General features: G+C 31.1%; 25 protein-coding genes, 1 long non-coding RNA gene, 1 other non-coding gene and 1 pseudogene across 42 annotated transcripts; 9 read left to right on the top strand and 19 right to left on the bottom strand.

The window, feature by feature from the left end:
* Positions 1-28,521: 28,521 nt before the first annotated feature.
* On the bottom strand, positions 28,522-29,275 carry LOC108471621 (CBL-interacting serine/threonine-protein kinase 9-like). Its single transcript, XM_053021010.1, has 4 exons — positions 29,211-29,275; positions 28,988-29,060; positions 28,821-28,910; positions 28,522-28,704 (listed from the first exon to the last, which is right to left on the bottom strand). The coding sequence occupies exons 1-4, from the start codon at positions 29,258-29,260 to the stop codon at positions 28,582-28,584; spliced, it is 336 nt and encodes a 111-aa protein (XP_052876970.1). The 5' UTR covers positions 29,261-29,275; the 3' UTR covers positions 28,522-28,581.
* Positions 29,276-30,991: 1,716 nt separating this feature from the next.
* On the bottom strand, positions 30,992-33,620 carry LOC108471620 (probable chromatin-remodeling complex ATPase chain; annotated as a pseudogene).
* Positions 33,621-39,248: 5,628 nt separating this feature from the next.
* LOC108472828 (cytochrome b561 and DOMON domain-containing protein At3g07570) lies at positions 39,249-41,834 on the top strand. Its single transcript, XM_017774387.2, has 4 exons — positions 39,249-39,554; positions 39,684-40,086; positions 41,121-41,404; positions 41,510-41,834. The coding sequence occupies exons 1-4, from the start codon at positions 39,375-39,377 to the stop codon at positions 41,741-41,743; spliced, it is 1,101 nt and encodes a 366-aa protein (XP_017629876.2). The 5' UTR covers positions 39,249-39,374; the 3' UTR covers positions 41,744-41,834.
* A 4,519-nt stretch (positions 41,835-46,353) lies between these two features.
* LOC108471234 (uncharacterized) lies at positions 46,354-51,844 on the bottom strand. Its single transcript, XM_017772856.2, has 7 exons — positions 51,240-51,844; positions 50,165-50,264; positions 49,357-49,422; positions 48,411-48,528; positions 47,977-48,059; positions 47,516-47,577; positions 46,354-46,769 (listed from the first exon to the last, which is right to left on the bottom strand). Exons 1-7 carry the CDS (start codon positions 51,473-51,475, stop codon positions 46,658-46,660), a joined length of 777 nt encoding a protein of 258 aa, XP_017628345.1. The 5' UTR covers positions 51,476-51,844; the 3' UTR covers positions 46,354-46,657.
* Positions 51,845-79,919: 28,075 nt separating this feature from the next.
* Positions 79,920-82,412, top strand: LOC108473741 (peroxisomal membrane protein 13). Its single transcript, XM_017775474.2, has 5 exons — positions 79,920-80,190; positions 80,638-80,874; positions 80,954-81,264; positions 81,759-81,851; positions 81,960-82,412. The coding sequence occupies exons 1-5, from the start codon at positions 80,166-80,168 to the stop codon at positions 82,173-82,175; spliced, it is 882 nt and encodes a 293-aa protein (XP_017630963.1). The 5' UTR covers positions 79,920-80,165; the 3' UTR covers positions 82,176-82,412.
* On the bottom strand, positions 82,099-84,875 carry LOC108473740 (F-box/LRR-repeat protein 12). Its single transcript, XM_017775471.2, has 2 exons — positions 84,611-84,875; positions 82,099-84,266 (listed from the first exon to the last, which is right to left on the bottom strand). Exon 2 carries the CDS (start codon positions 83,911-83,913, stop codon positions 82,726-82,728), a length of 1,188 nt encoding a protein of 395 aa, XP_017630960.1. The 5' UTR covers positions 83,914-84,266; positions 84,611-84,875; the 3' UTR covers positions 82,099-82,725.
* Positions 83,924-84,636, bottom strand: LOC108471619 (uncharacterized protein At4g08330, chloroplastic-like). The gene is made up of 2 exons (XM_017773212.1): positions 84,611-84,636; positions 83,924-84,266 (listed from the first exon to the last, which is right to left on the bottom strand). The coding sequence occupies exons 1-2, from the start codon at positions 84,634-84,636 to the stop codon at positions 83,924-83,926; spliced, it is 369 nt and encodes a 122-aa protein (XP_017628701.1).
* A 737-nt stretch (positions 84,876-85,612) lies between the features above and the next one.
* Positions 85,613-89,310, bottom strand: LOC108471183 (uncharacterized). 4 transcript variants are annotated; one of them, XM_017772792.2, is made up of 11 exons: positions 89,185-89,310; positions 88,463-88,697; positions 88,164-88,272; positions 87,991-88,072; positions 87,445-87,530; positions 87,137-87,240; positions 86,889-87,019; positions 86,712-86,805; positions 86,360-86,410; positions 86,077-86,081; positions 85,613-86,020 (listed from the first exon to the last, which is right to left on the bottom strand). In XM_017772792.2, the coding sequence occupies exons 2-11, from the start codon at positions 88,505-88,507 to the stop codon at positions 85,924-85,926; spliced, it is 804 nt and encodes a 267-aa protein (XP_017628281.1). In that variant the 5' UTR covers positions 88,508-88,697; positions 89,185-89,310; the 3' UTR covers positions 85,613-85,923. The 4 variants fall into 4 exon arrangements, with proteins under 4 accessions (XP_017628281.1, XP_017628279.1, XP_017628280.1 ...); XM_017772790.2 differs by lacking the exon at positions 86,077-86,081 and having other exon boundaries at positions 86,356-86,410; XM_017772791.2 differs by lacking the exon at positions 86,077-86,081 and having other exon boundaries at positions 85,613-85,943; positions 86,356-86,410.
* A 44-nt stretch (positions 89,311-89,354) lies between these two features.
* LOC108473748 (uncharacterized) lies at positions 89,355-93,173 on the top strand. Its single transcript, XM_017775481.2, has 4 exons — positions 89,355-89,558; positions 89,798-90,167; positions 91,191-92,314; positions 92,724-93,173. Exons 2-4 carry the CDS (start codon positions 89,822-89,824, stop codon positions 92,814-92,816), a joined length of 1,563 nt encoding a protein of 520 aa, XP_017630970.1. The 5' UTR covers positions 89,355-89,558; positions 89,798-89,821; the 3' UTR covers positions 92,817-93,173.
* A 253-nt stretch (positions 93,174-93,426) lies between these two features.
* Positions 93,427-98,536, bottom strand: LOC108473749 (ribonuclease 2-like). Its single transcript, XM_017775484.2, has 9 exons — positions 98,173-98,536; positions 98,061-98,089; positions 97,470-97,543; positions 96,843-96,944; positions 96,722-96,725; positions 95,688-95,779; positions 94,439-94,600; positions 93,984-94,053; positions 93,427-93,690 (listed from the first exon to the last, which is right to left on the bottom strand). Exons 1-9 carry the CDS (start codon positions 98,361-98,363, stop codon positions 93,632-93,634), a joined length of 783 nt encoding a protein of 260 aa, XP_017630973.1. The 5' UTR covers positions 98,364-98,536; the 3' UTR covers positions 93,427-93,631.
* A 5,608-nt stretch (positions 98,537-104,144) lies between these two features.
* LOC108471618 (L10-interacting MYB domain-containing protein-like) lies at positions 104,145-105,277 on the bottom strand. Its single transcript, XM_017773211.1, has 3 exons — positions 105,163-105,277; positions 104,930-104,997; positions 104,145-104,822 (listed from the first exon to the last, which is right to left on the bottom strand). The coding sequence occupies exons 1-3, from the start codon at positions 105,275-105,277 to the stop codon at positions 104,145-104,147; spliced, it is 861 nt and encodes a 286-aa protein (XP_017628700.1).
* Positions 105,278-108,920: 3,643 nt separating this feature from the next.
* Positions 108,921-110,538, bottom strand: LOC128283811 (uncharacterized). Its single transcript, XR_008274221.1, has 3 exons — positions 110,504-110,538; positions 110,316-110,385; positions 108,921-109,284 (listed from the first exon to the last, which is right to left on the bottom strand). It is a non-coding gene; the product is annotated as an uncharacterized LOC128283811 (long non-coding RNA).
* Positions 110,539-129,444: 18,906 nt separating this feature from the next.
* On the top strand, positions 129,445-134,734 carry LOC108473429 (formin-like protein 1). The gene is made up of 4 exons (XM_017774974.2): positions 129,445-131,824; positions 131,958-132,157; positions 132,876-133,120; positions 133,683-134,734. The coding sequence occupies exons 1-4, from the start codon at positions 129,747-129,749 to the stop codon at positions 134,523-134,525; spliced, it is 3,366 nt and encodes a 1,121-aa protein (XP_017630463.1). The 5' UTR covers positions 129,445-129,746; the 3' UTR covers positions 134,526-134,734.
* On the bottom strand, positions 134,716-137,094 carry LOC108473430 (acyl-coenzyme A thioesterase 2, chloroplastic). Of its 4 annotated transcripts, none has more exons than XM_017774976.2 (5): positions 136,563-137,094; positions 136,301-136,478; positions 135,552-136,018; positions 135,169-135,319; positions 134,716-135,062 (listed from the first exon to the last, which is right to left on the bottom strand). In XM_017774976.2, exons 1-5 carry the CDS (start codon positions 136,926-136,928, stop codon positions 134,995-134,997), a joined length of 1,230 nt encoding a protein of 409 aa, XP_017630465.1. In that variant the 5' UTR covers positions 136,929-137,094; the 3' UTR covers positions 134,716-134,994. The 4 variants fall into 4 exon arrangements, with proteins under 4 accessions (XP_017630465.1, XP_052877027.1, XP_017630464.1 ...); XM_053021067.1 differs by having other exon boundaries at positions 135,196-135,319; XM_017774975.2 differs by having other exon boundaries at positions 135,191-135,319; positions 136,563-137,092.
* Positions 137,095-138,856: 1,762 nt separating this feature from the next.
* Positions 138,857-143,316, bottom strand: LOC108473780 (probably inactive leucine-rich repeat receptor-like protein kinase At5g48380). Of its 5 annotated transcripts, none has more exons than XM_017775533.2 (4): positions 143,176-143,316; positions 141,670-142,628; positions 140,526-141,558; positions 138,857-139,201 (listed from the first exon to the last, which is right to left on the bottom strand). In XM_017775533.2, exons 2-3 carry the CDS (start codon positions 142,516-142,518, stop codon positions 140,542-140,544), a joined length of 1,866 nt encoding a protein of 621 aa, XP_017631022.1. In that variant the 5' UTR covers positions 142,519-142,628; positions 143,176-143,316; the 3' UTR covers positions 138,857-139,201; positions 140,526-140,541. The 5 variants fall into 5 exon arrangements, with proteins under 5 accessions (XP_017631022.1, XP_052877684.1, XP_017631021.1 ...); XM_053021724.1 differs by having other exon boundaries at positions 142,931-143,309; XM_053021723.1 differs by lacking the exon at positions 138,857-139,201 and adding an exon at positions 139,315-139,596.
* Positions 143,317-148,388: 5,072 nt separating this feature from the next.
* Positions 148,389-152,650, top strand: LOC108471050 (TPR repeat-containing protein ZIP4). The gene is made up of 5 exons (XM_017772620.2): positions 148,389-149,829; positions 150,221-150,410; positions 150,499-150,531; positions 150,671-151,291; positions 151,458-152,650. Exons 1-5 carry the CDS (start codon positions 148,466-148,468, stop codon positions 152,094-152,096), a joined length of 2,847 nt encoding a protein of 948 aa, XP_017628109.1. The 5' UTR covers positions 148,389-148,465; the 3' UTR covers positions 152,097-152,650.
* Positions 152,349-155,494, bottom strand: LOC108471051 (uncharacterized). The gene is made up of 9 exons (XM_017772621.2): positions 155,228-155,494; positions 154,816-154,888; positions 154,520-154,599; positions 154,262-154,364; positions 154,011-154,167; positions 153,294-153,422; positions 152,930-153,016; positions 152,741-152,785; positions 152,349-152,650 (listed from the first exon to the last, which is right to left on the bottom strand). Exons 1-9 carry the CDS (start codon positions 155,325-155,327, stop codon positions 152,510-152,512), a joined length of 915 nt encoding a protein of 304 aa, XP_017628110.1. The 5' UTR covers positions 155,328-155,494; the 3' UTR covers positions 152,349-152,509.
* A 1,076-nt stretch (positions 155,495-156,570) lies between these two features.
* LOC108470530 (uncharacterized) lies at positions 156,571-160,611 on the top strand. The gene is made up of 13 exons (XM_017771874.2): positions 156,571-156,898; positions 156,992-157,046; positions 157,138-157,193; positions 157,289-157,389; positions 157,612-157,681; positions 157,838-157,907; positions 158,659-158,715; positions 158,846-158,913; positions 159,021-159,101; positions 159,240-159,317; positions 159,451-159,606; positions 159,817-159,969; positions 160,308-160,611. Exons 1-13 carry the CDS (start codon positions 156,722-156,724, stop codon positions 160,389-160,391), a joined length of 1,206 nt encoding a protein of 401 aa, XP_017627363.1. The 5' UTR covers positions 156,571-156,721; the 3' UTR covers positions 160,392-160,611.
* A 77-nt stretch (positions 160,612-160,688) lies between these two features.
* On the bottom strand, positions 160,689-166,716 carry LOC108470531 (uncharacterized). Its single transcript, XM_017771875.2, has 14 exons — positions 166,393-166,716; positions 165,203-165,325; positions 164,841-164,900; positions 164,632-164,733; positions 163,788-163,868; positions 163,545-163,663; positions 163,334-163,435; positions 163,024-163,140; positions 162,725-162,790; positions 162,495-162,561; positions 161,911-161,964; positions 161,741-161,830; positions 161,159-161,197; positions 160,689-161,042 (listed from the first exon to the last, which is right to left on the bottom strand). The coding sequence occupies exons 1-14, from the start codon at positions 166,414-166,416 to the stop codon at positions 160,926-160,928; spliced, it is 1,161 nt and encodes a 386-aa protein (XP_017627364.1). The 5' UTR covers positions 166,417-166,716; the 3' UTR covers positions 160,689-160,925.
* Positions 166,717-177,928: 11,212 nt separating this feature from the next.
* LOC108470494 (putative pentatricopeptide repeat-containing protein At5g59200, chloroplastic) lies at positions 177,929-185,341 on the top strand. Of its 6 annotated transcripts, none has more exons than XM_053022124.1 (5): positions 177,929-177,993; positions 179,609-179,795; positions 181,220-181,275; positions 181,635-181,677; positions 181,793-185,341. In XM_053022124.1, exon 5 carries the CDS (start codon positions 182,734-182,736, stop codon positions 184,648-184,650), a length of 1,917 nt encoding a protein of 638 aa, XP_052878084.1. In that variant the 5' UTR covers positions 177,929-177,993; positions 179,609-179,795; positions 181,220-181,275; positions 181,635-181,677; positions 181,793-182,733; the 3' UTR covers positions 184,651-185,341. The 6 variants fall into 6 exon arrangements, with proteins under 6 accessions (XP_052878084.1, XP_052878083.1, XP_052878082.1 ...); XM_053022123.1 differs by lacking the exon at positions 177,929-177,993 and adding an exon at positions 178,008-178,236; XM_053022122.1 differs by lacking the exon at positions 177,929-177,993 and adding an exon at positions 178,008-178,899.
* Positions 185,342-186,841: 1,500 nt separating this feature from the next.
* On the top strand, positions 186,842-188,037 carry LOC108472539 (uncharacterized). The gene is made up of 2 exons (XM_017774078.2): positions 186,842-187,107; positions 187,198-188,037. Exons 1-2 carry the CDS (start codon positions 186,929-186,931, stop codon positions 187,781-187,783), a joined length of 765 nt encoding a protein of 254 aa, XP_017629567.1. The 5' UTR covers positions 186,842-186,928; the 3' UTR covers positions 187,784-188,037.
* A 9,515-nt stretch (positions 188,038-197,552) lies between these two features.
* LOC108470929 (uncharacterized CRM domain-containing protein At3g25440, chloroplastic) lies at positions 197,553-200,925 on the bottom strand. Its single transcript, XM_017772456.2, has 4 exons — positions 200,614-200,925; positions 199,456-199,780; positions 198,854-199,261; positions 197,553-198,464 (listed from the first exon to the last, which is right to left on the bottom strand). Exons 1-4 carry the CDS (start codon positions 200,727-200,729, stop codon positions 197,928-197,930), a joined length of 1,386 nt encoding a protein of 461 aa, XP_017627945.1. The 5' UTR covers positions 200,730-200,925; the 3' UTR covers positions 197,553-197,927.
* Positions 200,926-215,954: 15,029 nt separating this feature from the next.
* Positions 215,955-216,347, top strand: LOC108471615 (uncharacterized). The gene has a single exon (XM_017773209.1). It carries the CDS (start codon positions 215,955-215,957, stop codon positions 216,345-216,347), a length of 393 nt encoding a protein of 130 aa, XP_017628698.1.
* Positions 216,348-219,428: 3,081 nt separating this feature from the next.
* On the bottom strand, positions 219,429-219,519 carry LOC128284599 (small nucleolar RNA U30). The gene has a single exon (XR_008275024.1). It is a non-coding gene; the product is annotated as a small nucleolar RNA U30 (small nucleolar RNA).
* Positions 219,520-223,116: 3,597 nt separating this feature from the next.
* Positions 223,117-223,959, bottom strand: LOC108471094 (uncharacterized). Its single transcript, XM_017772679.2, has one exon. It carries the CDS (start codon positions 223,752-223,754, stop codon positions 223,275-223,277), a length of 480 nt encoding a protein of 159 aa, XP_017628168.1. The 5' UTR covers positions 223,755-223,959; the 3' UTR covers positions 223,117-223,274.
* A 680-nt stretch (positions 223,960-224,639) lies between these two features.
* Positions 224,640-228,280, bottom strand: LOC108471105 (uncharacterized). The gene is made up of 9 exons (XM_017772690.2): positions 227,734-228,280; positions 227,512-227,661; positions 227,139-227,353; positions 226,969-227,039; positions 226,701-226,860; positions 225,979-226,153; positions 225,423-225,581; positions 225,202-225,290; positions 224,640-225,005 (listed from the first exon to the last, which is right to left on the bottom strand). The coding sequence occupies exons 1-9, from the start codon at positions 228,092-228,094 to the stop codon at positions 224,910-224,912; spliced, it is 1,476 nt and encodes a 491-aa protein (XP_017628179.1). The 5' UTR covers positions 228,095-228,280; the 3' UTR covers positions 224,640-224,909.
* Positions 228,281-228,397: 117 nt separating this feature from the next.
* On the bottom strand, positions 228,398-231,926 carry LOC108473647 (poly(A)-specific ribonuclease PARN-like). The gene is made up of 8 exons (XM_017775325.2): positions 231,427-231,926; positions 231,000-231,130; positions 230,606-230,800; positions 230,407-230,519; positions 230,148-230,264; positions 229,951-230,065; positions 229,639-229,854; positions 228,398-229,483 (listed from the first exon to the last, which is right to left on the bottom strand). The coding sequence occupies exons 1-8, from the start codon at positions 231,753-231,755 to the stop codon at positions 228,843-228,845; spliced, it is 1,857 nt and encodes a 618-aa protein (XP_017630814.1). The 5' UTR covers positions 231,756-231,926; the 3' UTR covers positions 228,398-228,842.
* A 911-nt stretch (positions 231,927-232,837) lies between these two features.
* On the bottom strand, positions 232,838-237,244 carry LOC108473648 (serine carboxypeptidase-like 20). Its single transcript, XM_017775326.2, has 14 exons — positions 236,747-237,244; positions 236,486-236,631; positions 236,137-236,213; positions 235,901-236,023; positions 235,713-235,815; positions 235,579-235,616; positions 235,389-235,490; positions 234,764-234,844; positions 234,417-234,659; positions 234,077-234,142; positions 233,885-234,006; positions 233,424-233,537; positions 233,192-233,237; positions 232,838-233,099 (listed from the first exon to the last, which is right to left on the bottom strand). Exons 1-14 carry the CDS (start codon positions 236,875-236,877, stop codon positions 233,016-233,018), a joined length of 1,476 nt encoding a protein of 491 aa, XP_017630815.1. The 5' UTR covers positions 236,878-237,244; the 3' UTR covers positions 232,838-233,015.
* Between the last annotated feature and the right edge of the window lie 8,049 nt (positions 237,245-245,293).

Raw genomic sequence — 245,293 nt, 5'->3', positions numbered from 1 at the left:
TTTAAATAATTCAATAAATTTAACCCTTCTCACTTATAAATTCTATCAATTTGATCATCAAACTTTCTCGACCAAAGTTTTCAACTTTTAAAACAAATGCATTCAACATCTATAAATTTGTTTATCTTGAAATTTTATTTCCTTTTTTTTCATTAGTTTTCTTCTAAATATAATATTATATAACCCTTTGATAAAATTTTGGGTAAATAAAATGGAAAAACCTTGAAAAAAACGAATTAAATTTACTCTTGTGTTTATGATATTTCTTTCAAGGTACATAGAATTAGTTTTCAAAGTTGGTTATTGAAATTGAAAATTAATTCCAGAGTTAAAAAATATGACTTTAAAAATTCAAGTGTTCAAACAATAATTGTATAATAAAATTTTATGAACATTTAATTTTTCATAAGAAAAATATGTGAAAGAGTTAATTAAATTTTCTTTTGTTACATTGATAATGATTTTTATTTTTTAAATGGATTAAGAGATTATTATGTGTTTTATTAAATTTTAATTACTTGCTTTTAATTTTTAAATCCACCATAAGCAATACCTATAATTAATAATTTGATTTAGTGTCAAATCATTTATCAAATTAATTAACAACTAAAATTATGCTGGTTAGAATGAAAATTTATTTTTACAAATATTAAATTATTTATATAGTTTTATTATATATTATATTATTAAAATTTATATTTTATTATTTTAATGGTGTTTAGTTAATTTCTAACGCTAACTTCTTAAAAATTTAAACAAAATGAGTTATGTATTGAATCAAATAATTTCAACCATAAATAAAATAATTAATAGGTGTGGAATGACTCAATTTTAAAAACAAAAAGCTTTGGTTAGAAGTTTGAGCAACAAATTTATAAAAATTATAAATGTGAATGGTTAAATTTATTAAGTTATTTAGAATTAGGATCAATTTGATAGAATATGTAAGTATTGAGGACTAAATGTGTTATTATACTAATTAAAAAAAGACGTTATCAACTTAACTGCGGGTGACCAAAATAGGAACAAATTCAAATATTGGTGTCTAAATTAAAATTTTTTAAAATTGGGTGATGAAAGCAGGAATGTGGGCATAATTGGATGACCATTTATAGAATTTACCCATTCTTAAATCATTAAATAAGTGCATAACATGGGCTTTTTAAATACAATTGCAATGAGTGCTGTAATATGGGCTTGCACTGCAATTATAGGGTTATTTCATTGGGCCAAGCTTTTGAGTTCCCAAACATAATTAAGGTCAATTAGATCAAAATCTGATTAACCCACATACAGATGAGCATTGCAATATATGTGAAATCTGATGATGCCTATTTCTCCCATAATGGAAGGTTTAAAAATGTCTTTTTGTGGTTGAATTGAACTTTAACTTAATTGGTATGAGTATTATTGTAAATATAGAAAGACGTGGTTCAAGTGCGCTGAAGCACATTGTTCCCTTATTTATGGGTCGGGGAGGGACTATGAATAGTTTTAAACATTATGTCAAAAAGAGCAGACATAATCAAAACCTATAATGAAATTGTTCAAAAAAATATTTATTTAATCCATGATTGCATTATTATTACCTACTTCACAACAGCTCTGGGATTTAATCCATAGAGATATAAATTTGTCACTTGTAAATTCAATGCAATAATTTAAATTTTAATGACATCGAATCAGATTAATATAATGAACAACAATGATAAAGGGAGAGAAGGATGAAAGCGAAAGCGGATCGTAAAGTTTGTCAAAGTCGCGGATTTGACTTAGGGCTCTAGACGTTCGAAAAGAAACTTGGATTTTTTTTGACACAACCTGAAACGAAATTAAATCCAAGTTAGATAAAATAATTAAAACAAATAATAAATCAAATATTCAGGAAGTGAATAAAGAAGATAAATGGAAAGATAGAACGTGGCGTGTAGAAGTCCTAAGAAGCCTTGGAAACACGAAGAATCCACAACCCCTTTCAAGCGGCTCTAATTTCCCCTCCAAGATAAAAACCTTGGCAAGAAAAAGTTTGAAGATGATCCCCACAATCTAAAAAGATTGTTAAAACTCTTCTAAAAGAAACTCAAAAAAAATTCTTGAAAATAAAAACTCAGAGAGAATTTATTAACTCAAAAGAGAAATAGAATAATAATGAATTGTCTGTTTTGTATACAATGCGAAGGCCTATATATAGGCTAGCTAAATAAATCTAAATAAAACTCCTAAGTATGCTAGAACTCTAATTTAATCTAAACAAGAAGAAGTTTTAAATTAAACTTTCTTGTTAACATAAAATTCCTAAATAACTTTAAATACTTAATAATTATCGAAAATTCGGAATAAAACAATAATAAAATAATAAAGGCTGATAAATAAAATACTGGGCTCATATATAATAAAATTAAGCCTAAAACCCAAACCCAATATGATTTAAACTCGAATTAAAAGCCCGAAACTCGTAATTCCCGTCATAATCCCGTTCAGAAATTCTGCTCGCGCAGTCTTCACTAAAACGGTCATAACTTGAGCTCCCGAACTCAAAATCGAGTGATTCAAAATGCGTTTCGAAGTTAAGAGATAGATCTTCAAACGTCATGAGACATCTTAACCCAGAAATGCCAGAATCCCATCCAAAAAGTTGTCGAAAGTCTGCTGATTTCCCAAGCCTAAAAATTGGAAATTTTGATGATTGAAATCTAATAATAAATTTCACCCCATCTGTGCATGTATCAAACAATATCAAAATTATCAAGTCAATTCACTGTCAACTGGTTTGATAAGTATGGTTGATAAATAGGATCAATTGTTTAGTAAAATATGAAATGTAAAGCTAAATATTCAATATGATTTCACAAGGTTTAGTTTCGTTCAAGTAACGGATTTTTATTCATTGAAAGTATGTTTTAATTTAAGGTTTAAAGGTTTAGAATTTAAAGTTCAAGGCTTAATTCGAAAATCATTTTAATTCAATTAATATAACGTGGACTCGAAATATCACTCAATAATCAATTAAAGAGAAATTCAACAACAAAAAAGAAAAAAAGATAAATGCTTTTGAGATTCTTCATTTCTTCAAATGGAATGAACGAAAATAGATCAAAATGATTCCCTAAAAAGAATCATTTTAAAAAAATTAAAATTTATTTATACAGGTGATTTCATAAGTCATCAATCATTTTAAAAAATTATGGAATTGTCATTTGAGGAACGAAGTCAAAAATTATGTGATGAAGTCAAAATAAAATTTTATAAGAAAGAGGGGTCAAAGAAAAATTTTGTATAAAAATTACTTTTAACTTTTGATATGAATCAAAAATGAAAATTTTCCATTTAATAAAGTAGCTAAAAGGATTAGACTGAACTACTAACATTTAGAAGGGACTAAAGTTAAAAATGTATCACTCAACCAAGGGGTCAAGCTCTTACCCTCCTGTGATTTTTACTTTTGTTTTATTTTTGATATTATTAATATTCGCTTTTACAGTTTATGTTCGGATTTATGTTGTTCCTCCAAAACTACAATATATTAAATTATTGATATTTTTAATTAATATTAAAAATTTTATATAAATAAAAACCATATATCATTCAATCAAATGTATATACATAAACAGATAAAACCTATAAATACATCTAACATTTCATATTATCTCAGCAATCGTACTCAATAATATATACTGGTATAATTATAAAAAAAATTAAATATTTACAAACTTAGTTCGAATAAAATTAAGAAAATTAAAACAACATTAAGGTTTTAATTGTTTTCGGCTTGACCATGGAAACAACATTAATTCATTGATATTTATATGGAGTTTATATGCTTAAGAATAAAGGGTTTTCAAGCTAATCACTTTATTTATTAATCAATAAGATTTTTTTTATAATTTAATTGGAGAAATTAAGTTTTGATGTATATTCATTAAAGTTATTAATTTTTGATATAGTTATATATTTAATTTTATGGGCGCTTTGGTGTAAACTCATGTCAACATGAGACACGTTTAAAGAATTTGATTTTTAAATTGATTCTATAATATTTGGTTTTCGATTTTATGATTCCAAATATTTGATCAAATTATGATATGGTTTACGGAATAAATTGTGGGATATGCCAATTACTATGATTTTGTTTTTAAGATATTTAACTTAATGAGTTTAAATTTTGATGTAAAATAATATTGATTGCATAGGTTTTTATTTTCATTAAGGATTATTCAGTCAAAAATTAAGGTTTTCAGTTTTTTATTGCGCTATTTAGACATCTTTATTTTGGGTTATTTCAGAAACTGTAATGCAATTGAAAATTTTAGTTTTGACATTGGACTATTATGGAAATTTTAAATTTGAATATTGGTATGTTAATATATTTTTTTAAAATAACTTAATTGAAATAATAAGTTGTCAAAGTGACCTACATTATTAAAATTATTTTGTTTTAAAACATTAAAGGTTGTGTGCGTAACTTAAGATACATTTATATTGATCAGCCAAAGGAATGTTAATATTTAACAAAATTATATGTACAACTGTGGTAATAAACATGTGACAGTTATTTGGTTTTGCATGTGAGTAATAAATGAGCTCAAATGAAGATTTATTGTTCGACATGTTATTATTGCCAATGTTTGATTATTCCACCAATATATCACTTACAAGTTAATATTTTGTCCAAAGATAAAAAGTTAATAGAGTGCCTCATATCTTGAGATGATATTTACCTTTACTCAAATTATTTTTTTTTTAATTTGAAATATTTTGAAACAAATAAATTTAGATTTTGGCTTTGAGATTTAATTAAGGATGTCTAATATTTTAAATAGATTAGTTGAAACAAAATACCACCAAAGTGACCTCTTTTGTGTAGATTTGTTTGTTTAAAATATCAAGATGATTATATGTTTTTGTGATTCATGCATTTATGAATTGACTCAAAGGTAAGTTAATATTTGGCAGAATTTAAACGACATTTGTGGTGATAAATATGTGACAATTATAAGGTACTTTATGTGAATAATAAGTTAGTCCAAAGATTGATTCATTATTTGGTGCAATTTATTGTCAATGTTTGATTGCTACAACAAAAGTATCGTTTACTGTTAATATTACTGTCCAAAGACTTGATATTAATGTTGTGTTTGATATCTTGAGATTGGATTAACCACTATTTTGAATTTATTGTTTACTTATGAATATTCACGTGGGATTATTTTTATCTATTTTGTTCTATTTTTGGCTAGTTTAACTTCTATCTGCCACAATATCTGCTAATATAAATTCTATACCTATGCTTAACGGGACTAATTTCAAGGAATGAAAAATGCAATTACTTATAGTGCTTGGTTGTATGGACATAGACCTTCCACTAAAGGAAGAACAATCTGCACCTTTCACTGTGGCAAACACCCTTGATGCTAAAAGGGATTTTGAGAGATGGGATCATTCAAATCTCATGAGTCTAATGGTCATGGGCACAACATTCCAAAAGCCATTAGCGGCACATAATCTAAAGAGATTACTCAAGCTAAGGGTTTTCTTAACGAAATTGAGAAACGTTTGTCAAAAACAATAAGGTTAAGATGATATCATGTAACAGCTCATTTTTCAGTGGTATCGGAAACAGTGGTTTCAAGACCACAATTCTGACCAATGAGTTAGTAAATATTATTTATTTAATATTTATGAGTCTATTAGAGTGTCGTATTTGAGTTTGGTCCGGTAAATTTGGTGTTTAACTAATTAATTAAGGAAAAATAACTAAATCATAAAAACTACAAAAGTTAATCAGTATTGGTTTTTAATTGTTAAAAAAATTTAAAAGTGATTGTAGAATTATTTAAATGGGAATTTGACATTATAATTTTAGCTTGGACGGTTGGTGGATAGTTTTGTTAGAAAATATGTTAAATTTATTATTAAATTAAAAGTAAAATGAAATAAAACAAAAACCAAAAGAGCAGTCATCTTCTTCACTTTTTTTTTTCCATTGAAACCAAAAAACAAACAAGAAGCCATAGAAATTTTCATGAAGTTCCATCGGGCTATGCATATGAGTACTCCTTACGTATCTTTTTAGTAATTTTATATATTTGAAATTATTGTAACTTAATGTAGTTAACTTTGGAACTATTTTATAAAATTATTAAAAGTTTTGAAACTTTTCATTAATGGTTTTAGATGTTTAAGAGGTTAAATGGGTTTTTTTATAAAAATAGCTTAAAAAATTTAATTGATTATCAAAATAATCTATTTTTTAATTAAATATAAAAAATGACCTGAAATCTACAGTAAAAGTTTGTAGAGCTAAATGATTTGGCGCTACCAACATGCCACATCAGCATCTATGAAAAAAATTAATTTTTTGATGGAGCCATGTAGAATAGCGTCACCTGTATAAATACCATAAAAATACTGCAAGTTCTGGAAATATGAGGGACTTCAAAATAAATTTATCATTTTTTAGTGGAGCCAATTAATTTCGCGCCACCAAATTCCCCCTGACACCACCTGTCACTTTTTTTTTTTTTACTTTTTTACTTTCGTCCCTTTTTTTTAAAGTTTTGTTTTTATCTTTATTTTATTTATTTATTATTAATTTAAAAAAAATTTGAAATGTATATTTAAAATATTTTATAATATATTTTTAAATTTTAAATATATATTTTTTAATTATTTTTAAAATTTTAAATATTATTTTTAAATATTAAATATATATTTTAATAATATAAAATATTTAAATATTTTAAAGATATGACCTTTCAAATTTATTATTAGTTTTATAATATTTTAAATATTCTTTAATTTGTTTTATAATATTTTCAAATATATTCAGAATTTTAATAAAATAAACCAAAAATTTAATTAATTGTCAAAATGACCTATTTTTTAATTTGAGTCCACCAATTTTACTATAGATTTCAGTCATTTTCGTATTTAATTAAAAAATGGGTTATTTTGATAATGAATTAAATTTTTGTGTTATTTTTATAAAAAAGTCAAGATATTCAAACTATTTTTAAATTATATTTAAAATTTAAAAATAATATTTTATTTAAAAAGTGAAATTTGAATTATTTTAAAAAATAAAAATTATTTGTTAAAAAAGATTTATTTGTTAAAAAATAAATTTATTTAAAAATATTTATATTAAAAGTAAAAATTTAAATTAAAAATTAAAATATATATTATAAGATTACATCATGTCGTTGATGTGATTATGCATGAAGTTAAATATTAATTAAAAAAACCAAAATTATATAAGAAGGGTTTGGTCCCCTTCAGAAAGAAAAGAAGAAGAAAAAAAGGTAAGTTACTTAAATTTTTTTATATTTTATAGTTATTGTAATATAATAATTAATTATACTGTATTTATATTTTTTATAATATCAAAATGTCTTCGGAGATACGGATCACACTTCATCGAGGATCAACGAAACAGTAAACTTAATATTGAATTAAATAAAAAATCGTTTTAATTTCTCTTTTTTCTTGTTAAGCACTACATTGCTTAACGTGTTTTGATTGCATGAAACCGATCTCTATTTAGTTATTATTATTCCTTTTAACTATTTTTTTGCATGAAATTAATCTCTATGTGTTGGTTATAATTTTTAATTTTAGTACACATTTATAAATTTATATATTAATTTTTTAATTTTAGTACACATTTATAAAATTTATGTACTTAATATATATTTTAATAGGTAAAGACAAAAAAAGATTTTCTTAATATATTTAAAATTTTAAAACTTAAAGAAATTAAATATATTAAAAATGTTAAGTATAGCAAATTTTAAAATTTTAATATATTTAATATATTTTAAATAATTAAATATATTAAAAAATTTAAGTATAACTAATTTTAAAATTTTAATATATTCAATATATTTTTAAAAATATATTTTAAAATTTTAATATATTTAATATATTTTTAATAGGAAAAGAGAAAATAATTTTTAATATATTTAAAATTTTAAAAACGTAAAAAATTAAATATATTAAAATTTTAAATATGTTAAAAGAAAATGTTGAGTATAACCAATTTTAAAATTTTAATATATTCTTTAATTGGTAAAGACAAAAAAAGTTTTTTAATATATTTTAATTTTTAAAAGGAATAAGGGTGGACAACTTTGAAAACTAGTGCGTCAATTTATTTGGCTCCACCAAAAAGAGAAATTTTATTTTAAAGTCCTTCTATTTTTAGAAATTGTAGTATTTTCTTAGTATTTATAAAAACTCAAATTTTTTTCTAAAAGTTCTCGTATGCAAGATAAATTTTCGAGTTTAAATGTGCCTAGTTTATATTGTATGTAAAACTCTATATATTATTATAGATATCAATTCAATAAAAATAAGTCTTTTTATTGTTATATTTACCCTACAACCTATAATTTTTAGGATATTATTATTATTTTTATGTACCTTTTGTTGTTATATAGTTGCCTTTAGTTTTAATGCTTAATTATGATTAAGACATAATAATCACATTTGATTTATACGTGTTATTATTAATATTTTATGACAAATCTTTATTCTATTATTAATATATTATTACTTATTTAATTTAACTTAAATAAAAATACTTAGAATGGCTATGTTGGTATAGCATAAGTGTGATGTTTTTGTTTTCTCAACCTTTCAATTTTAGTCTTCAATATAATTGATTTATCATATTTTTATAAAAAATTTACCATACAGGATGGGTATCGGGTTTTGAGGTCGCGGTTTCATTTTTCCAAGTACGATCCGGACGAGCGGGTCATGCCATACTTACAGTTGACGAAATTTGGGGACGTTGCATTGATCTGGAGGTTTGACCTGAGGGCGAACTTAATATCCGCCTTGGTTGACCGGTGGTGTACGGAGACCCACACCTTCATTATGCCGTGCGAGGAGTGCACTATCACATTGGAAGACGTCGCTATGCAACTTAGGTTATGAGTTGACGGTGCTGTGGTCACGGGTCGAAGCAGAGTGTTGGAACCTTTAGTACTATACCACAGATTGCTTGGACGGTCCCCTAATGATGGGGAATGGAATTTCACATGCTTGACATTGAAATGGTTGAGAGCAAATTTTAAGTAGTTGTCGAGCACTGCCACTGAGTACGAGGTGATATGTGCTGCTCGAGCCTATATTATGCAGTTGATCGGGGGGTACTTATGCCAAACAACACGTCTAATATGGTCCACTTAAAGTACTTGCCTTTATTAGAGGATTTTTCTCGTGCCAGTAGTTACAGCTGGGGATCGGCAGTGTTGGCCGCATTGTACTATGAGTTTTTTCGAGCAACAAAACATGGGGTTAGTAACATGGCTGGTTGTCTGGGTCTGCTACAGTCTTGGGCTTTATACAGGATGCCGTTTCTAGCAGCTGTTAGGCACCAACCATATTCGTAACCACTTATAAATAAGTAAAAACAAAATTATACTTAACATTTAACGGCTCATAAGTGTGGATAGTATTTTCCAACGTTTAACTGTTAACATTTTGTTTCGGTTTCAGATGGGCCACGTCTCCGAGAATTGGTGCGAGCCAAACCTTAATCATTTACCACCAAATGATAAAGGCGTACGTCGGAGAGAAAGTAATATATATTTATATGGTTTAAGTAACGTTGATTTAACTTATCCACTTGCAGTATGTGATGTGACTTGATTCATTATGTTATATTGTGCAGTTCTTGTGGATGCCGTATTCTGCACTAAACATTGCAACATTTATTCCTCAGTGGGTTCATGCTGAAGCCCATATGTGGTGCATTAACACGCTGGTGCTCAACTTCTCAACCGTTGAGTGGTACAACGGTGATTGAGTTATGCGATAATTTAGGTGTAGACAATTTGTGCCGGTTGAGCCACAACAATTTGATGATGTCCACAGTAAGACCATGAGGGGGAAACATACAATAGATTGGAGTGTGGAACATCAATATTATGTAGCTTTATGGAATGCCCGGTACGATAGGCGGCCTGAGATGCACTCCTGCATGTTTGACTTCAGTCCCTCGACTGAATACATATAGTGGTACATGACTCAATAGCGCGTTTTTTTATATGGTGGACAACTAATGATAGTACCGAGTCACGGTTACAGGTGTGGAAATCAGCCTATGGAAGAGCTAAAGGATCAACATATGGCGGATCTCGACTCGGAGGACCAACCTTTGAACATATCGGACCAATGGGTCAACACTTTTTGTGATGAGTCGCAGAGCACTTCATATCACTCGGACATTGGCGGTTCAAGTTCATATCACCCGGACATCGGCGATTTGAGTTCATATCACCCGGACATAGGCGGTTTGAGTTCATTTCACCCAAAGCGACCACCGATATCATTTGATATGTTTGGTAATAACATGTACTCCACCCAACCTCAGGCCACGTTTGATCCAGCTGCCGATCCTTCTGATGTGTACAGTAGACCTCAACGTCTACCCTGTCAACAAAGGCCTGTAAATTGCTATACCTCGAAACTTATGTAAATTTCAAGTGTTATGTAATATTTATTGTATTTTTAGGGTTCCATAACTTATATTAGTCTTTTTTGTATAATTTATAATTACTTTTAAAGTATTTAAAGTTGCAACTGTAAATGTTAAATAAAAGCTTAACACTAAATAATACAAACTTTATTTCTAAAATATCATAAAATGCAAACATCAGGTACAACATTTAATTTCTTTCAGACCGTGAAGATTGACCAGTATAGACATTTTTATGGGGACATTTACTCCGATTGTGACCAACTGTTCTACATATGGTGCAACGCTTTGGATCGATTTGTTCTCTTATATTCATGTCATTCCGAATCCTCATTGTTGTCGGTCTACCTTTGACTCTCTTACGTAGTGACCGATCTGGCAACATCTCAAACGCAGGCGGTTGCGCTTCTCATGTCGATACATCCCTTAATACGGGGAACTCGTTACCCCAAATACGCAACGTACGTTCAAGTGTGTAGACATCATCGATATATTGGTCGACTTCAAACTGTAGGTAGCACACGCAGCAATCACATGTGCACACGGATACCGTAGTGTTTGGAACATCCTGCACTCACACCACCTGTTTCGGAGATCAACTCCGTAGGACTATGGTGGGATCCCCAACCGACGACCGATATACTATGTCACTCGAAAAGTTTCTAAATTTCAGGAATATAGTTCTGCATTCATCGACCTATCCCTTTGTGTAATAGCCCGAATTTCAGCGATATCGGAAATAGTAGTTCGAGACCATCAAATCCGACAAATGAACTCGTAGATTATATTATTTAATATTTACGAGCCAAATGTAGTTTTTAAAAAGATTTTTGAAATAGTAAATTATGTTTTATAAAGATTTATTTGATCAAGAAATTAAGAAAAAGAGGTATCGAGATCTCAGTGTTATAAACTGAGCCATAAATATTTTTATGAATATTTACAGAGTGTCAATAAGGTAGTATTAAAATTTCGTTAGAAAATTTTGACGTTTGGGTAGTTAATTAAATAAAAAGGACTAAATTGGAAAATGTGTAAAAGTTGCTAAAAGAATTAAATAGCTCAATTGTCAAATGAGGAAGGACCTAAAGTACAAATAAGCCCAAAGGAGATATTTTGGGCGGCAATAGCTGAGAAAAATCAAGAAATGGGTGAAATAAGGGCAAAATTGGAAAATTGCCAAAATTAACTAAATAAAAATAGGACTAAATTGAAATATCTAGAATTCTCTTCATTTCTCTTCATATTCATCAGTTGAAAAATAGCCATGGAAGAGGGTTAAAGCTAGTTTTCATACTCTAGCTTCATGTAAGTTTAATTCTTGCTTTCTCCTTGAAATTTCTATGTTTTTGGACTTTTACAATTGGGTCCAACTTATTATTTCATTAGTTTTTGATTCCATGGCTAATTTTTAAAGTTTTTATGGATGACTACTGGAAGAATATGATGAATAAACATAGAATTGAATCTTTAATTTTGATATATGATGATTTTATCAAGTAAAATTTATGGAAATTGATTTTAAGACCTAATTGTGAAAGAGTTTGGAAATAAGATCTAGTGCTAAAATTTTAATTTTAAAGGGTTATGAAGTAGTTTAAAATTATAGAATAAAGTATTAATTTATAAAAATTAGCTCAATTGAAGGGTTAATTGAGCAAGGACTGAATTGTATGAACTGTGAAATTTGGGGCAAAATGGAAACCAACATTTCGCACTAAAACTGTTTTGGACAGAAGCAGTAGTCTAACTTTGAAAAATCACCAAAAATTTTATAAATCGAATTAGAGGATGAATAAAATATGAAATTAAAGCTTATTGAGTCTAGTTTCTTGTAGAAGAAACAATGTAAGCAATGGAATTGTAAATCATGAGATATAATAAATTTTGTGAGACAATATCAGAATGATTTTAGGTTCCCCTTTTTTGACTTCATAAAATCATAAAAAACTGTATAAAAACAATTAGGGGCTTAAATTTTTATGTTTAGAATCCTGAATGAGTCTATTTTCAAAAGAAATAAACTAGAATATCATTCGAATCCTGTACGAGGAAATAGTTAATTTTTAGTGAAGAGGGGTCGGAACTGTTAGACAACAGAACAGGGGGGTTGTAACACCCCTATCCCGTAACCGTCGCCGGAATAGGACAAGGCGTTACCGAAAATCAGAAAACAGATCTTAACAGTAAAATTTTGAACATTCTCTTGAAATAAAGATTTTTTTATTATATAAATGCTAGATACAACCAGTGATCGAATTTCTAACTTATAAAATTAAACATCCAAAAGATGCCATATTCGCATGGCTTAAATACGTTAACCAAAATATCCTTCCACTATTAGTCTATTCTATACATGCCTTAAACCTTAATGATATACAAACTTTATCTACTCACATGATAACTCGATAGTGTGATGAAATCTCCTCGACTTCCAACCCAAGCAATTTCACCGAAGCCCTATAGACATAGGAAAAACACACAGAATAAGCTTTGAAAGCTTAGTAAGCCTTAAGCAAATAAATCATTTCAATGATTATGAAAATTCCATATCACTAATTCAAATTGAAGAATAATCTCAATTGTATATACATTCATAGTACTCTTAAGTTCATATGACTATGATTTTAAATTCGTATGATAACTGTCAATTCATTCGTATGAACAAAACTTGCACATATCCAATACATACCAACCAAAACATGTCATATTTTTTCATGTTTGATTCATGGAACCACAAGGTCACATGTCAAGCACATATAGCATATATTTATCTGTTATTTATCACGTCTCATTTTCACATGGACTACATACATCTGACCAAGTTTATTCAATGTTCACAACATAATCACATAATCGCTACAAGCTGTCTTGCTGAGCAGCAGTCACTAAATTATTTATAACTGGATCTATAAAACTCCAAATCATGTTCTGTTAATTTTCCATGAAAATAGACTCATATATCTTATATCTCTAAAATTTTCAGAATTTTTGGTTTGACCAATCAATACCAGATTTATCTTAAATTTTCCCCTATTTCACTGTTTGACTATTCTGACCATTCTTCACTATAAATCAGATTTCTCATTGTACAGAATTAAAAATATGTTCTCGTTTATTTCATTTGAAACTAGACTTATCAAGGAGTCTAAGAACATAAATTTTATCTTATAATCATCATTGTACAATTTACAATGATTTTCTAAAAATAGAACAGGGGATTTCGAAGTCATTTTGACTCTATGTCACGCCACTTCAAATATCACATTATCTACAATTCTTTTGCTTACACGGTTTCTTTTATAAGAAACTAGACTCATTAAGCTTTAATTACATAATTTATTCAGCTTCTAATTCAATTTCCACAATTTATGGTGATTTTCCAAAATCACGCTACTGTTGCTGTCCCAAGCAGATTTATTACAAATTTGCTCTTTCACACATTCCTTGCATTCAAATTATTTAAACATGTATATCATGTCATTCAAGATCGAACTCATATAACACAGGCATTAAAATGCTTCACTATCAACTTTAGTTCAATTGAAACGAATAAAATACAATATCATATTCACATTTAATTTTCCATGATCATAATCACCTAAAAATAAAATCATATACTTCCACAAACCTTTCCACAAGGACCAAGTGTTTATATTTGAATATAAACATAGAATCACTTCACATAACTTCACACGTTTACTGAAATCACGATCACATTTATAGTCATAACACTTATTCACAGATGCATCACTTTATACATTTATAATTTAATTCAAATCAAAATCGCATACGAGTACATGATACATACCTGGCCAACTTAATATGTAATACACTTTCAATTTGTCATCTTAGTGTAGGATCTTGTAATTGTATACTTTTATCAAATTCATCAGCACTTGGCCTGCTAGGTATAAAACCCGAAATTATATTACCAAAGACAAAGCTCATGGGACTTTAGCCCAGATACATTTCCTGCACGAAGCCTACGGGACTTTAGCCCGGATACATTTCCAACACGAAGCCTACGGGACTTTAGCCCGGATACATTTCCAGCACAAAGCCTACGGGACTTTAGCCCGGATACATTTCCAGTATCTTGCATATTTTTTTCACATGTTAACACATTTCACATAACATATCCTTAGTAATTCAATTGCTTCATTCGAATATAAGCACAAAATGTACACCTACCCTTTAACTTTTGGTTCAATAATCATACATAAAGAACACATAATCTTTTCACTATCCCAGTTTCACTTTTAATAACCATTCGGCTATATGCCATATTCACAAATTATTTCACACACAACCTCGATCAAGTAGGAACAATAGTCACAATTCATCAATTATACAAATATCCCATTCTTTGACTTTGTTTCATAATAGTTATTCGGTCACCACATATATACCATTCAATTCACATTCGACTTTATACAAACAAGTACAGTAAAATTGTACACACATATTACACACTTTCACATCATTACTTAATAGTCATTCGGCCACTTTATATACATAAATCATCCATTTCATATTCGACTTTATAGCCGAAATTCAATATACTTATTGCAAATCGAACTTGGAAAGGTCAAATAATTTCTTATCATATTATATAATCTTAAGCGCGCAGCAAATCAAATTTAATTACTTAAGGACTTACCTTGAATGTCATTGCACAATTACGGATTGATTAATCAACTACTTTTGCTTTCCCCCTTTCCGAATTTAGCTCATTTTTCTCTTGAGCTTAATTCAAACAAACAAATAAACATTTATTCACCTTAATTCATCTTTGATACGTAAAGATAAACTCGCACACTTAGTGCTCATTAACCGATCTCGTACACTTAGTACTCGGTATAAATTCAGTTTGCACACTTTGTGCCAAATGATCAATTTTTTTACACTTAGTACTCATTACCAATTTCACTTCGCACATTTAGTGCTCATCTCAAGCTTACTACCATTTTGAATATATATACACATACTTATACCACAATCGGCTAGATAAAATATATATATATATTTATATATATATAAATTCACCTTCGGTGATATCAAACCATACATATGTATTCACTTTTGATTATACCAAACTATACATATATAATTATATACTTCTATTGAATTCATGAATTACATTATAATTAAATTCAATCAACTCAATTGCTTAAAACGTACCTCGATTATCGACGGATTAAGTTTCTCGACTATTCAATTAATTTCGCTTTTCTCTTATCCGTTTCTGATCTCCTTGTTTCTTGATCTAATTAAAATTTCAATTTCAACTCATTCAATTTAATTTATAAACAAATCAATTCTTAATGCATAATTAATAAGTTTACTTATTCGCTCCTCATGGTATTCAACATTTGCTAAATAGTCCAAAGTATTTAATAATTAAAATACATCAATTCTTTATTTCAATGTACCATAACCGAATGCTCCATATGCCTATATGAATCCTTACATATCTTCATTTCACAATTAACTTCCCATTTAACAATTTATTTCATTTTCATACCATAAACACAAAATCACCTAACATCTAAATTTAAACCTCAATAATCAAACACCAACTCTTATTTTCTAACACATTCAACAAAGAACTAAAGCATTTCTTCATATCAACCTCATGACCGAACATTCAATGTTCAACAATTAGGAAAATAAATTCATCGGTTATGATCAAAAGACAACTAACATCTCAAAAATGCAACCAATTTCAAATTAAAGCTAAACACATACCTAAATTTTGAATCAAGGAAGGCCGAATGTCTTGTTTCTTTTCTATTTTCTTCTTCTTTTTATTTCAACAAGAACAAGGCAAGTGGTTTTATTTTATTCCTTTTCTTTTATTTTTATTACTTTCATTTCATATAATATAATAATACTAATAGGTAAAATGCATATATTCATTATATAAAACTAATAACAATAACAAGTGCCGTCCACTACACTTGGAAATGGCAAAATTTCCTATGAAATCCCTCCACTAATAATAGTCCTCATAATTTGGTTATCACCAAATAACTCATTAAGTTTTAATATTATGCATTTAGACCCTGCTCAATAAATCGGCATTCAAATGATGCAAATTTTAAAAAAAAATTTCACGCCAACCAAATTCATGCATTCAAAACATAGATAAATAATAAATAAATAATAACTTTTTTTTACTCGGATTAGTGGTCCCGAAACCACCGTTCCGACTAGGGTAAAAATCGGGCTGTCACAGGGGTGACTTTAAAGAATAAACTGTACTTATTGGTTAAACTAAAAATTCTGAAAATTTTATGGTAAGAATATACATGAGTCTAGTTTTAGGGAAAATTAGTGGATCTTAATTTAGAGTTCTGTAGTTTGAGATAAAAATAATTTAGTGACTATGACACAGATGGATAACTTGAACATTCACATAAGTAAATAGTGAAAATTATGGATAATGTTACTTACAAGTGTGTTATTTATACTAAGGATGTGGATGGAGTGGAGGAGGAGGAAAATATATGAATGACTCATGTATAAATTGATCACATGCCCGATTATAATCGATAAGTGTTGAATTAGAAATGATATAATGTTTTATTTGGAATATTTATTATGAAATTATGATTATCGTTATAATACAAAAAATAGAACTTGTGAGTTTATATGGATAAATTCTAGTGATCATTTGTTAATTTTATGAATTTCATGATGTGTTATTTCATATGTATGGATGATAAAATCATGAATAATGTAAAAGCATGAAAATTGAATAAATGATCAAATTGAGCACTTCAATTCAGTGACAAGATGAATTGACGGAAAAGACCATGGTTGGACCATGGCAACAAGTGATAAGTGATAGCTTCGGCTACACTTAACTAATCAAGGATAAGTGAAAGTGATAAGTGACAGCTTCGGCTACACTTATCTGATCAAGGACAAATGATAAGTGAAAAGTGGTAGCTTCGGCAACCTGATCAGAGAAAAGTGATAGCTTCGGCTACCTGATCAGTGAAAAATGGTAGCTTCAGCTACCTGATCAGTGAAAAGTGGTAGCCTCGGCTACCTGATCAGTGAAAAATGGTAGCTCCGGCTACCTGATCAGTGAATAGTGGTAGCTTCAGCTAAAAGTGACAAGTGATTTCCGTGTAAAATCATATCTGGGATATGGCATCGGTGTGATATATGTATAAGATGTAAGACCATAGCTGGGCTATGGTATTTTAGTAAAAAAGTGATGAATTGATTGATAAGTCCATGGTTTCACCATGGCATAATGATAGTGAAGAGGTAAGACCATAACTGAGCTATGACATTCTAGTGAAAAGACCATAGCTATGCTATGGCATCAGTGATTATCAGTGAAATTCAGTGCATACCGGTGCAGACCAATTTCGTAAGATGTTCACTAATTTGAAAAATTTTGGCAAGTATTACATGGAATTATGTGATATAAGGAAATACGAGTTGATGAGACATGAACATAAAACTTGGTTGATGAATGAGTTCATTTGTGATTATATATTTCTACACCTTGAGTGTATTATCCGTATGAATTGGTATTCCAAATGAGTTAATGAGAAATGTTCTAATATGAAATAATCTAAATTCGAAATGAAATATCATGAAAACGTACTTGAAATACATCGGTATGTCTTGTATATGTTATTTGAATTCATAAATGTGGAAAGTAAATGTATGTGGCAATATGAGATGATGATATCTGTACATGGAATTTATTGATGAATACGTACATCCAAATTTATATGATACATTTTAGTGAACATTGAAATTAGGTTCAATAAGTGATTTGTCAATTTAAATCGTGATTGGCAGGAAGAGTTAGTAAATTGCATGTTTATGAATTGTTACACGTTTTTGTCTGAAATACGAGGAAGTGATGGTAATTGATACATAGAAATATGAAACTATGATATATATATATATATATATATATATATATATATAAACAATGAATATGTTTGATAAATGTGTTCATTTATAATTATAGAATTGTGCACCTCAAGCGCACTATATGTGTAAAGATGATGTTTCTAATGATTTGATGAGTAAAACTTAAATATGAAGTTTTTCAAAACCAAGATAAATTGTTATGAAATTGTATATGAAATACAAAAGTATGATTGTTATATGTTATACTAATGTATAATATAAAAAAAAGTATAAGTACAAGAGAAATTTAATAGGAATTGAGCCCATATACGTTTCTTGTTATTTACATGAAGTGTATGACTAACAAATGGCATTAAGTGTAAGGTTCGGTTGAATATCCTAAATTGGTTTTTGTATGTATTAAATGTGAGTGAAGATAAAGGATCAAATGAGTGAGAAATATGGCTGGAAAATTACCTAATTTTTGTCCACGCGGGTAGACACACGAGTGTGTGTCAAAATTGTGTGTGACACACGGCCTGGCAACACAGGTGTGTACTAAGGCCGAGTGACTCGAGTTTCTTCATAGATGCAAGTTAGAGAAGTTAGATGCCCCAAAGACATGGCCATGTGAGCCACACGGCCACACCACACGGGCGTGTGACACTTGCAAATGAGAAAAATTTGGGGATTTTGTGAAAAAAATTTCATACAACTCCGATTTAATCCCGACCCGAACCTAATGCATGATTTGGACCTCGAAGGTCCGTTAAAGGAACTTTTATAATCAATGTCGGTATTTGAATGATAAATTATTTAAATTATCTGTAAGTGTTCCGTATTCCTAGGTAATACCTTGCACTCTATTTTGGCGACGGATACGAGTAAAGGTGTTACACTTTGAGCTTTCACTTTCATGGTATCCCTAATTTTTTCGACGTACACGTGTCCTATCTCGAACTGTGAATTTACCGCCAATCTATGAGCAGGTATTATATCGACGTACTCAGGAAACTCAGACACATCTGAATCTACGTTCAACATGCCCCCCCCAGGTTCATTTCGTAAAATAATGCCACGACTTAGGTTACTGAATGAAGGGCTGTGAACATCTTCAACCTCTTCCGGGCCTTCATCATCGATATCGTCCGGAACCTCATCAACATTGGGGTCACTAAAATCTTCAACGTCTTGATCAGAATCTTCATCATTATTGGTCATTTCTCTGACATTTGCCTCTATGATTATTATCACCTCCGGATGTATTTGTAGACGGGGGCTAGGGGTAGGGTTGTTATACGCGTTACCAGAACAGGATTACTGAGTATTACCAGTCATTACAGTACATTTGCACATAAACGAGTATAAATGCAATATATCCATCTAAATATAATTTTAAGTGGGTCCACAGTACTTTACAAGTGTAATTAAAACAAACTGGGATTCGATCCTAAAGCTTAGTAAATTTTTCGTGAAATTTTAAATTCACTTCTTTTGAACAGTACCACACGCCCGTGTGGTTAATTTAACATGTCGTGCGGCATGGGACACGCCCGTGTCCTCAACCCATGTGCAACATTGACTTTTAAACACGGTCATGACACACGTCCGTGTGGCCTGCCCGTGTACTAAACTGACTTTAAGACACGGCCGTGGCAACCAAGGCACACGCTCATGTGGCAAACCATGTGGACTCGAAATGAACCTTGTATTTTATAATTTACCAATCCTACAAATTTCAATCCACAACCAAAACAAATACCAATACTTAATTTTAAACACTTATCATGTATCATTATCAATTATCAATTTACTTATTTCATTATTACAACCACAATCCAATATAACACACTTAAGACATCCTAGGTACATACCATTACTGATAATTAACATGCTTTACCTTTTTGAGTTCGGGACCGGCTTATGATGCTGATTCGACGATCTGTGTAACACCCCTAACCCGTATCCGCTGCCAGAATAGGGTTTCGGAGCATTACTACCATTTACAGATCACTAAAAAAAATTTAAATACTTACCGATTCAATGCATCATATAAATAAATATATTACCATTCAATCAACAGTTTGACAATTGTATAAGCATCAAACAAAGAACATTGTTAGTATACTTGCACATATCTCATATAAATTCAACATCGATATATCTATTTTCTCGACATATCGCACTTGAGTTTAATAATAGTCTCAATTACATAATTTCCTTGTATCAACATATCAAAGATAATCATATATGTACATGTCATGAAACATATCATGCTCTTACCGCTTTCTTCATAAGCATATATCATTCATTTCATTATATCAATATTTCATGCTCCATCATTTCCATATATTTTATGTATATTTATTCCGTAATAGCTTATATCAAACTTAACATAAATTATATTTTATGTACTTATACTTATTTCGCTTATCTATCTTCATAATTATTTCATATAACCATTCGTCATCCGATACATATTACCCGAATATCAATTGTTCAACAGATGCTAGAGCGTCTCCCATCCACGGTCTTATTTATCTTTGACATGATGCCATAGTGTCTTTCAACTATGGTCTTACTCATTTTCTGTTATGTTGCCATGGTATCTTTCAACCATGGTCTTGTTCATTTCATATCACGCTGCCATGGTATCTTTCAACCATGGTCTTACACATTTCATATCAGTTGCCATGGTATCTTTCAACCATGGTCTTACACATTTTATATCAGTTGCCATGGTATCTTTCAACCATGGTCTTACACTCAAAGTTGCCATGGTATCTTTCAACCATGGTCTTACACATTTCATATCGAGAGCACACTCCATGAACCTCATCCTTGCAATGGATTACCATCAAGCTAAATCCCGCAACGACAATTACTCTAATGAGCTTGGATCCAATTACCAGTCAAAGCTAAATTGAACCTAATTCGGATTACCCGTCTGGCTAAATCCATTTTACACATATTCTTCGGGAGGGCTATATCGGATAGGATCACCCGTCAAAGCTAGATCCTTTTTACCGTCAATTCCTTTTCGAGATCCATCGAATTTTTCTTTCATTCAACCGGATTTCTTCCCATTTTATCAAATATATCAATGTTTTATAAATTTTCATACAATGAACATTCAAATCATATTCACATCAATAACATACAATCTCAAGCATTTCGAATATAATTCAAGTTACACGAACTTACCTCATTGATTGCTCAGATTTATTATTTCATTATTCGATATATTTTCTTTCCATGATCAAGTCTCGTATTTGTGTCGTCCGGATCTTTATAAATAAATTTGATCATCATTTTCATTCATTTCATATTCTAATACATTTAATTAATGCTCTAGGCAAAATTACCATTTTGCCCCTAAACTTTTAATTAATGACGATTTCATCCTTAGGGACAGGAAAGTAAAATTCTTGCAATTTAATCCTTATTTCCAACTATTATTCTCATATATATTGATAACAGTCCATGAATTCTATAAAATATCAAAATTTTCCATAATTTCAACACTTTTCAATTTAATCCCTAAAACATGTTTTCCCCCGATCTTGAACTAAATTGACAATTTCGTTAAATTTTTGTAATTTAAATAATAAAATAATCTATTTCATGCAATTTAGTCATTTCTGACATTTTTACAAAATTGCCCATAAAATTTTACTTTTATTCAATTTAGTCCCTGAGCCTAAAACATGCAAATTAGCCATGCTAGATGAATATTCATACATATTTTCCTCCTCCTCCTCTCCATTCCACATCCTTAATTTATATAACATACAACAAGTAACATTATCAATAATTTCACTATTTACTTATATGTACATTCAAAACTGTCCATTTGCGTCATAGTCACTAAATTATTTATATATTAAGCTACAGAACTCGAAATTAATATCCGTTAATTTTTCCTAAAACTAGACTCATATGTATTCTTATCATAAAATTTTCAGAATTTTTGGTTTAGCCAATTAGTACAGTTTATTCATTAAAGTCACCCCTGTTCTGCTGTCTGACAGTTCTGACCCTTCTTCACTAAAAATTAGTTATCTCATTTTACAGAATTCAAATGATGTTATAGTTTGTTTCTAATAAAACTAGACTCATTCAGGATTCTATAAATATAAATTTAAGCCTCTAATTATTTTTATTCATTTTTTTATTATTTTTCAAAGTCTGAACAGGGGAATTCGAATTCATTCTGACCTTGTCTCACAAAATTCATTATATATCAAAATTTACAAATTCATTGCTTACAATGTTTCTTCTATGAGAAACTAGACTTATTAAGATTTAATTCCATATTTTTTTCATCTTCTAATTCAATTTATAAAATTTATGGTGATTTTTCAAAATTAGACTACTGCTGCTGTCCATAACTGTTTTAGTGCAAGATATTAATTACCATGTTATAACACCCTTATTTTCTTTTTCTACACCATTTCTCATCACTTTCTCTTATTTTCTCTTCACTAACATATCAAGAACATAGGACCTTATGTAATAAAACTCTACTATAACATTATTTCCATGATTTATCAACAATAACAAACTTAAAACATATTGAAATCTTGATGTACTTACCTTATTCTCTTGATACCAATCTTTAACTTGATTTTCTCTCCTCCAGCTTCTATTTCTTGAATCCAACTTGATATTCTAACTCCCCATGTTCTCCTTAACATTTTTCTCTCTTGGTAGCTATGGAAATTCATTTGATTTTGGGTGAAAATGGTGAATTTTTGGTAAAGGACTAAATTGTAAAGAAAGTAAAACTTTCTTTCTTCCTCTCTTTCTCTCACGTTAGTTTGCATGGAAAGGAAAGATGATGAAAATTCTTCATCTTTCTTTCCTTATATACTAAATAAATAATAATAAAATAATATTAAATATCTCATAAAATATTAATAAAATAATATTTATCTAATTAATTAATTTAAAATATCATTAACATAATCATTACATTCTAGAATTCTCTCTTACTAATTGACCATTTTGCCCTTCATGATCTTTTAGAATTCCATCCTTGAGTCATCATTTAATTTGGTAAAATTGCAATTTAGTCCCTCATAGTTCTTCACTTATTCAATTTGGTCCTAATTCATCCATTTTCCTTAGTTTCTAGATCATTCTACCCTTAAAATATTTACACTATTGGTCCTTCAACTTTTCATATTTACACTTTAACCCTTTAAGTCTTGAGTATTTACTCTTAGCAACAAAACTTTTCTAACTTTTACAATTTAGTCCTTTCCTAATCAAGATATCATAATTTACTTCCCAATGTTGCCATAACTCAAAACTTCCCTTTTATCACTTTATTTCCTTATTTTATTATATCAAGGATAATATATTACCGTAAAGATTTTCGTGGTATTACAATCTGCTCTTTAACCTAACTCATGCATTTAAACAAACCGTGACACCGAGTATGAACTCATGGTATTTCTATAAACCGATACTTAAGTCAATAATAAATCATATATCAATGAACCTTGAGAATTCACTCTATTACTCCTAATAGTTCAATCATTTGTTTTTGAAATATAATGCAAAGATCTTGTTAATCACTTTCGATGAAATGTATACAATTTCAATGTTGGTTCATTATCCGTCGATTTTTCATATTTATTCAGTAATAACCTGTGTTCAGTATCATTTAGACATTCAGTAGCAATCCATTATTCAGTAACAATTAGTTTTTCAGTACTTTTATTTACAATGCATTTGAGTAATAATATTATTCACCTTTCCTTCAATATTCTGTACTATCTCATTTCAATAACAGTCAATATTCTTGGGTAACAACCAATTGATCTTTCTCATTTAGTACTAGTCAGCCAACAGTAATAATCGGTTAATCAGTAATATTCATTTATTCAAGATCGACTGCTTATTCAGTAATACCAATTATTCAAGAGTGCATAATCATTAATACTTTTCATTACCCCTATTAACATGACTCGGACCTAGACGGATACACGGATCCAACCCACACACCGGGGATAGTATACAGTGTTTCATCGGCCAAAGCCAGAATACACCGTAAGGGTAACAGTAATAGTAATAGTAATAGGAGCGATACACAAAGTACCTCATCGAAACAAATCCGGAATAGTCACAGTAGTCGACCCATATAGTGTCTCATCGACACACAGTCGAAATATCCCTGAACACTTCCAATCCTATGGCATGCCAACTATATCCGACTAGCCCGATACAATTAATAGGGTATTCAATAAACTTTCAAATTTTCAATTTCATTTGTAATTTAATTTCAATTCAATTTAATACATTTTTCCATATCAATCCACATGCAAATCAATTTCAATGCAATATACATTTTTCAATTTTCCACTCAATATCAATAATCCCTAATAATTCATGAATTTTTATTCAATTCAATACCATAATAATAATAATTATAATAATAATAATAATAATAATAATAATAATAATAATAATAATAATAATAATACTTACCATTTATATAAATAATAAATTCAACAAATAATTATTAGATTCAGTTTATAGAAATACAAACCGTAATTCTCGAGTTTACTCGATATCCTCTTCCACTTTCTCTTTCCCCTTCTTCGATGACATTTTCGGCACTACGTTAGCTACGGAAAAATTTACATTCATTCAAAGTCATTAATATCACATTCTTAAGATTTCCATGTAACTTTTCCATAAATTCCAATTTAGTCCTTCCACCATAATCATTCTTTTTCTTCAAAATTAACTTAAGTTTTCATCTTTATACTTGCTTAAAATAAATTCCAACCTTTCATATTCAACATAAAACTTAAATTATGAATTTCTTTCAACTTAGTCCTTACTATGTCAAAACTTAACTTTCTTTTTATAATTTAATCCTTTTCCCACTTTTAACTTAAATTCCTATCAATAAAACTCATAATTCATCATTTTATTCAACATGAATAATATCTAGAAATCTAATAATCATAATTAGGACTTTTGGGTATCTGCGATGTCCCTTCACATTCTAATTGGTCTGTCCATCCAACATTAAGATCAAAGTCAAATAATTTAACATTCTCAACAGGCTCTAAGTCTGCTAACTCGGCAAATAATTCAACTGGTTGAGGGTCTCACTCCTAGTCGACCATCATATTTCCATTAAAGTACCCAAGTCATCATCATTTAACAGCTGCATTTCACAAAATTTGAACGAAACTGTAGAGACTTAAAACTTGTAAAATAATTTGGACATCGCCTTTCCACAACGTATAGCTATTTTCGCACTAATCTTCCTTTTCATTTCTTCTAGCTTCACATTTTTTTTGAATCGCAAACCTACTCTTTGCCGACTTCGAAATGTACAACCAACATCACCTTCTATAATTTCATCATCTAAAAGAACATACACCAAAAACACCTTATTATTCATATTGGATAGATTTTTTGAACTCTCGTACTAAACACAACAATTTCACCATTCTATATATGGTAGAGAACCAAGAGATGGAGCCATAAAGAATGGCTCCACCAAAATAAAATATTAAATATTAAATTTTTATATTAAAAATATAAAAAGTACACTATAAAGTGATGGAGCCATTCTAAATGGCTCCACCAAATACATATTAATTCTTAAAATTTTAAATTTAATTTAAAAAAACGTTTGAATATCTTTATTAATTTTAAAATTAAATCATTTATAAAAATTATATTTAAAATTTAAAAATATTTTAAAAATATTTAAAATATTATAAACAAATAATAAATTTGAAATGTTATATCTTTAAAAATAATATATTTTAAATAATTTAAAAATCATAATTTAAAATATTATAAAACAAATTAAAAATATTTAAAATTTAAAATATTATAAAACTAATAATAAATTTGAAAGGTCATATCTTTAAAATATTTAAATATTTTATATTATTAAAATATATATTTAATATTTAAAAATAATATTTAAAATTAAAAAATAATTTCAAAATATATATTTAAAATTTAAAAATATATATTATAAAATATTTCAAATATACATTTCAAAATTTTTAAAATTAATAATAAAAATAAGTAAAATAAAATAAAATAAAGATAAAGATAAAACAAAATTTAAAAAAAAGGGACGAAAGTAAAAAAGTAAAAAAAAGAAAAGAAAGTGACAGGTGGTGTCAAGGGGAATCTGGTGGCGCCAAATTAATTGGCTCCACCAGAAAATGGTAAATTTATTTTGAAGTCCCTCATATTTCCAAAACTTGCAGTATTTCCATGATATTTATACAGGTGGCGTCATTCTACATGGCTCCACCAAAAAATTAATTATTTTTTCATGGATGTTGACGTGGCATGTTGGTGGCGCCAAATCATTTGGCTCCACCAGCTTTTACTGCAGATTTCAGGTCATTTTGTATTTAATTAAAAAATAAGTCATTTTAATAATTAATTAATTTTTTGGGTTATTTTTATAAAAAGCCGCTAAGTGATAGATTTATGAGTTTGATTGTTAAATAAGACTATTTTGTAAAGTAATTTTAGTTAGTTTTAAGTTTAGGACTAAATCGATAAAGTATTAAATTTAGCAAAGAATATATGTAAAATTTAGTTACTTAAGGGTTGTCAAGGGACTATATTGAATTTGGTGGAATTGTGAAAAATATGTAAGTTTCGATTTTAGAGACTAAGTTGAATAAAAGGTAAAATTTTAGGGTATAATATAAAAATTTATTAAAAGGTCATGTACATGTATTTGGATGTTATAAGGTATTTGAAGTTGATAATTGAATTAAATGATCAAGAAACAGATTAGTCGATAGACAAAAGTGGAAAAGGAAAAATTGTTGAGTAGTCTTTAGTGTCGTGGTTGCTGCTAATTCAGTTTAGGTAAGTTCGTATAGTGTATAAATTATACAAGGAATTTCCTAGATAAGATTCAGATTCAACTTAGTGGATGGGATGTTCGAAAACTTTCTCTAGCTGGAAGACTCATTTTGGTCAATTCTGTTTTGATGTCGATTCCTAATTATTTTATGGCGACGGTCAAGGTCCCCGTTATGATTTGTAAAGAAATAAAAAAAAAAAATTGGCTCATGGATTTTTGTGGGGGTCATCTAATTCAGGACGAAAGAAATCTCTAGTTAGTTAGAAAGACTGTTGTAGACTCATGGCAAATGGGGGGCTTGGGATATGACGGTTATAGGATCAAAACAAGATTTTTCTTATGAAACTGGGCTTTAATTTGATTGTAAACATAGAGGCGTTTTTGGGTCAAAGTACTAAGAAATAAATATAGCATCTTTGGGTTGATACCCAAAAATATTAAACGTGCTAACTGCTCTTATCTATGGAGATCTTTAATTAAGATTTGGGAAGAGCTGAAGAATGGGCTTGTCTGGATTGTTCATGTTTGGCGTTTGGTTAATTTCTGGAATGATGATTGGGTGAGGGAAGCGGGGCCTCTAAAGCAACATTATATAGTCCATGAAACCTTAGACGAGACAACTCGATTTTTTGATGTTGTTGTTTCGGATGGTATATGGAACGTACAATGGCTAGTTTCACTTATTCCTCAAAAAATGGTGAAGCAAATTTTGGCTTGTAAGGCACCGGTACAGGATGCAGGGGTTAATCATATTAGTTGGCATTAGATGTCAGCGAGAAGGTTCTCGATAGCAGAATCATATAAACACTTGTTTTCTACTAATGTGCAAAAACATAATGTGAATAGCACGTTAATTTGGAAGGTTATTGCACCACAAAGAGTCCGAGTTTTCTTATGCCACTGCAGCAAAATTGACTTTTAGCAGCGTTTTTTAAGGTCTTTAGTGGCATTTTTAAAAGCGCCGCAAAAAACGCCGCTATAGATAACGCCACTAAAGTTTGTGGCGTTTATTTAAAAAAATGCCGCTAAAGGTCATGACTTTTAGCGGCGCTTTCCCACAAACGCCTCTAAATGTCATGACCTTTAGCGACACTTTACCCAAAAACGCCGCTAAAGGTAATAAAATTTTAAAAAATTAAAATCATGAAAAATATGAAAATTTTAAAATTCATTATCAAAATATTAAGAAGAATAATATCCATGATATAAATATAAAAATTTTCTATTAAAATTCATTATCAAATTAAATTTTTTATTAAAATTTTAACTAGAAATATTAAAATATATAATAAAAATTAGATTAAATATAAAGATATCAATGAAATAAGGACTTAAATCATAACCATGTAAAATATAAGATATTATCATCAAGATTTACATCTTCATCTTGCTCAAATTTTGGTGGCTTGTACCCTTTCTTGAACCATTCATCTTGTAGAATTTCAGGAATAGTTATACGCTGCCAAAAAGAACATGCAGAATTTCAACCAAAATGCACGCGCTAAAGCTTATACTGTGATCAAAGATTGCATGTAATCACAAATTTTCATAGGATGAATTGAATTTGAAACTTACGGTAAGAGGGTTTGGATCAAGAATACGCTTAATCAAATTCCTAGCACCAGATGAAAACCACGATGGACAGCTGAAAGAAGCCTCCCAGATCTGAAATTTATCAAGGTACAAACAATTTTAATTAAGTTCTCATCTAAACAGATTGGCCAAATCTGGAGGGTACTTACTTTCTTATACAAGCCTATAAGGCTTGGCTCATCAAAAGGCAAATAACCAGCCATGAGAACAAAGAGAATAACTCTGCAAGACCAAATATCAGATGATGTACCATCATAACCTTTATCTTTGAGCACCTGAAAATAAAAATATCAGATACCAGAATAAAAAGGGGAAAAAAGAAGAAGAGTTGCATCAATACAGCTAATTATTTTCTGAGTTCATAGTGAAAACCTCCGGAGCAACATAATTTGGAGTCCCGCAAGCAGTGTGAAGCAACCCATCCTCCTACATTTTCAACGTGTCAAAGAAAATAAAAGATTACACTACTAGACATGGAGCTTTCTATCTTTTCCTCCATTATTGATAGTTAACATTTATAAGACGTTATTGCCAACTAAATGCCTTGACCATCTGTTTCAACCATTTTCCCATACAAATTATTGGTTTATAAATGGATTTAACCGTTTCGCCATATGAATTCCATCATATCTTCTTAATATGGAAATTTTACCATTTTCGCCATACAAATTATTGTTTCAGATGTTCATATCATGTTGTATTTTAATCGTTTTCTTATATATCGTATCCAAAATTATCAAATATAATGTTTACTACAATGTTAAATTAGACTGCCTATAATATTAACTCTGAAATTCATGATGACTATAAATTTCGCTTCATGTCCAGAACTGACAGAACATGTCGAGAGCACTGAACAGTGGATAACCACCTGTTCGATCTGCAAAGTAAAAATCCCTCTGCTTCTAATTTGACATGAAGTTCACTTGGACTTTTGATATAGTAGCAATAAACAGCTATTATCACAGTTCAGCCAGGAATCATCCATGTATATATACATTCACATATAGTGTATATATACACTAATAGATATAGTCAACCTATTCTTTCTTCTTCATTTTTTAACTTTTTAAACAAGACTGGACAAACAACCATGACATGCAACATGATGATGCCTGTCAAAGTACAAGGCTAACTCTCACAGGACAAAGATTACCTCAACTTATTCCTATTATCTTTAATAAATGAGATAAGGATGATGCGTCCATAAAGGAAATTGAGGGAAAAAAGCCAACAACAGCTGTTACTTCAAGACCCAAGATCAAGACTGTATGCTAGGACACTGCCACATAAACCTAAAGACTTTAACTACATAAAGGCTTTCCAACCTAATGAGAACATCAGATGAATTCAATGTACAGAAAATGAATGCACCTGATGTTAAAATCAATGCGTAAAAAGTCCCCATCAGAACTATTGTCAATAATAATAGATGTTAAGGTGCTGACTGTTAAATATTTATTCAGTTCCTGCAAAATATATATCGAAAATTATAATTAAGGGGAATGGCAACGACTACTGAGATAAAAATATGTCAGATAAATGTTGTTTGGATAAAAAAAATCAACTCTACACACCAACCACGCCAAATCAGATCGAAGTTGAAGAACAGAAAAGCTGCCTACCATTCCAAATAAAAATATCATAGCCAATGCAGTTGCAATGGACAACCATGCACCCGATACCGATGCCTCTGTCAAATCTCTAGGAATTTTCCTACAGAAAAATAAAATAATAATTGATGAAAATCATACTACCACGACACTTAACATTTACTTAACCATACAATAGATGTCCTTGAAAAAAAACAAAACAAAAAAAAAAAAACCTTTTAAGAAAAGAAATTTTAACCAAGAATTTCAGCAGATGACTTATGCTATAATTGGTAACCTCAACGTGAAATTGAAATTTGAAATGCATGTATAAATTAAGGTTAAATTTTGAATTCATTGCTTAATGTATATATTAATGAATTTAAAAGTAAACATAAATGTTATATTTACGTATATTTTATTACACAAATTACACTATTTTGAATTTGAAATTTAAGCTCTCAAAAAACTTAATCAGAGAGATAAACCTCAATAGCTTTGAACGAAGAATTTTAGCTCATACGTCATATTACTAATGAAGTCTTAGCAACCAAACAAGAATTTATCAAATTTATTGAAATAAAAATATTATCTTTAATAAATGAGATAAGGATGATGCATCCATAAAGGAAATTGGGGGAAAAAAGCCAACAACAGCTGTTACTTCAAGACCCAAGATCAAGATTGTATGCTAGGACACTGCCACATAAACCTAAAGACTTTAACTACATAAAGGCTTTCCAACCTAATGAGAACTGACGATTGTTCAACGTGATTAGTAATCGCATCAGGGCAAGATTATGCTTGTAGAAGCTCCAATCGGTTGAATGGTGGTGCGAATTGTAGTATGTAGTCCTCATCTGAATCCAACAAAAGAAAAAGAACAATCACACAGTCATTATTTAAAATATTAGCTCCATAAGATTTACTAAGATAAGGAACTACAAAAACTTCCATGATGCTCCAAGTTGATTTTCCTCAATCATATAAACTACTATATATTTCTACCAAAAAACAAACAAAGTGGTGAAGTTGAAGCCACAGAGTAGCAAAGTTGTTGTATTGGCATCGCAGACCAAAAGGGTGCTGATGATACTTGATTTTATTCAATCTTATAAACAATTATACGTTTCTATCAAAAACAAACAAAGGGGTTCAAGCACATGTTGAAATGGAAATGGAAATTAGAATCTTACTCTCTTTGACTGTTCCGTAAAGCCAGCACAGTACCTCATTAGCAAATGCTAGGTAGACTCTTCCCTAACAGCCAAGTGCAACACCCTTTAAAAAACAAATAATGCAAAATTTAATTAGATTGCTGAAATAACCAACTTACTTCAGCTTCTGCTCTCTTTTTGGGGCTCAATCCAGTTTTCACTTGCAATTTTCTTGATGTCAAACTTGTTCTCGTCCTTTAAAAAGAATAAAAACAAAAATCAGCCATTAACAAAGGGAACTCCTAAAGTACCGAACATAGCAAAATGCAAACAGAAGGCACAAAAAAGTGTAATGTTTTTACCTTGTCATCATCAAATTCATACAATTCAGCAGCTACAAAAGAAGAACAATGTTAATTGGCTGAAAATGAATTCACAAGTAAAAAAGGAGCAAGAGAGGCATACTATCATCCATCTTGAATTTAATTGCATCCTCAGTAAATTTCTTCATCTTGGCATCAAGTTCCGCTGTCGCTGCTTCTCCCTTGGCAATGATTCTATCAATGTTTTCATCCGTAATTGTGCTATCCTTGGAGCTGAAGACCATTTCAGCACCAAACCTCACCATTTGAAGCAACTCATCTTTGTTAACAGCTGCACAAAACAAGAAATTGAATGCTACCAGACAGACTCAAAGAATTGTTGCATCAAGCTAAACAATTGCACTGCAAAGAAGCTTCTTACTCTTCTGCTCTACTAATCGTCCTTGTTGAATAACCAGAGCATCTAGAGCAAGCTTTTTATAGGCCCTCTCAATCACCTTTTCCTCAATAGTGTACTGTTTCATGATTAAAAAAATAAATAAGGTTACCCTATTATAGCTAACTTCTCAACAAGTATGAAAGACAATTTTCAAACCTCCGTGCAAAAAACAGAACACTTGAACTTCCTTTTTTTGACCAATTCTATGGGTCCGATCCTGTGCTTGCAAATCAACTTGCGGGTTCTTGCAATTACCCTAGTATTACAAATCCAACAAGGAGCAGAATATATAATAAAATTGGTATATGCTTACCAGTCACTATCATAAAGGATCACAACATCTGCTGTAGCAAGATTAATACCAAGGCCTCCAGCTCTAGTTGATAACAAGAAAACAAATTTCTCACTTCCTGGCTTATTAAAGGCTTCAATGGAAGCATCACGATCTTCACCACCTGTATTACCATCAATCCGACAATACTGGTATCCACGAAACATCAAATAATCTTCAAGAATATCCAGTAGCCTTGTCATCTGAATACAAAAAATTCCACAGCAAATTCGTAAGGAAGAAACCCAGAAAGTAAATGACACTTAAAAGTAAATTATGTAAATAAATTTAAAATGTAAGAATAACATAGGGAAATATATAGACCAATAACCAACGCATTCATGGGCACCGTAGAGGTACCTGTGAAAATATCAGAACTCTAGAATCACGCTCCTTCAGCTTTGGAAGTAATTTGTCCAAGAGAACCATTTTACCTGGAAATAAATAACTAAGGTCAGTTTTCATTCAGCACCAAAGAATTCAATATCTTCCAGGAAGTAAACTTACCAGCACTGGTAACAAGATGGTCTTCTGTTGTATATGGAGGTCCAGGTTCAGCACCTTGGAAAAGGTATGGGTGACTACAACATTTGCACAGCTGCATTGCAATGTTCAAAAGACGCTTACGCTCTCCACCAGCATTTACAACCTCAAGATCTTTTTGCAGCAAAGCCCTATAGTACTGTTTCTGCATCTGGGACATTCCTACTTTCAGGATAGTTTCCTTTTTAGAAGGCAGACCTTTCTCAACATCTGATTTCAATCTACGAAGGAGAAACGGTCGAAGAACCTAAAGATGCAGAGACAAAGAATGTTGCTGGAAATGGGAAATTTGGGGGCAAATTTTGAGAGTTATTTGGGAGATTTAGGGACTATCAAGCGGGTAATAAAAAATTGGAGATTTTGATTTTTTTTATCGCGTTTTCACTAAAAACGCCATTATAACTCAAAAACTTAAAACGCCACTATTGATTAATTTTAAATTTTTTATTTTTAACATATTTTTTTTATTTTCTCTTTTGGAATTTTTTAATTTTGAATATTGAACTTTTAATTGAAATATAGATTAAAATATTAAATATTAAATTTTTAAGTTTTTAATTTTTTATTTTTATTTTTAAATTTTAAATTTTAAATTTTTTAATTTTTAATTTTTGAGTTTATTTTTATTTCGGTTTAATGTGTAATTGTAGACGTGAAATTCCAATTGTGGTTTAAATGTATAGTTGAAACTTTAATTTTGATTTAATCATACACATTTAAAAAATAAATACATCAATATATTTTTATATTGAATAAATATAAATATTTATGTATCCATGCAATATATAAATATAAAATGATGTTATATCAATAATTGTGTAAAAGAAAATGAAAAACATGGAGACACAAATATATATTTTAAAAAGAAAATGAGTTACAATTGAAAAACGTGGAGACACAAATGAGTGCGAAAATTTTCGTTTGTATAAATAAATATATATTTTAATTAATCAAGATAGATAAATATTAAAATAGTATAAACAAAAACTATTAATAAAATTTAAAAGTAAACTTATCATTTAAAATATTTTCCACAAAATATCCCTTCAATCCATTAAACAATATAACACCTTATTAATATATAAAAAATATTTTTTTATCAAAACTAAGATATCTATTATCGATAACAATAATTAATTATAGGGTTTAGGATTTAATTATTGAATATGATTCACTTGAGATTAACATACTATATACCCATGGCCATTAAACCTTAAACCATAAAACCCTAAACCATAGACCTTAAACCTTAAATATTAAACCGTAAACCAAAAAATGCTTCCATAATTTATTATGAACATAAGCTTTTACATTAATATATATGTATATACACAACAACATCCATGTGATGTTTTTTGGGGTTTAAGGTTTTAAAAGTTATAGTTTAGTGTTTAGGGGTTTAGTATTTTTGGGATTATAGATTAGTGTTTACGATTTTTTTAGGGTTTAGGGTTTTAGGGGTTATATGACTTTTAGCGGCGTTTTACCAAAAGCGCCGCTAATGCTCTGACTTTTAATGGCGTTTTACCAAAAGCGCCGCTATTGCTCAGACTTTTAGCGGCGTTTTACCAAAAGTGCCGCTAATGCTCTGACTTTTAGCAGCGTTTTACCGAAAGTGTCGCTAATGCTCTGACTTTTAGCGGCGTTTTACCAAAAGCGCCGCTATTGCTCTGACTTTTAGCGGCGTTTTACCTAAAGCACCACTATTGCTCTATTTTTAGCGGCGTTTTTGGTAAAACGCCGCTATTGCTATGTGTTTGACAATTTTTGCGGCTTTTTTGATAAAATGCCGCTAAAAACGCCACTAAAACCCTATTTTCCTGTAGTGTGGTCATTTATTTAGGAAAGGCTGCTGATGAATAAGGAGCGCACTCGACGAGGTATGTCTCATGTCCTTTTTTGTGAGCAATGTGGTGATCTGGTGGAATCGTCACTTCATGCAGTTAGGGATTGCGGTTTTGCACAAGCTATGTAGAAATCAGTTCTACCACGATAGTGTTAGGGTCCCTTTTTCAGCTTACCAAGAGATAAATGGGTTATGTGGAATATCAAGAATGAAGGTAGTTTACTGGTTCCTAAAGATGAGTAGGCTACTTTCTTTTCTATTACATGTTGGTTCATTTGGAAACATAAGAATGTTGCTTTATTTTTAGTGGTTCTAATGGGAGTAGTTTAGAACTTATTAGCTCAGCTTTGGTGTGGACTAAGTCTTTGGGGGTTAAAGGGGTTGTTAATCAATGGGCGTGTACAACCAGGACAATTGGTAGATGGCACCTACCGGAGATAATGTAACGCCCCCTTTACCCGAGACCGTCGCCGAAGTCGAGCACGAGGCATTACTAAACTTATTTGAGCACTTAAACAAATTCAAACAATTTATATCACACTTTCCAGATAAGCTGTCCAACTGTGTCATAGTTGCTAAATAATTCATATCTCGAGTTATAAAACTCGAAATCCAAATCTGTAAATTTTCTCTGAATTTATACTCATATATCTACTTACCAATTTTTTTCTAGAATTTTTGGTCAAGCCAATTAGTACAGTTTATTATTTAAAATCTCCCCTGTTTCAGGGTTTGACTACTCTGACCTTTGTGTATTATGAATCAGATATCTCTCTGTACAGAGCTTCAATGACTATGCCGTTTGTCTCTAATAAAACTAGACTCAATAAGGAATCTGTACATATAAAGTATGACTTCTAATTATCTTTGTAAAATTTATGGTGAATTTCCAAAGTCAGAACAGGGGATCCAGAAATTGCTCTGGCCCTATTTCACAAAAATTTAAACATCTCATAAAATATAGCTCATATACCTGTTTTGCTTCTTCCATATGAAAATAGACTCATCGAGATTCGATTCCATAATTTATTCATTATTTAATTCCATTTCTACTATTTTTAGTGATTTTTCAAAGTCAAACTACTGCTACTTACCGAAAACTATTTTAGTACAAATATTGTTAACTAGTTTATAACATCTTTACTTCAATTCATTCAAACTCTATACATGCCATATAAATCTTCAAACATAAAACAAAAGCTACCGGAATTGATCTGGATAGTGTGCTTTGTTGTGTTGATCCGATCTACCCACTTTACTTCAAGTCAATCTACATAAAAATATTAAACACACACAAGTAAGCTATTGAAGCTTAGTAAGTTCATAGGTTAAAAGTAATGCTTACCAAACATAATATTTCCAAACAATACCAAAACATTTACTAAAGTTTCCTGCGATTCACAACCATTGTTATAATAATTCACATAGTTGAGCTCAACAAGAACAACTACTCAATCTCTTTCATTTGGATCACTTCTCTTTATTTCTTATAATCAAATTAGGAAACGGCTTACGAAATTGAGTACGTCGTTGCTCAATGCCACGATTCACAACTCAGTATGGTTTTCCTCATTGAAATACCATACCTACATTTTTTAACTCGGTATGGGAAATGCCATACCTACATTTCTTAACTCAAGATGGATTTGATAATACCATACCTACATTTCACATTTCAAGATGGATAATACCATACCTACATTTCACAACTCAGTATGGATGATACCATACCTACATTTCACACTTTGCCATGGAACAACCATGGTCTTATCCGTCAATTCATCACACGTCACGATACTGAACGCATTCAATCCTGCGTTTTCCTAATTTGCATTTCCACATTTATTCTTTCATTAACAAAATCTACACAATCCCACAACAAATTCAGATATAATAACACATTATATACTTCAATCATTCACAAATAAACATCTAATTTCAACCATATGAACTTACCCGCTAATTTGTAGAAGATATTGAAATTTTGGGACTATTCCGCAACTTTTTCTTTTCCTCGTTCTTCTTTGGATTCTTGATCTATAATATAAAATATTTCTACTCATTAGCATTTATTTGATTTCTATTTCACTTCACAATTTATGCTGTTCAAATTTCGAAATTGCACTTTTACCCCAAAATTTACAGCTTTCACAATTTAGTCCCTACTCAATTCACCCATCAATTGAACTAATTTTTCTCAATTAACACTTTATTTTATCATTATAAACTATTTCAAAACCTTTTATATTCTGAATTTCAACAGCAACCTTCAATTCACAACTTTTTCACAATTAGGTCCTAAATATCATTTCCTATCAAAATCACTTAATAAAACCACCTTAATATGAAATTAGAACTTAAATTTCATAATAATTCATCATAAAATTCCCTTATCCATCCAGGGTAACTTCCAATTTCACCCATAAAATCAAAAACTAATGAATTCTACAAGTGGACCTAATTGTAAAAGTCATAAAAACATAAAATTATCAAGAAAAAGCAAGAATTAGACTCACATGATGTAAAAATATGAAAACCAGCTTTCTCCAGACCTTCTATGGCGTTTTGGCTGAGAAATTATGAAGAAAATGTCTAGATTTTTCAATTACATCATTATTTAACTATTAACTTTTATCTATTTCCAATTTTGCCCTTGTTCACATTGTTTTCTTGCTTATTTCATACCCAAACCGTCCAGCCATTAACCTTTGGGTCTAATTGCTCTTTAAATCCATCTTTTAAATACTTAAGCTATTTACTCACAATTTAACAAATTTTGTGCTATTTTCAATTTAATCCTTTTCAATTAATTAGCCATCCAAACGTTAAAATTTTCTAACTAAACTTTAATACTAACTCAATGACACTCCATAAATATTTATAAAAATATTTATAGCTCGATTTTCAACTTTGAGGTCTCGATACCTCATTTTTGACCCGCTTGACCTAATAAATTCTTTTAATTCACTAATTTCACCATTTCACAAATTCTTCTAAATTCTTACTTGACTCATAAATATTAAATTACTATCTTGTTCAATCTTATTTGTCGAATTTAGTGATCTCAAATCACCATTTCCGACACCACTGAAAATTAGGCCGTTACAGATAGATTGGGTTAAAGTCAATGCTGATGGATCAATGTCAAGAAGTAACTCGAAGGTATCTGTAGGAGGGGCAATGAAAGGGCCTATTGGAGGATGGTTGGTAGGTTTCAAAATGGTAATAGGTATGAATGATATCTTTCAAATTGAAGCCAGAGCGATCCTAGAAGGATTGAAATTGGCTTGGAATAAAGGATTCAAGCGAGTTGAATTGGAAAGTGACAACACAATGTTGATTGAGACTATTTGGAGTGGTCTGACACTAGTAAGTAGTGTTGATAAAATCAGGAAGATACATTATTGATGCTCCAAAACTTGGGAAGTCAAATTTCGACACATTCAGCAAAATGTCAATAAAATTTGCTGATTGCATAACTAAGACAGATAGAGGTGAAATTGATCAACTGATTATTCTAAAAACTCACCGCACTATGTGAGGGGTTGGCCGAAAAAAAATATTAAACAATCATTATTGACGGTTGATAGTTTACACTAGAATTGAAGTCCGCTTACTAATGTTCAAAGTTTATGTTGTACCAAAAGAAATGAAGAAATTGGAAATTTAAATTCAAAGTATCAGTATGAAAAGAAAGAGGAAAACAAAAAATAAAAAAAGGGAGATGGTAAAGGATGGTGACAAGTATCAAATAGCTGACTTTATTGCATCGTTGAATTCAATGATTTTATGGTTTCCAGTCTCTATCGTAGAATTTCTTTTGGTTTAATTTTAATTTCATCCTTGCAGTTTAAGAAAATTAAGACTTTAATTTCTAACAAATCAGTTGTTTAAGAAGTTACTCTAATTCTTATATCAGCAAAATAAACATGAAAACCATTTGTTTAATGTAATCAGTCTTAAGACAATGCACCTAATGAATCTAGAACTCCAAATTTATTTAAAAATTAAAACTACGGCCAACTTTCATTATTATTTAATTATTTTTTACGCAAATCATAAATTAATAAATATTATAGGCTGTTTTAACTTACCTAATCATTTCTCCTCTAAACAAACATATAGCCAGATAATACCTTAAGCCAACCACGTTCCTTCCACTAATTTAATATTTAAATTAAAAGAAATTCATCATTAACAACCACTCCAGCTTGTGACAAAATATATATGTATTTGGATAAACTTGTGTCACAATATTAAGACCAAATTCATGCCATAAAACTCAAAAAATAAAAAATAAAAAAAATGAAGCTATCCTCCATTTCTATTATCTTCTTCTTTGCTACCCTGCAGGCGCTATCAGTATTGCAGGTGAATTCACAATCCACAGATTCATGCAATTCCAACCTAAATCTTGATTTACCCTTTGATACATCTTTGCTTAATTGCCTTCCAGTTTGGAGCCGACATGATTTCATCCTTAGAGTAAGTTTTGTTCCTTGTAATTTAACAGTATGTGCATGTACCGTGATTTTTTTTTCGTTGCGTAATTTCGTCGTATACTTGGAAGAGTAGATTATCGTTATTGAATGTTTGAACTCTTCCGTCGTGTAGTACGTCAGGAACTTGTCGAACGTTTGGAACTTCGTTCTGTCGGCTCCCGACACGAATTCCTTCGTCGCGATGGGGTTTTCGACGACAGGGCAGATGGTTGGTTCGAGCGCCGTGGTTGGCTGGGTCTCGGCGGACGGTAGTGGAACCGTGAAACAGTACTTTCTGGGAGGGCAGCGGCCGAATTTAGTGGTGGCTGATCAAGGGAACCTGACGATCGTGGAGAATTCTACCTCCATAACATCACGATCGTCGCGTGTGTACTTGGCGTTCCAGTTGAACACAAGTCAACCACTGTCGCGGGTGTTGTATTCGGTGGGGCAAATTGGGGTGATTCCATCTGCGCCGGCCTTTGCTTTGGCTGAACACCGTGACAAAGTCTCCACACTCTTGAATTATCGTACAGGTAATTAACGTAACGGGAATAACTTGAAAACCTCTACGTTCTGTTTTAGTTAATCTATATAAACAGTAGCAGCTTACGTGAATTATCCAAAAATATTAATTTTCAATCATAATTATCGGATTAGGATGATTTTTGTAAAATTTATTGAATTAGTTAATTTTGAGATTAGATGCATTTTTAGTGGATACGGCAAGAAAACGCTTTTAATTTAATGTGCTTTCAGCTTTGGCTATATAATTAGATATTAGTATTTATATCTTTTAAGTCTCGGATTTAATTCCTCTCCTATTCATAGTTATATTTTTTATTTAATATTTCTTCAAACGTTTTAAATTTTTAATTAATTTTTAACATATTAGTTATTTGGTTAGATGATTAGATAGTTACATCATTGAGTCTCGAGTTTGATTTCTCTTCTACTCATATTTGTATTTTTTATTTCATGATGTTGCTTCAAGCTTTTTTTAATTAATTTTTTAACATATTAACTCCTTTCATTAGATAGTTAGATAACTGAGGTTCATTATTTTTATAAGCATATTAATATATTTTTTATTTCATATTATTTCAAACTTTTTTATTTTTAATTAATGTTTTGATAATATTTTTTATTATTTTTATAAGCATATTATTATTATTCTTTCAATTAATGATATTTGTAATAGTTATTTGATTTTATAAATAAAATAAAAATAAAAATACATTATTTTAAAAATAATTAATATAATATTAGTTACCATAAATTCAAACAAGTAAATAAAATTTTTAATAAAATTAAATGTAATATCTGAGTAATTAATATAACTAAAAAAGTAAACATTCTAAAAACCAAAGAACTAACTAAAACTCAATATTTTCATATACGCCTCATACCTTATTTTATATTATATATGAGTCATCAAATTTTTATATATCCAATTAATTAAATAAAAATTATTATCAAAATCTTAAAAAAATAAATCATTTCATGTTTAGTAAAGTTTTTGATTCACTAATAAATTTTTTTTCTGAGGAAATTATTTGCAATGGAACAGGCACAAGTGCATCGGATAGCCAACATTCAAGACTAAGGAAGAGCCATGGAATACTGAATATGCTAAGTTGGGGCATATTGATGATAATCGGAGCCATGGCTGGTCGCTACTTCAAGCAATGGGATCCCATGTGGTTTTATTCCCACGCCGCTATTCAGTCATGCGCCTTCCTGCTGGGTCTTGCCGGTATCATTTCTGGTTTCGTCCTAGAAGATCGTCTCGATGCCGAAGTCGACACCCACAAAGCTCTAGGCATCCTCATTCTCGTGCTCGGATGCCTCCAGGTTAACAGTCCAGCCATTCATATATATTCGATTAAGTAGATTCAAATTAATCATATATATATATATATATATCTAATACGAAGAATGGAATTGGATGGTATATAGGTAATGGCGGTATTTGCAAGGCCAGGGAAGGAATCAAAGGTGCGTAAATACTGGAACTGGTACCATCACAACGGGGGCAGAATTGTGATACTAATTGCAATAGCAAATGTGTTCTACGGGATTCATTTGGGTGAAGATAATGGAACATCATGGAATGCCGCCTACGCTGTTGTTATTTCTATCTTATTTTTACTTTCTATTATTTTAGAGGTTAAATTGTGGAGGCAAAATTAGTCAACTTCATCTCCACTACTCTTTTTTATTTTTTTAATTAATGTTTTTTTCTCTCTTTAAATATAAATCCTCTCCCCATTTCTCCATGTAAGTTATGAATTTTGTTTTTATATTTTAGTTTAATTATTTTTAATTTTTATACTTTTCAAAATTAAAATTTTAGTCATAATTAAATAATAATTGTTAAATTAGTTAAGTGAAAATTTGTTATTCGAAATCTTACACAATAAATATATTATCATCATGTCACCTTTTATTTTCATATAATACTAATAGAAAAGTCAAATTATTTTAATTAATGGATTTAACGCTATCATTTTAATTATAATTTAAAATTTAAAATTAAAAACCATAGATATTGCAATGATCAAATTAAAGAAAAGGGACTAAATTCATAATTTTAAAATATGGAGGATAGGATTGAAGAATTCAAAAAGTTCAAAACTAAATCCATATTGCAACTAACCCATAGATATGGTACAACTTTTTCTTTTCGAAAGTATAGACAGTACAACTTGCCGATATTATTTGACTTTTTCTATATAGAGGGAGCAATAAGCAATTACATAATTTCAAAAATTCGACTCATTGGCCTGTACGATTAACTTTGGTTTAATTATGGTCTAGGCTCCTCAACTCTTTAAACTTTTGAAATTTATTTATTTTTATTTCCTTGTTTGATTTAAGAAGTAAGATCAAATTGATGAAGCTGTTAAAAGGACTGTTGTTAAATTTGAATATTTTGTTTTTTAATATTCAAAGATTTGATTACATGAACCAATTGAGCTTTAATTTATAATATATGTTTATATTAAACATAAATCAATTAATAGTCTCGTCAATTTAGAGGTGTTCATGGGCCGACATGAAAAATGAGTCTAAAATTTTGTCAAACTCAACCCGGATAAAAATGTTATAACTCAATTCAACTCAGCTCACGCGTATTAAATTTTTTATATAATTTTAAAAAACATAATACATCAAAATACTAAAAATATTAAGATAAATGTTTCTCAACAAATTGAAAATAAATTTAAAATGTCTTTATACTTAAATAACACTAAAATAGCTACGACTTAACAAATTTTGCCTCTAAAATAGTAGCAAAATTAACAATAAAACAAGAGCTATACAATATTCAAACAATAATAACAAAATATTAGCAATATAATAGTGAAATGATAGCAAAACCGCGACAAAACATCTTTTTCTTCTTTTTTTTTTCAAATTCGGGTCCGGCTGAGATTAAAAAACCTTACTTGAGACACGATCTATTTTCTAAACGGGTCCTTTTTTTACTCAAGCCCATTTTTCAAGCCTACATTTTTACCTAAACTCTCTCACTTTTCAAGCTTGCCTTCAGGCCAGGCCACAAGTCTACATCAATTGAATTTTTAACTTTCAAATTAGACAAGTAAAGTGACTGAATTCTTAGAATTAAAAGTAAATGTGCTAAAATTTAAAAGTATGAAAAGTGCAGAGACTGAGGAATAATTAGACCATTATTTTTAAAATTTATAAGAGTTCAATCAAGAACGAATAACACAAATTTTAACTCATATATTTGGCTGGCGAATTTTAATTTGTATATTTTAGTCAGTTTTAGTTATTACGGTTTTCAAAATTTGAAAATTTCAGTATTTACTCCAACAAAAACTGTTAAATATGTTTAGTGAAATTTCGAAATTTGAAAAGGATAAGAAATAGAAATATCAAATTATAGAGACTAAAATTCATAAATTTCGCACAGTAGAAGGATGGATAGTGGAATTTAACCAATATAGGTATTGGTTGACATTAAGTGAAAAATTAGGGCGTCCCATCATCAACTACCTAAAAGAAGTTTTGAATACCTTTTCATTATTCTTAAAGAAAACCTTCTTAGATATTATAATTTCATATATTGTCCGGTACTTTGAGCAACTTTGCAAGCAATAGCAGCTTCCTTCAACCAACCCAATCTACAGCACCACTTTTAATAATTGTGAAAAATACTATATTAAACACAAATGTCTTGTACGTCCCTAACAAAATTTTTAGCTCAATTTATAAGTTCAAGACCGGCTTAAAAATGGGATTAAAATTTTATCCAATCTCGACTCGAATAAAAATGTTAAAACTCAAGTCCGGCTCGTTCCATTCGTATTAATTTTTAATTTTATTTTTTTATATAAAAATTTAGTATATATATAATACATTAAAAACATTAAAATAGATATTTCTCAATAAGTTGAAAATAAATTAAAAAAATATTTATACTTAAATAACACTAAGATAGGTATAATTTAATAAGCAAATACCTCTAAAATAGTAGTAAAATTAACAATAAAATAATAGTCACACAATCTAAACAATAACAATAATATAATAGCAACATAATAGTGAATTGACAACAAAAGAATGGGAAAACAACATCCAAATAGTGAAAAAAATAGCAAATCAGGAGGGGATTTTTTTTGCAAAGTTGAGTTGGGTCAGGGTTGGGATTAAGGCTAAAAAATCTTACCCAATGTTAGTCTTATCTTTCAAACATGCCTTATTTTTTGTTTAAACTAATTTTTTGGACTTATATTTTTGTCTAAACATTTATTTTTCGAGCACGCCTTTGAGTCAAGCCAAGTCAGGTGGCCCGGCCCATGGACAAGTCTATCTAATACTCACTATTAGCAATTATATTTCAGAATATCCCTTGAGTCATTTAAAAAAAAGATTAATCGAGTTGAATTTTGAAATTCAATATATTTAATGATTTGTGTTTACTTTCAGTTTATCTATATTATATATAAAGTAGCTGATTGAGATGATGTTATGAGTCAATTCAATACAAATTCAATTGTGAAATTATTAAAATAGTTTTCTTTTAAAAGATAGTTAATATTATTATAAAAATATTTTCATCTTTTATATAATTTTCAAATAAAACAATTAAAATTATTATTTGAAAATCAAACACAAGATCATAAATTAATATAGAGAATCCTTATCACTCCACTAATGATTATTTATTGATATAGTTTTATAAATATATTTTAATATAGAAAAACAAAAAAAATTAATTATTGTTTTCGAATCAAAGCATAACAGCTCTTAATAAAATTATCTCTAAATTCTTTAAAAATAGAATATACTTGATTTAATTTATAAGAAAAGTAATAAAGTTTAAGTGTGTCAACAACCACCACTAATGACCAAATTTTGATAAGAAACCACAACTAACGTTCTCAAATTCTCATAATACAAACAAAAGCATTAGAATATTTTAGAATGTCATTTTGCTTTACACCAAGGTTTCAATTATCAAAACGTCAATAGCTGGCGAATGCAAATGCAGCCCTCTTTATAATAAAAAAACCCATTGACTGCTTTGGTCTGCTAACAAACATTAAAAAATTTATTTACTTTCTTTTTCTTTATTAATAAATAATCTTCCCTTTGTTTTCTCTTCTTCTACAATTTCATTTCAAAGTTTTATAGAAGCAAAAACAATAGAAGACATGTCAAGTCAATATTCCGATGGTGGCGATCCAAATGGGTGGTGGTTTGCTGATAATGGCGGTGGCGACAGCTCTTCCACAACCATTGTTTGGATCGTGGTGGGGATATTAATAGCTGTTTTAGTTCTTGTGGTGGCTTATTATGTGGCAAAGAAAGGCAAATGTTGTGGTTTGTGCTTCTCCTGCAACGTTGAGTGTGGCCATAGGCACCATTGTCAGTCCAAATGTTGAAATTATTAACTCTAATTACCCCAAAAAACAAAAAACAATGCATGTTTGCGTTACGAGCCTGCACTTTATGCTCCTTGGCATGGAGTGGGCATATACAAATAATGTATCTTTTGTTGTAGTTTCATTTCAATTTTATGTTTTATTCTGGAAATCTTGTCAAATTTAATAATACAAAAATAGTGATCAATGCTATTTTTAGAATTATTTTCCTTGTATTGATCTGGCCATATGGGTGCATTTGAGATGTTACTTTCCAAATATTCTCAGAAAAATCAAATCTAAATTAATAATTAAACAAAATTCTTTAGGGAATTTTTTTATAAAAGATAGAATATGTTTTTATTCCTTTAGGAAAAAATTATTTCTCTTATTCAAGGATTTATAGTCGAATCAATGGATGGTTGAATTGATCTCGTCAATCCGATTAATTTAGATGATTTAATTAAATAAATTATTAAAATTTATAAAATTATTAAAAATTGAATTAATCAATTTTTAACCCAATTCAATTGGTCTATATTGATTTATACTTCAGTTGGTTTAAAACTTTTCTTCAAATCAATACCTCGACCAAACTCAATCCGACCATCTAACCCAGACCAGCTCAATAACCATGCTTTTATCATAGAAATTGAGCAAATTTTTTTAGTTATAAATATTTTCTTTTTCTTTTCTTACTAGCTATATAATAAAGTCAAACAATTGCATTATTTAATTGTTTTAAAATAAACCATAATTCGAATGTTACAAAATATATATATATATTATACTTTTGTAAAACATATGATAATTTATTAAAAATTATTTTACCAAATCTGGAATCTGTTTTGAAAAATGCTTACTATCAATCTCAGCTCAACCGATATGTTACATTAAAATAACATATTGTACTAGAATCAGCAGCAAATTTTCATGCTGCATAAGCTATATATATTATTCACAAAGCTACATTTAGTTCCCAAAATCAATTGACTTAAAAGAAGAAATGAGACTACTTGCAGCATTCTAATTTATAGGCCATATAAACATGCTCACAAAACATTTTTAATTTGACAAAAACGACTTCATCTCAATAAATCAGTTCATTCTCCTCCCCCCTCTATTTTATTTTGTTAAAAATGTTTCTTTTTTCTCGAGAATTCCTACCTTGAGATAAAATGGGTCAGAGAGTATCATCAGCGAGTCCTGATCATGATTTCATCTGAAGGGATGACGGAGGAAGGATCTCGTTGGCCTTTTCCTCATTTATCTTCTCCGGAAGCGGCGGCATTTGTTCCATTACCTCTGGCAACTCATTTAACCTGAAGTAAAAAAAATATTAAAGAAAGAATGTACATCGCATATTTATTAGTATCGCAACTCAACAGTTTACTTTGTCGCATCATTTGCCTCAGATCCACTAGTGCTCGGGTCATTTGCCTTTCTTATTTTCACTACCCCAATTTTAACATGAATTTTGGTTTGCTAATACAACCTGATATGCAAAGAAAATAATCCCAAAGAAAAATAATGTGCAAAGGGCAAAAAGAAAAGGTCCTGCCAACCTAAGCTGTTTTTTCATATTCATGATTTCCAGTGAAAGAAACTGATTAGGTTAACGGACCTGAAATCACATTGATGTTGATAGCAATGACAACGTTAATGGTATTCCTGACAAGTAGAAGAGTCTATGATTGCCATCAATATACTGTTATACGGGACATTATAATGAAGTTGAGAAACTTAGGCATGCAAAAAAATGCAACAATGCTGATGAATATGCCCCTCCAATTAACATTAAAATAAAGAATAGGTAGTACAAATTTAAACTTGAAACAATAAGGATGAATAAAAACTCTTGTAAAACATAATACCTCTTCAAAATAAGTGAAAAATTTCCCTTCTGTTTGCTAAAAATAAGTCATGGGAGTGGCAGTGGCTAAATATTACTAATTGAATTAGTTTATTATTAACTCATGTACTAAACATGCATAAAAAATAATACTCCAAGTTAATTAAATGAATCTAATTTCGACACATAACAGAGAAAGCATAGGCAATAACGTACTCATTCAAGATTGTAAAGATATTGTCCCGGGCTTTGCATAAGAGTTCTATATTATCATGTATCTGTATGGGAAAAAAAATTAGTAACAGCAATCAATAAAGAAGGCAAATATCATTAGTTAGCAGGCAGATAGCTGCTGTCACAAGCTTCTGATAATAAAATCGACCAATCAGTTTGCTGTAATCATCGAATAACTTTCATTTACATAAAGTGCATTTAGACAGTAAATTGACATCATCTCATCAGGTGCTTGTAAATAATGTATATATTATATTGAAGATTTCAAAATTCTATGAAATACAAAGGGCTTGTTTAATAAAAAAACGTAGAGAGATGACCACTTGAAACAAAATGAAGCAGTACTATTGAATGCAAGATTAGAAAATATCAACTCAAAACAATGCAGGGCAGATGTACACGTGCACAATTATTGATGAAAATTATAAGACAGTATGTTTCACCTGGAAAGCTGAAAAATTTGCTGAAATTTGATTAAATATTTGAGCATTTTGATCAAGTAGCTCTCCTGTTGCACCCCAAAAGGCTGAAAAGACATAATTCAAATTGAAAGGTGTAAAAAGCAAGATGATTATATTGACATCTTAAATACAATCATCGATCCTTTTTTTTAACAGAACTGCTGTCAATTTTAAAGCCAAACCTAAGCTTTATCTTCATCATGGTCACTGACTCTGATTAACCCAAAGAACCACCATGTGTATGCTACTTCAAGTCTTAAGCTTGATCCTTTATAATCAATTTTTTAAAGAAAGATATAAGCTATTGTTTTTACGCTGATTGAGCAGAAAAAATTCAGCTCGAAGTTTCTAACCAGCCATAATTTTCATATTGTTTTAGAAAGTAGAGTCATCTGTAATATAATTCTTAACCAAACCTTTGTATGGGATGCCATCATCGTTGTCCATCTGGGTAATTGGTGATACATATGAAGGACCATTAGGCCTAGCTGTTAAAACAGATGTAGACTTCGCCAAAGAGTCTGTACTTCTTTCCTGTGAAACAATGTCCTTATCAACTTGAACTATCAAGAAATCAAGCAATGTATCTAAGAACTTGGATGCAAATCTGCGAACTGCATAAATAAGAGGGCTGAGGTAGCTTTAATAGGAGGGTTAAGCAGTCCAATCACCCACCTGAGCTTAAACAACAATAGGCTAGAACCTGGAAGAAAACGCCTAATACCATCCGGAAATATCTAAAACAACCCAGACAATTAGTGTGGACACACGTGCAAAAGATATTGTAGAGTTGAACATGCTAGGAAGAAGCCCTTCTCTGAGATAGGTTATATTTCACTTTCAACCACATGTATTTAGTCATAACTTTAGGTTTAATGCATCTGATAGTCAATTATACATGCACCTTACACAGGTAGATAATTCCATTACTTTGTTACATACATGCCCTACTTATATGACCTCAACTTATTATCTGGTTGCTCTCCTGCTTCTTGAGACATCACAACCTATTTCAAGAATTTCAGTATGCGTATGTAATAGAGGATGATGAGAGTATAACATGGAATGCATGCGAGATGTACACATTTCAAGTAACTTTCAAGTCAAGAATGCTAAACATACAATCTTCAATCATAAGTAAAAGCCTTAAGACCATAAAAGAAAAGGATACAGAATTCATTGAGAGAATAAGAAACTAGTAAAGTTTACCACAGAGTCTAGTAGTTTCATTCAAGAAACAATCATAGGGATTGAACTTCTTTCTAAAGATACACTTCAAAGATCCAAGTATGAAAAATAAAGCAGTGCAGAGATACATTGCACAGATCAATTATACTAGCATACAAATTTAGACAAACATACCCTTCTGTCTTTGCTTTTCCTTGTTGAAATATGATCCTCTTTCCTTCGTTTGCCATTTTCCTTCTTCTGCAAACAAATTCAACTAGGTGGTTATTCAGCATTCGAAAACAATTCACGTTTATATGCATAATTACAATACAAACATAAGCAAATGATTTTGAGAAATTTTGCACACAATATGCCATACACAATTCAACCATAAAACTAGCATCAAACTCATGATCCAATACCAAAATCAGAAAACTACAATATTTAATTTAAACAAGTAGGAAACCATAACACAAGGACCTCAAATATTTAAACAGAAACAACAAAACAAAAAGATATTCCTTAAAAATAGAAATGCAAATTTTAGAACCGTAAAAGTGCCAAGATATCCTTGACTCATACAAATAATGGAAGTTCATTTATAATAACACCTGCTAACAGTAAAAAGATAAAACTGAAACCTAATACAACTAATTTGACCAATGTAAGGCTTTAAGCATCAAATAAAATTATAATTAACATTTAAACTAGACTTGTCTTGATTCCTTGGTTGGCGGCAGGCTGGTGACTGTACAAGTCACAAGTTTTTGAATCATGAATAGACTAGGGAGCCGAATCTTATTAAACTTGACAAATGCAACTCTTCACCACAGAGTTTTTAAACAGAAACTCCTGAGGTTTAATTTGATCCAAAACAATGAAATTGTTAAAGCAATAACCAGATAAACTGTTTTGGAGGACAACTTTTTGTGTTATAACAAAATACTTCAAGCTTGGACCCGAAGCTTCGATAACATACAATTTGAAGTGATCAACTTACGGTCATCCATCTGCAGCGCAGTGCCACATCCCGAACTGTTTTGTCCTTCAACCTCATTGCTATCTTAGCATAGCGAACTATGGTTGAGTCAGATGCATACCTGCAAACAGCAAAATATATATAAAAATTGTACAGGCTTTCATTAATCAAATGCAAGTTAAGAAATAAACAAGGAAAACAACATGGGGCACAAGATAACAATCTGGAACTGCAACACAAAATGAAGCCACACACATATTGCCATTGCAATACCAGAAATCAATGCACTGTATTATAACTAAAGCTAAATAATTAATGGGAAGAGCTTTGACTTGTTAAGGTGTAGAACATTGAAATATAATTCACAACTACTTAAGCAATTGCAATTATCATCCTCACCATCCATGTTTTCATTGGTCATTCTGGACCTCGTAACTAATAGTAGTAAGTTTATACCATTTATTTAAATCAATGGAAAAATAGAGCAGCCTAAGACCTGAGGATGGCAAAAAAGGTAACTAGGAAAAATGTTTTACCAAAGCCGAAGAAATCTCAGATCATAATGTGCCAAAGGTTATTTTGTAACGAGAACTACCCGTTTCTAAAGCATGTAACAGGTTCATGAACAGCTACGTTGACAGATGCAATGAAATGCATTTTAGCAACAAAGAAATATAGAAAGAGCAAGATTATCTCTTCATTTTACTCGAAACGATAGAAAACATAGGCGGGGAACACATACACTCAGTAGAACTAAAAATTTACATCAACAAAGACAATACTTCACTTTTCATCTTAGGATGGACATATAAAAGTTAAAATTAGTATCAATAATTTACTCTTGATGTTTTTACCAACCTCAACATACTTTTACAATCCTAAGAAACCTGAAGATAAACATTTTTCCACTTTTAACTTTAAAAAGCTAATTATATACATATATATATATATATATATATAGAGAGAGAGAGAGAGAGAGAGAGAGCGAGAGAAGAAAACGTTGATCACCAAGTTACAGAACAGTAGCAGAAATGAAAGGAACTAAATGATACAAAGAAGTTCAAAATTAAAGTGAGAAAGACAGAGAGGGAGTTACTTGGCGAGTAAATCCTCGAGGATAGATTGCTCGTCAGGAGTCCAGTTTATGGAGATGCCGGGGTTATGCCTCAACGCCGCCTGCGTATCAGCCAAGCCGGCTGCAAGCGCCGAGGTATTGGCTTCGCTGCTGTTCGAAATGAGGGAAATGCCATTGGCTATTGTAGGAGGAGCCGTTACCTTCTGGTTCGACAAACCTTCCTGATTATTCCCCGTCGGATTCGCACTTGCGGCCATTAATCAAAACCAATATATGTATATATATAGCAAAAATATTGTTGTGTTGCTCTCGAATTGTAAGGTTGGAATACTTGGAATGCTGAAATTGGAAATTTATATATCTCAAGTAATTATTGGAATTAAATGTAAGCATACAAATTTAATTAATGAGGAAAAGGAAAAGAAAGAGGAAGTGGAAGTGGATGAATTCATTTGCAAAGGGAATAGAAACGAGGGGGAGCCATTTCCCATTGCCAGCTTAAGAAAAGAACAGCGAATCTTTCTAATTAACTTTTGCCTTTCTCATTTTCCCCCCGAGAGAGTGACAGAATATTTATTTGTCTCTCTCTTTTTTTCGTATATTTTCTCCTTTTCTCTTAACCTTTTTGGTTTTTAACAGCGCTTTCTTGCTTTCCCGGTATCCACCAAAAATAACTTGTAAATGTTATATCCAGAAAAATATATACCATATTAACTAAAATCTCCGGATAATTTATTTAATTTAAATCCCAAGTTAGTTTTTTTAAAATTAATTAATTTATATATAATAAAATAACATGGCAATTTTTTTGTAAAATAATAAATAGATAAGAATTAACTAATATTTTCAATTAATTCTAATAATATATTATCCTATCAAGAATTTACAGTTAAAATTTGATTTTATTTAAAATAAAGTGTAATCTTTAAAAATTAAGGATAAATAATTTTCATATTTTAAAATTTATATTTATCAAATAATTTAATTATATTCTAAATAATTTTAATTAATATATCAAACATAATTTGTAATTTAAATTCAATATTAAATTCTCAATACTCAAATTTTAATACTTTTTTATCACTTAATTTTTAGTTTATTAAATTAACACTTTAGTTTAATGAATACTTTAATAATAATATAATGATAAATTTCGAAATTATCCTATCAAATAAAATAATTTTTATTAATTTGGGTAAACGATAATTACATAATTATAAATTTTTTATTTTAGGAACCTAAAATTATATATATATATATATTATATATATATATAATTTAAGCATTATGTAATATAGTTTAGTTATTTTAGTCACTTTCATTAAAATCATTAATGAAAAATTAACTTAACAGTTAAACAAATCGATATACTTTTAATTTTTATATATGATAAAATTAATCATAATTTTTAAAAATTAACCTTTAAAATTTATAATAATTTTTAATTTGGTCTTAGAAATAAGTAAATTCAATTTATTATTAAAACCAATATGGATAGATAATGAATCAAATAGTGACAAAAAGAGAGAAAGGAAACCAACCTAACGCAAATAAGAAAGATAAAATGACAGAGAAAATATTCCCAAATCCCAATGATGGCAGATGGCCTTTTCGATGAAATTCCCTAACAAAGAAAATGAAGACATAGAAGCACGAGATGGGAATCCGTAATAATCAATTATTTCTTTCCCTTTCTTTGGCGTTGTTAATTGTTGAAATGAGAATTGGAATGAAAACGTTTTTGGTGATATTGGGAACGAACTTTATATATATACATAAATGCTTAATTCATAATTTAACTCTTGAAATATATTCATTTTTCTATTTTAGTACTTAAAACTTTTTTTCTTTCATGTTTTCTTTCATCTCCCTCAATCATTCAGCATCAAAATCTTAATTTTTTTCTTTCATCTCCTTCCACCCATCAAACTCCTCCCCATCATAATTTATTTTTTTCCCCTCTTTCATGTTCTTCACTGTTTGTTCAAGGACAAGCTAGATAATCACAACCTACATTAATAAACTTGCTAAACTTGTGATAGAAAAAGAAAGTGTTGATGGAGAAAAAGTTTATGAGCCTCTTCATAGATGGAAAAGCTAAGCCTAAGCTAGATGTTTCTTAGTTCAAGATTGCACATGTTTGGCTTAAGTCTTCATTGAGTTTTTGTTCTTGTATAACAATCAATTCAAATCTCATACTTTTTACTCTGTAATTAACAAAAACCACAAAGGTGATTGTAAAAATTGTGTGACAATTCATATTAATAATAATGACCATGGATCAAAATGGAATGATTAGCTTTTTCATTAATATACGACAAAAGAAAAGAATGATGTAATAAGTGATGACAGTGCGAATGCGAAAATGATTCCCTCCCTTGGTAAATATAACATTACATGTAAAAAAAAATCACAATTCCAACTTTCTATTATACATGAATCTCGCATGTTTGGTTACAACAACCACCATAACAATGATTTTAAAATATTCTTTTTTCTAGAGAAATAACACACTACAACAGTATTAAAATCTGAATGATGGAAGGCTTTCTTGCCTCCAAATGTTAGATACTATTATTACGGGATATCTTTTAGGAATATATTATTATAAGATATTATCTTTTAAGAATATTTAAATATATTGGATATCTTTTAGCTATATATTTAAAAATATATTATATATCTTTCCATATATTTAGGAATATATTATGTATATTTCCTATAAATATTATGTGTACTCCTATAAATATTATGTATACTCTTGATGTCTATGAATAAGATTGAAAGGGATTATTCTATTCTTGTCATGACATCTGAGTCAGGTGTTTAACACAAATTATTTTTTTCTCAATGGCTGGCAGCGATTCTACTTTTCCACCACCACTTCATGGTTTTACTACTGAGCACTGACAGTTTCTTTTGGCGATGTTCGATAATATACAATCTACTACCAATCGGTTGAATGGTAAGTCCAACAATAATTGGATTATCTCCATGGAGTGTTCAAATCATGTTACGGGTGATTTTATGTATTTGACGAATGTTATAGAAGTTGTAGCATATTCCGTAGGACTTCCTGATGGCCAAACAGTAGTGGCCACCCAAGAAGGAATAATTAAATTGATGAACGAAATTCACTTAAAACATGTTCTTTACATACCTAAATTAAACTACAATTTAATTTTGGTTTCACAGTTGAATAATGATATGAACTATTTTGCCCAATTTTCTACTAACATATGTGCTATTTAGGACATTCATTCGAGGGAGCTGATTGGAGTGAGTGAGAGAAGGGATGGACTTTACTACTTCTGACAGGTATCGACGGTCAAAGCAGTTTCGATTGAAGCTTCATACTCTTTAGAACTTTGGCATAGAAGATTAGGTCACCCTTCCAAGAAAGTAGTGAAGTTACTTCCCTATGTTAGTAACTCTAGAGATCATTTAAATAAAGCATGCAAAATTTGCCATCGTGCTAAGCAAACTAAAAATAGTTTTTCAATTAGTGAACTTAAAGTCACTCATATTTTTTATTTAGTTCATTGTGATTTATGGGGTTTTTATGACACTCCATCTTGTAGATCTTATTATTTTTTGACATTAGTTAATGATTTCTCCCGTGATGTTTGGGTATATCTATTGGCTAATAAGAATGAGGTTTTCAAGATTTTCATGTCATTTATTGCCATGATTGATCATCAATTTTATCAACAGATAAAGTTTGTTAGAAGTGATAATGGGGAAGAATTTAATTGTCTTTATGATTATTTTCTTACAAATGACATTATTTTTCAAATATTTTGTGTTGGTACTCCTCAACAAAATGAAAGAGTCGAGACGAAACGAAACATCAACATATTTTAAATGTAGCTCGTGCTTTGCGTTTCCAAGGAAATTAGCCTATATCTTTTGGGGGGAGTGTGTTTTGGCTGCTTATCATCTTATTAATCGAACTCTTTCACCTATTCTTCATGGTAAAACATCCTATGAAATGTTTTCTGGTAGATCTTATTTGTTTGATGATCTTCATGTGTTTGGTTGCCTTTCTTTTGCTCATAATCAACGTTCTAAGGGTGATAAGTTTGCTAGTCGAAGTTAAAAGTGTGTTTTTGTTGAGTATCCTTTTGGCAAAAAAGGGTTGTTATTTATATGATATGGATTCTAAGAAGTTTTTTGTGTCCTATAATATGAAATGTTTTAAGGATATTTTTCTATATCTGGATGGGAATATTGAAACCATTGAGTCTGACAATGTTGCTCTACCATATGAGAGTGCATACACAATTTTTTATACATATTTTGGTGAGTCAAAAGTGTCATGGCCCACGGCAGTTCCTCCGCTTGTCACTCTACAGCTTGTAAGCTCGCCACCTGTAGTGTATTCATCTTTCTCCGATGACACAGTGATACAGAAGCTTTGATTAATGATGCGCTCGAATTGGGACGAGGGTATAAGGAGAAATTTCTCTCAGTGAAGCTTCGGGATTTTCTCACTCATACCGCCATAAAGAAAAGTCCATATCCCGCTTCACCAGCTTGAGAGTCTTCCTCAGGTACTCCATTTCCTATAGCGTATTATGTTGGTTATGATAAATTTACAGTGAAATATTGAAATTTTCTTGCAGTTATTATAGCAAGGATAGAACCATAGTCTTTTAAAGAGGCTGTAAAGGATGCAAGATAGCGTAATACTATGCAAAAGGAGATTCGTGCTCTGAAGGATAATGACACTTGGTCGATGGAGACACTTCCTACTAGAAAGAAAGCTCTAGGTAGTAAGTGGGTGTACAAAATTAAATATAACTCCGATAGAAGTATTGATAGACTTAGAGCTCGTATTGTTTTTTTTGGTAATCACTAAGTAGAAGGTATTGACTATAATGAAACTTTCGCTCATGTGGCGAAAATGGTGATTGTTCATACTTTTTTAGTTATTTGCAGCTTTGAAAAATTGGGAGTTGTATCAGATAGATGTACATAATACCTTCTGCATGATGGTCTTGATGAAGAGGTTTACATGAAGCTTTCTCCAAGTTTTACCTATGATAAGCCTTAACTAGTTCGTTGTTTGCGCAAGTCTTTGAATGGGTTAAAATAGATTCCTCGGTGTTGGTTTGCTAAGTTGGTTAGTATATTGAAAGGGTATGGGTTTTTTCAATCATATTCTGGTTATTCTCTCTTTACATACACTAAGGGATCTGTACACATTAATGCTAGTTTATGTTGATGATTTGATTATTTCTGGGAACAATTCTGCTGCTTTGAAAACTTTTAAAGGGTATCTTAGTTCTTACTTCCATATGAAGGATCTTGGTGTTTTAAAATATTTTTTGAGGACAGAGGTAGCTCATAGTTCTTTGGGTATATTTATTTGTCAAAGAAAATATGCACTTGATATTATTTTAGATACAAGTTTTCTGGGAGCAAAGCCCGCAGGATCCTCAATAGCACAAAATCATAGATTGACACATGCTGCAGGGGCGATTTTGACTGATCTTGAGTCGTACAGACGATTAATGGGTCGTTTGATCTATTTGGCAGTGACCATACCTAATTTAGCATACTTGATTCATATCTTATCTCAGTTTATGCACGAGCTAAGGCAAGAGCATTAGGACGCGGCTCTATGGGTTGTCTAGTACTTAAAAAAGCTCTCTTGGCCAAGGAATTCTATTGAGATCTGATAGTGATTTGTCCTTAAAGGGGTGGTGTGATTCGGATTAGGTTGCTAGTCCGTTAACTCAATGTTCGCTTATTGAATGGCTTGTCTTTCTTGGACAATCTCTTATTTCTTAAAAACTAATAAACAATATATTATTTCTCATTCTTCTGCTAAAGCTAAGTATAGGTCTGTAATGCCTCTAACCCGAATCTGTCACCGAAATAGAGTTATGGAGCATTACCGGAGTTACCGATTTATTTATTAGATATTTTATTTCATCTAACGTTCATATTTGGAACCAATTAAAATCAATCATATTGTCCCTTAAACATACTTATTTTTCTCGTCATTTTTTACTTGAATTTATTACTCGTCTCAATATACTTAATTTCCTTGTATCAACGTATCAAAGATAATCACATATTGACATATCATGATAAATATCATTCTCTTGTCATTTCTTCATAAATATAAATCAAGTAATTTATTATATCGCTATTTCATGCATTTAAAAATAAAATTCTTGCAATTTAATCCTTATTTCTAGCCGTTATTCTCATACAAATTGATAACAACCCATGTATTCTATAAAATATCAAAATTTTTCATAATTTCAACACTTTTCAATTTAATCCTTAAAACATGTTTTTCCTCGATCTTGAACTAAATTAATAATTTTATTCAATTTTGCAATTTTAACTAATAAAACAATCCACTTCATGCATATTGGTCATTTCTAACATTTTTACAAAATTGCCCATAAAGTTTTACTTTTATTCAATTTAGTCCCTGAGTCTAAAACATGTAAATTAGCTATGCTAGCTGAATATTCATACATATTTTCCTCCTCCTCCTCTCCATTCCACATCCTTAATTTATATAATATGCTTATAAGTAACATTATCTATAATTTCACTATTTACTTATATGTATATTCAAAGTTGTCCATTTGAGTCATAGTCACTAAATTATTTATATATTGAGCTAAAGAACTCCAAATTAAGATCTGTTAATTTTACCTAAAACTATACTCACATGTCTTCTTACTATAAAATTTTCAAAATTTTTGGTTTAGTGAATTAGTACAGTTTATTCATTAAATTCTCCCTATTTTGCTATTTGACAGTTCTGATCACTCTTCACTAAAGTTTAATTATCTCTTTAAAAAGAATTCAAATGATGTTATAATTTGTTTTTACAAAATAGACTCATTAAGGAATCTAATCATATAAATTATGTCCAAAATTATTTTTTATAATTTTTAATGATTTTTCCAAGTCAGAACAGGGGATCTCAAAATCATTCTGAACTAGTCTCACAAAAATATAAATATCTCAGAATACAGAATTCCTTTACTTTCTATATTTCTTTTATATGAAAATAGGCTTAATAAGCTTTAATTTCATATCTCACTAAGCTTCTAATTCAATTTCTACCATTTTTGGTGATTTTCCAAAGTTAGCCTATTGCTGCTGTCCAAAACTACTTTAGTGCAACATATTGATTACCAAGTTTATAACACTCTTATTTCCATTCTCTACCATATTTCCCATTATTTCTCTCATTTCCCTTCACTAATATATCAAGAACATGGATCCTTATATAAGAAAACTCTACCTTAACATCATATTTATGCTTTTGATATTACCTTACATGAGAAACTCTACTTAAAATATATTGAAATCTTAAAATTCTTACATTGTCCCATTGATTTTAATCTTTAACTTGATTTTTCTCTCTCCTCTGACTTCTATTTATTGAATCCAACTTGATATTCCAATTGATATTCCAACTCCCCTTAGTTTCCTTAACATTTTTCTCTCTTGGTAGCTATGAAAATTCTTTTGATTTTTAGGTGAAAAGGGTGAATTTTTGGTGGAAGGACTAAATTGTAAAGAAAATAAAACTTTCTTTCTTCTCTTTTCTTCTAACGTGAAATGCATGGAGAAAGATGGATGGTGTATATTTTTTTTTCCACACACACACACACATATATATATAAACTAAAAATAATAATAAAATAATAAAATATCTTATTAAAATATTAAATAAATAATAATTATCTAATTAAATAACTATAAAATATCACCAACATCATCATTACTTTCTTGATTTCTCTCTCTTCCAATTGACCATTTTTCCCTTTGTGATCTTTTAAAGTTCCATTCTTGAGTCATCACTTAATTTGGTAAAATTATAATTTAGTCCCTCATAATTCTTCACCTATTCAATTTGGTCCTTATTTATCAAATTTCCTTGGTTTCTAGATCATTTCACCCTTAAAATATTTGCACTATTAGGTTTCTACATCATTTCACCCTTAAAATATTTGCACTATTAGTTCTTCAACTTTTTCATATTTACACTTTAATCCCTCAAATTTTGAGTATTTACTCTTGGGCCATAAAAATTTTCTCACTTTTACAATTTAGTCATTTCTTGAATCAATATGTCATAATATACTTCTCAGTGATATAACTCAATTTTCCTCTTCTTGTCACTTTATTTCCTTATTTTACTGTATTAAAGATAATATCTTACTGTAGAAATTTTCAAAGTGTTACAAGGTCTATGGCTTCTGTTACTTGTGAGCTCAAGTGGTTGAAGGCCTTGCTATTGAGCTTAGGTTTTCTTCATCCTAAAGCTATTCCTTTATTTTGTGATAGTCAATCTGCATTGCATATTGCACAGAATCCTGTATTTCACGAGCATACTAAACATATTGAAATGGATTGTCACTTGTTAGTGATAAAATCCAAGATAAACTGATTGCATATTCTTATGTTCCAACCTCACTTTAGTTAGCTAACATTTTTACAAAGGCGCTTGGTAAACCTCAATTTGAATATCTTCTTAGCAAGTTGGGCATTTATGATCTGCATGCTCCAATTTGAGGGGGTGTTAGGATATTATTATTATGGGATATCTTTTAGGAATATCTAAATATATTGTGTATCTTTTAGGCATATATTTAGGAATATATTATATATCTTTCCATATATTTAGGAATATATTATATTTATTTGCTATAAATATTATGTATACTCTTAAAGTCTATGAATAAAATTGAAAGGTATTACCCTATTTTTGTCACCAGCATCTCTCATTTGCTCAGTCAACTCTTGAAGAATAGTTGAAACCAGTCCATATCAAATGGGATTTAGCACAACATTATTAGAGAGTTTTAACATGAGAAAGAGCGAAATATGTCATGGCTGAAAGATGTCGTTGGTGGAGACACTGGGTACTTCTACGGCAAGCCTTGGTGGTGAAGGATTTGGAACAGACTTGGGGAGTGCACTGGTTCAGGCATTAGGATGGTGCGATAGTGTTGCATGGCAGAGCTACTCGGAGCTATTTACGAAGGGTTTGCTGAGCATTTAATAGCAAGGGAGGAGAAGGACAGTGAAGAAGATGAAAGAAGGGAAAATAATAATAAATTATGGAGGGTGAAGAGTTTGATTGGTGGAATGAGATAAAGAAAAGATTTTGATTGGCCAAAGGAGATGAAAGAAAACGTGGATATGAGTGAGTTTTTAACCAATATTTTATTTATTTTTATTTTAGTCAAAATGGTGAGAGAGTGTGCCACATGTCATATTTTTATTCGTTGAATTCTTTTTTATGTCAATTAAAAAATGGATTAAAAACCTTAACGGAATGATACTTTAGGTGCCAAATTAGGGAAAAATTTTAGGTACCAAAGTGAAAAGATAAGTATACTTCAAGGGCCAAATGTTGAATTAAGCCATATTTAAAAGACAAATATGAGACACGATAATGCTTAGTAGTGCTTTCAGGGTTGAAAAGAGAGCACACCAACAAACTTTTTCCATTTGTGATTTTAACGGGAGTGACCAAAATGACCAAACTATATAAAGTGAGTGCTTAAATTGTAAAATTTTTATTTGGGTGCCTAAAATGAATTTTTTTATAGTTAAGTGACAATATATGTATAGTTTACCCTATTATTTTTAACATTTTTCAATAATATTTATTATTAATAAAAGTTAATTTATTCTTAACAAATTTAATCTATTTATTTTCAATAATATTAATTTATTTTAAATAAAATAAATTAATATATTTACCTCAAAATTAATATATGATTTTATTTATAAATTTAAATTATTAAATATGTATTTAGATAATATTTAATACAATTTATAAATAAATAATATTGTTGATACACAATATCAATGGAAGTGAAAATGGAGGGGAATGATGTCCTTATCAAGAAATAGAGCCGAAGCCCCCCCCAAATGGAGTATCTGGGGTTACTTGAATAATGGGTTTTTTGGGTTGGATAATTGGGTCGAGTTATGGGTTGGATTCCTAGTCGAACTTTGGGCCGGGTTATTATATATTTTATTATAATTGTATGCCAATTTGTCCCATACCTTGTCAAAGAAGAGTTATAAAGTGACTATTCTGGGACAAACTTAGACACATGGAACGTGTAAATGGGGGCTTACTACATAAGTTTTAATTCAAAACTTTACTGTGTAGGTTCCATTGTCTGACGGTGTGGTACTGAAGTTAAAAGGCTATTTGAGAAATGATTTTAAGGAAATGAATCGTGTTGTAGAATAATGTGAACTGTATATCTCATAAGTAAAAGTTTGTCCCCCACCTTATCGAAGAAATTAACGAGCTTTAAAAATGATTGTTGTGATCGTAAATCAGCAAACTGTTAGAAAACCGAATGTCGCAATATTAAATCAACGGACCGTAAAAATGACAGTCGCGAGAATAATTCAAGCGAACTATTAGAAAATCAAAGGTCATAATATTAAATCAGCGGACCTTAAAAATGACAGCCTCGATATTAAATCAAACGAACTGTATCGAAGGTCGCAATCTTAAATCAACGGACCATAAAAATGACAATCACGATATTAAATCAAGCAAACTATTAGAAAATCGAAGGTTGCGATATTAAATTAGTGGATCGTAAAACTGACAGTCGCGATATTAAATCAAACGAGCTGTTAGAAAACCGAAGGTTGCGATCTTAAATCAATGAACCATAAAAATGGCAGTCACAATATTAAATCAAGTGAACTGTTAGAAAATCAAAGGTCGCGATCTTAATTTAGCGGATCGGAAAAATGACAGTTGCGATATTAAATCAAGCGAACTGTTAGAAAATTGAATGTCACAATAATAAATGGCGGTCATTTGGAGCAGCGATATTAAATCAGCTAACTCAGATAAGATGGTTCATGATGTTAAATCGAATGAACTTCGGTTGCGATCTTAAATCAGCGAGCCTTTATAATATCAGCTGTGATATGAAATTAGTAAGCTTTAAAACTAGTTTGAAACAACGAGAAATATCATATAACACATATGAGTCTTCTTGGAAATAGAAGTGAAAATAGAACTTCTATTTCCTAATTTTGAGCAAAGTAATAACAAGGAATCATGTGTATGTATAGAAAGATATATCAAAAAGTAAAATAAATTATCCTTTAACTGTATGATACAACTACTTCATGATTATGTGGACAATGTGTGGTTTTGTTTAAACAACTAGGTCTGAAATGTATGATTTAAAAAAATTTATTCAGAATAATGAAAGCAATTATGAAAACAAAAAGCATAGGAAGGAGAAGAATTTCACCATAAATAAGTTGTTCTCAAAATGGCTATACACAAATAAAGCAAAAAATTTATTTGAATCACACGGTGAAAATTTTAAGGTACTCAAAAAGCTTGTGATGGTAACATCATATTCTTCACCAACCTTAACTTTAGTGAGACTTACTGGCTTTAGCTCCATGAAAAGGAAAGAAATATTATCATTTTCCTGCATATGTTTCTCAACATTTTCTTTCAAATGAATGAACTCAAAATTCCCAATAATAGGGAGCACAACATAAGTAGCTGACTCAGGAGGTAGACTTGGATTTATATTTGACCCAATCCACCCATTAGAATAATCGTAATTAGCACTTATAAGAGGCACATATGTAGCAACTACCAACATGTGTATAGTCGTAGAACAAGAAGTCTCGCACTGTCTAGAATGTTATAATTTGAGCCATTTGAGTTTTTCATTGGTGCAAAATCTTCCTCTTGCAATATCTCAAACAAAGTAGTTGACGTAGCATAGTTTCTCATCAAAACTGAACAAGAAACTAAACCAGACCCCACAAGCTAACAATATCTGACAATTCCAGGCTGGACCAAAACTGGCGGTTTCATTATCTCCAAGTTTCTTGTAACGACCCGATAGTCAGGGGTGTCAGAAAGTGCATTCCCAGGACTCTGTTCTCGTAAATCAGACTCGTAAACATTTATAATAAATATTTACAAAGTTAGTTGTGTAGTTAATTAGGTTTTAGTTAAATGAATTTGCATGAATTAAGAGTTATTATAGTTTAAGGACTAAATCACATATAGGGTGAAAGTTGAATTATAAATTAAAAGTTGAATTATAAATTAAAGAATAATTAAAGGGACTAAAGAAGCAATTATCCCTTATTCCATTATGTGGATGGCATTAGTGAATTATTTATATAATTCATGTGTAAATTTATTTTATATATTATAATAGTTAAAGTTAAAATATATTATAATATTAAGAATACTTAATAATTAAGTAAATGTATATATATTATATAATAATAAATTAAAGTATAATAAAAATAGAGAAAAAGAAAAAGAGAAAAAGCTATAAAAATTAGAAAGAAAAGAAAGAAAAAAGAAAAAGAGAAAGAAGATAGGAGAGAATGCACGGCCAAGGGCTCCAATGTTTTTGGAATCCCGGTACCTAGGACAACCCGACCTATGTCTAAATTTTAGAAATTATTAAGATTTTAAATGTTGTTATTGTTAAATAGTCTAAGTATTAGGGATTAAATTGATAGATTTTGAAGCTAGAAATGAAAAATGATTAAATTGAAGAATAAAATATAATTTTTGAGTAACAGGGCTAAATTATAAAAATTTTAAAATTTAAGGGTTTAAGTGAAAATAAGGAGTTAAATTTAGTTTAAAGTGAAATTTGTATGGAAATATAGAATTAATTGTAAAGAATAAAAAAATTAGTCTCGGTTTAGGGACTAAATTTAAATTTAGGCAAATATTAAGTAAAAATTGAAATATTCAATATGAAATTGATGTGTTATATTGATAAATCATTTTATGATTTTTGGAATGTTTGAAATGAATGATTAGATTACAATTACTTGATAATGCTCTAAAACCCTATTCTGGCGAACGATACGGGTTAGGGGTATTACATTTAGTGGTATCAGAGCTTGCAAGTTTTGCCTATTCTCAGCCTAAATTGAGCTCGAAATTGAGTCTAAAAATACATGCCATAATTGAGCCAAATTGAGTCAGGATTTAGATGCTGATATATTTGTTTTTGTTTTATAGTTGAAAATGTCAAATAATTTTAATGACGATGTTGATCAAGAGATGTATACAGGAGATGATGTCTCCAATGAGTTAGATGGAACCGAATCGGTAACACCAAGTGTTAATCTAGTTAATACTTAACTACCTAACATTGAGTGAGGTAATATTGAGGAATGAGGTGATTCACACTTACTTAGAGCTATCGCTGATGCTCTTCATTGTGTGACGGGAACCGCATTCGCTACGGCATCTGTACCTACTGTTCGTCGAGCTCCGATTAAAGAGTTGTGTAGATACGGTGCACCTGAATTCTTAGGATTGAAAGGAGTTGATCCTTCTGCAGTTGAAGTTTGGATTGAATCCACTAAACGCATCTTGCAACAACTTGAATGCAACCCGCGTGAAAGCATAATATGTGTTATTTCTCTACTGCAAGGAGAAGCATATACCTGGTGGTAGTCAGTGACACGCCATGTATCTGCAGATCAGGCTAGTTGGGAATTCTTCCAAAAAGAATATTTTGGCGAATTGTATATCGAAGATAGAAGACAAGAGTTTTTGATGTTGAAATAAGGTGAGATGTCTGTGGTTGACTATGAATGAGAGTTTTCGTGACTTAGTAGGTACGCTGTTGAATTTGTGCCTACTAAAATTAATAGTTGCAAGCGATTTCTGTGTGGTTTACGCGATGAGTTGTGAGTAAAGTAAGTATCGCATAAAATTACTGAGTTTGCAGATCTAGTTGAACAGGCAAGAATGGTAGAACAAGTTCTGGGTTTTGATAAAAAGGCTGAAAATACTCGTACTGTTGGAAAATGTCTTGGAGTTGCGAGTTCAAATCCACAACCGAAGAGATAAAAAAATTCGTGGTAGTTGGAGATCAAATTCTAAGTCAGATAGAGTTGATAGAAATCGTGGTAAACAATTGATTGTGTCTACGGGTAGTGTGCGAGGTCCATCCAGGGTTACTGATATTCTGAATTGTCAGCACTGCGGGCAAAAGCACCGTGGTGAATGCTAGAAGTTAACTTGAGGCTGTTTTCATTGTGGATCTACAAAACATTTTGTTAGAGAGTGTCCGAAGAATGAGAAAGCTATACATGTTACTTCTCAGAGATCTATGCCTATTCCTATGGGTCGCGGGTCTAGTCAAGATGGTCTATTTTTGAGAGGTTGTGCTAAAAAAGGGAATGATATTGTTATTCATTAGTTAGAGGTTAGGGCACCAGTCCGAACTTATGTTGTGCGGATTCGTGAGTATGACGATGCTAATAATGTTGTGACAGGTATCTTTTTATTACATTTAGAACCTGTTTATGCTTTGGTAAATCCGGGATCTTCTCATTTGTATGTTAATACTGAATTGTTTAAGTCAGGAAGTTTAAAATCTGAGATTTTAGAGTATCGATAGTGGTGCCTAGTCTATTGGGACAATCTGTGTTAGTGGATCAGGTGTGTAAGAGATATCCGTTAGTGATACAAAATATAACCTTCCTTGTTGATTTGTTGATAATGCCGTTTGGCAATTTTGATATGATTTTAGGTATGGATTGGCTTATGGAGCACGGGGTGATTCTGGATTGTTGTAAAAAGAAGTTTATTGTTCAAAGTGAAGGCAGTGATATGATTGAGGTGAATGGTATCCTAACGAGTGGTTCAACTCGTATCATTTCACCGATTCGAGCTGATAAACTTATTAATCAAGGTTGTGAACCTTTTCTAGCCTATGTTATCAACTTGAATTATGGTGATAGTCAGTGCAGTAAAATTTGAACTGTTTGCAAATTCCCTGATGTGTTTCTAGAGGAATTTCCGGGATTACTACCAAAATGGGAAGTTGAGTTCGCAATTGAAGTGTTTCCTAGTACGGCTCTGGTGTCAATGTCCCCCTATCGTATGGCACCCACGGAGTTGAAAGAATTAAAAGTACAATTGCAATACTTATTGGATTGCGGCTTTATATGCCTAATATATCGCCTTGGGGAACTCCAGTGCTTTTTGTCAAAAAGAAAGATGGTTCGATGCGGCTTTGTATTGACTATCGGTAATTGAATAAGTTGATGATTAAGAATCGATGCCCTCTACCCCGTATTGATAACTTATTTGATCAACTAAAAGAAGCTTCTGTCTTTTCAAAGATTGATTTGAGATCGGGTTACTATCAGTTGAAAGTGAAAGATAGTGATATACTGAAGATGACATTTCGTACGCATTATGGCCATTATGAATTCTTAGTGATACCTTTTGGATTGACGAACGCTCCGGCAGCATTCATGGATCTCATAAATCATATTTTCCAATTGTATTTGGATTAATTTGTGGTAGTTTTTATTGAAGATATTTTGATATATTCGAAATTCGAATCCGAGCATAAGCAACACTTCAGAATTGTTTTACAAGTGTTACGAGAAAAACGGTTATACTAAAAGCTTAGTAACTGTGAATTCTGGTTATCAGAGGTTGTATTTTTGAGTCATGTTATCTTGATAGATGGAATTACAGTTGATTCAAAAAAGATTGAGGCAATTGTTCAGTGGAAAGCACTGAGGAATATGTCAGAGATTCGTAGTTTTCTTAGATTAGCTAGTTATTACCGAAGATTTGTAAATAGATTTTCTAAGATAGCTTTACCAATGACAAAGTTGTTGCATAAGAATGTTCAATTTGTTGGGTCGATCAATGTCAAGAAAGTTTTGAGAAATTGAAACAAATGTTGACTAAAGCGCCAGTTTTGACTTTACTAGAATCGAGAAAAGATTTTGTCGTTTATAGTGATGTTTCTTTGAGTGGTATTGGTTGTGTTTTGATGCAAGATGGGAAAGTGATCGCTTATGCATCTCGTCAGCTAAAAATGCATGTAACACCCCCTACCCGTATCTGTCATCAGAACAGGGTACGAGGCATTACAGAAGCTTATCAAATCACTATTAATTAGGGGAAAAAGTAAAACAAAGTAAACATGTAATATTTAACAAATTCGTATAATATGGTAATTAACTTACCGCTTCTCTATATTCAACATAATTATGCAAAGCATAATTATTCGAATTGATCATGAGCCCTAATACCTATTCTTATCACATTGTTAGTCATATAATTCATATAAATATCAAGAAACATGTATGGGCTCAACTTTCATTAAATTTCTCATATGCATAAACTTTTACACATCATTTATTCACATAACTTATAACAATCATATCTATGTATTTTAAATACTTTCATAACAATTTGTCTTGATTTCAGACTATCTCACATTGGAGCTTTACTCATTAAATCATTTGAAATACTATCTTTACACAAATAGTACACTTGAGTTGCATAATTATATAATTATGAACGCATATAAAATATATTCCATGTTCATATATCATAGTCTCATGTCTCCATATATCAAATATATAACCATCATTTTCTTCTGTTTCAGATAAATACAGATAACCATACATAAGCATGCCATTCACTATTTCCTCCTATCTATCACAATTTCAAATAACAGATTCATGTGAATGAGCTCAATAATTACCATGAAAATACTTCCCACATTCTTTCACACATATTCCACTTATAATATTTTTTTTAATATTTGGCTTGACATTTACTAAGCAATATCGGATATTCATTTATTAGGCAATATCAAATATTCAAATTATTCTTTAACATGTATAACATTTAATTCAACCATGAAGTTATAACATTTTTCATCTTAACAAAGTTTAACATTTACCAAATATAATCGAGCATGTGATCAATTTATGCATAAGTCACTCACATATTTTCCTCCTCCTCTCCATTCCACATCCTTAGTGCATATAACACACTTGTAAGTAACATTATCTATAATTTTTACTATTTACTTTATGAATATTCAAGCTGTCCATCTGAGTTATAGTCACTAAATTATTTTTATCTTGAGCTACAGAACTCCAAATTAAGATCTGCTAATTTTTCCTGAAACTAGACTCATTTATCTTCTTACCATAAATTTTTTAGAATTTTTGTTTTAACCAATAAGTACACTTTATTCTTTAAATTCACCCCTGTTCTGCTGTCTAACAATTTCGACCCTTCTTCACTAAAAATTAATTATCTCCTCGTACAAGATTCGAATAATGTTTTTGTTTGTTTCTATTGAAAATAGACTTATTCATGATTCTAAAAATATAGATTTAGACCCATAATTATTTTTTATTCAATTTTTTATTATTTTTCAAAGTCAGAATAGGGGAACCTGAAATCATTCTGACATTGTCTCATAAAATTTATTATATCTCATGATTTACAATTCCATTGCTTACATCGTTTCTTCTACAAGAAACTAGACTCAATAAGATTTAATTTCGTATTTTATTCATCTCTAATTTGATTTCTACAATTTTTGACAATTTTTCAAAGTTAGACTACTGCTACTGTCCAAAACAGTTTTAATGCAAAATGTTGATTTCCATTTTACCCCAAATTTTACAGTTCATACAATTCAGTCCTTGCTCAATTAACCCCTCAATTGAGCTAAATTTTCTCAATTGAGCTAAATTTTCTCAATTAATACTTTAGTCTATCATTTTAAACTACTTCATAACCCCTGAAAATTAGAACTTTAGCACTAGACCTTAATTCCAAAATCTTTCATAATTAGGTCCTAAAATCAATTTCCATCAATTTTACTTGATAAAGTCATCATACATCAAAATTAAAGCTTCAATTTTATATTTATTCATCATATGCTTCCAGCACTCATCCATAGCAACTTTAAAAATTAGCCATGGAATCAAAAACTAATGACATAGCAAGTTGGACCCAATTGTAAAAGTCTAAAATCTTAGAAATTTCAAGGAGAAAGCAAGAATTAAACTTACATGAAGCTAGAGTATGAAAACCAGCTTGAACCCTTTTCTACGGCTGTTTTTCAGCTGATGAAAATGAAGAGAAATGAAGAGAATTCTAGATATTCCATTCTAGTCCCCTTTTTATTTAGTAAATTTTGTTATTTTTCCATTTTGCCCTTATTTCTTCAATGTTCTTGATTTTTCTCTGCTTCTGCCACCCAAAGTATCTCCTTTAAGTTAATTTGCACTTTAGGTCCTTCCTCATTTGAGAATTGAGCTATTTAATCATTCTAGCAACTTTTACACCTTTTTCAATCTAGTCATTTTTATTTAATTAATCACCCAAACGTCAAAATTCTCTAACGAAATTTTAATACTACCTTATTGAAACTCCGTAAATATTTATAAAAATATTTATGGCTCGATTTATAACATCGAGATCTCAATACTTTTTTTTCTTAATTTCTTGACCAAATAAATCTTTATAAAACACAATTTACTATTTCAAAAATCTTTTAAAAGCTACATTTGGCTCATAAATATTAATTGATATAATCTACGAGTTCATTTTTCAGATTTGGTGGTCTCAAACCACTATTTCTGACATCGCTGAAATTTGGGCTATTACAATGCATGAACATAATTATCTGACGCACGATTTAGGGCTAGCTACTATGGTTTTTGCTCTAAAGATCTAGAGACACTACCTGTACAACAAAAAATGTCATATCTATACCGATCATAAGAGTCTCAAATGTCTCCTATCTCAAAAGGAGTTGAATTTGAGACAGCGTCATTGGGTCGAACTTTTGAAAGATTTTGATTGCGTTATTGATTACCACCCTGGTAAAGCTAATGTTGTAACTGATGCGTTAAGTAGAAAATCAGCAGTTGAATTGCGAGCAATGTTTGCTCAACTCAGTATCAATAACGATGGAAGCCTATTGGCTGAATTAAAGATCAAACCAGTGATGTTTGATCAGATCAAGTCAGTGCAGTTAAATGATGACAAGTTGGAAAAAAAAAAAAAAGAGAAATGGTTCAGAATCGTATATTAGAAAATTTCAGTATTGATGATTGTGGTTGCTTGAGATTTCATAACCAAATTTGCATTCCGAATGTTTCAGAATTGAAAGAGTTGATGCTTCGCAAAGCTCATGATAGTCATTTTGCTTTGTATTCTGGAGGAATGAAAATGTATCACGATCTGTGAGAATTTTATTAGTGGCCACAAATAAAAAGTGACGTGGTTGAATATGTGGCTAAATGTTTAACTTGTCAGCAAGTTAAGGCAGAACATTAAGTTCCCACCGGATTACTTCAGCCTATTTCTATTCCTAAATAGAAATGGGATTGTATCACGATGGATTTTATAATGGGATTACCTTTATATGCAAGTAAGAAAAATGTTGTTTGGGTGATTCTTGATCGACTTACGAAATTGGCTCACTTCATTCCGGTGAGGACTGATTAGTCACTTCAAAAGCTTATCAAAGTTTATATTCAATAAATCGTGAGATTGCACGGTGTCCTTATGTCGATAATCTCTGATCAAAATCTGCGGTTCAGTTCAAGATTTTGGAAACAGTTGCACAAATTTCTAGGTACGTGACTTAATTTTAGCACAGTTTTTCACCCACAAACTAATGTAAAATTTGAACATGTTATTCAGATTTTGAGGGACATGCTTCATACTTGTGTTATTGATTTTGAATCGGGATGGGAGTGTTACTTACCTTTGGCCGAATTCGTATACAACAATAGCTTTCAATCAAGCATTCAAATGGCTCCATATGAAGCCTTATATGCTCATAGGTATCAAACACCTGTTTGTTTGATGGAATTTAGTGAAAGAAGAATGATCGGGCCGAAATTAATTCAAGAAACGGAATACATTGTTAAGAAAATTTGAGATAGATTGAAGACAGCTTTCGATAGACAGAAATCGTATGCAGATTTGAAACATCGAGATATCGAATATTCTATTGGTGATAAAATTTTTTTTAAAGTTTGGCCTTGGAAGAAAATTTTAAGATTTGGCCAAAAAGGGAAGTTGAGTCCTCGTTTTATCGAACCGTATGAGATAACGGAAAGAGTGGGACCAATTGCATATCATTTAGCTTTGCTTGTGGAACTATAGAAAATGCATGACGTTTTTCACGTTTCAATGCTTAGAAGATATCGATCGATCCATCTCACGTTATTTCAACAAAAGATATTGAGATTCAACCTAATTTGTGGTACAAAGAAGAACCAGTTGAGATTTTGGCGTGTGAAGTGAAAGAGTTGCGTAATAAGCGAGTTCCGTTAGTGAAAGTATTATGGCGTAGTCATAGTGTTGAGGAAGCGACTTGGGAATTGGAATAGACGATGAGATCTCAGTACCCCAACCTCTTTTCAGGTAAATTTCAGGGACGAAATTTAATTAGGGGAGAACTGTAACGACCCGATAGTTAGAGGTGTCGGAAAGTACATTCTCGGGACTCTGTTCTTGTAAATCGAACTCGTAAATATTTTTAATAAATATTTATGAAGTTAGTGGTGTAATTAATTAGATTTCAATTAAGTGAATTTGCATGAATTAAAAGTTATTATAGTTAAGGACTAAATCGCGTATAAGGTGAAAGTTAAATTATAGATTAAAGAATAATTAAAGGGACTAAAGAAGGAATTATGCCTTATTCCATTAAGTGGACGGCATTAGTGAATTATTTATATGTTTCATGTGTAAATTTATTTTATATATTATAATAGTTAAAGTTAAAATATATTATAATATTAAGAAAACTTAATAATTAAGTAAATGCATATATATTATATAATAATAAATTAAAGCATAATAAACAAATATATAAATAAAAAAGAGAAAAAGCTATACAAATTAGAAAGAAAAGAAAGAAAAAGAGAAAGAAGATGGGAGAGAACGCATGGCCAATGGCTCAAATTTTTCAAATTTCAATTGGTTAGTTAATTTAGTCCCATTTTCTTGTAATTTTTATGTTTTTGGAATCCCGTACTTAGGGCAACCCGACCCATATCAGAATTTTAGCAATTATTAAGATTTTAAATGTTGTTATTGTTAAATAGTTTAAGTATTAAAGATTATGGAGAATGATTAAATTGTAGAATAAATTATAAATTTCGAGTAATAAGACTAAATTATGAAAATTTTGAAATTTAGGGGTTTAAGTGAAAATAGAGAGTTAAATTTAGTTTAAAGTGGAATTTGTATGAAAATATAGAATTAATTGTAAAGAATAAAAAAATTAGTCTCGGTTTAAGACTAAATTGAAATTTAGGCAAATATTGAGTAAAAATTGAAATATTTAATATGAAATTGAATTGTGTTATATTGATTAATCATTTTATGATTTTTAAAATTTTTGAAATGAATGATTAGATTACGATTACTTGGTAATGCTTCGAAAGCCTATTCCGGCGACTGATACAAGTTAGAGGTGTTACATTTATGATCTTTGAAACTTAAAACAACAGTAACAACTAATTGATATCACTTGGCATGCTAAGTCCCTTGGTCTTTTTGAGCCCATCTCAAGGTAGTGTCCTTGATATTTTACCTGTAATAATAAAGCAGGAAACATACTAACAGATATGCAAAAGCTTGTAATTAATCAAAGAAGAAACAGACAATCAAAGTGCTACAGAACTATCAAAGCATGATTCTTTGGGTTTGCCTAAGTTTCCTATTTCAGAAGCTAAGGATTCAAAAAGAGTGAGGAAAAATTTAGTGGCCAAGCGTTTCAAATCAACCCATGACTAGATTGGCAAGCAGAACGCTTGAAACTAAAAAAAAGAATTAAATCCTAATAGCTATTCAACTTTTTACTTCAAAAAGAAATCTGATTGACAATGAGAAAGCAATGTTTAATAGTTTATTTCCATCTAACACCATTAAAAGAAAAGTAAGAGAGTCAATTCTAGCAATAGCTTCAAGGTTGGATGATGCATAAGCAAAGTAAGAGCCAATAAACAATTTCAGGACATAACAATTTACTGTAATGTTCGCATAACGGTCACATTGACATAGTGTCTAGTGGCTCTTGCATATTCCTTAAGTTGGAAATATTTTAATTCAACCAACATTAACAAGTTAGACATCCAACACTTGAATAACTAAATTAAACAACTAACAGAGAAATAGAGAAGGCAATGGCCTTTATCAACAATTCTACAAGGGGTAGTGATAGAATTGGCATCTTAATAGTACAACAACTTTGTCGAAATGACAAACTCTATTATTTATTTTTTGAATTAAAATATCCTAAATATTGGATTATCATGCACAAATTTATATATAGCTAATTCTTGTTTCTTATTCTTTACACATGAGTATCTGATGTCTATTAATCTACCATAATTTGATATGGAAAATTAGGCTTTTTCGGAATACTTAAGGAGTTTATTCTTAAGCAAAGTAACGTCTTTTTCCTAGTTTTTCGTAATTTTTATATTTTAAGTTAATAAGTATAAATGTCTCGTTTTTATTAATTTTTGTGACCCAATTTGGCCAATAGTGCCATTGGGGGACCTAATGTATGATTGAGTGGTGTAGGGCATGTTGGAGGTTGAAAACGAGCAAAAATAACACTAAAAGAAGGGTATCGTGATATTCAAACATTGGAATCGCGATACCTCCAACAAACTTGAAGATTGGAGACCACCCTTCAGTGGTATCGGAATATCCACCCTCAAATAAGACCCCCAAGTTCAAAATTGATTGGGATATCGCGATATCCTCTACTTGGGTATTGCGATACCGATATTGTGAGGGGACTCAGTTGGAAAAAAAGGGTTGTCTTTGCCCACCCAACGCACCAATCACACAAGGCCCATGTAGGGGTAATTTTGGAAACAAAATTTCATCAACCTAAAACAACCAATTTTGACTGAGGAAAGAGGAGACACACATTACTTTAGTTTTTAGCTTCAGCTTCTCTAAGTTTTCTCTTAGTTTTTCTGAAACTTTTCTAGGGTTTTTATTTTCTTTTCTCCTTTCTTAGTTTTAGAGTTTATTTTTCTACACTTACTTCTTGTTCTGAGTGTTCTTAGTGTTAGTTAAGTTAGTTATCACTTTAGCTTAGGTTTATTTGTACTTTCTGTCCTTATACCTTGTTTGTAAACCATTTCTAGTTTTATTTAATGTATTTTAATTTTTTTCACTTTAAATCGATTAAAGTTTATTCCTTTTATGTTTATTACTTTAGATTTTCTTGATGAATGTCTTTAGTTTCATGTTCTTTAAGTTTTCTTGCATAAAAATCTGAACTTTTATATTTTTCTTAAACATTAATTTAATGGCTTTTTTGCTTCTCATTTCCATGTCTATTAGTTTTATTTTCAACATGAGTGGGTAAGTTGATGTTTTGGACAATGGACGAAATCGTAATAAATTGGACTAAATCGGATAGACCTAAAAACTTAAGAATTGACGCCCTAAAGGGAATATCTAGACAAGTGAGATTGAGAGGTAATCTTATTGTGTACCAATTTATTAGTCCCAGATTAACCAGTAAAATCGAGAGATAAACCAGATTAATTTATCTAAGTTGGTAAAATTGAGATTGAGAGATAAAATTGAGCCACTTAGTAATTTAAGCGATTTAAGTTCCTCATTCGAAGACCAATAAACCACATCGAAATCAACCAACTATAGTTAGCCATTTATTGGTTAATCTCATAGTTTTGTACTATTTACAATTTGGTCCCTAGATTAGCATATTTCATTTTCTTGCTAAACTTTCTTGTTATGATTTGTCATACCATAAAATCATACCAGTAGCCGCTTAGACTTTATAATGTACACTATTTATCACTCAATCACCATCTTCTTTGGGTTCTAATACAGAATGACGCGGAAGCAAATCAAATTCAAGTTGTTTGACTCAAAAATGAAAGATTTGGATATGAACTGAAAAGAAAAAATAAAAAAAAAAATTAGTATTAAAGAAATTGAAAATAATTGAGAATAAAAAAATTAAAAATCATAAATAAATAAGAAATTAGAATTAAAAAAGAACAAAGTGGAAGATGGATGAGTAAACCAATGGATATGATGGATAAAAGGATAAATGTTCAACTGAACCATTTGAGATATAAATCCCAACAAACTCAAGTAATGGGTCTAATCAACCCTCCAATAAATAATATTTGACAAATTGAAGGGTGAAGAATGAATTCTCATGACTCTTTGAAGAAAATCAAGAAGAAAACTACTTCTAAAAATCACAAGAAAGAAATCTTACACAAGAAATAAACTCCCAGAGTTGAAAACTTTATTAATGAAAACAATTGTATCCTTAGTGAACAATGAAGAAGCCTTTATATAAGCTAGCTAAGTACATCCAAATAAAACTATAAAGTACACTAAAATTATAATTAATCTAAACAAGAAGTAGTTTTAAACAAAATTTTCTTGTTAACATAAAACTCTAAATAACTTAAAATACTTAATAATTATAATAAAAAATCGTAATAGAAAATAATAAAATAATAAGAGATAATAAATACAATGTTGGGCTCATGTATAATAAAAATTAAGCCTAAAACCCGAACCCAATATGAAATGTCTAAGCTTATGGGATTGATTAGGGTCCTTGAAATGAAATGCCTAAACTTGTTAACATTTTCCACATAGGCTTGTCATCATAGAATGAGAGTTTAGGCTCACAAACAAAATTAATCCCTTCTAATTCATCCCCGGTCCAAAATCTATCATCTTGAAGCTTCAACTCTTCTTATCGAATTTTTTTGTGATAAAATCTTGAACGAATAAATTGAGTTTTGACTTTAGCTGCTTGGATTTGGATCTCGTGATTGGACCTTTAAGGAAATTAATCTCATCTCTACTATGGCTTTGAATTGGACTGAGCTGCGTATATCATGTTTGACCCATTAGAATATTTCGAGCTCCATCAGAATTATAAATATTACAACTACCGATACGCTTGTAGTAAAATCACACTTTAAATTTGCTTTATAAAATCGGTTGTTTTATGCGCTTGCGTGCATGCGGTTTCTATACCAATAAATTCAATAGGTAGTTAGGTACAGATACTGATTCTTTTGTCTAATAATAAATCTACATATCATCCATCCACACAAGCATGATAATCGACTAAACGCACAAGCATTAATTTTACAGCCATCTGTCACCAACATAGAGGAAAATGTATTTCAAAGGACAAAGCCCACGAGCTTCTTTTAAAATCCAATATCCAATATCATTTAATCTATCCAACTATGTTGGCAAAACAGTTGCTTAATACTTATTGCTCCTTAATAGACAAAAACATTGAAATAATAGAATCCATATTAAGGATAAATAATAATGATCACATTCAAATACTACAGCACATCATTATAGTGAATTGAACCTTGTACAAACGTAAGAAGGCCTTCACCGTTGAAGTCTACCATACTTAGTTGTCTACGATACTTCACCTCAAACCTTGATGCACCAGGCCAACTTAACTTATTAACTTAGCAACAATTAAAAGCAACTTTCCGTAACCTCTTAAAAAATCATTAATACAAACAGATTTAGAAAACGTTAAACCTTCATTAATCTAGGCAATGTTGCATGCTTTTATCTCACCTCTAACTCAATGCATATCAGAACACATCATTTCCAACTCGGATTCTATCTTGATACTTTGGTATAGAAACATAAAAAATATTTGCTAAAGTTGTGTGTCCCATTCCAATAATTTTTCATGACTAAATGCTCATTTTCTTTTCTTCACCAAAACATTTATCGCATCTTTTATGGATAATTATTGTTTGCATGATGATTGTTTCACTCCTAAAGCTCATTAAACTAACTCTATAAGGCAGTAGTAAGCGCAATGGTTCAAACAACAAACTTAAAGCCATTACTTTTTCCTCATGTATAATTTTACAAACTGCAAGATAATATAAGCCAGTTGGCATCTTACCAACAAAATTTCCAGCAAAATTGCGGTAAAAACAAGAAAGCTATTACACATTGCAAATAGATGAGAAATTCAAGACTTTAGCATATGAACAAAGAGAAAAGGACACCAAAAGAAGATAACAATTTTAGTATAACAACATCAGCAACATTTGGAACGTGAGAAATAATTATCAATTCAAACAACTGCAGAAAAACAAAAAGGAAATAAAGAGATTAGGGATGTGAGAGCTTAGAAGGGATTAGAAATGGAAAACCATAAAACTGCAGTCAATGCATGTCTCTTCTGTCGATGCCACTCGCTTCCTCTCGACATCCCCCATCACCATTGAGTACTGTCGCTTCTTAGCTACTGCTTTTGAACCAGACTTGGAGAACCTGAAGAGTTTGCCAGCATTGGAGAAAATGATGACAGGAACCTCTGCATCACAGAGAACGGCGAACTCTTTTGACGGGTTCAGTCTACGCTCACCACACCATTGTTGATACACAGTACCAAAATTTTATCTAATCTTTAAATTAGTAAAATTTAAAATTAAAATGAATTATATTATCACTTTCTCTTATCTAATCAAATCCCGAAAGATAAATTTATTATTATACTAAGAAAATATTTTAAAATTTTGAGTAAAATGTATTGGTTTAAAATTTTCAAAAATATTAAAATAAACCTTTTCGATCTTAAATTTAATTTTTAAATTTTATTTTAAATTTTACTGTTAACTTAAGTTGTTAAAAGTATTAAAATGTAGATTAAATTTTATCTAATCCTCAAATAATTAACTTAAAAATGAATTACATTATCACTTTTTCATATCAAATAAAGACATCTTATTTGAGATAAATATTACGACAATATAAATTTTTATATAATGATTTATTTGATTCACCAACTTAAAAAAAAAATTATTTTAGTCATTTATTTAAATTAACCTTTTTTAGCCTTTATATTTACCTTATTTGTCAAATCACCCCAAAATGAATAAAAAGATTAGCGTCTATTAATTTTGTTGACATAACATACACATAAATTATCATGACAACAATTAGTTAATTTTTAATTCTTTAAAATTCAAAAAAACTTTAAATTTTTTAAAATGATTATATTTATTAAAAAGTAAAAAAATTATTTGTTTATTTTTAAAATTAATTAATAGTTAACATGGCTCTACGTGTGTCAGCAAAGTTAATAGACATTACATCTATTTTAGGTGATTTGACAACAATAAATATAACTTCAAGGGTTAAAATAGTCAAAAATTATTAATTTGAAAGTTAAAATAATTTTTTATAAAGTTAAAAGACCAAATAAATTATTATAGCTTTGATTGAAACATAAAGCTTGTAAAATGTCTTATAAGGTACCTACTGTAATACATTTTACAAAGAAAAAAACTTGATTTTGCTTTGACTTTAAAAATGACTTATTTTGACTAAATTATTTTAGAAAAAAATTATTTATGTAAAGCTTTTACATAAAATAAAAGCAGTTCAAATTTTAAACTCAATTTGTAATTTATCAATCCAACATTCACTTTTGTAAAAAAATAGTTTAAGTTGAAATTAGAATTTATTGATCCAACGTTGACTTCTTCTTTTTTAAGTATAACTTGAGTTGAAATTATATCTGTAAAAACAAGAACCCATACGTTAAAATTATAAATATGCTATTTTCTCACAAATAAATGAAGTGTTTATATTAGATATAATTTTCTCAAAAAAATATATTAGATACAAAAGAAAGTAAAATTAAATTAAATTGAAGTATTTAAAAAATAAAGGTGTAGTTACATCTTTTTATTAATTTAATTTTTTAGTTAAATGTGGTTATGAAACTTTCAAAGAGAGTTAAAATAAATAAATAAAAATGTTCAACGAAGCATAAAGTATATTTAAGGTTATTAAATTATTAGTAATATTATATTTTGGTCACTTCACTTTAAAAATTATAAGATGATTATTAAGTTATTTAAAAGTTTTCGTTTAAATCATTGAACTATTTAAAAATTTTATTTAAGTTATTAAGTTGTTAAGTTTTTTTTTTTTTAAGTTCGGCTAACAAAATCCAAATTATGATTTAACAATTGGTACAGTGGATCAATACCCATCAACGAGCAGAAGAACATACCTTAGATCTAAGTTAATCTGACAATTAGTGTGTAAGATTAGAGAAGAAAACTGTTTAGATTTTGGTGCATAAATTTGTGATGTTCAAATTTTTTATTAAAAAAACTTAATTGTAGAAGAGAGAGAATGAAAGTTTTGATTGGTGCAGACGATGCAAACAAAGAAAAACATACAATAATAATTTTAGAAATCTAGTGACATAAATAAAAACTTTCGAAATAATTTAATGACTATTGTTTTAACTTTTTGAAGCTGATTGATCGAAACGTAAACTAACAGTGACGGCAGGGGCGGATTTAGGGGGGCTGGCAGGGGTCCCGGCCCTCCTAAAATATAAAAATTTTATTTGGCCCCTTAAATTTTTTTAAAAATTTTAACTTAGTAAAGATAAAATTACATTTTGGCCCTCTAAAATTATAAAAATTCGATTTAATCATTTAAAAATTATAAAGATATAGATTATAAAAAATTAAAATTTCATTCGCCCCTAAAAATTTATTCTGCCTTCGCCTCTAAGTGATGTGATAACTTTTCTGGCAATTATTGTATATTTCTTGCTGATAGAATAATATTTATTTATATGCAAATAATTTATCTTTTATGAATTATTATATTTAAAAATATAACATTTTAGTCAGTATTTTCATAAAAAATAATTTGAGTTTACTTTAAAAATTAATAATTAGATTTAATTATTTTTAAGATATTAACGGCCACATCGTTAAAAATTATAAATGATCTTATTATGAACTGCAGATTAATCTCTTCCACTGCTCAAAATTGCAATTCCTCTTTTCTTTTTTACCAATATACAAAAAGTAAATTAAAAAAATTTAAAAATTAACCAAAACAAAAGACAAAAGAAAAAAGGTAAAATGGGTGGCCCAGAAAATAAGGGTAAGGGAAGCTAAAACGCGAAAGTCGTCTGTATCTATTCGATTTTCTTTGTCCTGAAGGCGAATCCTCAGAAACAACACGGTCCTCAAATTCATTGATCTGACCTAGAAGCTATGGATTCTAATTCCCAACAACCAGGTTCCGTTCCTTTTTTTTTTCTTTTATGATTTTTAGGGTTTATCGAATTTTCGATTCAATATACACAATTTTATGATTTTTTTAGGGTTTGACTAATCATCGATTAGATATACACAATTATAGACTTATTAGATTCTTGATTTTTATTTTATTTTTTTCGCCGGGGGGGGGGGAGGTAGTTGTTTTTGCTTGGTTGGTGATTTGGTTGAGGAAACTAAGAATCAATCTTATTATGTTTCGAATGAACAAAAAAAATCTAATTGTGTTTCGAATTTTGGGTTTTTATGTGGATTTTTAGGGGTTTGTTTATGATAGAATTCGGTCAAGAAATTGAAGGATAATTAGCTTTGTTTAGGCGTTAAAAAAATTAAATATTTGAAATTGACTTTTTTCCCCTTCTGTTTTGGTTTTGTGCAATTTGTTTATGTTTGACATTCTCAACTGCAGCTACTGGTGTCTCTCCACCTAAACCATGGGAGCAAGCAGGGGGCTCAACGGGTGCTGGACCCTTTAAGCCGCCATCACCTGGCAGCACAAGTGATGTTGTTGAGGCATCCGGAACAGCAAGGCCAGGTGAACTTGTTTCTACTGCTGATAGGACTGCAGCTGTGAATAGAAATGCTGTTGGTAGGCCTTTACCCAGCAGGCCTTGGGAGCAACAGAACTATGGAAGCACTTACGGAGGTAAAGATTTAATTTGTCTATTATAATACAAATGGTTTTTACTTATTGTGGAGCTTGTCTAAGTTGGTGTTTGATGCAGGTTATGGTTCTGGTTTAAACTACAACTCAGCATATGGTTCTGGAATGTATGGTTCGTCATCATATGGTGGAATGGGTTCTTATGGTGGTGGATTGTATGGAAACAGCATGTATAGAGGAGGTTATGGTGGTCTATATGGGAACTCTGGAATGTATGGTGGTGGAATGTACGGCGGTGGCCTTGGTGGTGGCTTTGGGGGTCCTATGGGTGGTTATGGAATGGGCATGGGTCCATATGGTGAGCAAGATCCAAATAATCCTTTTGGAGCTCCCCCATCCCCACCAGGCTTTTGGATGTCCTTCCTCCGTGTGGTAATTTATTTCAATTGTTATTATTTATTATCTGATTAAATGTAAAGAATATCATCTGTTACTTAAAATGTCCAATCTATCTGTAATGCCAGCCCACCACCTTAGTTATCATTATTCCCTTGCTCTGTTCTTGAGCTCAGAATATGCAGTCCAGGAAATATTCACGTTTTTTTATCATTTCACTGGCCATTTTCTAAAGCACTAAAATATACTTGTGGATTATGAAGGAGAAGGTATTAGTTGTAGTTTAGGCTTAGTTCAGCGTAGATCGGGATCTTTTATGGAGTGCTTCTTTAACTCTAAAATGTCAGAAACACTTGACGGCTGTTATTTAACTCTGACAACCAATTTAGATTCTAGGTTATAATGAGCTGATTATAATTTATTTGGGAGTTCTTTTGAGGTGACTATTGCTCGACTAAAAACTTATAAGTCTGTCCCTTCGTGTGAATTTTATTTTCACTTCTGATAATCGCTTCCTTCACTAATTGCAGATGCAAGGTGTTGTTAACTGCTTTGGCAGGATATCTATTCTGATAGACCAGAATACACAAGCATTCCACATGTTTATGACTGCTCTTCTTCAGGTGCTGCTTGCCCATTTGTTTTGTCCAAAAGTTCATAATAGTTGAATCAGTGTTCGGTTTGTGGAATTTGTAGCATGCTGTTGACTCATGGCATATCGTTATTTGCAGCTTTTCGATCGCACGGGATTATTGTATGGAGAGTTAGCTAGATTTGTGTTAAGACTGCTGGGAATCAAATCAAAACCCCGAAAGATCAATCAACCAGGACCAGGTGGACTCCCAGGACCCCATAACCCTCATGGGAATCAAAACTACATTGAAGGGCCAAAGGCTGCTCCCAGTGGTGCGTGGGACAATGTATGGGGAGAAAATGGCAGCGCCTAGTTTGATTATCAACGGTGGCTCAGCTGAAGCACACGCACCAATTTGAGTACCCTGCTTGATGAAGACCAGGTGGACCTCATTTGAAGAATGTGACCGAAGTTTTTCTACAATTGCATATTCCACCTACTCTCAATAGTGTTAAAAAAGAAAGATTGAAACTTAATAATAGCCCTTAAATGTGTGCTTATAGGTATCTTGACACTAAGGCAATAATAATTATTATATTTTTGATGATAAGTGAGTGTGATATTCTTTCCACGGTTAACCATATTCTAACATTTTATTATCAAATCATACAGTTGTTGGCTTGCAAACCAATCAACTTTAACTTGATTAACTAACACAATCTAGAATTAGCAAGCGCTCTTCCAAAAAACCAGAATGATTGAAGATTACAAACAAAAGAAAACCAAAAGTGTGGCAGTATGTTATAAACCAAACACAAGTGAGGTAGTAAGGCGCCTTTTAATGACCTTGTCTTAAAACTGAATGCAATTCCAATAAAATTAAAAAGTAAACCTAAGAGGTCTCATGCTGTATGAAAGGTGACTCAAGTTGACTCATCATAATCTATGCCGTCCCAATTAGGCCCTATAGACATTACTTCTTCAGCCTTGATCTCAACGTTGCATCTATACAATTTAAACAACTCCAATGCTATATCTGATATCCTGCTATTCCGGCTCATGTACAAAACGGAGAGCTCTTTGCAGCCATCTCTTAGAGCCTGCAAACCTTGATGACATAAGTTTCGGCAGCGATTCACGTGGAGTTTCTTTAAATTATGGCAGTTTGATCCGATGGAAGCCCAGCCTAGAACCCTAACCTCGTGACACAATGCCAGGTTCCACTCCTGAAGTTGAGGACATCCTTTTGCGATTGCAACAATAGAAGCATCAGTAACGCTTCTACACGTTCGAAGATTAAGGATTTTAAGCCTTGCTGCAAATCCATTCCCTATTGCTTCCAATCCATTTCTGAAGTTTGAGCAACTTAAACTGGCGATGTTCAAAAACTTAAGCCCACCTCCACTAACAATGGACATTATTCCTTCGGGTTCAAGATTACAACATTCAGCATCGATGTAGACCAGAGTTGATGAACAGCCTCTTAAGCCAACACCACTTACTCCCCGGCAATTTGATATCTTAACTGCTTGAAGTTCACGGCATCCTTGAGAAAGAGCTCTCAACCCAGAGTCCGAAATACATGGGCAATAAGCAAGATTCACATGCCTCAAAGCCAAGCAAGCATTAGCTAAAGCTTCTAGCCCGGCATCAGTAATGCTGCATCGGTAAAGACTAATAGTAGTCAAGAAGGGACAACCATCACCAACTAGGGAAATCCCGTAATCGCTGATTTTAAAACAACAGTCCAGACATAGGGTTTGCAATTTCGAACCATAGGGTTTCAAGTAGCTTAGGGCCGAATCCAGTATCTCTACGCAACCGGAAAGGGATAAATACTCTAATTGCTGAAAACGGGCAAGAATCCTGTAAAGATGGAATGAGTTGATATCGGTACAGCTCTGAGATAACGAGGAAGGGCCAACAATGCCGAAAGAACATGGAAATTGCAAGGACCGACGATTCAAGTTTTGAATATTAAGCCAGCGGTGGCAAGTTAGGCCAAATGATTCACGGTCAGTCCTACAGTCAAGAAAATTGAAAATAAAACAGAGGCAATCATCAGGTAGGAGCATGATCGAAGTAACACCGTCCATCAAAGAATCTCCCATGTCAACCTTGTTAGCACTCGTCTGAAGGCTGTAGAGCTCGGATCTTTATTGTAAACTTCCTAAAAGCAGCACTAGATGAGTCGGGAGAGTCAAAACCACAAAGGGCAGGCGCATCTCCATACCCATACCCTACATGAACCCCACATTTACGGCAAAGTAGTTTAGTTTTTGATCGATGACGGCCCCAACTGACAGGAAAGCAATGTACCTCGTCGACTTGTGTGAATCGACTAAGATCAACAGATAGAAAGGAGATAAGACCTTTCTCTACGGATTTGCGATATTCAGAGCCTATGCTGGTGGCGATTCGATTGGAAGAGGTCAAGTTCAAAGGGTAACCACAAGATCCACAGCTGCATGTATCATCAAGAAATAAGACATTACACTACAAAGCATTGCCAAAAACGATGGAGCAAGGGGTCTATTATCGACCAAATGATGATGAACAAGATCACAAGATCTTTCAATCATATCATTACAAGACAAGAAACTAAACCTACATGATGAGATTCAGCTATCTTCATTACAACTTAGGAGGGCAAATAATCGGCAATTAATGAATAATCTGGCACTAATAAAACAACCATAATCTTGTCCAAAAACATGCATCGTCCCCCTAAATAACTAAACACTAATAAAACCCAGATGAGGTGTAAACAAAAGCATTGGGAGGAAAAGGATATGAAAGGGGTATTACCTGTAAGAGACGTGAGCTTGGGACATCCTCTCTGAATATCTCAGCAGGGAATTAAAATGGATACCATTTTAGTGAAGATGGATGGCTGCAATGGCAGAATCGTTAATATGATCGGTGGGGGGGCCAATCAGATCGGGAAGATTGTGTGGTTCGGTACACAGATTACAGAGACGGGGAGTCTGGGTTTTGTCTTTTTTAACATTCGGAGAGGCTGTATTTTCTTTTCAGTTGTGTCGAGTTTTTGTTGTCTTCGGGGATACGTTTTATTATTATTATTATTATTATTATTATTATTATTATTATTATTTCACGCTAAGAGATATAAAAAAAAAGCAGTAGAAATGACTTTTTAATCTGTTTATGTGAATAATTGGGATTTATTAATTTATTTTAATTTTATAATAAATTTAATATCTTGATTTTAATTTTGAATGTAAATGTAATCAGATATATATAACATTTGAAAAACATTTCATAGAAAATGTTTTATAATTAAAAAAGAATATCAGAAAAGTCAAACTGGTATTCTTTACACGTGTCAAAGCTCAAGATGGGGGGGTGTACCAATAAAATCAGAAAAAAAAATCAACGCATTTAATTGAGAATCAATCCCTAATTTCGCCGTTGACTTAAAAAGAAAAATCTATTTAGGACTTAAAAAAAAGATTTAATCCATCCTTAATTTTGTAAGAAAGCAATAAAATCAATAGTCTCTTAATTTTGTAAGAAAGCAACAAAATCAATAGTCTTACTCTTATGGCAACTTCTTAAAACATTGGATGGATGTTGATCCCAAAACTCAGAGGCAGCAGTATTGATGAGGTGTGAATTAATAATATCTGCTTTGCTATGTTTTGAAATTAGAAATTCGAAATTCTTCATACTCCAACTTAATTCAACAATGATAATTTTTTTTGGTTTTTTTCTTAACCAAATCCAAAAAACTTTGTGTTATTTACATGTTAGTCCAAAGTCTAAAATATGCAAAAAAACTGAGCCCAATAAAACTCAAAACACACACAATTGCAGGTGTTGAATTCCATCAAGTCAACTAAGCATTCAAGATGAAAAGGGATTAAACACCCAAAACAAGGAATCTAATCACAAATTTTGCCTTTTGGTGAAATCCCTTTCAATGGTTTCCATCATCCCAAATTTGCAATACAAAATAAATCTTTGAACTCAAGATTTGACCCCCAACTCAAACCAGGTTCTCAGTTCTCACCTCAAAAAGGTATTCTATTTTCCCTCATATACAGAGTGAAATCCCGAACACACCGATAACGTAGTAAGTAAGCAAGCATTAGCAGGCTTTATGCGTCATCATCATTGTCTGCGTCAAAATCCCTCATATCAGCATCTTCGCCATACTGAATGCAGTTATCTATTTGAGCCAATGCATACTGTATGCTGTAAAGGAGAACAGGCCAATATCATAAAAGATAAACACAATATCACTTAACAACCTACTCTCCTCTACTGCAATGTTTGGCTCTAACCCAGAAAGCAGATCAAAGGGAGTTATATAAGATGTAAAACCTTGGCAATCTATGTGCTTGTGTCCTGTTCGTGTATTTTGTCATTTGTCATATTATGATCATATTAAAAAGCACTTTATATAAATTTTGATACATTGATAATTTGTACCGTATAGATTTTGAGATGTGTGTATTCATGTCGTGTTATCCAACATCCGATGTCGCATACAACGAGAGAAAGAGAGAGAATCAGAGAGTGAATGTTACCTGCTTTCCTCCTCAAGTTGATTGGAATGAAGCTAACCATGCTATATTCATCCACCTAACATGCAAAGAAACAATAATGTGATCAGTATAGCATGATATATAACAAATCCAAGCAATTTTAAGCCTTTTTACAGTCATATGCAAAATTAAAGAATACTATGCAAAGAAGGCAAAATACATATGGCTCCATATCAAGGAATAATGAAACTACTGAAAGGTGAATATACCCCCTTAACTTAGAGATGAAAACCTTGCTACAAAGAAAAGTATGTTATGCATTCACTTAACTCAAAATCCATCCATCGTAATTTCGTATGATCACACCTAATTGGAACTTGAATGAGTAAGTGTCTCACCTGTTCAATCAAAGATTTATTTAGCTTTTTAAACCAAGGAGCAATCCATTCATTCAGTTCTGAAAGCAGAAATCGAGGCTCTGGATCCAAGTAGCTATGAACAACAAAGAGATAATGGTTAAAAAAATGAAGAAAAAGAAGCCCCAAAAAACAAACTGAAAGATGAAAAATGCTCACTTTTCGACATCCCTCTTGCTTGTTACTAGGTCCATTTTTGAGAGGATATTAACATGTGGTAATTCAAGCTGGACCATTGCAGAAAGTGATGCCATGCATCCACTTACAAACTTAGTCACATCCGCGATGAACTGACACAAAAAAAAAAAATTTAAGATGGTGAATGTGCATAACCAATGATAAAGATAAGCCAAGGAAACTAGAAAAAATAAAGCAGACATGTGAGAAGATGCATAGCTCAGACAAACCTGAGAATCAAGCAAATATACACCACACACATTAAAGTTCTTGCGTTTCAAGTGCTCCACAAAGTTACGAAGCATCGGTACATGTGAAAAGAGCTCTATCTGACCTATAAGTTAATTGAAAGTCAGCGAATCTAATCCTCAGTAGTAGTACAGTTCAAATATATTAAATCAAAGAAAAGAAAGCCTAATGCAGAAACACAATACCCAAAACTTATACCCTGCCAAGGTAAAATGCAATAAACTTCATAGTAAATTTCTAGAGTTTACTTGTAGAATACTATCATACATATCTAAACGAGAACAGATACCTGGGCAATCAAAAACCAGATAGTCATCATCCAAGTAATAGTCCAATTCTTCAGCCAGCCATTCATCCAGATTTTCTTCAAGATGTCTAGTTGGAGGTTAAGGTTTACATACGTTGTTCCACATTTTCATTGTTTTTTTGAAGTAATCCATGTCCAACAAGGGTAAGGGATATGAATCTCCAAGGATTCTCCCAAAACTTGGGGGAAACTGAGCATACCATGTTGAACACATACTTGTATCCAACACTCACACCAAGTTTGAGTAACATAGAGGTTTAGAATAATGTGACCAAAAAACAATAAAAAAAAGGTTACAATTTTGCTCCCTAATCAAAGACGGAATAAACGTGCAACTCTTTGTATGATAAAATATATAAAACAGAAAGCTGAGAAAATTGGCTGTTGAATCAACTAATCAGTAAAAAGCTCCACAAGAAATAACCCACATTGATATAACAATGTAACAGCTTTCAGATAACCATAATAATAGCAACAAAGGCCTTCAATTAACAACAATTAAGATACAATAAAATGGAAAAAGGATACTCCATGCAGTAAATAAGACCACCATTTGGACCCAATCCAAGCTCCTCCATAACATCATCCAAACTAATTAGCTCTCTTATATCTGCAAAACAAACAAAACTCAGTTGCAAGAAGATCAGAGGAAAAAAGAGAGAAAATGCCAATGAAAAACATTCAAGCAGAAGGTTGATTACACATAACTACCGGATAGTTAAAATTTTCAGCAGCAGGATCAAGGTTCACAATATGTATTGACCGTCCAAGGGTTTCACAATGCTGGTACAGACTAGAGCAGTAGGTTGACTGGCTCCAAAAACACGGATACTCACTTTAGTACGCAATTATACATCATGATGTAAATAAAAACTCATTTACTAAGCAGACCAAAATCAAACGATGATCTTATTTCCCCGTTCTCCAAAAGACACTGGAAATACAGGGAAGATAGACTCCATCTCAAGCCTTAAACAGAATAGTCGATAGACTAGCAGACCTTTCCACTGCCTGCAGGACCAATAACCAGTTGTGCATATCCCATTACAGCGTTCCACACCGGTCAAATTGCTTTACTGACTCAGAATGAACAGATTGAATTGAAGATGCGCAAAGACGCCACAACCGCGACAGTAATATATGCAGCACACCACACACCGACAGCAAACAACAAATTCAAGAAACTAGAGTGGCCCATATACAATGGCGATAAAGATACTCAAACATCAACTAACCTGATTTGTCAATATCAAAGAACAAAAAAACGGAATTAAATGTTAATTACATTATGCATAAAACAGGGAAAAATGCCATTATCAGCTTCCAGTATCGATAGCAATGTTGATAAAACAACTTAAACATAAACTCAATAGAGGAAATAAGCAGATGAGAATGCTGTAGTTAGTACTTAAACACTGATCAATACAAATGAAACCAGCTTTATCCAGTTTTTTTGTATGAATACTAAGCCAACAAATAATTATTTAAAAAAAAACCCAAAAAAATGAAGTGTAAAATAACGTCATATTTGACAACCCATTATTAAGAAAGTAAAACAGAAACAAATTTGGACTAAATTTCTTCATATAGGAATTTTGATCATCCAAAGAACAGCAACATAATCGAAAGAAGCAAACATGCAAATAGTTTCTCAAAAAAAGAACCCCAAATTAAAAAAAAAACGAAAAGGAGCTATTATTAAGATCAAAATCATTAGATTACCTGAAATTTCCTATTTGAGAATGGAATTGAAACGAAAGGGGGAGAGCCTTTATTTTGTAAAGGAGCAGCCTGTTTAAGACCACCAGGCTTCAAACTCACTCAATGTTATTTTAAATTATTTATTAAATAAAATAAATAAAGGATATTTAGGCTTTACTGCTTTAGGGCCTATGTCATTGGCCCTTCACATTATTTCCTTTGTATAATACTCCAAAACGTACCATTTGGGTCAAAATAAACCAAACCCAGAACTCTCCCCTTTCTTTTTCCCCTTTTTTATGTAGACCAGGTTTTTTTTTTTTCCTTACCGGTGACGAGTACGAGAGCCAAATTATCAGCTCCAGTGATATAAATTTTTTATTAACTTGCTGAAGGTTGGGTTTTCTTTTCTTTTTTCTTAATTATTTTTTTTTATTTGATAAGAATACCATTTTAATTCATGGGTTCTGTTCCGATTTCTTTTAAACAACGATTTTGAAGCTATTTCGTATTTTTTGTTCTTAATAATGCCATCATAATTTTAAGAAAAAGGTACATTTATCCAACTCTCCTTCAAATTCTTGCGTTTTCAATGTTCTTTTGCTGATTTTTTGGATGATTATTATGGGTGCAGGGAGTGTACGGGAAAAGAAAAAAAATGGTTCCTTTGTTTTTATCTGAGCCAAATTGGGATGCTGAAGAGGGAGATAATGAAGCTTCCAGTCAGATAGTATCGCTTTTAAGCAAATTGGGTTCGGTTATTTGGTCACTGATGGTCTCTGGAGGTCGTTCTGAGGCTCGGCTATGGCTTTGCAATGCGGTTTCGCGCTTAAGTTCAATCTCTCCTCACCATAAGAGAGATATCTTTATGAAGATGTTGACATCGAAGCCAACAAGGAAGGGTTTAGCATCTCAACTCTTGCAATTGGTTTTTGAGAAGAGGCCAAGGAAAGTTGGCTCTATCTTGGCCAACAAAAGTTACTTGCTTGAGAAGTTTTTCCAAGGCAAGTTGGGTTTTACTTTTTTGCTCTTTCTTTACTTTTTGATGGTTTGTTTAATATCTTTTGTGTGTGTGTTTTTCTCTTCGCACTATTATTTTCATTAAAGGTCAATTTTCTTCCTGCGTCAGTTTCCTTATGCTCCATGTTTTAGATTAGTTCGAGTTCTGTTTAGTCATTCTTTGTCTCCAATGAATGAGCTTTTGCTTCTCTCAATTGCAGCATTGGCTTTGGAACTTTAGATTAGTATTTTATGTGTTTGGGATTTTGTTGCACTCTTTGCCCTTTGTGAAATTGAATCCCATTCTATATCAGTGGAAACAAATTGGTATCCCCAACCTAGTCCTTTATTAGCTTGTTCAAGAACCTTACAGCATTCTTGATCTTATATAATGGACTCCCTGGAATTTTAAAGGTTGAAACTACTCTGAATTTGTGGTTAGATTAGTATGCTTTATGGGATTTTGTTGCACTCATTGCCCTTTTTGAAATTGAATTGCATTCTATATCCGTGGAAACTAATTGGTATCTCCAACCTAGTTCTTTATTAGTTCGTTCAAGAACCTTCAAGCATTCTTGATCTTATATAAAGGACTGTCCGGAATTTTTGAGGTTGAAACTACTTTGAATTTGTGGTTAGATTAGTATGCTTTGTGGGATTTTGTTGCACTCTTTGCCCTTTTTGAAATTGTATTTCTTTCTGTAGCATGGAAACTAAATTGTAGCTCCAATCTATAGTAATTTATTAGCTTGTTCAAGAGACTTAAAGCATTGTTGATCATATGTAAAGCATTCACAGGAATTTTTGAGGTTGAAATTACTGTGAATCTAACGTTTCTTTCTTCCACCTTTGTTCTATTTTGCTGTTTGATTATATGTTGGTGGGATTTTTTTATACTGTTTGCCCTTTCTGAAATTGAATAGCAGCAAACTGATTGGTAGCTCCAACCTAGTTCTTTAAGCACCGTGTATATTTAGTATGAATTTTTATGGTTTTATGATTATTCTAGTAATGAATAAATAATGCAGGGAACCCGAAGCGAATAATGCAATGGTTCTCCAATTTTGGAGATGGCAGTGGATTGGAGCACAAAAAAGGCGCAAAGGCATTGTCTCAATTTGCTTTTGTAAATAGGGATATCTGTTGGGACGAGCTTGAGTGGAAGGGAAAACATGGGCAATCACCTGCAATGGTTGCCACAAAGCCTCATTATTTTCTTGACTTAGATGTCCAACGAACAGTTGAAAATTTCCTTGAAAATGTGCCTGAATTTTGGTCATCCCCTGAGTTTGCTGAATCACTAAAAGACGGGGAGATTCTTTTCATGGATACGAAGTTCTTTGTGGAACTTTTCATCGATTTAATGTATAAAGAGGATTTAGATGATATATGGGAAGTAATAAGTGAGTTTCTGAAGGAGGAATCGTTTTCATCATTGTGTCATCACCTTCTTATCATTCTTGAAGAGAGTGAATTCCGCATCTTTCTGGAGTTGCTTCTTAGATATATCAGTCCGAGGATAAAACATAAGGATTTTGGTAATTCATCTTATCTCCTAGAGTTTATACTTTGTAAGTGCGGTGATCCAGGATCCTTTGATACGCTACTTATGTTAAATGCTATCATCAATCAAAGAAGACAGCTTCTCCGGCTTGTAAATGACGAAGAGTGTCAGGACGAAAATGAGCAAGTCAAAGATATAGTATCACAAATGTGCAAAATCTCCACTAATACCTATACTTTAGCTTCGATCCTTAAAGAATGCGCCAAAGCCAAACCCATTGAAGCAATAAAATTATTGGGGCTTTATTCTTGGGTTATATATTACAGATTGTCAAAGGAATGCCAGACACCAGGATCCTGGGAAGCTTTGTTTCTGAGAAATGGGATAAGTTTCCACGAATCTGATAAATATTCTATGCTTAATAATAAAGGTCCTTTAGATGAAAATGACTCGGCAGGGGATGATAGAGCATCAAGTAGGCACAGGAAGAAAAAGAAAAGAAGAAAGAAGACAAGGTATTTTGATCATGATAGTGGATATGATGATGAGTTGCTTGATTTTGATGCTTCAGAAAGAAGGTTGGGATTACAATCTGGCGGCGGAAGTTGGTTGCTATCAATCGATGATTTTTCTACATCATGGACCAATGTGAGTCCACTGTCTTGTTTGTTTGAACTTTGAACTTCTCAATGCAGTGAAAAGTTGTTGCGACTTCGATTTCGAGATCATTCAGGTTCTTTCATGCAGTGGGGAATGTTCTTGACATGCCAAGAATTATCATAAATCTTCGAAACATGTGAATTTTGGTAGGATATATAATGGTTTAGACCACAAGTGCTACCTAAAGAGGCTTTTATTATTCCTACTGCATGATCCCGAAATGAATAACAAGGAAGAAAGAAAGGGTCGGGAAGTAGAACTTGTAATATGGAGGGGCGGGCAACACTAGATTCAAGCTGTCATTTTCTCACTTATCTTCATTTTATTTTAATATATTATTGAACCTTGTTGTCCCATCCTGTAGTTTTCTGATCATATATCGTTATGATGATGGTAGGTAGATTTGCCGGAGCATCTTTCAAACCATTGCTTGTCTACATGGATGAAGCAGCTTGCATCCCAATGGAGTAATGTGGCTAATGCTTGGTAAGGGAGCGCAGCAGAGTAATGTGTCTTTAACATCATACAGGCCTGTGTATGAACAAACGTGGGGTGTTGCAGTAGGAGGGGCTCTGTACATTGGTCCTCAGGTTTTCCGGTGGAGACATCCCTTCTTTCCTTGGAATGTGCCTTTAAAATCAGAGCATCAAGTAGTGGAGTGGGTTGGGGGGACTTTGTATTAAGCCATCAATTTTTCCACTGGACCCAAACAGGCACTAAAAGGGGAGCGCAGGGCAGGTTTTTGTGTACAATATTTCCCGATGGTTGTTGATTTGAATATGCAAATATTTAGCTAATGATTGTATTTCTGTGGTTATAAATGAAATTATTTGTATACTATCAATAACGGATATTCATTTTAGGGATTCTAACCTTTGGTCAATACTGCAGGGTTTAACTTGTTGCCTCTTGAACGTATCATTTAAAACCTAATTACGTCTACATATTAGGCTTTTGCTGATTGCAAATAGTAACCATAATTTTCACAAGGTTGGTTGAATGACTTTTACCAAGCTAGCGAGACAAAAAAGGTCCATTGATAGCCAAGAAATAAACCCCATTCGGGCTTGATTAGGAAATCATTATAAAGTATGATCAAATTGAATGGAGTACAAACCAGCATATAATTGAAATATGTTACAATGTTGATATAGAAACTTAAGATCAAACAGAAGAGCTTCATCGCCAGACATCCGTTCTATATTCGAACCGGATGATTAAGTGGAATTAGTTGAAGAGTTGAATGGAGTACAAACCGCTACATAATTGAAATATGTTACATTATAGATACAGAAACTTCAGATCTTACAGAGCTTCAAAATCACCAGATATCCGTTCAATACCCATATCAGATTCATTACGCCCTGCAAAGTTAAAAATGGCAATTAGCGAAGGCTAAAGAGAACGGAATGGAGGGGATTTAAATTTGATTACTACTTTATAAGACGAACAAGAAATTATTAGAATGTAAATATGTCAAAACCATAAAAATGCCTGATAAGTTTGGTCTGAACCAAAAAAGAGAAATCATCAGTATGGGAGATACAGTATGTTGTATTCATATCACTCCCAACAAAGGAAAAAAAGCCATGAAATTTTATGTTTTCCTCTAGCAGTACTGTGAGAACAAAAACTACAAGCAGCAGTTGAAACTTACCCAATGCCACGTATGTTGGCAAGCTAACATACTTCGGACATGACGTCTTTGAGGCCAAACAGTTCCGAGGCTGTAAGAAGAATAATTTCAACACATGCATCAGTTCTACAATAAAAAGGGAAGTATAATATACATATCATCATATATGTATACATCGTCAGACAATGAAGATGCTTCTGCATACCCAAGAAAACATATTAGACTGCAAAGATGAAGTTTTCTAGCAGGAAACTCCAGAGATTTAGCATGCTATATGAGGGTTGGTTCTTTAGGAACCACTAACATTTTTTAGTGATCTACAATCTGACGGGAAAAGATGATATATTTCTAGCTAGAAGTCCAAGCCAAGAATATTGACAGTAAATGGTGAAGTACATCAACTTTGAACTACATGAGGGTAAAAACCTCATAACCAAATCATGCAGATTATGAAGAACGAGTGGAACAAATCTAACCTTGAAATCCTTATAGAAGCATAAACGAATTTCCTTCACATCATGTTTTGAACAAATCACCTCCGGCGTTGCCTGGAAAGAATTCTCAATGGCAGAGACCAAGCCTCCAAGAGGATACCTTTCACTATTAGAAGGAAGATATCCAGCTTCATTCAGCATTTTCTGGCATCAAATGATTGCTCATGAGATTACAAACTATAATAAAAAAGATGACAAAATCAACTTTACTCTGCAATAGCCATAGATTTCGAATGAAGAAATCTGTAACTATTCATTACACTTCTAGATACAAAACAGAAGGTAAACCATGAAGGTTAGGACCACTAGGCAAGGAAACAGAGTATCAAATGAAGGGTATAGCAGAAATAACAATAATGGAGTTAATCATTTTTGTGATCTGTTAAAATAAATGCGCAATTATATTTTCCATGAAAGTAGAAAAGATGCTAACCATTGGCTAATTGGAACTTAAATTTCAAACAGTTTTAATATTAGATACAAGCCAGCAATATTCATCTCCCTTATTTCTCAGCTGTAGATTAGACAGGGCCATGTTATACAGGCTAAGCAAACCTTACAAAAGCCCAGTCATAAGCAACACCTTTATATCAGTCCTGATCTTTCAATATAATTTTTATGCTCCTTTTGCAAATCATTATTAAACAATATGCTTACCAAAGTGGAGTTAATATTTCAGGAAAATAACTTCACTTAAAGTATGTTCCAGTAGCATAAAGGTTATATTTTGAAATAACTTCACTTAAGCAATAACTCTTATTTGAAGAACCAAGCAATGTCCTGCAGAATTCTAAAAGAACCTGCAGGTTCATTCCTTCATTGAAGAACTAAATAACTTGCTCAGAATGGCAGGGTGCATATTACACTTTCACTAGCAAAACTATCCCAAAAATAGATCATTCAGGTTGGAAACAAAGACATGCATCATAGATCACAAGCATGAAACTAAAAGACACTTGATTTTCTCAGTTTGCATTCCATTCTAAAAAACTTCAGGAAAAGGAATAAGTGATAAATTTGACCATCATCTCATTCTATGGGCTAAATCATAGGAATATGTGTTAACCCCAACAAAGACATGCACCACCAATCACAAGCATGAAACTGAGTTACATGCACATTGCAATTTGCAACTCATGAAGATGAATATTTAGGGTACAAACTGAACAACTGAGGAACATAGGGTGGTTTCAGGGCTTTTAAGATTAATGAAGATTGTTCTAAAACATACCGTGACATTATATTTGAAGTAAACATTGAGGGCTGTTAAAAAGTAGCTGTATTCATCATGAAATACAGGAGAGGAGCAAGTTCCATGTGTTTCTGCAAGAGAAAATGTAATACTTTTAAGCACCAAACGTGAACACAGAGATAGAAGAGCACATATCAACATTTTTCCATCTAAACTTTATGCATGCATGTGATTGTTCATCAAAGCTTAATCAATTTTTTGGCTGATATATTCTTTATTAAAGCAGCACATCCACAAGGCTGCCACCAAAATTCGATGCATGGACTCAAGGAAAATATATCTAAATAAATCATCATCATTACTTGCTTAGGGACTACCACATTCTTCTCTTGTTTCAAAGGAAATATATATTGCAGTGATTAATTTTACTAATACTTCAGATAACCTTTAATACATTGCATAAGAGTACAGATCTAAGGAGAGATACGTAGAGATGATACAACTAAAGAACTATTATTGTGATATGACATAAGGTATTATAAACTTCAACTATCATCTAAAATATCCCAATACCAATCTCAATATCATTAATCATATTGATAATCAACCATGTCTCACTATAAAACATGGTAATCAGCTTTCATCTTTTTTATTATAGTCTCCTGCTCATTCACAAATTCAGTTACCAGTCTCAAAAGCTGAATGAGAAGAAAAAGATGCAACATTTGTCATTAAAGATGCAGTGAACTACTAGACACTGCATTCCTTTGTTTAGTTTTTGGCCAATGGTTAGAGTCTCAATGGTTAGCCATGTGATCCTATCATTTTCCTTCATCTGGTTTGTTAGGCTTGATCGTATGCCTTATAGCATGCCATGCATTTTATATGGTATGAGCTATTATTAAGTACTACCATTCGAATGACTGTAGAAAAGAGGGTTCAACACACTGGATGCAAATAAACTCATTATCCCTATTTGAATATCTCACACTTCTTTCCCAAATTAACTATCTATTAAATGAATGCAAGAGGTTAATCATATGATATGGCAGAAAAAAACTGAAGACACTTACCCCACTACAAATGTGCATCCCCCATGTCAACCACCATAGAAACAAAAACAAAGACCTATTAGTTTTCTGTCATCGAGGAAGGAATTGTTTAACAATATGGAGATATGCAACCAAAATCCACCTCGTGAGCCCAAAATATCCCTTTTCCACTGAAGCAAGTTGACGGGCGGCTACAATATAAGGATGGCCAGTACTTCTGAAGTGCACCCATCAATGTTGAGATCTACACACATATAGCAACAAAGCTCAAGAACTAAGCCAATTGATGTAACACGTAGACTGAATCAAATTCACAGAGCAACAAGTAGAAAGATACTTATATCTATATAATTATATGAAAAAGAAGAACTAAATATCGGGACAAGTCAGGACATACAGGAAAACAAACATGTGATGATATAATAGCTTTTAAGGTTCAACTACAACTTTTTCATAAAATCAAGCCAACCTCTTAGGTTTCAAAAAAGTTGAAAGAGGATTTGTGCATATAATTTCGAGAGACCTCTAAACTATAGATTTCTTAAAAGTAGAAGGAGTAATTGAACTGAATAGTTATAAAAAGACATAAAATCACAAGTTATCATCTATGTCAACGGCACATGCTCACTCTAGGTGGGTGCAAAAGGATTTAATAAAGTAAAATATGCTTTAAAGCATCTTTATACATGAGCAGATTCTATCAAATACAAAAGTTCTATTGCATAGGCATCATTTTGGATGCACCAATTAAATAACATAAATGACACACCTCTTTGATGTCAAATTGAGATCGAGCACAACAGGATGGCCAGGATCCATCATTATAATCTGGCCATAATCCATCTACCAACCAGATCAAAGTTTTAAAAAAAAAAGGATTAGAGCATTTCTTTCTTCCCCTCCCCACCCCATGTCCCTGATGAATTACCATCTTGAAAAAAAAAAGCACCATTTGCATTGCGCATTAGGGACACATACAATAGTTGAAAAACTAAAAGCTATTAGAAACCTGCCTTCCCTTAATATAATTACTTAGAAAAATAGAATACAAAAGAAGATGCAAATTGTAAAATCTTATGCTCCACTCAGCGGTACTAAGTTACATAGCAAAACACGTCGACGCTTTATTAATTTTCGTACAAAACTGATAATTCTATGTAATATTCCAGTGAACTTCAATCAGAATCTCTATAATTAAGATCATAGTAAAAAATTCCAAAACTTCAATCATTGCTTGCAAATCAATCTAAAGCAGCCTTTCGAACTTCTAGACGATAGTTAACATTAAAACCATACAGTTAGTATCTTCAATATACAATACAAAAAAAATAACAGTTACGTCCATAGCCAAAACACTTACGAATCGTAAATTCAGTTGGAGAATCCGAGCTGCAGGGAGAAAAAAAAACCTCAAAACTTAATTCACAACTGAAATTAGCTTCGAACAAGAAATGAAAGAATGATTTATTCACCCTCGGCAGCAGCCGTTAGAGGAGCAACAATGGCGAGTCTGGTGGCAGATGGTGCCGGGCCATTGAAGAGCCAAAGCGAAGTAGTCGAACTCCCTCTGTCGTTCAACCGCACTTCCATTAACGCCTATAATCAAACAGGTAGCTGATATTAGGGCGATGCAGAGAATGATTTGGGCAGAGAGGGACGCCATTGTCAATGTTGAGTGGTTCTTGAGATGGGGGGAGGTCAAGGATAAGTTTGCTTCTTTGAAAGGGAAAGGGGAATTTAGGAGGAAGTAGATCAGAGGAAGGATAGAGTTGTCATTTTTACCATTGTTTCTAGGCAAACTTTATTAGGTTCAGTTTTTTTCTGATTGCGAGACAATGCTGGTTTGTTATTCGTGTTTTTTTTTTTTTTCCTCAAATTCATGTCTGTTATTAACACTTGTTTTTCATATTCAAGTCAATTTTAATCCATATTATTTGATATTTTAGTTTGATTTTAATATTTAATTTAGTAATTAATTTTTTTCAAATTAATATCTGAGTTTCCTTTACTTATAGCATATGTTTTCTTTGTTCGATAACAACATTATTTCTTTTAATCCATGCATGACACATTTTCTTCGACCATTAAAATAAATAATTTGTCTAGTTTCAAGTAAATTTGTTTAGATGGTACAGCTTTTAACTTCCTGGGAGAATTTAAATAAAATATAGATTTAAAAATTAGTTTAGATAAAAAAGTAGTATTCATTTTCTAAACGGATCAGACTTTAAATAAGCTTTTTTTGGCTTAGGCTTGACCCGAATTTGAAAAAAAATTATATTTTTTTATTGTTTTACTATCATTTCGCAATTATATTACTACTATTTTATTGTTATTATTTAGATATTGTATAACTCTATTAATTTTGTTACTATTTTTAAGGTATTTACTTGTTAAGTTGTATTTATTTTAGTGTTATCTAAATATATATATATATATATATATTTTAAAATATTTTTCATTTGTTGGAAAATATTTATTTTAATGTTTTAGTGTTTTTAATATATTATATTTTTAATTTATTTTTATATAAAATAATAATATAAAAAAATTAATCTGAGCGGGTTAGATGCAGTTGGATTCGGATTTTAACATTTTTATCCGTGACGAGCTTTGACAAAATTTTAAGCTCATTTTTAGGTCTGACTAAGCCTAGGCCTAAAAAACGAACCAAAATTTTTTACTTGACGTAACCCGACTTGATCCATAGACAACTCTAATTTCAGAAATAAAACTATATTTGTTGTACCATTATACAAGTCCTTTTAACCTTTCAAAAAGTACGATAAACTTAAACTTGACGAATATGTTAAACACTTGAAAAGCTATCAAAATTTTAACTTATACCAATACCAAAATTTTTTATAAAAGTTAAATTTTGAGTTTACATTTTGAGTGTAATGTAGATATTTTTGTTAAGTCCCTTCGTTGTAAAGTTAATTTTTAAAATGGATTTTTTTATAAATTTCTTTTTAATTCGTATGATTTAAGAAAAGAAAGGATGACGATGGAGCTGAACATCTTAATGATGTTCACAAACACTATAAACAAAGAGGTAATGCACATTATTTTTGTCTTGGAACATTTTCCTATTTATTTTCGCTTTAACATATATTATTTTTCTCATCTTAATATTTTTAATCACAATTAATATTTAAATTATTTTTATTTTTTTAAATTGTTATTTTGTCAGTCAAAATATTAGTCTAATTATTAACAGCTTTGGTTCATTAAAATAGAGTGAAAATACAATACATATGCACTGAGAAAAAAAATAGAAATGTACCAAATGAAACACACCGTGATAATATAACATTGTTTGATTTGCTAGAATCACGTTGTGCAAGAAATTAAAAATATATTTGAAATGACTATTTGACCTTTAATAAAAATAATAATTTATTTATAAAATTAAATTCATTATTGTTTTAAATTTGTTAATAAAATGTTATTAAAACATTTATCTAAAAGGTAATAAATATTTAAAATTATTTTTATTAATATTTAAAACTTTACATTACAACAATATATTTAAGTATTAAAATTAATTTCTTTCATTATCTCTCTCTCAAATAATGGGCCCAACGAATGAGAACAACGCCTACGTTATTACATCCCACCCTAAGGCTTAGTTTGGATGGGCGGTGTGTTTACCTCCGGTGAGGTTAAAAACAGCGGTGGCGATGAGATTAGTTACTGTAGCGGTGAGATCGATACTATAGCGGTGAGATTAGAAACAGCGGTGGAGTGTGTGTTTGGATTCAAATGCAGCTTTAGCGGTGAGGTGAAAATAAAAATGACTATTAAGGACATCATATTAGAATTGATATATAATAGAAGTTTTAAATTATTTTACTTATATAAAATTATTAAAATATGTGAATTTATAAATTCATTTAATAAAATATTAAAATGTATCTTTTAATATTTTATTATAAATATTTAATGAATTATATAATCAATTTAAATTATTTATTAGATAAAATGATAATAATTTTAATTTTTATAGTTAAATATTCTTTTATAACAATGATAAATATTATTTTACATAAATAGTAACATTATACTTGGATCAAATTTTGAAGTATCTAAGCGAATGATTTTCAATAAAATATATATAAATATATATTAACATAAGACATAACAAGTTTCATTATTACTAGAAATTAGGTTTTGATACAAATTTGTTTTTACAAATATTGTTTCATTAAACTATTTGCAATGGTTTCCCTTAACATTGCAATTTCAAGGTCACTTTCATTGTTAGAAAAACTCGATTCACCTCTATCAAAATGGCCTGAAGAGATTGGCATGTCGGGTATATTCTCAAATTGTCGAAAATCCTCATCATTTGACCAAGCATGTCTTCGAATGTAATTATGCAAAACCATTGTTGCAATAACTATTAAAACTTGCTTGTCGAATGAATAGCTTGGAATATCTCTTAATATTGGCCATTTTTTTTCCAAACTCCAAATGTTCGTTCAATCACAGAGCGTAACGAAGAATGGGAATGATTAAAATTTTCTTTTTTTCCAGATGCTCGATGATTACCTCGATGAAAGTCAGGTAAATGATATCGTTCCCCCCTATATGGACCTAGAAAACCTGCCATTTATGGATATCCTGAATCCACAAGATAATATTTTCCTACAAAAAAGTAAAACATAATATCAGTTTAAAAATAAATTTAAAATTTTAATATTGTTTTTTATGTAAAGATTAATTAAAAAAATTAAAGTTCAACTTTGGTGGAGGTGTGGAAACTTTAAGCTGTTGTTTTCTAAATGCTTGCAAAAAATTCTCTTGTCATGTCTTTGTTCCTTCCCAACCAGAAATGCAAAATAAAGCACATGTTGAAGTCACAAACTGCCATAATATTTTGAGTTGGTTCACCTTTCCGTCCGATATAAGGTATTTGACAAGAAGCCGAAATGCATGCTTTTATGTGTGTTCCATCTATGGCCCCAATACAATCCTTTAAAATAAATACAAGTATTGAGATAAAAGTTAGAAATAATTTATATTTTAAAAATATAAAGATCGTGTAAATTTTACCTTAAAGTGAGGCCAATATGTTGTATCATGTCGAATATGGTTCGGTACTTCCTCGAATTGACCTTCAATTGGTTTAATCGTGTCTATTCCCATTCGAGCAAATATATGTAACATATCAGTAAAAATTCGACTAACGGTTTCCCCAGATCGTTGAAATCGCTTTGCTGCATTTGAATTTGATTCTCTATTTCGAAGAATATACAATGATAATGCTAACTTCTCCATTGCAGATACCTTCCCATGCTTTAAGCCATAATTTGTTTGCAAATCATGCAACAAGCTATGAAATATATTTTTTTGCATCCTAAAACTATTCATGCAACGATCATCATGCCCATTTAATATTTCGTCCACCCACATTTGACCTGTATAATTTAAATCCATACACGGTTGCTTAGTGAAATAAGTTTCATGGTATAACAATACACTGCTTAACACTTGTTCTTCCTCTTCATGATAATTATTGTGCTGAACTTGTGTAACAATTGTGGCTATTTTTCGTTGAGCTTCTTCACTTAATTCAGGGGTATCATAATTCATATAAAAACTATTATACATATTGTTAAATTCATCCATAACCTGAAAAAGTAATCAAATAAAAATAAATTAATAACTTGTGACATTCTATACAACATAAAAAATTGAATAAAATCATAGCTAAAAATACCAAACATAAAAAATGTAATACCCCCACAGCCGAGACCGTCGCCGGAGTCGAGCTTGAGGTGTTAATAAACCTAATTTTATCATTCGGACAATTTTAAACCATTGACTTCAACATTTATATTAAGCTGTTCATCTGTGTCATGGTCACTAAAAAAATCATATCTTGAGTTACAAAACTCGAAATTAAGATCCATAAATTTTTCCGGAAACTAGACTCATATATCTATTTACTAATTTTTTTATTGAATTTTTGGTTTGGCCAATTAGTACAGTTTATTAGTTAAAGTTTCCCCTGATTCAGGACTTGACAGCTATGACCCCTGTTCACTACGAATCATTTTTCTCTCTTTAAAAAATACAAATGACTATGCCACTTGTTTCTATTAAAAGTAGACTGAATAAGAAATCTTCACATATAAAGTATGCCTCTTAATTATTTTTGTACAATTTTTAATGAATTTTCAACATCAAAACAGGGGATCCAGAAATCGCTCTGGCCCTGTTTCGCAAAAACTTAAATATCTTATAAAATACCTCTCATGCTCATTTCGTTTCTTTCATATGAAAATAGACTCATCAAGCTTCAATTTTATAATTTATTCGTCATCTAATCCTGTCTCTACTATTTTTAGTGATTTTTCAACCTCACGTCATTGCTGCTGCAGGATTCTGTTTTATAACAAAGTTCACCTTTTTTATGAATTTTCAAGGACTAGGTAGTACATTAAACATACATGACATATAGACATAGCTGAATTTCCTAGTATCCATAACAGCCCATATTCTACATGAAAATCAGATTATTACCTTCGATTTTACCCTTTTTACAATTAAGTCCCCTTTTTAGGAGTTTTCACATAAAATCAGTAGGTACAAGTTGTTAAACACACACTAACACATCATATTCCTTCATGATTAATCAAAATACAATTATGTCACACATGGGTAAATTTTCATACATGCATTCTAGCTCAAAATATTACTAAAAAATGATAGAACATGCTTTCTAGATTTTAAAATCGAAAAGAACATTAAAAATGGGCATGAAAATCACTTACAATCAAGACTTGAAATGTTGAAAACCCTAGCTATGGTGTTAGGAGAATTTCAGCAGCTTCTATGGAGAAGATGAGCAGATTTTTTTGTGTTATTTTCCTTTTTAATGGATATATTTACCATTTGACAAAAATGTCCTTAATGCCTTTCTTTATAATCTTTCATGTACAAGCCCATTTTTGTCCAAAATTTTAGAAATTGGTAAATTTGCTATTTAAAGCCTCGTAATTAATATTCCAAATCAATTTCATACTAAAAACTTCTAGAATGCAAGTTTTGCAACTTATTCCATTTAGTCCCTAATTTCAAATTAAGCACTTTACGTATAGAATTTCTTCACAAAATTCTCACACAGTCATGCATTCATATCATAAACCTCAAAATAATTATAAAATAATTATGCCTATCTTGGATTTATGGTCACGAAACCACTATTCCGATTAGGTCCTAATTCGGGATATTATAAAAAATATGATACATTAGGTTTACGTATAAAAAAGTAGATCATACATTAGTTTTGTATATAAAAAAGTAGATAATACATTAGGTTCACATATAAAAAAGTAGATCATACATTAGTTTTGCAAATGAAAAAGTAGATCATACATTAGTTTTACATATAAAAAACTAGCATAGTTATATTACAATAATAATTCTAAGGAGCTTATGGTGGAGGTGGTGGATGGTATGGTTGGAAGGGGAATGAGGATGTTGCTACTAAGGATGAAAATGATGCAATCGGATTTTGTTCAGCATACTCACGTCGAAGCCACCAAACTCTAACATCTAGATCTAAGTTCAAAAACACTTCTCGTTTCACCGGTATTTGGAACATTTTGATGGCAAAATAGTATAGTTCATCTTTTTTTGGAATTTCATCTTCCAAATCACGCAAAGCATCCATTGCATTTGAAATAGAATATTCAGAGTGAGGAAAAATAATTTCATTCACTAACTTCCTTGGACTAGCCATACTCTCACACAATTTCTCAATACGAGCAGCTAATGAATTTCTTGATGATTTTCTACTTGAACTTGATTTTTTTCCTTTACCGTGTACAACCCCAAGTGTTTCCTTTCTTCGATTAGGAGTTTCATGAGAAGGGTTTGATGGTACCTTATTAGGAGGGATATCTTCATTCTCATTGCTATTTTCACTTGAATCACCAAATCCCTCATTAGGTGTATCATCTCTCATAGGAACCCCACTTGGAAAAACACCAGACGAAGGTGCCCATGCATTCTCTCCAGTGGCTACAATGCCACCAAACATTTGCCACATTAAATCATTCAATCGTGGTTCAATTCCTTTCTTCTTAAATCCTTTAAAATCAGGATTTTCCTACATAAAATGTTAAATGTTAAACGTTATACTCAGATTTCTATATTTGTAAATGATTAATTTCAATAAACTTTATGCATTAAAATAATGACAATGTTAACACTAACCTGTATTTTTTTAGCCCACCATTCTTCGGTGGCATCGACCGTCCTTTTAGATGGACACCATCCAATACCTGTAGAGTCGTTAAGCAACTCCCTCCATAACCTCTATTCCTTTTTTAATGTATCCCACTTATTTTTCAATTGAGGTTTTCCAGAATTTTTTTGTGTTTTTGCTTGAAAAAGAGCAACAACATTTTCCCATCCTTTTGAGTTTAGATGAGTTGTCGGTTTATTACCAGTATTGACTTCATTCACGCAAAGTTCACAAAATATCAATGTCAGCTCGTCATCCCAAACAGCTTTTGTTGCTAAGGTACTATCTCCCTCCACAAATTTTCGTGTCTTTACCATCTATTATTATTATTTTGAAATCAATAGGGCATTAAATAACACAAGAATAAGCATAAATCAGTATGTAAGCATAAATCAGTAATACAATAGGGCACTAGGCAGCAAAAATGAAATCAATATGTCCTACTTTGGACAGCATAAATCAGTAAATAAAACAGGGCATTAAATAACAAATAACTTGTGCAGATACATATGACTCCATCAAACAAGTGTAAGCATAAAGAATCTTCCAAAATGAGATACAATTCATGTGTCATGTGTGACAACCCTAAAGTGACCCTAGTCAGAAAGCGGTTTCGGGACCGCTAAACCGAGTCACCAAATTATTTGAATGTGATATTTATTGTCTAAAATATGTGAATATGAATGTGCGAAAATTTTTAAGCTTCGATTTAGTTAATTGCATGTGAATGGAGTACATAGGACTTATGTGAGAAAATTTAGAAATGTGCTAGGCAAATGTAAAGTGGCCTATTAGTGCATGTATGAAAAAGGGGGGACTTGCATGTCAATTTCCCCCCCCATCTAGTAGTGGCCGGCCATGAGCATGGGTGGACAAAATGTTATGGCTAAAAACATGTCATAAACATGTTAGGGTAGTGCATTATGTAAGGAGTAATAGAATAAAAAGCATGGGCAATAAAATATTAGTGTTAGTAGGATGAGAAACAAAAAAAAAAAAAAGGATGTGTGTGATTGTTCCCCCATTGCCGTGAGTTGAGGGAAAGAAGAAAAAAAAATGTCCATCATTTTTCACTTCTTTTGGCTGAAAGTTCTAAGGAAGAAGGAAAACAAGTTGTGTTCTTTGGTTCTTCTTGGCCGAATTGAGAGGAGGAAGAAAGGAGTGAAGCAATCGGTCATCTTAGGTCGATATTAAGGTAATGAAGTTGATACTAGTTCTTGAAATCCTAGTTGATTTTGAGTGAGATATAAAATTATTGTTGGTAAACCATGTTGAAATTGTGATTTTGGAATAAGTAAGGTTTTCGGCTATGGAGATTAATAAGGGTGATAGTTGTGTTTCATGCTAAATCTAGATGAACAATGGTGGTTTGCTTACATCTTGATGATTATGAGTTCCTTTCTTGGGTCTACCTTAGATCCATGAAGTATATTTTTATTTGGTGTTGTTGGAAGTATCGGCCATGGTATATCCATAAGTATGATTTATGCTTATTGCATGATAGGTAAGATTTGTGTTTTGGATATATGTTTATATTTGGTTATAACCAACTTGTGATTCGGCTCTTGCACATATATATATATATATATATATATATGTTTGCACATGATGTATTGGTATAACATATATACTATCTCAAGGTATATATATTTACATATGATGATGTTTCGGTTATGGAGTAAATGATAGATGCGTATTGAGTTACAATATGTAATGTATTAGTTAGTAAAATGTATGACATTTATGTGTGGTATTAAGTATATAATTGGCCTCAACATAGACATGCATATTCGGCCACATGAGATGGATTGGTGTGCATGTATTCGGTTAGAGGCAAGCATATTGATGCCTTATCTTGGCTTAGATAATCGGCTAAAAGAGAGTGTGGACTATTGTGTTGAGTTAGATTCATGATTTCGTACATATGTGACTTTAATGTCTAATGAATATATATGGGCTAAGTACCTTGAGTTCCTCTTTTTGATACTCAAATGATTAAATCGATTTATTTGTTAAATTAAGCTCAAGAGCAAAGGGGAACTAAATCCGATAAAGGGAAGGAAAAAGTGGTCGAATAGCCATCGAAATCGTTCGACAACATCCGAGGTAAGTTTTTGAGTAATAGAACTTAGATTATGATTTGATTAGATCATGTTTTAAGCAAATCAAAATCATGCTCTTTGTGTGTGGCTATTGAGCCGAAATTGCAAGTGTGATGAGTGTCTTGTGTTTGAGTTTTGCTAATGAAAATGAAATACGAATGTGTCATGATTTATTGTTAAATGTGCATGGTTATTCGAATGATGTCCGGGCTAAGTCCCGAAGGCTTTGTGCTAAGTGACTATATCCGGACTAAGATCCGAAGGCATTCGTGCGAGTTACTAATTCCGGACTAAGATCCTAAGGCATTCGTGCGAGTTACTAATTCCAGGCTAAGTCCGAAGGCATTGGTGCGAGTTACTAAATCCGGGTTAAGTCCCGAAGGCATTTGTGCGAGTTACTATAACCGGGCTATGTCCCGAAGGCATTTGAACGAGTAGCTATATCCGGTTAAATTCCAAAGGTACGTGATTCGGGAATGAATGATCTTGCTGTAAAAATTTCAGTTAATACGCTTGTAACATCCCAACCTTGAGGTATGTTTCGTATGTGCTTTGAATTAGTTGAGCCCTTACAAATAAGTATTCGCTCAGTTGATAAATGAGCTACCGGCCTTTGGATAAGTTGATATTTGTGTATGAATATAAGGGTTGGTAATGTGAAGTAAGTATGATATTGAGAATTTGTGCATATGAAATTATCTGTTTAGCTACAAAAATGCTATACTTTGGTTGTGTCTAAACTCATGACTCAAACTTACTAAGCATTAAATGCTTACTCCGTTTCTTTGATTCTCTGTTTTATAGATTTTGGTTCTTCAGCTATCGGACTCGAGATTTTTGAAGTCGAAGTCGCCCACACTATCAAAGCTCCTTTTGGTATATTTTTGGTTGAACTTTGAAATGGCATGTATAGGACTACCCTTTTGTTGTAGGTCATGTACCTTTCGGTTTTGTGTAAATTTGGATAGCCATGCGAAAATGGCTTAAGTATACTTTGGGCATGGTATTATAATCATTGTATGTTGTTCATTAAGAGGTATGGAAATGTTTGGGAATGATTAGCCATTGGGATGGTTAATCATGATCATATTTTGTGCTATTTATGTTAAAGGGCTAGTTGAATTATGGAAACTATGAAATAGGTAAAGCCTACCTTAAAGACAGATGCTGACAGCTGCAGTGACGTGGATGTGAAAAATCACTAAAAATATTAGGAATGGAATTAAATAGTGAATAAATTATGTAAACGAACCTTGATGAATCTATTTTCATAGGAAAGTAACGAAACGATCATATGAGCAGTATGTTAAGAGATATTTAAGTTTTCGTGAGACAGGGTCAGAACGGTTTCTGGATTCCCAGTTCCGACTTTGGAAATTCATTATAAATTAACCAGAGATAATTAGAAGTCATGCCATATATGTACAGATTCCTTTTCGAGTCTAGTTTCCGTAGAAACAAACGGCATCAGTATTTAAGCCCTGTACAGGGAGATATCCAAATCGTAATGCAGGAAGGTCAGTGTAGTCGCACCCTGTAACAGGGGAGACTTTAACTAATAAACTGTACTAATTGGCCCGACCAAAAATTCTAGAAAAAATTTTTTAGATGCATATATGAGTCTAGTTTCAGGGAAAAATCACAAAACTGATTTTCGAGTTGTGGAACTCAAGATATGGTTTTTAAGGTGACAGTGACACAGTTAGCCGGCTGTCTAGAAATTTTTAAAATGAACTGTACAAGTAAGTGGATTAAGCCCGTTAACCCCTCATGTCCGACTCCGGGGTGTTACATCATGTGTCATGTAGATATGAAAATAAAAAAAGAAGAAAGTACAAAAGCCATATTACCGACAGGAAAATTTCACTCAATAGAGCAAAGAACAAGCCATACCTCCAACTATAAATAGTGTTCCTGTTATCCAAAAGTTAGCATACATCCTGTTATTCATGTTTTTTCATGCCTATGGTCTTCAACTGTATGCATTCAATATTACTAATTAACTTTAGAGGCAGTAATTCACCAAAGATGCATTCTTACAATAATTCTGGCGATAGCAGAGTAGCTAAGAATTATATCAATGCCATGTAGGTGATCAATTACTTACAGTTCCAAACACAACACCGTCGAAGGCAGTATGATACTCAAAATTTGGAGTTGGAAACTCAGGAGTGGGATAAGCAAAAGTAAGAGGAAGCTCAGGGCAGCTCAAAATGATGTACCTACAACAGAAAAGTAACTCAAGCATTAAGATTACCAATCATATTTAAATTTATTTACGTTATGAACCGAAAAGGCTAACATGTTTAATTGAATTGTGGATGGTAATGAATTATATGTTAAGAGTTCATAGAGAATGATAAATGACAATTGTATTTCGGAGAAGCAAGGGTAAATGATATGAGTCTGAATCTAGTAATGGCTAAGTGTGATAGCCGAATGTGCTATGAATTAATATAAGTAAATGGTAACTTAAATATATTGTATCATGTAATGACCAAATGCATTATGAAATTGGATATTAGTCAATGCTATAAAGTGAATGAAATTACTATGTGTGATATTCAGGCTAAGAGCCTAGCAGGCTAGTTACCGTTGAAATGAATTCGGGTTAAATCTAGCAGGCTAAGTGCCGTTGAATTATTCCGAGCATGATATTAATGATATACCTACAAGGTAGTGATATACCTAAAGGTATGAAAACAATAGGAATGCAAACAACCTAGCATGCTCAATAATAATCTCAGTGGAGATATACCAAAATTTTCTAGTTCACTTAAATTTGTTCATACAGGGAATAGCTTACTTCAAAACAAAAATTAAATGAAAATTTGCTCAAATAATTTAAAAGAAATCAGAAATAAAGTAAATTATGCTAAATCAAAGCAAGATAGGATCATGAATTAGTAATGTCTATCACAGAACTCAGATCAAAAGAAATTATTAAGCTGAAACCTATAAAAAAACACTAAAGAGTTTTCCAAACTCAAATCAAACTCAGATCAAAAGACATTATTGAGCTGAAACCTATAAAAAAGCAGTAAAGAGTTTTCCGAACTCAGATCAAACTCAGATCAAAAGACATTATTGAACTGAAACCTATCAAAAAAGCACTAATATATACACAAGTATATATGTAGGTTCCATATTTCATATTCTCCATAGACTGGTAATATTCAGATACAAATAGTCATGGCATGGTTGAATCTAGATTTTTTTTTTTTAAATCAAACTTCATATAGCAAAAACTTACTTGGACTCTTTCTTCCAGGTAGTCGATACCTTGGTTGTTTCACAATGTTCTTCAAGGATTTATGATCACTCTTATTCATACGTTTAAGAGAAGGAAAACAAAACAAGATCAGTTTTAGACACATTGTACAGAAAATACTACTAGAGGAGCAGAACCACTAAGAAACATTCCATGATAGATAAAATTACCTGATTAACCATCTCCAGCTTGCGTTGCACACCTGCAATAATTAATGATAATTAGAAATCCACTATGTATGATCATCTAGGAAATAAACAACATAATAGACAAGGGTAAAAACTAGATCAAGCTCTCTATAACAAATATCATTAGTAAACTATTTAAACATTAGTACATATTCTACAATCTATCACATGTGATTGTGCCCATAGATGCATTTGACTTTAGAGAAAGATTGCCAGTGAGCCCTGCATTCGGTAGAACCCCAGAAAACCTCTTAGTTGATTGCTGCTCCAATTTTTGTCTCACCCCAACTACAAGCATGCAAATTAGAGATTAGCCATATAATAACCAAATAACAAAACCCCTCCAGAATAAAGGACAAAAATGGTTGTATATTAGAACAAACCAGGTGGAAGAGTTCTAGAAATAGGTGCTCTAGGACGTACAGAGGGTGGAACATAAAGGCAACTCTGCACATCATAAGGAAGCCTAATGGTAAAGCACTTGCTACAACATAAATGTCATTTGACCTCATAAACGAACAAATAGAAACATTATTAACACAAAAAAAAAACTACCTGAAAGAAAGGATGTTGAAGGGCCTCAGCAGCAGTTGGCCTTCTGCAAGGATCCAACGAACAGAGAGACTAATCTGGCCATGAATCTTCAGTTGGAGTGCCTACTACACTGCAAATTTTGTAAATTTCATCTGCTTCACTGAACACATAATAGTAATGAAGGGTTAGCATCAATCCTGTGACTAACCAGGAAAATATCTAATATTGCCACAAATTAGAAAAACATAATTGAATATCATCTAATAACTACAAAAATGCATGGTAATGTATGGTCTCGAGAAGAAACAGAGAATATGGGAATGAAAAGAAATTACTTACAGAGAGCATCAAGAAGAAACTTGTAACGCCCCCACGCCCGAAACCGTCACCGGAGTCAAGCTTGAGGTGTTACTAAACTTATCTTACCTTTTAAACAACTCTAAATCACTTATTTTAATTTTCGGAATAAACTGTTTTCTGCGTCATGGTTGCTTAAAAATTCATTTCTCGAGTTTCAGAACTCGAAATTAAGATCCGTAAATTTTTCCTGAAACTAGACTCATATATCTATCTATTAATTTTTTTCTAGAATTTTTTTTTTAGCCAATTAGTACAGTTTATTAGTTAAAGTTATCCCTGTTTCAGAATTCGACTACACTGGCCTCTACTTACTACGAACCACTTTTCTCTCTGTACAAAATTCATATGACTATACCGCTTGTTTCCATTAAAACTAGATTCAATAAGGATTCTAAACATATAAAGTACACCACCTAATTATTTTTGTAAAATTTATGGTGAATTTCTAAAGTTGGAACAGGGGATCCAGAAATCGCTCTGGCCCTATTTCACTAAAACCCAGATATCTTATAAAATACAAAACCTTTACCTGTTTTGATTATTCCATATGAAAATAGACACAATGAGCTTTAATTTCATATATTATTCACCATCAACCCATGTCTCTACAATTTCTTGTGATTTTTCAAAATCACATTATTTTCGATACTTGAATCTGTTTTTAAGTTACTTTCACATTTTTCATAGTTTTCATGTGATAGTTACTACTTAATCATACATACTATTAAACATGTATATCATTAGCCATTCTATTAGTTAATCACTAGAAAGTATTTACACATCATTCATTGATCATATCATATTAAAAGAAACCAAGTTCCTATACATGCCATACACAAAGCGAAGCGTTTAACTATACCAATGTGGTTTCTTCGATAGTGTGATCGGTCTCCGACGTTTCCTTCGATCCCGAGTGGCTTGATAAAAACTATAAGAAAAAAAAATAAAGAGAGTAAGCACTAGGCTTAGTAAGCTTACAAGCAAATAAATTACAACATTCAACATGTTGAATAAATATACATAATGTCACCTAGCCTCATAAACTTCCTTTACTTCTCATTTTCTACCTTCTTCTTTACTCACTTACCTTCTTTCTTACGACCTTTCACTATTCATAAATATAATCTACCTTCCCTTTTTGCTGATAATTCACTGTAATTTAACGTGTACAATGACCCGTTGAACCACTCGGAATACTAAGGATACTAGGGTCGTTCCTGTCTATCAATATCCTGCCAATGCCATGTCTTCAACATGGACTTACATGAATTATTCCTGTCTCCAATGCCATATATATATATATATATATATATATTATGGGCTTACATGGCTCATTCCTGTCTCCAAAGCCATATATCTGATATGGACTTACATGGCTCATTTTTGTCCTGTCCTGTCCTGTCAACCCCAATATCCTAACATTCCTAAGGTTCAAACGGGGCTTCCTGATGCTTTTTCTCATTACTTAGCCTTTAATTCAACTTTAAATATTCTCATAACATAAATATATAAATGCTGAAATTGACAATAATAATGTAAATAAAAGAATATTGCATTTATTTACTGTAAACTTACCTTGATACAAAATGTGACTAAACCTTACAATTTAGTCCTTTACTTTTCTTTTCCTCGTTCTTCTTTGGATTCTTGATCTATAATATAAAATATTTCTACTCATTAGCATTTATTTGATTTCTATTTCACTTCACAATTTATGCTGTTCAAATTTCGAAATTGCACTTTTACCCCAAAATTTCTGATTTTTTACAATTTAGTCCCTGCTCAATTCACCCATCAATTGAACTAATTTTTTTCTAAATTAACACTTTTATTTTATCATTATAAACTATTTCACAGCCTCTGATACTCTGAATTTCAACACCAACATCTAATTCACAATTTTGCTCACAATTAGGTCCTAAATACCATTTTCTATCAAAATGACTTAATAAAACAACCTTAATATGAAATTAGAACTTCAATTTCATAATAATTCATCATAAACTACCCTTACTCAGCCAGGGTAACTTCCAATTTCACCCACCAAATCAAAAACTAATGAATTAGATGATTGGACCTAATTGTAAAAGTCACAAAAACATAAAAATTACTAAGAAATAGTAAAAATTGAACTTACATGGTGCAAAAATATGAAAAACCAGCATAGGAGACCTGTTACGGCGTTTCTGGCTGAGAAAGATGAAGAAATGTCTAGATTTTCAATTACATCATTTTTTAACTATTTACTTTTATACTAATTCCAATTTTGTCCCTTGTTCACATTGTTTTCTTGCTTATTTCATACCCAAACCGTCCAGCCATTAACCTTTGGGTCTAATTGCTCTTTAAATCCATCTTTTAAATACTTAAGCTATTTACTCACAATTTAACAAATTTTGAGCTATTTTCGATTTAGTCCTTTTAATTAATTAGCTATCCAAACATCAAAATTTTCTAACGAAACTTTAATACTAACTCAATGACACTTCATAAATATTTATAAAAATATTTATAGCTCGATTTTCAAATTTGACGTCTCGATACCTCGTTTTTGACCCGTCTGACCTAATAAATTATTTTAATTCACTAATTTCACCATTTCACAAATTCTTCTAAATTCTTACTTGACTCATAAATATTAAGTTACTATCTTGTTCAATCTTATTTGTCCGATTTAGTGATCTCAAATCACCATTTTTGACACCATTGAAAATTAGGCCGTTACATTCTACCTCGGATTTGTGGTTTCGCAACCACTGTTCCATTTAGGCCCTATTTCGGGATGTTACAAAACTGAAAGACTTTGCACTTCATAGGCTTGTCGATTGTCGAAGGAGTTGAAGAGCTTTCACAGTTATCTGTCAATGAATTTGGTTGTTTTCTTCTCAAATCTGAAAACAAATAAGATTGGGGAAGAACTTAGGCCAAAATTTAAAGGATAAAATGGTAAAATGATATAAATAGAAGTATGAGCATTTTCCCAGTTGCCTTTAACTGCTGCTCTTTGCTTCAGTCCCGTTTCATTGTTGCAGTGAGATTGAATTTCTTTTTCACTGCACTGGACTGGTGAACCAAGCAGCAGACTAGTGAGGTTGAGTACCCCAACTGTACTTCACTAGTGAAAAAAGCTCATCCAAAGGCAGCCTAAGTCTATTTAAAATAAAATAAAATATGCCGTAAATATTTATATTTTTAAAAAATTAAATTTTATTTCTATATTTTTATTTTTTATTTCAATATTTATATTCAACTGTTATTCTTGTTAATTTTTTGTTAAAATCAAGTTCGTTACAATATTGTTTTTTAATTACATGGCTATCAAATAAGTATTTTTTATATTAAAATGTCGTAACAATAAATTTAACAATGTTAATAGTTGGACCTACATTTTGAATTTAAAAAGTAAATGGACTAAATTCCTAGAGATAAAATTATAAGGACTAAATTCTAAATTTTTGAAAAGTACATGGATTTATAACATATTGAAACCTAAAAAGACTTAACTCACAAATTAGTACTTAAGCTATATCATTTTTCTTAAGTTAGTATCTAAACTATTCTTTTATTACTCATTTTACACCAAAATATTATATCTATTAGAAAATTTTGGCTAATAATAAACTATCGCGTTATATAATTAAAAATAATAATTCTTTTATTTTCTTTTACATTAATTCTTTTCTCTCTCTATTTTTTCCTTTCTTCTTTTATAATATCTGACAATGCTAACAATGCTCGAAGTTCGCCCTTTCAAGGTCAAGATATTGGTGGTTATTTTTATTCAAATATGTCTGCTTGTTTGATCTGACGGGATTGAAAAAGTTATTTCATCGATCAAAATCAATGTTTTCATAAACAAATTGGCTATTTAGAGTGTGTGGGAATTGGTTGGGGTACCGATCCCAAGATAGGGTTAAACCAATTAATCCACAAATTGATACAAACCAATTGAACTAGTCTCTTTTTTTAAAATATTTTTTTTTTATTTTTATGAACCGGTTGAACCTAAAGTAGTTTAGATACCACATGATAAAAAAATTAGATACTAATTTGAAAAAATTAATATAATTTAAGTATTAATTTATGTGTTAAACTTTTTAAGAAAAACTTAATGATTTTGACTAACGAATAAGTTAATAAAATTATAAACTTAAAAAATAATAATTTAGAAATCATTTGTGAAAAAAAAATTTAAGTAGAAATTAAATAACCCAATCTATTTATACATAAATCATGATTGTTATCATTATTGTTGGTTGTAGGGGTAGAGTCGGGAATGATGTTCAAATGTAGGTTATGTTTTAAAGGTTCTCATTCATACTCTCTCAACGTTTTTGTGCAGAGTAGCTTATAATTTGACTACCGAACATTTTAGAAGGTGATTCATCCGGTGATGGATGGTATAGGATGCTGAAAATGGACTCTCTTATTCGGAATTCGGAATGTAATTGGTGGTACCATGCTTAATGGTGTTATTTCTTTATTCTTTCGTTTTATAGTTCTTGTAGTATGCTAGACAGCGGTGAGGTAAAATAAAAATAAAAAAATTGGAGGGATTCGGGGTTAAATTGTATCGTAAAATATAATTTTATTATTTTAATTATTTATATTTTTATAAATTTTAAATAATTAAATTAAATTTTATCATTTTAAGAAGGTAAAATATAATTTTATTATTACTAATTTAAAATTTTATAAATTATAAAAAATTCCTATTTTAGAAAGATCAAAACCTCTGCCAATTCCCCTAAATTCATTATTGATGTTAGATGATTTTGCATGCATGCAAACATGCATGGTACTATAAAGTAATTTGTTCATTAACTCAATGTGATGAAATTTAACAACAGTCGACATGTAAGATAATAACTATTTTAATCAAATTAATTTCATTAGCTACCACAATACTGATTTAGTTTGTTAGTTGTGTTTGATTCAACTATTGTCAAAAACTTACAATTTAAGCTAGTTAAATCATGTTACTCTTTTTCTTTTCTTCTGGCTCTATTTGTAGTAGAGGATTTGATTGAACTACTTGCAAAGAGATTTTCGTGCCAACCAAAAAGTGACCAAAAAAATTGATAGTTTTGGAAAGATAATAGATCTGATCATGGGTTAGGTCGGGTTAGGTTCGGGCCAATACAAAATTTTAAGTTTGTTTTTTAAGTTCGGGTTCAATCTGACTTGAAAATAGGCTTAAAATTTTGTTCAAACCTGACCATATTAAAAATGCTAAACTTGAGTCTGACTTAGCCCAATCATAAATAATTTTTTTTAGATTTTTTATATAAAAACAAATTAAAAAGATATAATACATCAAATATATTAAAATAGATGTTTTCCAATAAATAGAAAATACAAAATAAAATATAAGCACGTGATTCGGGCCTTGTCAAGCTAAAACAATTTTACTCGAGGCTCGACCTGTTTAAAAACGAGTTATCCAAGCCTATTTTTTAGACTTATACTTTTATCCAAACCTTCTCACTTTTTAAATAAACCTTTAAACCTAGACGATTAATTCGACTATGATCAAACTACTAGACAACATCATTAATGATATTTTATCAAAATTTTGGACTTTTTAGCACATTTTTTCTTTTATTAGCTTTCCCAAAATTGAATTTCTTGCTCGGAAGAATTCAATGGTAGGTTTAAAATGAAGGAAGATGGGTGTTATAAAAAAAGCAGAAAATTTTGGTGTAAGAAAAAAATGAAATGCTGACATGTGTGGCATAATATTATTGAATGGTACACTATCCTATGTGGTAGGGCAGTCTTTTGTTAATATATGTGATTTTTTTTTTTTTTACATTATAAGATTTTAGTTTAAATTTCTCGTACAGACATTGTTGTTAACAGGGGCGGAGCCAGGGGGGCTGGAGTTGGCCCCGGCCCCCCCTTAAATGTAAAATTATTATTTTAGCTCTTAAACTTTTTTAAAAATTTTAAATTAGTAAAGATAAAATTTAATTTAATCCTTTACTAATTATAAAGATATAAACTATAAAAAATTAAAATTTTATCCGCCTCCCTTAAAAAAAAATTCTGGCTTCTCCCCTAGTTGCTAATGCAGTAGAATATAAAATTGAGCGCGTTAAAACATAGTATACTTCTATTTATGGGTTAGGAGAGACTTTAAATAGTTAGAATTTATAAGTATTATGTTAAAAATAACAGATATTATGAGATTGTTCAAAAAGTTCTCTATTATAGTTAATTTTGAGATTTAATATTTTATTTTAACTTCTCACTTAATTTGATCCTATATTTTTATAATGTCATTAATTAATCTAAATAATTAATATCAGTAGCTTTTAATTAAAATTGATCTAATTTTATGTAATTTTAATGTCCTAAATGTCTTAGAGACTAAAACATATTTTAAGTTTGTCTTTTCCTTTTTTCTTTTTTAAGTTATAAAATAATGGTCAAATTTTCAATTTCAAGTCCTATACTAATGCTGAAATTTAGATTTTATCCATATATTTTAATATTGGCATAATTTGATTCCTTTACTTTTTATATATATATATATATATATATATATATATATATATATGAGAAATTATCAGGTTGGACTTTATTATTGAAACAAGGCCCAAGCCTACACTGCTGAGCCCAACCCGTTTTCAAATAAAAGGAAATAAATAAACTAAAAAATAAAACATATCCAAATTAATCTAAATAGTTAATATTGTTATTTATCTCAATTACAATGTTGATGTCATTTTTAAGAACACTATTTCAGCAAAAAATTACTTTTATCATGACGAGTTCAAATTACCATAAGCATTTTCAATGTTAATTTTTGTTACATTATTATCGAGTGAATTTTTTTATTTTTAAAATGTGTACCAATATATAGGACTTTAGACCATATTTTAAGCTTTAAAATTTTCTCTATCAAATAATTTTAAAATAAGTTGAGATTGAATCTAATTTTATTTTATTTTTTTCTTAAATTCATTTTTAATAATATTTTTAACAATTTGAAAATAGGTCGAGTTGGGTTTGGTCAATACAAAATGTTAGAAATGAGTCTAAAATTTCGTCCAAACTCAACCCAAATAGAAAAATGCTAAACCGAGTTAGGTTGCCCATATTTGTTTTTATATTATTTTTATATAAAATAAATTTTAAAATATAATACATATAATATACTAAATACATTAAAATAAATATTCTCTAACAAATTGAAAATACATTAAAAAGTCTTTATAATTTAATAACACTAAAATAGTTATAACTTAGCAAACAAATACTTCTAAAATAGTAGCAAAGTTAATAATAAAACAAGAGGTACAACGTCTAAATAATAACAATAATATAGCAACAAAACAACAGTAAACAATAAAGAAAAAATTTAGGCAAATTCGATCCAGGTCAAAAAATTATACCTAAGACTTAATCAATTTAAAAAGAGCCTTATCTTTTATCTAAACCTATTTTTTAAGCATAGTATAAATATATACCAATACAAATCTCTCACATTTTTAAGACAAACCTTTAAATTTAAACGGATTACCAGTAGGTTATCAAATTTAGGGGTAGACGACATAAGGGCAATCTCTCAATGCCGACAAGAGAAACGTCCGCAATATCCAAGCACAATAATATTTCTAAATTTCTATCAATAAGAGAGAACTATGATTCATCGTGCGGGTAAAGAAAATATATTTATATAAAATCATCATTAATAATGAACACTCAAAGTAATCTAAATATTTTTATTTAACTTTTCATCTATGTTAGAGGTTGTTTTATTGTAATTTAAGTTATTTAATTTTTAAAATTTATAAAACTATTGAAATGTATAAACATTTTATAATAAAATATACTTTATAAAATCTACTATCATAGAATTCATTCTTATTTGATTTTGAAGGTAAAAGTATTCGGAAAACTTTTATATTAGAAATTAAATTATATTTTTTACTCATAAAATAATAAATTAGTCTATTTATATTAGATTAAAGAATAAACATATCTTGTTAAAATTCTATTTAATTCTATTGCTAAAATTGGTTATTATATGCGGCACAAGGTACATGAAACACGTTACATGTAATTATTCACACCAGTTTTTAACAATAGATGGATGAAATTTTTAATAAAAATGAATAGTTTGCTCTTTGATCTAGCATACAGTACCTAATTTGCTCATTTTTTTAATAAAATAAACAATATGCAATTTGACTCCTAATTAGACTTGTTCATGGTTTGGGCTACCAGTCAAAGCTCAAAGGCCCATTCGAGTATTGGGAGGGTTTGGGTGAAAATATTAGACTCGAAAATGGGATTGGGCAAAAAATAAGCTCGTTTAAAATATGAGTTGACCAATTTTAAGTTTATAATACAGTTATATTATGTTATCTTTATATATATGTGTGATTTATAACACATTAAAGAAATAAACATATACTAAACATATAATATTACTCTAATGTAAATATTAAAATAATGTTAAGATAATTATATAAAAATTTCTAATAAATAAAACAATTAAATACTAAACTAAAATAATATAAATATTTTTAAAAAATAAAAAATAATATGAGTCAACTTAAGTAAATTTTTAAATTTGTATATTAAGCCAAACTGAATTTAATCATACATATAATATATTAACATCATATTTAAACACCACTCACCAATACTTTTACTCTTAATACATGAATCTCGTGACACATTTCCTTATTTGAGAGAATCGAAGTTTCTCGAGTTTTCAAAACAGAAGGAAAGAAAAAAAAAATGATAGTAGCATTTTGATGATTCTTTTATTTATAAACATTTTGTTGTTATTAATTTTAGGGATGTCGGCAGCCTCTTCAAGTGGAAGCAACCCATCTGCTCAAAGCTACAATAAATTTTTTTTTTTTTTAAAACATGCAACGAAACGACAAACAAAATATGGAATCCTAAACAATTGTGAGTGCATTATTACTATTGAATATATGTACTATAAATAAATTATATATATTTAATGACCATTTTATACATGAGAGTAAGTCAATATATAAACCATTATTGTTAGTGTAGTAGTTTTGTTGGCCATGTGAGGTGGGTTTGGCTTGCCCCATACATCATCGCAAGATTAAATCTAATTTTGGTGATTTTTTTTATTTAAAAAAAGTCAATAAATCATCATTGGAACATGTTACGTACAGTGAAAATGAAATGATTAAGTTTATATAACGGTAGTTAGAGTTCACAAAATAACAATGATGAAAAATCCACAAATATATCCTCCTCAGTTTCTTCAATGCCCCCACACCTCTAATCATCATTCCTTCATTCTGTAACATTTTATGCTCTTTATTTCCTTATTACCGAAGTCAAACCACTAATCTCTATTCCTTTTAAAAAATACAATTAAAATTTAATCTTAATTTATTAATTAATTAAGTTTTAAGTCAATTAATATTGATATTATTATCAATGAAAAAATAGATTCGAGTGCACAGAAATTTCGCTTGTGATTTAATCAAATTTACTAATTTTAATAATTTTTCTTTCTTTTCCTAAAATCAGGGTTTTTTACCTCAATATTATAAAAAAAAAAATTATACACCAAAATAGGTTGTCAGCCAGATTAATTACGAAAATGGTATACTTTTTGGGGTCGTGCCTACACAGCAGGCACAACCTATTATTTTATTATTAATTTTTTTGTTTTAAAAATTATTATTATATTATTTTAATATTTATATTAATATATGGATAAAAATCTGAGTTTTATACGGATAAAAATACAAACAGTCGAGCACATCGGTAGGCACGACTAGTCGTGCCTTACAGGCAAGCACAACACCCTGCACATTTCCCTTTTCTTTATTTGCATTTTACAAAAAATTGGTCTTATATCACTTTTGGTCCCTCTACTAGGCCTAAAATTAAAATTCAATCTTTATACTTAAATTTCTACAATAATATTTGGTCCTATTTTTAATAATTTTTTTTCCAAATAATTAATATTGTTAATTACTCTGTTAAAGTTTTTAACGTGTTTTTTTAAACAAAATATTAGTTTAACAAAACAATGATATGTTAAGCTGTAATAAGTTTTAAATAATAAAATTTCTAACAAAATGTATTCCAACTTAACATATCATTGTTTTGTTAAACTAATATTTTATTTAAAAAACACGTCAAAATTTTATCGAGTAATTAACAAAAATTTTAATACAATTTTGTTAGAAATTTTATTATTTAAAACTTATTCCAACTTAACATATCATTGTTTTGTTAAACTAAGTAAAAATTTTATAGAGTAATTAACAAAAATTTAATACAATTTTGTTTGAAATTTTATTATTTAAAACTTATTCTAACTTAACATATCATTGTTTTGTTAAACTAATTTTTTGTTTAAAAAAACACATCAAAAATTTTATCAGAGTAATTAACAATGTTAATTATTTGGAAAAAAATTATAAAAAAATAGAATCAAATATTATTGTAGATATTCAAGTATAAAGATTGAATTTTAATTTTAGGCCTAGTAGAGGGACCAAAAGTGATATAAGACCAATTTTTTGTAAAATGTAAAGAAAGAAAAGGAAAATGTGCAGGGTGTTGTGCCTACCTGTCAGGCACGACTAGTCGTGCCTACCTGACAGGCTTGACCCGTTTTGGGTATTTTTTATCCGTGTAAAACCCATATTTTTATCTATATATTAATATAAATATTAAAAATAATATAATAATAATTTTTTAAAACGAAAAAAGAAATTTAATAATAAAATAATAGGTTGTGCCTGTCAGGTAGGCACAACCCCAAAAAGTATACCATTTTCGTAATTAATCTGACAACTCATTTTGGTGTATAAATTTTTTTTTTATAATATTAGGGTAAAAAACCCCTAAAATCACCATCATCACGATTTCCCTTTATTCCACTTTTCTCTTTTCTTTTTTTCTTCTTCTTTTATCTCCAGACAAATAAATAAAGTTGTTTTTTTTTGGGGTCTAAATATCTTCTTTAATAAGCATCCTATAAAGTTTTCTGCTTGCAAAAGCACCATGAAAAAAAATCTAATGTGATTTTATTTTATTTTTTAAAATATGACAAAATTTCGTTATAAACAAAAGGTTACAATAAAAAAAAAAGAACATTAGTTTCGAGTCTTTGAACGAATCTAGATTTTTGTGATTCTTATACACATCCTAACAAATTCATGAAACCCTACACCCATATTAAATTATTAATTTATTTCTCGATTGCTAAAATTTTTCTTATTTTATTAATAATCAAATCCATTAAGTACATTTTACATTCTAAATATCATTATTATTATTATATATTCAAGTATTATATGTTTATATGAATTTAAAGAAATTTAGAATGGCGTGAAGTTAAAAATTTTTAAAGTATCGAAATTAAATTATATATTTTATGATAGTAAAAATTACGATTTTATTATTTTAATAATTTATATTTTTATAAAATTTTAAAGATTAAATTAAAATTTTATCTTTTGAGAGACCAAAGTGTAATTTTACTACTACTAATTTAAAATTTTATAAATGGTAAAGAATTACATTTATAAAATACATTTATCTCTATGGTTTTCAAGAATATTCATTTATTCTGTAAAAAAAAAAGTTATCTTGTCAAGTTTGAAGAAAATCTCTTAAACTCCCTTTAAAATAAATTTACTCAGCAATTTAAATAAAAATATAATTATACCCTTTTCATTAGTTTTTGATTTATGTATATTTAATTACAGAATAATTAAATTAAATTACCTAAATATATTTTACTTTTTCATTAAAAATTATATTTGATTTCAATTAAAATTAAGTATTTATATTTATATTTAATTTTTATATATTAATACAGAGATGAATTTACTATTTTTATGAAAAATTAATTAATTATCATTATTTATAATGTTTTATTAGAAAATAAATAAATTTAAAAGATAAAAACAATATATAGTTATTATTGATAAATGTTTTATCAAAATAAAATCTCATCTAACGAGGTATTGGCTTAATGACAATATTAAGGCCCTAGGAACTTTAATATCACTTTATGTGTACCATGTGTGAGAGTTCTTAGGTCATATTTATTCATATTTATATCTCACCAAATATAAGTATGGTATATAGGTTCGGATATATTTTAATTATCAATTTAATTGAAAAATACATTATACTTTAAACTATGATTATATTACAACATAATACTAATTAGATTTTTATTATTTTTAATTAAAAATATTGAATATAAATATTAAAGATAACAAAATTAAATAAATAAAACAATAATTAATTAATAAAAATAAAATTACGCTTTTATTTAAGTTTTATTTAAAAATAAACCGTTAAGCCTAGGGGCTTCAATACTTCTTTCTATTTATTATTAGGATAAACTACATTTAAGATCATTAAATTATTAGTGAATTTACATTTTGATCACTCAACTTCAAAATGTTACAAAACGGTCATTGAACTAACTAAACTATTCAAAAAAAATTATTCAAGTCATTGGGTTGTTAAGCTTTTTTCTTTTTTTAAAATTCAGCTAGCGAGCTACAAGCGATGATTCTATGATCAATATAATGGATCAATACCCATCGATGAGTATAAGAACATTCCTTAGATTCAAGTTGAGACGATCAGTGTTAGAAATTGGAGAAGAAAGCTGTTTGGATTAAGGTTCGCAGATGTGTGATATTTAAAATTGTTTTATAAAAAACTAAATTATAGAAAAGAAGAGAAAAGATTAAAACTTTCAATTCGTGCAAACGTTGCAAATAGAGAATGTCATACAATAATAAATTTAACAATTAAGTGATTTGAATAATTCAGTGACTATTTTATAATTTTTTGAAGTTGAATGAAGTTAAGTATAGTATCTTCCATATTTCTTTATAGGTTTGGCAAGTATTAATCACCCAAAAGGAAAGCATAGTTTATATGATAAAATTGATTGACATTGATAGCCTAAAGATTAGGGGATGCATGCTCTATTGACTTTTATAAATCTTTTAGCTTTTGTTAGGGAAAAGGGAAAACACACTTTCAAAAGCCTTTGGCAAATGGTAATTACTATGTTAATTATAGATTTAAAACTCTAAAAGAATGAGAAGAAAGTCTCTAACATTTTATTAATAGTTAAAGTATGTTTTACTCCCACTATTTTGATAAAATTCAAGATTTAATCTTTATAATTATTTTCTCTTATTTTTCAATTTTAAAATAATCATAACCCAATCATTATACTTGTTAATATTTCCAGTCAAAATGTATCAATATAGCATGTTAATTAGGCGATGTTTATATAACGTGGCATATTATTGACAGAAAATAAACGTGTCAAGTTAAAAATTTGATAAATAACAACGTTAATAACTAGATTATAATTTTTAATTGGAAAAATAATAGGAAGATTTAGAATTTTTATTTTCTTTGTATATGAAAAGTCATGTGAGAACTGAAGAAGATTTAACTTATAACATTATAAGACTAACGACTAATTCTTAAACTTCGCTAGTGCAAGCAGTACTAGCACAATTTGACCTTTGATTAATCAATGTTCGAATAACTGACACTGTAGGCTTAAAAAGTTCATTATAAGATGAAAAAAAGGAGATACTTTTAATTTGGTTTAATTATGACCTCAATCCCTTTACTCTTATTATATTTGAAATTTAGTTCATTTAGTTTTAATTATAGGAATGTAGCCTTGATAACGTTATTAATGAATTTCAGTTACATTTTAATATTCAAATGTCTAATTAATAATATATATTCAATTTCAATAGAAGCTAATTAACAGTGTTGTCAATTGAATTTTAATTTTCACATTAGATAAGTAGAGAGCTTGAATTCTTATAAATAGAAGTAGAGGGACCAAATTTCAAACGTCTAAAGAACACAAAGACCGGAAGCAAAATTAGACCCTTAAGATTTTATAGGCATTGCAGATTCCTTAAAAGTGGAAGGGTTTCTCTGTATCTATAATATTCGGGTAAAGTATAATTAATTTTATACATTCTCAAAAAGAAGAAGAAAAATATACGTTTTTTAAGTCTAAAGTTGAATCTTAAGATAAGCTGTAACCACAAGATAATGCATAGTTTAAAGGGATAAATTATTTATACATAAAAATTAATTTAAACTTTGATATATAATTTTTATTTAGTGTAGTTATAAATATAAAATTTTATTTTCGGTTTCTACGTACACATAAATTTTGATTTTAATTTAATTGTACACGTATATATAAATATTAGATCATGACACATCAACAACATTGATGAGAATCTTATGCAATAAAATTGTTAAAAATTGATATAAAAAGAACTGTGACTTTGGTTGAAATGATAAAACAATTTAATAAAAGTTATGGTGATTTGTGTTCAAATCTCACAAGTCTCATCGATTATATATATATTTCCTAGATTTATAATATTAAAAGACTTAAATACCCTCAAAATAATATTTGTTGTTTTGTGAGAGGAGACTTTTTTCTTTTGTAATTTTACAACTAAGTTGGGATCCGATTAAAGGGTAACACCAACTTAGTCAAAACTTAATAAATAATGTAGAAGATATACATCCGTTTATTTCATATTGGATGAATGATAATGGTGTTTGTGGTTTATGAATATTAAATTAAATCAAAGTTTTATTTATAAAAATACATAAAATAAAAATTATAATAATACTGCACATTAAACAAAAGTTGATATATAGTTTTAAAATTCATCTCGATTTTTAAATTAAAAAATAATCTATTAAGTATATACTTAAAATTGTAAAATTTTATACAAATATAAATACTGTTATGTATGAAATATAAATATAAAGTTCAAAATGTGTTGTTAGTTAAGTAAAATTTGAGATTTAATTATTACACTTTAAAACTAGAAATTAAATGTTTTTACTTTTTAAATATAAAATATTAGTTTAATAATTAATGCCGTTACTATTTTCCATTAAAATTACCACCTTGGCATATTTATTTTTTGTAAATTATAAGCAATATCATATGAGAATAGTTTAATTAATAAACTTTGATAAAATAATATTTTAAATAAAAAAAGTGAAAATATTTTTAAAATAGAGATTAAACCTTTAAAATCGTTAAAGTAGAAGGATTGAATTGATATTTTAACCAAATATAAATATACACACAAGGAGCAAAGATTGAATAGATACCATAGCCGGTGAGCCATGCATATATACCGATGACTTTTGTTAAAGGCAACAGCTCACATGATGGCATATATAAATTTATACTGACAATTTACCTTTTATAGATTAAATAAATAAAGTAAAAATAATAATTAAAGGTAAGGGCTTGTGAAGTTTTGTTATTTAGATCTCTCAATTTTTATTGAAATGAACTTAACAACTTCCTTAAATAACGACAATTATTTTAATAAATTTAATATTATTTTAACATGTGACATAATTTAATATATTATACAAATATTCAATCAGTTTAGTATTATTTTTTTTATCCAAGTTTTGTTTTTTCTTTTTTAAATTTAATTAGTGAGTTTTGATGAATTCGTAGAATGAAAATATTTTATACAAAATCGTGGTAAATTGAAAAGTTTACATATGGTCTTGCTCAATGCCATAACATATACTTCAGATGGTAGCAACATGCTTCCCCTCAAATATATGCCATAAATCACGAGATCGAGTTAGATTATGTATTTGCGTAAATTCTTTATTTTGTCATGATTCTACTTGTAAGACATTACGAAACACCTTCATCTACAAAAGTAAAGAGACAAAATATTGGATTAAGATTTCGACCTCTCAACAATTTTATTTTATTTTATAAATCTACTGGTATGATTTGACATGCAAAATTATTATATTTAAAATTAAGTTAAAATATGTCACTGGTCTCTACACTTTTCACAAATTTGAAATTTGATCCATTTATTTTTATTTTCAGGAATTTATTTTTATATTTTTCAGATTTTAAAATTTAAGTCAACTTGTTAACACAATTAAAAATTTCAGTTAAATTTGTTGGTGTGACGTTTTAAAATTAAAAAACCCTCATTTGGTAGTTATGTAATTAAAAATTAAGTTGTAATAAATCTGAATTTAATAAAATAAATTTAATGAAATTAACAATTAGACCTAAATTTTAAAATAGGAAACTGAAAAATAAAAGACTAAATTCTTAAAAATAAAAATATATAAATTAAATTCTAAATTTATAATTTAAATGGAATAAATTAAATTTAACATATTTAAAATTACAGTCTCAATAGTAAAAAATAAAGGGTTAAAACAGGGGTGAAGCCAGGGGCTGGCATGGGCTCTGACCCCTTAAAATGTAAAATTTTATTTTAAGCCTTTAAAATTTTTTAAAAATTTTAAATTAGTAAAGGTAAAATTGTACTTTGCCCCTTAAAATTATAAAAATTTAATTTAATCCTTTACAAATTATAAAGATATAAACTATAAAAAAAATTAAAATTTTATCCGACTCCTAAAAAATTTTCTTGCTTCGCACCTATGTTAAAAGGATTCAATTTAGGAAGAGAAGAGTTAATGAGATTACTGCAAACAAAAAACGGGTTGGAAGAAGAAGAGGAAGTGATGGATTAAGGTTAAATGTCAAGACAATAATGATAGCATGATGAATGCTCCAAGAGGGAGACAACGGTAATGAAAGTACTAATTAGGCAAATCATATGTTATGTTAGGGCACATGTTTTCCAGGGAGGATAAATTTTTTTTTCTAATATAAGATTTAAGGACAAAATCTTATCAAACAGCTGTGCCTTACATTTTTAATTTTAGCTGCGTAAACAGTCAAGTTACTCGCATATTCTTTAAACTTGTTTCTTTCAATAATTGAGTTTCTGTTGTTAAATTATCCAATTACGGGTTTAAAGTGAAACTCGGAGTTTAATAATGAAAAAAAGAAGTCAGAAATTAATAATAGATGGAAGATTAACTTAATACCGTTGTCCTCAAAGGTTAAATTAAAAAATTATGTTAATATTTGATAATTAGTTGATAGTTGATTACTGATTGTAATGGTTGGTTTGATCAGTTGATTCTATTAATTAATTTGATTAACTGAAAATATTTGGTAAAATTTAACTGATATTTGAAAGCGATATATATAAAATGACAAATAAATATATGATACATTTTATTGTTAAATATTTATTTGTTTATAATACTTAATTTTATTGGGTGAAATTATTGCAATAAAAATTATTGCCAATGAATTAAAAATCTATTATAGCAATTAATTAGTGAACATTTTTAAAAATTTAAATAAATAAATTTTTAAGTTCTTTATTTGCAAGTATTAATCTCGTGGAAATTGATAAATATTAAGGGTTTTTAAGTAATTTTTGAGTAAATTAAATATGTCGTTCTATATATCTTATTCTCATTAAGGTATGAAAAAGTTGTCCATCCTTAAATTTTTGTGTTGAAAGTTTTAGCTCAACAAGCTTTTACAAATCTTTATTCATTAAACATTACAATTAAAAGGTTAACTACTCGGTTCTCTATTTGTATCTAAATCAACTAAAACAAAAAAGCTAAAACTCTAATTACCAAATATCCCAATAATATTATTATTTAAGTTAAAATATACTTAAAGTACATGTACTCTTCATATATTTAAGATTTAGTCCTTTTATTTCTTAAGAAATTTATTCACTTTACTTTCTTAATATTCTTTTATTAAATTTAAATTTATTACAATATAATATTTTTATACAATTACTAAGTGATTTTTATTATTTTAAAATATTATATCAATAAATTTAATAGAAAATAACACCTAACTAAATTAATTAACATATTATTTAATAAACATAAAAACTTGTGTTAATTCTATACGATAGGAGGGGCAAGGCCTGACCGACTGGGAAACCCGTTAAACTTGAGGATACGATTTGAGTACCGAGTACTGACTGAGCTGAGCATCCGAGTGGTAGGAAGAATCGTCGGTGGGTCAACAATCCCCGCCCTTTTTGGACTTTTTAAAAGACCATCCCTGTCACTGTCACTGTCACGCACTCTAACAGTAGTTTCTAAACTCTAGACCAGCACTAAACTACAGCAGTACAAAAAAATATAAGCAGTAAGCATATTATTAGTGTTATTAATAAAATAAAATTAAAACAGCCCAACTCAGTTACAGATTCACTCAACTCAACTCAACTCAAGTGCACAACCACAGCACCAGCTGAATCTTAGCTGGATGCACCTCCTTCCTTTTCATTTTCCTTTCTCCCTCTCTCACTCCCAAGAAAACAAAAGAGAAGAAAAATAGTCCCCACGAATCTCACCCATCCATTCACAGCAACACTCACACACGATGCTCTCCTCCCTCTCCCTCTCCCTCTCCTTCTCCTTCTCCTTCTCCTTCTTCTTCTCTTCGTTGTTGTTTTGGTCATGTCAATCCTTTCCCATTCATAGCCGTCGGATCCTCCATCAACCTTTCTTGCCATTCGGATCTACTCCGCCGTCTGATCCTCCTCCTCCGCCTTCTCCTCCGCCTTTTTCTTCCACTTCTCCTCCTCCCGACTCTCCTTTCTTCCCCTCTTTCTCTTCATCTCCCCCTCCTCCTTCTCCTTCCTCCTTGGCTTCTTTCCCCGCCAACATTTCCTCCCTTGACATCCCTCACGCTCCCTCTCCCAACCACAGCTCCCGCACTCTCCTCATCCTTGCCATTGTCGCCGCCGTTTCCGCTTTCGTCGTCTCTGCTTTTCTCCTCTTCTTCTACTGCCGCCGCCGCAAGCAGAAACGTAGTTTCGTCGACGATAACAAGACCTTAACGTCCAACAATAGTAGCAGGTTGTACCCCAGCAACAATGTTCATAATGCTCGTAAGCTGAGGACAACTTCCGCCACTAGTTCCGAGTTGCTTTATTTGGGTACGTTGGTAAATTCCCGAGGCGGGATCGGAGACGGCTCCAATAATTCGCCGGCCAATGCTAGGTTTGATCCGAGGAAAATGGATTCCCCGGAGCTCCAGCCGTTACCGCCGTTGTCTCGACAGAGCACCGGTCGGAACTTTCGAGCCGGTGAAGTTGAGTCGGTTGCTGAAGAAGAAGAGGATTTTTATTCACCAAGAGGATCTCTCGATGGCCGAGATAGTCCTAGTCGAAACGGATCCGGGTCAAGAAGAGTATTCGCGACGATTGCAGTAAAAAACATTGAGTCTACAAGTACTTCATGTTCGTCTTCGAGTTCAAGTTCCTCCGGCGGGTCTCATTCACTTAGTATTTCTCCGCCGGTTAGTTCGAGTCCGGTAAGATCTGACCCGAAATCTCCAGAACTCGAGCAAGTTCAACCTTCTTCATCTCCGGGGAGGATTTCAGCTGATTCGCCACGACTTCTCAATGCGTCCAATGGAAATGTACGATCTCCCTCGTCGTCTTCAACTTTAACGTCACCGGAGAGGGAAAAATCAGATGGCCGAAGATTGCGATCTCCTTCGTTGTCTCCGATGTCGATCCCGAACCCAGATTCACATGTTTCCGATCGAAACAATGGATCACCATCACTGTCTTCGGCTGCTACTTCGCCAAATAGAACGTTGATCGAGAAACTAGATGCATCGATTAGAAATTTCAAGGATTTGGTTCGAAATATGGGGACTCCATCGATTTCAGCTTCAGCTGCAACTAGTTCATCAGCCAAAGGATCTCCGGTTAATGATATGGGTCGAAACCGAACAAGGTCCCCATCAGTTCGTTCAGCTTCGGCTTCTCCTGAGAAGAACATGGTAAATAATCCGAGTGAATTTCCAAGAATGGTTAGTGATTTGAATCCAATTGTTAGGTATCCTTCAATGTCATCAGCCTCAACATCACCGGAAAGGGCTTTGAATGAAAATGAGAATGAGCGGTCTCCTTTACTATCACCGGCTTCATCATCATCGGATGGAAGTTTCGGGAAAAGCCCAAAGAAGTCACCATTAGTGGTTGCTTTTTGGGATTACAATAGGAGCTCTTCGTTCTCATCTTCAGCTTCTTCATCACTAAGAAGAGATTCGGAGAATAGTCCTGATGCATCTCCTGTAAGAGTTAGCGGAGATTTAGAGAAGCCTATGTTGACTCCACCGCCGCCGCCGCCACCTCCTCCTCCTCCGCCTCCTCCGAAGCAACGACGGCTCTGGGAGAAACCACTTCCATCAGCATCTATAGTAAAACAGATATCGAAGCCGCCTCCTCTTGTGCCCCCTTCGATGCCTTTTATGACACACAACCCACTTAGTATTTCTCAAGTCGAGTTGCCTACAAGGTCTGAGTCCGAGGCAGTGGAGGCAGTGGAGGAAGAGGATTCGGAGGAGGCTTCAAAACCCAAGTTAAAGCCTTTACATTGGGATAAAGTACGAGCCAGCTCTGATCGTGAAATGGTGTGGGATCACCTCAGATCAAGCTCATTCAAGTATGATTTCAACCTCTAGTTAATTGTAAACTATGGGGTTCTTGTCAGATCTTTTAGTTTTAGTTGAATTAAGGTTTTCTTCACATGGTTCTATTCCTTGCTTGAATACTTTCTAAGAGTTTGGCTTCTGCAGGTTGAATGAGGAGATGATTGAAACACTATTTGTCGCAAAAACACCGAATCCTAAACCAAAGCAAGCAACTCCACGTTCTGTTCTTCCTTCACCAAACCAAGATAACAGAGTGTTGGATCCCAAAAAGGCACAAAACATAGCAATTTTGTTGAGGGCACTCAATGTGACCGTCGAGGAAGTTTGTGAAGCCCTTTTAGAAGGTAATGAAATTGCCATTTAGGAAACATCACTTATAACTTTTTGGTTTATTGATTGCAATTGTGGTTCAAGTTTTGTTGATTTTAAGACTTAAAAATGTCCATAACTTGCACAAAGGTCATTAAGCTGGTCTGTTGGATATGGAATTGGTATTCATTTGACCTTATATTCCTTGAACATTACTTAATGAAAGTTTTCTGCTGAAATTGTCACTGAACTGAGTAGTTTGTTACGACTTTGGACCTGTGTTTAACAATTCACAGTAGTTCAAATTTAGATGCTACTTTTGAAGCATGTTCCCGTTTAAGGTATATAAAATTTACATTTTTACCATTGTTATGGTGCAAACCATTGAAGAATCCTTTGTTTGTCTTTCTACGATTGAAAAAGGTTTTTGATAATTTGCATCACTATGCTTAACTGATGATCCCAACTTAAATGGTTGGCTGTTTTGAATGAATCCAACTCTGAGATTACCTTTGAGTATACTGAAGAAATATTCTCACTAGATTTGAATATGGGCTTATATTTTTGGAATTAGTTAGTATCATACAAGACCATAAGTGAAATTCATATTTTTGGGAACCAATAGTCTGAGTTTGTATTGCCTATAAATGATATTTGTTGAGCTTTAATATCCTTGCCATGACTGGCCATATGGTTTCCCATATTTGGAGTTATTATGTATGGGCACTAAAAATCTCATCTATGATGGTACAGGTAATGCTGAGACACTCGGCACTGAACTTCTTGAAAGTTTATTGAAAATGGCTCCGACCAAGGAAGAAGAACGCAAGTTGAAGGACTACAAAGATGATTCACCAGTCAAGCTTGGGCCAGCTGAGAAGTTTTTAAAAGCAGTTCTTGATATACCCTTTGCGTTCAAAAGGGTGGATGCAATGCTCTACATAGCTAACTTCGAGTCTGAAGTTGAATACCTTAAAAAATCTTTCCAAACTCTAGAGGTAATTTTCACCAACTCCATCTCTGTCTGCTCCGCATTTTCTCGATTTCTTCCTCGTTTTCTTTCAGCTTTTCTTGGTTCCTTGTTTATGCTTGTATTAAAATGTGAATACTCATTCAACTACCATATCCTTCATCGGTTTAGAAATTTCAACACCAAACATTACAGCTATCTATTTGACTATTCAGTCTTTATCACATGTTTCTCTTCAAAGTAAAATATGAATGACTAATTAAATGTGCCTTGACTTTAGGTTAGTTCATACCTGACAGCTTGGTTTTTGTCTATAAGCTTGCCTAAGAATGTGAACAAGAAGAATATTCTTGTAATATGGTTTTTTTGGGTACAACTACATGTGTTCTTGTAATATGTTGAATATAGTAACCATTTCAATGGTCTAAAAAATGCATGTGTCCGAGTTCACTAACATGATCATTTGCTTTTAAGATGAGTCATATGCTTTGTTTTCATTTTGTAGATTTAACGTAGACCAACAAAACCTGTGTTGTTGCTTTATTATCAATTGTATTAAGCCGTATCCTGTTGGTTTGTCCTTTTTACAGAATGCTTGCGAGGAATTGAGAACCAGTAGGATGTTTTTGAAGCTTCTAGAGGCTGTGCTCAAGACTGGGAACCGCATGAATGTCGGGACAAACCGTGGTGATGCCCATGCCTTCAAACTTGATACACTCCTTAAGCTTGTTGATGTGAAGGGTGCGGATGGGAAGACCACACTCCTGCATTTTGTTGTACAAGAAATCATAAGAACTGAGGGTGCTCGTCTTTCCGATGCTGACCAAACTCAAAGCTCCACTGTAAACGAAGATGCTCGGTGTAGGAAGCTCGGTTTACAAGTTGTTTCTAGTCTCAGTTCAGAGCTCACCAATGTGAAGAAAGCTGCAGCAATGGATTCCGAGGTACTTAACAGCGATGTCTTGAAGCTTTCTAGAGGCATTGAAAACATCAGCAACGTTCTAAGATTAAATGAAAAAATGGCATTGGATGAGAGCCTGGAGAAGTTTTCCGAATCAATGAACAAGTTCATGAAAATGGCCGAGGAAGAGATTATAAGGATTCAAGCCCATGAAAGTGTGGCCTTATCTCTGGTAAAGGAGATTACTGAATACTTCCATGGGAACTCAACAAAAGAAGAGGCCCACCCATTTAGAATCTTTATGGTGGTGAGGGATTTCCTTACGGTTCTCGAACGGGTCTGCAAGGAAGTTGGGATGATAAATGAACGAACTGTTGTTAGTTCTGCCCATAAATTCCCAGTCCCAGTGAATCCAATGATGCAACCAGTGTTCCCAGTTCCAGTGAATCCAATGATGTCCCAAGCTTTTGCTGGATTTCAGGGCAGACCACGGTATGGTTCTGGTTCTGATGATGAGACTGCATCACCTTAGTTGTTTGCTGAAGCTGTAAGATAGAAGCTACCAAAATTGGGTGGTTTAGGTTTTGCATGAAGCTTGTATGGCTTGTCCTGCAATGTAAGGTCGCAAATATTTATTTATATTCTTATTTTCATATCTGTATAAATCCATGTACAATTCAGAACAGTTTTGTTCTATATAATCTATAATATACGAGAGGAAATTTTCTTGGGGAAACAAAAGGAGGCAGTGTGCTGATTTATTTCAAGGGGAATGATACATTCATCAGGTTCATGCCTGCAAAATTTAACAGGCTGCAATAATTTATGTTTCTAATGTTACAAAGAATCTTTAACATTTGACTGATACCATCAAATTGCTTATGCTAGAAGATGGTGTTGATCTGCCCCAGCTTCACTGGTTTTGCTGTGGCATCTCAGCATCCATGCGTTCTAGAATACGCCGTGCTTCTTCCTCTGTTGCAGGAACTACATTTCGGATCTTAAATCCATTCTTTGTGGCCTTTGCCTCTGGCCGGACGCTGAATGTGAAATAAAATGTATTTGATACCTGCTTCATGGATAATACAGAAAGAGAGAACATGTTAAGTAACCATATATTTTATGAAATTACTGAATCTGGAATCAAGAAAATAGTAGCTTGTTTGTTCTATAACAGTGCATTTTGCAGGGTTTTACGTCACTGGATCTGATCTCCGGCCTCGTAACATGAGCAACAACTTCAACATTAATTAATGGTTGATCCGGATTCTCGAGTTCAGTGTACAGAACACATGACGTCAAACGAAGGAAGTCGCCTACATCGACCTGCTCAAAGTACAGGTATTCTTTTTGCATAAGTTAAAGATAGACCTGAATTGAAGCACAAACGTGAACCGAAGATGCTGGAAAGACAATATTGAATCTGAAAGTTTCTTCTTGTCTTCCATTTCATGAGGATATGCTTGAAATAATGATCAAGTTTGGGATCTTGATCTCTCCCTATATGAGACAATGAATTTAATGCTAAAACCTGCACAGAAAGCAGGAAGGTACTTACAGGCCTTAGGAAATCAACATGATCAACTTCTAAAAAGCAAGGCACGAGTCCAGCAAAGACATAAGCTGTTGAAAAAGCTAGCTCGAATGCTCGATGCATTAAGAAACCTCCGAAAATTCGACCATGGATATTCCTCTGCTGCGGTTGACAGATCAAAGCATTTTCAAGACGGGTATCCCTTAAAAGAATGCTTTCTCTATCTGCTAAGGCTGGCATATCGCAAAAGATTCGGCCCTCTGCTAAGAGTGCTTCCAGTTGATTTACCTCCCCATTTTTGAGTTTTCTTCTATCCACTCTTTTCTTTTTTCTCAATTTGCTTCTAGCTTCAGCTTCTTCAAAAAGAAATTTCTCACGTTCAGTTTCTGGAGAAAGCCGGTTAACAGCAGCAGCTTTCCCGGTCTTAGAGTCACGGGCCACAAAGATGAAGTTAGCTGCTAGAGCTACTGAATGCGAAACATCCGATTCTTCTACATGAAATAACAAAATCTGATCAAAGGCTAATCATCATGGCCAAACCTCAATCTAATATATATCCATAAATGAAAAATGTTACTCCTATGCATATACTAAGTAGGTTTTAAATGAGAAATATGCTTATTAAAGGAGAAAAGAAAAATGGGGTTGGACTTTGGAGTGTTGAATATCAATATTAAAGAACACAAAATGTTAAGCCACGACACAGATTGGAGAATCCAGATTGGGTACCTAAACATTATAAAAGGCAAGTCATAGGTTTTAGATTAAAACACCTTTTGGGGATTGAATAACATCTAATTGAATCTCAATTGATGATCTCCCAACCCAAATGACAGAACCAACCATTTTGAGATCAATGTCAACACTAATGGGCTTCTTCAAAACAATCTTATCAACAGCAGCTGTTACCAGCAACAGAGGCCTCGTTGTGCTATCATCATCTGAACAATGCTAATTTTACAAACAAACAAGGTTTAAAACAGCTTTTAGAAAATGAAAGAAGGTAAGTTTGTGAAGAAGAAAAATATGGGGAACCTTGACAGAGATAGTCCCAGCTAAAGCATCAAGGTCTTCAAGCAACATGCCCATTCTAACTTCATTCCAGGGATCCCTATATTGTTCTCTCAAGATATAATCAGATGAAAAGTTATAAAAGATGGTGGTTCGGCTTTGAGAGGGAGATTTGGTGAGCAATTCGCTCTGAGGGGGTGCATCTTTTGGTGGATCAAGGAGTCTCTCGAAGATTTTGGACCTGGCTTCCCATAAAGCGTTGGTAACCGGTGAATGGTACATACCAGGCCATAAGCTTATAGGCTTCCTGGTTGAGGAAGAATCCGAGCCTTTTCCTGTAAACGTTGAAACTACAGGGATGGTTTTAGGAGATGAGCAATTCAATTCCATGGAATTTTGGATGTTTCAGGCGATTCCTGCAAAAAGGTTGGTGACAGCTTTTGATGGTTTCAAGGAATTTTGGTTTACCCTTATGAGAAATTTGGCTTCTACAACCAAATTTTTCCTTTTTTTTTATTATTAACTCCAAGAAGTCAAAACTTTTAATATCTTGTAAAGCTGTATTAGTTTGATATTATAATTATTTTTTAGGGTAAACTACAAATACTCATCCCATTATTTTAGGTATCTAAAATAAAATGTTTATAATTTAAGTATTTAATTTTTTACTCTCATTAAAATCATAAATGATAAATTAACGTGATAGTTAAAAATATGTATAATAATAAATTTAACCTCAATTTCTACATATCATATTAATTTAATTATAATTTTAAAATTTCTCAAACCCGGGAGGTCTGGTGGGAGAGGGGGAGAAGGAGAGGGATGGGGTGGGGAAATTTAAAATTAAGATAAAATTAAGAAAATTTGAAAATTTTGAAAGTTAATTTTTTAAAATTATGCCTAAATCCATATAATATGTAAAAGTTGAGGGCTAAATTAGTTATTATACCTATTTTTTAACTACCATTGATTTTAAAGGAGATAAAAATAATTGAACTATGTAATGTGAGTATTTATATTATAAACTTTTTATTTTGGGTGCTTAAAATGAATTTCTTTATGCAACTTGTGAAGATAGAAAGGGTTGAGAGAGGAAAAAAAAGACGAACGGTAACCAACTTAAATACTAACAAACAAAAGAAAAGCAAAAAAACTTGAAAAAAAAAAGAAAAGTTTTTAGTGTTTCTTGTTAAAGCATCTTAACTCTACAAACAGAATTAAAAAATGTTTTAAGTCTAATTTTTATATTTATATTTATAATATTTTAATATATTTTATTGGAATTTTATTATCACCCTTATCCAATATACCAAATATTTTTCCTTCATTCAAAATTCTTTCATCAATGTAGTGTCCTTGTCCAGAGCTTAGAATTTTTTTCAAGAAAAAAACAAAAGAAAAACTAGCTTATTAGAAGAGGATTTGACTCGCCTCTATTTCGAGCTATAGTTCTTTCTTGCTAATGAGAAATACTTTTAAAATTGTTTTCTAAAAGTTTGATTTAAAATCGAAATGTTTTATATTATTGTGAAAATGTGTTTTAAGAAATATAATATTTATTTAATTACTATATTAAATGATGTGGTAAGTACAACAAAATACATTAAATGATGTTAAAGTTGATTAATATTTATAATATTTCAATAAAAATATATAAAATAATATTTTTAATTTTTAATATATGAAATATAAATTTTATTTTTAAGCAATTAATATGAATTGTTTGTAAAATTTAATTTGAATATATAAATTATATGTTGAATATTAAAAAATAATATTATAAATTCAAATAAATAATATTATATATTTGAAATAAATTTCAATAGGAAAAAAAATTCACAAAAACTAAAAATTCTAACTTTTTTTTTGTGTTTTGGGCTGAAAATTACTTTGAACTTCAAAAACCACATTTTAACTCTACAAGCGCTTTTAGAACATAATGAAAAACAGGTCCGTCGTCTACATTTAATTTCTCATTGTAGGCAGACCAATCAAATGCATCTTTTAAGCATTAAAATCAGTTTAGTTAACAACTAGTTTTCTCAGACCGATTAAATTGGATGTGGTTTTGAATCAAGTTTTTCCACCATTGATGAAACTGGTGTTTTTTTAACATAAACATATTACAGGAAACAGCGACATGAAGTATGTGGTGCTTAATTTCTTCATTTTAACACACTCGTGATTCTTGTGAGAAACAGAGATTGTGGAGCATTGCATAAAGTAGTTAATGGAAGGAAAAGAATGCAAACAAAGTTGAAGAAATTTGGATAAAATGGCAGTCGGTTAGTAAGGTGGAAATTAGGACAAAAGCATTATAATGGCGACCAGCAGTAATGCGAGTTAGGATTTAATAAGCAACCATGGGCGAACCATGCATCATTGTTTGGAAGAAACACCACAAGCTTCCATGATTGAAGAACCAAACCATTTATTGTCTCATTTTAATATATATATACACTGTTATACCTCCACTAGAGCACATGTGGCAAGTTGTTGGACAGTCCGTGGACGACACCTCTGTGAGGAACGGTCTGCAAGCAACCCTTTGTGTGGGATGGTCCGCAGAAGACTCTCCACAAACTGTCTGAGTCAACCTAGAGGCAATCCGCTATACACCCTTCATATCACACAAATACATACATTTTGAAGAACCTAACCTGTCCAATGTCCATGTCCAACTGAATTTGTCATCACCTTTTTATCATGGTATGTTTAGAGTTTATACGTAAAGGGCCAAGAAACCCCATATGAAATTAGCTAGTATGCTATATAACTCAAACAGGAAGAGGGGCATCAAGCATTCAATAGGAAATGAAAAAACTAGAAGATGCTAGCCATACATCATCTACAAATACTGTATAGCTCTCCCCACAAAATGAAGGATAATAACAAAAGTTACTAAAATCCCTTGAAAGATGCTGAAATCAACAAGTACTCCTAAGCAATACATGTACACAAATCCTTTGCCACCTTTATTCAATATTCCATTTTCATCTGATAACTTTAAAACTGAGATTTTGGATTGTGGCCTTTGAAAAATGCTCCAAATCCCCTTCCATTTCATCAATCACCAATAAAAATCAATGGAATATGCCAACCTTAAAGTCACATACATATATGTCTAAATAGCATAAATCCTAATCCAGAATAGGTCCACTTTTTCTTGGCATCAATTCTAGAAAAAGAAATGGAAAAGTAGAATCATGCTGCAAAAGCCAGTTTATCAGAAACAAAAACAGCATGCATCTAGATGTTTCTTTTTGGCAGTTATTCAATTTTAACTCTCACTCTAGCCTCCAAATGGCATGCTGGCATATATGCAGGTGCACTACGATTCCCAACAGTGCAATCGAGAATTCTGCTATTAGCATCAAATGCCAAATTCCAAGATTCATAATCCAAAAAAGTGCAACAGTAACAGCAGTGACACACACACACACACACACACACACATATTTCATCAATTAAAAGACAGGGAAACGACTTTAAGTTCCACCATATAAGATGCCTAGTTTATGTTACACACAGCATTCACTTGATCTAGATCTTATCATTCTGCAAATAGAATTAAAAGGAGAAAAAGGCTTCAGCAAGAAATTATCACATTAATCAATAAGGAAAACAGATCCCACAATTGTGAAGTGATCTTAATTACATTATACGCAGCATTTGATTGGTGTGAAGCTAATCATCCTACATACATGATAATTTAGGGAGAAAGCCACGAAAGATTACGTATGATACTAATCAATCTAAAGTTTTTTTTTCCTCGAGGACATTGGTGAAGGATTCTAATATGAAATAACAGACATAAAGACCTAATGTAGATGCTAAAAAATATACCTGATACAATTACAGTGAGTACTGGATGTAGAAAGTTGAAATAGTAAGTAAAGCATCATACATGTAACTTCAACCTTTATTTAAACATGCACAAGAGCAAATACTTACACATGCACTATGCTAAGATACAATACTCACCATATCCCATAGCTCTTCACTGACTCTCGTTGACTTCTCGAGCAACAATAAGTTCCTCTAAATAATCAGCATCACCAGTATCTGAAGGCATCAAAATTTCATCCTCGGTGGTAAAATTGTATCGCTCCCCAGTAGCTCTTAAAAGCTGGTATACTTCAAACATGGTAGGCCTCTCCTTGGGAGGTGGCAATACACAATTACATGCAACTTTAAGAAATTGGAAAAGTTCATTATCAACACCCTTCCCAAGCAAGGATGTGTCAATAGCATCATGAAGTTTCCCATCATTTGATAGCTGTGTAATCCATTCGACCAGACTTCCCTTGAAGCTCTCAGGAGCTTTGGATACGTGGGTAGGTTTCTCACCAGTCACCAACTCGAGAAGGACAACTCCAAAGCTGTAGACATCTCCTTTTGGAGTGGCCACTAGAGTTCTGGCATATTCAGGGGCAACATAACCTAAATCCCCAAACTCGCCATTCACAAAGGTGCTCAGATGTGTATCAATTGGGTTCATAAGCCTAGCTAGACCAAAATCGGATATTTTGGGCTCAAAATCTGCATCCAATAAGATGCACTTAGAGCTTATATTTCGATGAAGTATACGAGGATTGCAGTTGTGGTGGAGCCATGCAAATCCTTTGGCAGCCCCTATACCGATTTTAAGCCTTATGGACCACTCCATAGCCTTGTTAGCATCATCTACAGGATGCAAATTATCATTGAGAGTGCCATTCGCCATGTATCTGTAAACTATAAGCCTCTCCTTTTTTGCAACACAGAAACCTAGAAGGGGAACTAAGTTGCGGTGTTTCACATTTCCCAGAGTAGCCATCTCAGATGTAAATTCTTTGTCAGAGTGTTGAGAATCCTGTAACCTTTTAATCATAAGCGAGGTTCCATCTTCGAGGACACCTTTGTACATAGTCCCTGTTCTTCCTGACCCAATGATATTATTTTTGCTGAAACTGTTAGTGGCCTTCAAAAGATCATTTAATCTCATCTTGGAAACTCCTTTTTCAAACAAGGAAACCTGAAATAACATTACCTTATAAGTACATCACATAGAAAAAACCGTAATCAAAGAAAGAAGAAAAAAAGAACATTAGCTCAAATCTGATATGGAGGTATTAGATAAGCTTGCCTTAATGCCTTTATCTCCCTTTAAGCTCTTTGCCCATTTGTTTCCTTCTGGATCATCATCCTTCTTCTTCCTCATAACAGATACTCTACGGTAATAGAAGAACATACCAATAGCCACACCTATTGCAGCAACCGTCAACCCAGCGACAGCAGCCCCAGCAATAATTCCAGTTTTAGGGCCTTTTGAAGTCAACTGACAAGGATCCAAAGGCTTCCCACACAATCCAGGATTATGCGCAAAATCCTCTGCTGTTAATGTAACATTAAAATATGGAATTTGCCCCGACAAGAGATTATTAGACACGCTAAATGTTTTTATCCTATTCAGCAAACTGAGTACTGGAGGAATCGAACCCGTCAAGCTGTTATAGTCGAGTTTCAAAATGTTTAAGAAGCTACAATTTGCGAGTCCCGGTGGGATTTCTCCAGAGAAATTATTAGATGAGAGATCAAGGGTAGTGACATACTTGATAATTTGAGAAATATTAGATGGAATATGTCCATAGAGTTTGTTGCTTGAAAGATCTAAGCCTGTAATACTTTTGCATTTTACGATTCCTTGAGGAAACACACCCTTGAGTCCCATATCTGCAAGCCGGATATTCAGAACCCTATTCTCATCCGGGTGCCAACAATCAATCCCGGTAAATCTACAAATAAATCCTTCAGTAGTGTTGTCGAAATTCCATGAAGAATTTAAGTAACCAAAGGAATCCTCAAGTGAATCTTTGATGCTCCTCAAACAATCAATATCTTCTTGAGACGCATAGCTCAAACTACAGCCAAGCAACAACCAGACTAAAACACTGACAAGAACAGAAAAAATTCGGCTACGCATCACCATGATCATGAAGAAACCCCTCAAATCGAAACTTGAATGGAGAATTGCAGAAAGCAATTTGTACAGCTAATAACAGCTTAAAATGCCAAATCTACTAAACCATAGTTCAAAATTTAAACCTGAAACAAGTTCCAAAAAGAAAAAAGAGGAAATAAGATAAAATTCAACTTTCATAAATCCAGAAAAACCAAGACAAGCAATAATAAAGGAAAGAACGTAGATCACATAATTCAGCTGATAAACCACCAAATTCACAAAGAAAAACACAGAAGATCAAAACTTTTACACGTACAAAGTTAAGCAAACCTAGTGAAGTTGACTACTTGACCTAGATTCTGATTAATATAAGAGAGCATCAACAAAACCCAGAAAGGGAAAATTAAGCAGGATGAAGCTTTGTAACAAAAATTCAAAGACCCACCTCAGATTTTTTCAAATTTTAACCGAAGAAGATCATAGAACAGGCAAAAGGGTATGGGAAACTATAAGGAAGTATCCTCCTTTTCCACAGAGAAACTAAGAGAGAAGATTTCCCAGTACTTCATAAACGAAAATTAAGAGAAAAATAAGGCAAATTCAACATCATGGTTTGAATATTCAACAGCATAATTCAAAACAACAAGAAAAACATTAAAAAAATTTTAAATAGGAAATTGAAGGAAAGACCATTTTAAGGTTCTTTGGTTGTTTTTCTTTTTCCAAGCTACGGAGACGACTGGCCTCCAAGATGGGGCAAAGACTTTTTAGTGCTCTTTGCTGATTTGCCTTTCGTTGAAAAATTTTCTCTTAAATTTTATTAAATAATTTAATTAATTAATTAAATGAAAAGTTAATTTGGAGGGCGACTGAAAATTGAGAAAGTTCAAAATTATTGGTAAATTTGTTCTGTTTTTCATTTTATATATAATAATTATATATTCATTTTGGCCCCTTTCTTCATTGCCGTCCATTATAGCTATTGGTCAAAATTAACTGCCGACCCATTTAGAGGTTTACAATTGCAATACCCATACAAAATATTTGTTTTTTTAATATATAAATGAGGATGTCATGAACCGGACCGGATCCTAGTTATTGAGTTTTTTCTTTTATGCTGATTTCTAATCCTACTTTTGTCATCATAAATAAATTAAATAAAAATCTACCTGATTAATTATCAAATTTGTATCCTTCAAGGTGATTCGTGTAGAGCTTAATTCTTATTCAATCTATTATAATTTGTAAAATAATTTTTTTTAAAATCAGCAAAAAGAGATTTTTAATTATAACTTAGCGTTGAATCGAATCAAGTAAAAAAATTCAAGTTAACGAGTCCTATTTTATCATCTTTAACTCAATTTGAAATTTTTTCCTAATTGAATTCAGTAAAATAAAATTTGAGTCGAGTTAAGTGAAATTATTCGAGTTAACTTAACAAACTAAACATGCCAAATTAAAATTTTGTTACGGTATAACTAATTATATGTTAGAGCACATAAATTTAAAACTATATGTATTTGAAAACTTTTCAATAAACTCCAAAATCATTATTTTAGAAAAATTTTAACTTTCTTTATATATTCTTTAAAATTTTTAGATTTTAAATTTTGTTGAGAAAAAATTAATTTGTTCATTTTAAAATTGACAAATAATATTTATATCAATCTATTATTCAAATTATTCGATTTGTAAAATTCATCTCAACTCAACTTGAACTCAACTTAATTCAATTAATTTAAAATTTATTTTTTCGATTTTTTCGATATTTTTAACTTTATTGATGAGAAAAATAATAAAAATCAAACATATATAGAGAATAATACGATTGCGTTTTTCTCTCTTTTCTTTTTCTCTTACATTGATTTTTGAACCATTAATATTTATTTTATTTTTTATTTTTAAGTTTAAGTTTTTGGTATTGTTGGAATAAATATATTCTTAAAAGAATATCTACCCAGAAAAAAAACTCTTTAAGAGAATAAAACATAACATGGACTGACAGAATAAATAAAGATGTAACAAAATGACCATATTGAAACGTGAGAAAGAAAATAAATCTTTTTTCCCCAAAATTAATGCTAACAAAATATTATAAATACTGAGATTTTAAATTTAAATAATACCCTTTTTTAATAACAACTTTTGTGAATCATTGGGCTAATACCCCTTACTGTTCGTGCCCTCAATTATGGCATGCAATGTGTTGTTATCAAGCTTTTGGCTCGTTGTCCTGCCTTTTTTATATTTTAGTTAGGAAGATTTTTAAATGAGAGATAACTTTTTTAATTTATTTATAAAATTTAAATTCGAGATTCTATTTAAAAATATTAAAGTTTTTACTATTGGACAAAATTGGCATAGGGAAGAACTCACATAAGTAGAGATTTTAATGATGAAATTGGAATATGGTTTGATCCTTCGAAATCTAATATTTAGATGTTAATTAAATTCAATTATTTTAAGAATAATAAAGTATTAAATAATTTTATAATTAATTTTAATTCAAGTCAGATCTACTTGTGAAAGAGTCTATTACTAAATTATTGATGGTTACATTTCATGCTAGTGACAAAAACAAACTGAACCGCGTGAGGAAAAAATGGTATAACCACTTATTTGATTCTTTAATTTTTATAAAAAAGTTATTTTAGTCTATAATTTAATTTTTACTTTATAAAATCACCCAAAATTAATGAAAAAGTTAATGTTTTTAAACTTTGTATACGTGGATATCCACGTGAATTACCACGTGGTTGATACATTAATGTTTAATTAAATTTTAAAATTTCAAAAAATTATAAACGCCATGTTAAAATTTAAAAACCATTTAATTTATTAAAAATTATATCAATCATAAAAATACTTTTTATATTTTTAAAATTAATTGAATGTTGGCATGTTATATACGTGACAATCTACGTGTATGTTATGTTAGCAAAGTTAACAAATATTGTTTTTCTTTTCATTTTAAGGTGGTTTGATAAAAAGTTTAAATTTAAGAGTTAAAAGAGAAAAAATTAAATTGAGAGTTAAAATTAATTTTTTATAAAATTAAAGGACCAAAAAACCATTATGCCAAAAAAATCACTAACCATTTATTATAAGTTAATCATACTCTAATAAATGAATGAAAAATAAACTTCTTTTTCAAAGTTTTTAAATTAGATCTATCCTATGATAAATTTTTAATTCGATCGATTTAATCAGTTCAATTGAATAAATATTTAAAAATATCATAAAAATATTAAAATTTAAAAAATAATAATTAAAATTTTAACTTTGATTCAATCGGTTTATATCGATTCACAAATTAATTGATCTAATCTCTTATTCTAAATCTTTGGATCAATTCTTAGTATAACTAATCCAATTCTAAAAATAAAAAAAAAATCGTTAAGTTGGATGAATCGAAAAAAAAAAAGTGTAACAAAGAAGAGATTAAAAATAAACCTAATCTCTGTTATATCCTCTAAACATGCTTCAAGTCTTTGTCTAGATCAGACGTGGCACAACTTTAAGAGCACTCCTGAATATCACTAAGACCACATCACTTGGAGTTCACTTTACAACGAAGATACGGTATTTTTCTTTCCTTAACGTCCAATAGCAAAAATGAGAGTGCTCCAGAAAACAAGAATTCGAATATCTATCGAATTAAGTCACCTTGTCACCCAGTGTCCCTTGAATTTAATCAGTCATTTTTCTCTCTTCATTTCTGTACCTTTCTTTTGCTTTCATTTTCACTCTTTTTTCTTGGACTGGGGCTTTCTTTTGTTCTTACTTTTTCTTTTTGCTGAAAGAAAAATTCCTCCAATTTTGTTTTTGGGGAGGGTCGACAGTGAAATTGAAAATTTCATTGTTCTGACCGATTCTGTTCATCTTTCTAGGGTTTACTGATTTTTGTTGATGTAGTTTTTAGAGTCTAATCGTGTCTTTCTGTGAATTTGAAGCTTGTAAAATCACTGTAGCGGCTATTAGATAAATTACTAGAAACTATTAATTTTACTTGTAATTTATACAAATTTGCATTATTATCATTCTTGTAATGAATTTATACAGTGATTCTGTTATATCCTATTGGTCCTCTTCAGAAGCGAGTTCCCTGTTGGAGAAAGCCAGGGCAGAGAAGAAGAGAGCAATTGAGGCTCCTCAACCTAAGAGACCCCGCGCCAATGGTGCAGGATATGATCCACGAGTCACTAACATAACTGTTGACAAAACATTCTATCCTAGAGTCATTGATAGGTGGCCGTAATATGTATATCGGACTTGCCAACAATCACGTCCCCGCTCTTCTTGGTTCAGCCACCTAAAACTTCTCTCTCGGTCATGGGAACTACTTCGGAAACGACTACCAGTGCCAGGCTCCCATCTTCACTTATTTCCAAACATGGAAAGAAGGTAATTGTGATCCTAAAATTATATCTTGTAAAATTACGGAATATTAACGTGATATTATTTTGTTTGGTTATTTTGAATGTAAGATTTACTGAGGAAACATAAGATTACTTTGAAACATATTTTATTAAATTGTAATTGTTATAGAATTTATTTTTAACAGATATAGTTTGTTAAAATGATGATAAATTATTATAATTTTATTTTTATTATAATTTATATATTAGGAAGTAAATATATGATGCTGAAATAAATTTATAAAGCACAATTATAGTATTTCATTAAAAGTGATTGTATCATCAATCATAATTATAATTATAACCTTAGTAAATAAATTATTAAAGTAAATGTAATAATTATAATTTTAAAGTATGTCATTTATTGTTTGATTGATAAGAAAAATAGATATTTTTGCTTTTAAATAATCTTAAATTTTATTTGAGGGAAAAATTAAATTAATTAAAATAATAGAAAATAAGTAAATTTGTCTAAAATTTTAAGGTTACATCCGCAATTTAAGATAACCTATTAAATGAGTCATAACTAAGATTACATATTATATTTTGGTACTATTAGAGAATATAAAATTACACAATGACTAAAATGTTAAAAATTCAAGTAAAATAATTTTATTCTGAAATGTAACATTACAAACTTAATTGTTAGCGTTAACCTTCCCATTGTTGTGTATGGATGTATTTAAGTAATTTTAAAAGAAAAAGACAATGAATTTTGTGGGTTGGATAAAGCTTAATTCTAATGGAGTGGTGTCACTTTGTGGGCAACATGCTTTCATTGGAAGAGTTTTAAGGGATTCGAATTGGTTATGTGAGTATGCGATGGGTTTCGATAAGAAATCAGTTTTTAAAGTTGTAATGAGTGATGTTGAAAGGTCTTTTCACAAACTGAGAAAAAGATTTTTGCAGAAAAGTTAAAGTTAAATGTGATAATACACTGTTAATAGAATTGATTTTAGTTGGTGGAGGTACCAATAGTAGTTTGGTGGAATTATGGTTACTACATCAATTGTTGCGTAAGAAATAGGAAGTACGAGTCCGCTATATTCTGAAATTTTAGAATGAAGTTACGGATCACATGATTAAATATGCCGCAACAGGAAACTCTTTGCTTGAGCAATTTGAAGTTCTACTGGTTTGGATAAAAAAATTGTTAATTGTTAATTGTCATGGTTTTAGATCACTTTAATATAAACTTGTTGATGTAATGAATTTGTATATTATTTTTGTAAAAACGAGATTAATTTTAATCTGGTGTAGGAAAAGATATTTTGATATTTTAATACGGTGTAGCAGACAGTTAAAAAAAGTTATAATTTTCCATTACAAAATTTGGTGACTTAAATGTTTTATTGCGAATTGTATAATTACTTAAGAGCTCGAATTTGAAACTTTTAGATTCATCCTGTATTTAATTTCAGCGTCAGCGAAGAAAAACTGCAAATTGTATAACTAAAGTTAAACTTGAAATATATTAATATATATATTGACTCCAGAAAATTCGTCCCTTTCAAAACTTGTTCGCTTCCCTTTTCAAAATTTCGCGCCAGAAAGAGGAAAAAATGAGAATAGCAGAAATCTCAACGCCGGAGCACTTTCAAGCTGCCGCCGCACCCGACTCGCAATCCCCTTCCCAAAATCAACACAATCAACTCCTCTCACAAATTCAATCCAAAATCAAACAAACAGAGAGCCATCCACCCGGGACCCCGCTACCCGACTCGCTCCCTTCTGAACTGCGCCAACTTTTGACAAACCTGACTCAACTCGCTCCCTTCCCCGCCGCCAACAACTCTCTCAAACTCCACCTCTGGAAACTCAGTTATCGTCTCTGGAACGCCTGCGTCGACTTCTCTAATGCAGCCGCCATCCGCTCTCCATCTTCCAATCGCTCTTCTCAAAATGTCACTAAGCTTCGCCATGTGGCTGCCGATATCCTATCCCTCGCTGTTGACGTCGTCGGAGTCCATTCTCCGGCTATAAAATCCGCATCGTTCTATTACAAGACCGGCCTCGCATGGCACGATCATAAAATCTTTGACCTAGCTTCTACGTGTTTTGAGAGAGCCACGGATCTTCTCTCCAAGCTCGATGTAAGTAAAATATTAGACGCGGGAGAGAGGAAGCTTCTTTTAGATCTGAACCTCGCGAGATCGCGCACCGCATGGGAGATTTCAGATAAAAATCTTGCGCTAACACTACTGAATCGGTCGAAAACTCTCCTTTTCGGTTCATCAGCTCATTTCATAGCTCTGGCGAACCAGTTCCTAGCTTTTGCAAAAGCTGTTTTATCAAGAAATGAAAACAACGGTAGCTTCAACGATGTGTTGAAGCTTCTGAATGAAGCGTTGAATTTATGCGAGAAAGGATTGTCTATCTCACGAACAAGGGAAGAAACGGTGGAGATCAAGGAATTAAAATCCAAAACGATGCGTTTCATCTCAGCCGTCCATCTACAAAACGGAGAGTTCGAAAGTGTGATCAAGTGCGTTAAAGTTTTAAGAGAAAACGGTGGTGAGAAAGGGGACCACCACGCTTCGTTGCCAGTTTTGGCAATGAAGGCGTGGCTTGGGTTAGGGAGGTATAGTGAGGCGGAGAAGGAGTTGAAGGGTATGGTTGTAAATAAAGGGATTCCGGAGGGTGTTTGGGTCTCTGCAGTAGAAACTTATTTTCACGCCGTGGGAAATGCAGGGGTGGAAACTACGAAAGGTGTATTTTTGGGGTTGTTGGAGCGTTGCCATGTTAGTGCACGCGCTGCTCTGAGGGTAATTCATAGGGTGGTAGGGGACGGTAATGGAATTGAGGGGTTGAGGACTAGAGGGAAGGTGGTGGCGGAGCTGGCGTCGGATGAGAGAGTGGTTGCCTTGTTTGCTAGTGAGGCTGTGGCGAAAGAGAGGACGGCCATGCATGCTGTTCTTTGGAATTGGTTAGTTTGGTAGATCATTTCCTACCATTTTCTATTGAATAAATTAAGAATGCATGTCTAAAAGATTCAAATTGAAGATTTTTGGCTATCCTGAATATATTACGAGAACTATGGAGTTGCATTGCTTTTGATTAGAGAGGAATATATCAATGATTAATTACCTTACTGATAACATATTTTTCCTACAATTACACAATAAGAGTAATGCAGTTGTTTTAGAGATAATAATTATGGCCATAGAGCAACAATTGAATGATAAGAGGATCCTATACCTTTGTGCTTTCTCAATATGTCTATTGCCCTGCAAGAAATGTCTTTTTTTCTTCTTTTTTATACGCAACACATAAGTTAGTAGATGCGCTTGTCTAAAAGTTTATTTTTGCCTTTGCAGTGGTTCAGGTAATTTTCGATTGAAAGATTATGAAACGAGTGCTGAGATGTTTGAGAAATCTATGCTTTATATACCGCATGATTTAGAGAATAGAGTTATTCGAGCCAAGGGCTATCGAGTTTTGTGTCTCTGTTACCTTGGTCTCACTCAACTTGATCGAGCTCAAGAATATATCAATGAAGCAGAAAAGGTATTGAGATCCATTAATTTTAGTATATCTAATAAGATGAAGGTACAGGCAGTATGTTGATTTGTCTCAATCTTTTCAATCTCTGCAGCTTGATCCAAACATCATATGTGCTTTCCTTAAGGTACCCTTCGGCTCAATGTGTGGAACTCTAATACACAGTTTGACACTGGTGGATTCACTAGCTTTATCACAACTATAGACTACTCGATTAGCAGATAGTCATATAATCAAATATTTTACATCTCTCCTGATTTATGCAGTTCAAAATCTGTTTGCAAAAGAATGATCATTGTGGCGCTACCAATCAGATACAAAAAATGATCAGCTGCCCAGATTTCACTCCAGATTTCCTGTCTCTTGCAGCTCATGAGGCTGTTGCTTCCCGTGCTCTTCCTGTTGCTGTTGCTGCTCTTTCAAACTTCTTAAATTTTTACAACTCTGGGAAACCGATGCCAACAACAGAAGTTGTAGTGCTACGGACATTGGTCACAATTCTCTCCCAAGACCTTGATAAAGAGGCTGAAGTCCTCAAATTCTTGAAACAAGCACACAAGAGAGCTTCTGAACTTGGAGCTGAGAGCTTTTTTGGGAAAGGTGAGGTTGGAAGACGAGAACAGAACTGGTTTGCTGTAACTTCATGGAATTTTGGAGCAAAGTGTGGGAAGGAAAAGAACTACGAGTTATGTGCTGAATTCCTTAGATTGGTTTCTGGATTTTATAGTCTTATGGGTGTTGGACAAATGGAAGAAAACAATGTCACCATTTGCAAATCATTGATCATGACTGTCTCTGCTATGATCGCTTCAGAGAACCAAAATACGACTCCATTGCCAGATGCTGAAGTAAAGCATGCTGTTGAGCTGCTAGAAAGAGCAGGGAAGGTATGTGTCAGTAACTGTTTGCTTATTCCTTATGTTGCTTTTCTATAAGAAACTGAAAATGTTTTTTCACGTTGCAAATGCTTGAGAAGCAGCAGCCGTATTTCTAATATTTCTTCTCTTGAAGCTAATTTTCCATATAATTCTTCAATGGGATGCATGCATGCAGATACTTACGTCACTATCAGTGGGGAACATTGAAGGTGATATCCATTTCATATACGTGCTCAATGCCTATGATATGCATGGAAGACTGAATAATTTAGAGTCCCAACATCATATTGTGAAGAACTTTGCTGGCACAAAGACTTGCAGTCCTCAATATCTTCTCCAAATTGGCCTGAATGCCTCGCAAGGTCCAAGGTTCAATGCTGAAGTAGCAACCTTTGCCCTCAGCGAGTGCCTCTCAGGTTTCCTTTCTTCCCCCTCTCCGAACTACCAGGATGTGGCTCTCATTGTCCGAAGATTGATTGCCATAGCTAGTATTCACAAGGGTAACACAGATGACGATGCAGTGCTCAGTATGTACAAGCAAGCATACCGAATAATGGTTGGGTTGAAGGAAGGGGAATATCCAACCGAAGAGGGTAAATGGCTTGCAATGACTGCGTGGAATCGGGCAGCCATACCTGTAAGAATGGGAGAGATCAATGTGGCAAAGAAGTGGATGAATGCTGGGTTGGAACTTGCTAGGAAGGTTGCTGGGATGGAAACTTATCAGGCATACATGGAGGATTATGTTGCTGAATTCGAAAAGAAATTTCATACGCAGATTGCTGGTGAAATACAGCCTCAACAGGTACAGTAGCAGGTACACATCCGTACATTTAACAATATTTCTTGAGTAGAATAGTTTTTATATATATAGATTGATAGAGATATAATGTAATGCTAGAGGAAAAGAACATGAGCATTTTACTCTGCTAGGGTTAGGCATTAAAATGACAGAAATCCAATCTCAAAAGAGGCTTTAGTCACTTAGGAATAAGGAAAAGGATTATAAATACTAGATTTGAATTTCAGATTTACTGTATAAGTGATTATATAAACCAACTAAGCCTAGTTCTAAGTTATTGTCTAAAATTTTATATATTTGTTTCTTCTTTTCGAATACAATGTTGCATGTGGTAATGAAACTGTCCACATAAAATCTTACATGACTTTACAATATCACGAATGTGTTTGCAAATTCACATATCAATGTATCCTCCTATGATAAAACTATTCAGAACTTTTCTCGGAAATCCGACTGAAGCAAACAAGAAACTCAGTATTACCTTCAGCACCCTTTAGAGGAGATTCAATCCAACCTTTGCTTTGAAATCCAAAGTTCTCTACACCCTTAATGATCTTTTCAAGAACCTGAACAAAGAAACATAATAAATCTTAAATCATATTGATGTTATTCTTTTTTCAGATCAATAACACTGGCTTTGACAAAAAAAATAGAACCTCCTGATGAACTTTGGGATCTCTCACTATCCCACCACTTCCTACCTGCAAAGGCATTAAAGTTGGATTACTTGTAAAATCCCAAGCTAAGTAGGCTGAAGACCCTCACATGTTATAACTATGGTACATCAGATTCACTGAAAAATGGAAAACATACAATCTGAAGGCATGCATATATATATTCCTTACTTGTGATCTACGAGCTTCGAACTGAGGTTTAACCAGGGTAACTAAAGTTGCCTCCTCCTTCATTGCATTTACTACAGCAGGCATGACCTGTTTAAGATTGTTAGCATGCCATGACTAAAAAAAGTACTACTTGGTTAAAGTGAACAGTAAGTCCGCCTTGTCTACTTTCTTACAGTAAATACACAGTAAATACACACGTCACAGCAGATCATTGCTAAGTCAAATAAGCTTTTAGATAAATCTAAGAAATTACAAGGAGAGAAGAAACATAATGGAATTGGAGAAGAAACTAAGGTAAAAAAAAAAAAAAAAAAGGTAATGCAAGTATGTTATGAAAGCAGTTTGGAAATGTTTGAAAGCTTACCAAGAGAATAGATATAAATGAAAGGTCCAGTGTCACCAGATCAACTTTTTTAGGGAGACCGGAAAGATATCTTAAATTTGTCCGTTCTATCACACAAACACGTTCATCTCGACGAATCTTGTCTGCTACCTATTCAAAGTTGAAATCCAAATGCAGTCAAGAATCATTAAAATACAAAATTGTATAAATAAAGCTTCGTTATTAAAAAATTGAAGGTCAACAAATAAAGTACTGTTAATAACTTATAAGTATTCGAAAGAAACTCACAGAAACCCAGTCACTTTTCAATTAAAATATTAATCTATATCGAGCGAGCAAATCAATACAAGTTCATTCCGAAAACAGTATCTCCAAAGGTAATTAAACTAATCCAACCAATTTTTTGACATTACATTCTAAAAATCATATAGGTTATAGGCTAAATCTTGTGTTACATAAGCATAACTCGCTAGAAATGCCCGAATTAAGGGGAAAAAACAAAAATATACCACTTGCTTTTAATCTTTTCCCTTACTAAATGAGCTTCTTGAGAGAATTAATTTAAGAAAAATTGCTCTACAATTTTAGAACATATCATGATAGTGGAATTTGATATGTAAATTTGACCCGATGATGCAATACACTAATACACATATTTTCTCATGCATGCACTTGAAAACTTATGAAAGTACTTCATATGAACATGATACATATTATTACAAATTTTTCAATTAGTACCTGTCCATAACCTACATCAACCCCATAAACATAAGATGCACCATACTGAAGCAGGCAATCGGTGAATCCTCCTGTGGACAACCCAGAATCAAGCGCTATTTTGCCAGCTACATCAACACTGAGCTGTTCTATAGCAGCTTCTAACTTATATCCTGCTCTGGATCACCAAATGTAACAATGAAATTAACCTTGAACATCTCAAAAATAAAATCCAAGGATAATGCAGGATGGATGTTTCAGAGAATAATCACCTACATACGTATTTTGGAATTTCAGCAATGATTTCTAAAACAGCTTTGTCAGAGACAGGTGTTCCAGCTTTGTTAACCACTTTTCCATTTACACAAACTTTGCCTGCACCATAGATGTAACAGAAAGATGAAAAAGGTAGTTCTTCATTATTTCTACAAACTGATTCTTCTTATAAATATATATCCAAGAACTGGGATAACAATAAGTCAAAGTGCATCAGAATAAAGGGACACATGCAATTGAAGATGCTCATTTACCTTGCAAAATCCATGACTGTATGAATGTTCGACTGTACTGCTGAAACCTTTCAAGACATAACTCATCCAACCTTTTTTTCCTGAAATGTCATTAAGAACAATAAGATATAAAATCGAAAAGACACAGATTGCTGGGACCAATGTGAGGCTTGAACTAAGATAGGGTAACTTGGCAATTGGCATATTCTTCCATTTCCAATGGCATTACCGGTGTCGCTGTTATGGCTGTTACAGTATGTATCGGCATGAAACAAAAAACCATCTTTGAATAGGTAGTATACTTCATATAGGCTTACTTTTTTGGTATTTGAAGTTTTTCTGACTTGGAAACAGCAAAGCTTCTATGTAAATGAGATTTGAGCAATCTCCCTGTAAACAGAATCCCAAACAATCAAATTATTAGAGCACAGCAACCCATATGGTCAAAACCCAGAATAAAATCCCTTCCATTAGTACCCAAAAAGGTAAAAGACAAAATGAACCATATAAAAAAAAAAAGCACCCCACAAATGATAAATTAAAGGAAAACCCTTGTTTCTCCAATCCTATCTACAATCAGAAGTGTATGTGAAAATGACTAAAAGAGAACAGGGAAAAGAGCCCACATCGGAAAACAAGCATATAAACGTCCGCTATAAGCAATTACGCACGCAGAACAATGCAAATACATATAGAGTGAATGAATCTACAGAGAGGAAAAGTGGGTACCATGAAGAGGAGAGTAGGATTTCGATAAGAAAAACAGAGTAGAGTTACTGCTATCGCAGCAGCGCGAGATAAAGGGAAGCTTCACAATATGCAGTGCCATTTCGGCTTCGTTTAGTGTGTGTGTGTGTTTTTTATAAAGGTTTTTCAGTTCAGTTCTGGTCGGAGATATATGCCTCCGGGAAGCAGATAAACCTGTCCTTATGAGACGTTTTTCAGCAGTTCAGTTCAGTGTACCAAAGCTTAAAACGGCTTGTCGTTTCTTGAACAGAGGCAAAGGCCCAGAGACCAGAAAGTCTAGAAGTGCAATGAGATGAAGCTTGAGTTGAGAGCCCAGCTTGTATTTAGCTACCCAGGCCCAACTCAAAATCTTGAATTTTTTTAATATAACTTTTGACTTTTTTAACCCACCCATAAGTGGAGTAGTAAAAAGTAAATAACTTGTGTTCAAGTGTTCATTTAACATCAGTTTTCAGTGACTGTTTGTGACCGAAGATGGCGTTCACGTTCGCCACGACAAGAGAGTCTTGAAAGAGAGGAGTGAAAAATAAAAAAAGAAAAGTAATGAAAGGGAAATAATAATTAATAATTAATAATTAATAATTAAAAGAAAAGAAATAGTTGTGCAATTTAATTTTAATTTTATATTGAAAAACGAGGTTTCATGATTATTATGAATCTAATTTATTAAAATTTCATCTAGTAAAACGGAAGAATTATAAATCTCCAAAATAATAGATAAGAATATTGCAAATGAAGTCACAACCATGATTTATGTAACCATAAATCTTATTTTGTATTCAATTTAATCGATTTTATATATTATTCGTTGTAAATAAACAATCTTATCATAAACCTATTGTGATCTTAAAATTATATAATAATGGAAACAACAACTTTAATCACCATCCCTATATCTAGTTTATTTGTAAGTTTTACTGGGTATATCTTATATACTATTTTTAGATAACTTTCTCAATAATTAAGAAATTCATTTGAGGAACACGGATAATAAGAACTACAAAATTCGATAACACATTTTATCTTGTTGTTGTGCCCTTAATAAGAGTTTAACAGTTTCATTATATGGTGCTAAGGATGCTCATTGCTTAATATATAATGGTTTAACATGAATTTTTTTACATTTTTTTGTGAAATGGCATCTTCGACATTCAATCCAAATTTTATATTATAAAATATAGAATAAACTAAATTACAGGTGATTCAATTTTACTTACTTTTTTAATTAAATTAAAAATTATAAAATAATTTCTCTAACTTTTTTTTTCAATTTTGTTATAAAGTTTTCTTTTAATTTGGTTATTGAGGGTCAAAATATTAGATATAGATGTGACAATACACATGTAATAAGAACCAGAGAATCCCTATCCTCGCATGAATCATAATGAGTAGTGAGAAAGCCACGTTTTTTTTATTAGAAAAAAATACCAACGGTTAACCGTCTATTTGTCACAACTCTGTCTTCCTCCAAACGTAATGGCAATCCAAGGCAAGCCTCCTACTCTCTTCTCTCATCAGTTTCAAAGTTCTCTTTGTTCTCCCACTTCTTCTCTGTCACTTGTCAATGGTGGGTCTTTCAAGTCCAAGGCTCAACGAAAACCTCTCACTCTCAGACTTAGCCGCAGCACATCAGACGCCAATGACCCACAAGATGTAAACCTCTCTTCCCCCCCCCCCAACTCTTTCATACATTAGTGATGATTCAAACCATTAATTTGTGTGAAATATGATGTTGGGTTTTTGCAGGATTATCTGATTGATGCTCCTGTTTCAGCTGGTGATGGCTTTTCGTTTAGCGGAGGTACTTTCATATTTCAACTATTTTCCCCTTAAAACGTAATGCATTATTCGTCAACTTTATGATTGAATTGAAACGTGTTTGTTGTTGACAGGAAAATATTCAGATGGACCTAACCCATCTGATGAATGGTTTAAGCAAGGGAAATTTGTGAGTAATGCATGCCGATTGCCTGGATTTTAGTTACTAGAGGACCTAAATTATTCCATTGGTTTTCTTTATTTTACTTCAATTTCTCTTGCTAGGTTAAAGCTTATCCAGTGGGTGGCACTGGTGAGAAAGCTAAAGATCCAATTTTTGGACTAACCATGGGAACTGGCTCTCAAGCTTCAGGTGATGTTTTCAGGTAATTACCTTTTTCTTTTTTTATTGGGATTATCTTCGATTGTTACATCTAAATGTTATTTTCCAATCGATGGGATGAGTTTAATATTGGTTTCCTTTTAGTGAGTTCATATTTTATTCTCTTAGTAGTGATTTTAGGTTTCAATGTCATGCAAGAAATTGAGGTCTCATCATTTGCAGGATTAAAACATGCTCTCTATCTATTTATGATTTTATGAAATAGATGGTTTAGCGTGGAAAGTGGAAATGCTGATAATCCTACAGTTATTTTGATTCATGGTTTCCCATCACAGGTTAGTCCTTTTTGCCACAACACAATTATCAAAGTCATTACGAATTCGACGATCTTCTTCATAACTAGTTTTTACGATCTTCTTCATAACTAGTTTTTCTTCTTTTCCTATTATGGTACTTGATCTATAGATGTGATGACTTAGTTTTGCTGACAGGCATACTCTTACCGCAAAGTCCTTCCTGTTCTCTCCAAGAATTATCATGCTATAGCTTTTGATTGGCTAGGTAAGATAATTGATTCATTTTGACTTGTATATATTGAGAAAAACCAAGTTCTTAATATCATTCTAGCTTTTGGTCTTCTGAGACTTGTCAGGAACTGTGAAATAGGGTTTTCTTAAGTATAATGGTCTGCTTAAGAATGTATTTATGGTAAGAGGCAATCCATATATTGTGACTTTTCAATATTACAATAGGGTTTTCTTGAGAATTTGTTTAGTTTTAGCCTAGAAATTGCTTCTAAAAGAGTTTGGTTTGGCTTAGAGACATAGCAACTATAGCATCTGGAATGAAAATCATTGCTAATTTGCTTGCAATCATAAAGGCATACTGGCACAAACATGCTAGTTTAAATTTTTGTGCCCTTCTTTTGCTTTCTTTTGGCTGATGTTTCTTCTTGATATAGATGAGCATATTTTTGGGTGCATGTATTTTACTTCATTAATCTGCAAATATTATATGTCATATGCAAGATTGTCTGCATTGGACCATTTTTTATGATATCTGAGAATGCATGGATTTTGCATTGTTTAATAGTTTGAAATTTTCATTAAAGACCTGCATTTTGAAAGTTTGGACTTACAAAATGGATGACCTGGATATAGTTTTTTTATGAATTTTCTTTTGAAGATTGGTTTCCTTTTTATTTTCGGACTACATATCAATCAATAAAAACTTTAAATGAATCTAAGCGAATGTTAATGTTTTCTTTCTTCATGCTGCGCGCATACTAAATCATACCTCTCTTGTTCAACAGGATTCGGATTTTCAGATAAGCCTCAACCCAGATATGGATTTGATTACACACTGAGTGGTTATGCTTTGCATTCCTGGCAATTGAATCTACTTTCAACGAACTAAATTAAGAATATAAAATCGAAATAAACTAAGAATAAAGCTTATCTGCCTCCCTCTCAATTTTATTTTTCCTTTTGTCCCTGCAGAATATGTCTCAGCATTGGAGTCCTTTGTTAATGAAGTTGCCACCAATAAAGTTTCACTTGTTGTCCAAGTATGTTATCTTTCAGTATGTGTAGACAAGAAGACATGCAATTAACACTTGTAAATTACTGTGTGACATATAGCTTAACAGATTTTTGATCTTTTGTGTTTATTCAGGGCTACTTTTCACCAGTTGTTGTTAAATATGCCAGCAAGCATCAGGAAAAGCTTAATGATCTAATTCTCCTCAATCCTCCTGTATGAATGAGTCCTGAAGCTTTATTGTTAAGTTATTGTTTTTTGCTATGCTGCTAACTATCGTTCAATTAATGATTATATCCAGATAACCAATTTGGCTTATACCGCACAAATACTTTATAAACTTGATTACTACAGCTAACAGCCAAACATGCCAACCTTCCTTCAACATTATCCATATTCAGCAACTTCTTGCTGGGTGAAATTTTTTCTCAGGTAAAGCATGATATCTACGGAATTTATTTGAAAATTTGTGCTTGCATCAGTTCATATATAGGGATTAACAGATTGATTCCAAGAGATAATAAATAGCATTAAATTGTTAATGGTTTGTTATTTTTCCGAATAGGATCCTTTGAGGGCCAGCGATAAGGCACTAACGAGCTGCGGTCCATATGCAATGAAAGAGGATGATGCAATGGTTTATAGAAGACCTTATCTTACGTCTGGTTCATCCGGGTTTGCACTGAATGCAATTAGTAGGGCCATGAAAAAAGAACTTAAGGTGGATTTATCATTTACTATATATATATTTGTCGTACTTCTGTTTTAATCAGATCAAATATCATGAATTAAACTTTGAGTTTCCATGTTCCCTCTTTCTTGAGGAAATCCTCTACCATAGTACTATGCTTATACCGTATTTCCTGATTCATTTATATAGCATAATGCTGAAGGTGCAATGGCCAAATTCTTCTGGTTTCTTACTTGACAGGCATATGTGGAAGATACGAAAGCAATTCTTATGGATAAAAATTGGAAAGTTCGAACTACAGTGTGTTGGGGCCGGAGAGACCGTTGGTTGAACTACGATGAAGTGGAAGATTTCTGCAAAAATTCAAACCATAAACTGATTGAGCTTCCAATGGTACCAATATGTCAAGCATTTAAATGTCATCTTTTAACTAAAATTCCATTTCAACCTTTGGTGCAGCTGTATGTCTGTGAGGTCTCACCTGCAGAAATCAAAATAAATTAAGAATTTGCCTCTGCGGAGTATTTGTGATGCTGTTAGGGAAATCCACCTAATTTCCACCTCTAAAACTAAAATAAAAGTAGAGCTCGAATGATTGTTCCACTCCATCATACTTGTATATTTAACTATTCAGTTTATGAGTTGGATCATGCATCTTTACCAGCAGTTCTGCCATAATAAATGGTTGGGCCATGGGATCTTAACCAACTTAGCTGGTTTGCTTCCTGCAGGCAGGACATCATGTGCAGGAAGATAGTGGGGAAGAACTTGGAGGTATCATTTCCGGACTTATCAGCCGAAGGATCGTAACATGATAAGTTCCAATTGTTTTAGAGCAAGTTAAACTACTAGTAAACATTAATTCTAATATCATTCACTATAGCTTCTTTTTTTTTTTTTTTTTTGGTGGCTTATGCATTTTGAAGCTTGCATCGCAAGCAAGACATAAATGAACTGTGTTCACATTCTTGTGACAGAAATTATGATTGGAATTGGAACTGGAACTGATCTCACCAAAAATTCAGAATTGAAAAAGGATAAGGCAACTGAAGTTTGATTTATAGTATGTAGTTAATATTCATTTTTCCTATATTCAGTATGACTAACTGGTATTTTAAAAAAATAACTGGAATTGAAAGGGTTTGCTACAATAAGAAGCTTTAACAGTTTCTGGGTATGAAAAATTGCTAAAATTCCATGTATCTATAGTTCAAGACAAATATTCCGCAGATGCTTTGAAGTATAATTCTTCCTATTGTATTCCTTGTTTTGAAAATGCCGTATTCGTGACCCTTTACATGCCCTTCAAGAACCAAATATTTCCTCTGACCCATGTCTTTATGTGAGCATTACTTCTGTTTTTTTGTCGACTGTTCATACGGATCAGACCAGCAATTATCTTGGTTTACGGCTCTCTTCCATCTGTTTTTGAAGATCTCTAATTCAATGTAGGATTGCTTTTTAACCTGTAAAAACGGAAATTTATACACAATCCAACGGTGAATTTGCCAAGAGGTCTGGCTATAACTAGCTGAGCGAAATAAGCTTCAACATTGCATAAAAGATTAAGTTCAAGGTTTACCTCAGATCTTCCACCAGACTCACTGGAAGGTGATGATACCTGCAAATGGAGAAATCATTAAAGAATAAATAACTAGCAGAGATGAGGAAATGGATGGTCAATCTTGGGGAACGTATACCGTTGTCACTAGAATTTTTTAAGGTCATGAAACTTAATTCAAGCCAAGTACAAAAGCAAAACCCGAGGCTCAGGTTGTGAATGGTTTGACTTGTGAACGAGAACTGAATTAAGTTTGATCAGAATAGCTGAAAATGGTATATACTAGCCATAGATAGAGTGCTATCATCAACCCGTAAAAGATGCAGAGATCAAGTGATCAGAAAACTCATGGCTGATAGTCTCTCTTTTAACCCTATAATGCACAATCAAGGTCAAGGGTTCAACCTTGATCCTCCCCAGGACTTGTCCATACGTACTGAATTAAAAAATGTATAAAGAAGGAAGGCTTTGGAAAGCTTTAGAATCATCTTCGATTAAATTGAGGCACAACCAAACAGAATTTAAGCTTTCTAAGCACTTCTAATTGATTGATCGAATCGAGGGAGACATTTTATAAGGTGGTATTAATTAAGAAGTTCTTACCTTGTTTTCTGCTGAGCCTCCAAGCGTGGGAAGCGCATCATGAATAAGGTACTCAGAATCGACAATTCCAATTTTTTGGGTCCGATCACCCTGTCAAAGAAAGCATAGTAAGAAATATGTTGAAAATACGAGATAGGAGCTTTTAATTCTCTTTAGGTATAGAAGTTTGCCTGTGCACAGTAACCAAGCTGAAAGTCCAATCCCCATCCTAAAACCAGATCACTCTGATACAACCAAGAAACAAAGAATGAGATTAAGGACAAATTAATGACTGAGCTTTAATTGAAACAATATGGTCAAGTTAGATGGACATTTAAATAATTTAGAAGTTGATTATGTTGGGAAAAATGATATCACTAGTGGTAGGATCTTAAGCTGCATTGATTCTTTCGAACAAGAAATACTCCATCTTCAACCTTATTATTAGAAAATTAAAATAGACAAACATCCTGGCTATCCCTACTCTATCTTTCATTTAAGCCACTGACAATAATAACCTATGTTACTCGGACTTAGATGTGAGTGTTAGACATGGTATGTTCAATTTTTTAAAAGTTTTTCCATTTATTTGGAGTGTCCTTGGACGTTGTCCATTTATGCATTATACATTAATACTTAAAGAAAAATGAAGAATTTGAATAACATAATTAATAACATAGCTACTAAAGAGTAAAATAGTAATGATTTTTTATAGGATTCCAAATCAACCTTCAACATGTTTTATTAGTATTACATTCTAGTTTGGATAATATACCTGAATCATATGCCATGAACAGCGCCAAGATGCTCTGGAGAAAACAGGCGCCATCATTTCTACAAATCTGTAATACGCAATTTTCTCTTACGTTACTCCATATGAACAGATAATTAAATCACATGTCCAGAAACAATTCAGAAGAAACTATAAGCTAAGGAAATATGTATATGTAACAACTTATGGTATTGTGAACTACGAACAGAAAAAGTTGGGCAAATTCATATTACCCTGTGCAAGGAGGACCAGTGCTGTTTTCGTTACACTTTGTCCTACCAATCACCTTGTACGTCCTCCTGACGAATATAGACATGTTACAAATGGGTGCAAATAAATTTACTTTGACTAAAATCAAGGGATAAAATGATGATGAGCTTCTGGAAATTCTTGAGAATAAATGTACAGTTATTACTAGGATAAATCCACCAAGCTCTATATGTTCAATCAACTGATGATAAATGTATTAAAAATTTATCACGAGACAAACATTTTGATCATTCCTGAACATGATTTTAGGAAGAGAGAAAACCTGTGTACTGTAGAATTTTTGTCCCTTGCTGTAATTGGATGATGCAGCTCTGACTTCTCGGGATCAAGTGCTGGCTGAGATATTTCAAGCCCTTCATTTTTAATTATTGAAAGATATCTGCATTTAAGTAATGAAGAGGAGAGAATCAATTTTTGAATGGCCCTGAAGTAAATCACCAGCTCGAGTTCCTACTTCAGTTTCTTACAATTATATTCAGTTGTTCTCTAAGCACTATGCTTTATACAAGCATGCAAAAGATTGTGAATTACTACTAAGTTAAATGTGCGAAAGGAAGACTTGCACAATGAACCTTTTAGCATTAAAGTGGTCAACTCCAAGGTCTTCATCCCAGAGGAAGATGTAGGCATACTCCGAAACAATATCTGGATGTAAGAAGCGCTTTGCAAACCACCTAATTAGTGAGAGTAGGTCATACAATACCAAGTTACTTTGAACTGAATACACATGTATAAAAGGGGTTTTTTATTATTATTATTATCAAATAGCTAATGACCAGTTACCACTTGGTTTGATTGACAGCAGACACGTGTATAGCACGGTCATTCCACTCTAAGTCCTTCCACTGATCCACAATGCCATCGTAATGGAAAAGCATCACAACGAAATCACTCTCTGGAAACTGCGACATAGAATAAAAGGAGCAAAAAATGAAAGAAATAAAATAAATTAACATAAATGAAGCAAAAGAATGGAATTTAACATTAATCTAAATGATTACATAAAAGTAAAGTTAGTCCTTTCACCTTCTTGACCATCTTGTTGACATTTTCTTTTTGCTTTATTCCGACTGCAATGGCTAACAAGTTCATTGACAACTTTGGCTTCTAAACAAAAGTAAATAAGAACAAATTAATGAAATAGCAATATGCCAAATGTCCATTAAAATCAACTCAACATGTTAAAACTCAAAACTATAAAAATACAAATTACTACTATAGGAACTGCACTTATAGTCACATTTATGATTTAACAATGGTCAATATAAATTTGAAAAGGATAACTAATTACAAACATAGCTTAGCCCCAACCGTGAAAGAGCATAAGTCAGCCACATAGCACTACAAATCTAAGAGTTTATCACATGTTGACCAGAAAACCAAGCCTGATCAATATTCTCAAGGTTTTACCCTTGGTAGTGATAGCAGTTGGCAACTGCCGCCTCTTGTAAATTAAAATGCCTGAGAGATTCCAGACAAAAAGAAATGATGAAGGTTGAAGCCGCACATCGAAGTAGCAAAATGGAGGTCAGAGTTTAGTAAGACAAAGTAGTTTAATTGTGGCAACATAGTCATGAAAACTGAGCAGTGTACATAATGTTATGTCGTTATCTCAACTATAAAGGAGAAAAATGCAAATCTAAATGCCACTGACCAGAATAAACTATATAGTCAAATATGAAACACAGAAGATAATATGATCATCAGTTAATACAATCTCGAAAAAGGGTCAGTACTTTATGCAGCTATAATGATTTAGACAACAAACTGAACAACAGGAAAAATGGTAGTCCACTTAGCAGTAATTCAGGAATGCAAAACTTCCAAAGGATCAAAAATGCCGTTGAATATTAGCAACAAAATTGCTTACCTTCTTATTCTGCGCACCCCATAATGGCCGCATTTCCAAGTCAGATGTTTCAGAAATGATTCCTCTAGGTAATGCTTCACTTCCATAAGCCCTGCACTGAGTCTAAGCACAAGTAACACAGAAAAAAGGACAGAAAAGGAATAGTTAGGAGAATATGTGTGTTTTCATGCAGTGTGGAACAGACATAATGTAACATATACCAAACAAACCTCACACATCTTAGATCTTGAGTACTGCAAAACCATAACTGACCCCCATCCTAGAATTTTCTGCACAGACAAGGCCCCAGATCACACATTATTTACTTGATTTCGGGAAATATAATACAGTTCATTTGCATGGTAGAGTCTTGGAGTTTTATATTCCTTATGTTAATGAATTGGATTAAAAACTATCCTAGGTACATTACCATGCACGAATTATAAAAAGAAAATCATATAAACACAAAAGACAAAAAGAAGAAATCCCCAGTTCCCACTTTGTTATAAAAAGGAATTTATACAAACACGAGTTTTATATTTCAGGTTTAAGATTGTTTTCAACTTTACTCAAACAGCTTTGACGTGAATACCTCTTTATAGTCTGTGATTATAAATGCACTTCCAATGAAGAAGGCAGCAGATAGCAAAAGAATCATGGGGAGGAAGCAGTGAGTAAATAATCTCTGCCTTTTAGGTTCTGTCTTTGTAGATACCTGAGAGCAAAAGGAAACAATAAGGATAAGACAGGATAATGTACCAAAGAACTTTCAATCCAGATTGAAAGCAGCAATCTGAAATGAGATATATATATATATATATATTTGCCTTCCTAACAGTAACGCGGGCTTACAAAGTACAGCTAAAAAAAGCAACACAACTTTTACATGCCAACACTAAGAAGTCCAACTCCTAACCTAACACTAGGGTAACAATTAATCCAACCACAATCTAAGGGAATGGAAAAGTTTGTCAATGCAGGTAGCTAGTGTGATGCGTTGTTAAATTCCTCAACAGGCTTTCAGACTGTTCGGTGTATCCACTTATCAGATCAAACTTTCGACTGACTGGATCATTCAGTTCTAACTCTAATGCATAGTATAACTTAAAACTCATAAAGCACGATGCTTTTCTGAAAAATACATGAGTGAAATTCCAGAAAGCAAAATCATCTTCCTCCCTGCAATTCTAGAGTAAACCGTGCTCTTAAAATGAATTACACGGAGTAACAATATGTTACAGACAGTGTAACGAGGGATTTTTAGACCATATGATATCACTACAAACCAAAACAGGCAAACCCCTATGCATCAACTTTAAGAACACAGCAACAATAAGTTAATTACTTGGCGTACTCTTATTCCAGTCATTCACATGATCCAATCCTACCCTTAAACCAACCAAAGCATGTAAGGTTCACCTTCATTTCCAAATCAGTAAACCCTTTTTTCTTTCTTTAAACTGAGGAGCTAGGACAAAATTAACTCGATTAATAATATGCAACTTGTGATCAATCACAAAATAAACAGTAGGCTAACAATCCCTACTCAACGCTTCCATTAAAAGAGAAAACTGAAAACAGAACCAAACCCACAAAACCATACTCCCAACATCGTTTCCAAAGCCAATGAGCAAAACCCCAGAACAATTTTCCATGATTTCTCTAAAAATAATGTTCTTTTAAAAAAAAAATCAAAACTGAGAATCCCAACAAACAAGATAATAACCTTTCATAGCACAAACATGAGGCAGAAAAAAAAAAGCGAGCGAGAGAGAAGCTTACAGAAGTTGACATCCTCCTCTTCATCTTGATTTTCCATTCAATGGGATCGTGCTATGGTATATTTGTGGGCGAAAAACGAACAGTGCTAAGCTGAATATTAGCTTTAAAAGTTACTTAGGACTACAAAAAGTGTTACTTTGTTTATTATTTTTTAAATTTTACTATGGTTTTACGTTTTATTATTTTAAACTAACAGTGTCCCAAAAACGTGCTCTTTGAGTTAGAAACACACACACACCCGCCATTTCTCACGCCGACGATTCTTTTCCATGCTTTCTTTGGAAGGGGAAAGAAATTCTTAATCATAGATTCGTATCTTTCGGCATTTCGCCATTCAATCATGCCTAAAGTAAAATTATAATAACAAAATAGTTAAAATTTTCTATTATTTTATGTACTTCTTCAAAATTAAAAATTTAATCTCTATATTTTAAAATTTTAAAATTTAATTTATCTATTTTTTTAATTAAAATTTTAATACAATCATTACCGTTTGTGGTTATTTAATAAATTCCATACTCCCTAAAATTGTGGTTATTGGCGTAGCAAACGGCAAAAACGGAGGTAACATGGCTAGGGCTTGAAGGAATAAACTTTAAATGCTTTACGTTTTAGAATAAAAATGGAAAGGTGTTGAAAAAAAATAAGAAATAAAAAGAGAAAGTAGAAAAAAATATTCAATAGGGAAAAAGAAAAAAAATTAGAGTTAGAAATTGAAATGGGTTGACTTTCTTTTTCTGAAAACAATGGGTGGACCCATTTTAAATGCCCAAATTCTTGTGAAGTTAAAGGTATAATTTTCTTTCAGCCTTTTTATCTTTAGTTATTTACATTTTAGTCCTCGTTATTTAATTACTTTGTTCTTAGGTAATGTATTATTAGTAGTAGTGTTAATTTTGTTATTATTATTATTATTATTATTATTATTATTATTATGTGGCGTGACGCTGTAAATAAAATAGTTTAATGTTTTCTTTAAATTTAATATCGTCTCATATATGCTGTGATATTGTGAAAATATAAAATGTAAAGCTATATTATTTCTGTTTAAAATTATTCTTATATTATATGCATACTTGTAATAATTAATTTCTAGAATATTTATGTTTTAATCAAATGATGACTTAAAAGATGTAATATTGTGCCGATTGAGTTTTAGTTCGATTGATATTGACATGATTTTCAATACAGAAATATGCGGGTTTGAGTGCGTTGAGCGTATCATCTCTTATTTAAGTATTGGAGAGGATTATGGGTAATTTTAGACATTGTATAAAAAGAGTAGATATGATAATAACTTATAACAAGATTAATATTCAAAAAGAGTTGTAATATTGTTTCCCATTAAAATTAAGCATAATAACTTATTTGTCCCTTTAACTTATTAAAAAAAGTCATTTTAGTCATTTTTTAATTATTTTTTAGTCTTTCAATTTACATTGTTTGTTAAATCACTTCAAAATTGATGGAAAATTTAATATTTATTAATTTTGTTGACATGATATGATATAGATGTCATGTCGCAATTAATTAATCGTTTAAAATGTTAACAAATATTAATTTTTCTATCATTTTCAAGTAATTTGATAAATAATATAAATTTAATAATTAAAAGAGACAAGAAAAATTAGATGATAAGCTAAAATAATTTATTTTATTTAGAATTAAAGAGAAAAAATCATTATTCCTTAAAATTATTTTATTGCCATAAATTACCATTGTAGAGGGAAATTAATTGTAATGGAAAGTTTATAATAATCTGCTAATCATTTATTGGTGACACGTGGGTAATGTATGAAACGTAAAATGTGCCGCCAAATCTGTTTAGTTAGATCAAATTTATATTGGAATCCATAGATCTAATCTAAATGTAACATACTTCTTGACAGATTTCATAAATAATTATATTATCTTAACGTTGTTTTTACTGTAAACGTACAAAATATATCATATATTTTTATATTTTCTTTTTGTGTTACGCGATATCTTTTATTTCACAATAATATCATATTTAGATGGTAAATTTGAAGGAAAGATCGGTTTTAAAAAATATTTAAGGTTTTAAAATTATTTTTTAATATTTAGAAAAATAAGTCGATTTTAAAAAGAGAAACAGAAAACCCGTCTTATAGGAAGTGTTTTTTTGCTGAGATACTAGCCAGGGGCTGAAAGCGCACATTGTAGGACACGCTTTCAGGCTCTCTGCTGCCAACTCAGCAAAAAACGCTTCATGCAAGATACATTTTTTGTTTCTAAAAAAGAATTGTGTTAGTGTTGAAAATTTGGAGAGAAAGATTTATTTGTGTTTGTGTTTGAGGTAAACATTCTGATAGTTTTAATGTACGCTTGAGTTAATGATGATACGATGACGCTCGAAGACTCATACATTTCATCTATCGTGTGGGGATGAAACCATCACCTTAAAAGCCCATCACATTTCAACTCAGGCTCTCAGTTCACGGTGGTTATGCAGTTACAAGTTGAAGTATAACTAGGACTCCCAGTTGACGGTGATTATGCAGTCAGAAATTGAAGTACAACTTGGGTCCCTAGTTGACAATGGTTTTGCGGTCACGAGTTCAAGTTTCATGATACCAAAAGATGATGCTTTATAAACCACATACATAAGTTTGAGACCATAATTATAGGGAAAAACAAATGGACTTTCCAGTATAATCAATTTATTCTTTTTTTCTATCTTCACTAAAGTAGTATCATTAACCTAATTTTTTGAAAATTGTGACAGAGTTGGGGGCAAGAGAGCTTTCAGGGGGAGTGACTGTGGCAATAAAGAGAAAGTTAAAATGTGTTTTCAGTTGAGATGGTAGCATATTCATATGGAAAAACTCTAGGGCTTCGTGCTATAATCGATCTAATTTTTTTCTCCATTTCCAAGCAACCGGTACCTTTAACCTTATTACACAACCCATTAAAAACTACAATCACTATCACGCCGACCTAAGTTTGACCTCTACTGTGCTAGAACATATGTTTTCCACCTAAGAGTCCTCTTTTGTCCACCTTGGTGTCAACTTTCAAACAAGAATGAAAGGTTAAAGATACCGGTTGCTTGGAAATAGATAAAAAAAATTACATTGATTAGACCAAAAGTTCCCAGAGTTTTTCCATACTATTATGGCATCGATCTTATGTGTGATATATACAGGACATTGTTTGCAGGTATCCAAAAAGCTTGAACTCTTGACCGCATAACAACTGTCACCTAGCCCCCGGTTATATTCGAACAAGTGACCGCATCACGACTGCCGACTAGAATCTCTACTTAGACTTCGACCCCTAATTGTATCAAGCATTATTACCCCGAAATCGAATTTCCCCACAATGGATTTCTAAGGTGATGGTCTTATCCCGCCATGACATATGAAATATATGTGTGCTGAGGCGCATTATCACATCCCGACCCATCAAAACTACTTAAAAACTTCTGTCGCTTTAGTTGAAAATCTTGAACACTTTCAAAATACCCTAAAAAAATCATAAACCCTGGCCCTAAAAAATAGCCTAAAAGCCTAATTAGAAAAAAAAAATTGGCCTATTTGCCTTATTTAGCTCAAGTATTACATTAAGGCATGTAATTTTCCCCTCTAACTAATTATTGTGGAAGTGTCTCAAGTTTTTATTTTTTATTTTTCTATTACTTTAAAAGGAAGCTTTTCACTCTTATATGATCAGATAAATTAATATAATAAGTTAAATACACTCCCCTTGAAAAGCAAAATAGTATTGTAGGGCTAAACAATTATATACTCAACTATTTTTCTTTTGAAAATAATATATTAGTCATGGTTGAAAAAAGTGTACCTCAGAATTTTCAGCACCCATACTTCAATTTTATAAAAAAATTATTTTAGTTCTTTATTTGATTTTGTCTCTTTTAATCTTTAAATTTATATTAATTATCAAATTACCTTAAAATAAATAAAAAGTTAATGTTTATTAACTTTCTTGACGTAGTATACATGCGGATTGTCATATTGATGACACCTCAGTATTTAATTAATTTATTAAAATCTTAAAATATTTAAAAATATTTTTAAAAATATTTTATACTTTTTAAATAATTTAAATAATTTTTAATTTTTAAAATAAATATTTTAAATTTTAAATTTTAAAAATTAATTAAATGCTAATGTGTCGTTCATGTAACAATCCACTTAATTTTTCATTAATTTTATATGATTTTACAAAAATACAAATTTAAAAGCTAAAATAAGAAAAATTAAAGAGTGAAATAAATCATTATGCCTAAAAATAAACAATAAAAACCTAGTCTGTTAGGTCCATTCAGACTGAAAGTTGGACACCAATTTTTACATTTGAATTTCGTCTAATTTATATGGGTAAATTACACTAGTACTTACTCAACTATTTGTAAGTTCTTTTTATAGTTATCTAATTATGAAAAGTTACAAAATAGTCACCTAACTATTTAATTTTATCTTTTCTGGTCACCAGCCGACTAACAATACAGCTTTTAAAATTGGCATAATAACAACTTTAACCCTCAAAGCTTATAAATTATGGCATAATAACAACTTTAACCCTCAAAGCTTATAAATTATGTCAATTTAGTATTGATTCTAAAAAAATTAACCCTCAACATTTGCTCATTATGCAATTTGGTCTCTTTTTTGAAGTTTTGTTGTTTCTCTATGATATTGAGAGTTAATTTTAAAAGAATGATAAAAGATGCAAATTATTATCTTGGCTTTTTGGGTGTTTTCATTTTTTGTGTATATTTTCAATCAAAGTTAACTAATAATTTTGTTTTCTTAGCTTTTTAGGTAAAAAAGATCACAAAGAAAAACAAACTTGCAAAAATGACTAAATGTAAATGTTAAGGGTTAGATTTTTTAGAATCAATACTAAATTAACACAATGTATAAATATTTAGGGTTAAAGTTGCTATCATGCAAATTTTAAAAGCTGCCGTCATTAGTTAGTTGGTAAACAAAAATGACAAAATTGAACAGTTTGATGACTATCTTGTAACTTTTCATGGTTAGGTGATTATTTTACAACTTTTATAATTGAATGACAAAAAAATAATTTATTGATAATTGAGTAACTACTATTGTAGTTTACCCAATTTATATTTGATAACTCTTATTTGAAATACTAGATAATAGCACACGTGGATAAAAATAATTATTTAATATTTTACAGATAAATAATAATCTGAAATTAATATAAAAAATAGCTGTGATTTTTTTTAAATGGTAAAAGAAAAATAAAAATTATGATATTTTGAGATGAAATTTTATCATATAATTATTTTTTCCCAGATTTTATATAAAATAAAAATAAATATACCCTCAAATATTTGTTGTTGTGTAAAAGTAATAGATTTTCAAATGTGTAAAATTTATAGAATATAATTATTATATAACAATGATGACGTAAAATTTCGACATACGAGATGGCGATGGGGAAAGTAAGTGCGAGAATTGCTTAATCTACATTGCCTCACTCTTGTATGGATGGTCAAAACTCAAAACATCTACTTATATGATTGGATTACATCAATAATTGCTCTAAATTATTCTACGTTTTCTGCTCCAACAAGTCTGAATTTATAAATTGAAAACAAATTACTTTATCTGTTTTAGTTAGATTATAACAGTTGGTTTTAGATTTTTATATTTGATCTTTTTTTTAAATATTTTAATTAATGTTTTTTACCTAAAACATATTTAAAAATAAATTTTATCAATAATAAATTAATATAATAAGGCAAAGGTAAATATTTTTATCATCAATCAAGAAACTATAATTTATCACAAATATAAATTAATTATATGAAATTATTTAGTATATATTAAATACTTACATAATTTTTATCAATATATAATTATACATCAAGGAAACGTAAATATTTTTAGGAGGTTAAATTTAATGGGAAAGTATTCTCGTTTTACTTCAAATTAAGGCGGTACGATGGACTTTTATATATAATTAAGATATATTTCTTGTATTTTTAGGTTATTAATACTTTTTAAGCCAATTAAGTTAAATTAATGGCATCATTGATTTAGAGAAAAAATTTATTTGAAAGAAGCTTGGCTCTTGATCCTAATGGTATCCTTTCTCAACTTCAATACTCATAAATGTTGATTTTTAAAAATATTTACATGAATAGACTAATTTAAAAAAAATTATGAGAATAGATTGATTTTATAAAATGCATCTAACTGAAAGCATTTTCAGGTAAAATTTTCAACGTATTAACAAAAATACACTACCAACTAAAAGTGCTTTTTGCCATATCAACACTTAAAATGACAGCACCAATATTTTTTCTTATTTCATGGTGTCACCTATTAATGTGAAAAATAAAATTTACAAAACAAGTTTTATATAGACTCAAAGTTTCATTTATCTTTTTATTAAGCGATGTGGGATATGGGATATAAGTATATATAGACTCATAATTCATTTGCAATTTATTCCTAAACAATGTGTGATTGCTTACTCGATACCAATATCTTTTCTCATAGTTGATGTTCAAAATAAAGGGAGAGAAGTGAAGATGTGTGTGAGAGATATTATTAAATAATAATTCAATTTAATTTAATTTTTCAATATTATTAAAAATGTCATGTATCAACTCTTAATTAGTTGAAAGAAATTTTCCAGCAAATATAAGAGTATAGGCCATAATAGTTATGAAATTATAGTTTAAATTATATTTTGACAAAAAATAAATTTAAGTATCTAACAAAAATATATAATTTGAAGACTACTTATTCTAATTTCTAACTTATACAACATTAGTATAAAATATAATTCAAAAGATAATAATAAAAGAAACCAAACAAACATAGCTATCAAGTGATAATTACAATATCATATGATACTTTTTCATTAGTGTTTAGACACATACTAAAACTCTAAAGTTGGTTACTGAATTAGGTTAAATGAACTCAACAAAAATAATTAAAAATAAATAAAATTTCAATATAAAACAAAATACAACATTCTACATTCTTATCTTTTTATTTTCAATTTAATATATATTCTAAAATACTCTCTATATTTCTAAAGAGAAAACATATTTGCATAGCTTTTAATCTTATGTTGTTATTTGTAAAAAATGTAAAAAATTACAAGTGTAAATAATATTTTAATTATAAATTAATACATGGGTAAAATGAAAAATAACACAAATTGATGCGAATGTATAAAATTTTCATGATAAAAAATATAAAATATAGTGTAACTGTAGGGCCCAATTTAACCCGGGGCCCAATAAACAACAGTCCAAAATATAAAGTCCATTTACAGCCAATCAAAACCCAAATACCACACCCAATTACAATAGGCCCAAACCCGAATACCCATTTACAACAGGGCCTAATACCTAGATAAGACAAACCTGGCCCAAATGGCCCAAAATCAAAACTCTCTCAGGAACCCCTAGGGTTCCCTTGCGCCGTAACCCTCAACTACCGAACAACCTTCACACGCCTCACTCCACGTAGCTGCTCTACTCGCGCCTCCATACCTGCGGAAAAAATGGAAAGCAGCAACAACAAGTGCAATGAAATAGGAGCAAGTTGTTTTTTGTTTTTCTTTTCGGCTATAAAAGCCTAAACCGAATGTATTGAAAAGGATATTTTTTTGGCAAAAGGATACGAATACGCATACATAGCAATTTATACAGAGAAATCGAATACATTTTAAAGGTGATCCATTTGTTCATTTTCGGCTTTGTTATTTTTTCTTTTTTATTTTATTTTAAATTTACCACGTGAATACGTAAGAAAGGAAATTTTTACCCACTGTTTGGCGTTGAAATCGTCGGCGCTCGTTTCTCCGGTCCAGGGGCTAACAGATCCCTTGGGATCTGGTTGAAGCCACGGCACAAGAGGCCAATAGTCGGAAATCTTGTTGTTTTCAAGGGTTTCGGGATTTGTAGGTCCTAAATCTATTTCCTAGTTTAACAAGGAGAAAATGAGGTTTTTTTGGAACTCTAACCATCACGCACAGTGGTCGGTGACTGACCTATGGGTTGGTTTGAAAAAGAAAGGGAGAGCCATTTGTTTTTTTTTTTTTTGAGACAAAGAAAGAAATGAAAAAAAATAAAAAATTTTAAGTTTTATAATAGGGTAAAATGGTGCGTTTTGCACTCCCCCAAGTGTTCCATACGGCGCCGTTTTACCCCATGGCCCTCCAACCCGCGATCCGATCCGTATCCACGAGAACCTGCTTGTTTTGTCAAAAAGGGCACAATAGGCCCTCCCGCATTTCTGCTCTATTTTGATTTGACCCTGTTCATCTGTTTTGTTTCTTAAATTTGGCCCTGAAATTTGGTTTTTGTTGTGATCTGGTCCCCGGGCCCTTTAAATGCGAATATTGGAACGGCGTCATTTTGGTAATAGGGCATAATTTCCCAATTGATCCCTCAATTGTGGCGCGCATTTTGATTTGGTCCTAATGTGCCTTTTTTTTACCTCAAAATTTGTTGTTATTTTGATTTGGTCCCTGTTTATTGGGATTTTATGCATGTTCTTAATTTATTACTTATTTATTTTAATATTTTATGTAGTGTTATTTTGAATTATTTTGTTTTTATTTGAAGTGATTTTATTATATGTGTTTTATATATTACTAGGATTTAATCTTTTTTTTTACAATATTTTAAAATGTTGTATTCATTATTTTTATTTAAATAGGGTTTTCATTTATTATTTATCTTAGATATATGTTGTTTTTACTATTATATATGAGTACATCGTTCATTTTGACAATTGTCATATGTTTTTAAATTGTTTTATTATTTATTTGGAAATTTTAATATATTATTTGTTGTATATATTCCTTTATTTTATTTTCTCTTTCTTTTCTTTTTATGTTTTCTCTTACTGTAACCTTTTATTTATTTATGCATCATTTCAAATAGATTTCATCAGTGCTATCACTCTTACCTTTATTGACTATTATTATTATTATCATTGTGTTATTTGTATTATCAATTTTGTTATATTATCATCTTTTCTTTTAATTATCTATATTAGCCTTAGGGTTGGTCCTTTATATAATTGTTGTGATTCATTTTAAACATGTATATTTTCTCGTCTTCTATTAGCGCGCATAGCATGTTACACACAAACCATCATTTTAAATAAAAACATTGCTACGTTTTATTCAAAAGTTTTTGAATAAAGTAATATTTTGTGCTTGAAAATTAGGGAAAGCGTGCCTTAATGAGTTGGGTTTTAATTTTTCGTTTGACTAAATAACCAAATATCCTTTTGAATTTAAAAAAAAAAAAGAGTTTTGGAAATCATGAGATGATCTTGGTTTCGAGGATTTAAAATATTGTATCTTAACGTGCTGGATATGATATTTTATTTCTTTGAAATAGGAGAACATCAATATCCACTTTGAGTTATCCAAACATTTTTAAAGGGATTGTATTTTTAAAATCTTTTCAAATTTTCGACATTAGGGCATTAATTAATCAATAAGGTACCAATTTTTTGCGCTGCGAGGGTGCTAATCCTCCCTAGCACATAACCGACTCCCGAACCCGTTTCCTTGAATATCGTAGGCCAAAATCGGTATTTTAATAAAATAAAATGTTTTACAGGTGATTCGATCACACCTAAACAAAAAGGATTGGTGGCGACTCCATGTTTCACTTTAAAGTCGATCCCCATTTTTCAAACTGAAAATGGTTTCGATAGTAACATTTAATCTTCTGTTGTTAGTTAAAAGAGTTAACAATCTCACATTGTGTAGGAATAATTGCAAATAAATTATAAGCCTATATATATCTATATCTCAAATCTCACATTGTTTAAGAAAACAAGATAAATGAAACTTTGGATCTATATAAAGACCTGTTTTCAAGTTTTATTTTCAAATTAATAGATGCATTAGGAAATAAGAAAAAATATTGGTTTTGTCACTTTTAATGCTGATGTGGCAAAAAGTACTTTTAACTTTAGTTGAAGTGTTTTTCTATATTTAAATTGAAAATGTTTCTAATTGGATACATTTTTAAAAATTGTCTTATTCTTGTAATTTTTTAAATTTTGTCCTGTTTATGTAATTTTAAAAAAATCAACATTTATGAGTATTTAAATTTCTTTTGTGTTTGTTAATAAATTAGGCTTATGTATAAATTATTTTTAATTGTGTTTTTATTTAAAAAAGAAGGTATTTGTAAATTTCCCTGCGAAACAAAAGAATTTGGCCCTTAACCCTAGGAAATGACATCTTCTCAGCCCCACGCTCACTTCCATTAAATCCATGGGGTTTTTTTATCCAATTGGTCTAAAATATTTAATTAATTATAATAATTTAAATCAAAATTTATGTAGGAAAATATTTGTTTTCTACAATGCCCTAATGGATAAAATAGAAAAAAATGAAAACTAAATAAAAGAGGAAGCTCGTGACTGATACTTACTTCATATGTTGTTCTTGTTTTATCAATATCACTATAAATGGATGAAAGATAGAGGGACGAGAGAGATGAAAGAGTAAAAGTCAGATATAAGAAAGGAAAAATAATAACCACCATGTAAAATAGAGATATAAAAAAGAATTTAATATTTTCTTTTCTTTTTTTCCCTTATTTGATTTTTATTTTCATAAAATATTAAATTTTCTTTCATATCTCTATTTTACATATACGTTATTCTCTTTTTTTTCCTTCATATTTGATTCTCTATTTTTCATATACTCTCTTTTCTTTTTCTATTTGAAATTCCTTTATTCTTCTCAATTGAAAACCCTAGCTATCGTACTCAGATGTTTTTATTTATTTATTTATTTATTTATTTTCTTTCCCTTCCTCTTCTCAAATGAAAATCATAGTCGCCGTATTCAATAGCCACCAATGTCGCCGTTTACAGTGGCCTTTTGTGTCGGTTTTGACACCAAAGAAGAGATTTCTTCATTTTCGTTTACTTTTACGGTTCAGAACTCATAGTATTCGACTCTAAATATTCTAAAACAATGATCAAAACTTCAAACTACTCTTTTTACAATGATTTTTTTTAAATATCACTGGTGCCGACTGACATAACGGTGACACTTCAAAGAATATATATTTTAAAAATTTTAACCGATGTCGCTTGACATACTAGAGACACCAAAAGATATTTTTTAAAAATATTTACCGATATCATTTGACATACTAGTCGCACCCAAAATTTTTTTTTAAAAAATTTCTTTGTTGCCCTTGATAGATTGCCAACATCCATAAAAAAACATATTTTTTTATTCTTTTTCCCTTCCTAAATACCCTGTATTTTTAATGAGTATTTTAAAAAATAAAACTTGGTAGTACTGATGTGTTAAGTGGCACTAGCGGATATTTTGAGAACGATTATTTTTGTACATAAGTTTTGACTTGTGTCATTTTCATAAATAATTAATTATTTTGGGTCAATTGAGTAAAAAGCCACCGAGGGGAAGAATCTGGTACGGTAGTGCACTGTGTAAAGGTTCTAATTTTGGCTTCGTACTTTTGTATTTATGTTTCATTAACGTGTCAAACAGTAACACCGTTGGATCAAATCAATGCGAATCTTGATTTTACCAGACAAAGAGGCAGATTTCGAAACGGTACCTTTATACGCTAAGCCTCTTCTTATCCTCTTTATTAATCATCATTTGGTTAATCTTCCGTATTATCGTTTCAAAATATGCCTTTGGAATTATATAACTTGTTCTTTAATATTTGACTTGATTTTCTTTATTTTCTGTAGAAATTCTCCCATACTTTCCACTCTCTTTATTTCGCCAAAAGTTGTTTTTGACTGTGCAGCTAGTGCAAGTGGCCAAGTAGTTGCTTCCTGCTTCATTTGTGTGTGTTTTCTAATTTAGTATGATTTTTCTTTTTAAAGAAACAACTTTTTTACTGGTAGAAGATATGGGTCTGGATCTAGGATTTCAGGTTCAAGCAATGATGTTATTCATAAATGTTATTTTTTGAACTTAATCTTTTATGTTATCATTTTTCAGTGAATTTTAAGGCTAGGGTTTGTTCATGCTTTAAAAGTTTTAGCATATTTTAAGCCCTTTTGCTTTAAACTATTAAAACCAAGACTTTGTTTTTTGGCTTAGAAATTTTAATAGTGTTTTAGTTTGGGCTAGGATCTTGGTTAAGAAATATGGAAAAAAAACATAAAGTAGTAAACTTTGGTTTATGTTACATGTTGTTTGAGTTTTAACAATAGTAGTAGTTAATGCAACCCTTGATTTGTTTACCTTTCGTTTGTTTTCCTTTAAGCTTCTTAATTTAGCAAATTCAGCTGTTTTACCGTGGTTTTGAAATCCAATAAAATATTTTTGTTGCCTATTTCTTTTATATTCAAAAAATGGCAATCTTGGATGTTTGATAAGTCTTTTAAACACTTCTTCTTAGTCTTTAAACTTGTTTATAGCTTACTCCAAGCCTTTATAATGTGATTATATATATGAAAAAGTTCCCCCTTTTCAAGCTTGTCTTGGAAGACGCCAGAATCTGGGGTGAGTTTATAACTAGCTGCATTACTAATGAAAAAGATAGATATGATTGTAAAGGACTAAGAGTTTCCAAGAAAATTCTTTTATCATTCTTTGTGTTATGATATTAAACTTCTTTTCACTTTCCCAAAATTATGTTTTATGGTCGTTTGCTATGTAACTTGTCACAAATTCTAGGCTATTTACTTGATGTTTTAACTTTTAATTCTTTATATATGTTTTTAGTTAACCAAAGTACAGATTAATGTCTTTTGAAAGGAACTTCCATCTTTAATTCATTCATGTTAGAAGGCAATATTTTTTTCTGCCTGCAAAACTTTAGATAATTCCTTTGCGTCTTTGGTACTATTTATAAGGGTTTGGAGATTGTTTTGTTCGGAGTTTTATTGGTTTTTGGTGGAACCAAGGTATCTTCAATGTCCATTTTACTGTCCATGGGGACTAATCCTTTGTGCTTTGCCATTGATCTCAACACTTGTTGGTTGCTCGGAGTGTCATTGTTGATGATGTTTATGGAATGTAAGATATTGGCAACTTTAAGAAATGTTCATGGATGTCATAACTGTGACATTTATGTTATATTTCTTGGGATTGTTAGAATCATGAGTTTTAGATGCATTTCTAAGTAAGTAAGCAAGCCATCATTTTAGAGCATAAGTAAATAATACCTCCCTGCAGCATTTCCTAATATATCCCGAGTTTTGTTTTGCAGTTTTCATTTTGAGATTGACACGCATTGTCAATTGACAATGAGAGAGAGCACGCTTGTTGCCATTCATGCAAGGGCATGGATGTATACAAGTGTGCTCTCTGTCGTTGTCATATGATTTGTTCAAAGCTGTCATTTCTCGGTATCTATCTCTGTTGCTGCAATAGCTAGCAGGTGATTTAGGGCGCTGGTAAGTAACTTATTCCAGAAATATTTTTGCTTTCATTGCATTGAACATTCAATAATAATAGATAAAAATAAAATTTTTGCTTTCATTTCATTCAAAATTAAATAAAAGACGGACCATAAAATTATTTTTTGGTACAAAGGAGATCGTAGATAGGGGAGGAGTTGCAAATGTCGAGATTTGAACCCTAGACCTGATGATGTCACTTATAAAGGGTGTCTACATGAACTAGGTTTAGTGTTTCAGGTTCATGCCTTTAAAATTTTTGTTTAGTTGGTTATTTAACCTAGGCACAGGTATGTAAAGTCCATTTCCAAAGTGTATTGAATTTATCACAAAGAAAGGTGGTTTCTCTTTGTTTATGATTTGCATGGTTTCCGTCACACACTTCTAAGATTGGCACACAACTTATGATAAAAAATGTGAAGATAAATCTTATCTGTATATGGTAACATTATTAAAACTAAAACCAAATTTCAAACTTATTTTAACCAAAGTTATGGAATGCTTCTGCATCATAGGTGCAAAGCTGGCACTTGTTCCCCATTAAATTATCTAATTGTGATGCAAACAAAGCAACTACCATCATAAATGCACCATTGTTGCATGGCCAACAATTCTTGATTCGCTACCATCTTTACCATGAGCATAAGTGCATCAATACATTGAGAAACATGTAGCATCTCTATTGCACGAATTCTTTAATAATGATTGTCATGCTCATGTTTGATGCTTCATCAATAGGAAGCGTAATGTGAGTTTGACATTACATCATAAAAGGGAATACTACCCTTGTGATTCTTGGAATTGGAGTAGGAAGAAGAAGAAGTGCGATACATCTAGCGTAGCCCTTCTCAACATACTCTTTCGATATCTATATTCTGAAAACCTGTCTTCACTTGAACAGTACACAATAATCCTCTAGATTGTTGAGCTATAGTAATTAGAGAAGAAGATGGAAAATCGATGTGGTTTAGGTTGATGTCAAAAAGAATATTGCATTTAAATACGAATATAATGATATAATTAATATTTTAAAGAAAATTAACTAAATCAAACAAAACATATTTAAACATATGAATAATTGTGATTGCTTTGTTTTATTTAGGTATGTATGCTTAGTAAAATGTGTTTTGTGCTCATTGCCCTCTTTCTTGTCCTTTTCTCTTTATTTGCTACAACATTCTCAGTTAGTGTTCATAGCATAAAGTAGCCTTTCAACTCAAGTTGATCTGTCTCTTAATATTTCTTACATAATACAGGGATATGAACCTCCGAGAATCCTCCAATTTGCAAAAGGAAAAAACATAGAAAAAATTGAACATACCTGTACTGGTTACATAGTTGTTTCTAACACTCGTTCCCCTAGCATAGCTTGAAACTGCTACATTCAAAGTCTGCTGTTGCTAAACTGTTTTGATTTTCAGTTGGTTCAAACTCTTTAATCACTGCCCTTATCCGGCCATAATAGAGCCCTAACAAGGTAAGTTTTCCCTAAATTTTTTTGTACCTTACTGCAATAGAATCTATTAGTAGCATGGATTAGTGAATAACTGTCCTGTCTGACTTAAAGATTGCAAGCATTTTGGGAAATAAATTTATTGAAGATAAATGCAAAGAAAATAAATTTACTGTAGTTTCTTGATTTTGTTGAATTTAATTTGGAAAAAAAATTCAATAAATTTGTTTGGAATAACTGTACATCTTGAGTTTAGTATGAATTTAAGTTTAATGTTAAACTTGTGTTATTTACATTTTCTAATTGTTTAGGAGTTCTTCTGGGTGGAATTTGATAATTTCCTATTGCTGGGACTTACCTCTTTGTCATCCTTTTTGGAGTAGGAATGATAGCGGTTAATGTGTACCAGGGCTTAGCGAGTGACCGGTCTGTATCCGATATGGATATACTTAATTTTCAAAGTTCTTTTAAGCATATATATATATGTATATATATTTAGATGATCATATTTGAAACTCGTGTTCAATTGTGTTGGTGACAGGTATTGGACAGGGATGCTCGAAGAAAAATTAAGAGTCCCGAGTTACGTAGTTGCAAATAGAGAACAAGTGTATGGGTTTTGAGCAGTTATGGTTTATTTAGATTTTTCATCTACCAATTTCTAACCAATCCCACTTGGAAGAAACCATCTGATTTCAACCCTAACCCTAATTTATTACAGTCATAGCATATATAGTACCAAAAACAGCTTTTCCTAAACCTTGATGTTAGTTTTGTCATGGATTGTTAAACCAGTACGAAAAAGAGTATGCATCATTACAAGAGCAGGGCAGGGTTTTCTTTTCTTGCCCAAGGGCAAAGAACTGCCTGATTTACATTTTGTAGTGGACCCTAATATAATAATATCATTTTAGCCAATTCTGACAGCTTCTGAGAAGTGACTGATGGACTCCATTTTAACCCTTTTGGTTGATGCGTGGCCAGTGGCCATGGTGACTTGAGACCTATGTTTATGCATTGCCATCTTCGCTGTGAAGTTTTTTATTCAAGCAACCATTATCTCTTATTCGATCGCTATTGTTATTTAATTACGTGGAAATGGAAAAGAATACGTTAATATGTACAGTCAGCATTCCTTATTATTTAATAGAAGAGTGAATAGTTTGATCAATATTTTTAAAGGTGGTGACTAAATAATTTTTTTTATTGACAAAAACAGGAACAATGTTAACGTGGTAGTTTATCATATATTTGAAAAGCGAAGGCAAAAATTTAAGCAAATAATACACATGAATTTTTTTTAATAAAGTAACAGTACACGAACTAAATTGACTCTCCGTAAAACTTAAATTAGCTGTATATGAAAAAAAAAAAATGTTTATTGGTCAAATAGAGAGCTGAGTAATAGGTAGAAGATAGAGCAAGCTATGCTATAAATATCCCTTCTGCTTCTAAGCATTTGAAGTTAGAAAACGGCAGCCAATGAGTTACTGTACGTTAGCCGTTGTCGGGAACTTCACTTACCCGTCGACTTCAACTTCAAATCCGAACCCAAAAGTCTCCATCTCCAACTCGACCCAACGCAGAAAAGAATTCATTTCTCTCTTAAAGAATTGCAAAGACGCCAACCAAATCCTACCAATACATGCCAAAATCATTAGAACGGGCCATGACCAAGATCCTTTCATCCTCTTCGAGCTTCTTCGTCTTAGCTCCACTTTATCCTCCGTTAATTATGCCTCCACCATCTTTCAACTGGTCCATAACCCAAATGTGTTCCTCTACACTGCTCTCATTGATGGGTTTGTTTCGGCTGGTTCCTACTCTGATGGGATTAGCCTTTATTTTCAAATGATTAATCGATTTATTGTGCCGGATAAGTATGTGATCACCTCGGTTTTGAAAGCTTGCGGGTCTCGTTTTGCTTTGAGAGAAGGAAAAGAGGTTCATTGCCAAGCTTCGAAACTTGGGTTAAGCTCGAATAGATCGATAACCATGAAGCTGATGGAGTTTTATGGGAAGTGTGGGGAATTTGATGATGCAAGGAAATTGTTTGATAAAATGACGGAAAGAGATGTTGTTGCCTCAACGATCATGATCAATTGTTTTCTTGACCATGTATTGGTAGAGCAGGCTATTGAGGTTTTTGATCGGGTAAGGGTTAAGGATACTGTTTGCTGGACCGCGATGATTGATGGGTTGGTGAGGAATGGGGAGATGAACATGGCTTTGGAGATGTTTAGGGAAATGCAAAAGGAGAATATGAGTCCTAATGAAGTTACTATTGTTTGTGTTTTGTCAGCGTGCTCGCAATTGGGAGCGTTAGAGCTTGGAAGATGGGTTCATTCGTACATTGGAAAACACCATAGGATTGAGCTTAATCATTTTGTTGGCGGTGCACTGATCAGTATGTATTCGAGGTGTGGTGATATCGATGAGGCTGAACGTATTTTTGCAATGATGAAAGAGAGAAATGTGATTACGTACAATTTAATGATTTCAGGGCTTGCTATGCATGGGAAGAGTATTCAAGCAATTGAGATTTTTCGAGGAATGATTAAGCAGGGGCTTTTGCCAACTAGTGTTACTTTTGTTGCTATTTTGAATGCCTGTAGCCATGGAGGTTTGGTGGATTTGGGGTTTGAGATGTTCCATTCTATGAGTAGAGATTATGGGATTCCACCACAGATAGAGCACTATGGATGTATTGTTGACCTTCTTGGTCGTGTAGGTCATCTAAAAGAAGCTTATAATTTCATTCAGAATATGGAAATAGCACCTGATCATGTCATGTTGGGGTCCTTGCTGAGTGCTTGTAAGATTCATGGAAACTTTGAATTAGGCGAACAAGTTGCGAGAATTTTAATGAATCATGGAGTGGTAGATTCGGGTACTTACGTTCTGCTGGCAAATATCTATGCTTCATCAGGGAAATGGAAAGAAGCAGCTCAAATAAGGGCAAAGATGAAGGAGGGTGGAATCCAAAAAGAACCAGGTTGTAGCTCCATTGAAGTGAACAATGAGATACACGAGTTTCTTCTGGGAGACCTAAGGCACCCTCAAAAGGAAAAAATATATAACAAGTTAGAGGAGTTGAACCAAGTATTAAAAGAAGCAGGACATATTCCAGCAACAGATGCTGTTTTGCATGATATTGAAGACTGGGAGAAAGAGCAGTCTTTAGCAATACACAGCGAGAGGCTTGCTATATGCTATGGTCTAATTTCTACTAAACCATGTACTACAATAAGGGTTGTAAAAAACTTGAGGGTTTATGATGATTGTCACTCAATGATCAAGCTCATTGCTAAGATTACTGGAAGGAAAATTGTGGTAAGGGATCGCAAAAGATTCCACCATTTTGAGAATGGGAATTGCTCTTGTGGAGATTACTGGTGATTAAGAATGAAGATCCAAGCATGAAGATTGAGTAAAGCTACGGTTCGGCCAGCATTGCTTGTAACATTTTCATTGTTATTCCTCTGTAGGAACTCTTTTGAACAGAGGAAGCTTATGACATATACAAGTAATCTGTAAATAACATGTCTTATGTGGTGTTAGATAGAAAGGTTATAGAAAGTTCTGTTGGAAAAGGATGGTTGCTGAGGTGAAGGTGGAAACCGGAGAAACGCTTGACTTCTATGATGGAAGACGGTTGATGGAACATAAAGTATATGGCAATTTCAAACCTTATATTGATAGAATTCTAATCCGAGGAGGTTGCCGTGATTTACAACAATGCATTTGCCAAGCATGTGGGATTCATTAATCTAATCGGTAATTTCCATCGTTGAGGTCTTGATCTGTCAGTAATCAGTCATAGATTGCTTTTGTAACAAAGATGAAGTAGCTAGAAAGAAGACAAAAGGCTTGAAGGAATGTCTTGCGGGAAGCATCGTCAGGGTACAATTCTGGCCCAGAAGCAGATTAGTTATAAAACCATGTGAAGCTCACAACTCACTTTTATTTTCATCCATGGATGCAATGATAAAACCCTTCTACAAAGTTTCTTTTTTGTGTATAACTAAACTATGAAATATTCGTTCATCAGTCTTATTTAAAGTCACCAAGACATCCTTCTGTGAGCTAACTATAAGCGTATTCCATCTTTTTACGTTGCCAATTTGATGTAGTTTTCATGTCCTATTTTCCAAATTCAAGCACTCGGTGGATATTTTCCCTCAAAAACGCATAATACATATAATATTATAAATAATAACTTGACTTGGACATGCATTTGCATCCTTATTGGGTAATCTTTCCTCTTTGTGGAATTTTGAACATATAATTAAACAAACATCCTTTGATCAGATGGACCGCACCAAAAGGATGAAAATATGTAAATTTGTAACCTTTCAAAAGTTTTATAATTTAATTAAAAAATAATGAAATTTAAGTTTAGTCCTTCCATAAATTATAAAGTTGTAAGTAATTATAATGAGGAAAATTATATTTTGACCCCTCTAAATAATTGTAATTTATTTCTAACCCTCATAAAGTTTTCTTCCTTGATGAAAGCTTTATCTGATCGAAACTTTTTTTTTTCTTTTTCAATAATAATAATAATGATAAAAAAGATACTAATGATAATAATCAGCCATATTCCTGAAAAAGGTTACCAACAGTTTTAGATTTTCTAGTTATAAAATAACTTATCTGCATGACTCAACAACAATCATGGCCAGCTCTTTGGTTTATCAGTTGGAATGTGACTTCACGCATTGCTGCATCTCTCCAATTTGCCTAAAGCAGCCATGAAATTTATGCAAGTTCCTATACCACAACATTTTTTAGTACCCAAAATTAGGCCTTAACAAACATGAATTTGACCCCATAGCTAAAATTTAGCTGTTAGTTCTATACCAGTTGTGGATTTAATGCATATATTTTAATTTAATCAATTTTAATTTTTATAATTTTCAAAATTTGAAGCTTTGATTTTAATCCAACTTTATCAATTAAATATGACAGGCTAAATCTTACTTTTAATTTCGTACCACTCATAAGTAATGGGTTTAGTATATATTTTCAATTTGATTAGTATCTATATTTTTAAAATTTAAAATTTCAGTTTAAACTTAAACAGTGTCGATTAAATCTATTAACTAAAATAATGCGACTTTTTTATAGTATTTCAATAATTGAACCAGTGGTCAAACTAGTTAAACTATTGGTCCAACAATAAATAAACATACAATTCAAAAAATAATAAAAGTATTTAAAAATTTGTAAAACTAGTTCAACCCGTTGATTTTTTTTTACAGGTTTCAAGCAATTTGCTTAGATGTTAGTTCAATTCCTATATTCAAACTAGTATACCAATCAATTCTCGATCTAGTTGATTCGATCCGATTCAAATATATTTTTTAATATTATGTAAAAATAACAAGTAAATATGACATTATACATATTATTTTCTATATAAAACTTTACAAATAAAAAAAATTATTTAATTATTTTATTTTTAATATTAAATTTTCAAAATTTTAAAAAAATACAAACATCAAAATTACTAAATTAAAGTATGCATAATAAAGGTAGGAATAGCATTATTTGACCCAGCAAAAGCATTGGCAACGGGCCTTACTGTCATTCCACTTTATCCTCAAAGACAATGATTTGATTTGATGATGTTTTGTTTTAATCAAAAGTTGAAACAAACTCACAGTTTTTTCCCATGTCAAAGTTTCTTACTTTATTTCAACTAATTCCCTTACCTACTCCAAAAATCCTATATAAAATCCCCAATCAAATAATAATAGAAAAAGTAGCTACTCTTAACTTTCCTCTTCTGTTCCTGGAAGCATTGCCCTTCAAGAAACACCATCAAAGCTTGCAAGTTTCAATAATGGACGAGTAAAGTTTCTTTCTTTTCTTTTCTTTTTTTGATAAAGACACTTTGTGTTTTTTCCTTTTTAACATTGGAAATTTTCATTTGTTTCTCAGATCTGGGGAGTACCCAAAGGAGTACTACACCAGCAACGGCAACCCCAGGAGACTGACTTCAACATCCTCATCTTCTTCATCAACGACGAGCGTTCACGTTACCGCCTTGGATGGCCTCGTCAACGTCAATTCCCTCTTCACCATCGCTGTCTTTGTGGGCCTCTCTTTGGCCACTCCGGGCCAACACAGTCTCGAGAACCGAGCCCCCTGCGACGCCGGCATTGACGTAGCTAAAAAGCTCTTGGTCTTCGAGGTCGTCTCCTTCAGCTTCTTCCTTTTCTCCTCCCTGGTGGCTCAGGGTCTAAAGCTCGCCATCAATTTGTTGAACAGCAAAGATGTGGATGAAGCTTTCAGGGCACACATTAACCTTAAAGTATTGAGGTTTGGGATGATGGGCTCCGCCGTCGGGTCCGTCATGGGGTGCTTGTTTCTGATGCTTTCGATGGTGAACGTGATCGAGATCCGGCTGGGGTTGTTGTCTTGCGGCAGCCAGTCCTCCATTCATGCCACGGCGGCTTTAGTCATTCTGGTTTCTTCTGCTCTCTTGGTTTACATTTCCACTGCTGTTTATGCTTTCTTGCATTGAATCATTTAAAACAAATCGGTGGCTGTAAACTTCACTTAGCCTTGGTAAACAAATATTGTAAAAAAAATCGTGGGTTGCTTGCTTTTGTTTTCGTTTTAGTTTTGATTGAGTTAAATTGAGAATTCAAGGATCCAATGATTAGTTTTACTTCTGTTAATTCTCAATGGTTGGGCTAATTTCACCACTCTCATATTGGATTTGAATGAATAGATAGCCATAGAAGTTGAAATTCATGGTTGATGAAGAACCCTAAACTTAGCTGCTTAGTAACTTATGATTTTGTGTTTTATATATCTTGTAAGAAATGATTATCTTGCCTTGACAACTTAAGAGTAGCTGCAAATTGCAATGTACGAGGCTTCCTAACTTTGCTATTACTTCATCCAATTTCTATATATAATATTTTGTGGTGATGGTCGGGATATGGACATTTTAATCCCAAATTTCATATGGTTTTTGAGGGTTGCTACAGTAGTGTTCAAGTCATACATCAACATCATTGTGATGAATATAAAAGAAAGGGTCATACATGCTTCTTATGTTGATCTTTGTACATCTATTTTCACTCAAGAATGCTTTTCTTAACAAAAACTTGGGTTTTCACGATTTGCTTGTTCTAGCACCTTGTTTTTGTCAAATTTCGCTATTAGTCCCTATATTTTGTGATTTTTCTATTTTAATTGATGTATTTTTCGAATTAGTTAAATTTTAAAATTTCAATTTCGACCAAAATGGTACAAGTTAAATATGTTAGGTCAAATTTTGTTGCTAGTCTTGTACTATGTGTAAGTTGATGATTTAGTTCATGTTTTTCAATTTTATCATTTTTAGTCATTATACTTTTCAAATTTTCAAATTTTAACTTTGGCCCAAATAGTAGCCATTAAATTAAGTAATCAAAATGGCGTGGTCTTTTAGAGTCTTATGTGCAAATAGTAAAGTGATATGGTATTACATATGTGATCATATGGTTGCTACATAGGAATTTAACTACAATTGTTTGATTAGAATTAAAATTTTAAAATTTTAAAAATATAAAAATAAAAAATAATCAAATTAAAATATAAAAATTAAATTTAAAACCCATACATAATATAGGGATTAATAACAAATTTTGATCTTTGCTTGTATATATTGTTCATCATCTTTGTTTATATCTATATGGTGACTTGTTTGGTCGTGCAACTGACCTAAAATTTGGATAGATGTGACCAGAAAGTAGGAAATTAGAATTATACCGTTATAGGCTTAGAGTAGGAAATTAGAATTATACCGTTATAGGCTTAGAAGAAGAACATATTAGGTGCGCTGGTTTTTTTTTTGTTTTTTTTTTTTATTCTATGGAATATTAGGTTTGATAAATTGAAAAGTAAAATGGTGAAAAAATAAGTGTGGTAAGATTAAATATTGAAAATTATGTGATAAAATTTGTTTGATATATTACTTAAAGTTAATTATAAAATATAATTAGATTGTTTGATAAATATAAATTTTAAATTATAAAAATATATATTCTATATTTTATCATTAATTTTAAATATTTCATCCTATCTTAAACAAAAGTTAAATTTTAAACGTAAAATTTTAAAAGGTAGTATAATGTTTTAAGATTTTTATATTGATGGGAGAGTGATTATGTTTGATATGCTAAAATATATTAACTTTTTTAATAATGTAACATTCCTTTTAAGGTTAATTAGTAAATATAAAAAAAGGAAAATCTATAACTATGGATAAAATGTAGGGTAAACTGTAAAAATAGTCAACCGATTATTAGTGTGTTTCTATTTTGATCACTCATGTTTAAAAATTTTATTTTAATTATTAACATTATCAAAATTTAATACTTTGGTCATTCCTCCGTCAAATTACTAGCGATGACCTTTTTTATTGATATAATAACAAATTTAACCCTTCAATGTTTACTTAATTTTATCAATTTATTCTCAATTCTAGAGAATTCAACAAATTTAGTCCTCAAATATATACATTTTGTCAATTCAGTTTTACTTTTTAAAAATTCAAAAATATTTAAAAATAAAAATAATTATTTAAATGTTTATTTTTGATAAAATATATAAGATTTAATAAAATATATACAAATTATAAATAAATGACTACATTTTTTGACATGAAAATTATTTATTAAAATAATGCTTTAATAAATAATATATATTTAAAAAACCACAAACAAAACTTAAATAATATGCAAACTTTTCCTTTTTTTTTAATTTATTTTATAAATAATAAATTTCATTATACATTTGGTCTTGCTCCTTAATCCTCATCAAATTTTTCAAGCACTAGGCACCACCTTCGTCCACAACCGCCTACAACAATAACCCTAACTCTAGACTCCTCGATCATGTCCCCGATCATGTCCACCTTTAAGCACAACCTCAAATGTAATAAACTCATTTTGGGCAAAAACTTAAAGACATTGATTATCACTCTTTTCGACCTAAGGTTGCAATTTTTAACCCAACCTAAACATAATAGCCGTTAATGTTAGGAAAGAGAAAAATTGAATCAACAAATCTTATTCATGGTTCCCCACTTAAATTTTTTATTTATAAAATTAGTATCTAATAAATAAATTTCATGTTAGAAAATAAGAAAAATAAATATTCATTTATTTATAATTATATATTTTTGTAATTTTGTAATTATTTTATTAAATTTCATGTATTATTCTCGAAAAATAAATTTTAATTTTTTAAAATGTTTTTTAAAGAATCAATACTAAGTTGATGAAATGTATAAAGTTGAGGTTAAATTTATTAATTTTTTAGATTTAGACTAAATTGAGAATCAGAAACATTGAAGAGCTAAATTTATTATTATACCAATAAAAAACTAACATCGTTAATGATTTAATGAAGGAGTATTAAATTTCAACGTTAGTAATTACAATAAAAATGACTAAAACAAAAATATGTATATTGTTATTGTTTGCCTTAAAATGTAAATACATGAACACTGTAAATGTTGGGATTTGAGGCTTTGACAAGTCTTTTGCTTGAGAGTGAGAGGAAGGGGCTGATAATTATTATGAAGAGTAGATGTGAGGGGATTCAAACCACCAACCAACGCTTAAAAATAATTTACTTGCAAGCATAGTACCACTTAGCCTATGTGATATCATATTTGTAGGTAAGTGGGCTATAAGTCTTGTTTAGTGGTTTGAGTCACACCACACTCAACAAACTTCATAATTATTCATATACCTTATGCTAATACTTGTCCTGAGTCTTACAGGTACAATCAACACGAGTCGTTCAAAACTCTCAGTAACGAGAATTCTAAGTTATAGAAGGTGAGGTTTTTGATATTGGATTTGATAAATATCAAATATGATAATTGTCTCGAATCTTATATGTACCACCAATAGGTGTCATTTGAAAATCTTAGTAAAATGAGATTTTTGATATTGGATGTGACACATATCAATGCAATAAATTGTTTTAAAGCCAATCACAATTGGCTTATCAAAATATTAAAAAAAAAAATCATTTATTTGATTTGATTAATTGTAGATACCACCAATAAGCGCCTTTCAAAACTTTTATAATGACAACTCTAAATTCTAGAAAGTAAAATAAGGTTTTGATATTAAATTTGATAAATATCAATGCAATGAATTGTTTTAAAGATAAATTTAATTGATTTATTAAAATATGACAAAATAATTTATTTGGCTTCATCAATACATTTACTATTTTTAGGAAAAAAATAAAACATGTGAGGAAAATATTTTCTCTCTACCAAATCCAATTTATAGAAGAAAAAAACATATAAATGCATAATTTTCGATAACTTTTATTATTAATATCATTTAATTTCTATTTATGATATCTATCTATATAATAAATATAATATCTATCTATATAAGTGATTGAATTTATCTAATTCATTTCTATAAGGAGGTAGCGATTAAAATAAATGATTTATTGAGAATAAATAAAATAAAAAAATGTAAAATTGTACAATAAGAAATAAAACTTTCGACTTTAGTTATTCTATTATATTGCCATTTTTAAAAAATATTATATCACAAATATAATATGATTACAGACAAGTAAATACGTTCTCGGTTAGTGGAATCAAATGTATTTAATTAATTTAATTGAATCTAAGTTTAAAATCAAATTAAAAAATAATTTTGAAATTAATTTATACAGTTATTGAAAATAATTAATTTATGAATTAATTTAAGATTGTTTTATAATAATATTTTATTTTATTAAATTTAATGATTTACTCTTAATTTATTTTCAGATAGTTATTGGTATCTCTCAACTTATTTTTTAAAAAGATGTTGTAACAACCTAATTTTGGTGAGGTCGGAATAGTGGTTTCGAGACCACAAATTCAAGTTAAAAATAAAAAAATAATTTTATTTTATTTTATGATTGGCATCATGATAGGAAGGTCATATGAAAAATTTGATACGAAAATTTTATCGATTGTGTGGTTAGTTAGGTGAAGGACTAAATTGCATAAAATGCAAAAGTTAGATTCTAGTAGCTATATCAATCAAATAGATATGAAATCCAATACTTAAGGTCCTTATATGGTAATTAGACCATTGAAGAGTAGTTAGTAGATATTTTAATGACTATCCATGGAAAAATTAGAAAAGGCAAAGGACTAAATTGAAAATCACTAAAATTAAAAGATGGAAATTAAATAAAAAGAAATATTCATCTAATTTCATATCATCTTCCCCAAAATTTCTATGGAAACCTTAGGAGAGAGGAAGACAACTTACCAAGTTTGAAAAGGTATGAAATCAAGTCTCGTTTTTAATGATTTTTATATTTTTGAAACCGAGATAGTCTAATCTCTCTATTTAGGGGATTAATTTGAAAAGTTATCAAGGTATGAAATTTGGGTCATGGATGAATATGTTGAAAATTAGAAATTTATGGTAGAAAATAAAAAAGTTATTCATAGATAAACAACTTTTACAAAACAATTTTTGATGAAAACTTGATTTAGGGACTAAAATGAAAAATGGTAAAAACCCATGAAAAATTCTAAAATTTGTGAAAAATGTGTGTTGTAAATGTTGTTTATAGATTTCAACTAGGCTTGGAAAGAGGGTTAAATTTCATGAATTTTATTTTCCAAGTCTAGGGACGAAATCAGAATTTTTGAAAAGGATAGGGGCAAAATGGTAATTTTTCCTAAGATACAATAGAATGCAAATTTATATGAAATGTGATAGATTAATAGTTAAATTTATCCATATAGATCTAGAAAGACCAACTACGGAACTAGATCGAGGAAAACAAAAGGTTTCAGATTAGTTGAAATTCAAAAACGAACCATTTTCAAGGTAAGTTCGTGTAACTTAAACATGTATGTTAATATGCTTGAATTGAATTGTATGATTGTGTTGTTATGTGTGAGATGATATATATACATGATGAAATAGTTTTAAGTTGTGTAATATGGACAAATTATCGTGTTCCGGTCGAATGTTGAATTTTGATGGGTTGAAAATAATAGCGCATATGTTAAAAATAGAATTTAGCCTAGACGGGTAATTCTAGTGTAAGCCCTCTTGAGTTAGGTTATAAATTGGATTTAACTTGGATGGTTAATCCATATTAAGCTCTTTAGAGCATATGCTACGGATAGGATTTAGCTTGGACTGGTAATCCTACGATAAAATGTACGACTCAAGGGTGTGCCTTTTCATTATGTACCCAATGGGTATTTTTGCACATGTGTATATTACCCGATCATCCATCAAAATTTCAATAGTTCGACGGAAAAGACTCTTGAAGAGTACAAATGTGAAATTAATGGAAGCTTGTAATGTGATGAGCTCATCTATGTTTATTTCATATTCATATGAGATTATGTGACTAACTTGTTTGAATAAGTGTATGTGTTTAGGTAACTTACCCAAAATTGATGGAATATGTATTTATGTGTGCTTGTGTTAATAAATAAGACCGGTAAGTTTATTTCCCGTTATATGGGCTTACTAAGCATAAAATGCTTACTCCGTTTATTTTTCCCTATTTTATAATGCTCAAAGCTCGCGAAGGTTGGAAGTCGGTCGGAGCAGTCATCACACTATCCACTATCTCATTTTGGTATAAATAGAAATCTAATTTTGGTATAATGGTATGTATAAGCTTAGTTGGCCAATGAAGGCTTGTAATGGTTGTTTTGTAACCTAACCATTGGAGTGACTAATGATGGTCTAAGTTTGGCTATTTTAAAGTGGTGTTTTGATAATCACATAAGTGCTTATTATGTGTTGGTTTGATGAAATTGTGTTAGCATACAAGTTTATGACATGAGTAAGTTTATATCTATTGATGCATGAGATAATACTCTATGATTGATGTCAAATTTTCTTGTGAATATGATGTTGGATTGGTGGATATATGTTTGTGAGTTTTAGTGTAGGAAAATGGTAGGTTTTGGGTGACAAATGAGGCAAGGAAATGGCCTTATTTTGTCCACATGGGCGTGTGTCTTAGCCGTGTGTGACACACGGCTTGTCCCATGGGCATGTGGTCCGGTCGTGTGTCCCTTGCATCTTAAAAATGAGAAACAAAATGCCCAGACTTGGGCACATGGGCAGAGACACGGGCGTGTGTCTCAGCCATGTGGTTGACACGGCTTTGGACACGGGCATGTTACACGGCCGTGTGAAAACTACACCTAAATTTCGAAAATAAAAATTTGCCACACAGCCTAGCACACAGGCGTGTGACTTGGCCGTGTGACTTCAATTTCTTCATGTTTTAAAAGTCAGAGAGTTACACAGGTTAGGGACACGGGCGTGTGTAGTACACGGCCTGACCACATGGGCGTGTGAGCCCTGCACCTAGGAAAATTTTTAGAATTTCGCAAAAATTTCCTGAGTCCCCGATTTAGTCCCGATTTGATTCCAACACTTGTTTTGAGCCTCGAGGGTCCATATAAAGGACGACATGTATGATCTCGGTAAACGAATAGTAATTTACGTAAATTAATTGAAAAATTATTCTGAATGTTTCGGTAATACTCTGAAACCCTATTCCGACAACGGATAAGGGTTAGGGGCGTTATAGATGTAGGGTAGGGAAACATTAAAAATGAAAACCTTTTATGGCAATAGGTAAATTTTAATTTATTTGGTATAAGAATTAGTAGTTTTAAAGATTATTTATATACTTTTGCATACTCGAATTATAACCGATTATTCAACTTATGAGCTTAAGTTTTAAAATTTGAAAATTTTTTAAATGTTAACTTTAAAAAGTAATTACATGAATCAATTGAGGCTAAGTTAATTTCATGTGTCGGAAACTATAGTTTAGCTAGATACATCGTTAGGTTTAAACAACTAACAATTGGTGTGGCTAAATTCAGCCTAAATAAGAGTTGAAATATTATCAAATTAAATTTTGTGCAATAAAAAAAGAAGAACAAAGATACAGTGCCCTACTATGTACAAGAGGGGGCTAATCATAACAACATCTAACATAAAAACCAAGTCCTTATACATGCCACTCACTTGTGTACGCTTAACTTATACATGTTAACTTTTCGAAGGTGATATCTTGATAGTGTGATGCTGCCTCTGATGATCTCCAACCTCGAGCCGACCTGACAACACTAAAAGAAATGGAAAGGAGGGAGTAAACTTTATGCTTAGTAAGCTTGCATGAAAAATAATAAGCAATATGGCATCATTAGAGTCTCTGCGTTTTGGCAATATGCTGAATTGGAAGGAGTGGGACCTATGTGAAGATGATGAGCAAGTATTGAAATTCCCCAGCCTTCGTTTTCTTTCAATCAGAGAATGTCCTCTATTGCTGGGAAGGTTGCCAATCATCCTTCAATCCTTGCAGAAGCTTGAAATCTACGAGTGTAAGAGACTGGTAGTTTCAATATCAAGTTTTCCCTTGCTGCGTAAATTAAGGGTTGAGGTGATCCCTATTTATTGTTGCTATCCGTTACACCCAATAGCCAATATTTATCTAAACGGACGATCAAGATCAATTCTAGTTTGAAATATCTACGCTAAGGTAATTTAGCTACAGTAAGGCGGTGGAGAGCCTCTTAGAGGCTTTTAGAGTCTTTTTTGGGCATCAAATAATCTGTCTCTTGCACCTTTCAGATGCCTCCTCCATGTGAACCTGACAAGTTCTTCTAACCTTGTTCCTGAGCCTAGCAAATCAAGTGACTAAATTGGGCCCTAAAGTGTGGAAACCTCGATCTAAGATGAAAAATTTGATTGATTAAATGCCTGAATGATGGTGAACTGTGTCATTAAGTGGTTCAAATTAATGACTTTTCTAAGTTTTGTATTTTGCTAGACTTGAGAAAGCTCTTACTTAACATATTTCATTTTGGAAAGGACTAATTAGATCATTTTTCTCCGTACAATAAATTAAGTAGTAGAACCTCAATATTGAGTTAGGCTTTGCGAGTTGATTTGAACATTAGTTATTTATAAGGTTTTGGAAAGGATGAAAAAGAAAATTACAAACTGAATTTATACAAATAAAAAACTAAATAAGATGATGTCATTTATTCAAATAACAACAAAAGGTAACAAAAATCATTTAAAGAATAAAATAAATTTAAATTTTAAAAATGAGATAAAAATGATAGACTAAAGCTAATCGAGGAAGATTTGGTCAAGTTCATATTGTTAGTATGCCACCTTCAAGTATGGGGTGGAGGAACAACACGAAACTTGATCAAAACTCAAATCGTTAATAGTTATTAAAATATTTAAAACGAGTAAAATTAATATTATTATGAGTGAAAGGAGTTAAATTTTCACATAATTGCTTTGTTCTTGAGATTGATTAGAGACCCTTGGTAGTCCATACACTATTTTGTATATAGTGATCATCCGGTGAGGGTTTAAAGGGTTCATGATGTCGCTTATGTAGTTGCTTATTGTTTGAATGTATTCATAGTCGCTAAACTTTCCATCATTCTTCTTCTTTTTCTTCTTATATCTCATTTATCTTTTTATTTTTCTTTTCAGTTTCAGTCAGATTCAAAATTTCTGTACAAATAGGAAGAATAAAGTTATTTCAGTTTCGCTTGCCGGCAGCTTTCTCATAAGATAAAATATTTTGTAGAAAAAAGAGCATAATGGAGAGAAAATCTAATCAAAGGGATAGATTCAGTAAATTTTGATGAGCAGGAACTGGCTGGTCACGAGCTTTCAGACAACATTGATATATGCTTGGGAGAAGTTGGCAAGATCATAGAAGAGTCTGGCGAGAGTTTGCCTTTGTTTGCCAATGCTGTGGAATCGTATATAGGCATAGAGAGTTCAAGTCAAGAGATGACGCAAAGGAATTTTACGTTGTTCATGGCAGACGCATTGGTTTTAAAGTGCGAATCCACCACAATTGACGTTCAAGGGATGGGATTAAAGGGCTTGTTACCAAATTTGTAAAGATTCAATGTATAGAAAACACAAGGTTCTTCCTCCCCCACCTATCACTGGCTCCAAGGGATGGGGTTAAAGGGGCTGTTACCAGATTTGCAAAGGAGCATAATCACAGAATAATTTGATCAGCCGTCTAATTGCAAATCAAGGTGCATATAAGATTAGCTTTTACTGGTTCATGATATTACATCGGTATAAATGAGATGATGGAAAAGTAAGGATCGAGATTGGCGAGCCATCACTCTTTCAGGTTTCGTACCTAATCAAGTAGGAATAGAACTGTAGGCATGCTCAAGTACGAGACTAAGTAAATGGTCCTTAATGTTTTCTTCCTATAATGGATTCTTTCTTTCAAGCAAATTGTAAATTCATAAACCTTCTGAACGAAATTATATCAGAACCAAGTGTTTGTACAATTATGAAGGAAAATATTAAGTTGCTTTCTCTGAACCTAGATAATATCAATACATGGCAATTTGAAGAGACGGGTATACAATAGCAACGAGAAACTTGAGGTTGAGAAATTTGACATGCTTTTACACGTTCTGCCTGCTAGAAAAATGTCGCACATGCACATCTCTTTCTACCGAAAAATGTCGCATTGCAACTTTTACATGCATTAAGTGCTGTCTATGCAGTCAAGCCTCAACAGGGGAAGCAAGAGTAAATGTACATATGCAACATCTATTTTGAGAATTAAACTAATCACGAATCTTCCTAACTCCTCTTTTTCTTTAGGAGTGAAGCAGCACGTAAAAATATCCGATCTACCTCATCAAAGTTTGGAGAGTTAACATCTTCCTCAGATGTCACAGGGACTTTAGAGCCCATTGTTATTTGGCGTAAGTGCTCCTCAAAATCTTCGGGTTCTCCATCACTTTCTACTGGAAATTTCTCAAATTCATCCAGAAAAAGTGGTTGTTCTTCCCTCTCCTCTGTCTCTGTGTCAGACTCAGTCTCAAAAATATCTGACAGGTCCTCAGATTCAGAAGCCGAAAGCAAATCTGTTTTGGATTCATTTTCTGTAAGTTCCTTGCTCTCATCCAAAAATTCTTTCAATTTATTTGAACCCTCCAGTGGCGTGCTTGAACTCTTCCCAGAACCCACATTCTGATCATCAGCGTTTGGCACATGTTCCACAGGATTGAAGTTGTTTGCAGCTTGAGCACGTAGCAACTCGAGATCCTGCTCAAGCTTTGGGATGTACTTCCTAACAGCTCTAAGGCCATCCCTATATTTGGATTTATCCAGAGCCTGTACAGCAGGAATGAACAGAGGCAAATTTAAACAATCAAATATGGAAATCAAAGACATCACAACCTCTCTGCTGGCAATCAACCAAATGGGAGCTTAAATAGTAACATGCTTGATCTTGTATTAAGAGAACATTCTCAATGCTGGGGTTAAACCATATAGCAGAGATACGAAAATGATCTCAAACAAGAGAACACTTTTCCAAGATATGGAAATGAGTACAAAGTGACTAGGGTGACAACCATCACATGTTTTCTTTACGGGAGAAATTAGAAGAGTCTCATATTAAGGAACTGTTTGTAAATTGTATGCTAGTGATCCAGGATTCTTTAGATTCTCAATACTAGGGTGAAAAACAGAACGAAGTAAAGATAAGGAGAGAAGAAAACCTTCTTTCTAGAAAGTGTGACCCGGGGTGACATAATCTCTGTCGGTGGCTGAGAATAATTCTTTCCTCTGTACATAATTATTGTATTATCTTCATGAATGTCGAGCACAATCCCACCTGTCAATCTTGCTAGCTCAGCAGCAATCTCCTTGACTTCCTCCGGTGAGAATGTTTTAACCACCACCTTCAAAGTCTGATGTTTCTTCCAGTGGAGGTGCATGTTCAAAATTACACCCTGGTAAATTCCCCGTCTACCTACTGGCACATAATTTTTGCACTTGAGGCCCATCTTCAAAAAGAAAAAGTGCTCTTCTGGAGTCAATATTTCTGGATCATGGGTTGTTTCCGATGATTCTGTGGGTTCAATCTTATTTAATGCTGTAGCAAGTCTTTCTTCTTTCTTCCGAGCCTGAAGAGCAATTGGAGAAAATGCACGTGAAAAAAGTTTAAAACAGAAGAACCTTTAGGTACTAGCTGATATAAGACTATCTAAGCAAACCCAACTTCAAAATCGCTCGATCTCTCACGAGACAGAGAGAGTAGTGGCTTGAAATTACCAACCAAATGAATATGCAAGCATTTTAGAAGAAAAACTGGGAATACCTTTCTAAGTTTGTAAAGAATTTTTTCTTCAGCTGTCATTCTTTCATAATCTTTCTTCTTCTTCCACCTGAAGAATTTCAACCACCTTACTACAGCTCGTTTACTCTTTAATTTCTTCCTCTTTGCCTTAAGATTACCACTATAAGCATCCTTGATGCTAGAAACTCCCTCGAAATGGTTGACTGTCCCAACAACGTTTTCAGAAGCATTCAGAGATGGAGCTGAATGAATCCAGACATGCCTCTCAAGCAGAAACCTCTTTCTGTCATAGGTTGGGGAAAAAGCTTGCTGTGGACCAAAAGCCTTGCACATAACATCAACCAAACTACTGCATAGTTAGTACATTCGAATTTTTTCAGGATTTCTTTCTTTTCTAGTGAAATTTTCAGATGCACATACACAAATAGACACACGCGCAAATGATATATTAAACACATTCTTCAGCAGGGCTAAAGCCTGGAAGGCTTCCATCTAACTGGTTATCTGATAAGTTTTATCAGTATGTTTCCCAGAAAACAGACAATGGGCTTCTGAAAACTAGGGGGAAAAAGCATATAACAAAAATACAACAGGATCCATACATTAAAGGCAATAAGATCATTTGAAAAATGGACATCATGAAGCCATTCTCCATTCTATGAAAGCAAAGGAGTAAAAGCTAATAAGGCTTTACAATGAAACCAAAGCCAAAGGGTTCTTAGTTGAATCCAATTAAATTTGTTAAAGATTATAATATAAGGGACATCAAATTCCCACTAAACCTTCTAAGATATCATATATTTACAACAATCAAAAGATCAATGTTGCATTAAGTTTTGTGAACATAAACTGTAACTCCAATGGAGATGAAAGCAACCCATCAAATACGAGCCCCAAAGATTACCCATTTTTTGATTGTTGAAAATCATCCCAAATTGCCAAAGACGGCCAAGCTCTTTTTTTATATGAACAGAAAAACAGAAGTGGGTTTGCTTCAGTGAATTAACACATTTCTTTTCAAACAGAATGGCATTGGAACAAAGAAAAGAACCCTATTACCGGATTGGGAAACTGATGGCAGCTGAGAAACTATTAAAGAATAAATCCATAGCCAAAGAAAAACAAAAACAGATTCAACTCCACTAAAAGACATAAAAGAACAAAGACAAAGAGAGGTACCTGGCTTTGGGAAGGGACGCATTTGGGGTGGAAATGATTGAATTAGAGAAAAGAATCATGAGGCTATGAGATTTTCGGAGACCCACTGAAGCTGAAAATAAAACCCTACCCGCCATTTCTATGTCTCTCTTCTTCACTCCGTCCGGGTCTCATCTCAGATCCTGCATTCGGCTTTATAATTATAAGCTCTGAACCGGTTTAATACCGGCCCGCACGCACGGTTAGTAAAGGGTTGCGCCGAACCTTGGAATTCCACTCGAAATTTTAGACGGTTCGAGTAAAAGAACCCGAGAATAAGTTTGGGAAAAAATTAAGTTCATCTAGACATAAGTTGGGATTTAGCTCAAATATTCAATCATTTTTAAATTTATAATATAAAATATTATATATAATAAGTGAATTAATATTTCTTTATATCATTAATATTTTAATATTTTAATAATTAAATTGATCAATATAATTATATTTGTTATATATGTAAATTTTAAACGATCTAATATATTATCTTTACCATATCAATCTAAAATGCTATATATATATATATATATATTTTAATATTTATTGAATGATAAAAGTTTCTAATTTATATCAAATTTGACATAAATGATTTATATAAATAAAATATAAAATATAAGTGTTTGATAATCAAAATATTAATCATACAAAAAATATAAAATAATGTAAAAGATCTTTCCTTGTAATAATAATATATAATACTATAATGTAGAAATTAATATATATATATATATATATATATATATTAACATGCTTATAAAAGTATATAAATCATTAAATATTAAATTAAAAATAATATAAATATTTTTTATAAATTAAACAAAAATATGGGTAAGTCTAAAAGTCACTTGAATTAATCATTTACAAATATGATTAGGTTTTATCATCATTTTAGGCTCATATTTTAAGTTCAAGCCGAATTTAGACAAATATAAAATATGCTAATCTAATATCATGCTTAAACTCGATCTAAACTTAATCTCAACCTAACACATGAACATCTTTAATCATTATTAAATATTCAGATCTGATCTCCAAAACTTAATTTCTCCTTCCCCTAATATTGAAAACACACCCCAAGCCTCTTAAGTCCTAACCTTTAGATTAAATCTTATAATCATTCAATTTTAACTTAAACCAAAGCTGGTACAGTCTTATCCTTTAAGAATTAAATAAGCATCATACTTGACCATGAATTTAACCATCTACTATTTGCACATTTGCTTATTCTTACAAATTAGTTTCGGTTAAAGTTTAATTGAAAGGTTTTAGGGTTTAATTGAAGATTTGTTGTTTCAAAAATAAAATGTGATGTAATTTAAACGTTATTTTAATAAAACAAAAGGTTAGTTTGGTGTTATGTTTTGTTTTTTAATGTTATGTAATATAATTTAATATTATGTTAATAATTTTTTTGAATTTATTGGTAATTCTTTCTAATGTTTGCTATAACACGTTGAATAAATTCAAGTTAATTGAATTAAATAAATAGATCGTATAAAATCTAATTAAAAACATATTATATACATTTAATCTAAGAAAATATATACAATCATTTGTTGCATAAGGGCAAATGAGTTCCATGACACAATTATCTGCAGTTACATAATTGATTCCACTACTACGAAAGTTAGATTGGATTTTGAGTCTCACCTCAATCTTCATTTTGGGTCAAAAAGCTTATAGTTATTTTAAAGTAGGTGAGAGAATAAGAAATACACGAGGGGTCCATTGGTGAATAATGATATAATGGATGAATGAGATAAGGTGTGTACCAACGCTCCACGCTCATTAGCATTTGAGTAAAATCGAGCTAAATACTTGAAACATTTGGCATATTTGTCATCACCAAGAAAAAATCTAGATCTGAAGGATCAATTTATTGCCAATTTGATATAAGGTTGCACTTGAATGGTATGTATGTGGGTTAAGTATTAGGTTTGGTAAGTTCAACATGCGTTTGGTGATGTCCTTGTCAACGACTCGATTATATATGTCATTACCTAAATTGAGAATACTGTCCTTGTTAAATAAGATACAGTAGTCCATGGATCATATACCAATTGTATTAATCCATTGAAGGTGCAAAATTATTATTAGGATCCATGCACCCTCAATAATATTCTGAAGAATACAGTTCAACTGGTCGAGTAGCTCTTGGGGATTACTGAGCCAATATTGCTCATTCCTTCCATACAAGTCAAACTAATAGAGCATATTGAGGTTCCTTGGCCTTCTCTAAATGTCTTGGGCCATCCTAAACTACAATAAAATCCATATGTGTCAGAGACTATTTATGTCATCCCTTCATATACCCCAAGAGGCTCACAATCTATGGGGGCATAAAATTTCAAATTGGCCTCAACAGATTTGATGTCACACTATAACAAAAAACAACCACATAAGATTGATTTGTATGGAGAGAACGAGTAACATTGGCTCAATACACATCGAGAGTGGCTCAACCTTTGGGATGTTAGTCTTCAGCATTATTGTTGAAGGCACATGGATCATGGGTGATAATTTTGCACCATCAGTGAATTATTACGATTGGTTTAAGATATATGGTTTGTTGTTTCTTATTCAACAAGGACAACATCCTCAGTTTAGGCAACAATGCATACAATTGAATTGTCAATAGAGACATCAACAAGTGCATATCGAACCTATCTAACCTACGTACTATCTGAGTGTGTCTTCATAACAATTTGACAAATGTCACTAATCATTCAAGCCCAAGTCCCCAATGAGGATGCGTATGCAAGTTATTTCTCGTATTCGACTCAATTTTTTAGAGATGTTAGTAAGTACATGTACCTTATCTCATCCATCCATTGTATAAAGTTGTAATGACCCAAAATTCACATGCACCGCAAAAGTGAGTTATAGGCCCTCCGTCTTAATAAACCGAGTCATAAATAATTATTAGAAGTAATTATGAGTTTAGTTGAGTGCTTAATTAGGATTTAATTAGGTGAATTTAGTCTAATTAAGAATAATAGGAAAAAGGACTAAATAGAATAAGGTGTAAAAGTTGAATTATAGATTAAAAGAAATCATAAAGGATCAAATGGGTAATTAAGCCACATTTGGTATATGAGGCAACAAACATTAAAACAAAAATCTAAGATTTTGTCAAGTTATAAATTATAAATATATTATTTTAGTTATAAATTGTATTAAATTAATTTAAAATAATTATATTATAAGATTTTTATATGATAAATAAGTTATGATTTTGACAAATGGATGGTGATAAAATAATACATGTGTAATTAAAATATGTATATAATTATAGTTTATAGATTTAATTTGCTTATTAATTAAGCATAAGATATTTATTATCTATTATTATCAAATTAAAAGATATTTAATAATTAAATAATTAGTATAAGATTTTTGTTGATAATAAATTATGATTTTGTCAAGTGTATGGTAAAGATAAAATACAAGTGTATTAATTTAAGTATGTACATTTGTAATATTTTTATTTAATTAGTAAATAGATATTTATTATTAAAAAATATTTATGAGATAAATAATTAAATTGTGAGATTTTGTATAATAAACAAATTAAGTAGTGACAATTGTAACAATGAGAATATATACATTTGTATTATATTTATTTATTTACTTGAAAATTAAGTATATGACAAATGTATGGTATTGATGGTGTACAAATGTGAATATATGATTGAATATTTAATAGATATTTAGAATAAAAATATAATATATGTTAAGCTAACAAATAAAATAAAGTAAATAAACTATAATAAAATAAAAAGGAAACAAAAGAGAGAAGAAGAAACAGAAAAAAGAAAGAAAGGAAAGGGAAAGAAAAGAAAAAGGGAGAATTGGGATTTGGAAGCTTCAAGTTTAATTGTTAAGCTAAACTAAGTCATTTTCTCTTAAATTTGATGTTTTAAAAGTTTTAAAACAAGGTTTTATTGAAATTAAGTTGATATTTTAAAAGTTCATAGGTTTTCAAGTTTAGTTTATGTTGAACAAAAAGATGAATTAGGGATTTAATTAAATGAATTTCAAGTTAGAATTGATAAAATGATTAAATTATGAAGTAAGCTATAAGTTTTATGTTGTAGGGACTAACTTGAGGAAAATTCAAAATTAGGAAAATAAGCTGGAAATTTAATAGTTAAATATGAGTTTGGATAAAATTTGAATAGAAATAGAGAGTGAATTGAATTAGGAAAGTAAGTAAACTTAGTTAGGATTAAATTGAGAATAAGGTAAAATTGATTAGAAATTTAATTATTTATTATAATTAATGCTGTAATTAATAGTATAATTATTTTAATTTCTGTAGCTAGCAAAGAACCTAAGGCATCGGCACCGAAAGGAAAAGAAAAAGTTGTCAATGAGTAATCGAACAAATCCGGGTTTGTATTACTATAATTTAAGTTATTTTTATTAAATATTAAAATTTTAATTATATGTATGGTAAAGTAAGTAAATTATGAGGCAAGTATTATTATGGAATTGAAAAGGAAATTGAATTGATGATGGATAAGTATTGATATTGAATTGTATATTGATGAAAAATGAAATTGAATTGATTCGTAAATGAATTGAAAGTGATATTGAATTGAGAAAATGAATCGAATACTTTATTAACTAGTCGGGTTGAGTCGGATATAGTTGGCATGCCATAGGATTGGAAGAGTTTAGGGATACTTCGACCTTGAGTCGATGAGACACTGGGTGTCATACTGTTACTTCAGATAGATTCGATGAGGTACTAGATATCAACTTTATACTGGTTGTCAACTTTTCTTCGGCTAGGCTGATGAGACACTGGGTGTCAAATATTACTTTGAACTATTCGATGAAGCACTAGGTGCCAATTTGGTGTGTTTGGGTGTCAAATATTTCAACTTGTTACCACATATGTTATGATAATTCTATTTCCATTTCATTAAACCAAGTATCAAAATATCATTTTAGTATCAATTTCAACCAAACACACCAAATTGACACCCAGTGCCTCATTGGATAGTTCGAAGTAATATTTGACACCCAGTGTCTCATTGGCCTAGCCGAAGTAAAGTTGGTACCCAGTACCTCATCGAATCTATCCGGAGTAACAGTTTCATCGACTCGAGGTCGAAGTATCCCTGAACTCTTCCAATCCTATGGCATGCCAACTATATTCGACTCAACCCGACTCGTTAATAGGGTTTTCGATTCATTTTCTCAATTCAATATCACTTTCAATTCATTTACGAATCAATTCAATTTCACTTTTCATCAATATACAATTCAATATCAATACTTATCCATCATCAATTCAATTTCCTTTTCAATTCCATAATGATACTTACCTCATAATTTACTTACCATACATATAATTAAAAATTTAATATTTAATAAAAATAACTTGAATTATAATAATACAAACCCGGATTTGTTTGATTACTCCCGACAACTTTTTCCTTTCCTTTTGGTGCCAAAGCCTCGGGTTCTTTGCTAGCTATGGAAATTAAAATAATTATACTATTAATTACAACATTAATTATAATAAATAATTAAATTTCTAATCAATTCCTACCTCATTCCCATTTTTAACCTTAACTAAGTTTACTTACTTTCCTAATTCAATTCACTCTCTATTTCTATTCAAATTTTATCCAAACTCAAATTTAACTATTAAATTTCCAGCATATTTTCCTAATTTTGAATTTTCCTCAAGTTAGTCCCTACAACATAAAACTTATAGCTTACTTCACAATTTAATCATTTTATCAATTCTAACTTGAAATTCATTCAATTAAACCCCTAATTCATCTTTTTGTTCAACATAAACTAAACTTGAAAACCTATGAACTCTTAAAATATCAACTTAATTTCAATAAAACATTGTTTTAAAGCTTTTAAAACATCAAATTTAAGAGAAAAGGACTTAGTTTAGCTTTCCAATTAAACTTGAAGCTTCCAAATCCCAATTCTCCCTTTTTCTTTTCTTTCCCCTTTCTTTTCTTTCTTTTTCGTCTGTTCTCTGTTTCTTCTTTCTCTCTTTTATATATGCGAATGTTTATTTAGCAAATTACTAAGTTGATGTTTAAGTTATTTTTTCGATGTATTTGAATATGAAATTGTATGGATTGTGATATTGGTTTTGAATTTGTTGCGATTTGAAATTGTAGGAAAGGTTAAATACTTATAAATGGGTTATATTGAGTTTTTTTTTAAAAAAGAAAAAAATGAAGTCAATTAGCAAAAGTTTTATATGAATTTATGATTATATTATAATATGTTTTTATTTATTTAAGAATTATTTGTAAATTGTCTGATATGTTCAGCAATGCCTCGTAACCTTATTCTGGCGACGGTTTATGGTTAGGGGGTGTTGCAAAAGTAGCCCCCTTAAGTAATGAACTTCTTTTTCTCCCACCAATGTTTAAAGTAGGTTTAAGTTCATTGCCTCAAGATGAAGATCAGTTTGAGACTTAAGATCCAATTCAACATTCGAAAAAAATTACTAACAAAAAAAAAAAACATAATATTTAAATTACAACTAACAGATTAAACCTTACTACCACCTTCCAATTGAACTTTAACTGAAGTCAGCGGTTAAATTTCAAACACGATCTTTCACAGATGTTTAAGCCTCGTTGAAATACACAAATATCTTCTATATTAATCATAAACCTTATTTAAGGTTAGTTTAGAAGATATTTATATATTTGAACAATTTGTTTCCCTCCACATATCAACTTAAACTCAATGCGACAAATTCACCTCCTTTCATCATATGCTTAAACTGTAATGACCCAAAATTCACGGGCATTGGAAAAGTACAATATCGGGCCTCCGTATTAGTAAATGGAGTTCAAAAATAATTATTATAAATATTTATGAGTTTAGTGGTGTGTTTAATTAGGTTTAAATTAGGTGAATTTAGCTTAATTTAGAGTAATTAGTAAAAAGGACTAAATTGAATAAGGTGTAAAGTTTAATTATTAAGTAAAAGAAAATAAGAGGGACTAAATAGGTAAATAAGCCAATGGCTTAAGATGAGGCGGCAATGCATGGAAAAATCTTAGATTTTTTTATTTATATTATAAAAATATTATTTAATTAAAACATTATAAATTATATTAATTAAAGTTAAGATATTATATTATAGGAAAAAATAAAATAAAGATAATTGTATGATAAATAAATTACGAATTAGTCAAATGGATGGTGAATATATTGTACAAATGTACAAAAATATACGTGTACAATTGTAGTATTTATACTTGTTATTAAATAGATATTTATTATAGTGTATTATTATTATTAATTTATTAAATTATAATTTATATTAATTATATTAAGAGATTTTTATAGGATGATGAAATATGATCTGATGAAATAAAATGAAAAACAAGTGGATAGAGATGATTTATTAGAAGTGTATGAATAAAATTTATACATTTGTAATATTTATATTTAAATTGAAAAATAAATATTTATTAATTAAATAATTAAATTATAAATTTTGTTTGATAAACAAATTAAATAATGACAATTGTAATAAAATTATTATTACAAATGTAAAATAAATATATAATTACTTATAATTTAAGTTAAAAGATATTTGTTATTAAATAATTATTATATATTATATTATTATAACATAAAGTAAAAAACCAAAAAGAAATAAAAAGAAAAACAAAGAAGAAAGAAACAGAGGCATTCGAAATAGAGCAGAAAAAAGAAAGAAAGAAAAGAAAAAGGAAAAACTAAAGGTTTAAGGTTTAAAGCTTTGATTGGTAAGTCAATTAAGCTTTTTTATTTAATTTTGATGATTTAGAAGCTTTAAAACAAAGATTTGTTGAAAATAAGTTGAGGTTTTGGAAGTTTATAGGTTTTTAAGCATGGTTCATGTTGGACAAATTGTTGAATTAGGGATTTAATTGAATGAATTTCAAGTTAGAATTGATAAAGGGATTAAATTGTAAAAGAAACTATAAGTTTTGTGTTGTAGGGACTAAATTGAGAAAAATTCGAAATTAGGGATTTATGCTAAAAATTTAATAGTTAAATTTGAGTTTGGTCAAAATTTGAATAGAAATAAAGTATAAATTGAGTTAGGAAAGTAAGTGAACTTAGTTAGGATCAAATTGAGAATAAGGAATAAATTGAATAGAAATTCAATTATTATTGTAAAATTTGTGCTGTAATTAATAGTATAATTATTTAATTTTCGTAGCTAATAAAAAATTCGAGGTATCGGCACAAAAAGGGAAGGAGATGGTCGTCGAGGAGTAACTGCGAGATTTGGGTTTGTATTACTATAATTCAAATTGTTTATTTATTCATTAAATGTTAAATTATTTTATGTATATGGTAAGTAAATTATAAGGTAAGTGTTATTGTTGAATTGAATGAAAATTGAGTTGAATGATGAATATGTATTGAAATTGAATTGTACGTGGATTGAAATGGAAAAGTATATTGAATTGAGTTGTAATTAAATTGAGAATGAAATTGAAAAGTAATATGGAATACCCTATTAACTAGTTGGGCTAAGTCGGATATAATTGGTATGCCATAGAATTTGAAAGAGTACGGGATTTATCGGCTTTTCCAATCAGGCACTTTATGTGTCGTATTTCAGGTACCTTGTGTGTCGTTTCAAGCACTTATATGTCGTATACTGATTAGGTACTATGTACCTTTTTAGGCACAATGTGCCGTACTGGTGTGTTTGGGTTGGAATTCGTGTATCTGTCAAAGTCTGGATTTATTAATAAGGTGAACAACTGAAATGAGAAATTTAAAATAAATTGATTGATTATATTATTGAAAATATTAAAAGAAATGAGAAAGTTGAATTATGGATTGAAATTGAGATTGAAAATGAAAGACATGAACTTAATGTTCATGTAGTGGTTGAAATTGTTACATGTGATATGTGATGGAAATTGAAGAATAGCTAAAAATTGTATTGTTATTGTTAATTAAAGAAAGTTTAAGAATGAATTGATATTTGAGAAATTGGATAGTTACATGCTTGGGAATTATAATTCTTTATTGCTATTATAATTTGAATTATGGTAATACCACTGAGTAAGGAATACTCAGCGTACGGTTATTTCTGGGCGCAGGTTAATAGGAGTCTAGTATCCCGGTCTAGCACCCAAATGATCCCGACATCAGCATCAAGATTTTGGTGATGTTTCTTCTTTTTAAGTGAAAGTGGCATGTACATAGGGATTATAATGGTTATTTTGGTATGTTATATAAATTTTGTTGTAAAGAAAGGTATTTGGTGTTTTGATAATTAAATTAGTGAAATGGTCAAAATTGTTTATGGCATTGGTATTGAATTAAAATGGTTTGAATAGTTTTATAAGCTAATTAGAAATGATAATAGGGTTTTCATTAATTAAGTTGTTAAGTCAATATGTCAAGTATGATTTAAGTATATTTGAGTATATAAATGCATTGGTTGAAATACTGGAATTGGTTTGGTTACAATTGAAATTTGCAAGGAAGGTTAAATATTTATAAAGGGGTTATATTGATTTTTTTTTAAAAGAGTCAATTAACAAAAGTTTTATATGAATTTATGATTGTATTATAATATGTTCGATAATTATTTTAATATTAATTGTAAATTGTCTGATTCTCCGGTAATGCCTCGTAAACCTGTTCCGGCGACGGTTTAGGGTTAGAGGGGTATTACATAAACTCCTTGAAATTAACCATTCCATCTCCATCCACGTCCACTTTCTTTATTATCCTCTTGCAATCTTCTATTGTTCTTCCTTGCTTCAGCCCCAATGATGCCAAAACCGTTCTTAACTCCTCATTCGTAATGAATCCGTCTCCGTTTTGGTCAAATACTTTAAACACTTATTTTATGTCCTCTTCCTCATCTCTATCATCCATTATCGTTTGATACAATGCTCCAAATTCGTTGATATTGACATAACTGTCTCCGTTCACGTCGATCTTGTAACACCCCTAACCCGCATCCGTTGCCAGAACAGGGTTTTGGAGCATTACTACCATTTGCAGATCACTTAAAAAAAATTTAAATACTTACCGATTCAACGCATCATATAAATAAATATATTACCATTCGATCAACAGTTTGGTATTTGTATAAGCATAAAACAGCAACATTGTTAGTGTATTTGCACATATCTCATATAAATTCAACATTGATATAACTATTTTCTCGACGTATCGTACTTGAGTTCAATAATAGTCTCAACTTACATAATTTTCTTGTACCAACATATTAAAGATAATCATATATGTACATGTCATGAAACATATCATGCTCTTACCGTTTCTTCATAAGCATATATCATTCATTTCATTATATTAATATTTCATGCTCCATCATTTCCATATATTTTATGTATATTTATTTCGATAATAGCTTATATCAAACTTAACTTAAATTATATTCCATGTACTCATACTTATTTCATTTATCTATCTTCATAATTATTTCATACAACTATTTTGTACATATATTTCCATATGACCAGTTCTTGTAAACATTTCACACAACCATTTCATATAACCATTCGTCATCTGATACATATTACCTGAATATCAATTGTCCAACAGATGTCATAGCGTCTCCCATCCACGGTCTTATTTATCTTTGACATGATGCCATAGTATCTTTCAACTATAGTCTTACTCATTTTCTGTCATGTAGCCATGGTATCTTTCAACCATGGTCTTGTTCATTTCATATCACGTTGCCATGGTATCTTTCAACCATGGTCTTACACATTTCATATCAGAGAGCACACTCCATGAACCTCATCCTTACAGTGGGATTACGGTCAGTGCTAAATCCTCATAATATAAACTCATAGAGTATTGTCGGGATTACGGTCCGTGCTAAATCCTCAACGACAATTACTCTAATGAGCTTGGATCTGAATTACAGTCAAGTGAATTGAGACTCGATTCGGATTACCCATCCAGGCTAAATCCATTTTACACATGTTCTTGGGAGGGCTATATCGGGATAGGATCACCCGTCCTGCTAGATCCTTTTTACGTCAATTCCTTTTCGAGGATCCATCAATTTTCCTTTCATTCAACCGGATTTATTTTCAATTTATTTGAGTATTATCAATATTTCATCAAATATCATGAATTGAACATTCAAATCATATTTTCATCACATAACCACATATTTCAAGTATTTAAAATACAATTCAAGTTACACAAACTTACCTCATTCCTTGTTTGTATTTATAATTTCATTAATCCGATATCTTTTCTTTTTCACGATCGAGTCTCATATTTGAGTCGTCCAGATCTTTATAAATAAATTTGATCATCATTTTCATTCATTTCATATTCTAATGCATTTAATTAATGCTTTAGGCAAAATTACCATTTTGCCCCTCAACTTTTAATTAATGATGATTTCATCCTTAGGGTCAGGAAAATAAAATTCTTGCAATTTAATCCTTATTTCCAGCTATTATTTTCATATATATTGATAACAGTCCATGAATTCTATAAAATATCAGAATTTTCCATAATTTCAACACTTTTCAATTTAATCCCTAAAACATGTTTTCCTCCGATCTTGAACTAAATTAATAATTTCATTCAATTTTGTAATTTAAATAATAAAATAATCCATTTCATGCAATTTGGTCATTTCTGATATTTTTACAAAATTACTCATAAAGTTTTACTTTTATTCAATTTAGTCCCTGAGCCTAAAATATGCAAATTAGCCATGCTAGATGAATATTCATACATATTTTTCCTCCTCCTCCTCTCCATTCCACATCCTTAATGTAGATAATACACTTGTAAGTAACATTATCCATAATTTTTATTATTTACTTTTATGAATACTCAAGCTGTCTATCTGCGTCATGGTCACTAAATTATTTATATATGGAGATATAGAACTCCAAATTAAGATCCGCTAATTTTCCCTGAAACTAGACTCATATATATTCTTACCATAAAATTTTCAGAATTTTTTGTTTATCCAATAAGAACAGTTTATTCTTTAAAATTACCCATGTTCTGCTGTCTAACAGTTCTGACCCTTCTTTACTAAAAATTAATTATCTCCTTGTACAGAATTCAAATAATGTTCCCATTTATTTCTATTGAAAATAGACTCATTAAGTATTCTAAAAATATAAATTTAAACCCATAATTATTTTTATCCAATTTTTATGATTTTACAAAGTCAGAACAGGGGAACCCGAAATCATTCTAACCTTGTCTCACAAAATTCATCATATTTAATGATTTACAATTCCATTGCTTACATAATTTCTTATATAAGAAACTAGACTTAATAAGCTTTAATTTCATATTTTATTCATCCTATAATTATATTTCTACAATTTTTATGATTTTTCAAAGTTAGACTACTGCTGCTGTCCAAAACTGTTTTAGTACAATATATTAATTACCATGTTATAACACCCTTATTTTCTTTTTCTACACCATTTCTCATCACTTTCTCTTATTTTCTCTTCACTAACATATCATGAACATAGGACCTTATGTAAGAAACTCTACTATAATATTATTTCCATGCTTTGTCAATAATAACAAACTTAAAAACATATTGAAATTTTGATATACTTACCTTGTTCTATTGATACTAATCTTTAACTTGATTTTCTCTCTCCTCCAGCTTCTATTTCTTGAATCCAACTTGATATTCTAACTCCCCATGGTCTCCTTAACATTTTTCTCTCTTGGTAACTATGGAAATTCATTTGATTTTTGGGTGAAAATGGTGAATTTTTGGTAAAAAGGACCAAATTGTAAAGAAAGCAAAACTTTCTTTCTTCCTCTCTTTCTCTCACGTTAGTGCATGGGAAATATGGATGAGAATTTCTCATCTTTCTTTCTTTATATACTAATAAAATAATAATAAAATATCTTATTAAAATATTTATAAAATAATATTTATCTAATTAAATAATTATAAAATATCAAAATATCTCTAGCATCATTATTACTTTCTAGATTTCTCTCTCTTCCAATTGACCATTTTGCTCTTCATTATCTTTTAAAATTCCATCCTTGAGTCATCATTTAATTTGGTAAAATTACAATTTAGTCCCTCATAGTTCTTCATCTATTCAATTTGGTCCTAATTCATCCATTTTCCTTAGTTTCTAGATTATTCCACTCTTAAAATATTTACACTATTGGTCCTTCAAATTTTTTATATTTACAGTTTAACCCCTCAAATTTTGAGTATTTACTCTTGTGCAACAAAACTTTTCTCACTTTTACAATTTAGTCCTTTCTTGAATTAATATATCATAATATACTTCTCAATATTGACATAACTCAAAATTTCCTTCTTCTTTTTTTTTTTTTCACTTTATTTCCTTATTTTACTATATTAAGGATAATATCTTACTGTAAATATTTTCAGAGTATTACAGATCTTTTCAATCATTTGGCTTAAATCATCATCGGCAATGAAGATGCCTAGATTTTCTAACGAATAGCTGAACTCTTGTTTTGTGATCTTACCGTCTCCATTTCTATCAAACATTTGAAACATTCGACCAAGTTCTATAGGATCCATCTGAAAAACAAATACAAAGTAAATTTTAACAAGAAAACAATGTTGCAAGCTCAAAGGGAAAAAAAATTTAAATAATGAGAGAAGGTAATTACTAACAAGGAAAATTCAAAGGGATTAAGTGAATGAGATGAAAAAAAAAAAAAGAATAAGGTGGGAGTGGAGGGGAAAAAATGGGATTTTAAGCATCCTAATTCCACACTAAAAAAAGTATAAAATATGGTTTAATGAAAATAAGTGGTTATCAATTTAGATCTAAAATTAGAGAGTAATTAGGAGTCAGTTTGGTGTTTTGGTATATTTGGCTATTTTATCGCATTTTATAAGATAATTTTAAATAAAATTTATGGAGAAATATAAAAGTATATTTATAAGAATGTAAATGTTATATCATATGTTCATAAAATATTTTAATTTTACAAGTAGAGTTAAAATATCATTATATAAGTCATCTTTATAATTTTACTATCTTATTTGGTTACTCACACAATAATTTAAGAAAATGCTTATAATACTAAGAAAATTTAATTTAGGTTAATAAATAACCATAGATAAATTTAAAATCATTTTCACAAATATTTTACTTTGTTTGATTATAGTATTTAACAAGTAAAATATAGGTATTATTTTATGAAATATCACTTTTGTCCTTAATTAAATTAAAACACCTCATAAATCAAACTTTGGAAAAAAAATTTAACACAATAAATCAAAATTTGAAAATTTAACACTATCACCACTATATATATTTCAAAGGGTTAAGTTATCGCTGATTCGATAAACTCAAAATAGTCGAACTAAATTTTTTATTAATTAAAATTTTAATTCATTAAATTGATTTTTTTCTAATTGCAAAACCAATCAAATTACAATTGTTCATGATGTCCACACTTAAGAGTTGCAATTTTCTTTCATGTTATTAATAGATTTGAGGTTAATTTGAAAATATTATTCCTTTATAAATTAATAAATGCTAATTGCACTTAAATCTAATCCTTTTATCTTGATTTTTCAAATTTAGAAATCACTTTAAGCCCCCAAACCCCAATCAACAACCATCTTATTGTCTCGAACCTAGTACACGGTTAATCAGCTTGTCTTTTGTCCAATTCAATTCTATTTCTTATCTTTTGAATGAATTATTTCTTTATTTGCCCTTATTTTTGCATTTATTTTCGTTATTTTTAGCTTTTAGTTTCCTAATTTTAGTTATGTCAAAGCCTATAAAAGACTAGAACCATTTGGAGTTATACATCAATCTAATAAAAATCTTCTCTCATTTAAATTAAAAGCCCATTTTTCTCTCTTTCTCTACTTGTAAGTGTAACAGTGGTATTTGAGCCAAGTTTGTTCTTGTTAGCTTAGAAAAGGTTTCACCTATGGCCTCAGAAAGTAGTTTTGTTCAAGCAACCATTCTTCGTTTTTATGGTCACTATGACCATTGGAGTATGTTGATGGAGAATTTTCTATGGTCAAAAGAGTATTGGTCAATTGTTGAGGTAGGTACCGAAGAGCCTGAGGAAGGAGAAAATTTGACATATGCTTAGAAAGCAGAGTTTGAAGCGAGAAAGCTGAAAGATTTGAAGGCAAAGAATTATCTCTTTCAAGCTATTAATCGCCCCTTCTTGGAAACTATTCTTTGCAAAAAAAACTGCCAAGGATATATAAGATTCTATGAAGAAAAAAGTATCAAAACTCTGTTAGAGTGAAGCAAGCACAACTTCAAGCCTTGAGGAAGGATTTCAGGACTCTATAGATAATGGAAGGGGAATCTGTCACTAACTATTATGCTAGAACCATGGAGATTTGTAATAGGATGTGGTTTCATGGTGAGAAGATAGAGGATGTCACCATAAAGGAGAATATTTTGCACTCCATGACGCTAAAGTTTAACTATGTCATTTACGCCAAAGAGTCAAAAGATATAAATGAATTGTCTCTTGACGAGTTTCAAAGCTCTTTTTTGGTGCATGAGCAAAAAATGAATCGTAATTCAACCTCCAAGGAACAAGCTTTAAAGACTTCTACTTTTATTTCTTCTTCCAATTTTAGAGGAAGGGATAAAGGTAGAGGTAGAGGTAGAGGAAGAGTAGATCAAGGTAGTAAAGATGGTGGCAACATAAATGACAACGAGAATTACAAAAATCAATGAAGACCAAAGTAAAGAAAAAGTACAAGATTTTGACAAATCTAAGATAAAACGCTTCAGATGTCAAAAGTTTGGTCATTATTATTTTGAATGTTATGCTAGGCTACCAAGTGATAAGGATGAACAATCACATTTTGTTGAGAACAATGAAAAACATTATTGATGGTAGTTCAAGTTGAAAAAGAACTTGAGCCAGATGTTTGGTATGTAGATACAGATTGCAGTAATCACATGTGTGGAAGTAAATAATCTTTTTTGTATTTAAATAATGATTTTTTTTCTACAGTCAGCTTTGGTGATTGTTCTACTGTAGATGTCATAAGAAAATATAACATCAATATTAGAACTGAGAATGGTTTTGTGGAAACCATGTCTAATAATATACTCTTTCTTTAAAAAAACAATTTTTGAGTGTTGGTCAACTGTTGAAAAAGTGGTATGTTGTCGCTCTCAGAAAATGTGCTTGCGAGATCTTTGATCCATTTAAAAGATTTGTTGTCAGAATAGGTTGTTTCCATTGAAGATTGAGGTTGTTCAATCTTGGTTGATGACAGAAGTTAAATATTTTTCATGGCTATGACATTTTCGCTATGGCCATTTAAACTTTGGTGGTTTGAAGATACTTGAAAAAAAAAATGGTGACTGGTCTTCCTCCAATTATTTATTTTTCCCTAATTTGTGAAGAATGTGTTGTTGGAAAACAACATCGATCTCAATTTTTCAATGGCAGATCATGGAGAGCAAAATATGTACTGAAGTTGGTGCACTCAGACATTTGTGGGGGAATAAATCCAATTTCTAATGGAAGTAAAGGCTATTTTATTACCTATATTGAAGATTATTCTCGTAAAACTTATGTTTACCTTCTATAAGAAAAATTAGAAGCTCTTAATGCATTTAAAAGCTTCAAGGCTCATATAGAAAATAGGAATGGAAGAACCATTCAAGTTCTCCAAACTAATCATGGTGGTGAATATTACTTGAAGGCGTTTGAATTTTTTTGTGACGTTCATGGCATTCGAAGAGAACTCACAATCGCTTATACACCACAACAAAATGGTGTATCAGAGAGAAAAAAATAGAATTATTTCCAACACGGTTTAAAGCCTGCTAGCAAGAGGGAGAATTCCAAAGGTGTTTTGGCCATAAGTTGTAATTTGGAGCATCCACATTTTGAATAGAAGTCTCACTCATGCTCTTCGAGATGTGACTCCGGAGGAGGCTTGGAGTGGAAGAAGATCAACGGTGCATTGCCTATGCACATGTCCCAAAAGAAAAAAAAAAAAGCTTGATGATAGAGGTGAGAAGTGCGTTTTTGTTGATATTAGCAAAATATCAAAGGCATACAAATTGTTCAATCTTACGACAAAGAAAATCGTGATTAGCCGAGATGTTGTGTTTAATGAAGAAAACATATGAAATTAGGATGAAGCGCAACCTCCTCAATTCCTTTATGATAATGAAGTTGAAGAAATGCCTAATAATACTTCTCCACCAACCACTAAAGTATTGTTACACATAGAGAAGAATCTAGTATAGCAACTGAAGCACTTATGAATGCAAGATTATGAAGTAGTCGAAATTGGAGAAAATGATGATGCAATTGCTCATTTTGCATTATTTGCATATTGTAACTTAACAAGTTTTGAAAATGTTGTCAATGAGGCAAAATGAAAAAAGGCAATGGATGCTGAAATCCAAACCATTGAAAGAAATAATACTTGGGAGCTGATTGATCGTTTAAAGGGCACAAAACCATTGGAGTCAAATAGGTCTAAAAGACAAAACTAAAGGAAAATGGAAAGGTTGACAAGCTAAAAGGTACAAACAAGATTATGGTGTGGACTACACAAGTTTTTGCCTTAATTACAAGACATGACACCATCAAATTAGTGGTTTTAGCAGCGTGAAACTCTTAGCCTACCTTTAAGTTTGATGTAAAATCGACATTCTTACATAGATATTTAGAAGAAATGGTATTTGTTGAACAACCCCTGATTATATTAAGGTTAGAAATGAGCATAAAATTTATCTATTAAAGAAGTCTCTTCCTGGACTAAAACAAGCTCCACGTTATTAGTATGGTCACATTAAAGGTTATTTTTTGAAGATGGGGTTTCAAAAATGTCCGTATGAACACACTTTTTGTTAAAATTGAAGATAATGGAAAGATGTTAATTATGTGATTAAATGTTACCAATCTTATTTTTACTAGGAATGATTGTGTAATGTTTGATGATATCAAAAGATCTATGATGAATTAGTTTCAGATGTTTGATCTTGGAAAGATGCACTATTTTCTTGACCTAAATGCAATATTATGATGAAATTTCTCCTAAAAAAATATGTGAAATTTTTTTTGAATAAATTCAAGGTGATAAATTTCAAATCAACCAACACTTTAACGAAGTAGGTAGCACAATTTACAAGCAAATTGTAGGCAGTTTAATGTATATAACTACTGCAAGAACGGACATTATGTATTTTATGAGTCTTATTAGCAAGTAGATGAAAAGCCCAACCAAAAAGCATTTATTAGTTATCAAGAAAATCCTTCATTACTTACAAAAATACAAAGAAATTTGAGATTTTCTACAAGAAAGGTGAAATGTCAAACATAATTGGCTTCACCGACAATAATTATACAAGAGATTAAGATAAACAAAATGAAAACTTCAAGCTATGCTTTTATGCTTGACACAATGCATTTCATTTTCTAAGAAGCAATCAATTGTTACATTATAAAGCACAAAAATTGAATTCATTGTTGGTACAATTTTCTGCAACCATGAAAGACTGAGGCAAGCATATTGATATAAAATTTTACTTTCTACTAAATCTTAACAATGAAAAAACAACTGAAATAGAGTGGATCAAATTGATGTATTTACCAAGCTCTTAAGTTGACATAATTTTTCAAAGTCAAGAAGATATTTAACCTTTGACGTCAAATAATAATATTGAAATACTTTTGTGGTACTTCCCAAAACATTTTGCTTACTTAAGTTCTCTTTAATTTTGCTTTACAATTTTTTTTGTTGCTGATCTGACAAAAAAATTTGTTTTTGCAAAGAGAAAGAAGAGGCTCAGAAAATGTTTAAGAATGGATGGAAAGTTTCATCCTCATATATAGAATCAGATTAACGAGATTTAAATTTCTATAATCATCATCGCCATCTTCTCCTTCTTCACTCATATATAAACATAGACACCAGATTTCATATAGATGAATGATATATAGCAAACGAAGAAATTGCCTCAAAACAAATTCACCTTTCGCAGAGTGCGTTTACAAAGATTTCCACTTTTCTTTTAAGAATTTTTTTTAAAAAAAAAAGGAAAAGAAAATGAATATGCCAGTAAGAAAAGGGCCTGAAAAACCAGAAAAAAAAGAAGAAGATGAGATTCAGGTGAGTGATACTGGCTGAGTTTACATATCGCAAGTATTTTTCCAATATTTGATTGACTGAGTCGATTCTATCTGCAACCCAACCAAGAAGCTGACTTGCTTTAAAATCATGCAAATTTTTACTCACAAAAAGCATGAAGAAAATTAGAAACATACGAAAATCCAAGGAAAAAGAAAATGATTCTGCTATTAACATAACACAAGCTGCGGAGAAGAAGAGGTGAGAATGGGATACTATTTATATAGAAAAAAGAAGTTAGGGTTTTGTAGCTAATCAGGCTTGCGCCCCAAAGGCCCAGTATATTTGTAATATGATTTAAGTGATGGTGTATAGTTACTCAAAATTGAAATATTTTCCATCATAAAAAATTTAATAAATTAATCTAATATTTTTCTTTAAAGAAGAACTCTAAACAGTCAGTACAAGGTACAAGCTAGGAACTTAAATCAAATATGATTTCGAATCAAATTACTTTTGTTTTCGATTTTTTAATAATGAAAATCCTTTAAAATAATATGGTTAATTGAAAAAAAATTAGAAACTCTAAAAGTTAGTTTTCACTATTTTCACTAATTTGATAATCCATTGAATAAAAGTAAGTTCCTTTGGTTTTTAAAATATATTTTATTTTCATTTTATTTTTATTTTCAGATGATAATTTTATTTTCTATTTTCAAAAGTTTTAAAAAATATTTTTGTGTCTATATAAGTTAAAACCAGATTTAATTTATTTAAAATTAAAACCCTTTATTTTACCAAAAAAAACAGAATGGACACGAAGAAAATAAAAATAAAACCTTTTATTTTCAATATTTTCACTTTTATAAAGTTTTTGTTAGTGAAAATAATGAAAATAATTATTTTATTATTTCTTAATTTACATATTTTCATTTTCATTTGTAAATATATTTTAAAACTTTCAACCAAATATTTTTTCTCAATGTTTTCCAATTTTCAAAAAATAAAACAAAAAGACTTTTGTTTCCTAAACCAAACGAAACCTAATATTTTTAATGATTTAATTTTTAAGAATGTTTAATAATCCATGATAAAAAACAATGATAAGATTTTTCAATGAAAATTTGTGAGAAAATAAAGAGTTACTTATCACTTAAGTAGAAGTTTTAAATTTTAAAATTTAAAATTTTTTAACATGATCCTTTAAATATTTTACCTTTAAATTTTTATTTATCGAAGGTATACTTAATTTTAATAAATATCTCAAACGAATTTTATAGCTTAAATTTACTAATTAAGTTTTAAATTTATTAAAACACCTAAAAGCCTTTGTAAAATGAAGAAAGAGAGTTAAAAACACAGGTTTTAAATTTTAAATGAATTAACAAGAGTTCAAATTATATAAAGGCAAAAATGCTTTATTTAATAATGTTTAAATATAAAGAATTTTAAAATTGTATTTCTTATATATTAACAAAATAGGTACTAATATTAAAAACAAAATTTTAGTTTGAATTTCTTAAAAATTAAAACCAAATGAATCTAAATATTTATAAACACTCGTATTCATAATTAATTTAAGTTAGACTAAACTGTCATTCAAGCTATTAACTAAGTCAAATTTGATTTTAATTAGTACTGAAATTTGAGCTCCAACACAATAACAAGATATGAAATCGAATACGAGAATCAAACACATATTTTACAAGCTTACGCAAATGAGTCAAACTTCTATCTACACCGAGCGTCAACTTTAAACGCAAGAATCCACACTGCCTGCTCTCAGGAAATACGCCCGTAGTTGTAACAATATCAAGATTCATCGCATCCAGTGGGCACATCAACATACCACACTATTATAATTGGGTGAAAACAAGGTCAACAACTCAAGGTTCAATTCAGCCAATTCTTATGCTCCACTGCTTTACATCACGAAACAGCAAAAAATGACACTACTAAAACCAAAGTAGCACCAAATTTTCACATGAGATGTCATTACATTACCTAAGAAAGTTGTATTGAGGTTACCCTTTATATTTCGGAATATTTACTGGCTCGAAAACAGAAAATGTCATTCCGCAACCCAAGAACATGAGATTCTGTGAACCAAATGCCCGCTAAATGACTAATATAATTACTGAATATAAGAGATGACAAGATGAGGTTCTCTTGTGTACTGTGAGTGGATTTCAGCAATTTCAATATTGTAAACTAAGCTTTCTAAAACCGAAGTATGTTGAGCATCTGAAGTATATCCTCCATCATTTCAAACTCTTTACTGCCTATACAATGCATCAAGCCAGTTATTGAATAAGAGATATCCTAATTCCAAACCAGTATGTATAAGATTAAACCATACCCAGTAGTCAAAGCTAACACACTAAAATTGAGACAACATTGAAGATTATAACTTTAACATCACAAAATGAAAGGCATTGTTAGGTCTAGTTCAGAAGAAAGGTATACACAAAATCCCAAGTCTGATTTGGGGACAAAGTTATTATAACATTTTAGGGGGGGAAAGAAAGACTTCCACTAAATGAACTACAGAAATTTAACCTATTGTAACTCATAAAAGATAACCCCCTTTTACTGGGAATAGAAATTCATATTAGGAGTACAAGTATAAAGCCTGAACTGGAATTAAAGTGTATTGAAATCGGGGACCTTTAACTTGGGAGTTCTCAAGAAAATCAACTTATGTAGGATCTTCTTTTGTTTGCAAGTTATATTATTTTAAACCCATTGGAATATAACTCAGCTCTTTCCTGTACTTATGTGGCTTAAACTAATAATGGACGGCTTAATTGAAATTGAATATCAAGTACACTGTTCTGCAGAGTATGTCATCCACTCATCCCTATGTTCCTAAGCAATCCGATACTCAACCAAGTTGAACGAAAATGCAATTATAGTCGTGTGATCTTTGTACTATAGCCAAAAAAGTCTGATGCTGTACTGATCTGGTCTGTTAAGTCACAACACAAAAACACTCCCTTTGCTCATAAATCATTAGAATCTGTAGAATAACGTTGCCTACAATCAGTTATACATAAACTAGGTTTGCTAGGGAATTAAATATCACCACTTAAGCATACAGCCCTACAGGAGTGATGAAGGAAAAAGAAAAGATCAAATTTACCTCCAATAAACAATTTTGATACCTCACATTAACAAATCAGAAACCTTCCAGAGAAACATCTGATTTTCTTTCTTTGCTACAGCTCTAGAAAATCAATCAACTGACATAATATTCAATACTTGAAAAAGAAAATCTCAGTCAATTCAATCACAGTTCCCTGTAATTTCTCTCCAAAGAGGCAATATAACTTTCTAGAAATTTAATAAAGCATGACAATGAAGAAATCGCAAAATAGCATTAAAAAACTGTAGAATATCTTGAATTTAAATTCCAAGCACCCAAATCACATGGTGCAGCAATGCATAAAAATCATAAATAAAATTCGTTTCATTCAAAGTAACAAAATTATTATTACTTCCAGGAAAACAACAGAAATGCACTAAATGTTCCCACATTCATCTCTTTTTCCCCTACAAATATTTATGGAATATCCCACGGCTTAGCCTTGGGGACGGCGACGACCATACCTTGGAGATGAGGCGTAAGCACGACCTGACATCCAAGCCTGGAATGCTTGTTCAAGATGCGACCCCTCGAATTCCTCACCAACACATACTCCTCATCATAGGTACGTGGCGGAAGCTTCTCGAGCCACTCCTGTGCAATGTTGACCTCGCATTCGGCGGAGCAAGCGTCGATCTCCTCGAGGCGGTGAGAGTCGGGGTCGATCAGGCCGCTGTTAGTCAAGGCACGAAGTAAGGTCTGGCCAGCTAGGCCGACAACCTCACGCTTCTGGCCTTCAGGGTCGATGGCGAAGAGCTTGACGAGCCGATCAGCAACTTTTTTGGAAGAGGAGGGGGAGGAAGTTAAGGTGGCGGAGGATCGGGTGAGGATTTGGGAGGAGAGAGATGGGAGACGGTGGATTTGGGAGGTGAGTTTTTGGAGCGTCGAAATCGCCATATTTTTTTTTTTTTTTTTTTTTTTTTTGGGGAGGGGAAGAGTTAGAGAAAGATTGGAGAGGAGGTTCAGTTCGGTGGGCCGTTCAGTGTTGTATTTCTTTTCAGCGATTTGGTTCGGTTATTCGGAGCTTGACTTTTGCAAAGTGGGTTCCCTACGGTTCGCAAGCCTGCGGTGCCAACCTAACATTACGTTTTCCTTCCCTGCCAAAATAAAAGAAAATTAATATACAAAATGGTTTTATTGCTAATATTCGAAAGTTAGATCCGATATTGATTAGCTGTAAACAAAAATATGAAGCTTAATTTTTGAGAAAAAATTTATTAGTTTAAAATGAAATTTATATTTAAAATATGAATAAAATTAAAGTTCTAATGCTCGATGTTTTAGTTTGAAATGATTCGTTTTAAAATTAAAATATGTTACTTAATCTTAAAAGTTAATATTATTAAGAGTACTTTACTTAAATACTACTTACCGAATAGAACTAGTCTTAAAGGCGGAACGGACAAAAATATTTATGATCATACTAAAAAAATCATCATATGTTAATTCTTCGTTACCCTAAAAAATTATGTTAAAAGTTTTTATATAATTTATATTATAATATAAATATTAAGTTAAATTGTTTATATTTAAATTTTTAATAAAATGTATATACATACAATTACTAAATATCAAATATATATTTATAAAATAAGAACAAAATTTGAAATCCATGATTCAAATAAATACATTTAAATATCTATATATAATACTAATAATCCGACTCTACTAATTATAATATCTTAGTTCTACCACTAATCTTAACATCAATTCCAATATTTATAATTATGGGCAGTAAACTCCACACTCACCTTTCAAGTGACTTTTCTGAGAAAATCTAAATTATTTTTTTAATCGAAAATAAAGATTTCAAATTTCTGAATATCACAAATCAATTAAAGTAAGCTCGAATTTCATAAACCTTTTATTTCCCTAGAAACCATAGAGTTCACAAGCTTAATTTATTTTCTAATCGCTACTTCTGAAAGTAGAGATTACATTTGAGACCAGAAAATGGCAGTTCAAAGTCCAACCAGCAGCTTATGATTTGGTCCAAAACTAGACCTGTCCTCTATAATATTTCTCTCCTTACTGTTTCATAGAGACTTTGAACTAACAACATCGACCTTGAGCAGCAAATGGTGAACTATCAACATAAGTGGTATTGCTCAATACCATATCAACAACCATCTCTGCAGTTCCCAAAGCCTGAAAATTAAACAAACTTGATGAATAAATGTCTTCAACTTACAAGATATGGAGTTATTGAAGAACAAAACCTTGTAAAAGATATGGTCGACTGATCACCAGATTGCAAACAAACGAGGAAAGACCCATATTGTTTATTCCGAAATGGAACAATATAAAAGTTCCCACAATATGGAACAGAAGACAGAAAAGTTACCATAGAGAGACCTCCTCCTTCATGTCCAGTTGCAAGAAACAAGTTCGACAAACCAGGAACATTTCCTATGACTGGCTTCCCGTCAGGCACTGACATATAAATAAAGACATTGTTTCAGGAATTTTATGTTGATTCAACTGTTCTGCATATCTAAATTTCAAAATAGCAGTTTATCCTAATGATATGAAAATATACAGTAGATGAAGTGCATGTGGACTTACTGTAAGGGCGTAGGCCTACTCTCACTTTTCGGTTCTTGATGAAATCTGTAAGAGACGGCTCTTTTAATTTGGGAAAGAACTCTCCAGCCCGTTTCCATATGTGAAGGACGATAGAGTCATCTACCTCGGTGCTGAACCCAGCAAACTGACGGCTGCTTCCTAGGACGGATTAAATTTACAACAAAATAAGTACGTAAAACAACAAATTAACATGATCCAAAGGACATGTATACAAAGAACAAGTGAACAACTGGAACGAAAGAGAGACATAATTAAGCATGTTTATGCATTTTGTTTTGCAGAAATAAAGGCTACTGGGTAATCATCTATCAGATTATGTAACCATAAGATCTAGAAGTTAGAACTGAAGGACTTTGTTAAGAGCAGGGAAAACAAACAACATTTTGGAGTTCCATGCACTCTTACACTTCCTTGAGTGCTAAAGAGAATCAGAATAACAAAACCACAGGAACACCAAAATTATCATTTTACCATATGTAAATGTATATTTAAAAGCCAAGCATTGATAATAGCAAGTAATAGTGTTAAAATTTACCTAGAACAAGATTACCCATCGTGTCGGTTGTGGCTGTCATTGAAACAGAAAGGGTTTGGCTCTGATCATCGAGCCCTAAAGGAAAAGTTGCATTTTGATAATCAACATAACCAACCTCCATCGAACCGTGATTCAGTTGAAGGGGATTAAAGTTCTCAAAGACAAGAAGGTGACCCTGAGGCGCATATCAAAGGCAATGTAGAGATAAAAGAGAATTAAAGAAATAAGCATGGAAGAAGCACCAAAGAATTACAGTACCAAAATTAATAAATATCATCCTAGTACTTTGCAGGAATTTTCCTTCCAAGATATGTATGGCACTCTTCAACTGCATTTTAGTAGGCAACACTTTGCATCCAATATTATGAAATAGAACTGTGTTCTAGTCTATATATATGTGCATGCTCATGCATTGCACGTTGGAAACAGGTTAAGTTTAATTCAGAAAATATAAAAAACACAAAATTTATAAAGCCCAAGCAACTACATCAGCGACTTTTTCTATAATTTACCAAGCTTACAACTATCACAGAGCACTCTGATGAACAATCAAGACTATTACAGAGCATGATGGGGAACATAAATAATAAATATATCTAATTTAGCTTCCAATATTTATCAAAAATTACAGTGTTTTTGAAACGTCATGATATAGCAGAAAGATCTACCATCCTATTATTCTATAACAGCATCCACAAGGGGTAAAAAAGAGCCATTCTCACCTTACGAGGCATTACAAGGGCATCCAATTGAATATGTGAACCTTTGAATAGGTCATGCATCAATGACCGACTCCAACAACCAGCTGCAACTACAATGGCCTTACCATACAAGGTATTATTGGAAGTCTGAACAGCTTCAAACTCCCCACTGCTAGTAGATCTGAACTACAGGTGTTAAAAGAGTTACACAGACCTGAGTAATGATATACAAATATGTTTTTGTCTCTTTGTATCATCATTAATTTACTGCAGGAAAATGACAACCGACCTTACTAAACCTGTAACTTGCTCATGATAGAACTCTGCATATCTGCCTTCCGGTGCAAAAGATCTGTTAACCTATAGATCATTGGAGTCTGCGTTAGTTACAAATGAAGTTAAGACACCAACAATTATGCCAAATGCCATAAAAAATTAAGAACATGGTTATAAAGATACCTTTTCGATATAAGAAACAGCTTGATGAGCATCCAACTGGCAATCATCAGGTGCAAAAGCAGCTCCACCATCAGTCCCGACATAAATGGCAGGTTCCTTGTAATGCAATTCATCAGTGGACAAATACTCAGCTCTCACACAAGCTTCAGACAGCTGACTCACTCTCTTTCTTAACATGACTGAATCCTCAGGAGTTCTGCCCACTAACAAGCTTCCTACACCTCAAAAACACCATATATTACATGACTTCCGAAAAAAGTTAACTCAAAATTTTAACTTTTAAAATACTTAACAAAGATTCGAAAAGAAGCCGGATAGCAAGCTGCGAAAATGACATGCAATCATTTTAACTACGTAAACATTAAACTAGTACCTGTCTTCTTCCAACCCAATACTTGAAGTGGGTCCATGCCTTGGTCTCGTATCGTCTCAGCCAACATCTTCCACAGTTGGTGACTTCTTTTGGTAAGTTCCCATGTCTCACTTGCAGGATTTTTATGTACCATCCATATGTAGCCCTGTCCTACACCCAATCAGAGTTTAGGAAATGCAAATAATAACGAAAAGGATTGGAGGAGAAGATAAGAGGGTTTACCAGCACCAGTGGCACCGGAGCAAGGTACGGCCTTATCGACGACCGCAACGGATAGATCCGATCCGGCTAGAAATTGTCGGGCGATTGTCAACCCGATGACTCCTGCGCCCACAATCACGACGTCGAAAGAACGGGAAGAGGCCTTCACCGGTTCTAAACCCGAATAACTGATGCGTTCGGGTCGGGTTGGTCTGGTTCCGTTGACCGAGAGTGAGAGCTTTTTCGTTGGGATTTTGGATCCGAACAAGCCTGATTCGAATGAGAAGGAACATAATCGATTTACATTGACTGAAGTGACGCCATCTTTGATAAAATGGTTTGAGGAGCTTGGGGAGTTAACTGCAATTGAAGCTGAAGACATTGTTTTTGCTGGTTCTGCTTTGATGTTTAAACTCCTTTTCACTCACTATTTTTCAATTACAATTAGGAAAAAGGAGAGTACAAATTGGGCTGGTTTTGGTTGAAGCCCATTCAATTTTCCTTTTCAGTCAGGTTTTTTTCTTCTTTTTTTTTTTAATTTCAATCTAATGTCTTCGACGGTATTACATTACATGTGAACTTTGTTAATTACTTTTGTAAAATTTTGGATAATTAAACAAAAATAATCACGTTAAAATCCAAACGAAATTATTTAAAAGTTAAATGCGAAGTAGAGCCAAATATATATATTTGAAACTATTATCCCACTAATTATTGATGAATGATATATATAGTCACTTTCCTCCCAACATGGAACTTGGGAACTTCTGTCAAGAAGTTTTTCCGACCTCTCTTACATATATCCTTCTTATAAAAGCCTTCCAAAATCTTACAAGTTTTCAACACATGACAAATGATGATTACTCAAATCAAATGTGCATAAGGTTAGCACAGTATTAGCAGAGGTACAAGGAAAACAATACTAAATGAAACCAAATATTGGTCAATCCGACTTGATATATGCTGCTGCAATCCAGGTGATTGGTCTATAAGAAGATTTTCCGAGCAATGAATGATCACAGCTTAAAGATTGGTATCAGACTAGTACCAACACTAATACCAACTCTAAGCCTACTGCTCAGCTGTTGCAAATACAGATAATATCCCTGAGAAAAGAAAATGTCAGTACCTTACAAGTCGTCCAAGTTAATAATTAAGTCATTGCACCAGTAAATCTCGGCTGGCTTTGTTTCCGGATCTCTTTGAGATAAGTGATCAGGAGTTGCAGAGGCTTTGTCTAAGGAACTTGCTAAATCTGTCTCCCATAAACCCAAACTACAGGCCCTCTTGTATGTGTCATAATCTGCTGCCCTTAAGCCTTCTGAGACCAATTCCTTTAATGATCCACTGATTTCTTCACTATTCATTACATCCAGGAAAGCTTGAGATAAATTAGGATGAAAGAAAACCACAATGGCACAGCTCTTATCAACTAAACAGACATCAAATTCTTCAGAGAAAACATCATGGGACCCTTGAAGCAGGCTCTTAAGCATTCCAGCAGACGGCCTGTTCCTGAATCCCCACAAGAAAACTAAATCCTTGCAATCTACTTTTCTTGGGCTATTTGTCCAAATTCTGATACCCCCGTCAAGTGATTCTTCAGAATTTCCAGAACATGATCTGAAGACATTTGCATACCCATCAAGGACTTTTCCATCACTAGACTGGATAGAACCGGGGGTGATCTTCAGTACAGAGCACAATTTTGCAAATAAATAACATATTCTTACAACAGTTTGCCCATGAATCTTGCTTTCATCTAACAAAGCTGGAAAACACAACATGATGTACGAAGGACATAAATGTGAAGAATGAGCAATAACCTAGTGATTGGTAGTTCTGGTACATTACCAAGTTAGCCAAGAATGAAAGTAGAAATTTATGAAAACCAGCTGCATAGCATAACTAGAGAGTCCTACTAACCTCCATGGGAAAGTTCCATTTCAATGGGCGCAAAGAAACGATTCTTGAGGTGAGATACAGCTGCAGGTATGCTGGTCACATTTTCTAGAGGACCAATTCCCTTCATCATATGGTTAACATCAAATATAAGGGGAAAATTGGATTGTAAAGAGTTAAGGAACTCATTCACGTCGAGAGGAAGTGGAGCTATGAATTTTGAATGAATAACAGAGAAATCTGCAGGAACAAGTTATTGTTTAGGTCACCATTAATAAAAAACATAAACATAATATATAGACTAAAAGTACTGGAACTTTTGCCATAAAAATACACCATTAAGGGTATTGTGGGAGACAACAGGTTTCTGTGAAGCAGATACCAATTCGATCACCTCTCGAAAGCCCCTCATTTTCTTGTTTTGTTCCTCTTCAGCATTCTGAAGCTCCCTCTGTTAATCAAGATTCCCATTTACAAAGTTTAGAAAGAACCAAACCACTCATTCTGATCAAGGATCAAGATTTATTTGCTACCTCAAGAAGACTCTTGTCTTCTTTTGAACTTGTTAAAACAACACGAACTGCCTGGGTTCCTCCACCCTTTGTTGGGATTTTTAAAGCAACAAGATCATCAAAGAACTCTCTCAACATCTATATCAAATAAACAAATTTCATGACAATATTCACAAAAGAAAAGCCCAAAAATTCCCACTTTCCATAACAGCATTACATGAGATTTAATTTTGCATCACTCCCTTAATTACAGATTGAAACTAGTATCAGGTGAGTCTACCTCTGATACAAGTTGAACTTGACGTTCACTGCATACGGCTATTGTCATGCATGGTCTAGACCCATACTGTTCACCCCCTAAGACAAGTTTTTGCAGTGATTTTACAAGAGCATCTGCCAACAAAAAAGTTAACACACTGAACAACAGGAAGCAACGAAAAGATAATAAATAACCAAACATCTAATGCAAAATCTTTCACCATCTATCTTTTTGCTTGTGGAGTCGATACAGGACTTTTTCCAATGCTTAATACGACATTTAACCCTTTCTACAAATACTGTATCAGCAACAGTCGGAGGGGAAGAAGAAGCTTCCACAACATAATTTAAATTAATTGGATTGGCCATTCGAACTATTGCTGCCAACTCTTGTGCTCTCGATAAGTACGATATACCTATAAAAAGAACAAAGTAACTCTTTCAGCTTAGCTCAAAAGTCCACAGAATTTATATCCTGATTCTAATTCGCTTGAATTATGCAGTAATGCACAAAAGGCACAAGCTTTTCACCAAGTTTTGACACTTGTCATCATGTTTCACAAATATCATATCAGTAATGGAAGTGTTAAAAAAGTGAAGAGAATAGGATTTTACCATCATATATGCAAGCATTAAAATCGAAACCTTGTCGAGCCATAGCTGTCAAATAAGAAGTTTGGCATGAAAAACTGTAAGAAGGCATCCCAATGTTTAATTCATCCCTTGGGAACAAATGGAAATTATACCTGCAATGACAATTTAAAAAAAAAAAAAAGAAAGCTGCAACTTAATTCTTACAAATAATGGGTAATTCTTTCAACCTAAAATTTCACCCCGTCATGTAATCCTGAAATTCCCCAGAACTAAAATTTTAAATTCTAATTTTCCAAATTACCTTTAACTTACAAATGATAATCCTGAAAAAATTTCAAATTAACCGAATGTTTTTCAAATTTTAAAAGAAATTTACATCCTAAAACTGAATATTTTTTTTTTCAAAGATAAAATGAATCATTATATAAATAAAAGGTTGAGAACTGACGGGTGGGCAGTGACTTTGGAGCCAGATATCGTAAAGGGGCAGATGGCGAACTGGAGGAGCTGGAAGCGTTCGGCGGCGCGACGGACCTTGAGGTAAGCGGTTTCCGGCGAGTCGAAGGAGGAGACTCGGTTCCAAGGAGCGGAGAAAGAACCGGTGTTCTGGAGCGAAACCGCGACGAAGTCGGAAGCGGAGAGGTGGGACTTGAACTCCTGGAGTGAGTCACTGAAGTTGGATTTGGTAACCTGCTTTACGCTCCATTGGAGCTTATGCCGATGGCTGTTTGGGGATATTTTGGTGCCAAAAAAACGTCTCCTTATTAAAGCCACCATTCTCAGTCTTTTCCTTTGATCTGCTGGGGTTTTGAAGTGGTTTTAGCTTCGGTGTTGTCAAATAAATTTTCCGTTGGATCGGGTAACCGGCAACACAGCCCATATATCGGAACGGGTTAAAGCTTAGCTACTAGTGTCACGTGACACTAGTAGTGAGTATTTCCATTGAACTCCTCTCCAACGCCTAAATCAGAATAAAAACGCATTTAAGCACGTGTTGTTTTAATTGTTACAATACAATGATGTGAATTAAATTTCAATCAACTAACTTAATTGAAATTTGAAAAAATATTTAATAATTTTTAAGCAACATTATTAAAAGGTTAATATAATTTTAACCTATAAATTTAATATCTAGGTTTATTTTAATATTATACTTTTTTATGGTTTGATAATTAAAAATATAATACATATTTTTAGTACGTTAATACATGTATCAAGTGAAACTACACGTCAAGATCATGGGCCAAATTTTACACATATGGGTTAGTATTTAGTATATCGATAGTATACTTTTTTATTCAACAAGTAATTTTAGAAAATTGTTAGATGTCTTTTTTTTAAATTATTTAATTATTTAATATTTTATTATACTCAATTCTATTTGTGAAATTTAAAACTATCACTGATGTATCAAATACTTTTTCTAAAAATATTAATATCTTTACTTTTTTTTAATTTAACTTTTCAAAAGAAAATGAGCAAAAACGATATATCAATTTCGTCTTATTATTCCCTCAAATTATCAACATGGCTTGCTAGGGTAAAAATATTATAATAGACATTGTACATTTTAATTTTTTATTAAAAATAGATAAATTAATCCCTCACGTATTAGAATAAAATAATTCATCTATTAAAATTATATTATTAAATACTTATTTTAATGTTTTATGTAAAGCATAATAATAAATTTAATCCCCGATAAAAAAAATATCAAAATACAATAAGAGATATAATATAAGGATTGTTTAGAACTTAAAAGAATTTTTTGTCTTCCCGTGGCAGGGAAGGATGCTTATACAGAAGCAGATGACGTTTTGACGGTGGCAAGAAAATATATTACGTAAAATAATATCATATGACCAAAGAAAATAACATTCAAATTATTTATTTATTTTAAATAAAAGTGAAATTAACATTAAAATCTTACTAACTCATTCATAGAGATACAAGCAATCCAGGAATTTGTTCTTCCCTTAAATTAATTCCTTGGATAAGCCATCATCAACATACTGTTAGGAGGAACTAAAACAAGTATCATATAGCTTTCCCTGCAAGGAATCTGCTATAAAAATCGAATGCCTCTTGAGGTTTGTATTCTGGAACAGTATGTCCTGCTCCCTGGATTTATACAAAAAAAAAATGAATTATACAATTTAGACCATTTACAAACAGATTGTTCGATATCAGAAAGTCCGCAATGCAGTCGATACCTTTATGGTTAAAAAGGTCAGGTTGTTCGCATAACCTTGTAAATACCTGCAAATGCATTCCAAAATATATACAAAGTCAATTATGAAGTAAAGTAAAGCATTATGAGCATTAGTTCGGAAAAGAAAACAAGAAATCTAGGCAGTGACAGATTCAGCATGAGATTCGGTTCTGGTTATCGGTTTGTAAAATACTTTTTCCATACGTTAAGTGAAAGAAAGGACTGAAAATTACCCAGCAACTTGTCCATTGGACATCCATGGCCTCCATTCATCTACTATCTCGTATCCAATGGATCTCGTCCAGGCTTGGCTCCCAGTGAATGGAACACACATATCATGATCCCCACTGCCACAAAAGTTACATACATACACTTATCAGAAAACATTACCTGGTCGAGCACTCATTTTGACTTAAAACCCGGATTTAATTATTAAACATCATGAAATTCAATCGATCAGTGCAGCTTCAGATAAATAAATTTAACACTGGCTTAGCATATCCAGGACGATTAGCTCAAATCCATAACAAGTTACAAACTCGACATACCAAGACCAATGAATCATTCTTTTAGGTAATCTTTTTTTCATTTAGGAAAAAGATTAAGTCCTTTCTTAAATTCTTTTCGGGTCCATGATGAGAAAAAAAATTCTGAAAGAAATTGTAAAATTATACAACATTAAAAGGAGATTTACCTGTATATGAGTGCTCGATACCCACCAGAAGTAAGATTCTTGTGATACATGATCATGCTTCCAGCATCGTGATCATACAAGATCTTGTCCGTGCATAACTCCCATTTGCCGATTGCAGTCTCCTATGGTGCCAAAGGATCATAAAATTAATATTATTTTAAAAAATGGAGTAATGACTTCGAGAATGCTTACCTCTTCAGCATGAATTGCCTTCCTAACTGCTGGATTATTCAGCCATTGTGTTGCTACTGTATCATCCTACACAATTAATATAAAGTTTTGAGTAAGTAATTTTATCAATATAATTCCAACAAGATGGTTTGAGATGAATAATAAATAAATAAGAACAAATCAGTTACACGAGTTGTATGCACGAAAGGAATAGCTGAGCTAAGAACTTGAAGAAAAAAGCAGATGAAAGTCGAAACTATAAACTGATGGTTATTGACCTCAGAAAAAGAGCAAAGCTACAAAATAGATGTGAAACAAGATACAAACAAGCAATCATCACATACAATAAGTTAGAACTTACGGTACATGGAACACTTTCGGCATCAAGAAGTTGTGGCCATGTTGGAACAATTCCATCTCTCACAGGAGCTCTAAGCGGCCAGGCACGACCGAACATCCTTGTCCTTACAGCAAGAGGCCTGTTGGTCTCACCGAGCTTCTGGAAGCTTGAAGGTAGTCTAATCTTAATATCTGTATTCTCAAGCGTTTCTGGTGCATGGTAACAAGGTTCCAGGATGTCGTATATGTTTAAATCCTTTATGTTCTGCAATTAGTCAAAAGTTTAGAAGCAAACCAAAGAGAATGCAAGTTCTGACTATCTGGACTTTCCCTTTAATCAATGTAAATAAGCAACTAAAGAGCAATTACCTTCTCAACCTTTTCCAGTTTGCTTTCACAAGTTTCACTGAGTGGAATGTAGAAATTACCCTTGCACTCACTGTTAACCTCCTGAAAATATGTAATAAGATTGAACTATCAGAACTATGTTTTTGGGGAAAAAGAACCATGGCCTTTTTTTCAACCTAGCACTTATAACATGTTAGAATATATCAGCTTCCAATAACAAATCTGGAAACTTTAAAGAAAAAAATGAAAAACTTAGGTTCCTACAGTTGCTAAAAAATGAAAAACTTAGGTTCCTACAGTTGCTTAATCACATCATGCATTTGTAGCAAGCATTGGCTACTAGTACCAAACTTAAATCTACTAGTTTAAAGAGGTAAAAAGTATATAGCATATCGGGCCATGGACCGGAAAAAGGATAACATGCCAGAAACTAAGAAAAGCCACTATCTGGAAATGTAGATTCAGGTCAAAAGTAGAACAGGAAGTTCAAATACTTTCAGTTTAGCAAATTTTCAGACCAAGTAATTACACCTAGTACTGGCACCTTCAATGAGGGGTCATTGAAAGGAAAATATAATGTTATGAAGGAAAAAAAAAAACTGGAACTAGAATAAGATATATGGAAATCAGAGACTGCTCCACGCACCTCATATAGTTCATCTGAGATCAGGCCCATCCCATGGGCAAACGGAACAAGAGCGTTGCCATCAAATTCATCATCTGCAACTCCATTTCCCACCAAATATCCCTGTCCATGATGTATTCAAGTTACAGCTAGAATACATGTGCTTAAAAGCTTAAACTTCAATCAAAATAGTTTCCAGAAAAATTTGTACCTTGAAATTAGGAATAGGCTTCTTCTGAGCAACAATTCCTGTAAACGATTCATATCTGCACTTTAGATTTATCCTTTCAACTTATTAAAGTCTAAACTAAGAGGACGTATATAAATATATATATATGTACGTACCTTTCACGACTTCAGAAGATAGAGTAGGCACATATACACCAGCATATGACTCTCCGGCAATAAAAAAGGGGTTTGGAAGGAACTCAGAGTATAGTTCAAACCACTGATACACAACAGATACTTAAAGCATAAGTATCTTAGTTAATAAAGAACTTGAGCAATAATAATGAATAAATTTGATGTATAACCTTGAGCAAAAATGCATGGGTGTCAATGGCAGTCTGTACATCACCAGTCTCATAATCACTTTTGTTCTTCGAATACGAAAACCCAACACCGACTGGAGAATCTAAATATATAATGTTAGAGACCTAAAAGAAAAAGAAAACTGTGAATATGATATCTTTATCACAATGGGGAAACGAACATAAACAAATCAAACATCTCCCTTTTGTCCTATAAAACAAAAGTGAAAAATTACAACCTTGGACCAACTATAGGGATTGAGATGTAGTTGGGGCAAACTCTCATTTGCCTTTGCTGCTTCAAAATTGAAAGGCCCTGTTAATTCAAAGCAATTATTATAAATTTGACAAAACAGGAACAACTGAGTTACTATAGGGGATCCCTAATACTCCAGTAAATAAATTGCAGAACTTTTACCTTTCCACCACTCATTGTTCAAGTAAATAATTTCAAAGTCTAGAAACCCAAATAAGCAGATTATTGTAAACCCTAAGGTAAATCTGAAATGTTGTAATATCTGATGAAACAGATGATTTGCATTGACTTATGGTCTACGCTCTACAGTATATTACTATATATCTATATACCGTGCTCGTAAACAAAGCCGTCAAAGCTGGAACATCCAGGTCCACCATTGAGCCAAAGAACCAGTGGATCCTCTGACGGATTCCTTTCAGATTCCACAAAATAGTAAAACATGTTCTTGCCATGATTTTGATCGACATTCACATACCTTCAAGAACAAAAAAAAAAAAAAAGAGTTTGACCAATACTTTTATGGTGCTCAAATTATAGGAAACAAGAAAAAGATAGAAATTAATAACGAAAATGTTGACATCAGTGAATACCCAGAGTAGTGATTTGAAGGAAAAGTGCCAGAAAAGCCAGGGAGTTGAGTGACCAGAGCCTCCTCAGGAGCTGAATGAGTTAATACAACTAAGCTACAGAAGAGGCAAAAATATAGGAAATTGTTAGCCATAGCTACAGTTTTTTGGAGTGGAAGTTTTTCACTTTGGATTGATAGATGCAATATTTGTGGAATTTAAAGAGACTGTTGTCCCTGAAATGTACCCAAGAAACTGTGATTTTGGTTTAAGATAATGACACAAAATGATGGGAGGTTTTGTTCTTTTTGCAAGTTGGTTAAAAGTTTGATCTTTTTATGCTTTCAAGGCAAGAAAAACAGTCGAGAGGGCATGGAAAGACAAAATAAATGATCTGACGACTTAAGTAAGCCAAATGATTCAATGAAACAGAAACCACTTGCTAATCACACTCGAGTTCTGAGATAGAGGTTGCGGTAAGATTACCGAAGGTAAAAATCATAGGCCCCTTTGTAGATGGAGAAATAAGCAATATATATTAGTTTTTAACTCCATGTCATGTGATGTGATGTGATTATATTTATTAGTCAAATATATTAAATTATTTTATATTATGGTTAACTTTTTATTTCAAATATGGTAATTGTTATTTATAAAATATGACTATCATTGTCAAATACCTATATTTATAAAGGAGTCATCAAAAGTTTTCTTTTTTTTTTAATTATTATTAACCCTAACCCACCAAAAATATAAAAATCATTCCTTATCATTTTAATAAATAATTGTTTTATTAGTTATTTTAAATACAAATATTTTTTTAATTTCACGTGTATAATGAATGAGGGTAAATAGATATCTACATTTAAATTAAAAATAATAATATAAAAACTTAATATTTTATGTTCAAGTTAAGTTCATTCTAGACTCGCATTTTAATAATTTTATATTTTTATACTTTTAAAAATAATAATATTAAATAAAACATGATAAACTTCAAGAATATAATTGATTTATTGTATCAACTGTATTGCCCTTGACAATATCCTACCTTTATGTCTTAAATGAAATCAAGACCGTCTAAACATGGACGGATCCAAAATTTTACTCCAAGAAGGGCAAAACTTTTAAATTCGAACGACATTTTTTTTTAACATAAAAAAGTTTCAATTCTTCTTGTATAGTTTTTTTTTATTTTTAAACAAATCAATTTAATATCTTTAAAAAATCACAAGATATAAAATTAAATATTTTTTTTCAAAATGCAAAAAAGAATAACTAATACTATACCGTAAACTTCATAAATATCATTATAATTCCAAAAATTAAATTAAAAAACTTGGCCTTAGTCCTATTTCTCAATACTAGGCATCTAAATTGCACCTTTTTTTGTTTTTATAAGATCAAAATCATCAATGATAGAGTATGTTGAAAATTCTCGAGCTATCTTTTTTTCAATGAATGCCACCAAGTAAGTTGAAAGAAAATCATCATTCGTTCTGTTGCGAAACCTTATCTTCACAATTTTCATGGCTAAAAATGATCATTTGGTTCTTGCAGTAGAAGCAGAAAGAGTTAGCACAAGACAAATAATTCTATCAAGAAGATGATAAATACTTGACTTATTTATCTTAGCTAGTACTTGGCACAACTCGACAACTAGAAAAGCTTTTTGTAACTCAATGCTTTGATGAGCATCAAGTTGAAAATATTCCAATTGAATCTTCATGTATAATTTTTCTTACTCTGTAAAATCGTTCGGATAAAAATCGTTCAGATAAAAATCATTCATAAGCTTGCAGATATCTTCCACTCGAAAAGCTTTGTAATTATCGTATGGATCCAAAGCAGAGCTAAGAACAAGTAACTTAACTACCTCATCATTAAAGTGAGAGTTCATTTCTGTTAGCAATGAATCAATACCAACAAAGAATATACAAACCAATAGTGATGCTCAATTGTGAGGTTATCTCTCTGGATGCGAAACCAACCTCGACCAGCTTTATACGGAGCACTTAAATTTGGGACTTCTATGTATAATTATGGGCCCAATCAATTAATTTTGAAATTCGGCTTTAAAGTCTATATTGGGCATTTAAGTTTAGTCTTTCAAGGCCCATCATATATTAATATTTGATTATTATTATTTGGCCAAGGGGGACGAATGTTATAAAATTTGGAGACCAAATTTAAAATACATGATAATTTATATATAAAATTAAAAAATCTAAAAATTTTAAGGGAGGCAACCACCCCCCACGTCCCCTGAATCATCCTTGCGTCTAAAAATAATCAACAACGAGTGTAAACAGAAAGCAAGAGCTCCTTCGTACAATGTAACATGACCAATTCTTATCTTTTGAAATCGAATGATTCTTTTAAATTTTCAAAATTATTTTTTATAATTTAAAAATAATAATTTATTTATTTTAAGTTTTTTAATATTTTTATGATATTTTTAGATTTTATTTTTGATTTTGTAAAATTATTATTAATAAAATTTTTAAAAATATCAAAATAATATTTTAACTTTATATACGGTCACATTTTAACTTCATTTTCGACTCTATTTCTCATTTTAACTTTATTTATCTAATTTTGGATTTTTTCTCACACATAAATTTTGTTAAAATTATTATTATTTTTTACCGCTGAGCTTCATTTTGTCAATCTCTACTATACTATTATATTATGGCCAACAATAATAACAAAATTCATGATTCTTAGAAAGTATATTTTGTTTCACTAAGTCCTCCTAATGATATTTAAAAGGGTAAATACATTTTATTAATAAAAAAGGGTAAATACATAATATCAATTCTTATCTTGATTTTCTTAAAATGAAAAAAAACTCTTTGTAGATCTTGGATTAGTGATCTAATAATGTTGAACTTAATGATGTTTCTAGTGTTACTGAAATAAGATCGGATTAGACAAATTAATAATTGATCAATATAACGGTCCAAACAAAGAATTGAATTGATTAATTTAGAAATTGCTTGAAATCGATAAAAACAAAAAATCAGAACAAAAATCGTCAGTTGAACAAGTTGAATCAGTTTAATAAATTTTTTATTTTAATGAATTTTTAACTATTTATTTAATTATTGTTGGTATGACGGTTGAATCGATCGAACTAGTTGATAGGGAACTAGTGGTTTGACCTGTTCAACCACCAATCCGATTATTAAAACAATGAATATGACACTCCGAGATTGTATCACATTATCACCTAGAAATTTATATATATTTTTTAATTTTCAAGTGATGATATGACATGATCTCAATGTGCCACATCATCAAAATTTTATATTTTTCAAGTTCAACTTAGTTGTCAAGTTCAAGTGTTAAATTGAACAATACATATATATATATATATATATATATATATATATATATATATATAGAACAAACCTAGTTGCCAAAATATATTATCCAATTAATATATGTAAGTTATAGTCACATTATGATTACAAAAATATATTCAAATAAATGTAATCAAAATCAATCATTACAAAATACAATTAAATTGTTAATCAGAGACTAAAATAAATCTATACAATAACAAAATATGTAAGGGCTAGGATCTTAAAGTTTTTAAAGTCTTAACCTTGCCATTAAGCGTAATCCTCGTTGATAATTATTAAAAATAAAAGCTGTTATCAATTATTTTTTTAAATGTTTTTGTCTTCTCTTTTACATGTTTGTTTACATTCTAATTTAATTATATATTAACTTTGAAATGATTTTTTTCTTTTTCTTTTTACTTTAATATTTTAATCAATTTCTTTTCCATTAGAATATTCTAAATAATAATAAATAATTTAATGAGTATATTTCAAGATTAATATATAACTGAATTAAATATGAAATTAAAACAATTAATTTTAATTGAAGTTAAATATATTTTTTGTAAAAATAAAATATATTTATTTTACTACACTAAATAAATTTTAGGGCTGAGTTAATTTTTCATGATCAAAATAAAAAAAATTATTTGTTTAAAGTTGGGTTTGACTAGTCGAATTCAAAAGATTTTTCTATATAAAGTTTAAATATTATAAAATCATCTTATATTAATAAGTTAAATTTAGATAATTTTTCAGTGATAAAAATTTTAATCCATTCATTTAAATTGAAAATAATGTATCTAAAATTTCCTACCTTTAATTATTATTTTGAAAAGAAAATATTAATATAAAATGTGATGTTAGAGTTATTTATACAGGATGTCAAAAGCTGCCAGTGATGTAGTTTAAGAGTGTTGAGAGAGTTGCAGAGAGGTTTGGGAAAAGTATCAATAGTGGAGCAAGAGCTTTGAGTCTTTTTAATAATAGATGGATAGTGAGTTTGAATGGATGGTCTGTTTACTTATGATTAGTGTAAAAATAAATATGATGGTAAGATTAAATATTATAACAATATTGTAGTACGAGATAAAAAATAAGTTAAACGCGCCATATTTTACCGTCCATTCAAGCTCACTCAAAGTCTATCCATTGGACTTTGGTGTGATTTACTCCGTACAAGTGTCTTGTTGTATAAGGTTGATAGTACTTTCTTGATCCAAGTTGACATACCTAGACACTTGAGCAATGTAATTATATATATCAAAAGTTAATTATATATTTTTATATCATAATGTTAATTTTAGTATTTTAACATTAATATTTATATTTTAAATTTTATCCTTTTTTTAAAGTTAAATTCGCCTCTCAACTTTTAATAAAGAATCAAATTTGATTGTCAACATTTTGAAAAAGAGTCCAAATGATATTTTTTTAACAAAAATACGGACTAAAATGTTAAATTTTAAATGTGGCAGCTTGCATGATAATTTATTTGCACTTTATGCTAATTTTAATGAAGTTTTTATATTTTTGAATTTCGATTTACTTTTATTTAAATTTAAAATTATTTGTTGGTGTAACATATAAGATAAATAATATCATATTAACATGAAATGTACATAGAGTACAACTTGGGCTGTCACGCCTACTATGTTAAAAATTAATGTTTAATTTGACATTTCTATTAAAGAAAAGCGATTTAATTTTTTTAAAGGTTAATGGTCAAATTTAACTTAAAATAAAATCAAATTGATAGAAAATATAAACATTAAAAAGTTAAATTTATGTTATACTTATTTTTAGGTTTTAAAATATATGTCGTTGATCAGATTCACATTTCAAGGTTTTATATTTATGAAAAGAAAACGTTTAATATTAAAAAAATAACCAAAAATAAGACATTATAACTATAGTTCAAAAATATTAAACTCTTGTAATATGAAATTAAAAATTGAAATCTAATTAACTATAGTCAACAACACTGCTTTCGGGATTTGCTTTAAAGGTAAGGCGTTGAGGTTGATGATTCTCTATTGAATTATATATCGGAACATTTTATTTTTAAATAATTTTGTGACATGTTCTGATTATATTTATTTATTTTTTAGATAATATTTGTAAATTTCTTTTATAACTCATAAATAGGAGTATAATATGCTTTAGAGATAAATTTAGGAATTTAAAATAAAAATTACTATTTAAACTTTTTAATTTTTTAAATTTTAAATTAATAAATGTAAAATTATATTTTAACCCTCTTAAATTTATAAAAGTTTAATTTAATTCTTTAAAATTTATATAGATATAAACTATAAAAAAAAATTAAAATTTTATTCGCCCTTAAAAAATTGTTCTGGCTTCGCCCCTAGCTTCAACGTACTTAAACTTATATCTTCCTGTATTGACAAATACTCATGCCAATAGAATTAAAACTCAATTTACATACTAAAAGAATTTTTAAAATTTGAAAAATGTGTATTATTGAATAAAAAGAATGCGTGTATTATAAAATAAAACCTTAGCCATTACTCGATCACTTCTATTATACAAACCGTTTAATACACCGGGAGACGAGGGGAAATAGGATAATATTATTAGCAAAGCAAAGTGCATGTGAAATGTTTCGATTCTTGAAGCATATATATCAACTTCGATTTAGATCAGATATCAATAACACATGCGGTAATTAAAATTACCCATTAAATGTGATAAATTACAAGTATGATGTCTTTTAATTCGAAGGTGCACTAAAAAAAAGATTTGGATAAAATATAAGATTCGAAAAATGAATTTGGATAAGATTTAATCTCATTTTTTATATGGGTTGAGTATTGAGCAAATTTTTTACCTAAACCCGACCTAGTTTGAATATATTATGTTATAAAAATATTATATTAATTATACATATTAAATAATAATTACATATATTTATAATTATATTAAATCACTAATCCGAAACAATTAAATCAATTACCCAAAACTTAAAAAACATTTACCCAACTAAATAACTCAACCCAAAGTATAAAATTTTAAAATTATATTTAATACAATAAAATATTTATTATATTTATTTGTGTTTTAATATAATTATTTTTAATGTATTCTTAATGTGTTAGAAAACTTTTATTTTACTCTCTCTTTAGTACATTTAGTGTATTATATTTAAATAATAATAACAATAATAATAAGTAATCTATAAAATCAAATATGGGCAAGTCGGGCTTGAGTTTACTACTCTTAAATTGGGATAGGCTTGGGCAAAAATGTAAGCACATTTTTCGAGCTTGACTGGGCCAAAGTTTGAAATTTTGGTCCAGATACCTTGCATGAAGTCGGCTCAGCCCATTAGCACATCTATTGTAACAATCCGTTTTTTAGTGATATCGAATACAATGATTTCAAAATCTCAATTTCGATATTTGAATCAGTAAATATTATTATTTAATATTTATGAAGTTAGTATTAAGATTAATTAAAATTTAATCCCTTAATTTTGTTAATTGAATAATTTAATTAAGGTACAAAGATTAAATTGTAAAAATTATAAAATTCATCGTTAAAGATTTTAATTGCTAAAAGATTTATATAGTAATTAAACTAATGTTTAAATGGAAAATAGACCATTTTAATTATATAGTCGACGGTTAAGTGTGATGTTTTTTATAAAGAATATTATAATTATAATTAAACTATGATATGTGTGAAATATTACTAATAAAACAAATAAAAAGTGAAAAGAAAGAAACATTCTTTTTCATCTTTCTTTCTTCCACCGAAACCACAACTAAGAAAACTTAGAAGTCAATTTTAAATCCTTCCACCTTTCCGCCTTTGCATGGTAAGTTTAATTTACTACTTTTTCTTAAAAATTTTTATGTTTTTAAATTTGTGGAAGTTCGATTTAACTAATTTATTTATTACTTTTTAAATTTGTTAAAGTTTTTACAAATTATCATTGTTGAGTAAAAAAATTGTAATGAAAAGGTATTTTTGAATTCTTTCTCTTCCCAAAAACTTATTAGATATTTTTCTTTGGGTTTAAACACTAAAAGACAAATTATATATATATTCATATTGAAAGTGTTAAAATACTAACAATAGCTTGAATTAGTGATTTATGAAAAGAGAAATAGCAAAGATTAAATAGATTCTTCACCTATTTACCTCCAAGCATGTCATCTAAAGTTAACAGTCAAAAGACTATTTATACTAAGCTACCAATGACTAATTGCTAACTTAACAAATTAACAATCTACTAACAACCTTCAACTCTCTGCACTCCCCCTTATGGTGGAGGGTGTTCAATATCTTTCACCCCAACTTGGAATCTAATCAAGTTGTATTCCAAGTGCTTTTGTCATAACATCTGCATGTTGCTCTTTAATAGATATATGCCTCGTTTGAACCAAACTGTCTTGTATTGTTTCTCGCATAAAATGAAAGTCAATTTCTATATGTTTTCTCCTTTCATGGTAAATCAGATTAACAACAATTTGCACCGTAGCTTAACTGTCACAATATAACATTGCTGGTTTGATATTGTTAGCACAAATTTCTATCATTAACCCTAACAACCATACTAACTCAGCAATTGCGAATGCCATGCTCATGTATTCTGCTTTTGCCGATGATCTTGATTCTTGATATTGTAGTTTGTTTCTTTGATTTCCAAGAAATGAGTGACTTGCCTAGCTTGATGCACAAACTATTAACTGACTTTCTTGACTGGACATGCCTAGTTTGAATCACAATAAGCAATCAGTTGTTAATGTTTGCTGCAGCAAAGAAAATGCTTCTTCCATATCCTTTTTGATATATCTCACAACTCGAATTGCTGCTTCATAATGAGACCTTTTTGGTCTTTGCATAATTTGACTAAGATGTCGAACAACATATAACATATGTCTGGTCGTGTATTAGTTAAATATAACAACCTTCCCATAAGTATTTGATAGAATGTTATTTCCTCAATAAACTCATCCATCACTTTATTGAAACACAAACTTATCACACTCTACTGAAGATAGCTTCAAAATTTGCTCCAAAGGCGTACAGCTGGTTTGGCTCTTACTAACCCAACATCAGCAATAAGCTTTAAAGCATATTTGCGTTGATTCAACATGATTCCACCTCTTGACCCCGCTACTTCTATCCTCGAGAAGTATTTAAGCTCCCCAAGGTCTTGTTGAAAAAAATTCAGTTTAAAAACAGTTTTTTATCA

Source organism: Gossypium arboreum, chromosome 11 (genome assembly GCF_025698485.1).
Source record: "Gossypium arboreum isolate Shixiya-1 chromosome 11, ASM2569848v2, whole genome shotgun sequence".
NCBI lineage: Eukaryota > Viridiplantae > Streptophyta > Magnoliopsida > Malvales > Malvaceae > Gossypium > Gossypium arboreum.
Note: the sequence above shows the minus strand (reverse complement) of the source record. Positions and strands in the feature narration are given on the sequence as shown.

Excerpts from the sequence above, each read along its gene's own strand:
- LOC108473741 (XM_017775474.2), top strand. The coding sequence starts at position 80,166 with ATGGATTCTAATTCCCAACAACCAG. Across the intron at positions 80,191-80,637 it reads TTCTAATTCCCAACAACCAG|CTACTGGTGTCTCTCCACCT; the intron begins GTTCCGTTCCTT and ends TCTCAACTGCAG. Across the intron at positions 81,852-81,959 it reads TTATGACTGCTCTTCTTCAG|CTTTTCGATCGCACGGGATT; the intron begins GTGCTGCTTGCC and ends CGTTATTTGCAG.
- LOC108470530 (XM_017771874.2), top strand. The coding sequence starts at position 156,722 with ATGGCAATCCAAGGCAAGCCTCCTACTCTCTTCTCTCATCAGTTTCAA. Across the intron at positions 156,899-156,991 it reads ACGCCAATGACCCACAAGAT|GATTATCTGATTGATGCTCC; the intron begins GTAAACCTCTCT and ends GGGTTTTTGCAG. Across the intron at positions 159,318-159,450 it reads TGGGTGAAATTTTTTCTCAG|GATCCTTTGAGGGCCAGCGA; the intron begins GTAAAGCATGAT and ends TTTTCCGAATAG.
- LOC108473648 (XM_017775326.2), bottom strand. The coding sequence starts at position 236,877 with ATGGCTAACAATTTCCTATATTTTTGCCTCTTCTGTAGCTTAGTTGTA. Across the intron at positions 235,491-235,578 it reads AGCCTATTCCTAATTTCAAG|GGATATTTGGTGGGAAATGG; the intron begins GTACAAATTTTT and ends CATCATGGACAG. Across the intron at positions 234,007-234,076 it reads AGGCAATTCATGCTGAAGAG|GAGACTGCAATCGGCAAATG; the intron begins GTAAGCATTCTC and ends TTGGCACCATAG.
- LOC108471105 (XM_017772690.2), bottom strand. The coding sequence starts at position 228,094 with ATGTCTTCAGCTTCAATTGCAGTTAACTCCCCAAGCTCCTCAAACCAT. Across the intron at positions 227,354-227,511 it reads ATTGGGTTGGAAGAAGACAG|GAAGCTTGTTAGTGGGCAGA; the intron begins GTACTAGTTTAA and ends TTTGAGGTGTAG. Across the intron at positions 226,154-226,700 it reads CCCTTGTAATGCCTCGTAAG|GGTCACCTTCTTGTCTTTGA; the intron begins GTGAGAATGGCT and ends TATGCGCCTCAG.
- LOC108473748 (XM_017775481.2), top strand. The coding sequence starts at position 89,822 with ATGGTTCCTTTGTTTTTATCTGAGCCAAATTGGGATGCTGAAGAGGGA. Across the intron at positions 90,168-91,190 it reads GCTTGAGAAGTTTTTCCAAG|GGAACCCGAAGCGAATAATG; the intron begins GCAAGTTGGGTT and ends TAAATAATGCAG. Across the intron at positions 92,315-92,723 it reads TTTCTACATCATGGACCAAT|GTAGATTTGCCGGAGCATCT; the intron begins GTGAGTCCACTG and ends TGATGATGGTAG.
- LOC108471050 (XM_017772620.2), top strand. The coding sequence starts at position 148,466 with ATGAGAATAGCAGAAATCTCAACGCCGGAGCACTTTCAAGCTGCCGCC. Across the intron at positions 150,532-150,670 it reads TCATATGTGCTTTCCTTAAG|TTCAAAATCTGTTTGCAAAA; the intron begins GTACCCTTCGGC and ends TGATTTATGCAG. Across the intron at positions 151,292-151,457 it reads TGCTAGAAAGAGCAGGGAAG|ATACTTACGTCACTATCAGT; the intron begins GTATGTGTCAGT and ends GCATGCATGCAG.
- LOC108471183 (XM_017772792.2), bottom strand. The coding sequence starts at position 88,507 with ATGGGATATGCACAACTGGTTATTGGTCCTGCAGGCAGTGGAAAG. Across the intron at positions 87,531-87,990 it reads GGTCTTATTTACTGCATGGA|ACATCTTGAAGAAAATCTGG; the intron begins GTATCCTTTTTC and ends ACCTCCAACTAG. Across the intron at positions 87,020-87,136 it reads TATATTTGCTTGATTCTCAG|TTCATCGCGGATGTGACTAA; the intron begins GTTTGTCTGAGC and ends TTTTTGTGTCAG.
- LOC108471094 (XM_017772679.2), bottom strand. The coding sequence starts at position 223,754 with ATGGCGATTTCGACGCTCCAAAAACTCACCTCCCAAATCCACCGTCTC.
- LOC108472539 (XM_017774078.2), top strand. The coding sequence starts at position 186,929 with ATGTCAAAGTTTCTTACTTTATTTCAACTAATTCCCTTACCTACTCCA. Across the intron at positions 187,108-187,197 it reads CAAGTTTCAATAATGGACGA|ATCTGGGGAGTACCCAAAGG; the intron begins GTAAAGTTTCTT and ends TTTGTTTCTCAG.
- LOC108473740 (XM_017775471.2), bottom strand. The coding sequence starts at position 83,913 with ATGGGAGATTCTTTGATGGACGGTGTTACTTCGATCATGCTCCTACCT.
- LOC108473780 (XM_017775533.2), bottom strand. The coding sequence starts at position 142,518 with ATGATCATGGTGATGCGTAGCCGAATTTTTTCTGTTCTTGTCAGTGTT. Across the intron at positions 141,559-141,669 it reads AGGGAGATAAAGGCATTAAG|GTTTCCTTGTTTGAAAAAGG; the intron begins GCAAGCTTATCT and ends ATGTTATTTCAG.
- LOC108470929 (XM_017772456.2), bottom strand. The coding sequence starts at position 200,729 with ATGGCGGGTAGGGTTTTATTTTCAGCTTCAGTGGGTCTCCGAAAATCT. Across the intron at positions 199,781-200,613 it reads GCGTCCCTTCCCAAAGCCAG|TTTGGTTGATGTTATGTGCA; the intron begins GTACCTCTCTTT and ends ACTATGCAGTAG. Across the intron at positions 199,262-199,455 it reads TTCTTTACAAACTTAGAAAG|GCTCGGAAGAAAGAAGAAAG; the intron begins GTATTCCCAGTT and ends ATTGCTCTTCAG.
- LOC108473749 (XM_017775484.2), bottom strand. The coding sequence starts at position 98,363 with ATGGCGTCCCTCTCTGCCCAAATCATTCTCTGCATCGCCCTAATATCA. Across the intron at positions 96,945-97,469 it reads CTCAATTTGACATCAAAGAG|ATCTCAACATTGATGGGTGC; the intron begins GTGTGTCATTTA and ends ATATGTGTGTAG. Across the intron at positions 93,691-93,983 it reads GCCAACATACGTGGCATTGG|GGCGTAATGAATCTGATATG; the intron begins GTAAGTTTCAAC and ends TTAACTTTGCAG.
- LOC108471619 (XM_017773212.1), bottom strand. The coding sequence starts at position 84,636 with ATGTCCCAAGCTCACGTCTCTTACAG. Across the intron at positions 84,267-84,610 it reads CAAGCTCACGTCTCTTACAG|CTGTGGATCTTGTGGTTACC; the intron begins GTAATACCCCTT and ends TGATACATGCAG.
- LOC108471615 (XM_017773209.1), top strand. The coding sequence starts at position 215,955 with ATGGAAGGGGAATCTGTCACTAACTATTATGCTAGAACCATGGAGATT.
- LOC108471618 (XM_017773211.1), bottom strand. The coding sequence starts at position 105,277 with ATGGTAAAGACACGAAAATTTGTGGAGGGAGATAGTACCTTAGCAACA. Across the intron at positions 104,998-105,162 it reads CGTGAATGAAGTCAATACTG|GTATTGGATGGTGTCCATCT; the intron begins GTAATAAACCGA and ends ACGACTCTACAG. Across the intron at positions 104,823-104,929 it reads GGTGGGCTAAAAAAATACAG|GAAAATCCTGATTTTAAAGG; the intron begins GTTAGTGTTAAC and ends CATTTTATGTAG.
- LOC108472828 (XM_017774387.2), top strand. The coding sequence starts at position 39,375 with ATGAAGCTATCCTCCATTTCTATTATCTTCTTCTTTGCTACCCTGCAG. Across the intron at positions 39,555-39,683 it reads GACATGATTTCATCCTTAGA|TACGTCAGGAACTTGTCGAA; the intron begins GTAAGTTTTGTT and ends TCCGTCGTGTAG. Across the intron at positions 41,405-41,509 it reads TCGTGCTCGGATGCCTCCAG|GTAATGGCGGTATTTGCAAG; the intron begins GTTAACAGTCCA and ends GATGGTATATAG.
- LOC108471051 (XM_017772621.2), bottom strand. The coding sequence starts at position 155,327 with ATGGCACTGCATATTGTGAAGCTTCCCTTTATCTCGCGCTGCTGCGAT. Across the intron at positions 154,365-154,519 it reads ACAGTCATGGATTTTGCAAG|GCAAAGTTTGTGTAAATGGA; the intron begins GTAAATGAGCAT and ends TCTATGGTGCAG. Across the intron at positions 153,017-153,293 it reads CATTTATATCTATTCTCTTG|GTCATGCCTGCTGTAGTAAA; the intron begins GTAAGCTTTCAA and ends AATCTTAAACAG.
- LOC108473647 (XM_017775325.2), bottom strand. The coding sequence starts at position 231,755 with ATGGTGGCTTTAATAAGGAGACGTTTTTTTGGCACCAAAATATCCCCA. Across the intron at positions 230,520-230,605 it reads CACAAGCAAAAAGATAGATG|ATGCTCTTGTAAAATCACTG; the intron begins GTGAAAGATTTT and ends TTTTGTTGGCAG. Across the intron at positions 229,855-229,950 it reads CTCCCACAATACCCTTAATG|ATTTCTCTGTTATTCATTCA; the intron begins GTGTATTTTTAT and ends TTGTTCCTGCAG.
- LOC108473430 (XM_017774975.2), bottom strand. The coding sequence starts at position 136,928 with ATGGAATTGAATTGCTCATCTCCTAAAACCATCCCTGTAGTTTCAACG. Across the intron at positions 136,019-136,300 it reads TGTTATTCAATCCCCAAAAG|AAGAATCGGATGTTTCGCAT; the intron begins GTGTTTTAATCT and ends TATTTCATGTAG. Across the intron at positions 135,320-135,551 it reads ATGTTGATTTCCTAAGGCCT|GTCGATGTAGGCGACTTCCT; the intron begins GTAAGTACCTTC and ends TACTTTGAGCAG.
- LOC108473429 (XM_017774974.2), top strand. The coding sequence starts at position 129,747 with ATGCTCTCCTCCCTCTCCCTCTCCCTCTCCTTCTCCTTCTCCTTCTCC. Across the intron at positions 131,825-131,957 it reads CTCAGATCAAGCTCATTCAA|GTTGAATGAGGAGATGATTG; the intron begins GTATGATTTCAA and ends TGGCTTCTGCAG. Across the intron at positions 133,121-133,682 it reads AATCTTTCCAAACTCTAGAG|AATGCTTGCGAGGAATTGAG; the intron begins GTAATTTTCACC and ends TCCTTTTTACAG.
- LOC108470494 (XM_053022124.1), top strand. The coding sequence starts at position 182,734 with ATGAGTTACTGTACGTTAGCCGTTGTCGGGAACTTCACTTACCCGTCG.
- LOC108470531 (XM_017771875.2), bottom strand. The coding sequence starts at position 166,416 with ATGAAGAGGAGGATGTCAACTTCT. Across the intron at positions 163,436-163,544 it reads GCTGTCAATCAAACCAAGTG|GTGGTTTGCAAAGCGCTTCT; the intron begins GTAACTGGTCAT and ends CTCACTAATTAG. Across the intron at positions 161,198-161,740 it reads GAGGCTCAGCAGAAAACAAG|GTATCATCACCTTCCAGTGA; the intron begins GTAAGAACTTCT and ends CTCCATTTGCAG.
- LOC108471621 (XM_053021010.1), bottom strand. The coding sequence starts at position 29,260 with ATGGGTTGCTTCACACTGCTTGCGGGACTCCAAATTATGTTGCTCCGG. Across the intron at positions 29,061-29,210 it reads CAAATTATGTTGCTCCGGAG|AGTTATTCTCTTTGTTCTCA; the intron begins GTTTTCACTATG and ends TTGGTCTTGCAG. Across the intron at positions 28,705-28,820 it reads TTGATCCAAACCCTCTTACC|CGTATAACTATTCCTGAAAT; the intron begins GTAAGTTTCAAA and ends TCTTTTTGGCAG.
- LOC108471234 (XM_017772856.2), bottom strand. The coding sequence starts at position 51,475 with ATGGCCGCAAGTGCGAATCCGACGGGGAATAATCAGGAAGGTTTGTCG. Across the intron at positions 50,265-51,239 it reads CTCGAGGATTTACTCGCCAA|GTATGCATCTGACTCAACCA; the intron begins GTAACTCCCTCT and ends TGCTGTTTGCAG. Across the intron at positions 48,529-49,356 it reads GGAAAAGCAAAGACAGAAGG|GAAAGAAGTACAGACTCTTT; the intron begins GTATGTTTGTCT and ends ATTGTTTCACAG.